Source organism: Pholcus phalangioides, unplaced genomic scaffold (genome assembly GCF_987345545.1).
Source record: "Pholcus phalangioides strain wild (caught in Gottingen) unplaced genomic scaffold, Ppha-v1.0 ptg000003l_1, whole genome shotgun sequence".
In the NCBI taxonomy this organism is placed as follows: domain Eukaryota; kingdom Metazoa; phylum Arthropoda; class Arachnida; order Araneae; family Pholcidae; genus Pholcus; species Pholcus phalangioides.
This window is the reverse complement of record NW_028301596.1, coordinates 46,776,381-47,064,738: the sequence shown is the minus strand read 5'-3', so window position 1 is coordinate 47,064,738 and position 288,358 is coordinate 46,776,381. Positions and strand designations below refer to the sequence as shown.

The following is a 288,358-nucleotide window of genomic DNA, read 5'->3' as shown; positions in this document are numbered from 1 at the left end:
CCTGTTTAAGTTGGTCTGGAGCAACTCCCTATCGCTTTCATTCCCGATTACCCCCATTAGCTTCACATCATCTGCGAATTTGCTAGTAATCCCATCGATACCCTGATCGAGTTTATCGATAAAAAGTGAAAAAAGTATGGGGCCAAGGACACTTCCTTGTGGAACTCCACTTGTGACGCCAGTCCAACCAGAGAATTCCCCCGTTCAACCATAACTCGTTGCGATCTATCTCTTAACCACGATTCTATCCAATTCAGCAAGTTGCCCCCCCAATTCCATACTCGTGTAAACACTTCAAGAGTTTACCATGTTGGACCCGATCGAATGCCTGCTGGAAATCAAGGTAAACAACATCTACATTTTTGCTGTTACCCAAAACCTTAGTCACGTGATCATAGAAACAAAGGAGGTTAGTTACACATGACTTCCCCTTCCTGAACCCATGCTGATTATCCGACAATACATTATTCTCGTCTATCCACTTCACAAACTGCCTTTTGATAATAATTTCCAAAATTTTCGAGAGGGAGCTCGTCAAACTCACTGGACGATAATTGGACACAGCTTCTCTAATACCCTTCTTAATTATCGGAACAACATTAGCAAGTTTCCAATACCTTGGGACGATACCACCAGCAACACTACTCCTGTATATCTGTGTGACTGGCCCTAACAATTCATTAGCACATTCCCTGAGGACCCTGGGATATATATCATCTGCTCCTTTTGCTTTCTCGCACATATATTTTTTAGAAGATTTAGGACCTCCACATCTTCCACTTGAATATCTTTGATGATTTTATTTCCCCATGCAACACCCGTATATTGAATATCATTATCTCTGTTAAAAACCGACGTGAAAAAGTCATTGAAAGCACTACACATATCAACATTGCTCTCTCACCTAGATCCTCCTATCGAGAGGGGGGCCAACTGTCCCCTTACATCGTTATTGACGTATCGAAAAAATGATTTCGGATCAGAGCCAATGTTATCTGCCAACCTAGATTCAACTTCCTTTTTACTATCCCTTATCGCTTTCTCCAACACTCTTCTTTTATCAGAAAACAATGATAGGTCACCTCGTCCACTTTTATACTCCCCGAATGCTCTTTTCTTTTCAAGATAGAGGTTACGCACGCTATCCGTGAACCTTAGAGGATGCGATGCACAAACACGCCTTTTTCGAACAAAGGGTATGACGTCGTGTAATGATTAGTTATATTATTAAATGTTTTTTATATTGAAAAAATTCGTTACAAAAATTATTCTCATATTTATTTAAGCATAAAGTATGAAATTTCAAAATGAATTTTCATTTAAAAATTAGAAATTCACTCAAAATGCAATTACATAAAATGTATTCAATTTTCAAGTAAAAAAATTCTTTTGATTTTTAGTCAATTACTCCAATTGAATTTTATCAAAATTATGAACTTGATATATTAAATTTACGCATTGTTTTCGTATTTTCAATTAAGAAATTTTTTGTGAGTTACAATTATTAAAATTTCGGTTCAATTTTAATTTTTGGAATCCATGAAATTTAAATTATAAATACTTCCGCATTTAATTTCGATTTAATCGTATAGTTTAAAATATTCATTGTGTTGATTTCATAAATAAAATTTAGGGAGATTTGATATAAATATTAAATACAATTTGTAAACTTTAGATATAATAAAAAATTTTCTTCTAAAATTGGTTACCAAATTTTTATTTTAACCAAATTTTAATTTAAATCATAGAACTCCAATTAAATAAAAAAAAATTAAATCAGACAAAAAAATAATTCGAATTGCAATTTAAAAATTTCTTCAATTTAAATTTGATATTTTTTTTCGATGAACTTACAGTCGTGATTTAAATATCTTATAACAAAATTCCATTTCCAATTTTTTTTTAAAAATTCTAATTTTGATTTCCGTTTGGTTTGTTCAAATTGTTTTTATTTGAGTTTCCCGAACAAACTTGACCAAGTTCCAATCAAATTTCAATTTGAAACGTTTTGAATAAAATTTCCAAGTAAAATTAATTATTTAAATTTTATTTATTTATTAATAAAATTATTTTACAGGAATTTAGACTCGCATTTCTAGTTCTTCTTCATTCAAATTAAAATGCATTATTTTCTGCTCCAAGAACGGTTTATCCATGTAAATTTTTTTATCAAATTTGATGCCCCGTCGGACAATGAATGAAAAAAAAATGATTGTAAAATTTAAAAAAAAAATTTATTTTTTCAGGCAGTGTAAAAATTGATACTCATGAACGAACTTCTTGAACGTTGATTAGAGTCTAATTAACTTACGAAGTTTCAAGCAAAGAAAATTAGTTCATATTTCGCTCAAGTGGAGCAGAAATTACTTCATTAAGAAAGATTGACCCTCCCCCTCCCCACTTGCAACATTCGCAAGTTATAAAGTTTCATAAACAAAATTAAATTTGCATTTTTTTGCCTTCCTATCTTCGGTGTCCACGAACTAAAAATACACTAAATGAATATTTTAATGCAATCACACAGAAGGAAAATATCTTTCCGCAAGAAACTAGTCGAAAACAGTCGAATCCCGTTATAACGAACTCCAAGAAACCTGAGAAATCACTTCGTTATAACAAAATTTCGTTACGAAGGAATTGCAGGTTTTTTGCATTGTTCCTATGTAAATTTATCTAGGGGGGGATTAGAAAAGTGTTCGTTAAAATGAGATTTTCGATACAACAGTATTTGTTAAAACGGGATTCGAGTGTATATAGCTATATACAGTCGAATCCCGTTATAACGAACTCCAAGAGACCGGAGAAATCACTTCGCTATAACGAAATTTCGTTATAAAGAAATTATTTATTATTGTTAAAGAAATAATTTTTTTTAAAGCGATAATTGGTGGTCGCATTCAGACCGCGGACCGGGAGATTGTGCACCCTTGTGTAAGGGTGCGAACATAGTTCGTCTGTATCTCAGGCTCTGGAAACCCGCGTCGTCTCCGTTTGATTAAACATCCGAATTTCAAGTTAAAAAAGTTGAAATTCGGGTTTTTAACCAATTGGAGACGACGCGGGTTTACAGAATCTGAAATACAGACGCACTGCGTTCACACCCTTAGGCAGTTATTCAGGATGTCCAATGAATGTCTTTATGAGTCTAAGGCCGGAATTACATTATAAAAGTTTGATAAAATATCTTCAAAACTTGGAAAAGTGCAACCAATAAGCGTATCAAATGTAAATAATAGGTTTATTTGTTGTTGTTGTTGTTTTTTTCAAGTTTTGTAAAAGTCTTTTGTCAAACTTTTCTAGTGTAACCCCGGCCTAAAGGAAAATTTCGCAATCTCCAGCAGGAACGATCAGCCCTTACAGCATTTAAATCACGCTTATAAGTATTACAAATTTGTCATTATTGAGTTTGAAGGTAGGTGGGTGGGGGAGGGGGGGGGTTGGCATCTGAATGAGTGGTAATAAAGTACGGTTACTAGATCTGAAAACTAAGAAAGAACACCGGCTCACGCACCCTTAGTAACGTAAATTTTCCCAATTTCCACAACAGATGACACCACTGTGCTGACAAAAAAAACTGGAGACCACAATAATTTTTCCCCAATAAAACGGAACTGATAAGAAAAAAAACACAAAAACAGGAAAAAATAAAAAAAAATACTGATCCGCCTCCCTTCGCTTATAATGAATTGTTCCCACCGTTATTTATTTGCGGCCTTTGCCTGGAGCATGGCGACGTTTTCTTTGGCCAAGAAACTTGTCTTTTGTTGCAATTATTTTTCCAGGGCTGTCTTTTTCCATATTATCCTAGAGCAAGCTAGACCATGATTGGAATTAGCAACTGTCCTGTTTCCAGCTGCTTGGGTTGAGTAACAACTTGGGTTCCTGTATTTTGGGGAGTTTCAACGGCGATCGACGAAAGCATGCAAAAATGAGTGAAATGACACACACATAGGCCTACACAAAAACATTCATATCAATGAAGAGATATATGTTTCAAAGTGAAAAAAAAAAAATTTCCCCAGAAAAAAAGTTAATAATTGTGGAAACCCGAAAAGGAGGACAAAAGGTCGAATTTTCTGAAATGTAGGAGGACGTTTGAAATGACATCAAAAAGGAGGACGTCTGGAAACCCTAAAACTTGGAAACCCTCAAGTGTGTACACAAATGTATTCAAATTTTCATCTTCATAATTATTTGCTATCGATTCCGTCTTCTGTTGTCAGAGGAAAAAAAAAAATTCGATTTCATTCCTGCTGTAAAATTCTTATTCAATTTCCCAGTTTTTTGTCTCCGAATCTTTACTCTTTTTTTGGGAAATTTCGAACAAATCTCTCGAATTTCTTTTCTTACGTTAACGCTGTTATTTGATTTCGTGTAGCGCGATGTGTTTTTTTCTTCTCCTCCTTCAAGTATGAAAATGTTCTAGAAAAATCTGTTCACTTTTCTTTTTTCGAATCGTTTTGTTATCCTTTGGGATAAGATTTTTCTTATGAAAATTTCTAGTTTATCCGGGACTTTGTGTTTTATTCTTTTTTTTTGCACAGTCAGTACCAGAATTCTTCCAAATCTCGTCATAAAACTAGAGATATTTCTTGATCCACAGATCGTGCAGCGTAAAATATAGTGAGAGTCCATCGTCTCGCTGTTAAGCAATCCGTTTTACCACAGTAGTAAGTGCTGCTGTTTCACCTCTTTGGCGTCGCGCTTGGCGCCTTGGCTCAGTGGGCATGGGTCTCGGAGCTGCTGGGTGACGTCACGGCTCTGCTACTTTTATTCTCGCAGACAGCATCAGCTTACAAAACGTGCTGTATTGAAGAGGGATTATTATATATTTTAGTAGCGCATTTTACTGCATAATTGAGTGAGACCTCTCATTTATGGTGTTGTTTTAGTATTACTATAACCTTGGATGGTTTAGTGTTAGTATTTTTATGAAAAAAACAAATTTGTGATTCTTGTGTAAATCAGTGATAAACAAATTTGTGATTCTTGTGTAAATCAGTGATAAACAAATTTGTGATTCTTGTGTAAATCAGTGATCAACAAATTTGTGATTCTTGTGTAAATCAGTGATAAACAAATATGAGTTCTTGTTCGATTGCAACGTGAAATAAAAATTCTCGGAAGACAAAGAAACTTGGGGTCCAACTCACTTTTGCCAAAGACCCAGAGAATTGCAAGATATGGGTGTCTAAATGTAAGAGGCTCGATCGAGTAAACTGTAACTGCGCTAATAGTTGCTTCCCATCTGTTTATGTTGCAGTTGTATAGGTGATAGCGAAGTAAATGGCTTTTAAAAGCTCACCTATATAAGTCAAATGAAAGCAAGAAGGGGTAATGCATGGACACACACCCCTGTCCCACTCCTAAGGGGTATTCAGGTAACTTCGTAAACCAGACGCCGCCATCCCAATTAGTACAAATCTGACAGGGCGAGAATAAATCCTGAATCGAGAGTCAGCGGAGCTAGGCCACCCCCCCCCCTCTAAGGTTGCCACTCCCTCTAAATTTCCGTCGTAAGGTTTTTGCTGAAGATACAGATCTATAGCCTTCGACCGCAGGGCTTAATGCTACATAAAACAAAAAATAAAATAAAAATTATGAGAAAGTTCAGAAGATAATTGAAATTATTCTGTTTCGAATTGTCTTTCAATCAACCCAATAAAAATTACTGTACGTGATTCAAATGAAATGGATTCGAGAACAATATTCTTAGTGGAGGTTACCTCATTAAGCAAATGCAAAACTTCTTATTTAAAATGCTTAAATGGCTGAACGAAGCAAGCCAAGAAAAATAAACAGATACCAATGAAAATAATGGAAAAGATAATTATGGAAAGAATTCAATAAAATGCACAGTACAGTGACTGTGCAAAGTGACGTAATTAACAAGGTAGCAAAGCCGCGCACTCGGTTCGGCGTCGGAATGACGTCACTCGTGACATCAGCTGGTACCGAAGTCAGAGCCTCGAGAGACAGCCCTTGTTACATGGCACTGGTTCTACCTGCGAGGGACGGCTGGTGTCGAAATTTTATTAGGCGTATATTGGTTTAGGGCAGTGTTTCTTAACCTTTTTCAGCTCATGGCCCCATATGGATCACATTTTTTCTCGTGCCCCCCCCCCGTCCTATTCAGGGCCCCCTCTACCATCATCCAAGAGTGAGATACTTTCTATTTTTTTATTATGATGAAATTTTAATAAATCAGGTCAATCTCTAGAATCCTGGCTAGACACGGAGATTCAAATGATGGATTATCATCTCTCCCAGGAGTCAAATTATATGGTAAAAAAGGGATCTGTGTAAAATACGGGACGATCCAACGAACATGCACCATAAACCGACCCTCCCAACACATCAACCGTTTCACTGGCAGCCCTCCATACTTAGCTGGTACTAGATCTAGTACTATGATTTTCATACGTAACAGCTTACACGTGAAAATCATATATATGAAACATCTTACATATGGAAATAATAGTACCAGATCCCATATACTGCAGTCCCCCCTCCCTCCATTATAGACATGAAGACCCGGGTCATGCCCGCATAGACCCAGGGTTAAGATGCCCCTTAAAGTTTTTTTCTTTACAGCTCTCTATGACTCTCTTCACCACCTGTCGTGGATCAGCTTTCTTCCGATTTTCTCCCGTGCCTCCCCCCCCCAGAATATCCCAGGACCGCAAGGGGGCCATATGGCTCCTCTTTTAGTGCATGCTATTTCTTGTAATTAGTGGTTATTCTGCGTACTGTGGATGCGTATATTAGTTTTTCAGTGAACTACATAAGACGTTCCGTAAGATACCACAGTAGGCTGACATTTAGGACAAAATTCTTGGAACTTCTTGGCTCATTTGGACAGTGAATTACTCAACTGTAGATTTTCGTTCGATTCTCACGCACTTTTCACTTCTTCCATCAACGACGCATGCCGCACCGTTATCTTTACTTCACCTAATCACAGTCAAGCCATTCTTCTAATACATTACATTAAAACGGACCATCATTCAAAGACTGCCAAATTTCAGACATAACGTATTCATGCTTCACTGAGAAGCCCAAAAATGTATTTTTATTTTAATATGATAATTTCTTCGTGTTTAAACTTTGACATTAATGACTGATATATTTTCGAAATGCTTACATCTCACCCCTTATATTCGCGCCAAGGCAGCTCGTGACTACTTATTTCATTAGGCAGTTGGTTTCAAAAATGTGAGTCTGTCACAATAATGTGACTCGACTGCATAGAATTGTCCGAAGTCTCGTAATGTATATCCGTAATCATTTCCCATGGCCCTCATATCCTGGAGCAGGGCCCTCAGGCTGGCCAGGATCTTCGATGAACTCCTCAAAAGTGAATTTATAGCGCGAAAAAAAAATAAATGATGAGAATCGACCCTGGCCACGAACATAGAGGCGGCTGGTTTCTTATTCTGCAAGTAACCGCCGTTACAGATTGGTTGAAAAACCTTAGAAAAATTATGGTATAGTTGTATTGTATGGAAGTGAAACTTGATGGAGGAATCGTGTTAACGACCAAGTGATCATTCCCAATTTGAAAAATATCAATGAACACGGCAACACAATATACCACGAATATACCAATATGCCAATATATACCACGAATATATTTATTAATTTCATAATAAATATCGCGAAGCCGCGACTTATGTCTCTGAATGCGTAATCAGAAGTAAATTCTTCTCTCGCTAATAGTTTTGTTTTAATTCCGATTGAAGTCACGTGTTAACAACAGCGTTAAAGATCACGATGGAGTCCCATTCTGTCAGTTCTGATCATTTCGAGAGATATCGTTCGTTGCTTGTCAATCGCCATTGTTCACCCTCGAAGCATTTCTTTGTTCCTCCTTGTAATACTGCGTCACCGAGAAAAGATAACGTGGAGCTCGTTGTCGTTTCGACATGACATCTAAAATTACGTGTTCCATACAGGGGCGAAAATGCGCACAGTTTTTTGAAACAGCTAAAACGACGAATGCGAGGACATACACGGTCGAGTCATATTATTGGAACCAATATTTGACATCGGCAGCCTGTACAAAGCATGTGGCGTGCTTTGGAAAAAATAATTATTGCGAAGAGAGCAGAGTAAAAAATTGCAATTGACACGAGGAGTGAAAGTATGTTTAAAAGGGGTTTGAGGATCTAACTTCACGCATCGTGCAAAGTAATTCATTTTCTAAATTAATAAGGGAGTCATTCAGAGTTTTGTCTGAAATGCCAGTGCACTGATCCCCCTACCGTCAGGGTCCACGGGTTCGAAGAAGAACATAGAAAACAAGGTCTTTACCCACAGAGCCCGAGGCAACCAACTATAGATGGCGCCTTCATTTCCCACCCACCTCCAATGATATAGCCACCGTATAGCCAGGGCCACACTCGTGTGAAAGCCTGGCCCAATAGTGTCAGCCATCGGGAATTTTTTTAAATTAAAATGGACAACACTCATTGATAGACTGAGGCAACATTACGTTGCTCCGCAATTACGTTTCAAATATTTATTAATCTTCAAACTATTAATCCAACTCAAAACATTAACGCATCATTTTAAACAAAACACTTAACGTGCGACTTCCATGGTTGTATAGGAATTCAACTAAAACAGAAAAGTAAATTCACATTACCGAAAGAATCGTATTAAAAGCAACTCAAATTATTATAAAAGCTAAGATAATCTCTCCAGAAGCAACTCGAAATGCAAAAAAAAAGCACAACACTCACCCGTCCTCTGCCCTTGGGAGCAACCCCGTGGCAGGAAAACTTATAAAGTTAAACGTCTCTATCTCGAAACTGACCGGACGAAAGAAAAATTTCGAGATAGAGAATTTCCGAGAAATAGTTTTTTTTAGTAAAAAAGAAAAAACACGCCAAATGGTGAAAAATTGCATTGATTAAAACTAAAAAATACCGTACTATATTTTACTACATACTATTGAAATTATTGGGTACCGCACACAATCGATGTTCAATCACAGTGTATGCAAATGCACTAACGGCCGTATTCACCGTCCAGGTTCAGAACGCGATCCAGGTTCTAAACCGCGTTTCACCTCAAAATTGGTATTCACCACCCCTGAATCGAGATCCACGGACCAGCTTTTCGAGCCTGAAACTGAACCTCCGATATCGGCGATCCAGCAGGGTGGATCGAGTTTCAGCGCATGCGCAGTGAACATTATCGTCGCTGCAAACACAAACATCGACATAGTAATGGCGGTCGCGCTGAATTGTTTTTACGATGACCCGGAATGAAATAGGGAATTTAGAATAATTTATTAATTATAAGGTGATGAGTGACCGCGTTTAGGTATTAAATATATGTTAAGTAATTATCCCCGATCAATGAAAGCTTTCAACTATTACTTGAAGCCATCAACAAGTGACGAAAGAAGGTGAGTAATGATACTTTTTTATGATTTCCTTCAAATCTGAACTTCATTCGCTAACAAAATGATCATTATCAAATAATGATAGAATTGTATGAGTAATATACTCATGTATTGATATTAATGACAAATTCGTCTTTATGGTACCTGAAACAGGGTCGTAGCGGGCAGGGCCGTCTTAAGAACACCATGGGCCCCCGGGCCAAGTGGCTTTTCTGAGGACCTACCAGGTAAATTACAGAAAATTTCAACCAAATCTCATTTTTGTGAGGCCCCCGGGCCGTGCCCGGGTAGGTCCATCCGTTAAGACGGCACTGGTAGTGGGCTCTCTCGATGCAGACTTTTTTCTTGAGTGGGGGCCCCTGAAAGTATTATTATGTAAAATAAAGTGTACATTTTTGTGAGGGCCCCCATTCTCTCGGCCCTTGGGAAGTGCTCCGGTTGCCCCAGCTTATTTACGGTCCTGACCTAAAGGTTAAAATGGCAGGGTATAGTGTCACGCTTTTGAAGTTTTTTCCTCTCTGAAAATAATGTATCATTGGTCTGAAAAGAAGTCATGAATATCTCTCTTGAATTGCAGGAATAGTCACTTGTATACAGTGTATACAAAAAAATTTTTTTTTGTATTACTTGTATACAAAATTTTTTTTTCCCTAACCAGGACCATCTTAAGAGCATGATGCCCCCCCCCCCCCCGAGACGAGAAATTTTTCTGTGGTCCTATCTGGTAAATTCTAGAAAATTTCAACCAGATCTCATTTTTGTGGGGCCTTTTTTTCTCTTGAGGAGCCTCGTACATTAAGAACTCGCAAAATGTACTAGGCAAAAGCGATCATTACAGTAGTGCATTTTAATTCCTAAACAAAACAATATTCAACAACACTCTAAAATATAGATTTGTGTATGAAATGTTTTGTCTCTAATATGAAAATATTTATATTAATGCCAAGCAAAATATATTACCTTTTTTTAGCTTTTACCTCTTGGCAGGAATATATTTATTTGATACTTTGCTGATATTTTGCTGCTGTGTGTAAACATGACATTTTCCTTCTATATTCAGTCGATCTCGCTTATAACATTCCCATGTATAATATTTTCCTGCTTAGTACTCGAATTAATTTTTATTAAGATTTCCTGTTTAAAGCATTTTTCCCGCTTACATTTTTCATGGTAATTTTTTGAAAAAAAAAACCCTTTATAAGCAGAATCCACAGTATTTGCACAAATGAAAACACGTGCACAACAAAAAATATTTTCTGTGGTGCATTCTCATTATCCAAAATCATATAATTATCAGCTCATTTCATTCTATTTGTGCATCAGTATTTTGCATATAATTATTGCAGTTCATTCGTTTATTATTTACAGTTAAACCTCACTACAATGATACTTGATATAAAATAAATTCCTATAATATAATGTTAAACTGCTGCCACTCGATTACAGATGTGAGATGAGAATATTAATATGAGAAATAACTTGAGAATAATTATTATTTTTGATAAGAATATTCCCCAGTAATTTATAAAAGTAGTCTTTCCAAAGAATATTCTCTAGGATATTATATATAATTATATTATAAATAACTGGAGAATATTCTTGTTAAGAATAATAAGAATATTCTCAAGTTATTTACAATAGTAGTCCTTCCAGAGTCCTTCGTTACAATATTCTCAAGAATTTTACATCTCTAATCTTAATACAACAGCAATCCCTCTACAATGATATTTTTTCTTGATTTGCAGAATATCATTTTATTGAGATTTTAGTGTGTGATCATACCTTTCGCGCTCAAAACACCAATTCAAAAATTCATGAAATTACTTTTTGGAACCTTATTTATGTGCAGTTCATGCCAGCATTGGGCAATGATTGAATGAAATTTATAATATTTAAGTAATCTATCATTACATAACTAGTACCACGTGATTGCTGATTACATGTGCTTTATTCGTATTATGCAGTATGATTTCACTGTATTTGAAATCACAACACATGAGTATGATTTGTTTCATTCTTTAGGGAAATTTCTTTTCATGAAAACATGTTTTTAATTTTTCAGATGAAACAAGTATTTGGGAGCAAAAGTAGGGTAAAAACACATCTATGATAAAATGTGGCCACTGAAGATGAGCTGACTCAATCATGGAAGAAAATCTCAATATTTATTTACAATGTTTGTGTGTGTGTTATACGTACCATTATTTTTTTTAGCAATCTCAAATACTTCCATATAAATATGAATAAATTATTTTTGATAATTGATTTGTCGTTATTTCTTAAGTGAGGAAAATGTTAGCTTTTTTTACGTATTTTGAATTTGTGCCTTAATTATGTTCAAGTTACAGTGCAAATTTTGAAAGTAACGAATTACTAGATTGTGATTATCATGAACTGTTGATTGAACTGTTGGGTTTAGCATTTTATACATTGAGAGGGGGCACATCTTGTGTGTAGGAAGGATTGCATGCAACTATCATACAAGTTTCAACAAATCACAAAAAATCAGTCTCAGACATTAACTTATTTGGCTAATAGGAAATATAGCTATTAATGTTCAGTAATTTAATATTCAATGTGCATCGCAAGAATTACTATTAGCATAAAAAAATATTTTGGAAATCAAATTCACTGAATTTTGTACTTTTTAATATGTGTATCTAAAAATTTTATTTCGGGTACAAAACAATCATAATTTAAAAAATAGTCAGATAAAAATTATTTTTTGAAAAATTTCCAAATTTATTAGTATTTTTTAAAATATAAATTTTACACAATTGCGACGGTCCTTTTTTCCTTCATTTCATTCCATTCACGATTAATAAAATTTGTATGTGCTGATACATTTTTTTTCCCTTCAAAGCAATGAAAAGCGCATAAGCTGATTGTACGTGCGATATATAATTTATCTAATCTGAGAATATTAGCAATTCCGTAGCGAAATGAAAAACCATCATTATAGATATAGCGGAAGTAGGAAAGAAAACCGTAGCTGGAATGAAATGGAATTTCCATTAAAAAGGGGATGATAAAACCATATTTTGCTTATAGAAAAAAAAATTGTTGAAAAACGTAAACACAAGAATTCAACCGTTGAGTTTTCTACTTCATTAGAAGATCAAAAACCCTTCATCCAATCAGCGTCGGATCTACTCTCGCCAAGCTAATATACGCCAAATACTCGCCAACTGAACCGAGTTTCACTTGATACGCACTCGAGACTCACTGGTGAATGCCAAATTCGTTCTAAAACTGAAACGGGTTTCAACTGATCCGCGTTTCAGGACCGTGAGTGGTGAATACGGCCGTAAAATACGTTCGAATTTTTTTTTTTTTGTTCAATTCAATACATAACTCATTTAAAATAATTCATAAGCTTTGATTGATGCATATTTTATGCTCTTTGAGAGCCTACACAACTTCATCTATATTAGCAAGAGCTGCGAATATTTTGTTCCCAATCTTCTCAGTTTGCTCTAGAAAATAGTGCCCCGTTTTTGCAGCGTGCGTTCAGCATTTTTCACTGTTACCTTTTTTCCAATTCCCCTGGAGCATCTTCTGCTGTATTTTCGTCACCTGAGTCGGCCGTACATTCAGCAATGATTTCGGTATCAGTCAAGACGCTGAGGGTCTGTAGTGAACTGTTCATTTCCGCAAAATCAGAAAATGAAATTTCTAGCATCAAATTTTTTTTAGTAATGCCCCTAGTGGTATGCATCGTCAGCATTGAGAACCGTTGAAATTCAAAAGTGAACTGATCAAGATCTCGTCCTTCATCACTGCGATGAGTGATTCCAAACCACGCAGCATTCTTGATGCAGTACCTAATTGTCTGTTGGCTGACTTTTTTTTGCCATGCTGAACAAGCCCCATTCACGTGGCTTCCACCTCCGTCAATCATAGTATCCGCTTATAATTGAAAAGATCCATCAACACAATGGGCTGTAATAAGAATAATAATTTCTTATCAGTTTATTTCACCCAAGGGGAGAAGAATCAGATTTTCGCGAAAGAAAAGTGTGTTTCGTGAAAACGAAAACGGTTCGTGTTTTCTTTCTGCTATCATTGGGCTTGGCCTTCGAGTTAGAGAGTTTTTCTAAAATCACTTCGAGACACAGAGGTGAAATTGCATTGATTTAGTGCAGTAAATGCAAGGGTTTTTTTTCTCCCATTTTTCGAGAGTTTTCGAGAAAGAGAGAGGTGTGACTGTATTCTATTTTATTTCACTTTCAAATTGAATTTCAAAGCAATTTGGGTCGGTACGGATGAGATAAGCTGGATCTCCTTACCAGCTTCGCGTAGAGGCTTTCTGCTATAGAAGATGTATGGGACGCTAAGAAGGATGGATGGTCATGGTGGCAGTATGTAAATTTTACCATTTCTGACTGCTGATGACTCGTATTTTACGCTGCGAAAGGTGAAATATTATTTTATACGACTTTTTAAAACCGGAAGAAATGGCGATTGAAATATTTTGGTTTCATTTTCCTCTTATTTATACTGAAAAAATCATTCAATCGAATTCGGATAAAAATTCACGGAAGTATCGACAACTTAAATTCTGGGGGTATTTTCGAGGCGTAGAAAAACACGAAAGTAAAAACTAATAATTACTGTTGTATACTAAACTGTGCATAGGAAAACATTATGGTTGTCTTAATCTAAGTATGGATACCCACTTGATTTATCCCACTATGTATATCCTACTTCTTTTTAAACGTGTCAATTGTTACCTTTTTAAATGCCAAATTTTTAAGTGTCCCAAATTTTCCGAGACGTACAACATTTAAATTCTTGATTGTGTCTAAACTTTTCATGTCTCTCAGAGGTGAAGAAAGTTACCAAGACCTCCAATTCGAGGGGGAGGAAAACACCGAGATATGAAGGAGTGAAAACTTTGAATTTCGAAACTTGCTACGTATTTTCGAGGACATGAAATTTTCTGAAATTCAGTAATTTTTCGAAATAAAAAAAAAAAACAGCGAAAAAGTCAACAATTTTATTCATTAACATCTCATCGAAATGCCACGAGTAAATTTTCTTCACTGCAATAAAGAGAAGCGTGAAGTTTATTAGTTGCTGGAGACCCAAATTCATAGCGTTCAGGCTGTATATTATATAGCTGTATTTTCTTTTGCTAAACTTCCCAATTATTTTACGAATACGCCATTATAGCACAGATGGAAATCCTTTCTGCTGATACTTTTTTTCCGAATTTATTCTAATTTTAGAATCAAACACCACAGCGTTTTTATCTCTTCTGGACACTTCTTGTAACACCAAGTATGTATTCCTTAAAAATCTCGCGAATATCTGACTAACCCTATTTTACCTTACCATCCTTTTTACCCTTTTTTCTAATCTTACTTCACAGATCAGATTTTCTGAATTTCAAATAAGAAAAACAACCGCAGAAAAATCGCTGGTGAAATTACCAGTGGGAAGTTGTACCACCTGAGACTTTCCTAAAGATTTCTCGCAGCCAAAGGGAACAAAATAAATCCGAATTACTTCAGTTCTGTGTTACCCACACACACACACACCACACGCATACATGTGAAAAACCCTTTTAAAAGTTTGCGTGACATAAAATGTATACATGCCATTTATTCTTTCCTCCTACATGTGAGCGGGGGGGAAAAGGTTCCGTTTCCGAAGTCATTTCATGAAATTAACTTTTTCCATAGGAAAGATGTATTCAACATCTCGATACTTCGTATCCTATTTTGTTTTTTTTTTTCCTGGAAAACACGGAAAGGTATGAAAGATATACATTCTTATACAAGATGGCGTGTGCACATGTGTTTTCCTCTGCCATTTTTTTCTTTCTTCCTTCTCTTTTTAATGGCTTCCGATATTAATAGTTTATTTACCGCGAGTGGAGAACCATTTTCTTTTCCTTTGAATAAGATATTAGAAAGAGAAAATTTTACTGGGGAAATTTATTTGTTGTTGTTACGATCGATTTTACGGTTTGTTATTTCGTCGAAGAAAATTGGATCGTGAAATTTTAAATTATATTTACGTGGAGGGTATTTTTTTTTTTCTGTTGTTGAAATTTCGGGTTTTTTCACTACTTTGTGTTGAAATTGGGAAAATGATTTGTTCATACATTAAAACTCTGTTCTGCCAGATGAGTTTGGAATAACTGAATCTTGAGAAATAGAATTTGGAACTTTTCTTCCCGATTGTCTTTTTTCTGTATGGGTTTGAAAGTGTTGAAGTACAGGGTGTCCCGTGAATTCATAAATAGTTCAAAAATCCATATGAATTGAAGGACGTGGTGTGTTTTGGATGAGGTTTACGAAAAAGTTACTCTCACTAAAGGGGATTTTTTTGGTACAGGAAAAAAAATTAGTTTAAATTTATAGGGGGTGCTAGACACGATCGAGTCACTGGCAATATGGAAATCAGTCCTATTAAATGCGTGTTGCATGATTAACATCTCATTTATGAATTTTCCTGTTACTGGCGCTGTACTGTTGGGGAAATTGTTTTACCTCAACCACGAATCACCGGCTGCAGCTGTACAAACGTTTCGGGCCCCACTCCTGCCGGACTTTCCATACAATACTTTCTATCGAAAAAAAATGTGAACTAATTTTTTTTTCCGCACAAAAAACGAATCCCGCCCCCCCCCCCTAATGAGAAAAACTTTTTCGCAAATCGCATTCGATACCAATTCCTTCAATTATTTTTTAAATTTTCAAACTAGGAGGGGTGGATAAAAATGGAAACGGAAGAGTTGTTATAATTCGGTTTATTTTTGTATGAGTGTGACGAAACTTTGTGCAGAGGTAGAGCAGTCGGTAAAGAAGCCGCTGTGGTGGTCGAGTGGTCATTGTGACGGACCAGCACCTCCTAGAGATAGAAGGACTCTGCACTGTTTGCCATAAACGTCACATCAGACTACCTAGCAAGTTTGCCATATTTTGAAACACAGCATCCTGTTTCGTTTCTTGTTATTTTGGCGTCGAATCTTCCTGGTTGGCTCACAAATACCGCATAGTGATTGGATGTGATGCATAGAAATCGCCAATTCTGAGCCCGATCATTTCTTTTCCTCACAACGATGATACTGGGACGAGCAGGGAATTATTTTTCCCTGGATATTCCGAGGGAATGTGGACTACTTACTGACGTCACAAGCAGACTGCGGAGGCCTTCTATCTCTAGGAGGTGCTGGACGGACTCGCGTTGCGAAGTCCCGGGTTCGAACCCCACCGTCGCCACAGAGGTGGTCGGCTGAAGTTGGTTTTCTGCGGTTCCCAACTTCAAGGTGCGAATGCGAGCCGATCTCCCCTTTAAAAAGTCTCGCCACAGAGAGCAACAGACCTACAAGCAGTACAAATGTAATGTAATCATAACACATCACTCACTTCACTTCTGAAGTATAGATGGCGGCACTGAAAAATCGAACACAACATACACACTCAGACTGTTAGGTACACACAAAGCTACACTTCCGGCACAACTCACTAGGTAGTAAATCGCACATAGATGGTGATAGACCTGAGTTGCGCTCGGTTTAAAAGAAAGCCGGTAAACAAGGCAGCCTCTTCTGCGGAACTAACTAACCCTAGGTTGCCGCGCGGAATCACGTGATATGTGATCGTGGTCGGCCGACAGTATTGTTCAACGGGCAATCGTTGTTTGTTTTGTTATTTTATCTGCGGAAGAACGTGGTGTTAATTCGTTTCTTCGAGGCAGAAGGAATTCGCGAATCGCATCGGCGAACGAAGGCAGTGTGCGGTGAAGATGCACCGTCATTGACTCGTATGCAGGACTGGCACAAGCGTTTCCGCGAGGAACGGGAATCTGTGAATGATTATAAGCGACCAGCTGGTCAAAGTCACCTCGTCATCACGGACGCTTTGGCGAAAGAAGTCGACGAGATAATCGACCCAAACAGACGACAGACACACAATAAGACATCGGCATGAAGGTGGGAGTGCGTTTCGGTTCCGTTCATGCCATCAGCAGAGAGAAACTCCACCACAGGAAAGTGAGTGCACAGTAGAAACGCTTGTGCCAGTCCTGCATACGAGTCAATAATGACAGTGCACGTTCACAGCACACTGCCTCCGTTCAGGGTCGCAACTAGATGCTTGGTCAGCCGGAGCAAGCATGCATTTTGGCGCCCCCTCATAATATCGAAGGAGAGATTAAAGAGTGAAATTTGCACCCCCTCTAAACAGCGCCCGGTGCACCCCCCCCCCCATTGTTGCGGTCCTGCCTTCGTTCACCGATGTACTTCGCGAACTCCACCTTCTTTCGTCACTAATAAACGAATAACACCACGTTATTTCAGAGATTAAAAACAACAACAACCGACTGTCTGTTGAACAGTACTGAATTATAACAACTGTTCCGAATTCATTTGATTCACGCTTTTATTTACGAATTTACGGTACACCCTGTACTTTGCTAGAGAGAGTCCGTGCCACTATATCCTCACGTTACATACTGGACATCACAGTTTATGACTCATACCGTATTCATCCCATCATCGTTGTGGATGTTCAATCTTTGGACATTTGCGGCCAGCCCCGGCAGCATATTTGGTAAACGCACCGCGATTCCGCTATTGTGCGATTTTTCCTGTAATTTTTTTTTCCACACAGCCAATCACAGCACAAGCTGAAATACTCAAACGTCTAAAAGCGGATCACGATTCCAAATTCCTGAAAATGTGATAGAAAATCATTAAAAATTAGGAATAAACGTTCGCTATTACGTTTATTACATGTTCGTGCTACATGAATATTACTTTATAGTGCACAAATTGAAAACTATAAGTGGGAGGGGGGGATGTTTATCGTTATAACGGGATTCGACTGTATCACAATTTTTAAAACTTTGGAAAAATATATTTTCAATCTAAATATAGTATTATTTTTAAAATTAAAAAAAAAAATATCTTTGTAATATAAATCTGTTACTTTTTTTTTTATATTTCGATCTAAAAATCTATTACAGTTGAATCCCGTTATAACAAACTCCAAGAGACCGGAGAAATCACTTCGTTCAAACAAAATTTCGTTATAAAGGAATTCCAAGTTTCTCCATTGTTCCTATGTAAACTTATCTGGGACGATTAGAAAAGTGTTCGTTGAAACGAGATTTTCGCTATAACAGTATTCGTTAAAACGGGATTCGACTGTATATTTAATTCATTTATTATGTACTTGAATTTTAAGGTGAGTTGATACCTTTAACATGGTGAGGGGAAAACTATGCTCTAATAAAAATATCAGTAAAAAGTACTAGAGTTAACCATTTATTTATTTCAAATTTTTTACATATTTTTGATAGTACGTGCTATGGTGGTGTAAAGTTTTACAAATCTTTGATACTTAATTTGCTGTAAATATTCAAAAAAAAATTGCATTAAAAACCGCTTGTGTGCATGATAAAATACCATGACATCAAGTTTTATACAATTAAATTGATGTCATGGTATTTTTTCATGTAAGTTGTTTTTATACATTTTTTTTTTTGAAAATTTGAAAAAAATCACGTGACTAAGATGTGTAAAACTTTATACAGGGTGTGCAAAAAGTCCGTAGAAACTTTAAAAATTCATGAGAACCGGAAAAGTACAAATACAACGCCACAACAGGCAAATTGCCCAACGAGGTGGCTGACTTAAGAGCATCGCGGATCAGCGAGCCATTTTTTGGAGGCCCTACCTACTACTGCTACACCACACATGCCCAAGAAGTAGATGGGCGAAAAATGAAATCTTTTAAAAAAAACCCAATCGTTTTGATGCAATTACAGATGGATAGCCATCCAGTTTAGCACAAAGCTATCTTCAATCGGCACTGAGTGGTCTGATCATTGATCATTTTAGTCGCACCACGGTCATTTTCTGCACACGAGGGCTAATTAGACCGGGACCTACAATTTATTGCCGATTCCGAAAGGCAGTCTTGTTTCTTATACTCATCGAGAGGTTGGTGCGCCCTCGATGGGAAACTCCCTGCGGTAGCAACTTTTCGCTGCGGCCAAGTCGCCATTTTTTGTTGTATCCCTATGTCAGGAAAGTTTTCTGACAAGGACGAACCGGGTATCGAACTCGCGGCACCTCTAAACCTGAGTGGTCTGATGGGAAATATATTTATAAAAATCGAATAGAGAATGATTGCTCTGGGGTATTTTATTTTATGAATTTTTGGGTAGAGGGGTGTGCCAACCCATTGCCCCCACTGAAAAGAAATAAAGTCGAATTCAGTTATAACGAACTCCAAGAGACCAAATCATACATGAGGGAAAATACCCACGAAATTAAATTTTTTAAAACTACATTGCTCTATAACTTAAGAAACTGTAATTGCATAAATTTTCGGTTGTGTCTCAATCGCAAGTGTTCATATGCTATTCCTTTCAATTTAACGGGGAAAAACGTGATTTTAAACATATTTAAGACGGTCTTAACGTCATTTGGTTTGTGCTGATTGATTTCTATATGCAGTCCAAGCAGATAATGTATGGGGACTTCCTCTAAGATTGACTACACATCTTTAAAATTTTTTTAATCTATACTGTAATGCTTCCTATTAACTGCCCTACTATGTAAGCCTACTGTTGGCCTGCAACATCCCAAATAATTTCAATGCAATTTTCCTATCCTGCAAGAACAATGTTGTGGACATTAGAAAAAATTTTCTAAAATGGCGTATGACGACATTTAAAGCAATTTAAATCCGTTTATTTGAGACTCACCGCATCTGCTGATTTCTCAGAAACGTGTAATAAATTCTCACGTAAGTCTTCACTTTGAAATGTCTATAACCGGCTCAATGCGTATCTTTGTATAATAATTTTTTTTTCCGTTATAACGGTATTCGTTAAAACGAGAGTCGACTTATTTCGTCTCAAACTATTTTTTTACGTGCATATGCAGACTGAATGGGTAACAGGGCGTATGGCACTTTACTGGCGAGCCGTTAGTCTTAGAGACATACCCAACTAGAAAAAGTATCCAAATCACGTGTCCAACTCAGATATGCCATTCATATTGTAAGGGGTTGTCTAGTTATAAAATTAAAAAACAACTTTTTATACCATCCCCGTGTGCCAAAGAACCCAGTTAAGAAGTTGTTGCTCAGTCTTTTCCGATGGCAACTAAAATTATTTCACGTTTCTAACTGCAATATTCACCGAGATATGCAAATTCGAAACATTGAGGAAATTTAGGAAAAATAACAGCATTAAATGCGGGTAGAATGGTTTCCTCTCATTTAATGATGTTTTTTTTTCCCCAACCTTCTTCGAATATCTCAGTGAATATTGCACTTAGAAACGATGAATGGTTTTGTTGGAGACTGGGAAACAACTTTCCAATTGGGTTTTGGGGCGCAGGGTGTCCACATAAAAAGTTAATATTTTTATTTTAATAAATATATAACCCCTGGCAACATGAATAAAATATCTGAGTACTACACATTATTCGGGAACTTTTGCCAACTGGAAGTATGCCTCTAGGACCAATGGTTCGCCAGTAAAATGTCATATGCCCCGTTACCTATGCGCCTTGTATATTAAATATACTGTACTACAGACTATTATGTGAAAAATATTATGTTGTGTTTAAGCCATCTCGCACGTTGCTTCGTTCGCCTGTGAGACAGCGGCCACATTATGAACCAAAAAACCACTTGAAGGTAACTTGTCATCCAACGAAATATCAGATTTTCACCGAAGTCAACAAACTGCTAAGAGGGGTTTCGGATTTGCTGACTTTTGATGACAGGGGGGGGGGGTTGAGGTTGCTTACGTCATCAACCATCCCTTTTTGAAGATATGAAATATTTTAAGAAGCTGACGGGGGGGGGGATATCAGTGTTTTGCTGACAGGGGGAGTGGAATGGGGTCAAAAATGACTGAAAATGTGCTTACGTAATACTTGAATGGCCCCTTATTTATATTTTCCGATGGGCTTGAAATCCTGATAATGAATCATTATTATGTTCACATGAACAGTTTTGTCACTGCGTTACGCAATGACAAAATCCGTATATACTGGGTGACTCGAACTGTTACGCCATCCGCCAATAGCAGTTTTTTGGGGTTTTTTTTGCCTTGTAGCATTTGCCACGAATTCACAATGGCACTAACAATTTTAAAAGGGAATTAAAATTAATTTAATACTCAAGAATACTTTAAGAAATTCATTTTTAAAAATATTGTTGGTGCTGCTACCTACTTTCGAAATCGGAAGTGGCTTATGTGGTGATGACGAGAAGTTCAGGTATAAAAAACTAAATTCTTCATTCAACTACGCTCCTTATAAACAAAGCTTATAAACTGACCTGAAAGATCAAAATTCCAGTTCAGTAATTTTTTCAAGACCTAAGGAGACATCCAAAACAAAGTACATACCTCCACACGAGCAGACGAAAGGTAAGATCGTAAAAAGTGAATTTTTCTACACTGCACTTTATAGTAATGTGCTGCCATCTAATGTCAAATTCAAAAGTGACACATGTGGTGATGATGAAGTTCAAAGTGAAAAAAACTATATTCTTTATTCCGCTCAGTTCCTTATAAACAAAGTTCGTGAACTGAACTGGAAATTTAAACTATAAGTTCGGTTATTTTATATGAGCATAAGGAGACGTCCAAAACAAAGAGCTTCTTAATGAGCAGACGACAGAGAAGAAGTCGGTTCCCTACAAGCTAAGCTCACAAACAGAACTGGAAGTTCGAACTGCCAGTTCAGAAATTTTTGCCGGACACAAGGAGACGCCCAAAACAAGTAAATTGGAGAGAAGCAGACGACAGAGATTATACATTACATGAGGGAGCATCCAGCCACCGCGACTGCAGCGACATCAAATGCAAGGAAATCACGTGACCCGGTAAAAACAAAGTTCCCGCCTGGGAATTTTTCCATAGAAATGTTCGGTCTCTAAATATTGGGTTTTAAAGATTTAAAAAAAGGATAGAGAATTCATCTAAAGTTGAAGAAAGATTAAATTATTTATTTCATTAATACTGGAACCATTTCTTTCATCATTTCTTGAATTTTCCTTCATTATTTTTTGAATTTTCCTTCATTATTTCTTGAATATTCTCCCATTAATTCTTGAATATTCTTTCATTATTTCTTGAATATTCTCATTATTTCTTGAATATTCTTTCATTATTTCTTGAATATTCTCATTATTTCTTGAATATTCTTCCATTAATTCTTGAATATTCTTTCATTATTTCTTGAATATTCTCATTATTTCTTGCATATTCTTTCATTATTTCTTGAATATTCTTTCATTATTTCTTGAATATTCTCATTATTTCTTGAATATTCTTTCACTATTTCTTGAATATTCTCATTATTTCTTGAATATTCTTTCATTATTTCTTGAATATTCTTTCATTAATTCTGGAATTATTTCCTTTATTAATTATTTTATTCTGGAATTTTCCTTCATTATTTTTTGAATATTCTTTCATTAATTCTGGAATTATTTCCTTTATTAATTATTTTATTTCTTTCATTACTTCTGAAATATTTGCTTTCATCAATTCTGGATTTGTTTCTTTCATTAATGCTGAAATTATTTCTTTCATTAATGCTGGAATTATTTCTTTCATTAATGCTGGAATTATTTCTGTCATTGATTCTGAAATTATATCTCATTAATTCTGGAATTGTCTCTTTCATTAATTCTGGAATTGTCTCTTTCATTAATTCTGGAATTGTCTCTTTCATTAATTCTGGAATTATTTCCGTCATTGATTCCGAAATTATATCTCATTAATTCTGGAATTGTCTCTTTCATTAATTCTGGAATTGTCTCTTTCATTAATTCTGGAATTGTCTCTTTCATTAATTCTGGAATTGTCTCTTTCATTAATTCTGGAATTTTCCTTCATTATTTCTTGAATATTCTTTCATTAATTCTGGAATTATTTCCTTTATTAATTATTTTATTTCTTTCATTACTTCTGAAATAATTGCTTTCATCAATTCTGGATTTGTTTCTTTCATTAATGTTGAAATTATTTCTTTCATTAATGCTGAAATTATTTCTTTCATTAATGCTGGAATTATTTCTGTCATTGATTCTGAAATTATATCTCATTGATTCTGAAATTATATCTCATTAATTCTGGAATTGTCTCTTTCATTAATTCTGAAATTTTCCTTCATTATTTTTTGAATATTCTTTCATTAATTCTGGAATTATTTCCTTTATTAATTATTTTATTTCTTTCATTACTTCTGAAATATTTGCTTTCATCAATTCTGGATTTGTTTCTTTCATTAATGCTGAAATTATTTCTTTCATTAATGGTGGAATTATTTCTGTCATTGATTCTGAAATTATATCTCATTAATTCTGAAATTATATCTGATTAATTCTGGAATTGTCTCTTTCATTAATTCTGGAATTTTCCTTCATTATTTCTTGAATATTCTTTTATTAATTCTGGAATTATTTCCTTTATTAATTATTTTATTTCTTTCATTACTTCTGAAATAATTGCTTTCATCAATTCTGGATTTGTTTCTTTCATTAATGTTGAAATTATTTCTTTCATTAATGCTGGAATTATTTCTGTCATTTATTGTGAAATCATATCTCATTAATTCTGGAATTGTCTCTTTCATTAATTCTGGAATTGTCTCTTTCATTAACTCTGGAATTGTCTCTTTCATTAATTCTGGAATTGTCTCTTTCATTAACTCTGGAATTGTCTCTTTCATTAATTCTGGAATTGTCTCTTTCATTAATTCTGGAATTGTCTCTTTCATTAATTCTGAAATTTTCCTTCATTATTTTTTGAATATTCTTTCATTAATTCTGGAATTATTTCCTTTATTAATTATTTTATTTCTTTCATTACTTCTGAAATATTTGCTTTCATCAATTCTGGATTTGTTTCTTTCATTAATGCTGAAATTATTTCTTTCATTAATGCTGGAATTATTTCTGTCATTGATTCTGAAATTATATCTCATTAATTCTGGAATTGTCTCTTTCATTAATTCTGGAATTGTCTCTTTCATTAATTCTGGAATTTTCCTTCATTATTTCTTGAATATTCTTTCATTAATTCTGGAATTATTTCCTTTACTAATTATTTTATTTCTTTCATTACTTCTGAAATAATTGCTTTCATCAATTCTGGATTTGTTTCTTTCATTAATGTTGAAATTATTTCTTTCATTAATGCTGGAATTATTTCTGTCATTGATTCTGAAATTATATCTCATTAATTCTGGAATTGTCTCTTTCATTAATTCTGAAATTTTCCTTCATTATTTTTTGAATATTCTTTCATTAATTCTGGAATTATTTCCTTTATTAATTATTTTATTTCTTTCATTACTTCTGAAATATTTGCTTTCATCAATTCTAGATTTGTTTCTTTCATTAATGCTGAAATTATTTCTTTCATTAATGCTGGAATTATTTCTGTCATTGATTCTGAAATTATATCTCATTAATTCTGGAATTGTCTCTTTCATTAATTCTGGAATTGTCTCTTTCATTAATTCTGGAATTTTCCTTCATTATTTCTTGAATATTCTTTCATTATTTCTTGAATATTCTTTCATTAATTCTTGAATATTCTTTCATTAATTCTGGAATTATTTCCTTTATTAATTATTTTATTCTGGAATTTTCCTTCATTATTTTTTGAATATTCTTTCATTAATTCTGGAATTATTTCCTTTATTAATTATTTTATTCTGGAATTTTCCTTCATTATTTTTTGAATATTCTTTCATTAATTCTGGAATTATTTCCTTTATTAATTATTTTATTTCTTTCATTACTTCTGAAATATTGGCTTTCATCAATTCTAGATTTGTTTCTTTCATTAATGCTGAAATTATTTCTTTCATTAATGCTGAAATTATTTCTTTCATTAATGCTGAAATTATTTCTTTCATTAATGCTGGAATTATTTCTGCCATTGATTCTGAAATTATATCTCATTAATTCTGGAATTGTCTCTTTCATTAATTCTGGAATTGTCTTTTTCATTAATTCTGGAATTGTCTTTTTCATTAATTCTGGAATTTTCCTTCATTATTTCTTGAATATTCTTTCATTAATTCTGGAATTATTTCCTTTATTAATTATTTTATTTGTTTCATTACTTCTGAAATAATTGCTTTCATCAATTCTGGATTTGTTTCTTTCATTAATGCTGAAATTATTTCTTTCATTAATGCTGGAATTATTTCTTTCATTAATGCTGGAATTATTTCTTTCATTAATGCTGGAATTATTTCTGTCATTGATTCTGAAATTATATCTCATTAATTCTGGAATTGTCTCTTTCATTAATTCTGGAATTATTTCCGTCATTGATTCCGAAATTATATCTCATTAATTCTGGAATTGTCTCTTTCATTAATTCTGGAATTGTCTCTTTCATTAATTCTGGAATTTTCTCTTTCATTAATTCTGGAATTATTTCCGTCATTGATTCCGAAATTATATCTCATTAATTCTGGAATTGTCTCTTTCATTAATTCTGGAATTGTCTCTTTCATTAATTCTGGAATTGTCTCTTTCATTAATTCTGGAATTGTCTCTTTCATTAATTCTGGAATTGTCTCTTTCATTAATCTCAGACGTCACAAGTGGAGTTCCTCAAGGAAGTGTCCTTGGCCCCATACTTTTTTCACTTTTTATCGATAAGATTACTAGCAAATTCGCAGATGCTGTGTAAGCTGTGCACAAAAGCATTAGCTTTTGTGAAGCTAATGGGGGTAATCGGAAATCAATGCGATAGGGAGTTGCTCCAGGCCAACTTAAACAGGATTACAGAATGGGCAAATGAATGACGTTTAGCGTTGATAAGTGCATGGTCGCTCATTTTGGTTCGAACAACCCACGATTCTCTTACGAATTGAATAGTGTCACTATCCCGGATGGAACTAGAGTCACCGATTTGGGAATTCTAATTGACGAGCGGCTTAGGTTTTCTGAACATTGTTCAGCGGTGGTCAAAAAATCGAATAGAATGCTCGGTTTCATTTTCAAAAAGGTCTCTTCGCGTTCTTCTAAAGTCATTCTTCCGCTTTTTTTGAGGATTAGTTCGTCCTGGACTGGAGTATGCTGTAAGGTTTTGGAGACCATACCTAGAGAGGGACATAGACTTGGTTGAAGGGGTGCAGAGAAGAGCTGCGCGTGTCTTTATTGGCACACGGGGCTTGAGTTATGAAGAGGGACTTCATTTTTTGAATATGTTTACATTGGATGAACGCAGTTGTCGAGGCAATATGATCGAAGTGTTCAAAATTTTCAATGGGATGGATAGGATGGACCATGAACTTTTAGTACACCGCCAATCGACTGCTTTTACAAAGGGACGCCAGTATCGATTGGTGAGGGACAATGCAAGGTTATGGTGTCGCAGGGAATTTTTCTTTAATATGGTTGTTAATAATTGGAATAGCTTACTCCCGGAGGTAGTAAATTGTAACACAATTGATACTTTTTAAAAAAATACGATAAACATGTTGGGGTAAATCGAGAAGCTATCCATACTTAGAATAAGACAACTATAAGTATTCTTTATGGGCATTGTATAGTATTTTATCATGTGTATATATTGTTTATAATTGCATTTTTAATTGGGTTGCTGTATTCTTGAAATATATGACATCCATATTTTTTATGGGCATCTTTTTCTCAGCCACCTCGTTGGGCATTTTGCCTGTTGTGGCGTTGTATTTGTATTTACAGTAACTTGATGACATTGTGTCGTCTTCAAGCGCAGAATTTACATTGACTGAAAATAATTTATTCTATTTTTTTTTTACTGTATTCTATTACGTTTATTTGGCTCTTTCGTTATTTTCATAAATTAAAAATTAATCAAATTAAATGCAAACATATTTATATACTTCAGACAATTTTTGAATAACTATCTTCTAATGGAAAAACGGGGGGGGGGGGGTGGAAAATTATTCGTGTGCGCAAGATGGGGGCCATAGGAATGAGAAATGGTTGAAGGGGGGCCATGGACAAAAAAAGGTTGAGAACCACTGGTTTAAACTATAGTCAGATTTTTTTGATAAGAGATCGACACGGATTGTTCAAATTCAGGTTTTTAACCAATCTATATATTGATCTCTTATCTAAAAATTGTGACTAGTATCCTATATGAGTTAGATTGCGTTGGGAGATAACATTTCTGAGGAAGGGCAATTTTGGAAGGACCAAAAGTTGGGAAACTGATCTATAGTCACCGGGAGTCGGAGTCGACTCGATGGTTTCTAACAGGTATAAATAACTAATGTACGAGAAAAAAAGATTAATATGGATTGGAATACATAATTTTTTACTTTATTAGTATTTTATATTTTGTTAGATAACTGAAAATTGCAAAAACATTGAAAGAAATTAATACATTTTTATTAGTTTACTTGTCACAAAAAAAAAGTTATATCGGCAAATGAGCAGATTTTTTTATTTAAAATAATTTTTATAGTATTTAAATATTTTCATCAAGAGATGGCGCTTCTTCAATTAGTAAAAAGTTTGGTTCGATACTTTTTGACTTGTACGGATAGGTGTAGGGACCTACATAGGATCAAACTTTGGAGGCGGCACACTGCGTTTTGTATGGGGATGGGGCGAAGATTTTTCTTCCAGAGAATTTGGAGTTAATAGACTTCAAAAATCATTTTAAATCTATGGAAATAGATTAAGTTACCATATAAAGGTATTTTCATTAGTGTTTTCTACCTCCCCTAAAAGTTTGTATATTCAGTTTTGAATTATCTTTTAGAGTGGTTCTGTTTTAATTGAGAAAAAATTTTGTGGTTGTAGAATCTTTTTTTTTTGTAATAGAAGTGACGCCATCTGTTGCGGAAATTCGGGAAAATGACGTCAAAATTGCGCATGCAGGTATCCTCCTTTCTCATTTTTCGAACCTGGTAGCCCTAGTTGAGCATTCACGAGAATTGTCACGACTTACCAGACGTTTCAAATGCCCCTTTCTCCCCGATTTCCGTCCGGGGATCGGGAATGCCAGCTGATGACACGTTCTCCTGTATAAAGTGTAAATGCTCCCTTCGGGGAGCCCGGGTTATAGGGACGAGGGTTATAGTATCTCTTCTGTATAAAGTGTGTTTTAAGAACATTTTCTTAACACACACTGCAATGTGTGGAGGAGCTGCGCCTTGCATAAAGATTGTGTCTGCAAGGCAGTGACGTGATTGCAAGAACCGGAACAATTTCGTTCTGTAACAGCAATGCATATCGCTTCCCGGTGATCGAACATGTCACTGGACCAGTAGAACGAAACTAATCGTTGAAGTAGGGACCGAGAATAATTGTTCCCGTCGCAGTGGAGGCTCTGTGTGTGTACATTGCATATTGCGTAAAAGAAAAGGGAAACAAAACTGCCCATCGCCGTGGACGGAGGCTTTGTTTCTTCGTTTCCCGTCACAGTGGAGACGCTGTATATATATTTTGTATACACTGTGTATTTAGACCATTCTCAGATCTCTCCCACTTAAACATGTCAACTTCTTCTTTACTTGCCCACAAGTTTTTTCCACACTTCTTTCGAAATCCCAGACTGCGATCTCCGGCCCTTATGTACCATTGGGCACACGGGCAATTCTTCTCCCTAGCCATTGGGTTCAGCTATACATTTCAGTCAAATGCACAAGCCATTTGACTGAAATGTATAGCTGAACCCAATGGCTAGCGATAGATAGATAGATAGATAGATAGATAGATAGATAGATAGATAGATAGATAGATAGATAGATAGAACCGCTCTCAACCCCGGAAGTAAGGTGCTTTGCATCAGTCCGGGGTTGTTAGCGGTTCTATCTATCTATCTATCCCTGGCCATTGGGTTCAGCTATACATTTCAGTCAAATGGCTTGCGCATCGAGTTGACGGCTGTCTTCATGGGGAGAACGACGCGAGTGATTCGATACTTTCGAGCACGGGGCAAGGGGCAGCCATCACTATAAATATTTGCTAACTTTTCCGACACAACTCTGCCTCTTTCGAGGTAACGGAAGTAAGGTGCTTTGCACCAGTTCGGGGTTGTGAGCGGTTCCATCTATTTATGTATCTTAGATAGCGTGCGGATTTTCTGGTTCCCATATTCGGCAGTAGTTAGCACTAATTGTACCATCCAAGTGAAAATGCGCTTCGTTTGTCCAAGGAATACTCCAAGGCCATTCTGAATCGATCTCAACGCGAGTTAAAAACTGCAGTAAGAACCGGAGTCGAGCGTCATTATCATGTGGAATCAACCGCTTCGCAAGTGAAAGTTTGTACGGATAATATCGGAGGATATTCCGCATGATCATATGGACAGTTGAACGTGACCTATCCAATGCCTGTGCTAACGCCTGACACTATACTGCTACTACGAGAATTTAAAGCTCTGTCCTCTTCCACCTGAAGCGAAACCTATTATACTGCGTCTATAGAGAAACGGGTTTTCTTCCTCTTCCAGGCCAATGGTCCTGCGGTTTCGAATTTTGTTATCATACTCCGAAGATTTTTAACATTCAATGGACCTTTTCGAATCCTCTTCTACATCCGATATTTCTGAAGAGCAGTTGCTGCGGAATTGCTGTTTTGGTAAAACAATTTGACCAAGAAACCGCGATTTAGTAAACTTATCGTCATTGTGAGCAACAAACACATTCATATAGAAATGTCCTCTCCACTTGTCAATACAAGATTCATCGAAAGACTGGTTATTTGTGGAGATGAAGATTACAAGGAAGAAAATTCATCACTGCCGCCACGGGGATCTTCCTTGTAATCTTTATCTCTACAAATAACCAGTCTTTCGATGAATCTTGTATTGACAAGTGGAGAGGACATTTTTATAGGCATGTGGCCATCTGGTTGGCCTTTGTCATTCACGAGCTATTAGTTGATTGTTGACGCCGTCCATGTAAGGTGCCTTTCAGCATATATATACGCTCTAAGGTTGAAATATTCTATCTGTTTCCATAGCTTAAATGGTAGAGCATTCCTCCGGCAAGCGAGAGACCGGGGTTCGTGTCCCCGCGGGGCAGTGATGCATTTTCTTTCTTATAATCTTCACCTCAACAAATAAACAGTCTTTTGATGAATCTTATATTAACAAACACATTGAGAAACAAGATCTCCGCGAATTTTTCTAGTTCTTATAACAGCTGCTGCGCGACATCACATAAATTTACATGTTTACTACAGATATTCAAAATGAAATGGTCTCTGGTGGCGACATATGCGACTAATTTTCCCCCCTAAAACAAATTCCCACCACTTCATGAAGTCCTCCCCAAAATTTCACAATTTTCTGATGACTGGTTTCACCTGTAGGCTACTTTAAAATAGGGTCTTTTAATTATGGACCTGTAGGTAGTGAGCTGTAGGGTTACCAGATTCGAAAACTGTGGAAGGAGGATTCCTGCGCGAATCTTGAAAAAACGTCAGTTTTCCTTATTCTCACAATAGTTGGCGCCACTATTCCGACCAATAAAACCTGCGCAACAATAATTCTGTAGTCGGATGGCAAAATGTTACGTCACTTTTCCCAAAAAATTGAGTTGTTCGCATTCTGGAGTCTCGTTCGTCAAAATTTTTGGGAAGGTGACAGAATTCCGTATCAAAGATGAAACGTATGTTTCAAAAATTGAAAAGGAGAAAAAAAAATTAATTAACTACAGAAACTAGAAAAAAGGAGGACGAAAAGAAGAATTTTCCGAAACGTAGGAGGACGCTTGGAATAACATCAAAAAAGGAGGACGACTGATAACCCTAGTGTAGAGAGAGACTTGAGTAAAAAAAGTGTTCCGAATATGATGCTGCCATCTATGTTTCTGAAGTTTGTACGTAATCGTCTCGATGATTCCCCTCTGAGACACCACAACTTCATAGTGTTGCCATCTATCGGGTAAATCAACCACATAAAAATTGAGTTTAATGTCGCTTAAGAATATTTAAACACAGTGGAACTTCGGTTAACGAGCTTGATTCGTTTCGCCAACATGCTCGTTACCCGAACAGCTCGTTATTCGAATCAAACTTCCCCATAGGAAGTAATAGAAACTCGGATAATTCGTAATAACTTAAAAAAACATCAGTGTTATGTATCATCTCAGCACTCTGTTGAAATATGGCAACCCGCATTTATTTAAATATGCAATCGAATTTAATCCCATGTATACTCATGTTAATCGCATATATTCTCACTTATTCCTTTGACTGCTGAGGGGGTGTTCACGGACAGTGCAACCATGAAAAGTGTATAATTATTGTACTCTTGAAAAAAGGATCGTACAAAATACTAGTTCTTCTATCGAAAATGTTTAATGCAATGATTGCTTGTCAATGCGTGTTCTACTTCACCCACCCTTAGACTTTATGCAATGCAATTCTTTCTGTAATGAACTCGTAAGGGATAGGCTCCAGATATTGTGGCTCATTGTCCTTCGTTCTGACAAAGTGTGCTTGCCTGGGCCCCTTGGCTTCCCGCTTGAAGTTCAGCCAGATGCCTTTCTCCTTGGCTTCCTTGATGGCGAGCGGGTTCCTGCCCTTTTGATCCAGATGCCTTTCTCCTTGGCTTCCTTGATGGCGAGCGGGTTCCTGCCCTTTAGATCCAGATGCCTTTCTTCTTGGCTTCCTTGATGGCGAGCGGGTTCCTTCCCTTTTGAACCAGATGCCTTTCTCCTTGGCTTCCTTGATGGCGAGCGGGTTCCTGCCCTTTTGATCCAGATGCCTTTCTCCTTGGCTTCCTTGATGGCGAGCGGGTTCCTGCCCTTTAGATCCAGATGCCTTTCTTCTTGGCTTCCTTGATGGCGAGCGGGTTCCTTCCCTTTTGAACCAGATGCCTTTCTCCTTGGCTTCCTTGATGGCGAGCGGGTTCCTGCCCTTTTGATCCAGATGCCTTTCTCCTTGGCTTCCTTGATGGCGAGCGGGTTCCTGCCCTTTAGATCCAGATGCCTTTCTTCTTGGCTTCCTTGATGGCGAGCGGGTTCCTTCCCTTTTGAACCAGATGCCTTTCTTCTTGGCTTCCTTGATGGCGAGCGGTGTCCTGCCCTTTTGATCCAGATGCCTTTCCCCTTGGCCTCCTTCTTCAGCAGTTCGTTCCTTTGCACGCGCTCCCGGAACTCCTTGGTGCAGTTGGAGGGCTTGATGTGTTCCACGCGCACGTTGATCCTCTTGCGTATGATGCGGTTCCTCACGCGCTTGTTGACGATGATTCCCACGCCGCGGGGTGTCACGTTGAACACCTTGCAAAAACCGTTACCATACTTGATGCTGTGGTTTTTGAAATGCCACATGTTGTGAAACAGCTGCTTTCTGTGAAATTGTAACAAAATTTTTCTATAAAGCAGGCTTTTCTACGGAAGAAATCAGTGTAATGGTTAGATTTACAAATGATATACAGGGTGTTTCGAAAAGCATCATCCGATTAAAAAAAATCATAACTATTCAGCTTTTAATCCGTTTTGATCGAATAATGTACAGGACAATATATATATAGGATAATGACTTACAAAATTGTAGGCAAGCTGCTTTCCGTGATCGCAAGTGCTGAGCAGTGCGGCAAAATTTAGGAAGTGACAAATTTTACGAGGGAAAATCATTTAATTTTAGTGATCGGGGCAGCAAAATCATGTTGCCCCTTTAAACAAAAATCTTAGTTACGGCCCTGATGTTGAGATTACATAAACATTGACGACAATGTACAATTTGAACCTGTCGACAATGACAATTTTAGCTAGAGCTTATATTAGGAGCACAATCATGGCTAGAACACTCATTTTCGTTGAAATACGGTATATTATGCCTTATACAAATACAAATACAACGCCACAACAGGCAAATTGCCCAACGAGGTGGCTGACTTAAGAACATCATGCATCCCCGAGCCATTTTTTGGAGGCCCTACCTACTGCTGCTACACCACACATGCACCCCGCACACCCCCCCCCCCGCCGCGGAACCCCCAAAGAATCGGTACATGCGGGAATGTGTGTGTACGTGTAGTGAAACCTGACGTGAAGTTTTTGTGTTTCTCTGTAATGCTTGTTATGTGTAGTGCTGCCATCTGCCACCAGTTTTTCAAACTATGAGTGAAGTGTTATGATTGAATGATTTATCGTTGTAGGACTGTTGCTCTCTGTGGCGAGACTTTTTAACGGGGAGATCGGCTCGCATTTGCGCCTTGAAGTTGGGAACCGCAGCAAACCAACTGCGCAAATGATGACAAATGATGACATTATCAAAAGCTGAACTAACTTCTGCGTACCTAAAGACGTCCAAACAAATTTTGGTAGGGGTATTCTATTACGTTTACAAAAACTATTATATAGGGTGCATAGGTGACATCTGGCCCTGCAAATCACTGGCGAACCGTTGATTCTTTAGGCATACTTTCAATTAGAAAAAGTATCCAAATAGCGTGCATAAATCAGACGCGTAATTCATATTGCAAGGTATTCGTATAGCAATTAAAAAGGAAAAAATTAACTTTTTATGCGGACACCCTGTTCTCAGAAACTCAATTGGAAAGTTCCTGCACTGTCTCTTCTCAGGCCAAAAACAAAATTTTACGTTTCCAAGTGCAATATTCGCTGAGATAAATGAATTCGAAAAACGGAGAAAAATTGAGAAAAAAGCTTAAACTAACGGAAAACGATTTTTTCCTCATTCGTGCTGCTGCTCCTCCATTTTTCAGTGATTTTTGAATTCAAATATCTCTGCAAATATTGCACTTAGAAACGTGGAATTTTTTTCTGTTGGCAGTAGAGGAAACAGGGCACCAATTTTCTAATTGGATATTTGCTCACAGGGTAGGGTACCCGTATGAAAAGTTAGTTTTTTTATTTTAATAACTATGTAGAAACTGCAGGGTAATTATAATTAAAGTTCCTGTACTCTTTGAGTAGTTTTATCCTCAAAAACTGTTTGTCCGAATACAGCCAAATTTTTAGGATATGTTAATGAGACCCATGGGTGAGAGATTTATGAAATGAAGGGAAAAAAAAGTCAATTTTTAACCACCAGGTGAGCGGGGCAGGTGCAGACTAAAGGATCCTTTGAAGAGGTAGTCGAGTTGGACGGAAATAGTTTCACCCTTACGTGGCATGCTGTACCCACGACACAACTGAACTTTCAAGCAGTGATTGGCATTGGAATCTGAAAACAGGTCTCATTGGTCTTCGACGAAGGAGGGGTGACTTTTCGCCAGAACGGGGCGAAAATGTTGCTCGTACAGAGTCGTGTTGAATTGAGCCAAGAACACCAACCTGGCGCGGATGCAATTCGTAATGAACAGGTTAATGAGAAATTAAAAGGAAACAGTCTCGAAGACACATAAGCCGGAAAAAGTCAAATGTTTCGAGTAGAATCATTCTCAGTGACGAAAAGCGTATCTCTCTCTACCAGAGATCTCGACACCCATCTTTCCCTGATAGACACGGATTTGTCGAGCAGTATTTCCACCATCAAAGAAATAACATAAGACAGAGGAAAACGTTCACAAGACTCAGACTGATAAGAGGCAGACTTAATACCAGGAAGAGAAAAAAAATCCACCCAATTATCTAATTGGTGATCTACGGGCTACACAAAGAACTGAGTCCGGTTCTGGACTGAAATTCAGACCGAAATTATTCGGTCCGTATGAGGTAACGCAAGTGAATCCTACAGACAGACTTGAGGCTAAAAGTCGGTGAACATTCGGGGTCATATCACCATTACTGCCACAACTGTTATCATAGGTAAAGTGACCACACGTCCCGTATTTCCCGAGACAGTTCCCAGTATTTTCTGTTTTTTTGGCTGTCCCGACTTTTCGGCAAAGTGTCCTGGTTTTTCCCGTATTTTGCACAAAGCCTACTCGAATTTTTATTCTTTACTGAAGTCAAAGATTGAAATTTTTTTCAACTCATAAATTATATTATGATAATTACAACTATAAATGAGAATATTAATCTCCCACATTTGTCTTAGTGAACGTTTTTGTTTTCGGGGAATTCATTTTAATTCACTGCAATTAGAAGTAATGCTGCATTTCCCGTCATTGTGATTTTTCCGTTATTTCAAGTATATTTGGCGACTTTGTTCGATTTTGGCGTCATTTTTGGCAATAATTGGCGATGTCCCGTATTTTTCCCGCATTTGGAATCCCAATTTCCCGTATTTCTTTTGAGGAAGTATGGTCACCCTAGTCATAGACAACGTTTATAATGTCTCAATTGATAGAGTTATATTGTGTTCATATGTTTTCATGGTTATACGAATATTGTGTTCATTTAAAATGTTACTGAGGTCAGTGAGCCGCAAGATGCTGAGTCGTGCAATTTTTAGTTATAACTTTGTTTCCTAATCGGTAGATAGCGCTGCGGTAAGCAGGAAATGATTAAGATTTAGATTGAGAAGATTGGCAACAGTGAGTTTGCCGATAGAGAAGGTAGCGAAAAGAGGCCACGTTCTTTGTTTTGTCTGTCTGTGATCGTTTTGCATTTTTTGTACGCGTAATAAATGTTTAGGAAATGGATGCTGTGTGTTTTTCTCTGTGAAGAGCCCACATATATATAGATGTTCGTATTTGTTTTCTTTTTTTGGCTTAATGATAAAGTGACTCTGCCACGAAGCTGTGCTGGAAGAGATCTCGGCAACGGGATAAGTCCGGTGGTAGAGCTCTGGCGTTCGTTTATACAGCCAATTGCAGCCCAATTAATCACCAAAAAGATCAAATTGCCTCCCACCCCCCATTACTGAAATATCCCGCCCATATTGACAAACGAACTCATTAGCATTCAATCTCATGTACATGTCATCGAATAATTCATGAACTAAGAGGGAAATATTCAATGGTATAATCGATAGAATTTTCAATCTTCATCACTGATAAATATCGTGATTAGCAATTTGTTCCGATCATTTTTAATGAGAATCCATTTCCATGTTCTGTGTTATCTCTTTCTCTCGCCTCAATTACCGGACAGTGTTCCCATTCATGAGAATTTGTGTGTGAAACGGCATCGACCAATCGGCTGTCATTTACAAGGAAAAGACAAAACAAACTTTTGTACGAGGGGGAGGGGGGGGGGGTGGTAAAAGCCTCTCGTAGTGAGTGTGAATCGATGCTAAAGAGCGTTTTGATAAATTGCCCGAAATGGATTTTTCGACAACTTTTCGTGCGGGCAAAAGACAAACGGGCGCCGTTTGCCACCCACGCACAACCTAAAGTATGTCTTCATTTATTCTTCTCTGCCCTCCAGGTCGTTTCGTTTCTGTTTTAACCGTTCCGTCCGAATAACCGGGGGGGGGAAAAAAATCGGATCCGTGTAGCCAAGGCCGTAGCAAGGATTTTTGCCGCCCCCACAACTTGAAAATTCGATAATTTTATAACGGTGTTATTTGCTCCCACGCAAATTTGCCTACTCTTAAATTTTACCAGCCAGGGCAGTTGCACACCCCCCCCCACCTCCCTCTAGTTCCGGCCCTGTGTGTAGCTGAGACATTTACGTTAATGCCGTGCTTCTTTGCAATTTTTCAGGAGGGAGGGACGTGGCGGTGCTGGTTTAACGCATGGGGGCAACGCAGATGCAGAGTGGGGGGCCCCTCATGGCCTTGTACAAGGGTAGCCAACATTTTCTATCCCGCGAAACAATCAAGATTATTTTCGATGTACGTGCCACTCTACGAATTCTAACACGAAGACCATTCGTCCCGTTTTTACGGGATATTTTTCCGGCCGTCTTCTTATTCTCGTCAAAATGTTCAGTTTTTCACACTTATGAGTTCTACATTTTTTTATTTTAATTTTTGAGTCATAAATTCCCTTATCACAATGCAGATTATGTGCGTATATCGATCAAAGTTCATCTTATTTACACCATGTTGGAAGTAGACACATGAATCTGAGAACTCAGTGCATGGGCGGAGATACGGGGGGGGCGTGGGGGACATTGCCCCCCCCCTTCCCCCTCCATCGTCTAAGGTGGAGTCGACTGATCTAGTGTATGAATGTATATATGATTTGACGTCATCATCATCGTGCCCCCCCCCCCAGACTTCCAAGTCTATCTCCGCCTATGACTCATTGGGTGCTTAGCGGAGGGCTTAGCCCCCCTCCCCAAGAATTCATGAATATATGATGTAATTGTATTATACAATGATGTTCCCCATGTGGACGATTCAGAATCTCGTATACATGACGTCCGACAACTATGCTCAAAGGTGAAAAACCGAACAATGCATTGAATAGAAAAAAAGTCATCATATCATAATTATTTTAAGAGGGCCCACCATGCTAAAAATAGGTTCGCAGCCTGAAGAAGGCCATCATTAATAGTAAAAGCATTGTTTGAATGTTGGAGAGCATTTTTTTTTTCTTTGAAAAATGGAATACAATTTCATTAGTTTTTGAAAAGTGTTCGCGTGCCACTCATGATACAATGACGTGCCAATTGTGGCACGCCTGCCACGGGTTGGCCACCCCGATCCAGTACTACGATTTTTGAGGACGCATTAAAATGCATGCTATCCTCAGCTGCCAGAGTGCGTTTCTGTTTGTAACTGCGGCTCCGTATCGAGAAACACTGGAAAGATTTTCAAGGAATGTAATGATCGATGCGCAACTTCAGTGTTTGAATGCTGTACACACCAAGCCAAAATACTGAAACCTCCTGAGCGATACTTAAATATGTTCTCCTTTCCGGCAGCAGCAAATCACTTGACATGTGTCAACAACGAGAAGACAAGAAAGGCAACCTGTATTGATACTCTCGTGGTCAATGCTTTATTTCGAAACATGGCGCTTTTACAAACGAACGGATGCCTAGGTACTGATGCTTCCCAACTTTTCATGATTCAAGTACCCTCTAAATACCTAATAGAGCCTTCATTGGTTTTTATATATTTGTGAATACGTGGAAAGTATGTGCATTCGGATAGACACATAAAAATCTGGCGTACGCCGAGAAATACGTGAGAGACTAGCTTTACCATAGATATGCTTATGAGACGTACGTACCGATAGATGTACGTACTTACACACAGAAATGCGTAGGAGTTGTACGTATACCTAGAAATCCGTGAGAAGATTGCGTACGTAGGAGGCTTTCATTCCTGTAGAAATGAGCGGGAGGCGTGCATATCCCTCAGGTACGCATGGGAAGCATTCGTATTCATTATACATGTGTCAGAGGTATTCGTACGTAAAGAGGTATTCGTTTCATAAATGCCCAGAAATCTCGTAAATATGAAGTCAAAACTACTTCTGTACTTTTTTGTAATCACTCTGCTCGATATTTTCTGTGATTGCAAATTATTCTCCGACCATCCCTAAAAATGGCTAGTAACAAACCCCTGGTAGTGCGTGTACTACAGCCTGGAAACCACATCATTCAACATGGTCTCTCTCTCCACACCCCCTAAAAAAGGCATAGAGTACTGATTGCCACTTGGTGGCCATTCAAGTATTACGTCAGCAGATTTTTTGACATTTTTGACCCCCCCCCCCCCCCCCGTCAGCAAAATTTCGTCAGCAGCAGCTTAGAATATTTCATATCTTCAAAAAAGGGTGGTTGATGACACAAGCAACCTTCAACCCCCCCCCCCCCCTCGTCATCAAAAATCAGCAAATCCGAAACCCCCCCACCCCCCGATGCTGACGTAATACTTGAATGACGTTTGGTAAACAACACCTCCGGTGACATTCTGATATTTTCTCATACTTCCCTTGTATAAAATTACTGCCAAAGCCGAAATTGGCTAATTCGCAACGGGGCCGCAACTTCGGGAATTGGCCAATTTCGTTAAATATTGACCCCACCAATAGACAAAAATTCGTATATTGGCTGGCCAGTTCTCGACATGGCCGATGATTCCTGGCCAAAGTGCAATAGCAAAAGACATGATTCGGGATCATGGTCAAATTGGCGTATTTTTTCGTGATAATTATATGCACGTTAGTTATGGCAACCCATCAAAGCGCAGCCACGATGCCGTAATCATTTTTTTCCCTCCAAAATTTGACGGGAAAGACTGCATGTTTATATAATATAAAATTCAATACCTTTTTCTCCCAATTTCCCTTTTTTCTCTCTCTCGTCACATGGAGTTAATCAAATACAGCTGCTATATATACACAAATGTATCACACGTTGGCGATTAAAACAAATGGATCTGTCTCCTACCCGGCTGGATGCATCAGAGCATCCAGTTTTGGCCAGGGATCTCCGGCCACTTCGCGAAATGGCCGGCAAAAGTCTGAATCATTTCTATAATTCGAACTTTGGCCAATTCGTGAAGTGGCCGGCCCCGTCGCGATTTGGCCGCACTTCGGGCTTTGACAGCAAAACAAATATGCTTTATTCTCTATCACCCACTGTCCCCGATTAAGCTATCGTCAAATACGCCCTCTATAATCAATTTTTCCAGGCTGACGGACAAGAAAAATCGTTCCCATTGTTTCCATAATGGCTGGAACTGAAGCTATCCGTGTCTAAATTAGCCGTCGTTAAACACCTATTGTTTTTTTTTCCTCATCAGAACAAAAGTGAAGTGGACTGGACGAAATGAGCGCGTGGGTGGACGGACGCGTTGGCCCAAGATAAAATGAATATCGGAAACATTTTAGCCAGAAAGGCTCCTTCTGGAATGATCCTTTTTTTCCTCCTTATTTTTGCCGATTTTTACGGGAAAAAAAGGGTCCGTGGGATCGATAGAAAAGCAATTAACGATCTCGCGATTGGCTGGTGTTGTTGAATCGCGGACGTGACGTCATCAAACAACTTTATCCTGATGATGATGCTTGTTTGTTGTTGTGTTCAGAAACTTGGATCTTATTATTTGGGGTTTCCCGATATTTTGGTGATTTTAAAACATTATGTAAATTTTTGAACAATAAATTGATTTTGAATTTTCGGATAATCGAACCCACTCTTTTCCCGAATATTTTCTGAAATGGGACTGAAACATGGGACAATCCTGTATATACGGGTCCTTTCGAAACCATGACTATGACGTATTCTTTAAATAAGTGGTGAGTAAACGGAAAGTTAGAATGTACTCTTAAATTTAGTGAAATGCAGAGCAATTGCCTATTTGCTATCAAATTTACGTAAATTAAATGAAAATTAAATCAAAGAAATGCAAGTTGCCAAAAAAATTTATCATTTTTAGGGCGCGTTGGAACTGTTGATTTCAAAACTGATGTGGTTAACAAATTGAGCAATTGACAGAGAACAGTTAGTTTATTCACTTCTTACATCAACAATGGCTTTATTCACTTCTTTGTACAACAATTACTTTATCCAGTTCTTTGTTCAGTTTTTGATCAACAATTACTTTCTTCGGTTCCTTTATGAGCAATTACTTTATTCTTTGATCAGCAATTATGTTACTCAGTTCTTTGTTCAACAATTACTTTTTATTCAGTTTTTTGTTCAACAATTATTTTATTCGGTTCTTTGATCAGCAATTATGTTACTCTGTTCTTTGCTCACCAATTACTTTATTCAGTTCTTTGATAAACAATTACTTTATTCAGTTCTTTGATAAACAATTACTTTATTCAGTTCTTTGATAAATAATTACTTTATTCAGTTCTTTGATAAACAATTACTTTATTCAGTTCTTTGATAAACTATTACTTTATTCAGTTCTTTGATAAACAATTACTTTATTCAGTTCTTTGATAAACAATTACTTTATTCAGTTCTTTGATAAACAATCACTTTATTCAATTTTTTGATCAACAATTACTTCATTCAGTTCTTTAAAGAACAATGGTTGATTTTTTTTTATCACTTTTGTCTCTCCCATTTCATTTTTAGCACACAAATGAACTAATTAGATTCGGACCTACAGTTTATCTCCGATCCCAAACGGCAACGCTCGACTTTTTTTCTTCGCATGCACCACGGAGAGATAGATCGTGTGCTAATTGAAAGGACAAACACACACACTTCATTTGGTAGCAGTTTGGTCATCTTCCCATTATTTTTTTCTCGTACTTCTCTCTGTATTAGAAGAAATCTCGAGAAGAATTGAGCGGGTGTCGAACTCGCGACACTTCCGAACATCCCTTAAGTGCTGTAGATGAGTGTCTCACCGACCTGGGCTGAATGATCACCTGGGTCTATACAGATCAATGACAGTTCATGAAGGCAACAATCATTTTAATATCAGTTATGATAAGGGCTACAGCTTTGTAATGACGGCTAATTCAACCTATTTGCGCGTGCCAATTGGCAGTTATTAACTGAATGGTATACAGAAGTAGTAGAAGAAATGGTATATAAAAGTCAGTATTTTGTGTCTGGACCCCGAGAATGGAAAAACAAATTGGAGCCCTTATAAATAGTTAGCCTAATTTTCTTGCGTATAATCCTGGAGTTACACGTTAAATTAGACATCTGAATATCTTAATTCAGATAATGCGGAGTGTTTCGGAACTCCCTCATTCAAATTTAATGAGAAGGGTAATGTTACACGCCAAAACAAATAATATTCCTAATGAAGTCTCGAATCTCAACCCGCTTATTCGAAGGATACGTGCTTTATACTTATTCAGGGGGGGGGGGAAAAACTCACATTTTTTTTTACATACTTTATTTTCTTTAAGGTATCCGACTACCTTTCTCGTCACTTTTGTTTAAAATGGTACAGGAGTGAACTTAAATTACATATTTTGTGATGGAAAGTGTCCCTAAATGGTGCAAACAATAATACATTTTGGACTACGTATGCCATTTACAATGAAAACGTCATTTTGTCAATTTTACGTCAAATTTTAAGAAAAAGTTACGTAATATTCCAAACACGATTGCAAAAAACTCCTATGAATGGAATGCTTCGTTATGTTCACAGCACATTCATCATGCAATGGCGCAGGTTATGAACCAAAAGTTTAAGGAAAGTATGGTATGTTCATAATAAGTTACGCTCAAGTTTGTTAATATACGTGTGAGTTATTTGAAAAATTTCACATACCGTCTATAAAGCACTGTAATTAGACAAATATATGTGATAGAACTTAGATGGTCGCTCATAACCTCAACAATATATAACAGAATATCATATAAAAATTTCGTGATGCTACAATGAATAGATAGACCGACAGACTCAGATGGTTGTTAGTAGACATCAAGAGGAACAAAAATTGCAATGGAACATGGTGTCACAAACCACGTCGAGAGGGTGAAAATAGCGGAAAACGCATGCAGGCTCTGAGTCCAGAGGAGAGGAAAGGTTGATGTCGGTTTATCGCTGAATGCGTTCGTGGGTTCGCTCACCATATCTGACGTAAGCAGCGTCGCTAAACGCATGCGCTGGGGTAGGATCACACGCTGCAGACGACGTAAATTAGCGCTATTGCGGTAGTAAGCACGTGTAGCATTTAGTTGTCTGTTTCAATGTGTATCGTGATGGCTGACTACACGAACGACGAATACGCTGGTATGCATCGGATTTACGGTCGAGCACATGGCAATGGGTGTTTTTTGCGACGCCTGTGGACACACCGGAGGAGGATCTCATAGCGCGGATTGTCGTCGCTGCGGCAGACATCAAAAGCATACCTGGTATCTTCGAGCGCGTCCGGGAATCGTTTTTACGTCGCTGTAGACTGTACAATGACGTCAGCGGCCGCCACTTCCAACAACTCTTCTAATAATTAATCAAAAAAAATCTTTTTGTAGTTATTATATTGTACTTTTTTGTTGTTCCAGCGTGATGTCGAAACCTGCAGAGAGTTTTGTGATTTTCACCCTCTCAATGCCGTTTGCGACACCATGTTTTGCAATTGCGCCAATTGCAATTTTTGTTCCTCTTGATGCATACTAACAAGCCTCTAAGTTTGTCGGTCCATTAACAGAACACCCTGTATATTTAGAGAAAATCAGAAATAATTTGATTGCCTATCAACTGTATTTGTCACTGATATAGGATACAAAAGCATGAATATGCATATCAATAGGAAAAAGAAAGAATAAACTTTTAAAGATATGGTATATGGCTGTTATTGTACTTGCATGAAGTTTTACGAGTCCTTTGACTCGCAGTTCTCTAACTAGTAATGTTTCTGACAACTAGTTCAGAATACATATTTCTACCGTACAAAATCATCCGACTAATTTTACGATTCTCATTCCATGCAATACATCAGGGCAATATATAAACGTGTGCATCAAAAATAACTAAAAATATTGTTGATTATTTGCCAACCATAATTTCTCGGTAACTATTGCCGGACGTGACAGTAACTTCACAGCTCCAGTTATTATTATAATGAGAACATTGGGTATTTCTCTCTCGAATCCATTTCCCACTGCTATTAAGATGGCGGTATGCACAGTCATTTCGAGTGTTGTGTGTGTGTGTGTGTGTGTGTCTGTGCGCGAGCGTATTTTTACGGCTCGACTTCCGTCATCTCATTTTTCGTATTTTTACGACGAAAGCCATTAAAAATTCGAAGTCAGCAAAACATGCGTGTGCGAGATCCTAAGTTCCTCTCATTAAGGCCCGGTCGTAAACCGAGGGCGAAGAATAACGTTTAACTTATGTATGTACATGCTTTTTGTTGGACGAGTTTCGTGCTGCCCTGGTATGTCAGGGGATCGTCCTCTATCCCGTCCATGTAATAACTTTTACCGCCTCCTGTTCGTACAAAAGCTGTATCTTCCTACTTTTCCCGTTTGAGTATAAAAAATATATTTTCGACGTAAAAATTTTTAAGTACCAGCAAAAATGTGTTCTATAAACCGTTTACGGTACTTTATCAGATGGACGTTTGCATCATGTGAATTAGTGTTGGACACTTCGACCATAAAACCAGTCATATTAAATATTTGTTTCATCCTACCTAATTTACTTGTATACAGTTCTCAACGTAAATGTTCTTCCAAGAATACTGAATTTCCCGCTGAATTCTCAAAAACTAGGCTTCTTTTAATACGTGGAAGGCGCGTACTCCTAGAAATGCGTGAGAGACTTTCCAAGCCCTAGGAATACTTTGGAAAAGTTTTGTTATTCATCAGGGCCGCAACTGGGGTGGGGGGAACAGGCGGGTCTCGTGCCCCGGGCGCTAGACCCGACGGGGCGCAAATTTCATTCTGAAACCTCTCCTTCAACATTACAGGGGAGGGGGGTGTCAAAATGCGCGCTTGCCCCGGGTCCCCAAGCATCTAGTTGCGGCTCTGTTATTCGTAGATATTGCATGTAAGACATGTGGTACCCTCTTGAAAAGTGTAGGAGGTCTCCGTACCTCTTTTATATACAAGGCGTCCACATTCGGCATTTTATCTCATCAACCGTCGTCGTTTTACTTTACAAAATACTCTCAAAATGTGTTCAAAAATTACCCTGTACCAGTTTTGAGAGCGAAAAAATACAGAGCGTCATAAAATATAAATATTTCTATGATCTCTTTGTTCTCCGACTTTCAATTGGAAGGTTGTTGCCCTGTATTTCCCGAGGCCAACACGAAAATTCCAAGTTTTCTAAGTGCAATATTCGCTGAGATATTCGAATTCAAAAGTCGGGAAGGTAGGTGGGAAATGACGGCATAAATGAGGGACAGAAGCGTTATACGTTAGTTTTTGCTGTTTTTTTTTTTTTTTTTTGATAACTTTTCTCCGATTTTTGAGTTCAAATATCTTTGCGAATATTGCACTTAGAAACTTGGGAATTTACATCATGAGAGAGGCATGATAACAATTTTCGAATTTGAAGTTGGAAGACGGGAGGACCATATAAAAATTTAGATTTTTCATTTTGTTACGCACTATATTTTCTCTCTCAAAACTGGTACAGGGTAGTTTTTTAATGTCCTTTGAAGATTTTTTGATGTGGAATTATGCGTCTACGATGGACGGTTGATGAGATTAAGGCCGTATTAGCACTTACAGGACACCCTTTTTCGTGTTGTGTGTGAATTTGTTTACTGGTGCCATCTATATGGCAAATTTTGAGTGAAGCGCAATGTTTCAATATCTGTACTGTTGTAGGCCTGTTGCGAAACTTTTTATTGGGTAGATCGGTTCACATTCTCGCCTGCGCTGAATAACATTTCATTTCAGTAAGCTTATCTACTAGTTGACCTCCGAATTGATGGAAGATCGTTTTGCGCATTTTAGATTACATAATTAACTCCTCTCTATTAGAAGAGAAAATACTGAGCCTTCTGGCTTTGACGACAGTATACAGAGCCGTCATTTCCACTTTTCCCGGGGGAGGGGCAAAGCACATGTACTCAATGTATGTATATATATATACCATTTTTCGTGTATTTTCGAAAGCCCCCCCCCCCCTAAATGACGGGCCTGACGGTATATATGTTACTCCCAAAGCCCGAAGTGCGGCCCATTTGTGACGGGGCCGGCTACTTCGCGGAATGGCCAAGAGTCTTGTTCGAAGTCAGAATTGCAGGAATGATTCTATCTTTGGCCGGCCATTTCTTGAAGTGGCCGGAGATCCCTGGCCAAAACACGATTTACTGATGTACGACGGCCTGGTAGGGGAGCTAAATTCTTTTTTTAAATCCCCAACGTGTGATACATTTATATATATATATATATAGGCTATAGCAGCTGTATACGATTAGTTCCATGTGACGAGAGGAAAAAGAAGTGAAAATCGAGAGAAAAAATGACTATAAAACTAATTACATAGACATATAGTTTTTCTTCCAAATTTTGGAGGAAAAAATGATTAACGCATCGTGATTGCGGGGGTTTGAGGGGTTGTCATTATCACGAAAAAATACGCCAATTTGACTTGCTATCGGACTTTGACCAGGGGTTCACCGGACATTTCGCGAACTAGAAGGGTCAATACTTAACGAAATTGGCCAATTCGTGAAGTGGCCGGCCCCTTAGCGAAATTGACCAATTTCGGGCTTTGTTTTCCTAAATGTCCGAGGACAAACTAATACGATCTTACTACAGTCTATCAGTAAGAGTACCATTATTACACCCATTACCAAGGCGTAAAGAAAAACAAAATTCAACACTGACTTTTGGGTAAATGACCTCCTGGATATCTTCTAATACAAGAAGGGAAAAGTAAGAATGAATATATATATACTATGTCTGAGGCCAAAAATCTGAAAGAACCAAACTAAGCTACAGCTGACTCCGGAGTGATATCCGAGTGACAATATGTATGGGAACTATTTTCTGTTTTTATTCCCGGAAACAACTCAAAAGCATATTTGTTATCTGGAGGAGATAAGTAAAGGGGGGATTGGGAAGAGGGGGAAAAGAAAGTCCCAGAGAGATCATGAAATATATTTGCTTTTGTCTAAAAGGAGCTCCTAATACGCGGAAGAAAGAAGAATCACAAGAAACTGCTGACGACGGTGGTCCATGATATGAATTGACTTTGTAAGGGAACAAAAAAAAAAATTGTGTTTGTGTGTACTGATATCAGAAGTCCATATTTCAAGCTGGGTGGTAGTCCTTTACTTTATTTTATCAATTTTCCAGATAAGGAAGGTCCTTTTTCTTTTTCCCGGACAGTTATTAATAATGTTCCTGACTTCTTGAGGACTTTATTATATGATACTCCCCGTTTCCCGTACCAGAAATCCGTTCCCCCTGTGTATTGGAAATGCTCTTGTAAGAGACTGACGTTGTTTGACTTGTACCCAATTCGGGAATTTAAATATTTGAATGATTCTTATTGAAATCTGCGTCGAGGATATTTCAAGATCATATCGATCGATTTGTGTTATGACGAGGAAAACTTTGTTCGAGAAACCGATGTTTACTTTGGGATTGTTTAAAGAGCTATTGAACGTTTTCCAGAGAAAACCGTGTATTACTTCAAGAATTTCATTGGTGTATGACTTGAGGAAGTTATTATTCATCTATTTAATATTTTGCATGAATATACATGAAGATATTTATTGAATAGAAATTTATAGTTGACTTCATATCACTTCCCACACAGAAATATCTTCCTCTAATCATATAACCTCTGAGAATCGTTTACTCATTAGGATACAGTATTATGCTTCCACAGGAGAATTTACGCATATTATCCTTGGAGAAGCCTTCACAATGAAACTTCTCCATTTCACTTTTCAAAAACACTTTTGAAACACTTTCAAATACTCATTTGAATATTACTTCATAAAAGCCCGGCATTTGCGTATTTCTTCTCTTTTGCAGATTCCTCAGAACAAAACCTTCCTTTTTTGCTGATTTTCTAGAAACATACTTTCTGTTTAAGTTCCCCCCCCCCTAAATGATGTTTTCTTTCAATTTTTCATTACAGTTTTCCTATTAGAAAACGAATTATAAAAGCCTTTCTATTAGCGCTCATCTCAGAAAAGAATTCCTCTTTCATTCACCTGGTATAGTCCTCCTACCACGAGATGAGATTTGGCTACGGCACGTCATGTCACGTCAAACGATTCTATTTTATCCTAGAGGGACATGCCGATCGTGAAAGCTCAGTCACTGATGAACTTTTCTCGATGTGCAATCGTTTTACCAAAAAAAAATTGAATAAAATCATCCGACGTGACGTGACATGGCGCAGCGAAAATTCATCTCGTGGTCGGAGGACTATATCCACCCTTCCCCCCATCACTTCTAAAAAGCTTTCCCTATTATCGCTAAAATCTCAGGTAATCATTTCTTTTTTTAAATACAAATACAAAGGTCACAACAGGCAAAATGTCTAACAGAATGGCTGAAAAAAGATGCCCATAAAAGGTATCGACGACTTTTCATTCCCCTCACCGTAAAGGTTTTCCACCAGCAACCACTTTAGAAAAGCCTTCCTATTAGCGCTCATTTCAAAAAAGCCTTCCTATTAGCGCTCATTTCAAAAAAGCCTTCCTATTAGCGCTCATTTCAAAAAAGCCTTCCTATTAGCGCTCATTTCAAAAAAGCCTTCCTATTAGCGCTCATTTCAAAAAAGCCTTCCTATTAGCGCTCATTTCGAAAAAGCCTTCCTATTAGCGCTCATTTCAAAAAAGCCTTCCTATTAGCGCTCATTTCAAAAAAGCCTTCCTATTAGTGCTCATTTCAAAAAAAGCCTTCCCATTAGCGCTCATTTCAGAAAACCTTCCTTCCTTCCCTTTTCCTTCTCCTCAGTATTCATCTCCCCCCCCCCCCATCGCTTCAGAAAAGACTTCTTTTCGTATTGGCCTTTAAAAAAGCCTTCCTTTTTCCTTCTATGTAATGTTTGCTAAGTGCTGCCATCTTTTTCTAACTATGCACGAAGGAAGTGTAATGATTGAATAGTATACCAATCATTACACTTCATGCATAGATAGAAAAATTGATGGCAGGTGTCAACAATACAGTCGAACTCACATTCACTTACTCGTGTGGTCACTCCCTTGGCCACTCATCCCCTTATATTGTCACTTACTCTTAAAGTTACTCTCACAATGAATCATTTGGTCACTCATACGGTCAGGGCAGGCGAAATGTTGGAGGAAAAATTTCCGGATCCCAAAAAAGTTAAAGAACTCTACTCCATAAAACACGGCCGAGACAAATAAATAGGCATTCCTTTTCCTTCTGCAGCTGACAGAGCTTGTGATTCTTCAGCTCGATGATAATATATATATATATATATATAAAGTATATCACCGATATCCAAGCTCATGGCGTGATTTTCACGAAACGTGATTGTCAATTTCGAGTCTCTTCAAAGCGGAGAAGAAAAAAAAGAACTGGAAAGTGTTTCTCTCACGGGCTCGAAGAAAAACTCGTATCTCCTTGAAGAAACTCGCTCCCGTTTAATGGGAAAGTGAAATAAAAATGGAAAAAGCGGGACTGGATATAAAAAAAAGGAGAGAAACATTTCACCTCAAACGACCTGTCTTACGGCTGAGAAGAAGTCGGAGAAGCCGATTTCCCCCCTTTTTCCTTTCACCGACAATCAACCGTGATTCATGTCGGTGAAACTTCGTCAATGGTTATGGCTGCAATATTTTCCCTTCTCCAAAGAGTATAAAAATACTGACAGAAATATTTCTTCTTCGGCCGACATTCCTTCGACGTAATGTGTATAATAGAAAGCCTATCGGGGCCCCCCATCTTTCTCTCGGGGGGGAGCTCGGGATATTCCCAAATCTATCGGATGGAAAATAAAATTGATCAGAGATTTCGTCTTATATATAGCGTTATAACGGGGAGAGAAGGCCGTCTACAGTATATATTTCGATGGATTTAATTTCCGGGAGTCACAAATCTCGATAAGTCGATTGCGCACCAGCCGACGGAACACTTCGAGTTATCGTTATTAGTTCGACTTATCGAAATTATTACGTTACTCTAATTTCATCATATTTAACTATTGAACGGGAATATCTAGAAATAAACTATGTATAGAGACGTACAGGTTGTATTATGGATACGGGCGCATGCATGATACTCGTATAAATGAAACGAATTATACATAAAGGGTATATATACAGTCGAATCCCCCGTTTTAAAAGAATAGTGTTATAGCGAAAAAAATTTCGTTTTAACGAACATATTTTTAGTCTCCTCCTAGAGTCCTCACAATGTATAAACCTGGAATTCCGTTATAACGAAATTTCGTTATAGCGAAGTGATTTCTCCGGTCTCTTGGAGTTCATTATAACGGGATTCGACTGTATATTGCTAAATGATATATTCTGTTGCTGAATGATATATTTATTCTATTGCTGAATGATTGCGCCACTGTGGTGGTCGAGTGGTTATAGTGACGGACTCGCGATGCGAGGATCCGGGTTCGAACCCCACAGTGGTGGTCGGCTGAAGTTGGTTTTCTGTGGTTCCCAACTTCAAGGCGCAAATGCGAGCCGATCTCCCCGTTAAAAAGTCTCGCCACAGAGAGCAACAGTCCTACAACGATAAATCATTCAATCATAACACTTCACTCATAGTTAGAAAAAAACTGGTGGCAGATGGCAGCACGACACATAACAAGCATTACACAGGAACAAACTTCACGTCAGGTTTCACTACACGTACACACACATTCCCGCATGTACCGATTCGTTGGGGGGTTCCGCGGGGGGTTGTGGGCGGGGTGCATGTGTGGTGTAGCAGTAGTAGGTAGGGCTCGTAGGTAGGGTAAAAAAGGGCTCGGGGATCCATGATGTTCTTAAGTCAGCCACCTCGTTGGGCAATTTGCCTGTTGTGGCGTTGTATTTGTATTGTATTGTATTGTATATATTTATTCTATTGCTGAATGATATATTTATTCTATCGCTGAATGATATATTTATTCTATCGCTGAATGATATATTTATTCTATCGCTGAATGATATATTTATTCTATCGCTGAATGATATATTTATTCTATCGCTGAATGATATATTTATTCTATCGCTGAATGATATATTTATTCTATCGCTGAATGATATATTTATTCTATCGCTGAATGATATATTTATTCTATCGCTGAATGATATATTTATTCTATCGCTGAATGATATATTTATTCTATTGCTGAATTATATATTTATTCTATTGCTGAATGATATATTTATTCTATTGCTAAATGATGCATTCTATTGCTAAATGACGTGTCGTACCAATTTTGTTAGAAAAGCACTCAGGGGTTGAAGTCTTTTCCCATGTGGACAAAAAAGAGTGCCCCTTGGTGGACGGTGGATTTATGAAAATACACTGTTGCCACACAACCTCAGCTGCGAAATTGATTTTCACGAGGGCCAACCTCGGAAGCGAATATCATTTCGAACGCTGATGTTTGCCTTTTGTTCTTTGAAAGTTGAAAAATCAACTCGGAGCCTGGTCGGTAATAACAGACCTGAACATGACAGTTCGACATTCCTATGTTGACACATAGTTCATTCTATAGTCTGTTTCAGGTTAACTTTGCAGTGAAGAGAAAGGTAGAGAGTGTATTCCTTCGCCGCAAAATATAGTTCTCATATATAGGAGGTTTAAGATGAACCTTTATACAGAATATTTCAATTTTTTCTATGATTTTGAAAAAAATACTGAAAAAAATCGTTTTGAACCGAAGTTTACTTGTTTAAAATTTTTAAATTATAAAAAATATTGGCTACCATTATTAAAAATCCATAGCAACGGCAACGACACTCTGGCGCGATATCCTAGAAATTTTCCCCGCCAATATCACTGTCGTGTTTTTTTTCATTACACAATTATATACTGTATATATACATTTTTTTTTTCGTTATTTGGTTGAATTTTCCATAACGATACAATTTTTCATTCAGTTTTACATGCAGTTGTAGGCTTACATAAAAACGAATATTCAATCAGTTTTATTTTCTCCTAAAAATAGGCTTCAGTGTGTTCAGATACTCACTCATAGATTACAAGAAGTGTTTCTCTTCCACGAGAGTGCCGATACTATTGTGACTTGTGAGAGGCCCTCTATGGGTGCAGAAATTTTGGTTATAGGTCCTCCTTTTTTTAGTTATTTATTTTTTGCCATGTTTATGGGATAGTTTTAGTTTCCGATCACGGAGAGTGTTGACAGAGTCGCGACTTCCACTCACACGAACGGACGCCATCTTCCACCCACCTGTTTCTCCTCATGCCCCTTGCGTTTAGCGTCTCTTCAGATACAATAAATGAGTGGGGGGGGGGGGTCCACAGTGGTTTGGGCTTTCATCTGTTATGTGACAGTTGTGTCTTAATTTTCACCAGAGATAGCCACGCTAAAGTTCTCTGCTCTTCCATTCCTGAATACTATATTTTTGGTTTTTGAATATTCGTTGTAAACAAAACTAATAAAATAAAATAAGAATAATCCGTAATAACCATGAGCAGCACATCAACCGTAACAAAAGACTAAAGCTGTCGGGAAAACAAGTGGCATCGACGTATACCGTTCGGGGAAGGGGGAGTTCGAGTGACGGAATTTCGGCAAGAAAAGTGAGTAAAAAAATTCTAAACTTTTCCGTATCATTATTATTATTTGGTGCTATTCCTGCATTTACACGTGAAAACAGAGTTAATCTGCTTCTTAATTTTATTTAGCATTAATTTTTTCCATATAAATTGAAGAAAAAATTAAAAATCCCCAAGTTTTTGAGAGCCATGGTTAATATACAGTATTTTAAAATTACACGTTGCTTTCATAATATTGTTTAGATTTTTTTTTGTAAATAAATTTCAGCTGAGGGAAGGGAAATATTGCAGAAAAATATATGACTTTTTTGAAATTTTTAATGTTACTTACGGCCCATCAATGAAGGGTAAGTGACACGCTGATAGAAGATAATTATTTTTTTCAAAATTTTAAAACATTTTCTAATCAAAAAACAAAACAAATGATTTCAAAAACCTCACTTTAATTTCTGAAAGTATCGGCAGTGGTTTTCTTTTAATTCTATAATTATTACTAATTTAACTGTGCAATTACGTTACACGTAAAAAATATTTTTCTCAGTGAGATTGGCGAGAATCAGCCATACCTTACCGAGGCCGCGCATCGATACATTGGTTAAGAGGCTTTCGTTCCCATAGCAACGAGTGATGCGGTTCCCTCGTAGCTTCCCCTTCACTGCAAAGTTAACCTGAAACGGACTATAGTTTTAACACTTCATAACGGTGTTCAAGAGTGCCGTCGACTCTTTTATAACTGAGGATGTTTGTTTTCAAAGGTTGTTTCTGATTAAATGTTGAGTTAATAATGATTTCAGACATGGAAAGTTTTCACTTTTAAATAGTTACCGATTTTCGGTGAATTATGTGTTCGGTTATTAATCCTTAAATGCAAAGCTTTGCGTATGTGCAAAGGGTCCTTCAACCCTTTAAGCGGCAATGACGAGATATCTCGCCTTCATAGAAGCTTCTTATTTTAGCCTTGACAAACCCAGATATTTTGTAAAGTTGGTTTCTCAGTGGGAAACTTTTCCCTATACCCCTTAGTATGCTCCTGATAGAAATCGGAAGAAAGCCTACATGAAAAAAAATATAGCATTTTGAACGGGGGTTTAGTGATTTCTAATTGTTGCTTAAAGGGTTAAACGTTCATTACTGTAACCATTTGGAAGATAAAAATTCAAAATTACCCTTAGGCCGGTATTACACTATAAAATTTTGATAAAAGCTCTTTTATCAAACTCGAAAAATGTAACAAATAAACACATCGGTTACATCCGCTCAAATGCAACCGATGCGCTTATTGGTTGCATTTTTCGAGTTTTATAAAAGAACTTTTATCAAAATTTTATAGTGTAATACCGGCCTTACACATAAGGTGAGTCCATGTTCTTTCCATTTCATATTTTGAACTGACTGCTAGATGTTCAAATTAACGACAACAAATCTTTGTTTCTTGCATGTGTAGCCGTGATTTCGCTAATTTGTTAAAATGTTTTTTGTTTTCATTTCTTTTCTATTTTTTACCTTGAAGTTTGCAACCCGAACTTTGTCTTCTTACTATAGTTTGAATCACGAAGAAGGTAGTTGTATATATTAGGAAAGTAATATTACTTTAATACATTTATTTTATGAGCGATTTTTGTGGCTCTGTATGAAAAAGTTATCAGCGGTCACCGCGGGCCGACAAAGGTTTTTCGAAGAGCTTCTTTGTTAAACTGCTCTAGGGAGCCGCGGATAAGCACCGATTATTGTAAGGAGCACCGCAGGTGGAAAAAGTTTGAGAACCGCTGGGTTAAGACATTATGCGAATGCTATTGAAAAAATTTTTCACTGACTTTATAAGCTCTACGTGAAGGTTTCCCATATTTGTACAGCAGTTGATCAAGTTACAGATGATCATCGTTTGATGCACTATTATATATTTCCGGGCTCCTCAACTTCTAAACTGGTAAAATAGTCGTAGATTTATGATATTAAACGTGCAAGAAAACAAAATTTCCCTTTTTATTTATTTGAAAACATTTTGGTGCTTGTACCTCTTTTGAGAAAACATAGATGGCGTTTACTTTTATGCAAACGCCATCTATATTTACTCAGAAAAGGTATAAGAAGTAAGTTACCAGCTAACAAACCAGTTTTTCTTTCACCTGTGAGTTAGCTGAAGGCAATAAAATAAATCAAATTAATGTGCATCTCACTTTTGTTTGTCCAGAATAACTTTACTGATTACACCTCTCTTGGAGAAAGATAGATGGCACTGCAAAAACATAGAGTTATGTTTATCAAATCTTTTTTTTTAATCCTGCCAGTTAGCTAAAGACAATAAAATAAATCAAACACATCCATTCGTCAGTGCAATAACTCGGAAAAACATCTATACTAATTCAATTTTTCCAATAGAAGATGGGAGTTTGTCTTATTTTTGCAATTATGTTAATATACTTACCAATGAAATAACGCACTCGCGCTCATATTATACACAGAAATTACATTAAATTTCTATTTAATCTCACTATCTGGAAATTCTTTTACTCGCGTTCATAGCCAGGAATCATAAAAAACTGATGCATCCAATGCTTTAGGTTTTAGAAGAACGAAAAATTACTGTTGGTGAAAGAACAGGAAGCTATGGGTTATAAATGTGGCCTATAATTTTTCCACCGGAGGCCATTGGGATTCTTTCCCCCCCCCCCCTTTAGAATAAAACTAAAATTAATCAATACGTGGAAAAAAACCACATTATTTTTTTCCTCCCGTCGTTATGAGGAATTTTTCGATGTAAAGGAAATGAGATATGGATTATTTATGTATTGCGTATTTCTTTTCTATGTATTTTCTCGAAGTATCTATCGATTATTACATCCTTCAGGTTGGAATTTATTCCATTACTTCACGGCTCATGAACATTATTTTTGAATTTTGTATAGGAGTGATGACTCCATTGTGTGCGTGTTTGTGCTATAAATTTTAGATTTTTTTTTTCTTCGAGTGCAACGTTTTAAAAATAAAACGAATAAATGTAAATAATTCCTTTTTTTAATGTACTTTTTTGTGACTCCGAATGCGAGCTGCCTGCTCTTAAACAACAGCGCACGCAGCAACGTCTAAGTTATACTCTAAATCTGGGAAATAGATCGCAGCACATGGAATGGAAGCCATGTAATCGGCAAATATGTATATAGGGTGTCCCATCAAGACCGTCCAAACTCTGCTCAGCTAGATTCCTCTCTTGGAATACATAAGAAATACCCAAAGAACTGTACCTGTCCGACTCATAGTTTTCGAGACAAATGCGAAAGAAAAGTATGACGTCATATCCGGTACAAGGAGAAAGAAAACATTTCACGGCGCGCGCATGCATGCCTCGATATGCGCGGTGAGGACATTTTGAACATCTTCCTATATAAGTATACGCAAATACCGATTTTCATGCATCTATTAGTTTTTTCCCTTGCACCGGATATGAAGTCATACTTTTCTTTCGTATTTTTCTTCAAAAACTATGGGTCGTACAGGTACAGTTCTTTGGGCATTTCTTATGTATTCCAAGAGAGGAATCTGGCTGTGCAGAGTTTGGGCGGTCTTGATGGAACACCCTGTATATCTTTGTTGTTATTTTTTAATGAAATCTAGTAAAATTCAAATCAAACTCGTTCACCAAAGAAAAATTATCTGAGACGTCTTGAACCCTTCTTTAGAGGGTGTTGACTGAACATCTTGGATGCCTGATTTCATAGCCGGTAAAAGCTTGCGTTGTTAGGCGTCATGTATCATATTATTCCGTGAGGACTATCAGAGTGGTCATGCTATATACCTATAAGATGCCTGCATCTTCAATTCGTTGCTCGTGAGCTCCACGGTGCTCCCCTGAACACCCAGAGTGCTCGATGCTGGTGTCCGATTTTGTGCTCTCGAGCACTTGATTAATGTTCCAATTAAACAATTTGGAGGAATTGCATTCAAGGACTGAAATCACCGTAATTTCAGGCATTCGTATGTTAAACTTGCCGTACGGGTGCTCTTCTTTTGATGATGGGTACAGGCAGTGCTCGCGACTGAAAAAACGTTGAAGACCTCAACCTATATACTATTACATTCTGTATAGGTTACGAGAGAAGGGAATCAGAATTTTCTAGGCATTACTACCTACATTCGCGCAAAACTGATTCCGTCGCTTTAAATACGGTAACTACTACTTTACCGCACCTTCCCCCCCCCCGACCATCCAACTCCTGCCATATCACCACACAGCAATTTACTACCGATCGAGTTGGGTTGAAAATATTTCTCTCTAGAGAAAGTCGTGACATTATTTTGTTCTAGTCTTTGAGTATGAAGGAGACACTTTGCTTTGCGAGGGCTTATTGAAATGGCACCATCTATTGGGTGGTTGCCTCAGGTTCGGTGGGAAAAGAACTTATCCATGTCCATCTCCTGGATCCAACTCGCGGACCTGACGGTAGTCTTCGGGGAGAGGTAGATGATTATCTTACCACTGCGTCACTCGTGCCTCAAGTATGGTGACTGGGATGTCACAGAGCATTGCGGATGTGGAGCTGAACCGCCAAGCCCGTAAAAGAAGCTTTCACGCATGACGTCAATGGATGTGGTCCACGATTTCGGCGTCGGCTTATATTGGCATTCCTAAATGTCATGATATCGTAAACAATAAACTGCACATTCCCAAGAAAAGTACGAAACAGATCCAGCATTGCAATGAATCTCTGGCACGTATCACATCGGCAGGCATCGCTATATGGCAATTTCCAACCAGTGAAGTTGGGTAGGGAATGAAGATGCCATCTATATCGGTGGTCGCCCCAGGATCGGTAGGTAAAGAACTTGTTCCTGATGTTCTTCGCCCGCATTCGAACCCCGTGGACCTTGACGGTAACCTTCATAGTGGAAGACGAGCATCTTATCACTGTGCCACTCGAGCACATTACTGTTACACTGGAGCCACTGCTGCCATCTACAAGAAATAAAAAAATTGACATCGCAAAGTATCTTATCGCGCAGTTATTTTCGCCTATATTAGCATTCCTAAGTTTGTATGTCAGGATGTAGTAAAGAAAAAACTGAAAATTCGCGAGAGAAGTACAAAACGAATCTAGCATGCAATGAGTCTTTGGCATGTGTACACAATATGAAGCCCCAAACCAATATATGCAATGTATTGTAAATATTCAGCACAACAAAAACAGTTGCTGAAGTTTTGAAAAAACCAAATTTTGCGTATATACCAAACGGGACCCGACTTGAACAATAGGCTACTTTAAAAGTTTGTCAGAGTTGGGCAAATGCCCGAAATGGGCAAAAAACTGTCGGGCAACACTGGTTTCTGGGCCTTAACAATCGCTTTCGGAATGTTTACTTTGGTTACCGCGGTTCCCTAGCAATGCGTTTCAGACGTGTATATGCCTTTACAATGGTTTGTCACTTCTTTAATGCTGCCAGTGTGTATGTGTTTATGCCTTTATAAACGGTTTGCCACTTTTTCAATCCCCCCAGTAATGAGACTTTTTGAATAGACGTGAGAGTCATCATCAGAATCAGTTTGAGTGTCAGGCAAAGGATAATCCCCGTAGAAATCAGTGTTAAAATTGCCGATTTTACTGTAGGAAAGTAGAAATTTAGTTGCATTTTCCGCCACATCGATAATTTAAAAAATTGAATTGAATTCTCGACTTTTAACATATTGAGTATATATATATATATATATACGAAGCGCACAAAATTGATTATGAAATAATTAACCAGACCTACTTTTGAGTTGGATATCCATACAATAACATTGAATCGCAACCGTTTATTTATATCTTCTCAAGCATGAAAGTTAATGGCATGAAATTCCACAGCTTGAATTGAGCATTTTTTGAAGCAAAAACAGTCAATTGATAACTTGAAGTTCAAGTGGGAAAAATCGAAATACCTAGAGCCCATCAAAAAAGATATATATATATATATATATATATATATATATATATATATATATATATATTCATTTGTACGTTTTCTCTCTAAATCTAAATTTGTTTCTTCCACGAGTCGCGCATTAAGTCGTTATATTGGTTAACTTGGACCCGGTTTGTATGTCCCTCAAAGAAAGAGGGAGATATCTCACGTGATCCAAAAAGCCTCATTGAAGAAAACCCGGACAGCGCCGGGTATTATAGCTAGTACCATATACAGGGTGTTCCGTTAATGGACCGACAAATTCAGAGGGTTGTTAGTAGGCATCAAGAGGAACAAGAATTACAATGGAACATGGTGCCGCAAACCATGTTGAGAGGGTGGAAATCACGAACATGATAAAATACATTAAAAAAGGAACTAAAAAAGTTTTCAGACCCGTTCGTAAATATTTGATTTATAAGAAAAAAAATTTTTTTTTGAATTTTTCAAAATTCAAATTTTAAACAAGAATGAGTCGATGAAATTTCAATATTTTAGTTCATTTCATAAAAAATTAACCGTTTTCTTCATTTTAATTTCAAAATTGTATGGTGACATTGATGTCACGTCATTTTATCATGCGCGCAAATTGTTTTTAATGTATTTTTTTGAAATGTTTAAAAAAACTAAGTGTTAGGATATGTAAAATTTTATACCACCATAGGATAGCATATTTAATTAAAAATATGTTAAAAAACAATTTCTAACAAATCAATGTTTAAATAGTATTTTTCAATGATATTTGAACTTTTCTCCATGTTAAGAGGTATATGACCCCCTTAAAAATGAGATAACCCCAATACCCACAATACTAACAGCAACCAACAGTAAAATTCCCCTAAAAACAAATGCATACGAGTACTATAAGAAACTTATACGTACTATAAGAAAATTCCTTTCAATCCGTTTCTCGTTTCTCAAAAAATATTCGCATCATAAAGCTTATTCCTTGACTCCACCAAGGACGGAAATAAAATACAATAGCCGCGCCGCAATATATGCATCATTCGAATATGGAATAAAATAAGTAACGTAATATACTGTATATATACATGGAATGGGAAAGTATAATATAGAAGAGAGAAAGATGGCGGTATATAGTGCTATAAAATGTTTGTTTTTCCTCCCATTTGTTCATTCCACTTTTCAGAAAATCTACGATAAAAATCGTTATTTTATTTTCAGGGCGTTTGTTCTCCGCATTCTTGCGCATGATTAATAGTGTCAAACATACATTTGTATTACGCATTTACAATTTACAACGGGGGGAAAATAAATTCTCAATGTACATCATCATCGGCTTCCTCTGTGTTTTTTTTTTATATGATTTTTAAGCTATAAATCATGTGGATACAAAATGTCTTTTTATCTGATTTAGACCTGGGAAGAATACTATATTACGCCGTTCTAGTCCATATAGTTGATATAGTATTATATGCGATTGGTACATATATGTATGAGAAGTATATGATGGTTATACGTACATCAAGGATCTCTCGGACGTGAGTTGGTTGATTAATTGATGGCGTCTGACCCGAGTTTTCTTCTGGGGTGATGAGTTTTCTGGAGAACTTTTATGGGATACGCCACTGCGTCGCCGAGTTTCGTGTCTGCGTCAGGTCTAGGTGAAGGTGTCTGCTATCATTCAAGTGTTCGGAGCACTGTCGTGATTATTATGTGGTTGTTATGTGTCGGAGTTTGATACGGGAAAAGGTTATTAGACTATAATGATTATACATTTTCAAGCATTCGTATTCCATATATGACTATGACTTTTTTGTGATTTTAAGTCTGTCATTATTGATTTGATTATTTGGTTTGTGGGGGATTGTTGAATGCTTGTTTATTTTCGAGTGGGTTGGCATCACCAATAGAAGCTCCTGGTTTATAAAAATGATATCAATGCGGCGTTTGGCATCATCAGTAGAAACTCTGAGGCTAGAAAAAACATTAAACCTTACATTAATGATTAGCATTATCAACAGAAGCTTCTGAATTTATAGTACCCCCTGAAAGAAAGTGTTCGTTCATTCACGAAAACACTAGCAATGGTGCGTTTAAAAAGCGCAAAAAGACAAATGCTATGGTAGCCCCATACTTAGCTAGAAATAAACAGCCTGCATATTTCCAAATAATTTTCAAAATTTAATGTACTATACAAAATATCATAAGGTGGGTCACTTATGGACCTGAGACCCCGGGCATCATCCCTCACGACAGTTGGACTGACAGAACTGCAGCCCGGGACCTGATATGGTTTTCATCAATTTTTGTTTTTCACACTATAAATTTAATATAGAGGAGGGGTCTGTGAAAAATCTAGCCAGGGGCTTGCGAAAAACCCCATATTATAGGGAACCTGCTGCAAAATGTAGGCAGTGAGGACCGAAGGATCCATGCCCTAAGACGGCCCTGGTTTTGTGGGTGGCTTGTTGTATTCTGTAAGTGTATAGTCACTAATATAAAAGAATTATTTCTTCACACCTTAATTGTTTTTTTTCTCAGCTTTCCAGCCACCTGTCATGGCCCCTTTCTAAATTTTCTTCCGTGGCCCCCTTGAAGTATCCCAGTACCACTAGGGGGCCATATGGCCCCCGGTTGAGAACCACTGCTTTAGGCGAGTATCTTATCGACCTGGGCTAGTGCACCCGAAGAATTTTTGATTCCGAGTGTTCACAAATGGTTTTGGGATGCAACTAACTTCACATTGCAACACACCAAAGCGTCTTTCCATCGCGGCAAAAACACCGCCAGTTCTCTAATAATATTTCGAAAGATAGCTGCTCACTGTACATAGAACAAAGTTAAACAATAACCTGCAACTTTTCTTTGAGGAACTCCGTCTTCCAACATGTAAATTATCAGCTTTAGACATGATCAGAAAGATATATTTTTGGGAGTTATCTTTTAGCACTTCGGAAAACATTTTCATCATGAAAACCCTGCTGCACATTCATATTTTATACATGTCTGGTTATCCTGCAACTGAGCAAACATTATATAATTTACATATATTCCGAGCTAACATATATATTTTTTGAACAGTGATTGAACACTTATTGCCACACGAAATTTCTGATCGAACACTTTTTTTACCCAAGTGTTGCCAGTTAATGAATTTTCAAGGTCAAACTGCAATAAAAAAATTTATGATTTTTTTAAAATTTATTCCGTATATTTAGAATGATTGTTTTCACTAAAAATTTTTACTCGGTGTAAAAATAATCTTTTGGTTTTTTGTGTTTTAAACGTGCATTACTATACTCTGTTCGCTCTAACTTGGGTCCTGATGCAAATAAACCGCTGTACCAATTTTTGATATCACTCCGCATCCTTTATCTCTATTGGTTGTAATTTTACCCGCCCCTTCATTACGTGTTCCGAACACGTGCGTTTTTCCCTCAAACGCGAGATTGTAAATTCGTTATGAAGAATTTTCCTGGAAATTTTTTTTTCACTGTTCTCCAAATTTTGTTGAAATAAAAACTGTTGATAACACTAATTAGAATAGAAAGAGGTATATATTTCCCAAAAAAAAGAAATTCGATAAGGTATTCTGTCGTTATCATGGCACACTCCTCAAGAGTTGGGATGGCAGGGGCTCCAGCCCGGACATTGCCTGCGACAATTCTTGTCATTTTTTTATTTTTTTACGCTAAAAGTTTACTATACAGAAGGGTTGGTCTGAGGGCCCCGCCAAAGATCACAGCCGGGGGGGGGGGGGTCTTGAGGCAGGATGTGGGGCCATGGTCGTTATAAAAGTTTGTGCGAGTTTATTATTTTACGGCAGATAGTGAGAAAAAAAAATCTTATTCTTTTCTTATTACTTTTTTTCTTCAGAATTTTACAATTTTATTTCTGAGCTAATTTACGCGGTATGATTTTCCTGGGCCAGATATGCTACCAATCGTAACGTGAAACAAATTATGAACAACTTACCTTTGTGTGTTGCCGCTTTTTATTTTTCTTGCGGGTCTGTATAATTAAATATTTCATAATAATCCACGGGCTTTAGAAGTTCCAATTTGATGAGAGAGTTATCCACATTTACTTGAACCTGTTGTTGATATCCTGTTTTTTGTCAAGACAATTTCGATTTTTTATCCGTGCGTAGGTTGCGAGCCATGACCCCAACATCCAGCAGCAGGAGCCCCTGGACTGGGATCTTTAATGGGCTCCCAGGCCAGGCTTTCTCACCGGATCTATCTGTGATAATGAGGCTAACTGAATCGAAAATGAGCAGTACTCTTTCGATGCCGCTGTGGTGGTTGAGTGGTTATAGTGACGGACTCGCGATGCGAGGATCCGGGTTCGAACCCCACAGTGGTGGTCGGCTGAAGTTGGTTTTCTGTGGTTCCCAACTTCAAGGCGCAAATGCGAGCCGATCTCCCCGTTAAAAAGTCTCGCCACAGAGAGCAACAGTCCTACAACGATAAATCATTCAATCATAACACTTCACTCATAGTTAGAAAAACTAGTGGCAGATGGCAGCACTACACATAACAAGCATTACAGAGAAACAACAAAACTTCACGTCAGGTTTCACTACACGTACACGCACATTCTCGTATGTACCGATTCGTTGGGGGGTTCCGGGGGGGGGGTAGTGGGCGGGGCGCATGTGTGCTGTAGTAGTAGTAGGTAGGGCCTCCAAAAAATGGCCACCTCGTTGGGCAATTTGCCTGTTGTGGCGTTGTATTTGTATTGTTTGTATTGTATAAGAACCAGATTTCCAAAACGTTACCTTCACGTCTATGTGATAATCCTCAGACTTCTTCGGCTCGCCGCCTTCGACGAAACCAATATTACTTCCTCCCAACAAGCTGCTCAAGCGGAAGTGCGAATTCTTTTGAAATGCGTATATTCACCACGAACGATAAGTGACCCCCAGCCCCCGCCGTTCATCGTACGTCAAAGCGTGTGGGTGAGAAAAAAATCGTGTTGACAGAAACTTTGTTTATAGGAGTCCAGAGCAGCTGCAAAGAAATGCATTTTCAAATGGCTCTGCCAAACAAGATAGACACGCACATTTCATTTATGTAAACAAACGATAAAGAAGAGAACTCTTTTTCTTGCAAGACCTCTTGAAGAAGCGTATACAAGTGTGTACCAAATCTGTGTTTGCGAATAGGAATAATAATAATTAAATGAAACTTCCGTTTGAAAAGGGGACGGTAATGTTTGAGTGAGAAAGGCCTACCCTGTCAACACCCACCCTGAAGACACAGCAGCAAAAACGCTTTGACCGATCTTTAAAAAATGTTTTTTTCCCGTCTTCCAGATAAATTTGAAATAATATGTAATAAATATTTAAAAAAATAAAAATTATGAGGTATTTTATGGTATGAGGGGGGGGGGCAAACGACAAAGAACTATATTTTTGGCGGTGTTGCGCAGTAAGAAAAGGTGAAATGTTCTTCAACCAATCATTTTGGGCATCGCACACGTGCTTTTATTTACATCAGGACCCAAGTTAGAACGAACGGAGTAATAGTGTTTTCGTGGATGAACGAACACTTTCTGCCGGGGGTAGTAGAAATGATTCCGATGTAGGCTTGAGATTATCAGTAGAAGCATTTTGGCTACAAAAATCACTTTAACTTGATTTAATTTCATTGCCATATTTAATTTAGTCAATCAATAATTGGTATAATCAGTCCCGTAACTAGGCAGGTACAACAGGTGAAACTACGCAGGGCCCACTCGGAAGGGGAAGTCCAGAATTGGCTTATATATGGGCGATTCTGGACTTATGAAGTTGCCAGATGGGGGAGTAAATGCAAATTCTTGCACAGGGCACAGGAATGGCTAGTTACGGCGCAGGGTATCATCAGTGAAAACGTTTTGGGTTTTCAAATGATACCAGCAACGCGAAGGCGTGTATTTTCTCCTAACGTTCTTCTATCCCCAATTTTTTTGAACAAAAATTTGAAAATTTAAATTTAACAAAAAAATTACATTTTTTGTGTAATTTAAATTTTTAAATTAAAAAATAAAAATTGCAGTGACACCTCGGCTAACGAAGATAATTGATACCGGAATAACATTCGTCAGCCGAAACGTGATTTTCCATATGTTTCTATGCAAAATCGTTTAATTCTTTCCAGGTACGGCCCAAAATTTGAAGATAAGTTTTATAAAACAGGGGGCCGTTCAAGTATTACGTAAGCAAATTTTTAGCTATTTTTGACCCCCCTCCCCACTTGTCAGCAAAATTTCGTCAGCACTGCCCCCTACCTCCTAACGCATATTGGTGGGATCAGAAACGTACGCGGGAGGCGGCATAGGGGGGGGGACTCGTGCGCCTCCCCCCAGACGAAACAAAAATTTTATTAAATTTACGTGAAAAATATTTTTAAAAAAATTAAAATTTCGAAAGAAAATACCTTTATATGTGTTATTATTATCGATTTCTGTTAATTTCAATGCCATTTGAAAGGTGAAAACTCAAAATTTCTCTTTAAGAAATTCTTTGCGACCCACCCTTTAAGCCATATATAGTAAACCCTTGAACCCCGAACCAAATGTGGCCCTGAAGATTATGTGATATGACGCCCCCTCAATCCCAATTTCGTAAAAATTAACTAAGTGGCACATTTTTACAGATCGCTTAAATGACCCGTGGCGTAATTCCAGAGCATTTAAGTGGCCCGTGGCACATTTTCAGATCACTGAAGTAGGCCCGTGGAACATTCAAAGATCACTTACGTAACCCGCGACACAGTTCCAGAACACTTAAACGATCCGTGGCCCATTTAGAGATCCCTTGAGTGACATGTGGCACAATTTTAGAGCACTTAAGGAGCCCCAGTGTGATTCTACATCACTCAGAATACCCGCGAAACATTCCCAGATTACTTAAGTGATCCGTAGCATAATTACGGATCACTTGAGTGATGCGTTTCACAGTTCTAGTTCACTTAAGCAGCCCGGATACATTTCCTGAGCACTTGAAGGATCTGTGAAACATTTAGAGACCGCTAACGTGGCTTTGTAAAGAATTTATCATTAGGGAAAATGTTAGTTCAGGTGCCCACAAACAAGCTAAAGATTTTTCTCGTTTTTGGCGCACCGAGTAAGATGCCATTAAGAATATTTCATATTTTTTCATAAAGGGTGGTTGATGACGTAAGCATCAACCTATGGTCCGTGGACCGACTTGATAAAATTATCCGTTCGTTTTAATTGATGGTATATTGATTTTAATCCATATGGGTTCAAATAAAATTACACCTTCATTTCATACTTTGGTGCACCATACATCATCGAAGAGAAGCAGGAAATTGCGATGTTAAATCCGGGATATCAATAAATTTCGCAAAAAAAGTGCAATTTATAACTTTAAATGCAATTTTCTAATTAATGTTAAAATTTCTGAAGGTTGTGAAAATAAAGTGCTGTTGCGCAAATCGCAATTAACAAAAATATATAGTATTTCACGAACGAAAATATTGATGATTATGATCTTATGACCATATTTCATTGAGAAAAATACGGTACACTGGGATGTCACACATTAATCCGTAAAATACGAGACTCAATTATCATCAAAAAAGCATTGCCAAAAGTACGCACAATCACCGATCGCAATAAAAGTTGCCGAAAACTTGCGGGAAAAAACGTTAAACCTGAGAAATTATGAGATGATTAGCTATAATTTTTGCCATAACTTATATTATGAAAACGATGTGCGCGCGCGCGCGTGCGTATGTGTTCACGTACTAAAGCAAATATTACAAATTCAAATAAGTACCACTGGAATAAACGGAACAAAAGAAAAAAAAAATCAAAACAATGAAAATCGCAGATATGTCCCGTAATACGGGGCACAAGTTGTCCGTCAATTTGTTTTCAGAAAGGATGAGAAACACTAGTCTACAACGGTAACCTGTCTATAATAGTATTTTTTCCAAGTCCCTACAGTACCGTTATAGATAAGATTTACTGTACTCATAGCGGTTGATGTGTATTGACAGTTGTCGTGGGAATCGTAATATTCCATTAAGCGGGGAAATGTTTCTGAACTTATTCGATTAAGCGGGGAACTTTAACATTGTCTCTACGCGAGAAATGTCGGTTCCAGAGGATTTATTCCGTTCAAGCGGGGGTATCCGTTCATTCTACTAAGCGAGGTCGACAGTATCTTTGCATAAACAAATAACTAGAAACTTTCATTTCTAATGTGTTGGAAAAAAGTTTAACGACAACCGAAATAAACCGCTATATCTTATAAAATTGTGCTTGTTTTTTGGTGCATGATAATCTCAGAGTGGCAACTACAAGTGGAACTACACATTTGCCACTAAAAGTAATTTTGATGAGTGCCGCATTGTTTCAGAAAAAGTTGAACTCACATAGTAAAGGTCAAAACTGGAAAAAAAAGTATGAGGATACGCACGCGCGCGCACGTGGTTTCTCACGTCGAACAAAGCAACTTGCATTTTTCTCATATTGCCGTAACATCCGAGACTGTTTCGCGATGAGCCATTTGCACTGTGAAATCAATTATTTTTTTTCCTGAAAGTGTTAAAGAGGCCAAAGACAACATCTCTACTGGACATTCAAAAAGACAAACTATAATTGCTCTCGGAGAAATTGCGTGGCTAGTAATGAAATTTCGGGAAGGATTAATAGATCGAAGACTTGGTTAAAGTTTCATGAATGGACCTGAGAATTATGGACTGAAAGTTTTTTTGCGCAAAAAGGCTTGTTTTCTACCGGGAAGAGACGATTATCCAGTTTCTGTGGGAAAAAACTAAATTATCTGGTGTTATCCCAGAAGGAATGCAGCTTGCCTTGCGCACGTTGAACTGTGCCTAAAACGAGACAAAACGTGACATGTATCTCTCGGTGCCTAGTAGGACGAAGATGTTTCTTTCACGAAAAGCAATTTAGACGGACGTAATGTTTTTGAATATTATTGACTGACCTAAGCAATGACAGAGCCATATCTTTCAAATATAGGCATTCAGAGACAATTTTTTGCAGAATTTCTATTTCCTGAGGCACCTTTCGTAACTTTTAGACAGTTTTGTTTCAACAGGATAATGCTCCTGTATATGTTTTAAAGTGTAAAAGGTATCGGTTTGATGCCAATTCGGTAGAGCCCCCTCGAGTGGGGGATTGAGAAGTCTTTTTCTCAGTCTTATAGAGCAGCGTTTCTCAGCCTATGATAATAGATACAAGAGATAATTCAATTTCAACTGGATGGAAAATTATTCAATTTTTGTAATTGATATTACAGTAATTTCCATATGGATTCGCAAATAAAAATTGTATCTTCATACTAAGGTTCATTATACCTCATCAAGGAAAACGCGGCAAATTAATAATAACGTGATCCACACGTATTCCCAAGGGATCAGCATGATCCGTCCAGGAAATTTGTTAGTGTTAGAAAACATCCATGCGCGAACCGGGATTCGAACCCAGACCTGCACAGTGAGAGCTAGTTGCCTAACCACTCGACTGCCAGGCGGTGCCACTGCGGTTCTAAATACGGGATATCTCTAATTTACGGCCAAAAAATGCTATTTACGTTTGCTAATTACTGCAAAAAGGGAGGAAGGGTGGAGAAATAAAAGGTAGCTACAAATCGAAGTAAACAAATATTTGTCGGAAAAAAACGTTCAAATGGCCCAATTACTGTGAAATACGGGACGTCAACAACTGTCTTTCAAAACGTTGCCTTAGGTCAGCAAAAAATCCCCAGTTATAGTTAAAATTGCTGAAAAAATGAAAGTAAAAACATTTTAACTTGATCAATGTTAGATGAATATTTGTATTCATACCCAAAATTATCATTTTATAAATACGCTGTTTGTTAGCGAATATATTAGTGAATATTATACAAGTAAATTTAAATAAACATATAATTGAAAAAAACGGGACAAATGTATAAGAAAGAAATTCAAAACCACTAAAAATACAAAAACGTCCCGCAATACAGGACGCAAGTGGTCTCCGTCGAATTGTTTCAGACATTTTACTAGTCCTTGGGTTCAGAAAGGTTGAGAAACGGCTGCCATAGAGCAATCTTGTGTGATATTTCGACTCACGAGAAGTATAGAAATAGTACGAAAACAAATGTACGTTACGCATTGCTTTCATCAAAGAAGCTTGGAAGACGATTAAACAACCAGTTATTAACGACTTACCGAAAGATTATAAACGGATTATAAAAAGATTATAAAAACCTTACAAAGGAAAAATGGTGTCTCCTCTGATTCAAATAAATTTTTTTGCGCTTTTATATAATTGTCTTTATACTTTTTCTCCAGGTTTTGACCTTTTTTTTCTATAATTTTAACATTTTTTTTTCTGAAAAAGTGCATGCAGTACTCATCAAAATTATTTTTTCAATGGAAGATATTAAGTTTTACTTATAGATGCCACCCTAAAATTTCCATACACCTACAAGCACAAGTATTCAAGATATAGGGGTTTCTTTTCGATTGTCCTTAAACTTTTTCCCAGCACCTTTATTAGTGGTTCAAAACTTTCAGCATAAAATTTCAACTCACAAGTGGTAGGAAAATGCTAAAAATTTCCAAAATCTCTATAAAAGTCACCCCCCAATTTACGATAGATAAAGTGTTATAATAAGAAGGAAACACAACGTCGAAATTAAATAAGAAAAAGAATAGAGATAAATAGTGGTGTGTTGTGTGTGTGGATTTTTATTGAATGGTGTGTAGCTGCTGCTGCGTGAAGGATTTTCGTCCGGGCGCATGCCCAGTGTTCGAAACCCTTCCGGATGAAAACCGACCCGCGTGCACAAGGGGGCATTCACTTTTTATCGCCCGTCGTCTCCGGACGGCTCTATATTCATTCTCTGCTCTTATATATAACTCAATTCTTCCCTTTTCCCCGTCATTTTCAAAAAAATAATAAATATATTTCCACTACTTTTTTATCTAAAACAAAAAATATTAATAATAAATTTTTCCACCCGATATTCCCCAGAGCAAAATACGATACAAAATTTGCATACGATGTACGGGACGGGATTCTTCTCTTCGCAAGGACGGAAGGAGCCGCCGGAAAATTCTTGGAATCTCAAACTTTGCCAACGTCCAGCAAGAAGTTGCCTGTCGTTACGCGAGAAGAGAAAAAAAATCGCATAATCACACACGAGACGCGAAATATAATAATAATAATAATAATAATAATAATAGAAGATCATGGTGCTGATCACCAAGTGCTGCTGTTGGAACTCTGTACGGAGGGGGAGCTTTGCTAGCGGTATCTTCACTCTGGTGAGTACTATATATAATTTATATTTTGTTGATTGTTTTAATTTATATTTATTCAACCCTTCAGGTATGGCATAGCAGCAATCACTAAAAAACATACCCTATAAAATGCCATATCTTCTTAAATTAAGTAGTCTCTCCTCCGATTTTCAGCACATACTAAGTAAGGGTAATGGAAAAATAACTTTACAATATGTCGGGACTTCCCGATGATGAAATAAGAGGTCTTTACGAAGGCGAGATAACTCGTCATTGCCGCTTAAATGGTTAATCATGAAAATCCATATTTATTTAATTTTCATAATTTATATTTATTTAATTATTACAATTAATAATTATTTGATTATTGTAATTGATATTTATTTAATTATTGTAATTGATATTTATTTAATTATTGAAATTGATAATTATTCAATTACTACAGTTGATATTTATCCACTTATTATGATAATTATTATTATATCGTCAAATACAAATACAAATACAACGCCACAACAGGCAAATTGCCCAACGAGGTGGCTGACTTAAGAACATCATGGATCCCCGAGCCATTTTTTGGAGGCCCTACCTACTACTGCTACACCACACATGCACCCCGCCCACACACACCTTCCGCGGAACCCCCAACGAATCGGTACATGCGGGAATGTGCGTGTACGTGTAGTGAAACCTGACGTGAAGTTTTTGTTTCTCTGTAATGCTTGTTATGTGTAGTGCTGCCATCTGCCACCAGTTTTTCTAACTATGAGTGAAGTGTTATGATTGAATGATTTATCGTTGTAGGACTGTTGCTCTCTGTGGCGAGACTTTTTAACGGGGAGATCGGGGAAATCTCTATAAGTCGAATATGCAGAGGCCAACAAAAAACTAATTTTTAATTAACTTTTCTTTCCGAGTTCACCTCAGCAAAAATATCCGGAAAATAACAGTTTCCTTGATATCTCGGGCTGAGAAAAAAGCCATCTATCCCACTCTAAACCGTCCCCCCCCCCCGGGGCCATTTCTCGTAGTTGAGAGGCAACTAATGCCTCTACTTCAGCGCCTCACGTCACAGTGCGTGAAATAAGGAAGGCAGGGTCATGTCTCCAGTGGTGTAGATGGCAGCATGCTTGCCCGGTATGCAAGAGGGCCTGGGTTCGATTCCCGGCGGAGACGTGGTGGCTTTTCTTTCCGACTTCACCTCAGCAAAAATATCCGGAAAATAACTGTTTCCTTGAAAAAAACTAATCGTTAGTTCGACTTATCAGAACTGACTTATCTTCGAATTATTCGGAACGACTTATTAAAATGACAGTGCCGAGTACTGCTTTGCGCCCGAGGGGCGTTATGGTAAGATGCTCGTCCACCACCGCGAAGGTTGGTCCCGGGTTCGCACCCAAGGGATATATAGATAAGATATTTTCGCCTAACGAACTTTAGGCGACCCCCCACAGACAGTGCAGCCTTTATCTCATCGGCCGTCCATCGTAGAAGTTTGATTCCAATTTAAAAAAATGCTCGAAAAAGGCGTTCAAAAAATTACCCTGCACAGTGGAGTAGAAATTTAGATTCGACTGTAGGGGAGATAATATTCTCCCCTACAGTCTCCTGTCAGCGCGCCTCACTCGAAAAATGGACACCCGTACGAGCGTGACTGTTTACGATACGACACTACATGTCGCACACAGTACATAAGTAGATTTTTTGTTTTTTTCAAATAAATTCTGTTTGGTCGGGTGTTGACCGTGGACCAACCGATGGACCTCCAGTGCATGTAACAGCAAGAGCTTATGGATGGGATCTCGTCCCAGGAAGAGCAGAGAGAAATGAGAGACGTCTCACTTTCTTCAAATGAGATTAGAGAGAGATGTGTAAAATGTGGGAATCTGTGAAAAATTCCGCAGAAAAGAACCAATCAAATAAAGCTCCAGCAGAGCGTGAGCGATGAGTCGGTCCAACGAAAATGCAATTTGTCCATTTCCGAAATTTCCTAAAATGGAGGCAAAAGCGAGTGGCATTGGATAAGGTTCCTTTTAAAAGTCAGGAGCCCTTCAAGTAATTACGTAAGCAAATTTTTAGCCATTTTTGACCCCCCACCCCTTGTCAGCAAAATTTCGTCATCACTGCCCCCTACCTCATAACGCATAATGGTGGGATCAGAAACGTACGCGGGAGGGGGCATAGGGGGGGCATAATTGTTGTAAATTATTAGTATGCAAATGAAATATTTTCATAAATGAATAAAATAAAAAAATATATTATTAGCACTTGAATGATAATGACCTAATAAATAATGACCTAATGATAATTACCTATGAAAAGAAAAAAGTCATTTAGTATTAGTATAAAAAATCATTTAACTACATGAAATATGTAAATTATTTAATTATGAAACGTGAAAAATTATTAATTGTTGCCTTATTAGTATAAAAAATCATTTTAATTAGTATGAAAATATAAAATTTTAAAAATGAATAAAACCTATAAAATTATAATCATCATGAATAATGATAAAATATTAGTATGGGAAAAAAATCATTCTGATCAAAAATCTTAAAAATCATTTCTGTAAAATTATAATTTATTATGTGTATATATACAGGGTCTTTATAATTAAAGTTCCACTTTGAAATGGCCATAAAAAGCACTGGACAAAATGCTATCAAACTTTCTAATAGTTTACGGAAGGTCATGGGATTCAATTTTTCACAAAAAAAGTTCAGTTTCTGACCATCAGGTGAAAAGTGGCGCTTTTTAATTGCAGGTGATCTTTCTCCCATGGTCGAAATAACGTAAATACCAAGTTTCAATAAAATACGTCCACCACAACAGGCGCTGCATAGGCCGTAGCAGTGTCAATATAACTAAGTAGTGTCAGTTGAATTATACTGACAACCTGTATAGCGCCCGTTGTGGTGGACGTATTTTATTGAAACTTGGTATTTACGTTATTTCGACCATGGGAAAACGATAACTGCAATTAAAAAGCGCCACTTTTCCACCTGGTGGTAAAAAATTGAACTTATTTTGCGGAAAGTTGAATCCCATGACCTCTTGTAAACTATTACCAAGTTTGATAACATTTTGACCAGTAGTTTTCCTTTTTATGGCCATTTCAAAATGGAACTTTAGTTATAAAGACATTGTACATGGAAAAAAAATTCATTTATTATTATTATTATTATTATTATTAGGAAAACCATTTATTATCAGTAATGGAGAAAAAAAATTCATTTTTTTGTATGAAAATAAAATATTCTCAAAAGTAAAAACTAATAAAATTATTATTATATTTAATAGATTGTTACAAAGCAACCATCGCGTTGGTAGGTAAGTGCTATAGTGTGCCTATACGAAGGTTGGGACAAATGTGTTGCCCGACATGCCCGGAACATGTAACAAGTTTTACCTGCCATGCATTCTCTTTTTTACCGCCCGCTGATGCAGTCATGTAAAAAATTTACAAAATTTGAACACAGTTTTAATTTTTTCATCGGAGACATAGGTAAAATTTCACACAAATGCTTACTGTGGCAGCTATGAGGCTAATGTATATATATTCAACGTCTTTCCATATATTTCCACAGTAATAATAGTTAGCAGACCGGTGCGGTCATGGGCTCTCATATACTGCAAGTTGGATCGAAATGAAATTATGTACTGGGCTTTTCTGGAAAAGGAGGAAAAACCTCACTTGCAGCAAAATATTATATCCTGATGGTATTCACGGGAGGAGGGAAGAGACTTCTTAGTTTTCACAGAAACGTAGAAATATATTTTTCCAAAAAAAGTATATATTATATGGGCGTACAATGTATGAAGTGTCCAAAAGAGACAAAAATTTTGCTTATTGATTCTAGAATTGCAGAAAATATTTGTGTCGCATTTTTCTTCTGTACAAAAATATCCGAAATAAATATAGGCGGAGATACGGGGGGGGCGTGGGGAGGCTTTGCCCCCCCCCCCACAGTGTCAAAGGTGAAGTCGACTGATCTAATGTATATATGCTTATATGAATTGACATCATCATCATCGTGCCCCCCCCCCACAGACTTGCAAGTCTATCTCCCCCCTATGGGAAAAAATATGGGATCCCTGCTGCCACCTATCAAATTAAAACTGTACTGTGTATCTATTATAATTTCGTAAGTAAAGACAGTTGTTGGTTTCAAACTGGTATGCGGGATGAAACGAACTGAAACGCTTCATAGTGGCATGTATTATGTGTTTTTGCGCTGCATACCGGTGTAAATTTTATGCTCCAAAGTATCGGTTAGTAGGTTTTTATGTTTGGCCCTCTGGATCACCTTTTTGTAAACATCCAAAATACCACATGTTGTTTATTTTCACTCTGCACATCGGTTTAACCCCTTCGAGTACAAGCTGTTGGCGATAAATTTGAAGGGTTTGCATTAGACGTACAGGTGATAAATAGAGAAGCCTTGTTCCACGTTGAAAAAAAGAAGAAAGGGAACGAAAGAAAGAAAAGAAATAAAGGTGGAGAGGAAAATAGTAGAGATATATATTGGATAGGAGAATACTGTTACAGTGCCTTGCTTTTCTTCGCGCTCACCAACAAACTTGTTCTATAGTTTTTTTTATTTACTTTTTTGTGTTCTCTTTCTCACTTCTATGTACAGTATATGTAAAGATACATTATATGTGGGTATGGAGGGGATGCCATAGAGAAGTGGGTGGATAAAGCGGAGGAGAACCGCAACCACCTTTATTAGTTGATCGTTATCTCGTTAGATATCGCTGTGGTGCTGGGGGAAAAAAGGGAGAACACACACACACAACTTTTTTTCGTAGGGTTACAGTAAACCTTCGCGATAAGAAAAAAAGAGGTTGAAGAAAGAGTCAGCTCGACTGAATTTATTCTACTGGCGTTTGGACGCAATATTACTTCCCTGATCGTAAAGGAGTTAAAACCAACAACGATTTATACACACACACACACGTATGTATGTATGTTGTATGTGTGTGTAAAAAAATTAAAATATACACATGCATGTATTGTATGTATGTATATTTTTATTTATATATATATATATATATTGAAAATTATAATAGATAGTTTCGATTTTATTCAATAGGTGACAGCAGGGGTCCTTGCACAGCGCGGTTTCTCGTTTTTACTGTATGACAGTAAAGTATAAAATTATTAAATGTAATGAGTCAGAAGATTTGTAACATTTGCCGCTGTGGTGGTCGAGTGGTTATAGTGACGGACTCGCGATGCGAGGATCCGGGTTCGAACCCCACAGTGGTGGTCGGCTGAAGTTGGTTTTCTGTGGTTCCCAACTTCAAGGCGCAAATGCGAGCCGATCTCCCCGTTAAAAAGTCTCGCCACAGCGAGCAACAGTCCTACAACAATAAATCATTCAATCATAACACTTCACTCATAGTTTGAAAAACTGGTGGCAGATGGCAGCACTACACATAACAAGCATTACAGAGAAACAAAAACTTCACGTCAGGTTTCACTACACGTACACGCACATTCCCGCATATACCGATTCGTTGGGGGTTCGCAAGGAGGGGGGGTTGTGGGCGGGGTGCATGTGTGGCGTAGCAGTAGTAGGTAGGGCCTCCAAAAAATGGCTCTGGGATCCATGATGTTCTTGGGTCAGCCACCTCGTTGGGCAATCTGCCTGTTGTGGCGTTGTATTTGTATAATTGTATAATTGTAAATTTCCCTCTGTATTTTTCCACCGGCCACCAAATTATTGCCTCCATTTATGCCGGTTCACGAAAAGTTCGACTCAATTTCAGCGGTCAATGAAAAAAACATCGAAATGAACCGTACGAGGTCCAACTTCTTAGCGCTAAAATAGGTAATTCTGTTCATTGCCTTTCACACAATTCGACACTATAATGCTTTCTGAAAAGAAAAAAAAAATTCACATGCCCTGGTTCTTATCAGTGAGTTTGCGTTGTATGTCCCGGTTTCTCAGTCGCATGATTAGGCCACTTTATCCCACTGAGCTATAAGTAAAGTGGAGTGAGGACTGCGCGAGCCGTCGTCCTACGCGACCGCATCACCCTTTTGGAGCGAACCGGGCAAAACATTTCCTGACCATGTTAATGCAATGGGGCAATTCCAAATACGAGACATGTACATTCCACTTTTTTTCTCTTCTCGGCCAATAATTATGTATTCTTTATCTTCAAAAAAATTTATAAAAATGAATACTTACTTTCGTACACGAAATACCCTTTCTTTCCAAAACTTAGGAGGAACTATTTTTTTATAAAATTACATGCTGAAATAGCAATGTTTTGCCCGTCTCGCTCCGTCACGCCCACTTTTGTATTCCTCCGCGTCGGCTCGCGAACGTCTGTGTTATTGAATAGGGAGTCTTCACTCCAGTTTACTTATAGCTCAGTGCTTTATCCTAGGCTCTCGCCTGCCGAAGTTCGGTGCCGTATCGTAAATCGGCTATGATCATCGAGCTTATTATATATATTACTGGAGGCAGTATGACGTCAGCGGTCTCCGCCTTGGCAGTGCTGATAACGGTGTCGCCAACATCATTGGTCGGAGGATCACGTGATACGTTGAATATACCGGTGCAATCTCCGTTATTTTCTAATACCATAAATAGGAGTAAATAAATGAAAGAAAGAATTTCAGTATCGATGAGATAATTCCAGAATTAATGAAAGAGAACACTTCAGCATTGATGAAATAGATGATTTCAGCATTGATGAAAGACATAATTCAAAAATTAATTAAAGAGATAATTCAAAAATTAATTAAAAAGATAATTTCATAATTAATAAAAGATATAATTTCAGCATCGATGAAGTGATAATTCCAAAATAAATGAAAGCGATAATTCCAGCATTAATGAAAGGTAATTCTAGACTTAATGCAAGATCATTCCAGAATTAATAAAAGATAATTCCAAAATTAATGAAAGATAATTTCAGAATAAATGAAAAAAAAAATTCTTGAATAAATGAAAGATAATTCCAGAATTAATGAAAGAAAAATTCTAGAATTATTGAAAGAAAAATTCTAGAATTATTGAAAGAGATAATTCCAAAATTAATGAAAGAGATAATTCTAAAATTAATGAAAGAGTTTATTTCCAGAATTAATGGGATATAATTGCAGAATCAATGAAAAAAATAATTCAAGCATTAATAAAATAAATAATTTCAGCATTAACGAAAGAAACAAATCCAGAATGAAAGAAATAATTCCAGAATTAATGAAAAAAATAATAATTAATAAAGGAAATAATTCCAGAATTAAGGAAGGAAATTTTTCCGCATTAGTGAAAGAAGTTGTTCCAGTTTTAATGAAATAAATAAATTTAATCTTTTTTCATATTTATATATAGTATATAGAGAGATGAGTTGTTCATCCCTTTTTTTTTAAATTTTTAAAACGCAATATTTAGAGACCGAACTGTACAGTTCAATGGGGAAATTGCCAGGCGGGAACTTTGTTACTCAACGAGTCACGTGATTTTCTTGCATTCGATGTCGCTGCCGTCGCAGCGTCTTGATGCTCTCTCCAGTAATATAAGCTCGATGGCTATGATTCAAACAGCGAAGTGAATCGTAACATGATTTCTTTTTCGAACGCCAACGTAGCGTAAAATTAAAACTAGCGGTTCGACTAATTTCAGGTTCTTAATTAGTGTCACATTTTTAATTAATTAAATTCCTTATTCCGAATTTTCGTATTGTTTTTCAAAATTTCGACTGTAAGTTTCGAAAGAAAAAAAAAATTATATCGCTTTCGATATTTCTATGGAAATACGTCAATTTGTTTTTTAAGTTTTTTTCAAGTAAATCAACCCAGTAAGATAATATCTTTCGGGCATGTAAAATATAGATTCGGCATGTATTATGTTAACCCCTTGAACTGAAACGACGAGTGCAGCTCGCCATGCAATAAATGAACAGTGCTGCCTGCCTGAAAAGAAATTGCAGTTCAAGGGGGGTCAAGTTAAATGGCCGGTCGAGCATGTAAATTTGGGAGATTTATCCGGACCTGGTCTATGCGCCCGAGTGGCGCAGTATTAAGATGCGCGTCTTCCACTATGAAGGTAACCGTCAAAGTCCACGGTTTCGAATCCGGACGTTAGAACGTCAGAAACAAGTTCTTTACCTAACGAGCCTGGGGCGACAACCGATAGATGGCACCTTCATTTCATACCCAACTCCTCCACTGGTTGGAAATTGCCGTATCGCGATATATGACCGGAGTTGGTGCGGGGTAAAGTAGACCTGGTCTGTATGATACTATTATTATTTATCATATTACTATAATACACCATCCGGGTTGAACGGAAGTGGTTCAAGATGGCTGACGAAGGAGCTTACAGTAGTTTCCGCGGCACAAAAGATTATGGGAGGGGAGGTCGGAGTCTCCCACCGTTATTCCGCAACAAATATGGGACTCTTTTGACAGATCTGCATCCCTCCTTTTTTCCCCCATGAGGAAAAGACATTGCCATGCAGGTAATAATCACCAAAGCGACCCCCCAATCTTACACATGCAAACGGGATTAATAACTAAATACTGACCAAATCTCGTGTTTTTAGCTTCAGCGGTTTCGGCACGGCGATGATAAATCAGTCAGTCAATGAATCAGTCAAGACATGTGTTACTTTATACATATAGATAAAAGCTCTAGAAAATGATAATATTCATCCGAGATTTCCGGAGTGAAGCCCTGTCAGCTTACCCCCCCCCCCCAGTGGAGGCAATAGAAATTGTAGTACTTGTTGTACAATGACAAACATGTCTTCAAGTAAGTACTGATTGACAATCATTATCCTAGTTTACGAATTTTTCGATTACCTCTTATATATATGTCCTTTGGTTAACCCTTTACCAATTCTTCAAGGGTACTGGGCGGTCCATGGAAACAGCCTATTTTTGCTTTCTGAAATGGACTCATTCAAACTTGTACTGCTCCCCTAACTCCGATCCTTTCTTACCATTCAGTTCCTATATTGCATTGTTATAAACAACAGCGAACTTTATCGTGAAGCTTGAGTGGAGATTTTGAAATACAACTGAATGGGCGTCTACGCTTGTCTTCCTCGTTCCCGCCCCGACGAGAGTTGTCAATCATCCTTCCCTGCCCTTTCACAATAATCGCTTATATTCGCATACCCCCTCTTCTCGGCCGTATTGGCCATTTGCTTGTAGAGCCGTCTACGGCCGTTATGCCCGGTAGGTCCCTGTTTTGTGCCAAAAGCACTATATTTTCATTATCATTTCTGAAATATGTTCGTCTTTTGTCAACTTCTTGTAGACCCCAAAGGTCTGCGGACCATCTTTCGGAAACCACGTGTTTGGAGGACATAAATTTATATGATAACCCTACACCTGATGATATGTCAATTTACAAGTTGACCATTTGATATGACATCAGGTTTCATTGATTTTACCAACCAGCCCTTGTCTTCCTTGGAAAATTGCGGGAATTCCTGAACATTTATTTAAATTATTCAATAATAATTTTATATTAGCAAGCTCTGGAGGACACTGGCAAGTTTCTGTGTGAATAGATGGTGGCACGTAAAATCATCATCATCAAGGTCTCCTCTAAATTTTTCCATTTTGCTCTGTCTGATGCTTCAGCCATCCAGTTGCCTCCAGCTACTTATCTGATCTCATTGATCCATCATGTGTGGGGACGCCTTCTCGGACGTTTAACACCACGGGGGTAATAATCCAGACTAGTACTTGTGGTCCATCTGCCGTCCCGTCTTCTTGCAGTATGTCCAGACCATTTCCATTTTGGATGTTTAATTCTTTCCATGATACCATATACCTTTGTGTGGTTCCTTATCCAGGTGATTCGTTTTCTGTCACTTTTTGTGATGTCTAGCATACATCTAATAGGCACGTAAAATAAATCACTTTTTATAGCTTATCGCATACTATGATTATCTTTAGGCGGCTGAGACCAATCAGGGTCGGAACATGGACTTCAGTCTATAGGGCAGTGGTTCCCAAATTTTTAAGCACGACACCCCCACCCCGACCAAAAAAGTTATTGGTGACACCCTACACGGGCTGACCATGTGTCCCGGTTTTCCGTGATACTCCGATTTTTTTTTTTTGCTAATGAATGTACTGTCCCAAAAGTACTTTTCGGAAAGCTGTTTCAGGAATAAAACCAGGAGGAGACAAATCACTTTTCTTTCCAAATATTAGTTTTGTCATAACATCCAGAAAATTCAATTTCTCAGTATATTTTGGGCCGAAGAAAATACAATCTCTTAATAAGTGATAAGTCATAGTTCGGCCTTTAAACGGTTAATGTCGAAAGAAAAAGTATGATCTGTTTCTTTTTTAATAAAAAAAAAACTTGAATGTTTTTCATGCTCTGACTTGATCATTGATATGATCCGTGTACTAAAAAATCCTCTTTTTTCATGTAACTCTGCCCTTGTCAACATTTTTCCTCATGGTAAAAATGTTCAGTTTTTCACGAAGTTTCATTCAATTACTAATATATTTGCCAGAATCGGTGATGAAAGTTTTTTTCGCATTTTATAAATCGTGCCATAATGAATATGACTATAAATGTACATTTCACAATTCACAGTTCACTTTTTTTTCTTTTTCGTGAAATGCATTTTAAATCACTACTGATTTGCAGAACTGTTTTCTCGCCAAACTTTATTTATAAGCAATATTTGGCGATATTTTTCTCGATCGGATATGGTCACCCTAAACAACTTCATACTCAGATTGTATGTGATTATATTTTAAATCAAAGAAGTGTTCCGTGAAAAACGACAAATTTTCACGGAATCTTCGATGCCGTTATAACTTATTTTTCCTGTATTTTCAGACATGATATTGATTCGCGTTTGAAGGAAAAAAAAACCGCCATCCGTATCATACCAGACACCCCAAAACAGACGGAATAAAGTACGAAACGGGAAAATAAATTCTTACAGAATTTATTCCCGATCATGGAATTTATCAAATCCACAAAAAATTGTTTCAACATTGAGAACATCCTTATGCTGTTACTTCCAGCCGAGACTTTTCTTCCCATAGCACTTCGTTTCTCTGTTAAAACTTCATCCTCCAAAAAAGAAAACACAAACACAAAATCTTCTATTCGAAAGCATTCTTTTCTAACAAATTTTCCCGCAGTTTGTTTTGTTGTTATATAAATCCCGTTTTTTTTTTATCCCGAAAAAGAAAAGGATTTTGTAGATTTTTCCTTTTATTCCATCTTCTCCACGGGAAAGATAACGACCGCTTAGCATGACAGCTTAAAGAAGAAAAAAAACAACGCTTCGAAAATTTCCGTTCTATGGTTTTGTATTTATTTTTCCAATATTATACAGTTTTGTTGCTGTTGTTGAATGTCTTTGTGTTGTTTTTTTTTGAATATATATTTGTATATATTTATTTATTAAAAAAAAAGAAATGTTCGGTGCCTTCCTGTCTTGACGTATCATGACGGGAATATGAATAAGGAGGATTCTCTCTGTCTCTTATTCATGTTATGATCCTGGACATGGCAAAAGAAAAGGGTTTGAGGTCGGCTCACACAAAAGGTCGTTTCTCTTTCGGTCGGAAGACGGATTGCTGAGACATTTTCTCTCTCCAAGAGAAACTTTATGGCTTGGAATCTTTTTTCAACGAGGAAAATCTTTGATTTTTTTGATTTTTCTTTAACTATCTCGAGATGTGAAATTTCTGGACGTGTATAACGCGATGGATTCGAGTACAATAGCTATAATCAGTATGATGTGTGAGGAAAAAGAATCATCCGTATTATGTGGAAATCATAGGAATAGTATAAGGTGGGAATAATGAGTTTGTTGTTGTTTGAGAAGATTAATATGACGTCTTGATGGTGTCTGGTCGGCTTTTTGTGAGATATTGATGAATCGCGTCGTTTATATTAAACCTAGAATCCGATTTTTGTAATATATTATATTTCCCAATGGATGGTTTTTTTCTGTTTTATTTACCCCTTACAGTGGCAATCCCGAGATATTTCGTCAAACTTGATCTCCTTTATTTCGGTCACGCCGAAATATCTCGGGTTCTTAACATGCTTTTATTTCCAATGTGGTGGTTATAGTACGGATCAAGAGAATTTTAAAAACCGCTTATAAAGGGTTAAGGGTTTCGTACCTCTTAACATGCTAAGAATGCCTGAAATCTATGATCTAGTAGAAATACCAATAAAAATATTTTTGGTAAGGTATATTTTTTTGAAATACAGTGATGCCTCGGCTAATGAAGATAATTCGCTCTGGAATCATGTTCGTTAGCCGAAATATTCGTAAACCGAAACGCGATTTCCTATACGTTTCTATGGAAATTCGTTTAATTCGTTGCAGGTACTGCTCAAAATTTAAAGTTCTCTGAAACACCAAGGAGGGCTATAAAAAAAAAAAGATATAAACTAAACTAAGGCGGAAATGAACACCTTCAAAATTGAATAAATAAGAATAACGGGAAGATACTGAAGAGATATTTTTATTTTACGCTATGTAGCCAAACCAACCAGTTGGTGTTCACGCAACCCAGCCGAGTTCGTAGGTGTCTCCATCCATTTATGTTTCAGTCAACTCATTTCTGTTTCTCACACATGTAGATGGATAAGATACTCTCCTAGAATGTCCAGACTGTTCAGTTAGATGCTAAGAGCACTAGAGGAGCGGCGTGCTCTGAAAACAACCAAGTCTAGGCTCTATTTTTTAATGCATTTTCTATTAACCGAATCTTCCCATTTTATACATGAAACGATTCAAAACCTTTAATAAAGAGAAGTAAACGTACATTTAGAAAAACGTTCCGAGATGGACATTAATTAGTCGAACTCGATTGACAGTAGTTTCGATGATGATTGTTGCTAAAATTCAGCTCATAACCAGTGCCGCCTTAAGGCATGGATCCACCCGGGCACGGCCCGGGGGCCTCAAGAGAAAAGGGGGCCCCACAAAAATAGGATCTGGTTGAGATTTTCAAAAATTTGCCTGTAGGGCGTCAAAAAAATCATTTGGCCTGGGGGCCCATGATGCTGTTAAGACGGCCCTGCTCATAACTCAGCTGTTTCGTGTTAGCGAGTGCATCCATGTCAAGGAAAAATGCCTGTAATCGTTAGCCGAAGCAGAAAAAGTACTAAAAAAAACTTCGTTATCCGAGGTATCACTGTAACTTTGTTTTCATTAATTTTGTTTAAAAAAATTTTCAAACATTAAGAAAAATTATATTGTGCAAAATTACATAAAGACCCTGCGCGCATGATAAAATTATACATCAATATTGTATTTAAAATGAAGCTCAGTTCAGTTCATAACATTTCATCACCTAAAGTGAACTAAAATACTGAAATTTCATCGACTCATTCTTATTTAAAATTTAAATTTCCAAAATTAAAAAATAAGAATATATTTTTCTTATAAATCAAGTATTTATAAGAATGAATGATCTGAATGGGTCTGAAATGTTTTAGTTCATTTCAGTGATTCAGATTTTGAAATACAACTGAAAATGGGCGTCTACGCTTGTCTTTCTCGTTCCCGCCCCGACGGGAGTTGTCAATCATCCTTCCCTGCCCTTTCACAATAATCGCTTATATTCGCATACCCCCCCCCCCTTCTCGGCCGTATTGGCCATTTGCTTGTAGAGCCGTCTACGGTCTTTATAGCCGGTAAAGAGTTAAGGCAACTAGGTTCTAGTGGGTGTTGGTTAAGGCCCTTTACCGGCCTCATACCTTTTAACAGGGTGAAAAACTATGATCTAATAAAAATATCATTAAAAATAGTATTTAATCATCGATTTATTCCAATTTTTTTAAACATGTTTTTGATTGTATGTGCTATCCTGCGCTGGTATAAAGTTTTACATATCTTAGATACTCAATTTTTTTCTTAATTTTGAAAAAAAAATTCATTAAAAACAGCTTGCGTGCATGATAAAATACCATGACATCAATGTAATTGAATAAAAATTAATTAAAAATAAAGGAAATTGTTAAATTCCTGAAATGAAGCAAAAGGTTGACATTTCATTAACTCAATCTTATTTAAAATCAAATTTTTAAATTTAAATTTGAAAATTTATAAAAAATTAAGTATCTAAGATATGCAAAACTTTATGGCAGCACAGGATAGCAGATACTATCAAAAACATGTGTAAAAAAATTGGAATAATAGATGGTTAAATAGTATTTTTAATGGTATTTATTTTTATTAGAGCATAGTTTTTCATGTTAAAAGGTATGAGACCCCTTAATAAATGAATTAATTCGCGTTAAATTCACAGACCTAGGCAAGAATTAGAATCATTCTATTTGTAGTACGCATTAATGAACTGATCATAAATAGCTAACGATTCACTTGCAAATTCAAAACTATCCTCTATGATCCGTATAATCATCAAATACTGACTTCAAAACACTACGAATTTTATTTCGAGTTTTGAATTCTTTTGAAGTTTCTACCGGAACGCTGACATTTTCATTTAAATACTGCACTTTAAATCTTTGTAATATTTCATGATAATTTCGGTTTTGTTTGAATTCAAATATCTGGGCAGAGCTATTCATGCACAAGCTGAGATTTGGGCTGGTAATCCCAACCAAAGAAGCTTTGAAATTTTCGACCGCTTCAGAGGAAAAAACAAAACCAAAATTCATTCTGAATTCTACTATTTTATTTGGACCATTATTTTGTCTAGTGTTTTATTCTGTTCAAAAAAAAAAACACCGTCTAAAATGGGATTAAACGCCATTAATTTTTTCCGGTGGCTGATTAATCTGGATCAGAGATTTATCGTCGTTCAAGCCTGAAAAACGATCGAAGCTCTGAAACTGAAAAGAATATTTTTAATAGACAGTATGTACGTATTTCTTCTTGAAACTGTTGTTTTCAAACGTTTTAGAAGCATTAAAGCGTGGAAATAATTTATCTGGAATACTTACGGTCTTGAAGTCTTTATTCGAGAGTATTCTTTTTCTTTTAAGGAAGTACAATCTGATAAGATGCATAAAAATGCAGAAAATATAAGATTCCCCTTTTGTGTTATGCTTGATTTTTTGAAACTTGAATTCTTATTCAATCAAGATGTCTAAAATTTTCAAACTTTAAGGTACGCGTATCCGCCGTAGTTTTTTGACACTTCTTCTGCGGACGATTTTCAACAGTAATATAAAAGTATTTTGCCGTTTCTTTTTAGGCTCAATACTGGCGTGAAATTGAAGCCCTGTCACCCTTCTTGCTTTTTCTCCTCTTTCATCAGCAGGCAAAGGGAAGGAAAAAGTTCTAAAAATAGACGTATATGTTACCGCTAAAGTGCAGAAATCATTTGTCCTACAGATTATCTAGTTATCAAATCAGTTAATCTGCAGATTAGCTAGGTAATGTGCACATTAACGGCTTTCGAGTTTTAGCGGTAACGCTATAAACCTAGTTTCGGAAAAAAAAATAAAAGATTCCACACTCGGTAACTTTCTGCAGTGGAAGAACAAGTTTTAAATTCCAGTCAGACGAGGTTGAACTAACAAGGAAAGGGTCCAAAGGTATCATCCTCAAAAAATTTAAGTACATTCATCTCACCTAGAAACACATAAAAACAAAAAATTTGCGGTGGAATGCAATTATTAAAGCTAGCTACAAAAAATTATTAAAAATAGCAACAATTGGCTACTCATCATCTCTCGCGCTTCTTGGCGATATCTGTAAAAAAAACTTCCTTTTCCCTCTTTCCTCAAGCTTTTTTCAACTAGAAACTATTTGTTTCTCTTTCTCTCTAATCTTGTGTTGTTTGAATGACGCCACTCTTAAACTTTAGGGTTTTGGAGATTTTTAATTTCATTCTTGGCCTCTTCTACACAAAAATGCTATTGTCAGAAATATATTATGCAAAAAAAATCCTTTTAAGTATTATCTTATGTCTAAAAATGGCTCTTCATCACCGTTTCATACAACAATGGCTTTTGTTATTCTACGTAACAATAGCTATCCGAACAATATTATTGTATAACAATAATTATTGCGCATAAATAAAATTGCGTACTGCTCTAGTTATGCTTTTATCACACGAAAATCCAGCTCAACTTTGCGTATAGTTTTCTAATAAAAAATAATTACCAAATTATTTAATTATTTGCATTCAATTAATATTTTTATAGTTATATTCAGTATTTTTTATTGATTACATTCATCCTTATAATAACACGAGCTTTAAAATTCAAGGAAATCAAAGGAACGTTCTTTCTTCTAGAAATTAATTAAGTTAAGTGAAAAAATTACCTTCAAAAAGAATTTATTTTAGTTATTCATATGAGCACGATCTCGCGTTTGATCTCATTTTTTTTTTTTTGTTGTTTTTTTTCCAGATAATTTTTTTTAATTCTTGAGAATACTTTATTAGTTCAGCTCTATTCCATAATAAATTTTGGATTAACTTAACGCCAATTTTAGCATTTCAAAAATAAACAGTCATAAAATTCATGAAATATATCACTGTATTGATAATGGAAAATGTCTCAAACTCATCCAAAGCTCATTTAAAAATTAATTAGAAAAAAAAATGAAAAGTAATAAAAACGCACTCGTAGTATTGTGTTTAGAAAATAAAAACAGCGAAATAAGCAAAAATGTAAAAAACAAAATATACAAAGACATGGAAATCCGAGCGCCTTATTGATTATATTCATCCATACATTCAAGGGTGTGTAAAATACATTATAGCATATAATAATAAGAGCATCGAACTTCAAATAAATCGAATGGAAGTTTTTCTTCTCGTAAAAATTAATGAATTTAAGGAAAAAATTGCTTTCGAAATTTTATTTATCTCAGTTTTTCATACAAATGATCTCATTTGTTTATTTAGATAATTAATTTAATCATTATCCTTTAAACGGAATTTTTTTTTTTCAATCATGCGAATATTTGATATTATTACTTCTGCTCTATAAATCAATTCATGCTGTTGTTTTTTTAAAGATTAACACATTAAGTGGTTTTAAAAACTTCTATGATCCGCATTATAACTGCCACACTTGAAATCGCGAAACCTTAACAAATCGCCACCTAATCTCAAGAAGAAGAATATTTATTTTTCCGATTGCGAGATGATAACTTCCCCGCCCCCCAACAAGAAAATTGACTTCGTCCATCGCTTTTATTTCCCTCACTGTGGTACAAAAACACTTGCCATGACGTGTGTGTGGCTCTCCAGGAAGAGAATTTTTTTTTTTTGAAGAAAAGGAAAACTTTTTTGTAATATTTATAAAAACTGAGCGTATATTTCTTTTTCTCTCGCTCTGTATATTATCCAACCTTCAACAAGAGCTGACTCTGACCGCTGACAGTTGATTGATTGAAAGTGGGGGGGGGGGGGGGGGAAACGGAAAGCATGTTTTGCTGTAAAAAACAACTTCAATGAGTTTTCAGAAGACTAGATATATTTCGGGGTGGCTGAAGTGAAGTAAATCAAGTTTGAAGAGGTATTTCGTGCGCCAAACTTGACAAGCTCATTTAAAAAATTAATTTTTTTTAACTTATCATGTCAAAATTATCATGTCATATTTATCAAATATATGCATTTTGTTTGGTGAATTATAAGTTTTCACCCATTTCGTCCTGTGGAAGCTCCCTACTTTCCCACCTTTGACGATTTTTCGGCAATTTTAGCTATAGTTGGCAACTTGGCTTGCATTTGACAATTTTTGTTTGACGATAGTTTGTAATATCCCGTATTTTTATGGTCAGCCTACATATTTATTGTGTTGTACGTACTGATACTGCTTGACGTTTTGCCAGCCGGATAAACCCCTTGGCGGGCCGCATTTTGCCCATTGCTAACCTAGAAATTAACGACTTTAAAGAAAAAAAATTGCTTCAGAATTTCAATTCGTTTCAGTGATTCATACAACCACGCCCTGATCTCATTCGTTTATTTAGATAATTGATTTAGTTGTTATTATATTTATGTGTGAACTAATTTTTTTATTCATCTGACAATTTCGAAATTACAGTCGAATCCCGTTTTAACGCGAATACCGTTATAGCGAAAATCTCGTTTTAACTAAACACTTTTCTAATAGCCAAGTTTACATAGGAACAATTCAAAAACCTGTACTTCCTTTATAACGAAATTTCGTTTCAGCGAAGTGATTTCTCCGGTCTCTTGAAGTTCGTTATAACGGGATACGACCGCACGGTGTTTCTGTTCCATTTCAAAACAGTTCAATTACGTTGGTTGTTATATGAGACAATCCAAATATTGAAATTCATTAAATTTATCAAATACATTACTGTATTAATCATGAAAATGATATTAAGCTGGGCTGAGCTCATTTAAAAATATTGATTTATAAAAAAAAATACAACAGAAATGTACCTGCTGCACTGCATTTGAAAAAATTTTCAGTCAGACAGAATTTTTAAATTAGTTGAAACATTTTGCAAGAGAGGACGCTAGCATATAAAAAAAAAAAGCTGTTTGATTCGGGACGGTTGATTCAAAAATGGCCGGTTATAAACAATTATACCTGAATGAAATGGTGAGCACTGCTTTCAGCCAACTCGTTGAGCATTTTGCCTGTTGTGGCCTTGTGTTTGTATTTGATATGAATACTTGTTTTTGTTACTGATTATATTCATCCATATCTACGAGGATGAATAATAAGAGCTTTGTAAAATTTTTGTAAACAATGTTAAAGGAAGTTTTCATGTCCTAAGAACTAATGAGTTTAGGGCAGTATTTCCCAAAGTGGGCAATATCGCCCCCTGGTGAGCGATAAAATGGTCCAGGGGGCGATAGAACCTACTGATTTAGCATAGGATCCTATGGGTTTACGTGAGTTGGGGGGCGATGAGAGGAAAACATTTTTGATGAAGGGGGCGATTGAAAAAAAAGTTTGGGGCACTATGGTTTAGGGGAAAAAATTGCTTTCGAAATTTCTCCGCTCAAAATGTTGTGTCACATTTTCGAAATTTCACGATGGCGAATTTGTGAACGCTATTTCGCCAAAATGCTATACCGTTGCTTTTTCATTTATTACAATTTGCCTCCGTTGTTTCCTCATAAACTGAAAGAGAAAGACAAAATTTTGCCACCCTCCAAACATTTGACGTATGAGACTGGGGAATACGAACAACTCAGTTTTTTGGGAGAAGTGACGTGTGACATTTTGCCATCTGCGCACAGATTTAATGTATCTCCGTAATTCATACAAGCACGTTCTCGTGTGCCTGATTCCATTCGTTATAATTAATTTAATCATCTTTTTTACACATATATTACTGTTTTTCACATTAGTGAACATTCGATGAGCTATTGCTTATACTCTACTTCAAAAAAAAAAAAAAACGCATGCGAAACGCATTCTTTTTGCAAAACTAAATTTTCAGTCACACACACACACATAAAATTTCATAATTAGTTGCAAAATGTTTACGAAAGATGGCGATGCAGTTTCTAAATACCGCTTCTTTCTTGACGGATGTGCCGGGTAATTTATTATTTAACACTAGAACGGCCAGAGCAGTCATTTTGACGGTTTTTTATTTTGAAAACGCTATAATCTCGGTAGCATTTGACGTACACACTCCATTTTTTAGTGACTTTACATGACATCTGTACTTATCTCTTTTGTGTACAAAACTTCGAAGACATTTGAAGGTTTTGTTCAAGAGATATCGATGATTATACCCAGAACGGCCAAGGACATTCATTTTGACTGCTGTATGTAAATTATCATTCCCTGATGGCACACACACAACACAGCATATATTCGTGAGCAACATAACAATAAGAAAAAATAAATAAAATAATGCTATTCCTATCATGTTACTGGGCAAATCTAAACAGTATATTGACAGGGACAGTGTGTATCCACAATTAAAACCCTACATCTTATTGAGCTATAAGCCTCTGTTATAAAGTTGAGGAAACTTCTCTTTTTTCTGATCGTTCACCTGGCAAGCTGAGTTTTTGTTTTGGTTTGGCATTTCATAACTGTTCGTGCCACAACCATCTGCTTTGAAAGCCATCTAGGGGAAACATAGGTTCATTCACAGTGTGTAGAAATGGCTCTTAGAAAAAAAGGATGTATTAGAAAAAAACAGTCGAATTTTATCAGTGCTGAAAGATATTTCGGACAATGAATCTGAGGCTGGGGGGACTTACGATGCAAAATCTGACAACGAAAATCGTGATTTTCTGCTATGTCTACCCGAAAGAGAAAGCAGTGATTCCAGAAGTGATTCGTCTGAATCAGATAGTGCTGTCAAAAAAGAAAGACAAAGATGTATTGTTTTATAAATTGTATATTTTTTTCATGAGTTCATTTGTAGCATGAAATTTTAATAGTCCCTAGTTTTCGTCGATAATGCAAATTTACGATGGCATAATAGTATGTTATCCATAGCGCATGCGAAGAACTAACTAAAGTGAATAGAAAAGACCGCGAAATACTTATAAAAACGTGTACATCATCAAAATGGAGCAATGTACGATGTGATGTACATTTATGCAATGTTTATCTGTCTTTTTTTCATGGTAAATCTCGTCCGGATTTGCCGTATAAATTTTCATATTTATAGTGGGAAAGTCATTTTATGGACACCCTGTATGCTTAAGAAAACGCAAGGTTCTTCAAAATTAACATAATAACCATATGGCATTATGCTTGTTATTTTTTATTGTAAAAATTTATTGTGATTAAAATATTTCACTAAAAAGAAGCAGCAGTCGAAATGACTGCCAGCGGCCCTTTTATGTATAACGACAGCGTCCGGCCCTTCTAGTGCAGCTGGATATTATTGCCAATTGAGAGACTGACTTTCCGACATGCACCGATTCGTTAAAAATTCCCCAGAGGAATGTTTACGAATTGCATTTACGGAGTAGTAGTAGTGGTCTTGAAAAACTGAAATAAGATATTTTCTAATTATCCACCATTTGTAGCAACCAAATGATGTTGTGTCAGAACAAAATTGACAGAAACTCGGGAAAATATTTCTGGGATTTTGAAAACAACGGTTCAGTTTTCTAGACTGCAGCACCACCAGTTGAGAAACTTCGCTAGTAATTTCGAAATGGTGTCTAAAAATAAATTATTTTAGTCATTCTGGCGGAGATATTTGAAGTTTTGTTTACAATGTTAATGCTGGAGATTAGCGGACATTTTGAAAATGTATTATTTCAGTTTGCAGCGCCATCTGTTAACGAACTCTGTATATGATTTCAAAATCCTATGCATTTTCAATGCAGCCCATCCCGGCTTAGACGTTTGCACGGGTTTCTCTGAATTTCTTCTGAGGCTATACCACGTTATAGTGCTACCATTCGTGGATATTTTGAAAATATAGCAATTTAGTTTTCAGACTACAGTGCCATCTCTTGAGGAATTTTGCAGCAAATGTCGGAAATTCGTCTGACATCAATTTAAGTCATTCTATCTGATACGTTTTAAAGGGTTTCCTTTGTGTTGAGACTACGTTACGTTGTCGCCGCAAATAAGTAATACAAACATCGAGTAATATAAGTGCAAGCTTTAGTTGGTTAGTTTGGTCCCCCCAGCACACTGCAGTGCCATCTGTTGCAAACATTTCCAATTAATTTAGATGTTCTGACATTGAAAATTTACCGTTTTTTCATGCACAATGCAGCGAAAGGGTCATTTTTATCAATTCCGGTATCTATTTACTCTTTTTTTTTTGTTTCAAATGGGCCCGTTAATTTTGGGACACCCTGTACATAATCAATAATTCACGTGAAATTTTGAACAACCCTCCCCCGTATAATCTGCTCTATTACAGCTAAATGGATGAATTCTTATGTTCTACAACTCACAACACTCTACAAAAAATTTGTTATTTATTTAAATCCCTATAATTACAGTTAATTTCAAGCATTTCAATAACATCTCAATGAAAATTTTTACATTGATTTTGGAAAAAATTTTAATGTATTCATGAAAGAAAAGGAGATTTTTGTTTCCGTTTCCTGGTTTCTCATATTTATATTCTTTCCTCTTTTAAAAATATGTATTATTGTGCAATTTTTTTCCTATTTTTCACGGATGTTCCGGTTTTTTTTTGGACTCTGGGGGATACATCATGGAAATGGGACCGAAATACAGGTGTGTTCCGTTGCAGTTACATTTGGAAAATGAGGTTTTTTTCCCCGTTTACTTGTCACACACCCCGAGGGTAATAAAAGATTAAACTCCGCTCCCGGCGTATCCGGTATATTTATCATGAATATTCATGACGTGTGGACGGACGGAGTTTCATGCGGGATATGAATAATGTCTCAGTCGCTAGTGTGAATAGTCTGTTCTCATTACCGCCTATCTCGTCCGTCAATATATACATTTCAAAATATTCATACAATTTCGGTGTTGCATAGTGATTTTGTATTGAATTTCTCCTATGATACATCCCTAGAAATGTTTAAACGTCTATGACTTCATGTATGTAATTTAAATTCGGGTCGATTCGTTTCGAATTTGGCATTTTTTCTTATGCACTAGTGTTTTTTGGAATTTTTTTGAAGCACCAATGTCTTTTTTATCATTTTTCTCATGCAACAATAGCTTCTCGAACATTTTTCTTATGCAACAATGGCTTCTCCGGCATTTTTCCGTCATGCACCAGTGGCTTTCTCATCATTTTTCTTATTCAACAATGGCTTCCCCAGCATTTTTTCGTCATGCACCAGTGACTTTCCTATTCAACAATGGCTTCTCGAGCATTTTTTCGTCATGCACCAATGTCTTTCTCCGGCATTTTTCCGTCATGCACTCCAGTGGCTTTCTCATCATTTTTCTTATGCAACAATGGCTTCTCCGGCATTTTTCCGTCATGCACCAGTGGCTTTCTCATCATTTTTCTTATTCAACAATGGCTTCCCCAGCATTTTTTCGTCATGCACCAGTGACTTTCCTATTCAACAATGGCTTCTCGAGCATTTTTTCGTCATGCACCAATGTCTTTCTCATCATTTTTCTTATGCAACAATGGCTTCGCCGGCATTTTTCCGTCATGCACCAGTGGCTTTCTCATCATTTTTCGGTTGGGTCGCTGTGGTTTTTTCATGGCTGCTCCAGCATTTTTTTGTCATACTGAAATTGTTTTCCCCAGCACTTTCTTATGCAACAATTACTTATGTTTCTCAGGCTTTTCAGCTTTCTCACAGCAATTGTGTTTCTGGAAATTTTTTTCTCATGCAACGTCAGCTGTTTCAGCTCTGTCTCATGCAACAACAGCTTTTCCAACCTACCACTTTTTTCTCATGTAGCAATGTATCTCCTCAGCAATGTCTCGTGCAATAATGGCTTCCCGGCATGTTTTTTTTTTTTCGTGAACAATCACTTTTTCTCTTTAAAGAGAATGCCTTTTACGGCAATTTTTTCTCATGAAAAAAATTCTTTTTAGTGCTGTCTCGCGCAACAATTTCTTTCGCTGTCTGGTGCAGCAATGGCTTTTCAGCACTGCCACATGAAAAAAAAACTTTTCCTGCATCATCTCATACAAAATTATTTTTCCTGAAGTGTTTTACACAACAATGGTAGGTGAGCTGTGCAATATTTTTTTTCTAGAAAATCTGATAGTGTCTCGTGAACTCCGCAGTTCTGTGGTAATTCAATCGAGGAACGTTGTCCTAGGATGCCACGAGATCGGTCAAGGGTACCGCAATTTATTTCAAGGATCCAATTTTTATCGAACATAGTTCTGCGTGTGACATGCATTACAGCACTTTTGTGCGCCACCAAAAAAATCTTGAGATCGAAAGGGGTGCCCCTATAGACGTAACATTCTAGTTTTAATCCTAAGACAATCGCAATCCTAAAAAAAAAATTGAAAAATGATACCTTTGTTTAGAAGTGACCCATTAGCTCAAATTTCTTTCTGGGACTGGGAGTTTCGAACAAATTTCAGAAGCTCAATCCCACTTCAGCATAATTTTTGAAGATCCCAATGATCAAAAGAGAAACTATCCGATAGGAAACATTCAAATAATGGTCAGTTGCGTTCAATCTAATAAGAAAGAAACAGCAAGAATCATCTCTCTCCCCATCGTCTTTATTATTGAATATCCCAATACATAAATTAGAGAAGAGGAATGCAAAAAACATAATAAAAACCGTTTCTTTATTGCATCCATTAGTTCATGCATTTAGGACTGGATAAGTAAAGAGTAGAAAATTCAATTATGTGGACTTGATGAAGAAGAACGGGGGACTAATTGGGACTAAAATAAAAAAAAGGAAGAAAGCTGCTTAGAAGTAATGAGAGAAGGAGCACGGGCGAATTATATCCAGGTCCAGAATTCACTTACATTCTTATTTTCCTCAGGGCATTTAGTAAATGCTATTAACTCCCTTATTTTCACGCATGATCGTGTATACCAGTGTGCCGTAACATTATAAAGCCACAACAGGAAAATGATCCAGAAAACTCGCAGATTCGCCAAAAGCAATGGGGTGGTGAAAAAACGGGCAATTTAGTTATTAAAATTTTACCCTGGGCTCCAATCCTTCGTAAACTGGTACATATCCATTGTTTTCACGGTTCCCAGCTAGTAGATTGATCAAAAATTGCTGGTTTTTTTTTTTTGTTGTTTGTTTTTGCAAATTAGTCCATTGAATTGAAGAGTCGGGGAGGGGGAGAAACGGTTTCAGTCCAAAAAAAATCGAAATTGATATTTTTGCGGGGTTTTTTATGGCTCAGTACCGTCTCTTTGAACCACGTAAAACATCAGAGGTAAAAATTCTTTCAGTCCGCTGCAATAAAGGAAGAAAGATACGTCATAAGGGGGGGGGGGAGGAACAATGTATTTTAGTCACAGTGCACAGATGGAAAAACGATCAGTCCAGCATATGCACATGCCAAAAAGTGACATTTGAGTATGTGCGTATTTATTTTGCTTTACCGATATGTACGTCGTGCTTTGGGCTTAGGCTTATGAACTTGAGGTTAATTCGTGTATCAAAGTAACACTGAGTATAGATTTATGTTGTGGTCCCTACACACACGTCCTATGTCGAGATTCCAGGGGAATGAATGGAAGTTATAAGAAGCGGTCTTGTAAAACCATCTCCTTTCAGTGACTGACTGTAAACAAGAAGTTTTTAAAGCTTGGACAGAGTTTTTAAAGCTTGGACAGAGTTTTTAAAGCCTATGTACCAGAAAAAATACTCCATGCCGACAGTTCAAATCATATGCCTTCATGCAGATAGTCCTACACCGCGTATAGTGTACCACCGTTTCTTTGGTAGACATACCAGCTATGAAGTCACTGTTAAAAGCAAGCAAAAGGGCAGAAAGGGCCATCAACAAGAGAAGTGCATGCCTACCGAAGAATTGGAAGTTTTGTACAAGGCTCTATATATATAACTCTAATCCCTCGTGCGAAGTACAATGACCTGCAATCTTTAAGAGCTTTCACAACAACTATTGACGTGCGATGGACGTTAAACCAATCAGCAGCATGATGACTCTAAGGATTATAAACTTTTTTTTTTTCATTGAATATTTTTCTGCGCTAACCACCAATAATTCTTTATCTACTTTTAACTTTCATACCATGATCAAATATCATAATTACACTCAAACCTGTTAATGTGCGGTCTTTTTTTGTGCGGTATATGAAAATTTCAATCAAATTAGAACATAATTGACGAAGTTATCAATAAAAAAAATTAGTAGGTTTGATCGGCCATTTAGTTTTTCCGATTTTCGATATTTCATCACATAAGTATTGCGTCAGCCAATTACATTACATATGTATTGAAGTATATAATCGCATTATTTAACTGACGTCCTTCAAAGTGCTTTCGTATTCCTGGACCATTAAGATACGCTCTAACGAAGGAAAATCTCTATCTCCTCTGTAGCTTAGTGGTCAGAGCACTCGTCCGGCAGTCGAGGGACCCGGGTTCGACTCCCGGTAGAGGCAGAGATGAGTTTTTTCCTTCCTTAAAAAATTAACATCTCAAATAATAAATATCTTCACAACATCCAGTCTTCTGTATATCTTGTATTAACAAGTGGAGAGCGACATTCTTGTCATACATTAAGATAAGATTCATTTCAAAGCGTAAATTGAAGGTAAATTTATTATTTTTCCATTTAGATATAAATTTTTAGGATTTTTATTTTATTTTTCGACATAATCCCTGAAAAAGAATAATGGCAAAAACAAAGCGAAGAGAAAGGCAATTTCCTTAGAAACTAAAACTACGATTTTAAAACAAATAGCAGAAGGTGAAGGATCCACAGCTCTTGGTAATAACTATAAGAGGCATACAAAAACGTTTTGTATGTGTAAAATAATTACATATGTAAATAAAATATTTAAAAATGTTCGCACGTGTATTTTCTAAATCATAGTCCAAAAGGTTTGGCAAGATTCCAAGTATCTGCCAAGCAGGGCCGCAACTAGGGGGGGTGCAGGCGGATCTGGTGCCCGGGTGCTGTACTAGAGGGGGCGTAAATTTCACTCTTTAATTTCTCCTTCAATATTATGAGGGGGTGCTAAAATGCATTTTGTTGCCCCGGCTGACCAAGCATCTAGTTGCGGCCCTGCTGCCAAGCCTCGTGTCTTGATTTCATTTAAAAAAGCAATTCTTAGTTATGTCGTAAGGTTTTGAGTTATTTTATACGTGAGACTTTTTTATGCGGTCCCTATCCACCGCACAAAAACAGGTTTGAGTGTATTCAAATTTTATACAATGTGTGTGTGTTCGGTTTCAGAATGCTGCTCAAACTCTATGTTCGGATGGGGGCGGGTGAAGCCAAGAAAAAAAATGTATACAACCATTCTTTCATTTGCTTTTTAAAAATAGTTTGGTTTCAGTTTTACATTACATATACCATGACATAAAATTAAAATAAAGTTTCTAACATTGTAATTAAACCAGTTTTTTTAAACAAAAACTTTGTTTTTCGTCTCCTGAAAAGTTTTGTTTTATGGACTGAAACGCTTCCTCCCCCGACCCTTCAATTACATCCATAGTTTGAATTTTACAGAAAAAGTGTTGGTTTGCTCCAACATGTAATGCCACTAACCTGATACGTCGGAATTTAGAGATGACTGCTTCTGGGCCATTCAAGTATTACGTAAGCAGATTTTTAACCCCGTCGTACCCTCTTGTCAGCAAAACACTGACCCCCCCCCCCCTCCCCCGTCAGCAAAATTTCGTCAGCAGCTTAGAATATTTCATATCTTCAAAAAAAGGGTGGTTGATGACGTAAGCAACCTTCAAACCCCCCCCCCTTGTCATCAAAAGTTAGCAAATCCGAAATCCCCCCCCGATGCTGACGTAATACTTGAATGACCCCTTCTCTGTTTAAGACACACAAAACCATCGTGTCTGGGTAAGCAAATCTCTTGTTTAACGGCACAATATGAACCCGACCGTCCTCTCTGGAATTATTAGGGCCTGTGTGGCTTATATACAGTCGGTTGTAATTTCGAGTAAGTTCATTGTGAGTTGGCATCCACTTCGAAAAAGTTTCGTCAATGTGACCAAATATGCATTAAGCTACAGATACAGGAGCAACAAAAACCAACTTGCCCAACAATATGGGGGAAAAATTGCCATAACGGACTTTTAAGAGCAATTCTTGAGTACGAAAAAGCAGTGTGATGAGAAAATAGCTAACTACTATCGTCACTATAAATAATGAATTTAAATAGTCTGTTAATTAGGTCTGCTGTTAAAAATGATATCCTAACCAATTTACGATCAGGGACGTAATATTTGCTCTCCAAACGCTAGTGGAATAAATTCAAACAAGAGTTCTTTCCTCTCTCTCCTCATCATCGCGAAGCGAAGCTTTGTTGCAACCCTATCATTTTTTCCCTCCTGATTTTTTTGTATAGCCTGATAGTGATTGTTTTTCCTTATAATGATTCATATTTCTTATAAGAGTGAAAGAAAACAGGTGGGGGTGAAGGTGAAAAGAGAAATCTAATCTAAACGTTGTACCCTCTTATCAACTTATCTATTATATTGCTTTAGTCTTTTATTTGTTTTCCTTCCTTTTAACTTCCACCTTTCTTCCTTTCTGTAACGTGCAGTTAGGTTGGGACAAGGTTACTATATTTATCGCCGATTCGTCAAATAAAGAGCATAATCCTCCTCCCAACCAGATCATGGCCCGCTGCTCTGTCTCAATGAAGGGATGTTAGCACTTAGTCGAAGAAGACCTGTCTTCTTCTGTGTAATGCTTGTTATGTGTAGTGCTGTCATCTGCCGTCAGTTTTTCTAACTATGAGTGAAGAGTAATGATTGAATAATTGTATCGTTGTAGGCTTGTTGCTCTCTGTGGCGAGACTTTTCAACGGGGGGATCAGCTCGCATTCATGCCTGGAAGTTGGGAACAATAGGGAGCATCCGAATTTCTTGCAAATTGCGTGTAATCGAAGGGGTTGAATAATGATAAGAAAATCAATTTGGTACACACTAATTTTACCAAGTCACGGGCCGCATAAAACCACCAAACGAAATACTCATAGGTGTCTTCCGCTCCACTCTAAGCTTGTTGACGCGTGATTCACGGCCGACAGAAGCTTAGGCAGGAGAAGGGGTAATCAAAGACCCTGTGCCGCGCCCTCCAGCCGACCAAAAAATTATAAAAAGAAATTAATATTTTGGTTGAAAAAATTGAAATATCGAAATAAAACACCTTTTATATGCGGCGCTATATGGCCCAATTTTTGGTAAGTTAAACTAGTCTTTCCTAAAGTAGGCAATAACGCCCCTGGTGGGCGATGGAATGGTCCAGGGGGTTATAGAAGCTACGGATTTAACATAGAGCCCTATGGGCTGACTTGAGTTCGAGGGGGCGGGGAAATAAAAGAAAAAAATTTCTGATGAAGGGGGCGATGGAACAAAGATTTTGGGAAACCATGAGTTAAACGCTTTTTAAAGAGTGGTCGCTCTAAAATTTCTCCGGAAGAAAATTGTTGTTCCCCCCCCCCCAAGCCTTTTGTGCCCCCTCCAAAGGTCGATCATGTGTACGCCCCTCATTTCTGACCAGATGATCACGGGGTAATTTCCCCCGAGATCATATCCAAATCAATCATTCATCTCCGCTGATATTCACTGAAGATTTTCCTCACCGATGCCACCGATACTTGAATCTTTCAGATGGAAACATGATGGCGGTTAAATATTTAGCGGTCCAGATGGGAAATTGTGAGGTACGCAATCCACTTTATCTCGAAATAACCATCATGTGAAAAGGGCATTATTCCGTTATCATCATTTAAAAGGCCGTCTCTTCCAAAAATACTGTCGGATACGTATCCTGGAGGATCAGTTAAAATAATATCAAGACGTAGTTTATTGTGGAGTTAAACGGAGCGGGAATGCGAATATTAAAGTGCGCATCCGCCGCTTTGGTTCCAACCAAAACCCCCCAATCTTCTCTTTCGGGACATCACGTTGATGGATGGTTATGGAGATCGTAATGATCATCGCGGTGAGATACGGTATGACAGGTAATGCTCGGTGCACAGTTATATGCATGGCATCTGCAACATGGGAACGGAATTACGTAGGTTGAATAGCCGCCGGGGGATTTATGCTCGGAAGCGTCGGCCACGAGCGCATTCGAATCGTGTAATATTTCATCATATGGACGCATACGCGTAACCGTGGAATTGTGAAAATTGGATGACGGGAATCCGTATTTTTGAGAATGGGACAATTCTGAGCCTACACGATGACCGAGCTGAATCCACGCATATGAAGTAGGGAGGTATCAAAGCGCGTCTAAACTAATGAATGCGGTATGACATGCGTTCCTGTTCCGATCAAATTACGTCAGTTGTACTTTATCTCGCATCGTGGGTGTTTTAGAGAAACGCTATTGCTTCTGAATTAGGGAGCAAATTTTCCAAAAAAACACATTTCATAATTTTTAAGGGGGTTGGTGCACGCAAATTTTCCAAAAAACACATTTTTCAATTTTTAAATACTATGAAATTTTCTGCGTCTAACTGTATTAAAGTTTTTGTTCTCTACCTGTATTAAAAATATTTTTAAAGTATTTTTACATTAACTGCTGGCAGGCAATACACATGCTAATGTTTTCCACTAAAAAGCGTTTTTCTCAAAACTGTGTTTATTATACAAATATATACAAATACAACGCCACAACAGGCAAAATGCCCAACGAGGTGGCTGTTACCAACTCTTACTGGTTGTTAGATAAGGAACATTTTTTCGAACACCGCTCATTCAAATGTCATGAAACTTTGTGTGCCTCTCAACACTATAGTGTTACATACTTTAACACGAGCTTTTAGGATTTTAATTGTTGGTTGTTTTTTTATCGAAATTTAACTCCAACAACATGCAACTTTTTCAAAAATCATCAAAATTTGCCTATATTTTGTGCCATAAAAAATTTTAAAATAATTTTAATAAAAAATCCTCGCGTTAAAGTGTGTAACACTACAGTGTTGAGAGAGACACAAAGTTTCATGACATTTGAATGAGCGGTGTTCGAAAAAGTGTTCCTTATCTAACAATAAACATAGTTTTGAGAAAAACGCATTTTAATGAAAAATATTAGCATGTGTAATACCTGCGAGCAGTTAATGTAAAAATACTTTAAAAATATTTTTATTACAGTTAGAACACAAAAACTTAAACACAGATAGACGCAGAAAATTTCATAATATTTAAAAATTGAAAATTTCTGCGTTTAACTGTGTGAAAGGTTTTGTTCTACCTGTGTATACAATATTATTCAGTATAAAATATTTTTAAAATATTTTAATATTAACTGCTGGCAGGCATTACACATGCTAATATTTTTCACTAAAATGCCTTTTTCTCAAAACTAAGTTTTTTTGTTAGATAAGGAACGTTTTTTACGAACACCACTCATTCTCAAATGCCTTGGAACTTTGTGTGTATCACAACACTATGGTGTTGCATACTTTAACACGAGGATTTTTTTATTAAAATTATCTAAAAAAATTTTGTGGCTCAAAATATAAGTAAATTTTGGTGATTTTTTAAAAAAGTTGCATGTTGTTGACAAAAAATAACCTAAAAGCTCGTTATAATTACACTTTTCATTGAAATTCTTTAATTTTTTGCTCTGCTCATTCCACTTAAGGAATGCAAAAAAATCTTTACAGTGTACTCATATTTTCATTAACTCATGTAATGTACGCGGACGGAAGCGTCGGTTCGCTTACATTACATGAATTAATATGAGATGTGAGCGTTTTTAAAGAATTTCTCTCGTCTCGCAACTTTTTGCGAATGCTCCGAGTACCGCCTGCTGATTTAAAAGACGTATTCACGTGAAAAAAAAATATATATATATTGCTCAGAAATACTTAAAATATGACCAATAGCTCGAAAATGCCCGAAATATGAGGTGACATAAAAAAAATATGCCACGTCAGAGAAAAATGCGAACCAAAATCAAAATTATCTCGATCAATTCATGATCAATTAATTTAAGGGGAAAAGGGACGTTCAAACGAAAATTTCTAATTATTGTATATTTCTTGCTAAAAATGCTTTAATGACATTTCAGTATCAATCTAATAGCAGGTTGATAATGAAATGCCATTTAAAGCATTTTTAGCTAGAAATATAAAGTAATAAGATATTTTCGTTTGAACGTCTCTTGTCCCCTTTAAGACTCGAAACAAGAACTAGCGCATCTTTCTCTTGAGCATCATCCACCCGATATTCATCATGGAAAACTCCAATGATTACCTTACCTTCGACTCAAAAAAATAATTATTATCATTATTTATTTTAGTCATCATATAATTCTTTTTGTCCATTCAAATACCCCATTACCAAAACACCGAAATGAAGAAAACATCCAGAGAAAGACAGAGATTCGCTCCTTCCATTAACGTATCCATTACAAAAGAAAACATTCGCTCTACATTTGAAATGATCACCGAGTCAATGCCCTCGGAGAGGAACAAAAGAAACGCCAGGAGAATACCATGCGAAATAATAATAATAATAATAATCGTAGATTATGTATGTATGTATGTATGTATATCCAACGCCTTCTCGCCATCCAGCAACAGCCATCCTGATGAGGACAAGAGCAAGTTTTCGTGACATATATATCCTCTCACACCTTCCAATGGTATTTAAGTGTATGAGTAGAGGAGGCGCCTCTCCCTGAATGAAAATGCATCAAATTTTATTGCGCTGATGTCCCTTGATTTATGTGCCAGACATTGCCAGTTGCCGTGTTAATATTCTAGTTTGGCTTTTTTTTCTTATTTTTTGGCATCTTTTCAAGCTACCTTTTTTTTGTCTTTTAATGATTCATGGTTACGTCGTATCGTGTTATGGTGGAAACGCATTAATGATGTCGTGCTTGGAATGTGTTGCCTTTTTTCTTTAGTTGTGGAATGGCGATTTTATTTTAATTTGATTGGAAATGAATTTTATTGTTCTTTAAATTTGGTTGCTGTAATTATTTCTCATTGAAATGAAATATTTCAGTGGAATCTCTTGTCTTTCCGGTAGAAAAATCCGTCTTGACGAGTAGGATCTACGTTAAATTTCTCGGAATTAGGTGGTGATCGGTAGTACGCAGGTGGTCCCGTGGTACTATTCACGCGATTTTGTCTGCATGTCAGAGCACAGCTGTCGCGAATGCGCACGCAGTAGTGCGGCTGCCGTGGACCAGAATTTTGATTTTTACCCGTGTTTGTGATTAAGGCTGGGCACACACCGGTTAGACAAGACAGCTATAGACAGACAGACATGGCCGCTGACCACCCATACAGACAGTGTTGGGATGTTTTGCTATCTTTCCCTATAGACAAGCTTAGTCGTTGTTGTTCACGTTTATTTGTGTGGTGCAACGCACACCGGTAAGTCCCACAAATCGAAACGTCGCACCATAAAATATCAACGTCAACAACAATACCTAAGCTTGTCTAAGGCTGGGCGCACACCAGTTTGACACGACTAGATAAGACAGCTTAGACAAAGACAAACCATTGTTGTTCACGTTGATTTGTATAGCGCAGCGTTTTTCAACGGCGATAGCATAGGTGGTCCGCTAGCAGACTTGATAATTTAATTCTAACTGAATGAAAAATTATTAAGCCGTTGCGATTTATGTTAGTAATAGTGTGTGTGTGTGTGGGTTCAAATAAAAATCACGCCTTTATACTTAGGTTTACCATACATCATCGAGGAAAATGCGATCCTAAATACGGGACATCGCTAAATTTTGACAAAAAATTCAATTTATTGCCTTAAATGCAATTCGGTATTTACTACTGCTAAAATTAAGGGTTTGAAAATAAAAGACCACTACAAATTAAGGACTGCTACAAGAAATGCATTTCACGAAAAATATATTGAATTTATATAATGACCATATTTCATTCAGTGAAAAAAAAGTTAAACTGGGATCTTGAATAGGATGAAATACAGGGCATCGCCAATTGTGATCAAACTTTGCCCTAAGTAGGAACAATCACCAATTGCTATTAAAATTGCTGAAAAATTGTGGAAAAAATTGTTGAACCTGACAAATATCTGAAGTGAATATGTATATTTTTTGCCATAATTATATCATAATATAATTTGTATAATGAAAACACTTTGCATTTTTGATTTTATAGTAAATGTTAAAAATCCAAATCAACTTAAAAAACGGGACAAATGCATGAAAAATCAGATTAACCAAAATTACAAGAATGTCCCGTAATACGGGATGCAAGTAGTCCGTCAATTTGTTACAATTTGTTACTGGTCCTTGAGCTCAAAAATGTTGAGAAACGCGCATCGGTTAGTCAGACAAACTTTGCGTCATACAAATCTTATGTAAACAAAAATGACTAAGCTTGTCTAAAGCTGTCTTGTCTAGTCGTGTCTAAACGGTATGCGACCAGCCCTAGACGCCATTTTTTTTGTCGTGTTATCAAAACCCGAATATATTTGTCAAATCCAACTAAAAAAGCCATTCAAAAACAAATACTAATCCACCAGCCTCTGTTCTTGGGAAAACATCTGCCAGGAAAAAGCTTGATTTACTGCATTTTAAACTTAATTTTAGAAAATTCGGGTCGGTCAGGTCAGACTTCCCTGCATAAGAATGTTCCAGTGAAGAAGTGTGTGCGACACGCCAGATTTTTCAGTCTCTTGTTCTAGTCTATTTTTTGGCCATGCAGGGGGAGTCTCTGAGTTCGTGGTGGTGGCTGCGGCTGACTATTAGGAAAGATGATCGTCCTGTGTTGAGGGCTTGTGACTTTTGGCCTGACAAGGCTTGCTCAGTCCGAACATCCCTATATTTAATATATAGGTTATCTATCTATAGGTATCTGTCTATAGGTTATCATCTCTATATCTATATCTATCTATAGGTTATCATCTCTATATCTATCTATAGGCTATCATCTGTCTATATGTTATCATCTCTATATCTATCTATAGGTTATCATCTGTCTATAGGTTGTCATCTCTATATCTATCTATAGGTTATCATATCTATATCTATCTATAGGTTATCATATCTATATCTATCTATAGGTTATCATCTCTATATCTAAATATAGGTTTTTCCCTCACGATCCGGTCCCTCGAGGACAACGTGTTAATACCTCAACTGCAGACAGAGCCATGGTGATACCTGATTAAGTAGTTGTCCGAGGAATGATCCGTAGAGTTGGGCCTCAAAAGGCAGTGATCTGAGAGATGATTATTTGATTGGCACCCTACTTACTTGGCACCTATGTATGAATCCCATTGAACAGATTCAGGATACTGTGGAGAAAGGAATTCACGTACGTCATTCAAAATCAGTGCTCCAGCCGGAATTACAGACATTTACAGTTAATGTTTTGCGAGTAATATTACTAGTACCTTCCGGCACACATTGGGTGAATCGATAATTCATCGGGTGACGAAGATCACCCCCACCCGTTACTATAGTCCGTTTCAGGGTAACTTTGCAGTGAAGGGGAAGCTACGGGGAACCGCATCACTCGTTGCTATGGGAACGAAAGCCTGTTAACCAATGTATCGATGCGCGGCCTCGGTAAGGTATGGCCGATTCTCGCCAATCTCACTGAGAAAAATATTTTTTACGTGTAACGTAATTGCACAGTTAAATTATTAATAATTATAGAATTAAAAGAAAACCGTTGCCGATACTTTCAGAAATTAAAGTGAGGTTTTTGAAATAATTTGTTTTGTTTTTTGATTAGAAAGTGTTTTAAAATTTAGAAAAAATAATTATCTTCTATCAGCGTGTCACTTGCTCTTCATTGATGGGCCGTAAGTAACACTAAAAATATCAAAAAACAGTCGTATGTTTCTGCAATATTTCCCTTCCCTCAGCTGAAATTTATTTACAAAAAAAAAATCCAAACAATATTATGAAAGCAACGTATAATTTTAAAATACTGTATATTAACCATGGCTCTCAAAAACTTGGGGATTTTTAATTTTTTCTTCAATTTAAATGGAAAAAATTAACGTTAAATAAAATTGAGAAGAAGCAGATTAACTCTATTTTCACGTGTACGTGTAAATGCAGGAATAGCACCAAATAATAATAATGATACGGAAAAGTTTAGAATTTTTCTGCTCACTTTTCTTGCCGAAATTTTCGTCGCTCGACCGAACCGTCCCTTCCCCGAACGGTATACGTCGATGCCACTTGTTTCCACGACAGCTTTAGTCTTTTGTTACGGTTGATGTGGTGCTCATGGTTATTACGGATGATTCTTATCGAGTTTTGTTTACAGCGAGTATTCAAAAACCAAAAACATAGTATTCAGGAATGGAAGACCAGAGAACTTTTAGCGTGGCTATTTCTGGTGAAAATAAAGACACAACTGTCACATAAAAGATGAAAGCTCAAACCACTGTGGACCCCCCCCCCCCAACTCTCATTTGTTTTATCTGCAGCGACACTAAAGGCAAGGGGCATCTGGAGAAACAGGTGGGTGGAAGATGGCGTCCGTTCGTGTGAGTGGAAGTCGCGACTCTGTCAACACTCTCCGTGATCGGAAACTAAAACTATCCCATAAACATGGCAAAAAATAAATAATTAAAAAGAAAAATCAAAACTTCTGCACCCATAAACAGCCTCACACAATAGTATCGGCAATCTCGTAGAAGAAGAACACTTCTTGTAATCTACGAGTGAATATCTGAACTCACTGAGCCTATTTTTGAGAGAAAATAAAACTGACTGAATATTCGTTTTTATGTAAGCCTATAACTGTATGTAAAACAATGAAAAATTGTATCGTTATGGAAAATTCAACCAAATAACGAAAAAAATATATGTATACAGTATACAATTGTGTAATGGAAAAAACACGAGTGATATTGGCGGGGAAAATTTCTAGGATATCGCGCCAGAGTGTCGTTGCCGTTGCTATGGATTTTTGATAATGGTAACCAATATTTTTTACAATTTAAAAATTTTAAACAAATAAACATCGGTTCAAAACGATGTTTTTCCAGTACTTTTTTTCAAAATCATAGAAAAAATCGAAATATTCTGTATAAAGGTTCATCTTAAACCTCCGATATATGAGAACTATATTTTGCGGCGAAGGAATACACTCTCTACCTTTCTCTTCACTGCAAAGTTAACCTGAAACAGACTATAGGTAGCTCTTTCCCCCTTATTTTTATTTGAAAATTCCAATAGGAAAGACGAAAATGCATTTTTCCCTTCAAGTATATTTCTCAGATGACAATTCTATCATAATTCACGGAATACGGACGCAAATTATGGCTCTTCCCAAAATAATTGGTGGTATTGAATGGAAATTCTCTTTTTACCACTTAAAACGCAGTAATGAGATCGACGAGGGAAGAGGCTTAAGTATGGAAATGGATGGAAACGGAGCTTTCAACAGCTCTCAAATTATCTTCAAAAATAAAAAGAGCTCAAGAAAGAAATTGAAAGAAAAATTGCTGAAGAGATACAGTCAAAGAGGCTAAGGAGATATTGGGAAAGAAAATATATAAGAAATGAAGAAAGAGAGAAGAAGAAACATCCAATTTTCTTCTCGGTGGATAACGAAAGGTCTCTTTTTTTTCCTGTGGTTTTCTTTGGTATGTATTTTCTTTTCTTCGTTGCCTTCGCCCTTTACCTCCCTCGAAGTCAAAGTCTTCAATCAATAATCGTCTTTCATTAACTTGGAAGTGTCACATCCGTGGACAGATGCCACGGGAAACTGACAAATGGCCCCGGCGAAAGAAAAGACCTCCGCTAAAAAGAAACGTAATTCTTTCTATGGTTTTTGTGGCGAGACGTGAAAGAACTGAATTTGGGACGAAGGTAACGAGAGAGAAAGGATTATATACGTATACTCTCGTGTGCGCGTGCGTGTATTATGTGTCACTGAAGGAAAGCAAATGAAATCCTTGATGGAGAGGAATATATTCACCATTCTTAGTATTCAACTGTGAAATAATACACGGCCACACTGGATCAAATAACACGTTCAATAGGTTACCGCCAGAGAATATAGAAGTCTTCTTCTAATACAGAGGTGGACAACCTTTTGCCAATGCGTGCCTCTATTAAGAACATTTTTGGTGCACGTGCCAGATGTGAAATTTTACCGCGAGATCCCATGTCCTGCTTTTACGGGACATCTTTATTTCGCTACTCTGTTTAGACCATTTTCTTAGAAACATAGAAATGTTTTTTTTGTCGCCTTTTCAACTTGAAGTACGTGTTTTCAAATGAAAAACAAACGGAAAACGCATTGAATAAACATGATCTTCTGGGGCTGTGTGAGGCCCCCATGGCCTCAAGAGCATAGACGGCCACGTGTTAATACGATTTGGTATAATACTATTATTTTTTCAAGAGTGCATAGATAGATAAAACCGCTCACAACCCCGGACTGATGCAAAGAAACTTACTTCCGTTACCTCAAAAGAAGCAGGGTTGTGTTGGAAAAATTAGCGAAGATTAACTGGAGTGCCCCCCCCTTGTCCTGCGCTTGCTCGCAAGTATCAAACCACTCGCGTCGTTCTCCCTATGAAGACAGCTATCAAGTCAATGTAATGCCGTTTGACTAAAAATGGATAGCTGAACACAATGACCAGGAAGAAAAATTGCTCGTGCGCCCAGTGGCACATAAGGGCTGGAGACCGCAGCTTGGGATTTCAAAGTGATGAGGTGACTTGTGAGGCAAGTAAGAAGATGAAGTTGGCACATTGCGGAGTAAGATTCGAATGATCTAAATATATACGACGCCTCCACTGTGACGGGAAACGAGAAAGCAAATCCTCCGCCCACAGCGCTGAGCAGTTTTGCTTCCCTTTGTTTCTATAATATGTAATATATATGTTACGGTAAAAGCCCGAAGAGTGGTAAAACCTAGGTTTTAGCAAGTCGAGTTGGTAAAAGCCCGAAAAACGCTTGTAAAGCCGGGTTTTCCTAGGAATAGGTTTGTTGCGCAGCGTGAACCGAATTAGACTATTTCGTGCCGACAGAAACGTTACATAATTACGCTACGCGCTGTGTTTTCCTAGCGAGGCGCATCAGATCAGGGCGACTATATAAAGTATATGGCTTTGGCATCAGCTACTCTGTTGTCCGCATGCTCCGGTTTGAAGGGAAGGGAAAGAAGACGCACAAGAGTGAAGAGAATATCGGCAAAACCGCGGCGCACTTGACTTCTCCAGAAGCAGTCAGCCAATTACGCCCTACGTAAAGCACTGTCGTGAGGCGTATTGCGCTCTGTAGGAAAACGGTCATACTGTTTTTCTTATTGGTGAGTGGACGGCGTGTCGCGCTGGGCGAATTACGTTGCGCGCGACACAGGAAACCTGCTCCTAGGAAAACCCGGCTTTAAACGCATACATTTCGGGCTTTTACCAAGCACTTCGGTAAAAGCTGACATTCAGCAACTTTCGTGAAAATTAGTAAAATTGCGAATTTTCTGATTTTTATAAATTTGAAAGCTTGCCATTCAGTAATTTCAGTATTTACCGGTAAAACCTAGTTTTTAGCACTCTTAGGGCTTTTACCGTAACACACACACACACACACACACACACACAGAGCCTCCAATGAGACGTGAATAATCAAACAGAGCCTCCATTCGCAGTTTTGGGCATTCATTCACATTTAAATTACTCACATATATTATTTATATAGCATGTTTCACATTTTTACATAATTGGGAATAAAGCACATAAACATTACTATAAATATAACACATACTGGGAGCAAATATTATGTGCTCATACAAATATTAATGTTACAAAATTATAATCATGCTATGTCAGTATATATACCAAATCACTTGTATTATTATCAAAAGATACTTCTTATTATCTCATAGCACAGTTTGACCAAATTGGTCCTTGCGCCAATAAATTCAAAATCCAATCCAATCCTATTATCTCATAGGATTTATGTGGTTTTTTTTTTTGTTTTTTGAATGAAGTCAAGAAATTTAGTCGAAAATTTTCTCATAATCCTTGTTAGAAAAGCCTACCGTACCAAATATAGGTTTGGTAGGGGGTACACGACTATTGTGGGAAGGATGGTTACAAAATGAGAGAAAGAAAAATTTATTCGATTTATAAAAATTAAGTACAATTTTCTATCAATTTTTTTGTGGGAGAAACTCCGAGTGTCATTTCTGATACCATGGCATACCACGGGTTGGCAACCCATGTTCTAATACGATATCTAAAATATACCGAACGCCAGTAAAACTGGCACGATCACCTAATATCCAGTAGTTCCTCCTCCTCGAGCACCCAGAATGGCTGCAACACGACGTGGCATGGACTCCACTAATGTGCGTGAAGGTGTTCCGAAGGCAATTCAAACCATGATTTTCTCAGAGCAATCTGAAATTCCATAACGGTACGAAATGATTTTGTTCGGCATATTGCAAGGTATGTGCTCAATGTTCGTGTCTGGAGATTCAGGTGGACTACGAAGGATGCTGAAGTCTGAAGGGTGTTCCTGGAGCCACTCGGTTGCAACTTCCGTCCTGTATAGTGTCGCATTGTCCTGCTGGAATTGTCCAATCTCGTCGGAATGCATACAGGACATAAAATTTAAAAAAAAATTGAATGCAAGTGATCCGAAGGAATGCTTATATACTGGTACCACTGAAAGTCATTTTTAGCCTTATCAGGGGCCGTGGTGGAGTGGTCATAATAGCGGACTCGCATTGCAAGGACCCGGATTCGAACCGCACCGTTGCCAAAGCAGTGTTCGGCTGAAGTTGGTTTTCTGTAGTGTAGTTCCCGAGGTGCGAATGAGAGCCGATCTCACCCGTTAAAAAGTTTCGTCAAAGACAGCAACAAACCTACACAATGGTGTAAATAATCGATCATTATAGTTCAATCACAGTTTAAAATATACATGGCAGCGCGCGCGCACACACTAAAATTCAGGCATTAACACTAGATACGCACTCAGACTGTTTGGTGCACACCTTTTTTTCCAGACTCAGCCGGGAAGCCGGGCTAGAAGAGATCTCGTCAACGCAATGGGATAAGCCCGGTGGCAGAGTCCTGACATTCATTCGTGTAGCCTAGTGTTTCCCAAAGTGGGCAATATCGCCCCCGGTGGACGATGGAATGGTCCAAGGGGGCGATAGAACCTACTGATTTAACATAGGATCCTATGGGTTTACTTGAGTTGGGGGGCGATGAGAGGAAAAAATTTCTGATGAAGAGGGCGATGGAAAAAAAAGTTTGGGAGTTATGGTGTAGCCTTATCAGGGTTCTCATATCTTACTGACTACACACGTCCCGCTCTACCAGCTTGAACAGTTTATTGTTGACACATGTGGGGGTCTACGGTTTTATGGGCTTCCTCCATACCCGTACGTACACGTCCATCATCACAATACAACTGAAAACGCAACACGTCCGACCAGACAACATGTTTCCAGTCGTCAACAGACGAATGCCGATGCTGGCGAGTCCAGGCGAGTGCGCATAGTTTTGGTGCCTTGCTGAGAGCAACAGGCCTACAACGGTATCTCATTCAATCATTACACTTCTCGCATGGTTAGAAAAACTGATGGCAGATGGCAGCACTATAACAAGCACTGCACATAAACAAACCACGTTAGGCTCACAACACGGACCAATTCGTTAGAAGAGGAATATTTACTAGGTATATGTTTGGTGTTTAGTAGTAGTAGAGGGTCGCAACCCACGCTTTTGGGAGCCACTAATATAATGGGACCTACCAGAGCACGATAGTATTCCGGGGATATTTCTGTGATCAGGTGGCAAAATCCTATAAGTCGTTTTTTTTTATAAACTTCAAGACGGAAAACTGTAAACTGCATTGTGCCAATATGCGATTCTGCGGCTTTTGGACTTGTTACATTTCGCCTCCGTTGTTTTCTTAATAAACCGAAAGAGATTTACGGTATTTTGCAACTTTCTAAAATTTAACGAACGAGACTCCGGAATGCGAAAATACTCTTTTTTTTTTTGAAGAGCGATTTATCCATTTTACCATCTGAGCACATCATTAACTTTTAATGAACGTCCCACGCAACTTGCATATTCATTATTCACTCTCAGAGATGTATAGTCATTTCCCGCGCAGACTTTATCGGAAATGAAGTCTGAAAATGGCATAAACATTTAAAAACGTTACGTAATTTTTTTACGACCAATAAGTAATCGAATAAAGTGACTAAAGTTTAGTCAGATAGAGTCCCCTTGTATCTTTTAACAATAGGAGTCAACAACACATTCTTACTTGTTTGCGAGAATCATTAAAAGATAAAATTCTCACGAAAGAATCTTCTTCGGCGTCTTCTTTATTTGCCTTCTACTAGATAAAAGCGAGTCTGTGTCTGGAAATTCTTAACATAACTCCACTAAATATCACTTACCTTCGAGTAAAGTTGTAAACTTTCCGAAACATCTTTTGTGCGAAATATTTTCGAGATAAGAACGAGTTGTTCTCTAATGTCTTCTCCATTTAAACCCACAAGTTTCTGTGATTATTATTTTAGATAGAAGAAAACAAATTCGCCTCCGGTCATAATTATTTAAAATGCGGTGGGGGAGGAGAGCAAACCTTTTCGCTCCGTGGGCCAGGTATGAGGTATTTCTGTCGCTCGCGGGCCAGAAACATGCATAAATATGGTGACCATATTATGATTGTTAACCTGAATTGCCTTTCACAATTTTTTTTCTTGGCTGTAATTGGGCAGCTTTGCAAGACAATTTGGCAATTTTTTGACTGTAATTGACGACTTTTTACTTTCCTTTGAAAATTTTTTTGGCTGTAATTGGTTATGTTCCGTACATAGATCCCGATTTCCAATTTCCCGCATATTGTTATGCAGGAAATATGGTTTGCCTAGTTATTTATTGAGTTGTTTGTGTTGATACTTTGTTCTACGCGAACACCATGCGTGGGGCAGATGAAAACCCCTCGGTAGGCCAAATTTTACCCGATTTAAGATCATTAAAAATGCGAATTTCGGCTCACGATAAAATAGTTTAATAATTCTCTTATCCGCCGTATTCTTACTCATTAGCTGGCATGCCGGGAAACAACGAGCGAGACCAGCATGCCGGCAATTTAGAGTCTTTAGCCTCTTTACGATCACGGGCGTAATATTACGTCCAAACACCAGTCGAATAAATAAATTCAAACAGGTTTTTTTTTCTCTGTGTGTCTTCTTTCCCTCTCTCTTCAACATCGCGAAGATTTATAGCAACCCTATTATTTACGGAAGTTTCTCTTTTTGCTTTCCCTCCTTTCTTTATAATGCATCTTTGACGGAAGTTTCTTTATAATGCATCTTCGAATCTGTCAGACATTAATCTCTGGAGTTCAACAACAGTCCATCTGTGTTGTTTTTGTGCAGATAAGTCTATCTATGTACAAGGTTGTCCTATAAGTTCGATATTCGACGGAACTTTTGAATTCCCACGTTGTATGAAATCCATTGAATTATATAAATATCAAGGAGAGAATCTTCTGGGGGAAATATTCACGTTCTGGAAGAGCCATTGAATCAAAATGGATGTTCTAGGTCAGCGGTTCTCAACCGTTTTTGATTCGATTTTATAGTATACGTGGTGTACTAATACATAAGTGCTAGTACGGTCTTCATCCTGTCCATCGCAAAGGTGCGATTCTAATTGAAAAAAAATGCTCAAAAGGCGTTAAAAATGTACCCTGTACCAGTTTTGAGAGTGAAAATACAATGTGTAACGAAATGGAAAAATTCGAAATTTTTGTACATGACAACAGACATGAATATGCCTTTATAATGGTTCGTCACTTTTTTAATCCTCCCAGTAATTGAAGAAAAGCCGGGCAGCGCCGGGTATTATAGCCAGTCTACTACATACACGTAAGAGCGAAAGCGAACACACATAAAATTAGGGTGAAAAGAGCACTCTAAATAAACTCTTTGGTGCCGTTCAAGTATTACGTCATCACCGATGGGGGGGAGGGGGAGGGAGTTTCCGATTTGCTGACTTTTTATGACAAGGGAGGGGAGGGGGGTTTGGATAATGCTTACGTCATCAACCACCCTTTATGAAAATATTAGTTAGGATTCAGAGGGGCAGAGCTGATGACGAAATTTTGCTGACAAGGGGGAGGGGGAAGGGGGGGTCAAAAATGGCTAAAAATTTGCTTACGTAATACTTGAACGGCCCCTTTTATGCATATTGTCTATTGTACTTTTTATTTTTATGTATATTTTTCACCCTTTCTTTATTTTTCTAATGTGTGGTTAGAGATTAGCACAAAGTTGGCAGATTTATTGTCGATTCGTTATACAGGGACAATCAAAATTTCTTGCCAAAACGTGAAGTGGTATTAAATAATCTTTTTATCTTAAAAATCCATTGAATTCACTAAATGCATACTACTACTACTACATAACCGTACATGCACCTCGTACGCATTCTTCCACGGAATTTCTAACGAATTGGTACATGACGGAATGTGCATGTACGAGTTTTGAACCTAACGTGAAGATTGTTTCTATGTAATTCTTATGTGCACGGGTAGTGCTGCCATCTCCCATCGAATTTTCCAAGTATGAGTGCAATTATTGAATAATTGTACCTTTGTAGTGGGGGGGGGAGCTGTTGCTCTCTCATACTATTCCCTTTATTGAACCTCACTTTCCCCGGTATGACGGGAACAGACCATACCCCAGCATTCAAATAGCTTTTATCCTTCGAATTTCACGGCACGCCGGCTAATGCACGGGGTGGGGTGGGAGGGAATACGGTATTTGTATTACTCAACTCTCGCTGTTGTTTATTGTGAGTTACATCGTATCCATCCATTTTGAATACAGGATTAATCGTACGCAGTAAATCAGGTTATTCGGCAATTTATCCTCTCCCCCCCCCCCATTTTCTTTGCCTTCTCACACTATATTCTATTCAACATATATATATATATCCTTTGGAGGAAAAACCCTTTTCATTAAGATCGGTATTCCAGAAGGTTCCGGTGGCATTACTCAACCAACTATCTTATTCTCGTACATTTTCTGCCTTATATATGTTGGTTCTTTTCTTTTGCTTTTCTTCCCGACTTTGGCCGTATCCGGCTCGATGTTCCGGGCAGTAGATTAAATGTGATCAACGGACAAACTACTTCCGGCCCCGGTACGGCTCTAATGGAATCCGCGATTACTGGGACGAGAGACGGCGAAACCAAAAGAAAAAAACAGCAACGAACACGGATAGAGAGAGAGAGACGTTGACGTTCCCTTGTCTCTGGTGGAGTCTTTATAGCACGGAATCTCGGTGCAATCTCTGCTACGGTAGCCATAATAATAATAATAATAAAAGAAAAAGCAAATATCTCTGGCTCTTTTTTTTTTTTTTAGGTTATTCTCTTAGTGGAGAGAAGACCTTATTCCTTCTACCTTTTATCTTTCGGGCCTCAAATTGAATCCCAGTTTCGTGTTGGTACTGAAAATTGAAAGTCTTTCATTGCGTATCGCGTGCCTATCGATTGATAAGTAGGTGGCGAGAATATAATTACTAGGGCTGGGATTTTACATGCTCTAAAAGCTTCTGAAAAATGCTCTATAAAATATGCATTTATACTCTGGAAAATATGTCCTATAAAAAATGTTTCATTCTTATCTCAAATAACATTAGTTTTAGCAAACTACAGTCGGGCCCCCCCCCCCTCCCCCCGTATTCGCGATTTGTTTTCCTTTATTGGAATTTTTCTTCAAAATACTCAGCAATCGTCTCGTTCTCGTTCTCGTTTTGTTCACAAAATTTGTGAGTTGTGCTTGTTTAGGATCTCTCATTCTTCTAGTGCTACTGATAATGCTTTGAAAAGGTAAATAAAAGTGAAAACTTGACAAGAAAAATTTGATATATTGACTGCTTGGCGAAGTCAATACCTTCTGTGGTCCGCCATTACAAAATCAACGAATCTTCGGTGAGATATATCAAGAAAGTGGAATCTGAAATTCGTTCAGCCGTAGCTGTAGCTGCACCTGTGGCAGTCAAAACTTTGCAGCGCCTATGGGATCCACTTGTTTCGCGTACAGAAAATGCCGTTTTTTGTGGGTACAAGACTGACACGAAAAAGTATTTCAATTGATTGTAATATTATAACAGAAAATGCGAAAAATTTTACTCTTCCATAAGGAAAGGGCTGGCGAAACGTCTATTTCATCAGAATCTTATGCAAGTAAAGGTTGTTTCATAGGTTTAATAAACGATTCGGATCACGCAGTGTAAAAAGCACTGGCGATCAACCCTCTGTCGACCAGGGGGCAGCTAGAAAATTTCGAAAGACTTTGAAGAAAATTATTGAAGAGAAATGTTATGCACCTCACCAGGTGTTTAACGCAGACGAAACTACACTATTTTGGAAGAAAATTCCGCAAAGAAGTTAAGCAAGAGAAAAAAGGCGAGCTCCTGGTTTTAAGGCAAGTAGAGATAGACTTACTATGTTGTTTTGCGCAAATGCGTATGAGTACACGATAAAGCCCACCATCATTTTCAAATCTGCGAATCTGTGAACATTGAAGGGAAGGATAAGCCAAAGCTCCGAGTATTTTGGACGAACAATGGACTACTTTTCCTGGAAATCATTCCAAGCCCCAGGGCTGGAGACTTGTGAGCCCACCCCTTGTGGGGACCATGCATTTAAGTGATGCGTTGCACAGTTCTAGTTCACTTAGGCGGCTCGGAAACATTTCCTGAGCATTTGAAGGATCCGCGAAACATTTAGAGATCACTGAAGTGGCTCTGTAAGGGATTTATCATTAGGGAGAATGTTAGTTCAGGTGCCCACAAACTAGCGAAAGATTTTTCTCGTTTTTGTCGCACCGAGTAAGATGTCATTAAGAGTATTTCATATCTTCATAAAGGGTGGTTGGTGACGTAAGCATCATCCAAAACCCCTTACCCCCTTGTCATCAAAAGTCATGAAATCGGAACCCCCCCCCCCATCATCGATGCTGACGTAATACTTGAATGGCCCCCCTTAACTATTCCTAATTACACTTATTTATACCAGCATGAGAGGAAATTCCCGACGCCATCGAGAATCATGCCAGCCGAAAGTGCCGACATTTCTTTATTTTTAATGTCTTTATCGTTCTAACGCTTAAGTTGAGATGACACGAGACAACGAGATGACAACATTGTTCTGCCATTTCCCGGAATATAATCGATTACGTGGAAAGAGAGAGAAAAGTTTTCGCTTTTCGCTCAACTCTCTTCCGCTATTCTTGAAATTTCATTAAACAACTCGTGTCAAGGAACCCAAAAGCACACACACACACTCGTGCCGTTCGTCTCTTCTTTCCGATCTTGACGTGTCATCAGAAGGGCGATGACATTCTTCAAAAAGAGAGTTCCGTTTTTTGGCGATCGGATTGGTTTTTCCGGTCCCTCCGATCATTTTAAATGTGCATTCGAGATATTTTCGAGTGACTCGGATGGATTCGGTGTAACGAAGATGAGTGTGGTGTCCGAGTTGAAGGCATCCAAAAGTACTTTACGGTCCCTTAAGGCCGCACAGTATTTGCATTGTAGTCGAGTCCCGTTCTAACGAACTCCAAGAGACCAGATAAATCACTTCGTTATAACGAAATTTCGTTATAAAGGAATTCCTGGTATTTGCATTGTTCTTATATAAACTTATCTGGGAGAAAAGTGTTCGTTGCAACGAGATTTTCACTGCAACGTTATTCGTTAAAACGGGATTCGGCTGTATATCCCCCGTTAAAAAGTCTTGCCACAGAGAAAAACAAGCCTACAACGGTGCAATTCATCAATCATTACACTTCGCTCCTCATTCGAAAAATTTATGGCAGATGGCAGCAATAGACGTTAGAAGCATTACACGGGAACAAACTTCATTTTAGGTTAACGGCACGTACACGCGCATCCCAACATTTATCAATTCCTTAGAAGTTCCGCAAATGGATATGGACGAGGTGCATGTGTGATTTAGTAGTGCAGTCGACGCTCGCTATAACGACCCCTGTCATAGTGACCATTCCATTATAAAGACCGGTAGACTAAACCCCGAATGTTTTCGTAGAACGACCATTATACATATATATGTTTCACTTTCGTATAACGGCCCTCCCAATATACCATCCGTTTTCCACGGGACGAAGGAGGGTTGTTATATCGAGCGTCGACTCTAGTAGTATTTGTATTATACCGGGTGTACAGCTAACTCCACTTTCTGCGAATTACTGGCGAACCCTTGATCATGGAGGCATAACTTCCAGTAAGGAAAAAAGTATTCAAATAACGTGTAGATTTAAGATACGTCATTCATATTTCAAGGGTTGTATACTTATTAAAATAGAATTAAAAAAAATAACTTTCTATAGTCAACGCTCGATATAACGCCCCTTTCGTCCCATCGAAAACGGACGTCATATTGGGAGGGTGGTCATATCGAAAGTAAAAAACATATATGATAGTAGTTCAATGAAAACATTTGGGACTTATCCTACCAGTCATTGTAATGGGATGGTGGCTATAACGGGAGTCGTTGTAACAAGCGTCGACTGCATTTAGCCACCTCGTCCTAAAAAACGCTAATTAGTTAGTTGTTGCCCTATGTCTCTGAGGCCAGAAAAAGGAAAAATATTCCCGTTTCTAAGTGCAAAAGAGTACTCGCTGAGATATATTTGAAATTTTGGGAAAGAAAATCATAAGTGAGGGGAAAGACGCGCTGTCCGTTAGTTCACGTTGTTCTTTCCCACCTTTTCTCCGATTTTGAATTCAAGCATCTCGGCGAATATTGCACTTAGGAACGGGGTGGCCTCAGGAGAGATATGTTGTAGAAGGAATTAGGCAACACTTCCTTCACAATTCCAATATAACTAAACATTTATCGTGTAACTAACGCAATAGAATCTACAAGAACGTATTACATTGATATGTGCGAACCGCGTCGCAGTCTGGTTTGAGCGGCAAACGCAAGTTTCGTTCCTCCATCGCGCAGGCGCTCTCTTTTCCCTATTACGCGGACAGACGCTGTTGCCACAGATAAAGCAATAAATTTCTTTCCGGTTAGGATATTTAGGACAAAAAAACAAGATAAAAATTTATTATTTTTCTTCAATTTTAACATCTACACAACCCGTTGCAATACGCAATGACGTACCTGAAGGTCTACACGTTATTTGGATACTTTTTCTAATTCAAGGTATGCCTCTAGTATCGACGGTTCGCCAGTAATTTCTGGCAAAGGGAACTTTCCTATGCACCCTGTATGTGTATCTGTGTACGTATTACATCCGACTCTCTGTTTACGGGCTTATTTCGTTCCTGGAGTCCGTTAGTAAACCAAATGGTTCGCACACAAACTGAAATAACTTTTCCCTATAGGAATCAATGTAAAAAGTAATAAATTTCATACCTTTCGGGCTGTTATGTGGTTACGCGGATCGTGGCGACACGTGGTATGATGATGGCGAGAGAAAGATGGTGATGATGAAATGATTACGATTGTGAGACGGTGTGTATCGATGATGGCATTTTTAGCGAGTGAACTGCGATATAACAGGCTTTTTTCACTTTTAATTCATTTTCCATTGACGAAGGGGCTACAGTCAGTGCCTTCTTAACGCATGGGCCCACCCGGGCACGGCACGGCGCCCTCGAGAGAAGAGGGGCCTCACAAAAATAAGATCCGGTTGAAATTTTCTAGAATTCACCAGGTAGGGCCTCAGAAAAACCACTTGGCCCGGAAGCACATGATGCTCTTAAGACGGCCCTGGCTACAGTAGCTCCGAAACAGCTGCGTGGTGTTCATTTCCACATATTTTTAGCTAACAACGTTGGATTTTTGCGTGCTACATTGCTAAATAGGTAATTCTATTAGATCTTCAGCCCTGTTTTTGGTGAGCGAGGAGACGAGACGACCTCCTAGGGTGATCGTTGTCCACTGACGCTTTCGCTGGAGACGCGGTAGGATCAACTTAGTCGTTGTGGCGTCGAGCAAATGACGTGTAGATGTTTATGGGACGTGGCGACTTCTGATTTGGTGGGTGGGATCCCAATCGCCACGTCCCATAGACATGTATACGTCACTTTCTCGACGTCGCAACGACGTTGATCCTGCTGCGTCTCCAGCGAAAGTGTCAGTGGACAACGGTCACCCTAGAAAGTTGTCTGGTATCCTCGCTCACCAAAAACAGCACCGAAGATCTCCACCGCATTAGTGGACGAAACGTTTGCTACAAAGAAGTCTGGAACATGGCATAACAGCCCGAAAGGTATGAAATTTATTATAAACTCCGGCCGTGAAAGCCTACCTTCTCTTTTTCAACAAAAAGTAACGCATTAATACTTTTTGTAAAAATATTAATGCTTTCCTGGGATCCCGAAGATTGCTACTGTGAAGTTTCACATTTCCTGCGTATAACATAAAACTGAAGGAAATGATCAAAACCCTTTCCGATCCAGAGCTAACCAACGTGAGATTTGTTTTTTTCCCCACTGTAGGAATTTTTTTTCCAGTCCCGAATTCAACAGTAATACACACGCAATCCTACAAATCAGGGTTGAACCAGAACTTCCTAAAGATGGAAGGTCTCCCCACTCAGCTTGTGACGTCAGTAAGCAGTCCATTTTCCCTCAGAATATTCAGGGAAAAAAAAATTCCCTGCTCGTGCCAGTATCATCGTTGGGAGGAAAAGAAATGATCGGGTTCAGAATTGGCGATTTCTATGCCCCACATCCAATCACTACGCGGTATTTGTGAGCCAATCAGGAAGATTCTACGCCAAAATAAGAAGAAACGAAATAGGATGCTTTGTTTCAAAATATGGCAAACTTGCTAGGTAGTCTGGATGACGTTTATGGCAAACAGTGCAGAGGCTTTCTATCTCTAGGAGGTGATAGTTGAAGTCCCTCAGGTTAGGAAAAGAATACATTTGAAACGAGAGAGAAAGCAACCAGCACATTTTTGCGCGCAGGGTTTGAAAGAAATAAACAAATATTGAAACCATAAATATGGAAGAGATCAAATTTAACCACACTGCGATCAAGGACGTAATGTTGCGTCCAAGCGCCAGTGGAATAAATTCAAACAAGTCTCTCTGTTTTCTTACCTCTCTCCTGATCACCGCGAAACTTTGTTGCAACCCTATGAAAACAATTAGTTTTTTTACCTCCGTGATGAGAGAGTAAAAAGCTTCTACTGTAAGATTAAATAGGTTCTACTATATATATGTACATAAGAGAGGGGGAAAGAGAACAGGTAGGTGAGGGTGAAAAGAGAAATATACTGTATACGTACTATCTCTTATCTGTAAGTATTACAGATAAGAGAGAGTGTTACTATGTTTTCCTTTCATTTTTTTTTCTTCTTACTTTTCTACCTGTTTTCCTTCCTTTTTCTAACATACCACTACTTTAGAACAGTGATTCCCAACGTTGCCAGGGGGCGGTAGAAGCTACGGATATAACATAGGATCCTATGAGTTAGATTGCGTTGGGGGCGATGGGAGAAAAAAATTTCTGAAGAAGGGGGCGATGGGACAAATAAGGTTGGGAGACTATGCGTTAGAACAAAGTTATCATATTCATCGCCGATTCGTCAAACAAAGAGCATCCGAATTTCTTGCCAGTCGCTTGTAAGAGAAGCTGTTTTGAGCGTTGGTGCACGATCTTGGTTTCCCGTGCTTTTCTATGGAGAAAAAATCTCCTTCCTTTTTAGGAACCTTTAAAAATTTTCTGTCCACTTTAGGCACTCAATTTTTGTTTCTCGAATACTATACTATGGATATTCTTACACAATTTAACACGAGCATTCTGGATTTTAATTGATGGTTATTTTTTCTCGAACTCTAACTTCAACAACATGCAACATTTTCAAAAATCCCCAAAATTTACCCATATTTTGTGGCCATAAAAATATTTTAAATAACTTTAATATAAAACGTTCGTGAGATAAAGTATGTAACATCATAGTGTTGAGAGACACGCAACGTTTCAAGGCATTTGAAGGAGTGGTGTTCGTAAAAATGTTCCTTATCCAACAAAAAACTTAGTTTTGAGAAAAGAGCATTTTAGTGTGGGAAATTAAACTGCAATCATGTATAATGCCTGCCAGCAGTTTGCATTAAAATACTTTTAAAATATTTCTATTACAGGTAGAACAAAAAAAAAACTCGAACACACAGTTACACGGAGAAAATTTCATAGTATTTGAAAATTGAAAAATTCGAAAATGCGTTTTTTTGGAAAATATGCGTGTACCAACCCCCTTAAATGATTTGTTTGTGACACAATCAGGCAAACATATGCGCGTACACCAAGCCGAATTCATGGTTCTGTAAAGCACTAGCTGCACGCTTTGTCAACAAGAAGAGTACATGTACATCCAATGTAGGATTTTGAAATAATGTTTCCAGAAGTCACTGATTGACTGTTAGTTCTGCGTCAGATTCGTGCCGGAAAACTCACCGCCAGCAATTCACTGACAACAATTCACCGCCGGAAAATTCACCGACGTACAACTCACCGCGGGAAAATTCACCGACCAAAAGTTCACCGCCGGAAAATTCACCGACGTACAACTCACCGCGGGAAAATTCACCGACCAACAGTTCACCGCTAGGAAAATTCACCGACGAACAATTCACCGCCGGAAAATTCACCGACCAACAATTCACTGCTAGGAAAATACACCGACCAACAGTTCACCGCCGGAAAATTCACCGACCAACAATTCACTGCCGGAAAATTCACCGACGAACAATTCACCGCTAGGAACAACAGTTCATCGACGAACAATTCACCGCTAGGAAGAACAGTTCACCGACGAACAATTCAACGCCGGAAAATTCACCGACGAACAATTCACTGCTAGGAAAATACACCGACCAACAGTTCACCGCCGGAAAATTCACCGACCAACAATTCACTGCCGGAAAATTCACCGACGAACAATTCACCGCTAGGAACAACAGTTCATCGACGAACAATTCACCGCTATCAAGTCTATTGGGTTCAGTGGTTAGCACACTATCCTGGAGAACGAAATAGTTTATCGGTTGTCATGGGTTCGAATCCCGATAGGACATTGAAAAAGTTTTTGTGGTCGGCTGAAGTTGGTTTTCTGTGGTTCCCAACTTCAAGGCGCAAATGCGAGCCGATCTCCCCGTTAAAAAGTCTCGCCACAGAGAGCAACAGTCCTACAACGGTAAATCATTCAACCATAACACTTCACTCATAGTTAGTAAAACTGGGGGCAGATGACAGCACTACACATAACAAGCATTACACAGAAACAAAACTTTACGTCAGGTTGCACTACACGTACACGCACATTCCCGCATGTACCCGATTCGTTGGGGGGTTCCGCGGGGGGGGGGGGGTTCATGTGTGGTGTAGCAGTAGTAGGTAGGGGCTCGGGGATCCATGATGTTCGTAAGTCAGCCACCTCGTTGGGCAATTTGCCTGTTGTGGCGTTGTATTTGTATACATATTGTAACAGTTCATCGACGAACAATTCACCGCTAGGAACAACAGTTCACCGCCGGAAAATTCACCGACCAACAGTTCACCGCTAGGAAAATTCACCGACAACCGTTCAATGCGAGTCAGTTGGCGAGGGAGTTAGCGGTTGAATTACTGAGTCAGTGGGGTTAGAGCTTCATAAAGTTCGGAATGACCTGTTTATCCTTGGGCTGGATAAGAGGAGCCGTACCATCAGCAATCGCCATCACCATTAACAAACATAATTGCCACATTCTTACCTCACAGGTCATATTCACGCAGTAACAACAGCAATAACGAAACCATTAAAACATTCCATATTCTTTGTCGCCCAGAAACATTGATGGCAACCATCAAAAACTTTTTTCACGAGAATAATAACATTAGTTAAGAGTCTCGGGGAAGTCTCAAACATCCATAATACTATTTAATGAGCCATAAAGAACGGAAACCCAGCGAGTTCATTAACCATTAATTAATATTTCTTAATTATAAATCCCCGTCCCTCCTTAATTTTCACGCTATAAGAGTAATAAACCATCCGAAGCCATCTTCTTCAGAAATTTTCAATCTATTCAGTAACAATTCTTGTTTTTGTGTGTGTGTGTGTGTGTGTGTGTGTGTGTGCACCGTCCCGGGAAAAGGAGTCGTCGATCAATATATAAATGGCTCTTCCATTAACTCCAAGTGTCACATCCAGGACACATGCCACGAGAAACTGACAAATGATGGAACGTTAGATGACGTTGAATAAAAATAATAATAAAATGGACACACACAGAGAAAAGAGTCCATTCTCTGAACGTGATAAGAAGAACCAGAAACACACATCGTAAGGTGAAACTAGGACAAAAGGTATCTTCCCCCCACCTTCCCCCTAAAAAATATATATATAATATGAAAATTGAGAAGAAAAACGGGAAAAATAGAATAATCAGGTGAAAAAGCCGGGAATAAAATCACGGGAAAAAGAAATCATTACCCCTTGAGAGAGATTTTGATGACCTCGGAAGAAAAATATTTCCCGATTTTATCTCAGATATGCGAAAAATCGGCAATAAATCCATCAAAAAGGAGATATATTTCAGGAATTCGGGATAAGAATCAGGAATATGAAATAAGGATTTCTCTACGTGCAACTGGAATTTCGGTTGCAATCGAATCGGGTATCTAACTATTTTTATTTCCGTAGAGGAAAATGTCCTCTACACCAGTGGTTCTCAACAGGGAAGGGGGGGGGCATATGACCCCCTAGAGGTACTGGGATACTTCAGGGGGGGCCACGGAAGAAAATTTAGGAAGGGGCCATGACAGGTGGTTCGGAGGGCTTCAAAGAGCTGAGAAGAAAATTAGGGTGTGGAGAAATAATGTTTTTATATTAGTGACTATAACACAGAATCCAACAAAACTACCCGTAAAACCAGGGCCGTTTTAGGGAATGGACCCACCCAGACCTCACTGCCTACATTTTGCAGCAGGTTCCCTATAGAATCGGGTTTTTCGCAGGCCCCCGGCTAGATTTTCCAGACCCCCCCCCCTCCTCTGTATAAAATTCATAGTGTGAAAAACAAAAAATGATGAAAACCATATCAGGCCCCGGGCTGCAGCTCTGTCAGTCCCACTTTTGTGAGGGGTCATGCCCGGGGGGGTCTCATGTCCATAAGTGATCCCATCGTATGATATTTTGTATAGTACAATAAAATTTGAAAATAAGTAGGAAATATGTAGGCTGTTTATTTCTAGCTAAGTATGGGGCTACCATAGTATCACTTTGCCTAGGAGGCCCATGAGGTTGAGACGGCCCTGAGTAGACCTCGAACTAGCGGGGAGCTCAATAAATTTTGGGCCAGTGGCCTGGAGGCCAATCTTATTTGCGAAACTTTCATTCAGCATAAATTCACTGAAAAAAAAAGTCAATTCAATAAGTGTAAAGGATCTTGCTTCTAGATGAGGATCGAAGACTCTGGGTAAGACCGGGGAGCCACGAGAAAACAAATATGCTTCAAAGGGGGGCCACGGGCAAAAAATAAGGTTATGAAACGCAGCTCTACACTTGATAAGAGATATACAGGGTGTCCTGTAAGTTCTTTAGCACGTTGCGTTAGTTTTCGCTGTCCTTTCATAACTTTTCTCCGATTTTTGAATTCAAAAAATATCTTAGCGAATATTGCGCTCAGAAACATGGATATTTTTTTTTTCTGTTGGCCTCAGGAGATACGTGGCAACAACTTTCTAATTGGAAGTTAGGGGAAACGGGGACCGTATAAAAATTTATATTTTTATTTTTATTCTGTTACACTGTTATTTCACTCTCAAAACTGATACAGAGTAATTCTTGAACGCCTTTTGAGCATTTCTCAAGTTAGAATCATGTGACGGGCGGTTGATGAGATAAAGGCCGCATTAGCACTACTCACAGGACACCCTGTATAGCCAGTTTTTCGCGTATCTTGTATTTTTGTTTCTTGAAAAATACTTTTCCGGAAAAAAAGGTATTTTTTCCGGAAAAGTATTTTCGGAAATAGATTTATTATACCACGAGTTGTTTTTTTTTTATCCCGTTTTTTTCCCCGGAAGTTTTCCCTCCAACAAAAAAGGAACGATTCGATCTTTGTTTCCCATGGATGAGATCCCGCTGCAGATGCACGTTCTAATCATTTATTCATCGAATATCAGGAACAACACGCACAGAAGAATTCTTCTGCGCCATCATCGAAGTTCTTTTTACATCCTTTTTCTTCGTGACGTGGACGTAGTTTTCCTTTTTTTTAAAGGAAAATATACAAAAAACAATTCTCCCGTTTTTATTTCTGTTTATGTATTATTTAGTACGAGTGCAATCAGTTTTATCCGGTTTTATACGGACGAAAAACGTAAACTAAAGAATTTTTACGCAATTTTCTTAAAGAAAAGCTATTTATATCACCGTGTGGGCTCTTTAAATATTTATAGGTATCCTGTTATTCTCTTGAAGGAATATCGTGTTTGAAAAAAAAAATTCCGAAAAATATTTACACTCCGTTGTAAAACAATATACAGTAAAATATCGGTTATAAAGTCAGTAATTGATTTTTTCGGCAATTTTCCCGCGGAGCAGAGTTTTTCAAATACGAAGACCGCAACAGACAAAATGCAGAACGAGGTGCCCGAGAAAAGACGTTCATAAAAAAATATGGATGCCGAGAGAATACGTATCTAAACTATAGGGGCCATTCAAGTCGGAAATTTCCTCTCATGCTGGTGTAAATAAGTGAAATTATGAATAGTTAAGGGGGGCCATTCAAGTGTTACGTCAGCATCGATGGGGGGTGGAGGGGGTTTGGATAATGCTGATGTCGTCAACCACCCTTTATGAAAATATGAAATATTTTTAATGGCATCTTACTCGGTGCTTCAAAAAGGAGAAAACCTTTCGATAGTTTGTGGGCACTTGAAGTAACAACTCTCCCTTATTCATAAGTGCCCTACAGAGCCACTTTAGTGATCTCTAAATGTTTCGCGGTTCCAAGTGATCTGGAAATGTGTCCGGGCCGCTTAAGTGCTCTGAAACAGTGACGCATCGCCCAAGTGATCCGTAATTATATGCCGCGAATCACACTTGGATAATCGGAGAATGCGCCGCGGGTAACTTGAGTGATGTAGAACTGCAGTGGGGGCCACTTGAGCACTCTAAAACTAAGTCACATGTCACTTAAGTCAACTAAGTCATTCAAGGGATCTTTAAATGTATCACGGATCGCTTAAGTGTTCTGGGACTGTGTCCCGGTTCATTTAAGTTATCTAAAAATGTACCCCGGGCCGCTTAAATGCTCTGGAATTGCACCATGGGACACATAAGCGATCTGTAAATGTGTCGCTTAGTTCATTTTTACAAGATAAGATTTGAAGAGGGCAGACCGCATCAGATAACTTCCAGGGCTATATTTTGTGCGCGGGCCAAGGGCCCTTATGCCATTTATCATTGTATGGCTTAGGAGGTGGAATTAATTTATTAAAGATAAATTTTGAGTTCATTGCCTTCAAATAACATTGAAATTAACAGAAATTGATTATAATAACATATAAAGGTATTTCTTCCGAAATTTCAATTAAAAAAATATTTTTTTTTGCATTAAAAAAATAAATTTTTGATCGTCGCCGCCCCCCACCCCGTGTACGTCTCTGATCCCACCAATATGTGTTAAGATTCAGAAGGGCAGAGATTTATAGACGATATGCGGAATGGAATTCCAAAGAAAATTCACATGCACATCAACAGATTTGAGTGTAACTTATGAACATACCATACAGTCCTTGAAATTCTAGTTCATAACCTGCACCATTACAAGCTGAATGTACATGAATGAATGAACGCCAGGGTCTCTGCCACCGGACTTATCCCGTTGCCGAGATCTCTTCCAGCCCAGCTTCGTGGCAGAGTCTGGAACAAAGTGAGTGCACCTAACAGTCTGAGTGTGTAGCTAGTGTTGTGTATGATATTTCAGTGCTGCCATCTATATCTCAGAAGTGAAGTGAGTGATGTGTAGTGACTGAATATCTGTACTGTTTGTAGGGCTGTTGCTCTCTGTGGCGAGACTTTTTAACGGGGAGATCGGCTCGCATTTGTGCCTTGAAGTTGGGAACCACAGAAAACCAACTTCAGCCGACCACCACTGTGGGGTTCGAACCCGGATCCTCGCATCGCGAGTCCGTCACTATAACCACTCGACCACCACAGCGGCAAGCTGAATGTACAGTGAAAATAACAAAGCATTCCATTTATAGAGTTTTCCACAATCGTGTTTTGAATATTACATGAATTTTGATTAGAATTCGATATAAAAATGACTTTTTCACACAGAAAATGACGTAAGTGGCCATTACTGTTTTCGTAAATCTGAGACACTTTCTCCGAAAAAATTATTATTAAAGTTCACTGTATTACGAATTTATAGAAAAGTGCCTCGAACGTAGTCGGATACCTTAATTTAGAAATTAATTAACTGATTTTATATACAACAGATCAGTAAATGAACATCGCATACAAGGATTATGCGCAGAAAACTACAATATCAAAATAATCACTTTCGGGAAATTCAACTTGCATAGAACAATTCTGCTGTTGTTATTGATAATTTAATTTGAATTTTCTCAAACGAATCGCGAAATGAATATTCCTGTTGCCACGCGCCGTACGTTCTAGACATCAGAGCCGAAAGGCATCAAAGTTGAATTATTTCAGCCATATTTATACAATTTCATTTCAAACGAGAATAGAAAACGCTCCAATTTGCACAAAAATTTCCAGTTCATTCAACCGCAAAACATGAAGACAACCGCAATTTCCGAAAGATGTTTTAAACATTTATACGCGTGTCAAAACATTATCCATGCGTTAACCAGCAACAACCCGGCGAATCGCATAAGATACTTCCTCCAACCGCATATTTATTTGACAACTTGAAAACAAATCATTCAAGATTTCGGTTGAAATTGAATTTTAAAAATACCCGGTGATAAAAAAGCACCAAAAGAAATTTTTTTTAAATTCAAATTTATTCACAAACCACTAAAAAGTTCCGTCGAAATCGACGCTTTCGAAATAAGATATTGGATTTTATTTCTCCATGTAAATTATATAGATTTTTCAATAGTGATTCCTTTGACAGTTTTTGGCAATTTTATGAGAGGAAATTGTTAAAATTATTCTGTCAGAAAATCCTCGTGTGTTTAAAATTTCAGTAGTTATATTCACTGAATGAATATGTAAATGTGTTTCATGATTTTCAAAAACAACAATCAACAAACCAGTCGAGGGTTAATCAACTTGTTTACCGCATATGGCCACCGTGAACCATATTTTTTTCTTGTGGACACCCACTTCTTTTCGCATCCCCCTTCCCATACACAATCTAGCACATAGTTTCCCAAATTTTTTTTTCCATCGCCCCCCCCCCTTCAGGAAATTTTTTCATCGCCCCCCGACTCAAGTGAACCCCTAGGATCCTATGTTATACTCGTAGCTTCTAACGCCCCTCCCCGACCATTACATCACATACCAAGGGGGCGATATTGCCCACTTTGGGAAACACTGATCTAGCACAATCTAGAGTCATTGTCAACCAATCACGGAACGTTGAATTTCTTCCCTTTCTTCTTTCTCTCTTTCAAACTAAGCACAACTCGGGCGTATCGCTATGGCAATTTACTACGTAGTGAGTGGTGCCGTAAGTATGAGTATATGAGCCTAACAATCTCAGTGTGTATATAATGTTGTCTGCTTTTTCAATGCTGCCATCTATGTTAGACAAGTGAAGTGTAATGATTGAATATTTGTACCGTTTGTAGGCCTGTTGCTGCTATCTGTGGCGAGAATTTTCAACGGGGATATCGGCTCGAATTCGAGGCCTCGAAGATGGGAACCGACTTCTCGCCAGAATAGCGGTCAGCTGAAGTTTGTTTTCGGTGAAAAACAACTTCTGTGCTGACAGCTACTGTGGCGCTAGTAGGGTTCGAAACTGGGACCTTGAGATGCGAATCCGTCACTACGACCACTCGACCGCCACAGAGGCGAGGCACAATATAGCACTGTGAGACACTTTCCAAATTGGATTGCCCCAATTTGGGACAATTTGATTTCTAATTTGAGCATTTGAGAGTTTTTTCTTCAATCTTTTCAGAACTCCTAACATTTTTATACCAGTTCAAAAATTTATACTTTGGAATCATCAAAAGAAACTTTTATATTCTTTAATTTTTCTCTTTCAGTGTTTTCTTTACAAGGGGTTCGAACGGGGGGTTCTTAGCGGTGTGTGTGTTCCCCGGACAATTTGTGTCAGTAAGATGAAGTCAACGGACCCTCTCTCTCCCCCCCCCCCCTGCACCATTTTTTACAAAATAATATTCTACAGGGTGTTTCAAAGAGAAAATCATCCGATTTAAAAAAAATCATAACTATTCAGCTTTTAATCCGTTTTGATCGAATAGGTAGAAAGAGGGGAAATGTCGAGTTCCACGCAGTTGCCGACAGGTAGCGCTAACGCTCTTCCTTGGGCCGGCCCCTCCAGTGTTTGTCACGATTGGCTTTTCCAACAGTTAGAAACCGATTCGGATGACTTCATTTCCCAGCAGGACTTGGAACCATCGCACTGGAGCTTGGACGTTCGAGAATTTTTGAACAATCGCATTCCTAAACGATGGATCAGCTCTGACGATTCAGTTAAACATCACTGACCTCAAAGATCGCCGGACCTCATTTCTTCTTGTGGGGTTTACAGAAGAGTACGTTTATGTGCCTCCCCTTCTAGCTATGAACTGAAGATATGCATAACAGCAGCAGTGGATGCAAACATGCTCGCAAAAGTTTGGGACGAATTTGGCTACCGTATAGACATATGCCGTGCCTCCCAAGGTGGACACATTGAGCACCTTTAATTTGGTTTGTAAAAAAAACTTTATGATTACGCGTGTAATATCAAATTAATCTTAAGTGTCTATGCTCAATATTTTTCGTAATATACGCATTTCAAATCGGGTGATCCTTTTGAAACACCCTGTATATAGCAGTTGTTCTTAACCTATGGGTAGCGACTTAAACTTGGGTCGCTGGGGCTCCCAAGATGGGTCGTTATCAAAATCCACCAACAACCAGGGACTCAGCTATGGGGGGTCCCCCACTCAAACGTGATTCATTGGGACTTCCAAGAAGGGTCATACAAATCCACCTACAGCCCGGGATTCTTGAGTTATGGATCACGGCCCAACCTTCATTCGTTGGGGCCTCTAAGATGGGTCGTAAAAATCCCACTAAGCCAGGTACTCAAGTTATTGGTTACAATCCAGACTTGGCTGGCAGCGGCTTCCTAGATGGGTCATAAAAAGTCTATTAACAGGAAGGTGATTTTACCGAGCACAAATCAGGTCTATCGCCAATTTACTACCTAGTGAATTGTGCCGGAAGTGTAAGCACGTGAACCTAACAGTCTGAGTGCGTATCTGATGTCGTGTCTGATTTTTCAGTGAAGTGTAATGTTGAATTACCTTTGTAGGTCTGTTGCTCTCTGTGGCGAAACTTTTTAAAGGGGGATCATCTCACATTCGCGCCTTGAAGTTGGGAACCGCGGAAAACCAACTTCAGCCGACCACCACTGTGGTGACGGTGGAGTTCGAACCCGGGACCTCGCGATGCGGGTCCGTCAATATGACCACTCGACTACCACAGCGGCGACTGAGGATATTGAGGTTCCAACGAGTAGTTATAACTCGTCAAACCCTCTCCATTATTCTAGCGATTCTACGAGCAGTAGTGCAAGTTTCCATGGCTAAATAAGTGCATTAGGTTGGCGACACATTAAGTTCACCTGACGCCATTGAGGCCGCAAAGAGAAATGACAAGCTTCAGCAATTGCAGTCCGACCAGGATTACCCGAAAAACAATAAAACAAACGAAAAACTTTACTAACATAGTCCAATATTGCAGGGATTAGAATGATTAAACTGCAGTTCGATGTGTCCGCGAAATGAAAACCCTGAGTGGTGGTACTGAGGTTCCAACGAGTATCAATAATTCGTCAAGACCCTCTCCATCTTCACCCTGATGATTGGATCATCATCCTATGATGATGAATTATTCGATTCTACGATGATGAATTATTCGATTCTACGATGATGAATTATTCGATTCTACGATGATGAATTATTCGATTCTACGATGATGAATTATTCGATTCTACGATGATGAATTATTCGATTCTACGATGATGAATTATTCGATTCTACGATGAATATTCGATTCTACGAACAGTAAGTTGTGTAGCGTGCCATGGCTAAGTAAGTTTAATATACAGGGCGTCCATAATTAAAAGACCTTATTACAAAGTAGCCTAGAGGCGAAACCAGTCATCAAAATATGATGAAATTCTGTGTAAGATTTCATGAGTTGAGGGGGATGGGAATTTGTTTTAGGAGGAAAAACTAGTTGCACGTGTCGTCACCGGAGGACGATTTATTAAGAAGTGACACATTTAGGCAAACGTTTACAATTTTAACAATTGTTTAACACTTTTACAAATGTTACTGCAACAAAACATGTTCCACATGATGGCCATCATTTTCAGATGCCATGTGAAATCGCGAGATGGTATGTTCCACACCGTGTGCAGGGAAATGTTCAGCACGTGCATTGCCTTAAAGGCAATGCACGTGCCTTAAAGTTTTCGGATTGTAACGACTTACCACATGCTTCAAATGCCCCCAAAGCCAAAAAATCGCATGGATTAAGGTCCGGGATCGGGGAGGCCATAGATTAGGGAATGGGTGACACACGCTTCTCGGCCTTTTGGTTAAGATCAAATTGTGAGCATTGACTGCACCATCCAAGTGAAAATGCACTCCGTCTGTCCAGAGGATATCCCAAGGCCATTCTGAATCGACCTCAACGCTAGCTAGGAACTGCAGTGAAGACCGGGGTCTCGCGACATAATTGTGGAAGCAACCGCTGCAAAAGTTTGTATGGATAATATCGGAGAATATTCAGCATGATCTTATGGACAGTTGAACGTGGTCTATCCAACGGCTGCGCTACGCGCCTGACACTACGACGAGAATTTGAAGACCTGTCCTCTTCCACCTGAAGCGAGACCTCCTGTACTGCGTCTATAGATACGAGTTTTCTTCCATAGGACGAACAGCCAATGATGACGTGGTTCCAAATTTCGTTTTATCATACTCCGAAGATTTTTAACATTCATTGGACCTTTTCGAATCCTCTTCCAAGTTCGATACTTCCGAAGAGCACTTACTGTGGCATTGCTGTTTTGGTAAAAATTTAACCAAGAAAGCGCGATTTCGTAAACTTATCGTCATTGTGAGCAGCAAACAAGATCTCCGCGAATGTTTCTAGTTTTTATAACAGCTGCTGCGTGACATCACATAAATTTACATGTTTGCTACTGGTATTCAAAGTGAAACGCCTTCTGGTGGCCACATGTGCAACTATTTTTTCCCCGGAAACAAAAATTCCCCTCCCCACTTCATGAAGCCCTCCACAAAATTTCACACTTTTCAGATGACTGGTTTCGCTTGTAGGCTACTTTAAAATAGGGTCTTTTAATTATGGACGCCCTGTATTTGGTGACATCTTAGGTTCACTCAACACAAAGACCACAACACAAAGAGATGGTATAACATACATAACACGGGGTTTCACGGGACTACCCAAAATAATAAAATAAAAGTTACACTGCTATAATCCATAATAGAAGATTAATCCATAATATATACGGCCCTTGGGCCCGTATTCACCGACATGGTTTAAACTGTAGTCACACAATTTTTGGATAAGAGATTAACATAGATTGGTTAAAAACCTGAATTTAACAAATCCGTGTCGATCTCTTATCAAAAAATTGTGACTAGTTTAAACCAAGCCGGTGAATACCGCCCTTAGAAAGATGATATGCGATTAAATATGTCTGAGTAAATGCCATTTGCTTTTATTTGTGTTTTTTTTTCTTCCCTTTTTGTAACTTGCGGTGAGGTTAGTACCAGGTTACTATACAGTCGAATCCCGTTATAACGAACGCCAAGAGACCGGAGGAATCACTTCGTTAAAACGAAATTTCGTTATAAAGAAATTCCAGGTTACCTAGCATTGTTCCTATGTAAACTTATTTGGGGGATTAAAAAAGTCTTCGCGCGTTAAAACGAGATTTTCGCTATAACGGTATTCGTTAAAACGGGATTCGACTGTATTTGTTGCCGATTCGTCAAATAGAGAGCATCCTAATCTCTTGCCAATTCGCTTGTAAACGATGGGGTTAACAATGAATACCGTTGTTTACCGAGGCCTGTGTCGATTCCAACTCGGAGCTTCTAACGGCAAAGTTATTTTATAACAACCCTGTACTTTTTTTTTGTCTTTGAAAATTCCGTTGGCAAGGAATCTCTCAATACGTGTAACGCTCGTTTCAATTACGGGTTTCGTTCTCTGCTTATTTCGTTTGAACGTGGCGTAACAGAATGGGTTCGTGAAATCGTAACGTGACACATGTTTCCGTCGTACCTGGTAGGAAAATAAATGGCAGGGAAGATACCAAAACAGAAAAAGGAAATACCCCACGACACTGGCTCCACAACTGGCTCTCCAAGGAAATTAATGGAATTGGACCAGGATAAAACGGCGGCTCGGAAATTCACCTCCGCTTCTCCACGTTTAGGCTTCTGCGAGCAGAACTGGGCCGGATTGGTTCCGGGTGTAACATTATTATTGGAGATGCATAAGAAGTTTATATATATATATATAAACGTACAATACCTATCGACAGAAGGGAGTGCCAAATTGAGCCTTTAATTAAGCTTCTCCTCGCTCGTACAGTAGACGGTAATGTTACCCCCGTGCCATTACCGAACCTATACCACGACTTGCAAATTGATTGCTAGGCCAAATAAGGTTTTCCTCTGTGTGTGTATATGTATATTGGTGTATATCTATCACATATAGTCCTACCAGAGATGTGGGAGTACTTCGTTGTAGTGACACCATTTTCATTTGCGGCTATTCCCCGACATACGAACAGGATCCGTTCGAAGTATTGTTCGTAACTAATAGTGCTCATTCAGCTAGAATTCACGAGTTTTTTGGACAATCCTTTCAAATTTTTTGTTTTTAAGAAGCCTCAAAATCATTTGCTGGTTGTTGTTGTTTTTTCATATACATGCTCTTGCAAATACATTGAAACTTGTCTAGCAAGGAAATTGTCCCAAGTTGCGGTCCTCGAAAAAGTTCAAGTGCATTCGTCTCACCCAGAAACACATGAAAATAAGAAAATTAGCGGTAAGTGTTGTAACTGTTAAAGCCGCAAAAAATTACTAAAAATGGCAACAGTCGGCTATTCATCGCCTCTTGCGTTTTTTGGAGGTATTTAAAAAAAAAATTCTTTTCACTCTGTTCTAGAGAAAGTTCTTTTTTATTTATTTCCCCTTCCCCCCCCCCCCATCTGTGCCTCCTACTTGATCATGTGTTGTTTGAATGACGTCACTCTAAGACTTCAGGGTTGCGGGATTTTTAAATTCATTCTTGACCTATTGGCATTCAAAATATAGTCGACGCTGGTCATTAGAATCACTGATTATGTTACCATACGGGTATTGTTATCACTTTTGCTCAGAACGGAACAGACCAACATGGGAAAAAAATTCATTTGTAGTTATCGGAACCTCGGATAATCTACATTTATTCGTGTTCCTGTAACTTATCGTTATCAGGCTGCAAACCTGTGTAGGAGGCTTTGATCTACGAAGACCACCACCAGACCAACCGTGACCCCCGCTCTGTCCCCCTATGGGATATAAGCTCGTTCGTCTCAGGAGACGTGGGCCACGGTGGAAAAATCCAATGACATCCAAGACCAGCAAACAATCCACACCAGGCCACACAGCCACAAGCCAACCAGCAACAGGTCCTTTGAAGACCGCACACACCCCAAACCCCATCTCGGGGAGATATAATGAGGGTTCCCGAAGGACGGTTGCATCCAGAAAAATTTAGATGGGTGTGTATCCGGTTTAGTTTTAGAAAAGAAGCTAACGGGTCTCTTTTTATATGAGTGCACAGAATGTATTGTAAGTGTTAATGTAGCCTTGATCTCATAAGCCGTTCTTTCTGGTTCAGCCATCTGGCGGTCCATATTTCGAAGTGAAAATGGTAAATGTATCTGAATTTCATGTTGTAAAAGAGAGCCAACGCCGCCGAATAAAGGGTTAAAAACATGGCGTTGAAAAATGTTTTTTTTATTTCTATTTTCAGGCAGTTTACCTAGTGATACTCACCAGTGCCGTGTTTCACGTGAAATCTGCCGCCGATTCACCAGGTGATAGATATTATTACGTTTATTACATGTTCGTGCTACATGAATATTGCTTTATAGTGCACAAATTGAAAACTAAAAGTAGGGGGGGGGGATGTTTTTGCATTCCATTTGAATGTCGTCTCATTTTATGCGGAGAAAGTAAAAAAAAATTTAATCTTTAAATCTATTATAATTTTTTAAATTTTTTATAAATTCATTTATTTTTAAATTAAAAAATATTATTTTTTGAAAAATAGATTTACGTATGAAAAGTCCATAATGATGTTGAAAAATGTTAAACATATACGTGTCTTATAATTAGTTTATAGATTAATAAATTCAATTCAATTTGCAGACGCTCTAAATTACACATTACAAGCACGAGTAAGTTAATAATAAATGCAGAAACATAGTTGGAATACAAAAAATTAATGAAAATTATGGTTTATGAGTGGTCAAGGAGTAAAAGAGCGGGTTATTATTTGTCGATTAATAATAGATTTAATTACTCTCGTCAAAAAACTAATATAATTTTCTTTTATCAAAATATTTTTAAGGTTTTTGGTGTTTGTGTATTTCGACAATGTTTCATAGCTGTTGATTGCTCATACGTTTGCAGATCTGTTGACGCTGAGTATTTTCATGCTGATGCTGTCGTTCTGCTGCGTCGTCTCTTCTGTGGCGCTCCTTGTTGGCCTTTGTGTGGTAAGAAACTTTTGTTTCCAACTCAATAAAGCTTCCTATTGCAGTCGAATCCCGTTTTAATGAATACTGTTATAGCGAAAATCTCGTTTTAACGAACACTTTTACTAATCCCCACGATAAGTTTGCATAGGAACAATGCAAAAACCTGAAATTCTTTTGTAAAGAAATTTCATGACAACGAAGTGATTTATCCGGTCTTTTGGAGTTCGTTATAACGGGATTCGACTGTATATATAATATATAATATATTCATTCTGCACAGCACAAAAAAGTTACCGGACCCTAGCTTTTGGTGGTCTTATTTGTTTTGTCGTCTAATAACCGTCGAGGATCAAGGAATGGCATCTTAAAACTGGAGACTGAAGAGAGCAGTAACTTACCATCATTTGCAAACAACACAGGGCAAATATTGGGGGACAGTTCCTTAAGGGGGCTGCAAACTAAAACTGCAAGCTTGACGAGCATGCATGTTCAACTTCCCTTTCGCCTCCACGCGGTACAAGCATGCTTGCACAAGCGTTAGTTTACTCTTGAAGGATGTCGAGCTCGGACGATGATGCGCTCGCTCTGGCTGCTTTTCTCCTTTTGCGTAGAAGAAAATCGCGGAAGAGAAACGTGCAATGTGGTGTGAAGAACGGCTAATGAAAAGGAAAACCCATTCCCATGTTAATTTACTGAATAAATTGAAGATACATCAACGGTATTAGCATCCCCTTTCTCAGAATGACTGAAGAAACTTATTTGAATCTTTTGTAATTCCTACAACACCTTTCATTCAAAAGACGGATACGATTATGAGAGTATCCATAACACATAAATGTAGCCACACCTCATGAAAGATTAACAGCAACATTGCGCGAATCCTGCATTTCAATTCCGGAACTCTGAATTTCTATCCTGAAAACCCGAATTTCAATTCCGGAACTCTGAATTTCAATTCTGGAACTCTGAATTTCTATCCTGGAATCCTGAATTTCTATCCTAGAATCCTGAATTTCTATCCTGGAATCCTGAATTTCTATCCTAGAATCCTGAATTTCTATCCTGGAACACTGACTTTCTATCCTGGAATTCTGAATTTCAATTTCGCAACTCTGAATTTCAATTCTGGAACTCTGAATTTCTATCCTGGAATCCTGAATTTCTATCCTGGAACACTGACTTTCTATCCTGGAATTCTGAATTTCAATTTCGAAACTCTGAATTTCAATTCTGAATTTCTGTCCTGGAATCCTGAATTTCAATTCTGGAATTCTGAATTTCAATTCCGGAATTCTGAATTTCAATTCCGGAATTCTGAATTTCAATTTCGAAACTCTGAATTTCAATTTCGAAACTCTGAATTTCAATTCTGAATTTCTGTCCTGGAATCCTGAATTTCAATTCTGGAATTCTGAATTTCAATTCCGGAATTCTGAATTTCAATTCCGGAATTCTGAATTTCAATTTCGAAACTTTGAATTTCAATTTCGAAACTCTGAATTTCAATTTCGAAACTCTGAATTTCAATTTCGAAACTCTGAATTTCAATTCTGGAACTCTGAATTTCTATCCTGGAATCCTGAATTTCAATTCTGGAACTCTGAATTTCTATCCTGGAATCCTGAATTTCAATTCCGGAACTCTGAATTTCTATCCTGGAATCCTGAATTTCAATTCCGGAACTCTGAATTTCTATCCTGGAATCCTGAATTTCAATTCCGGAACTCTGAATTTCCATCAATTCTAAAACTATTTCTTTCATTTATTCTGAAATTTTCTTATTAATTCTGATAGCATTTTTTCCCATTTATTCTACATTTTCATCAATTTTGGACTTGTTGCAAGTATTCCGAATTTTCATGATTTTCATTTCCTGAATATTGTCGATTCCTCCTCTCACAGAAGAAAAACAAATCTAAGCTGGGGGAGGATGGGGGGGGCCTGCTATTATTTTCGCACCTGGGCCCGCACATTGGTGCTCTTATGATTGGCACTGACGGACGGCGCTCACGACTCGAAAAAGTTCAAATATTAAGAGAATATCTCTCTCCGTATTTCTCTCTCCACCGTATATTCAGTCTTGATGCAGTGAAACAAGCTTCCAGTGGATTATAACGCTGTAAAAAAGATCTTGTCATTCGTTTTTCCATTTTCTTTGGCAGAAAATACAGAAAGGAATCAATGACGTGGATCAAAGATTAAGTCTTTTTTTCCATGTCTTGTCTCGACACGAAAGAATCGCTGTCCTCTCTTTGATCGAAGATCAATTCTCTCTTTTCTTATCCTATTTTTTCGGCATTTCTTCATGTCTCTAAGGAGACAAAAAAGTAAAGATGAAGGCGTGTCTTTCTTTCAAGTTAAAATAACGAACGTTTTTGAGACATTTTCGAACATTTTTGGACCGTTCGTGTCAGAAATTCAGAAATCTGAAGCGTGCCATTCCTGTTAGAATATTATGTAGAAAGATTTGGAGCTTGCTTTTCTGATCTGGACCGGACCTGCTCTTCTACACATAAATAACAATAAATGATCATCTATTGTTATTTTGGTGATGATGCATAATAAATGATATTCCAAAATTTTAATCTGTATTACAAAATACTAAATTCTATTGTGAAATACTAAATTCTATTGTGAAATACTAAATTCTATTCCTAAATGTGCTAAATTCTATTCATAAATGCTAAATTCTATTCATAAATGCTAAATTCTATTCATAAATGCTAAATTCTATTCATAAATGCTAAATTCTGTTAGTAAATACTAAGTTATATTGCTAAACGCTATTCATAAATCCTAGAATCTATTGCTAAATGCTAATTCTAAATTTTATTGCTAAATGCCAATTCTAAATTTTATCGATAAATTCTATTGCTAAATGCCAATTCTAAATTTTATCGATAAATTCTATTGCTAAATGCCAATTCTAAATTTTATCGATAAATTCTATTGCTAAATGCCAATTCTAAATTTTATCGATAAATTCTATTACTAAATGCCAATTCTAAATTTTATCGATAAATTCTATTGCTAAATGCCAATTCTAAATTCTATTGCTAAATGCCAATTCTAAATTAAATTGCTAAATGCCAATTCTAAATTCTATCGATAAATTCTATTACTAAATGCCAATTCTAAATTTTATCGATAAATTCTATTGCTAAATGCCAATTCTAAATTCTATTGCTAAATGCCAATTCTAAATTCTATTGCTAAATGCCAATTCTAAATTCTATTGCTAAATGCCAATTCTAAATTTTATCGATAAATTCTATTGCTAAATGCCAATTCTAAATTTTATCGATAAATTCTATTGCTAAATGCCAATTCTAAATTTTATCGATGAATTCTATTGCTAAATGCCAATTCTAAATTCTATTGCTAAATGCCAATTCTAAATTTTATCGATAAATTCTATTGCTAAATGCCAATTCTAAATTTTATCGATAAATTCTATTGCTAAATGCCAATTCTAAATTTTATCGATAAATTCTATTGCTAAATGCCAATTCTAAATTCTATTGCTAAATGCCAATTCTAAATTCTATTGCTAAATGCCAATTCTAAATTTTATCGATAAATTCTATTGCTAAATGCCAATTCTAAATTTTATCGATAAATTCTATTGCTAAATGCCAATTCTAAATTTTATCGATAAATTCTATTGCTAAATGCCAATTCTAAATTTTATCGATAAATTCTATTGCTAAATGCCAATTCTAAATTTTATCGATAAATTCTATTGCTAAATGCCAATTCTAAATTTTATCGATAAATTCTATTGCTAAATGCCAATTCTAAATTTTATCGATGAATTCTATTGCTAAATGCCAATTCTAAATTTTATCGATGAATTCTATTGCTAAATGCCAATTCTAAATTTTATCGATGAATTCTATTGCTAAATGCCAATTCTAAATTTTATCGATAAATTCTATTGCTAAATGCCAATTCTAAATTTTATCGATAAATTCTATTGCTAAATGCCAATTCTAAATTTTATCGATAAATTCTATTGCTAAATGCCAATTCTAAATTCTATTGCTAAATGCCAATTCTAAATTCTATTGCTAAATGCCAATTCTAAATTCTATTGCTAAATGCCAATTCTAAATTCTATTGCTAAATGCCAATTCTAAATTCTATTGCTAAATGCCAATTCTAAATTCTATTGCTAAATGCCAATTCTAAATTCTATTGCTAAATGCCAATTCTAAATTCTATTGCTAAATGCCAATTCTAAATTTTATCGATAAATTCTATTGCTAAATGCCAATTCTAAATTTTATCGATAAATTCTATTGCTAAATGCCAATTCTAAATTTTATCGATAAATTCTATTGCTAAATGCCAATTCTAAATTTTATCGATAAATTCTATTGCTAAATGCCAATTCTAAATTTTATCGATAAATTCTATTGCTAAATGCCAATTCTAAATTTTATCGATAAATTCTATTGCTAAATGCCAATTCTAAATTTTATCGATAAATTCTATTGCTAAATGCCAATTCTAAATTTTATCGATAAATTCTATTGCTAAATGCCAATTCTAAATTTTATCGATAAATTCTATTGCTAAATGCCAATTCTAAATTTTATCGATAAATTCTATTGCTAAATGCCAATTCTAAATTTTATCGATAAATTCTATTGCTAAATGCCAATTCTAAATTTTATCGATGAATTCTATTGCTAAATGCCAATTCTAAATTTTATCGATGAATTCTATTGCTAAATGCCAATTCTAAATTTTATCGATGAATTCTATTGCTAAATGCCAATTCTAAATTTTATCGATAAATTCTATTGCTAAATGCCAATTCTAAATTTTATCGATAAATTCTATTGCTAAATGCCAATTCTAAATTTTATCGATAAATTCTATTGCTAAATGCCAATTATAAATTTTATCGATAAATTCCATTGCTAAATGCCAATTCTAAATTTTATCGATAAATTCTATTGCTAAATGCCAATTCTAAATTTTATCGATAAATTCTATTGCTAAATGCCAATTCTAAATTTTATTGATGAATTCTATTGCCAAATGCAAAATTTTATTGATAAGTTCTATTGCTAAATGCTGAATTTTATTTTTAAATTCTATTGCTAAATGCTAAATTTAACGCTAAAATACTAAAGAAGTTCTGTGCCTGAGTGAAAACTTCGACTTAAACAGGTATTCGCAGTTCAACTTACGCGAATTGACTAGCGGTAAGTCGAATGTTGTGTTCGAAAAAATGTTTCCCCCATGTAAAATACATTTCGATTTACTGCAGATTTGTAGTAGCCTTTTATTCCCCCTCTCAAATCGGCAGATTTTCACACAATTTCAGCGATTATTGGTGATTTTGCCGATATTTGGCAACTTTTCTGGCGTCATTTACGATGTTTTGTATTTTCCTGCATTTCAGGGATTATTTTCTCAGCGATTGGCGACTTTTTTTTGCCGTTTTTTATGCAAAAAGTTTGGCTACTTGTTATATTGAATGGGAGGCTTTTGTATGCCATAGCTGGGTGCTGTACGTTGTTTGGCTGCTTTTTCTGGTTGGAAGTGTGACTCTGGGATCGATGGTTCACCGGTATTATGCACCCTTTGTATAAATGTGTTAATGTTCATTAGTTCACCTTTCAAGACAATGTTTAAGACAGTTTCACATACGAAGACATCAAATATTGGGCGAACCGGGGGATAAGACAATTACTTGCTCTGGGTTTCGGCAATAAAATTTATTTCCCCCTTCTTTCTTTCTTCTTCTTCTTCTTTCAAATAGTGTCATTTTATGCTAATGCGATATTGTGTTACTTACTCCAAGACAGGGTTGGTAAAAAAACCAAAAAACCGGGTTTTTTTGGTTTAAACCGGTTTTTTTGTTTTAAATAGTATTAACATTAAAAACAATAAAATATCTGAAAAATCATTCAAACTTCCAATAATTAACTAAAATAAAATGTTTATTAATGTAATTAACACTATTCCCATGCTAATTAATTTCGTGTTCGGGATCCCAGATTTGCCCGAAGAAATGGCAGCTTAATGCAACTCGTAACCATTCCTCCTTCAAAAATTTAATATTGAAATTAAGCTACGAGATAAACAAGTGAGAATCTGATTATACATCAAAAATCCAATTGTTCATCATCACCGCGAAATGAAGTTAACAAACGTCTCTAAATAATGTATTCAAAAGAAAGATAAAAGTTTCCCAAAAACTTGAATAACTTTCAACAACAACAAACACAGCAAGGCATCTGCATGAATAATTTTACACCAGGGGATTGCTCGATGTTAGAACTTCTAGAAATTAGTTTAAAAGTCCGGTGGAAATTTTAGTTTAGAGTGACAAGAGACATTATTATTGTAAAAAAATGTGGTGTTTCAGGTGTGAAAAAAAAGACGAGACCATTAGTTAGGTACGTGAGAAATTTTGTAACCTGGCAACGTGCCAAAAAAGCCCCTCTCTGTAGTGTTAAACAATAATTTCGTGAGTCTGGAACGCGTTTATAATTCCGCTTAGAAACGTTTATGCACGCGATAGTTTCAAGAACGAATGTCTGCAATATTGGTTTTAGAGATGAAACTTTAGTGGTTGGCCGTGATTCTCAACCAGTATGCCAAGATACATTTGGGATACCGGCTGAATTTCTCTGTTATTAGGCAGGAATGCCACTCTTACCTTGATGTCAAGAGCAAAGCGCTGATCAAATATCTCGGCGAACATTGCACTTGGAAACGTGGAATTTTCTTTGTTGGTCTCACCAGAGATAAGGCAACAACTAATTTGGTTTTTGAGCACAAGGTTTCTGTACAAAAAAGTTAATGATTTTTTTTAAAATTTTAATAACTATACAACCCCTTGCAACGTGAATAACGTATCTGAGGTCTAATTTGGGCACTTTTTCAAATTGGAAATATCTCAAATGCGGCAAAGGGAAATTAACCCTTTCAGTCATTCATTCATTTTTTGGAATTTTCAAGATATTTTTGCATTTTTTGATGTATATATTTATATACAAATACAAATACAAATACAAATACAACGCCACAACAGGCAAATTGCCCAACGAGGTGGCTGACCTAAGAACATCATGGATCCCCGAGCCATTTTTTGGAGTCCCTACCTACTACTGCTACACTACACATGCACCCCCCCCCTGCGGAACCCCCCAACGAATCGGTATATGCGGGAATGTGCGTGTACGTGTAGTGCAACCTGACGTAAAGTTTGTTTTCGGTGTAATGCTTGTTATGTGTAGTGCTGTCATCTGCCACCAGTTTTTCTAACTATGAGTGAAGTGTTATGATTGAATGATTTATCGTTGTAGGACTGTTGCTCTCTGTGGCGAGACTTTTTAACGGGGAGATCGGCTCGCATTTGCGCCTTGAAGTTGGGAGCCACAGAAAACCAACTTCAGCCGACCACCACTGTGGGGTTCGAACCCGGATCCTCGCATCACGAGTCCGGCACTATATCACGAGTCCGGCATATAATTTCTTTTTCTATGTACACCACCCCTCAAATAAATTACGACATTTTAAGAAACTGCATTTGTTATTTGAAAACTTTTTGTAACTCAAAGTTTACTGCAACGTTCAATAGGTTCGGAGACATTTGTTTATGGGAGACATTCAAGTATTACGTCAGCAGATTTTTAGCTATTTTTGACCCCCCCCCCCAACTTGTCGGCAAATTTCAGCATAACACTGATAACCCCCCCCCCCCCACCCGTCAGCAAAATTTCGTCAGCAGCTTAGAATATTTCATATTTTCAAAAAAGGGTGGTTGATGACGTAACCAACCTTCAACCCCCCCCCCCTCCCTGTCATCAAAAGTCAGCAAATCAGAAACTCCCTTTCCCCCCGATGCTGACGTAATACTTGAGTGACCCCATACGGAAGAATGAACGCAATCAGAACCTGCTTATCAAGGCCGTAGTGGGGGGGGATCTTTCTTTCTTTCTTTCAAACTGAGCACAACTCAGATCTATCATGGGCGATTTACTTCCTGATGAGTGGCGCCGGAAGTGTAACTGTGTGTGTAACTAACAGTCTGAGTGCGTATGTAGTGTTGGGTTTGATTTTTCTGTGCTGCCATCTATATTTCAGAAGTGAAATGAGTGATATGTTATGATTGAATTACATTGGTACTGTTTGTAGGTCTGTTGCTCTGTATGGTGAGACTTTTTAAAGGGAAGATTGGCTCGCATTCGCGCCTTGAAGTTGGGAACCATAGAAAACCAACTTCAGTCGACCACCACTGTGGTGACGGTGGGGTTCGAACCCAGGACTTCGCGACGCGAGTCCGTCACTATGACCACTCGACCACCACAGCGGCATCTTGGCACTCTGGTACCGAAATGTGAGAAAATGACCGAAAAAAGGAGGGACAGGTGGCCAAATCTATTGTTCCATCACTTTGATCCTCCTCGAAATGAAAGTGGTCCCCCCCCAGAACGAAATTTCTGGCTACGGGCCTCCTGTTTATATATATATATATATATATATATATATTTGATGTTCCGTTAAAAATCACCACCCCGTGCAATCATGCATTTTTGCCATTGTTCATACAAAAATGTTAATGATGATAACAATCCTTTTTTTTTGTCCCATCCTACAGTGCTTTTGTCGTTCAGGTTCGAACTGCCACCGTCGCCACAGTGGTGGTCCGCTGAAGTTGGTTTTCTGGGGTTTCCAACTTCGAGGCGCGAATTCGCGCCGATCTCCCCGTTAAAAAGTCCACTCTTCACTCATAAGTAGAAAAATTGATGGCAGATCGCAGCATCACACACAGAAACAACTTTACGTTAGGTTCACAACACGAAACTACGCAGAGGAAATGGGAGAAGCGCATGTGTGGGTTTTAGTGTTAGTGTTTTCATCGCTGCGCTTCTTCGAAACCTGAGAATCGTTGGTCCTAAAGAGCAAATTCTTTATCTGAGGAAAAAAGGGAAAAAAACACTTAGGGCAAATTCGAGGGAATAAGCTGGTTGCGAAAGTATCGGAATGTGATGCTTTGGCTGGCAATCTGACACCAGGAGGGAACAGTGAGCCAGCGCATTATAGTGATGGAGCACTCACCATTTCCAAATATGGTCGCTTGGGTTTCGACGAATCATGCAGACGTTTAAGAACTCATAAGTCGTCCCCCCCCCCCCGGTGTCATATTACCAGTCAAAATATCACATTCCATTACTTCCACTTACACCAGCTTATTCCCCCGATCTTACCCCACGTGCCGTTTTCCCGTTTCCTTCGGATAAAGAATTTGCTTAAGGGGCGAAGATTATCAGGTTCCGAAAAAGAGCAATGACGAAGGCACTATTACTGAACCATACGCGCACCTCGTCCACATTCCTCTGCGGAATTTCTAAAAAATTTTTACACGTTGAAATGTGTAATGAACCGTCCGTGAAGTTTGTTTCTGAGTAATGTTATGTCTAGTGTTGCCATCCATCACTTTTTCTAACTGTTAATGAAGTGCAATGATTGGATAATTGTGGACAAACGATTTGAATCACCCTGTAGATAAGAAAGCATCGAATGAAAATGAGTAATAATTGCATAGATTAACTTTGTGTCTTTTTTGAGCTAGGACAATCGGTTGTTCCTTCTTCCGTGGATCGCATCCGTAACCGGGATGACTCTGCTGGACTTTGGATTGGCCTTCTACCTCATTCCGGATATGGTGAGAGCCTTCTTACTATTACTCATTTTGACGTTTCCTTTCAACTCCACATTAAATTTTGATTAACAATCATTTCGACAATCAATCCACCATTAGAATTAATTCCGGGTAGTGAAATACTTCTATAAGTACTTTTTCATTGCATTGTTTTAATGACCGAAACCCAGACAATTACTTGCTCTGGGTTTCGGCAATAAAATTTATTTCCCCCTTCTTTCTTTCTTTCTTCTTCTTTCAAATAGTGTCATTTTATGCTAATGCAATATTGTGTTACTCCAAGATGAAGGAGAATAGGGCTCTTTTGAGCTCTGTATTAATAACGGTCACGGCGGAATATAGTAATATGGCTAAAGTGTGTTTAGAAAAAAATTGCTACAGTTGGGTAACATACTTTGAGTCATTAAAAGCCTCGAAAGGCTGTTCCTAATAGTGGTTGAACTGAATAAATTAATGATGTGTCCAAGGTCAGCTCAATCATTATTACTTCAACTTGCCCAAAGCAGCCCAAAGCAGAAATTTGACAGCCTGAACTTGGCCATATCACGGCCACATATTCTCAAATCTCGATTATATTCCACCGTAGCAGTGAAACGATTGAATTTCAAGCTATTTGCGTACTCTAATTAGTGTTGTTCTTTTTTTGGATATTTCTTGCAGATCGAAACTCCAGCGGTCAGCATCTTATTCGTGACGGACGTCTTATTCTGCGCATTAAACGTGAGTTCATCATTTAAGAAAATCATTCCTCTAGTTTTCCTCTCAACCCTTCCACTGCTAAGTTATTTTAACGCCCAAGATGGCCGAATGTGGCTCAGATACGGGAGTACGGGTGGGTATTTTTTAAAGACTTTTGTGAACGACGGGAAAGAAGATGAAAGATCTCGTCAGAGGAAAGAATTAGAAAGACAGGTTTGAGGCTATGAACATAGCGCACGCCTGTTTCCGATACTGGAAATCGGTGTCGTTACCGATTCGTTAAAAACTCGAATTTCAAGTCTTTTAATTTCCAGGTTTCGGATGATTAACAGAAAAAATTGCTTGGGGTTCCCGATTCCGGCAACCGGTGGCGATTGGACCAATCCGAATGGAGAATCGCTCAGTTCATTTGCATAACGCGTTGCCGCTTTGCGCGAGTGGGCTGACATAAGCCGAGTTTTCCTAGGAGCAGGCTTTCTGCTGCGCGTCCAGCGTGAAAACTGTGATTGGTCAAAAAACCTGAATTTCAGGTTTTTAACCAATCAGCTTTTACACGCTGCACACGACGCAAAAGTTCTACTCCTAGGAAAACCCGGCTTAAGAGCGCAAACCGCAACTCGGTACGTCTCAAAATTTACTGATTTGTTTTTTTAAATCCGTCCAAACTTATGGGACGCCCGGTATTTCACAAACAAAGTCAATTACAAATTAAATTTATTTGAACGGGTAGCAATAATGATTCTTAGATTCTTCATCAAAAAAAATCCTAAAATCATTAGAAATAGAAATTTAACGTGATTATGACTCTTTTAATTAAGCTCTTCCAAACACATGAACTTTTCTATCTAATTCTGAGATAGTTGATTACGCGAACGGATAAAATTAATTATCGAATAATGCCCGGAAATACAAACTATATTAGAGGGGAGATAGAAACGCGATAATTAGATTCGATGGCGTAAACCTCATTTACGATGTTTGTACTGTTTCCACTAAAAAAGACCATGTTTTATCCCGGGCCAAAAAGTAACTCAAATACAAACGAGAAAAGGAAGAATGTGCCCACGTCGTTATTTTTAATTAATTTGTTTTTTAACTCGAAAGATAAACGCGGGCATCCGTATTAATTGTTTTTATTTGATTAGAGGGATCTTTAATTGATAATGATGCGAGATTACAAGACCGTTTCCGTAAATTTATTAATTGTCTGTTCAGGGGAAGGGAGTGGGGCCTTAAACCGGTGACCCCCGTAGGGTCACATTGTTAACGTGCTCACGTTTTTATTGTAAATCGAGTGTGACCCTACTGCAACATTGATTCTAATCATCCCACTAATGTAAACATCCCAAAATGCCGTGATCGAATTTTATTCATAATCTTACGAATTTTGTGCTCCATAGATATTCATTGCGCAGTGAATCTAAGTCAATAACCACAGGCCCGTGTAAATGACAAGTCCAAGGAAACAAAGATAAAACAGTTAATTAATCTTTAATTATTAGGCTACTATAAATAAGGGCATTAAATATACGATTTACAAATAGAAGCTAGGATAGTGCAATTACATAATTTCAATTTACATGGAGAGTGATAAATGGTTCGTAAAATCGGAAGTGTGACTTACCCCAAATCCGGTGAAGATCAACTTCACTACGGCGTAGCTGCCCATCTCACACTTATCTTGTGGACTTCCACAACCTCTCTCTATCTCACTCACTCAGTCTCTCTCAATCTCTCTTTTAGTCTCTCCCTCTGTGTCCCTCAAACTTCATATATATATTTTTCTTTGGCTATCCGCCTACTCCTACCTATATTCCATAAACTTCATTTCATTCGCTAATTCCGATTTTCTTTTCTAAATTTTCTTTACCGAACTTCTCTTCACTTTACATTATTGGATAACATTTTCCTATGGACATGCGTTTCATTGGCTACTGCTATCCCTTTGGTTCGGTTGACGTTCCTGTGGGAACTATTCCCGGAATTCGCAAATCTCCTTTCACCTAATACCATCTGCTCTAACCCTGGACTTTCTCACGCTTTTACATGTATACAAAATTCTGACCAGCTGCAAATATCATTGAAATATGAGCGCGGCCGCTGAATTTTATTACCATATTCTTCTTATACAACTTATACCGATTTCTTTCATAATGTCCTGCACCCTTTATACGATTCATTTCAGTCCCCATATTTATAGATCTGTTTATCGCTACTTTTTATACTACTTCTTCGATTCTGTATTCCTTACGTGCTACGCGCAAAATTTATAGGTTTCTTTCATGATCCATATTCTTTGGGACTCTAACTCCTAACACCTGGATAACACCTGGCTGGTATGGCTTTGAAATACATAATTTCAAAGTCCATCCTTTCATACCTTTATTCCTCGAACGATACTATTATTTAACTTTGCTAATTCCTTTACAGTATAACATTCCTCCCCCTGACGCTAAAATTTGCTTACAGCAAATTTTAAAGAATTTAATTTTACAATCAACTTATGAGAATATGGGGTTGTGAAGAGGACTATAGTTACTCACTGTACTACACTATTACTTGGGTTCTGCCAAAAACTGTTGGGGTAAGTCACCACTTCTTTTACAATATATTGAAACACGAAGAAATATGAATAGTTATTGAACATAAACAGTGTATAAACATTTCCGATATATAATAAACATGAACTCAAGCAATGATATCAATTTCACCATCAACTTAATAAAAGATGAGGTATGGTACATGGCATAAAATCTTCTATGCATTAGAGCCACTCTATGACAGTCCAACCGCAAACACTATACTTATTCAGCTGCAAAGAGAACTTTTGGACTTTGTAGAAAATAGACAATCTCACATAAATAAAATTATCAAAAAATATTTCTCCATCACCTGCATAAAATAGGATTATAGGGACATATTGACATTTTTTTTTTTTTTTTCATCCTCTGAAAGTCATTTGGTGAACATATCTGCATTCTCCTGAAATATATAAATATAAAATATAGCACGTGTTTGTTTCCATGAGTATAACCATATCATCGTTTACAAAATGATAACATAGTGGAACAAGTGAATACAAATAGGAAGATAGTTAACATAATGAGTAATAGGAATCGCATCCCTTGCGATATAAAAGATGCAGTAATATTTGTCCATGGTGCAAACCAATGACTCGGCGATACATGGTTCGCATAAAAGGCCAAAGTTGATAAGTTCGGGTGGAGAATTTCGAGGTTGGGATTTTCCAAACAGAAAGTTAGGGGTTGACATGTATGAATTGTCCTTCCATATAAACACAGTTTATCCGATATGCACCTGGTTTCTGCTTTGAACTGTACCACTTGTTTTTCTGGCGTAGTTCCCAAATGTAGAGTACTTGTCGCCACCGTGATGCGTTGAAAACTCACTGACACTGTCCCTTCGGCACACGAACTATAGGCGACAAAGGTCAATCGTGCTAAAGGGTTGCACGAGTAACAACCTTCTGCTGTAATTTCTTCCGTATGGAATTTCGGGCACACTGTACGCCGTTCCATCACGATGTGGTAATCTTCGAATGACAGATGCACATTGACAGGTTTGCTGAACAACAATTCAGACATTAGCTGTTCATTTTCGTCAATATAAAAATAGTGGTAACCGATAGTTCGTGGTAATGCTGAGACTTTATTCTCGATCATTCTGTGGAGAGCCGACGTCACCATGTGACAATGTAGCACTTCTTCATAAGCGCTACACTGTATACTGTTCTCATCGAAGATGAAAGAATTCGTTAGCGAACTGTTAGCTTGAATTTGTCCAATAGCGTTGCCTTGAGGTACTCCTGCTGGAGCTGCATGTTCGATATACGCCTCCCTTTGTTTTCCTACTCGCATTATGAGTGAATTTTGCATTAACTGGGTTGGTTGATCGTACGCGCCAAGAATATGAATTTTAACACCTTTTGTCGTGGACATGACATGATTTGTGACCGTCGCTTGAGATGACGCGTTCATGCTCTCTGTAATTTCCAAATCATAAAAACACGAGTATCCCGTGACGGCTCGTACTTCATAAGTCCTTAAATGATCAGGGACTAGGAAGGCTCTATAAAACAAACAACCTTGGGAGTCAATGATTGTGCATGTTGAGGAACCCGAGTCCATCGCTATACATCTATTTATTCCTGGGTATTGTTTAGACTCAGTCGTTTCCGCAACAAAACTTTTAGCTGGAACACAATGCTCGCCCCATCCACACATAGTGTTTTGAGGACACGCTACTTGGGCGACGGTTTTCAGTTCGGTAGGAAACGTGAAGTATTGTCTCTGGGTATTCCAATTACACCTGACCTTGTTCAATTTTATACTTAGAGAAAATATATTATTTTTGTTTTCATCTTGGAACCACAAACACTGGGTGAATTTCAAATTCTCGAGGGTAATCGTGGCGTGTGTGGTAAGTTTACAAGTGTCTTTGTCATGCACATTTTCACATTCGGTAATCGTTGAAGTCACTATTAAATGGTTATTGCATGTGGTGTCTAGCGAGCATACTACCGATAATAAAGCAAACAGCACCAACAGGGTCACGGTTTGGTTAGGCATTCCAATCCCGTTTAAAAATTGTTGCGTTTGATCAACGGAGTGACGCAACCGGCGACCGACATGGACCCCTCCAATCATTGTTAATCTCGCTGTACCTCTAATTATGCGATAGGTGTGGTACACCACGCTGAAAACCGATTTGATAATTGTGAGAACAGTCGTCAATGCTGTTTTGAGATATATGACCATAATAGAAGTCATTAGTATACACAACGCATACACAGTATATTGTATGGTCGGTGGCAAACATCGTAAATGTTCAAAGGCCGCTACACAGAAAAGACAGGGCAATTTCCGGCAAATGGTTCTACCATTGATGCGTAATTCTTCTCTCATCGTTAATCCGCCCTGTTCAGCCACAAATATAAATTGAAGGAGTCCCGGAAATCTGAGGATTCTCGGGCACCACTGCTTGCTTAACGGAATTATTGAAGTGAACAATTTCTTCTAGTCCTTCCTTCCTTACTATTAAAACACCCGATGTAGAAACTCTGACTACAGGGTCATGAAATTCGATAAATTGTCCGTTATGATTAAAAATGGCTTCTTCTTGATCTAACAAAGCGCGGCGATGGCGCTTGTGCACACTATCATGATCTACGCGTTGATCACAAAAGGTTAAGGAAATTATACGCGGATCTTCGATAACATTGAATCCATCTATGTGAAAAATAGTGGATTTGCCGTGTTTGATTTCACAAAAACACGTCGCTGGGCTTTTACACGTCATTTCTTGGCAATATTCGGCCGCCCCATTGCATGGTGTGCTAGTGGAGCATCCGCATGGGAAACCGTCTCTTGTACACTCGAAAATTTTAGTAGTTCCCGGAACCGTAAGATTCTGCTTCATTACGAATTGACGGGGTTGTATTAGTTTTTGTGCTGTGCGCGGAGACCATATATAGCTTTTCCACACACGTTCACAATTTTGACATCGTTTGGTCACTGCACAACTAGTCGCAGGCAAGTGCGCATGCTGTGCCTTGGATAACACGTGTGAGCATCTTTGGATGGCATCCTTCATTTCACATATCTCAACATTGTGTCTCGCCATTGCGCTGCTGCTGGTGAAAACTAGGAATATAATCTAGAAAGAGAAAAGTTGCGGTGTTTTTTTTTTTTTTTTTTTTGTACTGATTCTTAGTGATTAAGGAAAGTCACCTTCCTATATACAAACCAGATTATATTAGATATCTCTCTCCATGAATATATTAAAGTTAAAATGGCAACAAAATGTTACCATTTACTATTTGCTTATTAATTAATAGTAATGACATTCAATAGTTTCTGAGCTAGCGAATCTGCGATTCGGTCCAGAACAGTCTTTTCGGATTCTTGGTAATCACTTGGTTGTGATATCCAAGACATGAATTTTTCAGCCATGGTTGCATCATTTTCTACATGACTGTTACCGCTATTGGACGCATTAGAATTTTCTACGGAATTACTGTCCGCCCTTTGATCAATAATATTTAACTTCTGTACTCGACCATATTCATCCCGCGGTCGAAGATTATAATGGGACTCTTCTCTTATAGTTCCGGAACTTTCCCTTTCAATGGATTCTTGCTCACCCCCCATTTCATTTTCGTCTATAAAAGGAAGGTCATCCCAAGCAATAGAAAAATTCTGCGGGGTGACATTCGGTTCGGCGTCTGTGTTGCCCCCCTGGTCATCTGTAACTGGTATTGTGTTATTTTTTGGGTATTGGTATGAATAGAGAAACTCGGGGAGATCCAAAAAGGCATTGTCGTCATTGTTGCTTTCTGTAGCTTGCGGTATTTCCGTATTTTCGTCCTCAGTCGTTTCTTGTCCTTCGTCTGCGGAATTCTCATCATCTATTATTTCCGGGTAAGGTTCATAGGGTCTTTCTAATTGAATTTTCGTTAATCTGTCACTATGTACACATTGACTAGGTTTCTCTGGTCTATAAATATGTTTTATACAAAATAGTACTGGTGATTTTTGTTCAACAATACGGTAAGGACCTGAAGATAATCTGCATAATTTACGATTAACTCCTTTCTTAAGTAAACCCGGATTATATAAATAAACCATATCACCTAATTTCAACTTTTTATCGAATGCGGTTTTCTCCCGATATTGCTCTTGCTGCTCAGCCGCTGCAAGCATACTTGTTCGCACAAATTCGTGCGCTTTTTGCAACTTCGGTAGCAATTGAAGAACATAATCTTCATGCGTATAGTAATTAAAAGTTTGGGGTTCTTTCAATAACTCCTCCGCTGTATTCATGTCTTTCCCAAAAAGGACAAAATATGGACTTTCTTTCAGTACCGCATGTACAGCGCTCCGGTAGGACATGAGAACATGGGGTAAAAGATCATCCCATTCATTTGATTCGTCTAAAAGGCATGACAAGGTATGCGTTAAGGTAGCGTGACACCTCTCATTAGAACTATTTGTTTGCGGATGTAACGCGGATGTTGAAAGTGGTTTTATTTTAAGCTTTTCCAGCATTGCTCGGAAAACTGACTTATGTAAGTTGGATCCCCTATCAGTGAGACAAAATTGCGGTCGGCCATAACGCGCAATTATTTCCGAATAAAATGTCCGTGCTAAGGTCTCGGACTTGATGTCAGGTAACGCTACTGCTTCAATAAATTTACTAAAATTATCCATCATCACCAATATGTATCTATTACCATGCGAAGTTATGTGAAAAGGACCCATTATATCAACCGATACTAACTGAAATGGCTCCGTAGGGATAAAATTACGTTGTAATGAAGCCTTTTTACGTGGGTCATGACTACGCCTTTCTAAACAAATACGACAAGTATTGACATGGATTTGACAGTCTCTGTAATAGCCGGGCCAAAAATACTGACTCCTCAGGCGCTGAAAAGTTTTGTCAAATCCCATGTGACTGCTTAAATTGTCGTGTATTTCCGTTAATATTTCGTTACGCAAAACTAGGGGTATTACAACCTGTTCAATATAATCATCCCTGATGGGACGGATATCTTTAGACGCATAGTGACATAACAGACCATTTTTCATGAAATAAGCGTCACCCATCTTTTTAACTGGTTCCTCGTTTTGCCCAGTTAACAAGTCAATAATAGGTTTTAATTGAGCATCGCGTCTTTGCTGTTCACGGATTCGTTGTTCTAATGATGAATGGTCGGTCGTTACAGTATTTATAGCACGACTCAAACAATCTGGTGCTTGATTCGACTGTCCAGCAACGTGCTCGACTTGAAAATCATATTCGGCTAAATTCAAACACCACCTGGTTAACCGAGGGTTTTTTGTCTTAAGCGAAATTAGGTATTGGAGTGGTCGATGATCGCTCTTTACCCGAAATCGTCTCCCAATTAAATAGGGCCTAAAATAGTTTATCCCCTCCATGATAGCAAGTAATTCTTGCTCCACTGCTGGATAATTTTGTTCCGCGGGTTTAAATTTACGGGACATGTACGCTATGGGGTGATTACCTCCATCATACTCTTGATACAAACAACACCCAATTCCTATTTTGCTGGCATCCGCGGACATAATAAATTCCTTGGTAAAGTCGGGAAATGCCAGTACGGGTGGGTTTCGTAGCGCTTGCTGAAGATATTTAAAAGCTTCTTGCTGCCTTTGGCCCCATATAAAATTTACATTTTTCTTAGTTAATTCAGTAAGGGGTTTGGCAATGTCAGAGTAAAATGGTATGAACTTCTTAAAAAAATTACACATGCCCAGGAAACGTCGAACTTCCTTTACCGTCCGTGGTTGCGGAAATTCGTCGATAGCTTTAACATTATCCGTGTGGGGACGAATTCCATTTTGCGAAATTATATGACCTAAATATTTAATCTCGGTTTGAAAGAATTTACATTTCTTCGGTGCAAGCTTTAAATTGTACTTCTCGAGTAATTTAAATACTCTGACCAATTTCTGTAAATGTGACTCAAGATCCGGACTAGCTATTAATATATCGTCAATGAAACAATGTATATAATCATCATTTAATTCTGATAGAAGACTATTAGCCAATTTTTGGAAAGCCACAGCACTATTCTTCATCCCCATCGGCAAACAATTGAATTGGAAACAGCCCTCCTCATTACGGAAGGAAACTAGGGGTCTATCCTCTTCGGCGAGTTCAAGCTGATAATATGCACTACAAAGATCCAGGCTGCTAAAATATTTGGCTCCCTTTAGTTGTGCCAAAATGTCCTGGATTAAAGGTAATGCATACTCATCCGATTTGATTGCCTCATTTGTCCGTCTAAGATCGACAACCATGCGATACGTATTTTGTTCTCGTTTTCTCACCATGATTGTCGGTGCGGGGTGAGAACTGACACAAGGCTCAATTATTTTACTCTGCAACATGTCGTTAATTTGTTTCCTCATCTCTCCTCGTAAGTGATAAGGTGTCCGATATATCGGCGACTTTTTTATTTCCTGATCCGACCACGAGATTTTATATTTTCCAAGAGACGTGCGCCCAATTTCACTGATATCGCGGGCGAAAACATGGGCATAGCTCAAAAGCAAAGGGGTTAGTTTCCTTTTGATCCCTGGTGGCAAGTCACCTAAGTCAAAGTCCTGTTCTGATAATTTATTTAATTTCTTATTCTCCAATGGTATTGGAGGTTCACCTATTTCGTCACAATCGATTACTGAAACTCTTCCCAGCTTCGTACCTTTACTTACATGTTTATGATGTTGTGATACATTGGCAATTAACACATTAATTTTCCCATGCTCATCGACCTTTCCCACTGAATGGGCCACCCATACCGAATTTGTCATATTTCTATTCCTTGGTGAAACTTCTACCTCATTTCCACATTGAAGTTGTGGAACCTTCACTGATATAATTTTAGACGATCGCGCCGGTAACCATAGTTTTTCGCTCAATGTGATATTTACACTACTACTGCCATTAGGAGTCGCACTTGGTGTACCTACTAATAAGGGGATATTCGTAGACTGATTACGCAAACATCCACTTCCTACATCCAAAATAAACTTTCCCGATTTTATAAAGTCAAAACCTAAAATGACCTTATACTCTTTACTGAGCTCATAGTCGGAAACATATACTTTCTGATTAATTGTAAAAGATCCAACTTCTATAGGTACACTAAAACATGAATTATGGGGCAGTGTTTGTCCCGTGACACCACGAATTTCAATCTTATCATTTAGTATCTCTTGACATTGCGCATTATTTACAATTCTTTGCATGAGAATGGGGTCAATGACACTTATACAAGCCCCGGAATCCACGAGAGCGGGGAATTCGAGTGAACCCACTCGTACTATTATAATAGGTAGGTTATGGCCTAAAATTCCCGGTTGGTTAAGGAAGGATACGCAATTTTTGTGTAGTTGGCCTCCCCTACCCAAAAATTGTCACTGCCTCTCCCTTTGCTGACCGTTCCTGCTCTGACTTCTATAATTCCCTCTTCGGGAGGAAAAGTTTGCTCTATTCATTGGAGTAGGCCTCCTCGGAAAAACGCTGACATTCGGACAATGTCGAATGAAGTGTGCGCTTGATCCACATTGAAAACAGGCGCGGTTGCCTTGTTGGGGCGCTCTAGCTAAAGGCCGTGGTGGGTTATTGTATCGTTGGGGAAAGTTACGAGTGTGGGATTGTTGATTATGAATGGGAGCGAAACTGCTCCTATTGTGAGACCCTTTTACCTCTCTCATCTCCTTGGAGAGTTCCTCAAGTTTAGTACGCTGTTGTACCGATTCATTCATAATTTCGGCCATCATTGATTGCAAAGATGCGAAATCGAAATTTGACTGCGGCTGTTGACTCGAGGCTACATTAACTGTCCCGAATGAACGGCAAAGACCTTCATTGTTTTCTATTAACGTGGCGATTTTAATCGCCGTTGCTAGATCTTGGGGATCCTGGTTTAACACACTTTTTTGAATTCGGGGATTAAGTCCCGCTAGAAATTGGGATAATTTTGTGCGGTCGGCGAGACGCTCCACTTCCGGGCTAGAAAAATTTGCCCCTTCAAGGAAACCGAAAGCCGCATTCTTGATTCGTGAAGCGAATTCTTTGACGTTCTCATTTGCCTTTTGTTTACAACCCGTGAAATTTTGCAAATGATATGTTAAGGGAAATTCGTTGTGGAAAAACTTCAAAAATTCAGTTTTGAAACGTTCATAATTTGTTTCCGATCTCAGTTCCGGGCTGGTGGCAACAAATTCGGCAGCGCGTCCTTTCAATTTTGATTTCAGGACAATTAATTTTTCATTATCCTGCCAGTCTGCTAATTTTGCTGTATCCTCTAGGGATTCAATGAAATATTCGGCCGAAAACGACGGTTCTGAACCGGAAAAATTTGCGATTAGCCCTAAATAGCCAGTGATTGTGTTAACCTTTACTTGGGGTGCTTCACCCGATGAATGCACCACACTACTACCACCGTGATTAGGCATTGTAATATACCGCTTACGAAAAGTTATTGAATATTAATATGAAATTACGTTATATATTAATGCAACCTTGGACTCACATTGACACGGTACTGGTCTGAGGCACCATTGTTAACGTGCTCACGTTTTTATTGTAAATCGAGTGTGACCCTACTGCAACATTGATTCTAATCATCCCACTAATGTAAACATCCCAAAATGCCGTGATCGAATTTTATTCATAATCTTACGAATTTTGTGCTCCATAGATATTCATTGCGCAGTGAATCTAAGTCAATAACCACAGGCCCGTGTAAATGACAAGTCCAAGGAAACAAAGATAAAACAGTTAATTAATCTTTAATTATTAGGCTACTATAAATAAGGGCATTAAATATACGATTTACAAATAGAAGCTAGGATAGTGCAATTACATAATTTCAATTTACATGGAGAGTGATAAATGGTTCGTAAAATCGGAAGTGTGACTTACCCCAAATCCGGTGAAGATCAACTTCACTACGGCGTAGCTGCCCATCTCACACTTATCTTGTGGACTTCCACAACCTCTCTCTATCTCACTCACTCAGTCTCTCTCAATCTCTCTTTTAGTCTCTCCCTCTGTGTCCCTCAAACTTCATATATATATTTTTCTTTGGCTATCCGCCTACTCCTACCTATATTCCATAAACTTCATTTCATTCGCTAATTCCGATTTTCTTTTCTAAATTTTCTTTACCGAACTTCTCTTCACTTTACATTATTGGATAACATTTTCCTATGGACATGCGTTTCATTGGCTACTGCTATCCCTTTGGTTCGGTTGACGTTCCTGTGGGAACTATTCCCGGAATTCGCAAATCTCCTTTCACCTAATACCATCTGCTCTAACCCTGGACTTTCTCACGCTTTTACATGTATACAAAATTCTGACCAGCTGCAAATATCATTGAAATATGAGCGCGGCCGCTGAATTTTATTACCATATTCTTCTTATACAACTTATACCGATTTCTTTCATAATGTCCTGCACCCTTTATACGATTCATTTCAGTCCCCATATTTATAGATCTGTTTATCGCTACTTTTTATACTACTTCTTCGATTCTGTATTCCTTACGTGCTACGCGCAAAATTTATAGGTTTCTTTCATGATCCATATTCTTTGGGACTCTAACTCCTAACACCTGGATAACACCTGGCTGGTATGGCTTTGAAATACATAATTTCAAAGTCCATCCTTTCATACCTTTATTCCTCGAACGATACTATTATTTAACTTTGCTAATTCCTTTACAGTATAACAACATGTGGCACTTGAAGCTTTTTTGCGGTGGCCCCGCCGATGAAAAGGCTTACATAATAACAGAATTTATACAAATGTTGAAAAGAAAACTCAATGGAAACATTTATTCTGGAAATTCAGAATTAATCAGAGAAATAATTTTTTAGAATCAATAAGAAATTATTAGCACTTCGCATTTCATGAAAACTCATATTCGATGAGAAACATTTTCAATATTAATGGGATAAACATTTCCGGAACTATTGAAAGAAATATTTGAAGATTGATTGGGAGAGATATTTTCAGAATTTTTAAAAGAAAAATTTTATAATTATTGTGAGAAATAAACCTGAATTCCTGAAAGAAGCATTTTTCAAATTAACAGAAATATTTTCAGAATTTTCGGAAAAAATATTTCCAGAATTATTTGGAGAAATTATTAGGGGAAGATTATTTTCAGAATTAATTAGAAACATCTTCAGAATTATTGAAAGAAATATTCTATGAATTATTGGGAAAAAAAGTTATGAATTATTGGGAAAAAAAGTTATGAATTATTTAAAAAAAATGTATGAATTATTGAAAACAAATTTAATAATAAATTATTGTAAGAAACATTTTATGAATTATTGAAAGCAATATTTTCTCTCAATAATTCCATAAATAACAGATATAATTTACAAACCAGCAAAAATATATAAACAGGAGAAATAATTTGAGTCCCGTAGGAAAATAATTGAATAGGAGAAATGATTTTTGAGGTCTACCAGAGAAAATACATACAGTATAAAGACTATATTTTATTTACTTCATCATAAGATTATGTAGCGGTTCCACGAATTAGATGAAATATTTCGTGGACCAGCGGTTGAAGAACGCTGTTCTAGACCACATCGGGCTAAGGAAAAACGCGATAAAATTGCAGAATTATTATTTTGAGAGGTCGGGGTCAGCGAAAAATCGTCCTCCAATTATCTCTCACATCAAGTTCTTTCCAAATTGGCGTTACTAATTTCTGTAACTAATCTCGAAGTTAGGGTTTTCAAACTAAATTAGAAAATTTCAAGAATGTGTGAATTTGTTCACTTTTTTCCTCATAAACTTCAAGCTTCAACCATTCAGAAAGAATACACAATACCCATACGTGAACCTGGTACCCCACACATTTGGGATCAATACCTTTATATGTCTATTGACCTCCTCTGTTTATTGCAGCATTTATAGTCGACAGCAAATTCTCGTTTTGCAGCTCGGGGGTCACGTGAAGTCTAATTAAACCATGAATCACATCTGAGGAGCGATTCCGAATGCTACGCAACTGGAAAATCGAACAAACGATATTGGCAATAGCCTCTCTCCGTGAATTTTGTAAAGCTCTTTTTCTTTCCCCCAGTGGTGGACTTCGTCGTTTTGTGGCTCTATCGGCAATATGTGTCCAAACTTTTTTGCAACTCTATAGAAATATACTTACGTTCACAAATGAACAGGGATCACTTAAAATGGCATATACAGGGTGGTTATAAATAAACTGACACTACTCAGACACACATATATTGCCCATTCTGATGAAGGTATTTTAATAAAACTTGGTATGATAGTCAGAAAAAGAAATATTATGCGATAAATGTATTATAATGGATACAAAAATGAAATCACTTATGTACAATTCACCAAAATGTCAAATAATGCATTCATGAGAAAAAAAAATAGTCATTATAAATCAAACTTGCAAAAGAAGTAATAGAAAAATAAGTGTGTTAGCCGAGATTATAGTAATCTGTACAATGCAAGATCAGCCATGTACATTTAACCGCAATGTTACTCTATGCAATAGAGTTTATCAATAAATTCGATAGCAAGATTAAAGTACAAAATATTATGATAGATAGACAAATCTCAGTAATTCAGACTCTAACGTACTGACCATGTCACGTGCAGCACGTTTTGAGGCCTAAGAAATTTTAGTCTTTGACGTGGGTTGTAATCGACCAGCTCTCTCAGATGCTCCTACTCGGACTTCCTCATCCTTTCAAAGTGATGACCCTCTGAGATTTTTTGGATGTAGTTAAGGATGGTTGGAATATTCAGGTCTTTTCTAATGTCATCCCCCCCCCCCGATGTACTTCGGGGCACGCACAAGGGTTGTCAGTATTTTATTCTGTTGACTTTGCAGACGCTGCATGTTGGTCTTTGAATCATGAGCCCATACTGGGGCGGCGTAGGTCACGATAGGTCTAATGATTGATCTAAACAATATGACTGTTTTTAAGAGTTAATCTTGCACTTGGGAATGTAATGCGTGACGCCATTCCCATGGTTTGGGTAGCCTTGGTTCTTACGTGATTTATTTGAGGAACGAAAGATCATTATTGATTTAGAATACATCCCAAATATTTCACTTCCTTCACAGGTCTTATGGCTTCTCTGCCCGGGTAGATTGGTGCTCTAGTGAATTTGGTTCTTTTTGTTAGCCAGACGAACTGGCACTTGCCGTGATTAAGCTCAACAGCATTATCCTCATACCAGTCTTCAACCTCCTCCAGAGTCTCCTGCAGATTTTCTCTGCATTTGCCAGATTTTATGTTGTTTGCGATAATAATTGCATCATCCGCAAAGAGTCCTTTGACACATATATATATTCTGCTTCCCATTTGGGGGGGGGGGGCAGAAAAGTCATTGATGTAAATGGAGAAGAGCTGAGGCCCAAGAACTGATCCTTGGGGAACCGAGGCTCTTATTTGACGAATAGAAGAACAAGCATTTCCCATTCTTGACCAGAAAATGTCTGTCTTCAAGATAGCTGTTGAAGAACAACACGTAGTGGTCAGGAAAACCGTATTCCACAAGCTTGGCTAACAAAGTTACGTGATTCGTTTTATCAAATGTCTTGCTAATGTGCAAGCATATTGCGCAGGTCAATTCCTTGTGGTTAAAGGCTTGTATTGCGAATTCTACGACTCGATGTAGCTGTGTGACACAGGAGTGATTACTTCTGAATCCATGCTGCTCAGGACGAAGGAAATTAGAGGAGTCGAGATAGTTATTGAATCGTGTAAAGAAGGATACGTTCAAAGAGCTTAGATAGATTGTTCAGAAGGCTGATCGGTCGAAAATGTTTGGCTATGAGAGGGTTAGAGCCGGATTTGTGGATATAGGTTTGATTACTGAAAGTTTTCATACTTTCGGGAAGTGGCAAGTTTAGCTATTGAAAATGTTGGTGAGAGACATAAGGGCAGATATGGGCAGATTTTTGAGAGCAAGATTGGAGATTTCGTTCAGGCCAGAGGCTTTCTTGATCGAGAGCTTGTTAATAGGTTCTCTAACCTACTCCATAGTTGTTAGCTCTGAATCTTGAAACTCGCAAAGACCCTGATGGCGTGCGTGGTTTGTTGAGAAATTCTTCAATCATATACAAGTGTTCCCGCTGAGTGCCAATCGGTTGATTACTGTTAGGTTCGAATTGACCCTCATAAGTTTCGGCAAGTACTTCCGCTATCTCAGCATCAGTGAAGTCCAATTCACCTCGTCCGTTTTGAATTTTGGTAATTTTCTTGCTTTTCTTTTTGCAGATCTTCCAAACTTTCCATAGGGAGCCTTCACTCGCAGTGTCCTCTTCAACGAAGTTCGAGAAGCGCTCCTTGCCAAATTCTTTGATTCCTTTTCCCGTCGCTTGAGCGCAATTTTGTCCAAACGACAACGAAATCTTTGAAAAGATTTTCTTATTTTATCTTTGAGTCTAACTTTTTCCTTCAGCTCAAGAGAGATTCCAAATTTGCTTCCCGCGTATTTGATTTTTCTAGTTGAATTGTGTAGTGCGGATTTAATTCTGTCCGAAAAGATGTTCGTTGCTGCTTCAACTTCCTCCTTGTTTGCATGCTGGAGCTCGAGAACTTCGTCAACATCTAGCATCCTTCTGAAGGAAACCCCCATGGACCGGCAGACCAGCTGTTGAAAAGCACAGCGTCTAGACAAACCTGGAAAAACTTCCCATTCCATTTTTTCCCCTGTATTCTTATGAATAAAAATATTGATAAAATATATAAATTGTCATTTTTTCAACTGAAAATCATTTCTGAAAATATACTACAGTTACTAAATCTTTAAATAAATAATAAAGTCACCGCAATCGTTGGTCCCTTGCCAAACAGAAACTGGATAAAAAAAACATGGGAAAATAGAATAGCAATGTTCTTGGTGGCACGTTTCCAAAGAACATTCCTACACTTTTTTTTGAGAAATTTTCCTGTTAGTGGTCATTCGCCGGGAAAATAACACATTTTTTTGGTTATTACCCCCTTTCTCTGATATTACGTTATAAACATATATTTTTAGCTTTTCATTCCGAATAAAGTGATGTTTTCATATTTTATTCAAATAAATGAATTCGAGAAACTTCCGGGGAAAAACTTTTGAACTTTTTTATTATTATTGCTTTGATCCCGTTCCAATGGTTGGAGTCCATTTCGGGAGATATCTATGATTCGGGAGAGTCATTTTATCTATTTATTTCGAGTCCCCTTTGAATATTTAAACGATGCTTTTCTGCTTCATATGTTTGAGATAATTATTTAAATTGAATATATATTTGTGTATAATATTTCTTTTTAATGCACAGGTTTATTGCATAATTTGTGTCATTTCTCAGTATCAAGAGTATTTAGCCGGGAGAGGCCGAGCTGGTCAGAGAGCCAATTGCCAGGTGTGTGTGTGTACGATAACTTCAATACTTTTTATTGATTGGTTTCATTCTTGTTAATTATGCTCTACAACAGGTGCGGTCAGCCTTTTTTCGGTTTGAATGAATGAATGAAAGCCTTTTAGAGGGATCAGGCCAAAAAGAGCAATTCCGTCATAAAAGTATCAAGTCCTAGGCCAAGTTACATTCTGAATAACCTTCGAATAGGACATGCGAGAATACAAGTTGTATTTAAGTGAAGCCTCGGCTTACGCATTTTTCGGCTAACGAAGATTTTTCTGCCTTAGTTAACGAATACGAATTCGGCTAACAAACATTTGCGTTGATATAGATGCACGCGCTAACATAAAACAGCCGCGTCGTTAGCTGAATTTCACGTCCGATTAACTCATATCAACCTCGTAATCTCGGCGGAGCCGACTGATCTAATGTATATGCATGTAAATGAATTAACATCATCATCGTACCCCCCCCCCCCCAGACTTTCAAATCTATCTCTGCCTATGCTCTGCGTGTTAATACTGAGTAAATACAAGTAAAGAAGTTAATAATTTCATGTTTGAACTCATCGTGATGTCCTCTCTTTCAGCCAATCCCGACAGTCCGCCTGCAACCAGACATGAGCCACAGCAGGAACATCCCGTCTGTGTCTTACCAGGTGTCTCGAAACGGCAACGCGTCCGGTTTCTTGATGGTCCCGTCACCGAACTCTTCCAGTATGACTTCGAAATCGCCGCAACCGACGGACATGAGTTCGATATCGGACGACTTGAGTTCGAACGACAATTCGCGTCGATCGGCTAGCGAGGACTCCTCCGCCAACGAGTCGTCGACGGTCGGCGTCGTCAAGAACCGTTGGAAATGCTCGCGGAAGAACTCCGGTGATATGATCGATAGAGACGATCTCGTCAACAGGGACGGGAACATTAGCATCACGATAAAGAACCCGGAACAGATCGGGTCCCCTGCTCAGATAACTATCAAAGTGGACACGGATGACACTGACCAAACAAACGCCGACGAAAACTCAACGTGACATAGACTTACTTCGCACTGAAAGTGTTCAACGAGCATTTTATGACGCTGTATTTGAAAAATGCACCATTTTTTACATTTTTTTTCTCACCACAGTGTACGTAACCGACGACACAACCTATTAATACAGATTTTCGTATTGAATCAAAATAATTAAAATACTGCATATTACACAGTAATGAAAATAAATGTGAATATACATAATAGACGAATATATACACGTATTTTATAATATATAAGCCATAATCTACAAGAGAAATGTAATTTATAAGAATGTTATATGATGTTGGTAAATATTTATAATTTAGTAATATATAAGTTATGAGTCTCTGCCCGGATACTTAAGCGCTCCTCACACGGGGATACTGGAATCACATAGATACCAGAAGACTCAGTATCCAGACGATCCAATACGTGTTTCTATTTTTCTATGGCGCCCCTCAGACGGTGATATTTGCGTATTGGCGTCGAGAAACCCTCTGCAACGGGGTCACTGGCGAGTTAACGTGCTAGTCGCACGGAACTCTAGTATCACAATTGCCGAAATGTTGCGTTGATGTAGGCCAGTGTTTCTCAAAGTCTGCGCTGCGGCCCCCAATCTTTGCCAAGGACGTAGCAGCGAGCTGTGGAAATGATTGCCTATTCATGCTTTGAAGAGATTCTTTTTCAGATTAGTCTGGGCAGAAACGCAAGGAGGAGCATGGAAGGCTCCCCAAGCCAACCAACTCAAGCTTTCAGCATGGTCAGGAAATTCTGCAATGATGTTTATTCCAAACAAATGGAATGATTTTACAGCTAAGATCAAATATTATAATTATAGATCATTAAAATTTGGGAAACAGTTCCGTAACTGATGATAAAGTTTTAATGATTGATAATTATTTGTAATTTGTAGTCATTTTACGGATCCAGGATAGATTAATTGGATAATTCGAATTTCGGATACGTCGAACTTTTTTCCAGTGACTTTGGACTTCAAATTAATCAAGTTTGACTGTATTTCCAGTTTTAAAAAATTGAAATACCGAAAAAAATACATTTTATATATGCCATTTCAATCAATTTCCTGATAATCTGAATGTTTTTGAATGTTGGTAACTCGAAATTTTTTTCGTAGGAAGAAATTTTTTGCTCCCCCCTTCCCCAAAAGATAAATCCTGCGCATACCCCCGATTCTGTGGAACCGCGAGTAAACGTTGTCAGGGCAAGGACTCCGCGGGTGACAAAAGTTTGAGAACCCCACTGGTATATAAATATATATATATGAAAGTTTGCCTTTCCTCATTCTGTAGAATGCGATGAATATGGAATCGGATTCCTGTAATATTTTGGCCGCAACAAATAGTCTACAATTACATATTCTCTTCAATGTATGGGTGTACCTACAATTTTTTTCTATTTTTATAGTGGAGATAATAGTGTACGATGATAAGATCTTTATCGCTGCTAGAACCACAAAATATTATTTTTTTTCTACCCAAAGCACAGGGCTTTGGGAGGGGCTTTTCACGGGCTTTGAGAATTTTTTCTAGTAGCGCCGTGTGAAGGAGAACGGGCAACTCGAATCGTTTAGTCTCCGAGTCTTCTGAGCTCCGGCTACTAGAGATAGATTCGAATATCCCGATTTTATATTGATAACACAGAGGCTGTAAATTTTTCTGAACACATTAGTAGGGACCAATGTAATCTAAAGTTATTTAAACGGTGGGAATATATTATTAAATCGTGATTATTGTTAAAACTTGAATAATTAATCGGATTAAATGTGTTGAAATTAATTATAAGCTCTTTTAGATGTTATTACTTTCTCAGTTATTCGTACAGACAATTGGAGAAGTAGCTAATTTTGTATTTTTCGAATTGCTATTATTGGTTATAGTGACATTGATAAGTCATGTGACTAAAAATATTAATCAGCTCTTCTGTCATCTTCACTTGACTGTGTTTATTTTTGTTATTGCCTTTAATTGTACAAGGTGGTCAAAAACACCATTAGACATCTCTAAAATCATTAAAAATTAATCAATGGGTGTTTGAAAGTGTAGTTTGCAATGAAATGCTCGTCACGATCGAAAAAATGTGTGAGTGTTTTTTTTATAAAGACTAACAAAATGATTAGAAATTCCACGTATAGATGGAGCTTTATCATAAAGCACCAGGAAAAAAATGGGGTAGACGCCGTCTACCCCCCCCCTCCTCCTACCAGACCGTGTCATAGACGCGGCCACAAGTTTCGACGTGAATACGTTTTTTGTGCCTTCAATCGTATGGTAAGTACTGATAATGATTATCATTGTCTTTGGAATAGCTGTTACAAACGATACCAATGCAGTCTATTTTCATTGTGAATTGCTCGAGATACAGCGGAAAACAATTTCATTACAAATGCGGAACATGAGTATTTTGCACAGACGGGAAGAGATATTGAAACCGGAGTAATATCATTGAATGCACCTTTGCAATGTGTATCTGATGATGCCATTGCTTTTGACGTGCGTCGCGTACTTTTTGGGATATAGCGAAAACAATATCTTACGAATCAGGGCAGCACGTCTGAACAAACGCAAACATAACAGTGCATCTATACGTGAAATTAAAATAAAATTACAACGAAACTATTGATCGATGATGAGCATTTGACTACAGACCGCACTCTCCTACGTCAAATGGTTGATTTTATATCGATTTTTGAAACGCGTCATGGACTTTTGGCGCACCCTGTATTATTTATTTCTCTTTTTATTAAGACTCAATATGGTTGTACGTCACTGGAATTGATATAATCAAATGTAGAAAAATTTTATATTCACTTCAGCACCGCAAAATCACACGAATGTCGTTTCTCGACTTGAAAATCGGACGTGTATCGTGCAATTTTTGTATTTTTAAATTTTTATGAGATGTTTTACGTACATCACACAATGTACTCACTTATAGAAAACTGAACTGTTTCAAAAAATTAGAACATAGTATTTTGCATTCACTGTAAATATTTAAATATTTTAGCACAAAAAAAGAAGACATTTCTGAAGAACCGAAGAGATAATTGATTTATATTGTAAAAACTAAAATTTATAGAGAAAATTAATATTGTGATAATTTTAGTATAAATAAAAACAATTGTTGAAATTGTCATTGTATTGTTGTTTTCATTGCACCAGACAATTTTTTTTGGTCATCCCTATTTTGAATGTAAGGAATTCATTAAACGGCAACGTATTTATTGAAATCTAAAATTTATACCAATTTCTCTTTAATTTAAATTAATTTTGATGTTTTCGGAGTCATGCCAAGGCCGGGCAGTAACTGGGATTTTTTTGCCCCCCCCCCTTCCCACTGTAAAATTTGATGATTTTATGGCTGTTTTCGTCGGGTAAGGATCCAGAGCAATGTAACGGAAGGAGCCTTTTATTATGTAGAATAGTCAGATCGTCCCGTATTTTAAGGGACAGACACGTTTATCGTTTACTGCTTGGCTCGTGGGTGGGGAGATTGCCCCTGTCATCCCCTCCCGGTTTTCATTTCTTTTTGAAATTTGCCGCTTTCTAAAGTTTGTTCTCTTACCTGTTATCACCTCATGAATGCTTCCAGGAAAAGACTCATAAATGCACCTGCAGCGCTAATTACCACCGCCTCCTATCACCTTCGGGTGACAATTACAGGTACACATAGAAAATCACTAGTGCCCCTACAACGTTAATGTCCTGCTCCTCTCACCTTAAGCGGAGGGGTTGTCTTATGATAGGAGGTGCATTGCAGGACAACCCCGGAACACCCTACTACTACTACTACTACACCGCACACCAACTCCAGTCATATATCGCCATACGGTAATTTCCAACCAGTGGAGTTGGGTGGGAAATTAAGGCTCCATCCGTCGGTGGTCGCCCTCGGCCAGAACCTCCTAGAGATAGAAGGCCTCCGCACTCAGCTTGTGACGTCAGTAAGCAGTCCATTTTCCCTCAGAATATTCAGGGAAAAAAAATTCCCTGCTCGTGCCATCGTTGTGAGGAAAAGGAATGATCGGGTTCAGAATTGGCGATTTCTATGCCCCACATCCAATCACTACGCGGTATTTGTGAGCCAATCAGGAAGATTCTACGCCAAAATAAGAAACGAAATAGGATGCTGTGTGTCAAAATGTGGCAAACTTGCTAGGTATTCTGAATGACGTTTATGGCAAACAGTGCAGAGGCGTTCTATCTCTAGGAGGTGATGCCTAGGCTCGGTAGGTAAAAAAACTTGCTTCGAATGTTCTATGCCCGGATTCGAACCCATGGACCTTGATGGTAACCTTCACAGTGGAAGACGAGCGTCTTTACTTTACCACTGCGCCACTCGGGCCGTAACACCCTGCTGTCTTGTTCAAATTTCAGGCCCGAAACTATAAATGGCCCAGAGCTTAAATTGCCTGAACTTTACCATTTGAAAATCGTGCGCAATGTGCAAGCTTTGGGTAATACTGAGATTTCCGACATTAGTTTGAAAAATATTGTTTCGCGAAATAAATGCTGGAAAAAAAATTCATATGCATATACAGTCAAACCTCGTTAATGAGTCATTCTTGGGAGCGCAAAAATATGACTTAGCAAGCGGAGTAAGACATAGCTGTGCCAATTCCTGCCTGAGGGTAATTGGGACTTCCAAAAAGTGACCCGGTAAGCGGAGTGACGTGTTAACCGGGTGACGCACTAACGAGGTTTGACTGTATACATCGCAGTTTTCATTTTTTTTATGATAATAATATATTTTTTAATTTTATTTTGTTTTCTAATAATTTTTTAGTATTAAATTGAAATTCAGCACAATTCCTTAACCTTATTCACGCGTGTTTTTAATACTTTTGAATACGTGCTCGTGAATTCGTTTCCACAAAGAAATTCAGAAACAAAATTGAATGAATTAAAAGTAAAAATGAGTCCGTGACAGGAATTGAAAGCTACGTAGTTTCCTTCTGAGTTTCCGAATAAATGAATCAAACATTGAAGGAAAAGAAAAATTATGCAAATTATAACATGCAAGTAAGTATTCATTCTTTCTTATTTTATCTTTCTCCTATGAATGAAAAAATAAATGTATTTTCTTATTAATTTACTCTCTTCATCGCCCTATTTCTTATAAGAAAATGATGAGATATTCATATTTTTATTGCATTTTTCTCTCCGGGTATGTTAATGATATCATTGGACATTATCGCTTTGGGAATTTTCCTTTCCATTCCCGACATCTTGATCATCGATAACGAATAATGTTTATTTTACGAATACGGAAAAAATAATTATGTGTAATTTAAAGATGACGAAATTTGAATACATCAAGAACGGTTGTTTCTCATTATTTTGATAAGAGTTTTAAAGAAAAATTAATGGGAAGTTGTTGAAGAGACATGTTTATGCAAATTTTTTTAAAAAAATGTAATACGTCGGGTGGATTTTAATGTAGGTTTTTCCCTTCCCGTTTCAAAGCCACGGCTTATACAATCAACTAGCTGTTCCCCTCGGCTTCGCGCGCGTGGATTTGATAATCTGAAAATTCCCCCTTAAGGGGATTTAATTTTGAAGCATCTTTCTTAGTGAGCCTCTACATAATAAAATAAAACTACAATGACGAAATTTCATATTTTTAGCTCCAGCGATTTCAACGTGGCAATGTTGTGTCGTATAACATTTGAACCTCCCCTTTTTATGGCCGTTTTGTGCCGTATACTTAAACTTAATAAGTATACAACTAATAAGAATTTGAAATGTGATCAATTTTCGTAAAGTGACGCTCCAATTCTTGACTTTGCAGTCGATAATTCAACGTAAGCTATCTCAAATGCGTTATTCACGTCAGAAAAAAAAACACACGTTCGGATTCCTTGAATGGCTCATCCATTTCCATTCAACATTAGGAAAAAAACACGCATTAAAATATTAAATCATATAAAAAGAAAATTTCATAGCATTAATTATGAACCACCATCGAACCAATATTTAGAAATTACAGCATAAAATAACAAAAAATCTAAAATGTTCTTAAGTAGTTTTGTTTGAAATTAGCATGTTATATGTATAAAAATATTAATGAAATTTTCCATCATCGAAATTCCTGTAATTAATGTCACTATACTGATCACACAACTTGAATGAGAGAAAACAGCAAATGTAAATAAGCACACATAATTCATTTTTAAAAATTTTCCAATGGGAACATTATTCTAATGACGCATCAGTTTATTACAACAGCTGCTATTAAATGCAAAAAAAGGGCCATTTTCCTTTTTAAACATTCAATTCCAAAGACGTTTTCCCACGGCGCGATGACAGGAAAAGTGAAGAGAAAACAAGGAATCCATTTAAAAGTAACGGCAACGCGTATTAATTACAGCGACAAAAATCACATCAAACTAAAACGTCAAGGAAATTAAATAAACCATTAATTTTTACGTCCTTCATCGATGAAATGTCAGGGAAAAATTAAAACTTGCATTTTTTTCTTCTTCATAAAGCATATATTCGCTAAATGGTAATAATAAAACGCATTTTTCTGAAATACGGTAGTTAGTTTCGAGGAAATTTGCTCTTGATTAATCTCATTTTCTCCCACGTCTTCAGTTTGTGGCAGCGGATTTCAAAGTTGGCGTCGCGATTGATGGTGATATCACTGCTCGTCCCATATTTTTAAAATACTAGATTTTTTGGTCTTTCCGTCGCGGCACTTACTTTTAAAAACATGATTTTGAAGGCTTGCGACATTCAAATTAATTAACCTTCACGGTGCTCCCATCATCCGCATATGATGAGCATAGTAGCATGCTCAATCATCATGTGGTGATTAGAAAAATTCTTTCTCTTCTAATAATTTCAATCTTAAAAAAAGATTGAAATTATTAAGGTGGCATATAGATGGTGTAAGCATACATGCTTTGGTTTTCATAATTTCTCTATTCTCTGACAGATTCTTTTTTTCAAGGTGAAATGCTTTAAACGACGTATAGATGGCGCACGCCAGGGGTTTTGCACCCACGTCCTGTGGACCAAATGTGGCCCGCCGATCATTTTTGAGAAAATAGCTACTTAACACCAAAAAATCTCTTTGCAATTTTTTTTTACTCACGAGTTCTGCTAAGAACACGAGTTCACAAAGGCCTTCCTATCGTCATAAAAGGAGCTTTCCTTTCTTCCGTAAAAGGACCGTTGTTTCCTGATGCAGAACTATTTCAGAGGACCGCAAAAAAGTTAAAGAGTGGTGGCCACTGAAATCCATACTGCTGTATGGATTTCAGTAAGTATTAGTTATCCGATTTTTATATATCGTGATGCATATATGCTTTTATATTGGATTGCTTTATTTTGGACACCCGCATGGGCATCTTTTTTCAGCTACTTCTTTGGGCATTTTGCCTGTCATGCTAATATATATCTATATATTAGCGAGATCTCATACATGAAGATAAAATTATTTCTTTCAATACACAGATACTAGAATGAAGGGAAAATTGTGATTGCTTCAATTTTGATTGGAAGTTACTCAAATTTCATTTCTAAAAAAAATCAATAAATTGATCCCAAATAAATATCAACGCAAATAAAATGTTTATTCCACTGATTCAAGTTCTAAAATATTCTTCATATTTCCACCACATATCGACCATTTTTAATACCTTTTCACAGATACCATCAGTGGATTCAGGTCTCTCTTTTATTTCGTATGAATCCATTTCTAACATCCCTCCAACGATTTCCTGGTGAAATAAAGAAAAATTACCTTAGACAAGTAAATGATTCACATAGAAACTCGTGACTATAGTCATTGTGTTATTATTCTTTTAAGTTGTCAATTGCTGTTCAAAATTGAGAGAAGAAACCCGAAAAATTTCAACTGCAGCAAAAATCTTCAGTAGATAATGCAAGAGGTTCTGAACTCTTCAGACCCCTGCAGGACTGGAACTAGAGGGAATAAAGGAGGGCAACTTTCCCATACAACATATTTTAGAGATAAATTTTAGAAAAAGCAGGGTTTTTTACTTGAAAACATTGTGCAAAAAACACTTTTTAAAAAAAATGACAGAGTTTTAAAGTGAGGGAGGGATGGCTGCAAAATTAAGTTTGCCCCTCATGGTGGAAATCCTAAAAACCGCCCCGGACCACTGTCACTGCAGTTATTTCAAAAACCAACTCAAATTTCAATCACCATAGAAACCTATAAAGAGACTATAAAAAAAGATGGCATTTCATGATGCAAATAATAGGAAAGAAAACAGATTAAAACTATACAATCACATTCTTATTTGGGATTAGTGATTACTGCTATGGACAGATGCCTATCACAGATAGGTATGAAATATCCGGTTCTCTTATAAATTTTTGACTATAACTTGATAACGCAAAAAAAAAAAAAAAAAAAACTTGTCAAATGCATATTTAGAATGATAAGTAAGTTTGAAAAGCAATGTTTAACACTTCGACTTGCTCATGAGCATAACACATGTGAGTGTGAATGAGACAGTCCTGCACTTCCATTTTTTACAAGAACTCTTACCCTTTGCAACTTTTTTCTTTTAATGTTCCATTTTTTCAATAAAGCTTACTTTAATTTATAATCTTTTGTAGAATCTTTGATGAAGGAAATTTGCGAAATTCATAAATTGTGTTGTAACAAATATGACATATGTCACATGCCACACTCAATTTTTCCTTTTCTGTGAAATGCATTTTAAATCACCATAGCATTGCAATTTTTAACAAGAATTACTTATAAGCAATGTTGTCGATTTTGCTGATAATTAGCAACATTTTTGGTAGGAAACTACCAAACTTTTGGTGGTCTCATCCACCTCATTGGGCATTTTGCCTGTTGTGGCCTTGTATTTTTATTTCAATTAATGATGTCCCATATTTATGATCCCAATTTTCCATATTTTTCTTAATCGGAGATATGGTCACCTCTAATCATAAAGAAATAAAAACTTTATGAACAGAATTTGATTGTATCTGATTATATTGTAATCAAAAAAGGCCTTGGAAATGTCAATCTCGGTTAAAGTTGTGAAATCTTATATGCCATCATACCCGAGTTTGACTGAAATCAACAAAATAAAATAGTCAAAAGGAATATTACCCTTCCAAAATTTTTCGGGAAGCATTTGTCATCCTCAATAACGTGAGCAAAGCCACCATCATTCCCGAACTCGACACTAAAAAAAGGTAGCCCTTTTGGAACCTATAAAAGATAGACATCAATTTACACTTGGCAAAATTTAGCATAAAAACAAGTTCGAGATTGGTCTTACTCATACAAGATGCCATAAGATGCAGAAATACATGGGAGGGTACCAAAAAAAAGTGCACTCATCCCTCAATATATGCAGGGGTTACAATCCAGGAAATGAGGGGGGGGGGGTTATACAAATACAGAAAATCTGCGAATAACACAAACCATAAGCGTGTTTTTCAGACATCTTGTTTATATCTAAGTTGTTTGTGCTGCAGTTGTAAAAGGAGGCGTCCACTGATTCCCACGCGATGTTTTCTGAAAGGCTATTATAATGTCAGTTAACTGTTTCTTCTTTATTTCAGTTAATTTGTTAGAGTACGTAACTTTTTAAAGGTTTCAAACAGCTGGCTGATGCGAAGATATATTTGTGAAAGAGAGAAAATTCAAGTGCTTGCGGGGAATCAAACCCATGCCCTTTCACTTTCTGGGTGAACGTCCTAGAATATCATTTCCCAAACTTTTTGTGTTACATCCCCTCCTTCTCCAGAAATTTTTTTCTCTCATCACCCTCCTACTCAATCGAACCCATAGGGTCCTATGTCAAACCATTAGCTTTTATTGCCCCCCCCCCGGACCGTTTCATTGCCCACTTTAGGAAACACTATTCTAAACCACTAGACTACAAAGGCAACAAATATCTTATTCGATCGAGATATTCATTGCCTTTGTAGTCTAGTGTGTTCATCCGGAAAGTGAAAGGATGTGGGTTCGATTCCCCACAAAGGCACACACAGTTGAATTTTCTCTCTTTCCTAAATATATCTTTGCATCAGCCAGCTGTTTGAAATCTTCGTATGGATAGCAGAGAGTGACATCATCTTTGGATATGTAACTTCTGACTGGAGCAGTGGCTGAAATTGGTTAAAGTTGATAGAGCCTGGGCCATATTCAGTTTGAAAGAAAGAAAGAGTATGATATAATAAGGCTTCTTCATTTTTTTCTACATAGGAAAAATGTACCATAGATGGGTCTATGTCATCGAAACACTCCACTGCATATTTATTCTTACAAAGCCCTTGCGCCATGTTGCTCATAATGAACTTCTCTTCCGCTTCTTAATCTTGATCACGTTCGTGGAGTATCACTTTGGTTTCAGGAGCAGTCAGCTCGATTAGTTCTTCCCCTATCGATTTCTGAATTGCTGTTAATTAATTCACAAATTTCTTCTATGTCCGTATCATTAAATCTTTCTGCATCCACCTGTTTTTCTGTTATAATGTCTTTCATAACCTTTTTACGGCTGGCTACATAGAAAGGAGGATGTGTCTTCTGGCACACAGTAGCCCAAAGTTCTTCCAACACATGGCAATCCACAGTTCTAGCAATGACACTAGTGGCATCAGTGAAATTCATCCATGACTTTAAGACTTTCCTCCATTTGCATCGTCTTCCATTGCGCAATCATCATTGAGTAATGTGCATAGCGAGCCATACATGTTCGGTAAACATCCAATCAAGCAGCTGAATGCTAGATGTGGAGTTATGGCATATTGAGGACTAAAGTACTACGAAAAACTTCAGGATGGTTATTTTGAATGTTTATTTAATGCATATAATTTTTTTTCTGATACGAGAATTAGCACTGAATCAGTGTTTTCCAGAAAACTGGGAAGGAGACAATGAATATAAAATCCATAAATACGGAGGCTCAACTATGTTTTTTTTTATTCATTAATATCTTTAGAATGATATGAAATGAAATCGGAGCAAAAAAGTGATGCATAAAACACTTACAGAATTCCGAATTCCTTTTTTTGACAGATCTATCAACTTTTTATTGTGAGACCACTCATACTCTGATTCGTCTATAGCTTTCTGAAATAAAAATGAAATCATCATTCACAAACAAAACCTCAATTACAAACATGCATAACTCTATGATCATCATGACTTATAATTATGACTCAAATTAACAAATGGTTGAACAGGAAATTTGCAAGGAACTCTGAAAATTAGAAACACAAAAGTCCACCAGCATAGTGAGACAGTCATATCTGTCAATTTGGTATAAACAGTTTTGATTTTCAGTGATTGGGGGAAAGAAAAGAACTTGAGCTTTTTTTGGATCATGTTCCTGATATATATGCAAGTTAAAGGAATGATTTTAAGACTTCGTGGTTTTATTTCAGGTTAATAAGAAAAATCTTTTAGAAAATCCCAAAGAAAATCAAAACAGATGGCATTTGTGTACTAACTGGTCTCTTTTCACTGTAGTAGTGAAACTGGAGAAAATCAAGATGGAGCAGCAGTATACACTCAAATTTTTGGTATCCCCAAATAATTTCAATTTCTTGTAAATTTCTGTAAATTCTATTTCAATAACTTAGATTTTCAATAACTCAAAGCACTTCACTGCATATCGTCATTAGGCAAAAACAAAAACAAAAAACTGTTAAATAACATTAACATACCTTGAAATACAAAGGTGCCATGTCCCATGTGTCCTTGGGCATTGGTATACATTCAATGAAAGCATGAGGATAAAATTGTTGCTTGACACTAGTTTCCATAAAAACCATACCTTTTCCTTGATCTCCAAACATTTTCATTAAACCCCGTTTGAAAGCCTGAAATATGAAACCGATCATGTAATAAATCACTTTAAAAAGTATGAAATCATATCTTTTACTTAAATATGATATAGTACACTGGTGAAATAAATTAAGAGCATTTGCATATTTTATCGAATTTCATGAAAAGAACTGAACTGAATGTAAAACTACTGCTTCAAGACAAAAATGAAAATCTTGTACGTCAAATACGTAAGCGTGCACTTGAGTGTAGGCAGGGCCAGTAGAGAAACAGGCTTTATAAGCGCGCGTAAGTTAAGATGCATTTCATTCACTAGCACACCTCTGCGAATTTCTTGGTGTTATTTTGCAGCAATCGGTTAATTTAAAATTGTAACAGTAAAAATGAGTAACCACCAATGTTTAGATGATGGAATGAGGTGGCGAATTGTGGGGAGGCTAGAAGCATGCCAATCTCAAGTCCAGATTTGTAGAGAGTTCAATTTAACGCCCAGCGTCGTGTGTAACTTATGGAAACAGTTCCAGGATACCGGATCCATCGAGAGAAAGCCTGGGCAAGGTCGTCCAAGAGCCGCCGCGGCCAGAGAAGCTCGCCATTTGTCGATTATAGCGAGGCGTAACAGGAGTGCTACAGCTTCTCAGCTCTCTCATGACTTGTATGCAGCCACAGGAACCCATGTATCAAGGGTGACTGTTTCCAAAAGACTTCATGAGAGAGGGTTGTTTGCAAGAAGACCTGCTGTTTGCGTCCCACTCACTTCTACGGACAGGAGAATCCGTTTATCATGGTGCAGAGAGCATAGAGATTGGAGTATGGATCAATGGGCGACCGTTCTCTTCACTGATGAGTCCCGGTTCAGCCTAAGCACCGATTCTCGCCATACGTTCATGTGGAGAGAACCAGGGACCCGCTACCTACTCTCCAATGTCCGCGAAATCTACCATTATGGCAGAGGAGGTTTAATGGCATGGGCAGGCATCATGTTGGATGGCCGTACACCTCTCCATGTCTTTGAAAGAGGCACTGTGACTGGTGTGAGGTATAGGGATGAGGTCTTGGAGCCCTATGTTTGCCTTTTCAGGGGTGCAGTTGGCCCTGAGTTGATTTTAATGGACGATAACGTGAGGTCACATAGAGCTCTTCTGCTCGACGATTTTCTAGAGAGTGAGGATATTCACCGGATGGATTGGCCAGCCAGATCTCCAGACCTTAACCCTATAGAGCATGTCTGGGGACGCTCTGGGGAGGACAATTGCAACTCGCAACCCCCCCCCCCTCCGGGAACCATGCAGGGAATGAAAACAGCGTTGCTGAACGAGTGGGAGCAATTGCCACAGGAAATGATAAACTGCCTTATTTCAAGTATGAAATCACACTGCGAGACCTGTATATCTGTAAGAGGGGACCATACCCCCTATTAACCCATTTTTTTGTTTATTTTGCAACCGCTGTGTCATACCTTCCGACTCCAACGAGTGTTACGCATGATCATGCGTGTGTATTACAATTATTGAATGGTTATTTGTTTTGTATTGTATCATTGTATGTACATATCAAATTTCATTAAAATCGGTAAAGTAGTTCTAGAGATAGTCGACCAAGTCTGCAAATTCTCTTAATTTCTTACACCAGTGTATATATATATATATATACTAGATATATATGAACAGGTTTAAGTTACAGTGGTGTAAGTCACATTTTCAACAATTCTAAGTCCAGTAACGCAATGTAAAAGTGATAAGCTGTTGAGAAAAAAAATTTAACTTTCATAAGTCAATCGTTTGCCACTAGATTTTGAAATCACAAAATTTTTTAACATGAAACTCTATTTAAAAAATATCTAGTAAAACCTTTTTTCCCAAAATGAGGACTTTTGACTTACACCACTGCAACTTTAACCTATACTAGATATGAGAAATCATATCTTTTATAGACCTTTACAAAACCTATTAAAGCAAGGTATGCCACAGACAGCAGCACCAGAAATAACTTTTCCAACATTGTATTTATATATGCCAAAATTCTATAAATTACATTGTCCATGGTACCATGGCTGGTCCTGTTATGATGAACTTCAAGATTGTATCGACTCCTGAATGCCAGAAGCACGAATGTGAATTTTTTTTTTTCATCAGCTGGTGGGTTAAATGAATATGAAAAACATAAAATTCAAAGTTTCGTTCAGGACTGAGGAGGCTGAACTGCATGAATATGCACTAAAGATCAATAAACTGAATAAAATGTCAGATCATATCTTTCTCCCTTATGAAAAGAAAACCCTCAAAACATTGGTTTTTTTTATGTTTTATACTCACATAAAGTAACAAATAGTATTATTCAACTATGGATAAGAATCTTCAATATGATTTCACTCTAACATCATAAAAGATATTAGTAAGATGATATTATAAAATCAGTACTGTATTTCTCCAGTTTTCGAACTGAAAAAGTATTTCAAATACCTGAACTTCAGCATACTCATTCTCATCCAGTAACAAAGTCGATGAGACGTGAGTCACTGGCACAATGAAACAGTGACCTTCCGTAAGTGATATGAAAGGTGGACAGCACAGAAATACCTAAGCAGATAGATAAAAAAAGACATTCAAAATCAGAGAAAAAACACATTTGTGCATAAAACATATTATAATGCATTCACCCCTGTGCCACATTCAATCAAGAAAATCATTAAATTGTCCACATTGAATTTTAATGAGCAAGGAAATAATGTAAGATAATAATACACACATTCACTAACCTCGTTACCTTTCTCAACAATTGTGTGCTTGAGCAATCCAGGTTTATCTAGACAAAACCGACATCGGTCAAGTGCAAAATTAAGATGCTTGTAATCTGAAAGAAAAAATATGCCAAATTGTATTAGTACAATCTAGAAAGGTTATGATGAAGTTACTTTAATTTTTTTTTCAATATTTTTGACAATATCTGTGATTGCAGCATGGGAATGAATGGCACATGACCTTTCGTTAATATGTGCATGGTCGCTCATTTTAATTCAAACAATTCATGTTTCACTTACGAGTGGAATGGTATTATCTCGAATGCAACTAGGGTCACTGATCTGAGTATTCTTATTGATGAGCGGCTTAGGTTTTCTGAACGTTGTTCAGCGGTGGTCAAAATTTAAATAGAATACTAGGTTTAATTTTCAAAAAGGTCTCTTTGCGTTCTCCTAAAGTCATTCTTCCACTTTTCGGAGGCTTAATTCATCTCACACTGGAGTATGCTGTAAGGTTTTGGAGACAATAGAATATTAAAAAAGTGTTTCTTCTTTCCGCCGGAAATCTGGCCCAAGACTTCTTGCATACTGGGCAAGTTCACTTATGATTATACCATAGAGAGACAATCCTTTTTTCCCCCTTAAAAAAACATGTGCAATATCCTGTTCACCTTAGCATATTATCCAGAAAGCCCATTGATTTCCTGTATCTTAGCCGAGCAGAAAAATCATTATCCATCTCTATTGGCACCACCTGGAGGCCATTGGCTGAAGTTAAAGAGGCTGCAATCTGGCTCTACTCAGCAAAAATCACGCTACTGTGCATATTTTAAGGGAAAAGGGATTGTCTCTCCATGGTATAATGGTGAGTGCGCTTGCCCAATATGCAAGAGGCCCTGAGTTTGATTCCCAGTTGAGAGAAACAAACAACACGCTTTTCCTGTTCACCTTGGCATAATATCCAGAAAGCCTATTGATTTCCTGTGTCTTAGCCGAGCAAAAATATCATCATCCATTTCTAAAGTGAGCTTTGTTTAAAAAATCTGGGAAAACAGGGTGTTTGTTATAAGAAAAAAATCTAGAAGGGTAGAGTTATATGGGGAAATACAGGAATATCACATTTATGAATCATGTCAATTAGCAAGTGAGAGCATCAATCATGCAATAAATCTTTTTTCAATGTTAGGTATCAACAACTGATGAACATTCCTTCAATGTTATGAACTCGAGCTCTTAGAATATCTTGAGAAAATGCCATAAAAACGGAAATGAAAGCAATGAAAATTGTGTCATTGTATCGGCTATCCATACAAAGGTTTGAACAGCTAAATGATGCTAAAAATAGTGAAGGATATTTTTGTGCCAGTGATATTACCAAATTGTATAATATAGAGTGGTAAAGTGCAACACAGCTCTACCGTCTATATACGTGACTTACAAAACTATATAGATTGAGTTTTTCACCTTTTATAGCTTTCTGAATGTCTCGCTCTTGTTTTGGAAACTTATTCATTTTCTCTGCCGTTTTTCCAGATGCATCTTCATCACACTCTTCATCCATTACTCCTTTGCGCTTATTAAACGTAAAGAGATACACACCTCACATTCAAATCACAATTAAAATTACACCAATTTGTTCTAAAGAATGTATGCAAATATGAAACGCCCATCCAAACCTTGAAAACTATAATAACTTATTCATTTGGGGCTGTTCATAGCCATTGTTAATCATAATTCAACAGAAATTAAAGAAGAAAATACTACCTTTTTTTTCAAGAATGTTAGTTAACTTCAGTAACTCACAAATATGAATAATTTCAGTTTGAAAATAAATTGAAACTTAACTTCCCGGTCCATAGTAATAATTATACTATACTAGACTTAATACCAGGAGCTGCCCGGGTTTTCTTGAATTATTGGGAGGATTGAAAAAGTGACAAACCATTATAAAGGCATAAACTATCATACATAATACTGGCATCATTAAAAGAGTGACAAACCATTGTAAAGGCAAATGCATGTCTAAAATGTATTACTAAGGAACCACGGTAACCAAAGTAAACGTTCCGAAAGTGATTGTTGAGGCCAAGAAACCATTGTTGCCAGACAGTTTTTTTTTTTTTTTTTTTTGCCCATTTCAGGCATTTGCACAGGTCTGACAAACTTTTAAGTAGCCTATCGTTCAAGTCAGGTCCCGTTTAGTACATATGCAAAATTTGACGACGATCGATGTAAAATTGTAGATTTTAATAAAAATTAGACACAGACAGAAAATCAATTTTATATATAGATAAAGTATACAATAAACTATGAAACATATGATATCTCAGCTAAGAAACATGTTGGCTTACAAGTTTTGTTGGCTAACAAAGATTTTTATTCTAGGTTTTTCTGTCATGAATACGGATTCGGTTAACAAAAAATTTTAGTTGATATGGATGTACAAGCTGACCTAACGTCGTCGCATTGTGCGCTTAAATATCTATCACATGCCAACCAAAACAAATTTAGTGAGTTCCATTGTCACTGGAGTCAGATTAATTTGTTTCTACCTCAGAATTGCTTTCCAGAAACACCTCTTCTTCTCTGAGAAAGATTTCCAGTCGTTTCGTTTATAATGAAAGATTAAGCTAAGAGAGAAGCCTTAGACTTGAATGTTTTCAATGCATACAGCAAAACTCTTGATATCAAATCAATATTAAACTCTGAACAGTCTAGACATTCTGGGAGCGTATCTGCATGCATGTGAGAAAAGTAAAATAAAGAGATGTGTTCAGTTTTTCATATTACTTCGAATTCACCTTCACCCGATTGTGAAGTTATTTATCTTGGCTTTTGGTCAGTTTCCATTTTTTATAGTGCTGCTTATTGTTTTCTATGAAATTTTGGGCAGTGCCTGGAATGAATTAAAACATTTTCCATAGAAACCTATGGGAAATCACGTTTTGTCAAATGAATGAGATTTCAAAATGAATTACCTCCAATAGTTGAGGTAATTAGTATTAACCATTTACACGTCAAATTCAGATTTGAATTTTATTTCCTCTTTTGATCCTTTAGTTTCAAGAAGTAAAATATAAAAAAAAACAGGAAAAACTTTCCATTTTTTCTGGATTTGCCATGCCCATAGAGATACTACATTAAAATTAAAGACAGAAAAATTGAATTTTAATTCTTTCTTTAAAATTAGGTGATTTAAAAAAAATCAAATTTATGATTCAAGTGCTTAAATGAATGAAATTTTTGTTTTACAAACTAAGTTTGGAATCTCATACATTCGGGAGCAGGATCAAATGCTGTTATGGAAGATTTTCTTTTCTGTTTAATTAAATGGCTAAAATTGAACAATGTCCTCATTTGGAACATTGGCCATCAAACAAAAAAGAAATTAAATTATATCATGGGTTATACTTACTGAAGAAGCAGCATCAACAAACATTTTCAGATGGTCATCAACAGAAGTACTTTTTTCTCTTTCAAACTGAAAGTAAGAAAAAAATATGTTGTAGTAACACCTAAAATTACGCCCCATTTATGAAAATCACGTCATGAATAACTATTCAAAGGTCCAAGTTCAATTATTTTACCATATGCTGATCATTTTATGAACACAAGGGCTAGTTCAAACAGAACCCATATTTCAAAGCTGATTCCAAATGGCTACAAGATGTTCTTGTCCAAAACCAAGATTCAAATACTGACACATTCATGCATTACATATCCCACTCCCGAGCAGCAAAATTAACTGGAATCATAAGAAATTAACTGGTTTCAAAAATATAATAAAAATGTGCACTTACTATGTGTTGCAAAGTCATTTTCTCATCATCAAAATGCTTGGTTCTAAGCTGCCCAACCTAAAAATAAGACATAAAATAATTAAAACAAAACAAATTAATAAATTAAAAAATAATTTTCGCAAATGAACCCTTCCTGTACAGAGACGAGATATCTCATACTGGAGTGAATGTAAGAAACACGTTTGAGCTATATCTCTTTTCTTTTCCTCTTATCGAGACTCTTTGTTAGACTCAGTGTGATTTCGTAAAAATTGTTTCATTTGTTAAAATTAACTCAAACTTTACGTTCACATAAAAATTATCCCCAACTATATATATAAATCAGAAATATCATCTATCTTTAATGTCTAGGAAAAAATGGGGCAGAACAGGGTACCAAACGTCTGAGTACACATTATTCTCAAACATGAAATTAAAATTGCACAAAACTCTGTCATACAGACAGACAGACATGACCGCTGACCGCCCAGAGAGACCATCATGGGATGGTTTGCACTCTTTCCCAAAGGGATGGACGGTCTCGGAGAGCTGTGTACCTAAAAGTCTGAGTGCATATGTAGTGTTGTGTTTGATTTTTCAGTGTTGCCATCTATATTTCAGAAGGGAAGTGAGTGATGTGTTATGATTGAATTACATTTGTACTGTTTGGAGGTCTGTTGCTCTCTGTGGCGAGACTTTTTAAAGGGGAGATCAGCTCCCATTCGCGCCTCGAAGTTGGGAACCACAGAAAACCTAACTTCAGCCAACCACCACTTCGGCGACGGTGAGGTTCGAACCCGGGATGCGAGTCCGTCACTATGACCACTTGACCACCATAGCGGCGACGCAGTCATACAGCTTTGATGCATATTAAACTACCTAAATATAAGCGATCTTTTTGTAAAAAATTTTAATATGATTTTTTTTCTGAAAAAGGAGCAAATACTTGGGCCCCATGGGGGGGGGGGGGGGGAGGTAGGGCAAAACCGGGAACCCATTGCAATACATATAAAAAAATGCATTCATCAAGTTTATTTTAAAAAAGGAAAAAATTACATTTGCCTTTCAAGTTATACATTTCACTTTATAAAATAATTACTGAAAAATTCAAGTTATTTTTCTCATGTTAATTGCAAAAACCACATTTAAAAGTTTTTGTTACCTTCCTCTGCATTCAAATATACTTCCCAAGCCCAGTCTCTACAAATGTGGCACTGGGTCCATTCTTCTCTTGATCTGACTTGTGCATAATGTTCATTGCAAAACATAAAAACTTCTCAGAATTGTCCTATTCTTCTCACAATAATCCTCTATTAAAATAGCTTTATTCATGTAATTTTTATTTTTTCTATTGACTTTACCCACTTCTTTCTTATTGCTGCTGCTTTTATATATTTTCTTTTTATTGGATGTTGAAAATACTTATCTGGGCTCTCTTACTACAGCACAACCCCATTTGAGGGAAGGAGCAGGCAGCATAGACGTTTTCCTGTTTTTTTTGTTTTGAATATTTTTTGAGATGTTGATGTTTCTTTGGTAACATTTTCTATAACGGCCTAATAATTTTCTTACAGTTTCTCCTGAAACAAGGAATGCTTTGAATTTCTTAACCCTAGACAACTAAACGTGAATCAGTGTGTTACTCAGTAACTAATCATTCGAATAGTCTATTAAACGAATGTTTAGTTATCTAGGGTTAATTTTGTCCTCCAGTGTGTTGATTTTGAAAATATGATGATTCAATCTATAACCGGGTACTACCCAGTTTTGCCCCACACAGGTATTCGTGAAACAAAATGGCACAATTTAGTTCAAGAATGTCTTCAATTTTATTTTCTACTGGCGTGTTTAAATGTTAATATAATAATAACAACGAATACACTCATGACATTGCAGTTGATTCTTCAAACATTTAGCCTAGTATGGCAGATAATATAGAGCACAAAATCAAAGTATTTCTACCTAAAAAGTTTTAAAAAAATTTGGAAATTACACAGTACCCACCTACTACCTAATCTTAGTTCAAATTTCTTTAAGGGCTGCACAACAGTAATTTACATGTTTTCGGGTGGATCGCAGCACTAGATTCAGAGATAATTCCTTACCCAGTTTGACCTACCTTCTCAGTTTTGCCCCACTCTCCCCTATTTTTAAAAGCCTAAAAAAATTAGAGTGCTTCAGGAATCAAGTAAGTTCCTTAAGGTAAAATAAGCATACACATGTACAAAATTTTTAAATTTTCAAAGATAAATTAGAATTAAATATGCAGTGGATCCCGGTTATAACGTTTTTCAAAAAATTGTCATAAAAAAACATTGTAAGTGGGAAATCTCAATGAGTATTAGTAAAAGTTATGACAGTGAAAATGAGTTGTACTAAGCAGGAAAACGCTCCAAGTGGGAACGTTATATGCGAGATCCACTGTAACTAGTATTTCCAATTTAAGAACAAATTGCTGTTTCAAGGATAATAACTTAGATTGGAAAAAAAACTCACAAAAACAGTTTTCTCTGATCCCTTCTTTTTCCTTCCAGTGCTTAAACCTCTTGGTAAAGGATATCGATCTATGACTTGACTCAATACTTCATCCCTCGGATGGCCATTGGAAATTTTTCCACCACATTTGATAAATTCTTCCTGTTGTTTTTTCGCTACTTCCAATCCTTTTTCTATTCTTGATGCCAATTCATTGTCACCCCATATTTCAGCACGGAGTAATCTAGCTGCCAAGTAGTTCAACTCGTTATTATTCAGGACCGGGTCTTCTCGTGGCTGGGATTCTGTGCTGCCATCATCACTTTCTGAGTCTACAACTACATTGCTGAAATTTTGCTCAGAATGCTGGAATGAACCTACAATAAAGCATATTGTATTTTCGTATCAAATTATTATTTAATGATCCCTCTTAATGATTTTATTTCATGGGTAAAGTACCAAAACAATCAGCATGGTTCAATCTACATGAAAACTGTAATAGATTATTATAAATAAGGTGATAAGTGTTCAACATTATGACTAAAACGATTGAGCTGTTAGAGTACAAAAATTGAACTCATTCAACTGTATGAAAGATGAACTAATCAACTTTATTAAAGAATGATTCTATTTCTGCAAAAAGATTATCAATAAATATTCAACAACAATCTGCCCAATATTATTTCTTAATAACCCAAAGTAATCTAAATAACAATCTTGATCAGGGTTTGACAAGTCTGTAAAGGTTAGACTCCAGACAAATTTTCCAGGAGATTCAAACTATTGTTTTCCAAGTCTAAAATAATTTTTTTTTTACTTTTTTGGGAATTAGTGACCTCTTTTAGTGGTGGTAAATTCTGTTGAGCTTGCTGTCAAAACTTTACAGTCCCTTGAGGATGAACATTGTTTTTATTATATATTTGTATTTGTGTATTTATATCATCCCACTCCCTCATGCTAGGGGCATGAATATGCAAATTCTCACTTTTTTTTTTATTAAATAGTAAAAAAATAAGGTATCCAACCAGTTACGTTTTGCCTTAAATGTGAATGTGTATCCCCATTGAAGCATTTCAGGAAAATAACTTCCACAGTGCATCACGGGTAGAGTAAACATTCAAACGTCATTTCCTTTTTCTTTCCCAAGGACATTGCACATTCGTTCTTCTAGCATGGGGGGGGGGGGGACACACAATATACTTGTATTTATTTATTTTGTCTATTTTGTGTAAGCATGTATGTATTTTGTAATTTGTTCAAATTTAAAAGAAAATGGTGACGTAATTTGAAAAATTTTGTTTTCCCCCCCTCCCCCTCAGATATACCAATTCACTGATCACATAAATAAAGTTTCATGTCCTAATGCCAATTTTTCAGCCTCCGTGGCAACCTGGCAGCTGGGATTTATCAAGCCTTGATGTAGACCAGTTGTTTTTAATCTTTCTATAATATCGAAAGCTTGCTAAACTTTAATTTGAATTCTCACATTCCCGGTGAACTTCAATTTACATCTTCTCTCTCCTTTGAATAGCAATATGAAAGAAATCAATAAATTTTATCATGGAATATTTTCCACATTGCAAGATTTTTCTCTCACACCCATGGCTAAACAACATTACCTCTAAGCCTCATGTGTGCACCACAGCACGCAGTGAGCTGGCTTCCAAGGAAAATCACAGAATACTCCATATATTGCAATAATAACATGTTAAATGTATGATACCTTCAAGTTAAAAGTAATTGATAAGGTTTTCGTGGCTATTCCTCATACTAATAGCAGATTTTTGCTTTGAAAACTTCTCTTTTAATCTACAAGTTACCTTTATATGATGCGTATGTAGTTTCAACTGTAATATTAATCACACATCATGCCAGAAGCACGATTGTGCAATGTTTTTGGGGGAAAAAAACATAGAAAATAATGTTTTAATGTTTATACTCTACCCATGTTACTCTATAGAAGTTATTTTCCTACAATGTTTTTTAACATGTGTTTTAATACGGATACACATTTGCGTTTCAGGCAAAACGTAGATAGCAAAATAATGTATCCAACCAGCTGATAAAAAAAGAAAAAAAATCTCACATTCATGCTTCTGGCATGTGGGGGAACGATATCATGATTTCAGTAACTTAAATAATAGTGAAAAGTCAATACTGAAGGAATCTACGACTTACTCCCAATGGCACTAGTAGAAGGAAAACTCTCGTGAACATGTTCCTGGGACTCTGATTTTATGGCATTGTCATCATTTGGTGAGGTGAACTTGTTTCCAATTGAAGGATACCGACTGGATGATTTCTTTTTCCAAGCTGGTTGGTATGATGATTTTGAACTAGAACTTAATTTTGAACTTCTGTCACTCGAGTTATTCTCCGGCTTCAAGAAACTGTCTCTCCGAGGTGGCTGTTTATCGTGCACCCCTCTGTTCCAAGCATAAACCTTACTATTATCTTCAGGAATGGATTTTCCCGCTTCCCTATTTTTGTCATCTATATCATGCCTGTCAGAATGTTTTTCACTGCTTCTTGACTTAGGAGACCTGCTTCTCGAATGTCTTTGTCTGTCCTCTTTAAAATGATGGCTACTTGAACTTGAGTGATGATGTTTTGAGGAATGGTAATTCACTTTCTTGCTTCTTTCCCTCGAAGAGCTATGAGTATGATGGCGGAACCTGTGACTTTGCTTACCTTCAGAATCATCTGAGCTATGATGGTCAGTTTTGTTTCTTTGATTACTATCTCGACGCTCTCTATATGAGGATGAAGAGTGTCTTTCATGGTCATAACTGCTATTACTTTTGTATTTTTCTCCAGAGAAATTCGAGTCTGATCTTTCTTTTACGGAAATGTTTGTTGATGGTCTGTTCTGATTCACTTGCTTTTCAGCTTTTTCCAACATGGATATCAGTTTTCCTAAACTCTGTAAATAATTTTTTTTAATTAGATTAAAAATGCTAAATAACTTTTAATTGTAGAACAATATATAGTATACTACTTGACAAATACTAAGGAACAGAGTTATTTTTCGTCATACCTAATGATAGACATCCTTCAAATGAAACTTGGCCTATGCTTAATAGACACCAAGAAGTACCTTTATAATGCAAAATGACACAGATATCGTCGCATGGCAAAAAAGGATAAGCAAAAGAAAAAAAAAATATGATCATTACAGCAATTTTAAACAGTTTGGAAAAGTGTTTGTTCTGCTTGAAATAAGGACAGATATGAGTTCATCAGTATGGAGTGTGACCTCCTTTGACACTGATGCACTTTTGGCATTGGTTGCACATAATGTCCACTAAATTGTTGAAGAGAGCTCGAGGGATTTTTTCCCATTAAACATGTGCTAAGTTTCATTTCTTTGAAGGATGTCTATCGTTAGGTATGATGAAAAATAACACTGTTCCTCAGCATTTCTCAAGAAGCGTAGAATCAGTTAAATAGAAATCACGGATAATGTTATCATTTGGGTATTGTTATCACTTTTGTGAATTACAGACTAGACGTATATCATAACACAGGATAAAAATTTGTTTATGGTTAGCAGGATTTCAGTTTATGAGTTTGGATTTTTTTTCATCTGAATTTTATTTAATGTTTTTATACATTTCCTCTATAAGTTATCATTATCAGACCGAGGAAAGCATAGGAAGTGTGAGAGAGAGAGAGCTCCTTCCCCTGTTGACAAAAATTTCTAAACTTCAATCATGCATTCCTCATGGAGCCATTGGCTTACAGCCATAGCACTATGATCCATATACTGGGTTCTTAATAAAGAAACGTAAAAGAAAATGCAAAAGAAAAAATATCATCAAAAATCCTTGCCAATGCAATCTCTCTGAAAGGAAATCCTACGGAAACACTTACGATGGTTTCAATGCAAATGAATCATTTTTCGAAAATGTTCTCACAGCAGCGACTGAAGCTAAGATCGTAAGAATAATCTTGGTCAGTGTCTTTCAATGAGCCATATTGATGGTTTGTCAGTCAACAGAATTATCTATGGTATCTATGGTATGATATGTGTGTGTTTAGTAATTATCATAATCCATTGTATAAAAAATATGAGCGAATCTATCTCAATCCACATCACAAACTCCATTCATGCTCTTTTTAATGACTGAATTAAAAGACATGCTCTTAGCTTGGTAGAAGGAAAAAAATGTAGTTAGAATAGTATGATAAGTTATATTGAATATTTTTGAGTTAGTAGAATGCACAATCACGTATCTCACAACCAGTTTTCGGGAGAAAAAAGACAGAGCTGTCCTGTTTTTTTGCAGAAAACAGGATATATAGTCATTACATTTGGACTTTGGTTTTTTGGGGTTCTTTTTGGTACAATTATCAATCGGTTATCATTATCAGAAACCTAGAGTCCTGATGTAATCACATTAAGTGATGTGCACTTGTGTAACACCATTAGTAATTTTTATATTAATCTATCAATAAAGACATAACTGTTAATATGTTTATGAAAATATGTCCCCCCCCCCCCCAACGGATATGTAGATAAAAATTATGATTTAAAAAAAAAGCCTATTTGGCTCATCCAAGGTTTACTTATAATATTAAGTTTATTCAAAATTTGTGAAAAACTAACGATTCTGGCATTCGCTTCAACATACACAAGTTCTACACAGAATGAAATAAACTGGAATTTTTATCTATTAATGTGAATGCCATCAAAAAACATTCATATAGTAATAATGACATACTCCCCAACGTTCTGCAGCAACTTCTTCTATGCTCCTTCCTTCTTCTTTTGAACGCTCAACCACCCTCTGATAAGCTTTCAGCAAAAAACCATAACCACCATCACCAACCGATGAAGTTTGCACTTGCTGTACTGTGGCAGAACTTGTTGGAAGGCCAACACCATCATTTTTCCAGTACGGATTCAGTTCTCGCTCTTCAAGAACTTTCTGTAAAGGAGATGGGAAAAAAAAGCATGATACAGTATAACCTTGTTATTACAGACTAATAGGGGCTGAAGATTGTCCATTATAATGAAGGTCTGGTTTATAATAAATTCTTATAGGGATGTAATGCTATAGGGTGTACATCAATGAAAGTACAGAAGTTTTAGCTGTAAACAGGGTTTATCCTATGCCAAAAAAATAAATTCCACCCAGAGCCGTCATTTCAACTTTTTCCGGGGGGGGGGGGGGCAAAACACATGTACTTAATGTATGTATGTATATATATATTTGTATACATAGATACCATTTTTAGTGTATTTTCAAAAGCCAGGGGTGGGGTAACGGCTATTTAATTGAGATTAATGCAGTATATATGTACACATCTTTTCCAATTCAACCTATGGTGGAATCAGGGAAGGAGGATCATCTGAGTAGGGGGAATTCCACCATAGGTTGAATTGGAAAAGATGTGTACATATATACTGCATTAATCTCAATTTTTCTGGCTGGTGAGCAGTATGAGTCATGCAATGCATCCTTATATTTACACAAAACAAAACAATGATCAATGTTTAATTGCTTGCTTGGAAAAAAATTCGGTTTTAAATGAGTTAATTCTTTTTTAGATACTTGAAACAAGTTTTGAACTCGTCAGATAAAAATTTTATAATTTTTTTAGCTGTTCATCATAGTGGAGTTCGTTATAGTGAGTTTCTGCAGCACTTGTACCAACAGCTTTGTTTGGTGCTGCTTAAATATTGCATAATTTCAGTTCACATCATCATGAAAGTTTAAAAAAATATACATTAAAACCTCCCATAACAGTCGACTTTGAACAACGGTAACAACAGCCACATTTTCTTTGAACAGAATGCATCCCATAGGATTAATATTAAGGTTAACGTCCAAACAATGATTTCCAAATAATAGCCACTTTTGGAAATTAAAATGGAAGAAAAATTATGTATTTTATCACTAAGAAAAATAACCCTCAAGATACTTTGAACAAGTTTTTCCCTTCACTGAACCCTTTGAACATAAAAATAACTATGGGTTCTTCCTACTTCCGTGATTTCCAAAATGTGGTCTGCGGACAACGGGAGTTCCTCAAGTAGATGCTGAAGGGGGCGCTAGACATATTTTAGAAATAACAAAGCAGAAATTAGGGCATGTGGCTATGTCACAGACTGGAGACTCCTTGTTTCCATGCTGATTGACCAAGGGCGCCCTGGTAGGAAATAATTAAAAATACTGCCCTAGATAAAAACAAAAAATACAGTCGGACCCGCTTAAAATGAAGTAAAAAAAACCAGTGAATTTGTTCGTTATACACAAACTTCATTGTATCTGTACTGGCTTGGAAAATGTTACGATTAAACGAAAGTAACATTATTTACAAGCACATGCCCAGTTTTTTAATAATATAAATACTTTAAAAATTAATCATGTATGTTTTAAAAAAAAGTTTGAAAGTTGATTGAAATTTTTCATAATTAAATTTGTGAACGAAACCATGTTAATCGTTACTAGTTTATTTTTCCTTCATATGATTTTGGACGTTGAATGTTTTGTGTTAAAAACATATTTGCTTAATAAGCTTGCGGAAAGTGAAGTCTTCTCTTTAAGTAGGGTGTTGATCATTGTTGGAACATATGTACAGTATTTCCTTCTCACTTTTTTCGAAGAATGCAAGAGCTTCCTTTTCTGAATCTTTTTTTACAGATGTTCAGATTGCCATCGGATTCTTCTTCTCTCTCAATTGGAATTTTTCTTCACTCCTTCTTTGCTCTTCAATCTTCAAAAACATGATGAATAATGAACTTTGAGTAATCTTGAATTTCATTGATACCTCACTTTTGTGTTTTTGGTTTTAAGCCACCTGTGTAGCTTCAATTTTGAAATCTATAGAAAGCGCTTTGTGCTTGTACATTCTGAAAATTTACTTGCAGACGATAACACTACCACAACTAACGTCCAAATCTAGCCAAAGAAAAGTGGCAAACAGGGGAGTTGAAAATGTTTCACACCTGTAGGTGCTCGAATCGAGTTTTTAGTAGAAAACTTTGATTTCTGAATCAATTCTGGTGCTGCTCTGATGCATGATAAAAAATACTGTGGAGAGCCCCCACAGCACGCCGGCTCTGACGCTACTGGTGGCAAATGTAGCAAATACATTTTGGGAGGTTAAATATAACCTTTCTCTTCTTTCAACCAAGACCTTCTTCAAGCAAAATTGGACCCAATGAAGAACAGTTAAAAAAAATACGCAAGAAAAATTTTACAATAAATACCAAAAACACACCAATAGAATGTCTTTTGGGGAAAAAAAAGAACATTTTTAGCTGTAACTAAGTATTGTAGAAAGGTAAATTTTCAGATAAAATTTAGATAAAAATACAAAGAAATTCTTGAAAGTTCTTGTTTAAAAAACTGGTTGAAAATTCGTTATAGGCATACTTTGCTGAAATCAATGTTCATTATAAGCAATCAAAATAACTCAGATAAGCAATATGGAATTCATGGGCCGTGGAAAAACTTTGTTATAAGTGAAAATTTGCAATATCCATGTTTGTTATAATTGGGTCCGACTGCAGCTTATTGCATGGGAAGATGAATTTGATCTGCAGAATGCATACCCCAGGATACAAGGATTACAGAGCAGCTGTACGCATTTTTTTAATGAAATTTTTGAATGAAGTTAACAACAGAAAATTGTAAATAAAGTTAGTTCTTCATGAAAAATTCATGCATCTTCAATGCAAAGTAACTGTCATGTGGTACAAAACAGCATATTCTAATCAATTATAGCATGAGTTGTTATAATTTTGCAAGAAACTAAAAAATTTAATACATGTTTCAAAACCTCTTAACTGTAACCTCACATGCCTACATTTGCTTGGAGGTTTTACTGTATTACCTTTTCCTTACGAATCTCTTCTTCAGACTTCACAAGCTTCTTTTTCTTCTTTGTTTGTGTTTCATCTTTGCTATAGGTGGGCACGAAACATTCATCTTGCATCCAATCATCTCTCTTTAAAGGTAAAAAAAATACACTATTTGAAACCAACATCAGTAATAAAACTATATTATATATATTGCATTGTACTCAAATGCAAAAATTATTTAAATTCTTAAAGATTTAGCTTATGGGTAAATGTCCAAAAAAGGCTTAAAATGCTATCTGTTTAGAAATAAGTTTTAAAAACAATAAATAGTAAATCAATTATGTAGAAATTCTTGTTATGTAGTATATCAATTATGTAGTATTCTTTCAGTAGAAAAGAAAGCTATGTATTATTTAATTTTTCTTTAAACTAAAAGGTATATAACTGTAGAAAAAATTGGAGGTGAGCACCTCCATTCTCAGAGGGCACAGAACTGTTCTTGATGGCCACTCTGATTATAATTACTCACAATAGTTTATATAAAGATATAAAATTCTTGGTAATAATCTTTTGGGGGAGAAAGAATATTCTCTCTGGAATGGAAGGGCTACAAGAACGTGTACTTCCATCTTAAGAATTTAACTTTTGAATTAATATCTAAAAATATGCTTGGGAATAAATTAACACAATTAATAGAAATTTTCTACAAGCAAAAAAGTGACAGTACAAAACATTCAAGTTGAACAACAACATTATCAAAGGAGACAGATTTGTTCTCAATAGCACTCTGACTCTAATTTTTCACAATAGTATAATTAATTCTTGCATTCTTGATTAAGATATATTTTTGCCACATCTGAAACATTCATGATTAGCTGTTTAATTGTGAAATGTATCTGCCAAACTAACAATAAGTATGGTTGTTAAAGCATTTTTTAAACCAAAAAAAAAAACCTTGAAAAGTTTCAATTGACTTCCTTCCTGAAAAATGGAGAAAAATTATTCTCCAATTTTTACATCCAGGAGAATTTTCTCGCCACACATCTCTAATCATGATACAGGGAGAAAAAAAATAGTGCAGGAATTTTGGAATATCTTGCACTATTGAAGCAAATCTCTTATGCCATTTAGCCTAAGCATGCAATATTTAAACACTTTCTGGAGAAGTTTCTATTTTTTTACATATAGCCTAAAACCAGTTTTTCAGGATATCAAATGCAAAAACCTTTTAATGGCCAATGTTCCTAATTGGGAACAGCAGTTTTATCATTCAGAAAAAAATATTTTTTGTTCATGAAAGCACTTGATTTCTTTTCTCCTCGAAAATGTGTGAGATTCCAAACTTAATTTACAACAAAAAAAAATTATCCTTTGCACAGATATGCTATCGATTTAAGTTTTTTAAATCACTTAGTTTTAAGAAAGAATAAAATTCAATTTTTGTGCTTTTAATTTTAAATGGTGTTTCTATGGACATGTGCAAGTCCAGAAAATATACAGTGAATTTTTTTTTCATGATTTTTTTTTATTAACATTTCTAACTTGAAGGATCAGAATATGAAATAAAAGAGGAAAAAATTATAAAAATCAATCTAAATCTGAATTCGGCCGGTAAAAAGTTAAGTGCAAGATTAGAAGAATTGGTACCTGTGTTGCAGTTTCTTTCACAACAGAAGATGCTGGCGCAGCAGCTTCCACCCATTCCATTTCTTCTGCTTCTGAACTCTATCATTATGGAGAAACAAGTCAAATCATTTTGAAACTGTTAAATTCATAATTATGTCAATGGGGGGAAAAATGAATTTAAAAGACCAACAAACTCTACATAAAAATCTGTACCATTTAGACTTTATCAGACGCACATGATGATGTAGGGTTTAACAAATTGTATAAAGATTTAGGTACCAGTCAAAGTTTCTTAGGAGTGAAGCATATTTATTTTAAAGAGAAACTGTCAAAAATTATATTTTTTTCAAATATTTTAGAATTTTATCATTATCACCCTTTGAATGAACATAATTTATTAAAATGTTTTACCATCCTCATACTCTAAGATAGTGCTATGTGAAGCATCTGTGACTTCAAGAAAAGTAGTGGAGACTGTCATATCTTGTCAAATTTATTTTTCAAACTTTTTCTTCTCAATTTTTACTGTAAAATTTCATGGAATATGGATTTTTGAAAAGACAAAAATGTTCCAAGGTACAGCAAGGGGTCTTGTACCTTGAAAAATGCACCATCAGATCTTGAAACAAGGTAAAATTAAAGACAAAAAAAATACAAATACTACTGTAAAAATAATATAAGTATTTTCAATATAAATCGGATATTGAAATAAAGAGTATCAAAATAATGACACAAAACAGGATTATTAATATACAAATAAAATTAATAATAATTAAAGTAGGAACGTATTTACATAAGTAAAAAATTCATGTTTCTACATTATACTTGTAGAAAGGAAAATTAAGTGTTTCTAAATTTTTAGTTCTGTCAGTTCATTTGATGATAGGTGATTTCATCACAGATATATTTGTGATGTCAACATTTGCTGTACTGATGAATAAGAAAACATTTTCTCACCTGCTCTCCTAAGGAAATTCATTTAGTAAAAGTTTTTAACCAATGAATAATATATAAACCAGGACCCCTATATATTTGAGCATTGTTTCCCCCCCCCCCCCCCACCTTTTAAGGTGGCCACCCTCGAATGAATTCCAATAAGAATCATCCCAGGTCCTTCAGCTGAAACCTTATCTTATTTCCATATAAAGTCTGTGAAAAAAATTACAATTTTATAAGTACTACTGGATAAAACACTGGACCCCTACAGAAACCAGTTCATGGTGGGGGGAGCTTCAGGGCAAATAATATGAATATATGGTTGGTACATTGTACACAAATTATGTTTTATTTGCATCTAACTTCATTCCTACATCCTAGTGCTTGGTATGATTGAGCACTCGGTATGGTTCACCGGGTAATTGCATAGCTTATAATCACCGAATATACTAGGGAAGCAGGCACTAAAACATGTCTGCTTGCAAAATTTCTGTCAAGGTTACAAAGATTTAAAACTACACTCAGTTACAACTTGCAAGCTTATTTATTTCTAATTTTTTGCACTCAAAAAACATTAGCTAGAATGCAACAAACACTATTAAAACTATTTCAAGTATTTCAAGGTTTACTATGGTGCAAGGTACAACAGATGCCTTCCCCCCCCCCCCCCCGTCTGAAATAACAAAGTTTGATTAAAAAGTAGTTGAAGCATATTTATAATATTATTTGCATTATATCAAGAGATAGAGAGAGAGAGAGATGACACATGTTCATCACACATGAGAGATAGAGGTTGACTGCGGCCTCCTCACACGCATGGTCCTTCAGGATCCTTCGAAGGGGCATTCGCTCATGTGATCACCTCATGCTTCAGTACAGAATGTATTGAAATTTTTTCGTGTGACTACAGCGCTCTTCGTAGGGAGCCAGCATGAGAAATGAAATAAGAATGTTGAGGCTTTTTACAATAATAATTACCGTATATACTTGTGTATAAGCCGAGTTTTTTGTGGAAAAATTTGTTCCTCAAGTGGAGGGGGGTTGGCTTATACTCTGGTTAATTTTTGATGAGAAAATATCGGCCTTCGCAATCAGTAGTCATTTTTGTAGCAGTGTTCGAGAAATCGGCATTATTGGTATGGGATATGTTCAAACCCCACAGAACTGATAATGTCAAAGCCGAGGCAAAGAAATCAAAAACATCATTGGCTTTGATACCAGGTGGGCTAATGCCGATTGTACAGCCTTTAAATGTGAGCATCAACAAGCCTCTCAAAGACTATTTGAGAAATTTGTGGATCGAATGGGAGTTCCGATGATAAAGAAACTAAAAAAAAAAAGTGGTGCCTTCAAGAAACTTGGCATTGACCTTAGTGTGACAATGGGTACACGAGGTGTGGAATTCTGTTTCCGCCGAAATTACCACCTGATCCTTCAAAAAGTGTTGCATCAGCAATGCGATGGACGGAACTGAAGATGATATGCTTTTTGAAAGTGACAATGGCGATGACAGCCCATATGAGGATAAAAACGAAGAGCCGCACCCCCTATTATGATCTAATGGATTACGATGAGCTTAGAGACTCTGAAGAAATGGATTTAAAAAGTTTGAATCATTTTCTATTGTAAATTTCCGCAAGCTATTCATTTTGCATTAAAATATAAGAATTTTTTTTCTCTAAAATGCACGGATTTTTTAAGGTTGGCTTATACATGAGTTTTCAATTTACTGCGGTTTTGGTGGTCCTAAAGTGGGAGGGTTGGCTTATACACGAGTATATACGGTACATATACAGGGCGATTTAAAACTCAACGTACAAACTTTTGAGGAAGGTAGGAAACACAAAAACAAAAAAGAATCACATAGGAATGTATGACTGGAAATCCCCCAATCTGTCAGCTAGAGGATAAACGAAGATGCAAAAATTACAAGCCAATAATTGATGGAACTCTTCATTTAGTGCTACTTTACATGAGGACAGTATATGCGTTAGGTTTCTCACAACAAGTGCTCAAAGTTCTTACCATCTATAGTTATGCGCAAAGAAAAAAATTGTGATACATTCTTATGTGATTCTGTTTTGTTTTTGTCTTTTCTACCTCCTCCCCTAAAAGTTTGTGCATTGAATTTTGAATCCTCCTGTAGACATGGACACCCTTACTTGCTGGTGCAAATGTTTTCGCTGGGCCCCTTTACGGTAGCATACATGCCAACCTTTGGGCCAAGTCTCTCAATAACCAAAAGTAGATGGAAGAGAACAATAGTAGGGGAATGTTCACTGATGAGAGTGGGGGGGGGGATTTTTTCCCCTCATGATTATTTTAAAAATTAAAATCAATTTTCTTATTTTCTTCAACTTGACTGCATCAGGCATTTACCCAGCTCTGACTAACATTCAAAGTAGCCTTTTGTGCAGGTGGCAACTATACAAATACAACGCCACAACAGGCAAATTGCCCAACGAGGTGGCTGACTTAAGAACATCATGGATCCCCGAGCCATTTTTTGGAGGCCCTACCTACTATTACTACACCACACATGCACCCCGCCCACACCACCCGCCCCCGCTGAACCCCACAACGAATCGGTACATGCAGGAATGTGCGTGTACGTATAGTGAAATCTGACGTGAAGTTTTTGTTGTTTCTCTGTAATGCTTGTTATGTGTAGTGCTGCCATCTGCCACTAGTTTTTCTAACTATGAGTGAAGTGTTATGATTGAATGATTTATCGTTGTAGGACTGTTGCTATCTGTGGCGAGACTTTTTAACGGGGAGATCGGCTCGCATTTGCGCCTTGAAGTTGGGAACCACAGAAAACCAACTTCAGCCGACCACCCCTGTGGGGTTCGAACCCGGATCCTCGCATCACGAGTCCGTCACTATAACCACTCGACCACCACAGCGGCTATAATTATTTGGAGGTGGGTGGGTTTGAACCCATATAACCTGAACTCTTCCTATCTCTAACCCCGTATCTTACCAACCCACCACTACAGCACTATGCAGTGGAAGTAATTTTTTTTTTATTTCCCTTATACAGTAAGGCTTCCTATAAGGGACATTCCCCCTTAGCAGGACACTCTTTTACATGTCCTGCTAAGGGAAAATAGTTTCCTCAAAATAATGTCCCTTAACATGCTCCGTCAACATACACTATCTAGAGTGCTTTGGATTGGAGCTAAAAGTGGGTATTGGAGTATTCCACTTTCAAATAGCTGACAATTCCCTTTACAGACAAAATCTTTAGTCAAAAATCAAATTATATTGAGTTGCCATATGAGTCAGTTTCTGTTATTCTCTACCATACTGACTTTTTTGATGGAAATGTCCCATTTTAAATGGAAACAAAACTTGAATCTGAAATCATAAAGATAATTTTCATAACTTGTAATAGTTACCATAGTGTAATTTAAAATAAATATAAGCATTCTTCTCACATATAATTGGCAACACAAACATTATATGTGAGCTTAGGGTATGTTTATTTTCCGATTTTGTCAACAATCGACAACATTTTTCACTATAATTAGCTACTTACGGAGCTTTCAGTATTATCTCATTTTTTCTTGATGGAATGCAGCCTAGTTCTATGAATTTATGTTTTCAAGAGATTTCACTGTGTTAAGTAGGCTTTTAATATTTTGTAATCGTTTTGATCTTTAAAGAAGAGCCATCTTATTTTATTATAGCAAAACAAAACTTTTTTTTAGAATTTTTATTATTTTTTGAGTGAGTGAAGAGTCAGGTACTTGTTGCGAACCCCTAAGAGAACCCCCACCTGCATATAGAAAATTTTAGGTTTCAATGTCAATTTTTTATTGTAACCTGACACCTGGGATTCCTCAAGCCTATATTTAATGCTGTTAATCCTAGCCAGAGTAAAATCTGATAAATAAGTATTTTAGGAAGGAAAAAAAATAATAACAGAATCACATATTCTCACGCTTTCAGATGATGATGATGACTTCCTTTTGCTCTTTTTTGATTTCTTACTTTTCCCATGCTTCTTATGTTTCTTCGATTTCATGTTCGTTTAGAGACTTTAGAAAAAAGATGAATAAATTCTGTTGGGAAAAACATGAAATTTGTTTCAAATAAATGCATCGATGGAAATTTAATCAATACACAAAAGCATAACTCGCTCAAACATTGTACAACCAACACTCATTTTCACAAACTGGTACAGAGACTTGAACTTAAAATATACATATATATATGAACTTGAATAGAAATATACATACATTGAGTATATGTTCTTTGCCCCCCCCCCCTGGAAAAAGTTGAAATGACGACCCTGGGGGGTGGCAACGTCATTGAAAAAACTAATTGGACCCTGAAAAGGGTTTTTTAATTAACGAAAATAAACAATGTAATTTAAAACAAGAATCGGAAAAAGCAACTGCAACCACGTGAGAAAATAAAGCGATAGGGAAAAAAAACACCACTCAACTTTGTCAAATATAAATTTCACCAAGTTTTTCACTATGAGTGGTGTTGTAACATACCCACAGACCCCCAGCAGAAAAAGTGATAAATCTAGTCATTTTTATATAAGAAATATATTTTTTTTAAATAGGAAAGGAAAGTTTTTCATACCCCTCGGAATCAGTCCAGTTGATCATGTGCCGGTGATTGCGGCTGATCACGGTTGCCAATTTCAGATTATATTTTTGATAATTGGATATTCTATGCAAATGGATTGACCTTGAAACCGATCGACTCATTTAGACACGTGCAGCTGGATATTTTCCCATAAATATTGGTAGTATGCTCTGTTACGATCGCATTCACTACTACTTCGACTACTTCCTTCATTGGCCGTTAACTAACATGTAATGAATCGTACAGTCTAGGGCAAGTGAATAGCTGCCACCCCTAGGTGAATTCAGAGTGCGGAAACTCAGAGAGGTTTCTTGACAAACTATCGATTGATTGCTGGTTGTGATGTTCAGTTCCATTTCATCTTCGACGTCGATTTGGCTAGAAAATCGTGCAACATTCTTCAATCACAGAGAGGTCTCTTCTATCAGATGCCGGCTGCTACTGACCAGACTTGAACTCTGAGACTTTGCTCTTCAATTTGTCCTTTCGACATGATTGGATTTGTCCATGTTTGTAACCAGAACACAAGTCTACTCGGTTAACACGAAAGGAAATACTCGAGAGGGTACGGAGTTACTTGGGTGAGATCCAAGCAATTTGACTGTTTTGAATTTCTTAATTAAATTATGTAAAGCGCTAACTTTAGAAAGTGTAATAGAGTAATTAAAGTAAAAAAGCTTGTTTGTTTTTCCTTGTTGTCTGCCATAACTACATGGTTTAAACCAGGCACGTAACCCTAAGCGAGGTTACAACGTATGCTTCATTCCAAAAAATCATGGTGTGCAAAATTCATTATAATGCATCTAAGAATGTAAGGTTTGTTTATACGCTACTGAGTCGTCTTACATCAGAATCAAACTTTAGCCATGGATCATGGGCCAAGTCACAGAATGGCCAGCCAAAGCTAAAACCATTTCTCAAAATCAGATTTTGGCCAAAACTCTTGGCCACTTCAGGTTTTGGCAGTAACATATAAGTCTCTCCACAGAGAGCAGGCAGGCCTACAACACTATACTGACAAAACATGAAAATTCAAGCATTTCCATCTTCACTTCAGAAAATGGAAGCCAGATGGCAGCATGATGCTAGACAGTACCTTCATTTCCAACCCATCTCATTAATGACAGTAAATTTCAATATAGCAATATGGCCAGCGTTGGTGTTTGGTGAAGTAGATGGCAGCATGAACACGAAACATGCGCAACTCAAGAACATAAATATGTTAGGGCCAAGCATATATGCTTATGAGTGTATATACTCAAAACACACATTCACTCTGGCATTTGCTGACTCGTTAGAAATTCCGTAGAGGAATGTGTACAAGGTGCATGTTCGGTTAAGTAGTAGTAGTAACATACACATGCAATTGTGTAATCGTACATGTTCTTTTTGTCGACCATCTTCGATTGACCGCCATGGAAATTACGTGAAAAAAAAAGTTACCACGTTGGCACTGACCAAACTTAAGTTAGCTATTATTCTTTGTTTCTCTTGCGGAACCACTAACCAATCTCATGGCAACCTAGCGTGCCGATGCGGCTTGTTAATGACACTCTTAATGGTCTTGGTTGTTGAGAATGGTGTTTGTTATCACCAAATTTTAGTCAGCGAGAAAGATGTGGTCGAGAACATCACCAATTCACGATTGGTACTGCTATTCTGTGTTTCTCTCATGACACCACTTAAGAATCCTCTCACAGCAATCTAGAGTGCTACCCTGGCTGACTCTTTCCTGATTTCTTGGTAAAAAATAAATACTCTGATTTATGCCTGACTTGACAACTTATCGTCGATAAGAAAAAAAGTCAACAACAGAAGTGGCAGTTTATACCAAAGTTGTGTTTCGAGAATGTTGTTGGCTACCGCCAAACTTCAGTTGTGATAAAAATGTTGGATGAGAACATCGCCAATTCACGATTGGTACTGCTATTCTGTGTTTCTGTTGCGGCACCACTTACCAATCCCACTGCAATCTAGGGTGCCATCACTGCAGCACATTATTTGGGAATCATGGAAATAGTGAGTGCCGATAGATTTCAACTTTATACAACTACGTGTGATTTTTTTAGAAATGCGAATAAAATCATGATAAATTCGGCATTGCATCCACACGATAGATTAGATGTTAACCGTTTAAAGGACGAAGTATGAACAAAGTCACCTATTGTTTTGAAATTTGGAATTTGAGGTCTTTTTGCATGCCTGTACATAGATCAACTTTGAAATTTTAAGAAATTTTTTTTTCTTTGTTTTTCACGATGTTCCATTAATGGAACATGGGCACTTGAGGAGAAATGAAAGCGGAAACCAGTATCGCCTATATTCTTACAATTATTTATTTCTGGAGTACAGTTATCGCACAAAATGTTCCATTTTCTACTACAAATTTAAATTCGCAACACATACCGATTTTTTTAACATAAAAATGAGTGCAGAAAATTTAAATTCAAATTTTTTTCTAATGTCCATGATAAAAGAAGGAAGACATTTTTGATGGACCCATTTGTCATATTGGTAGCATTTATACATAGTGTTTTTTTTTTTTTTTTGGAAAACCGCACACCGTCCTTGCGTCACAGACACAATATAATGACCATGAGATGACCTGACATCTTTTTTCAGTTGACAACGTGGACCTGGATGAATAATTAACCCCTCCTTCGTTCGTAGAAGGGTCATTGTCACTTCTCTTCGGAATTTCAAATGCAAAATGCAATTTGCTTCTCGTAACTCTGAATGAATTATCCAACGTGCTGAATGAATGAACACCAGGGCCTCTGCCACCGGACTTATCCCGTTGCCGAGATCTCTTCCAGCCCAGCTTCGTGGCAGAGTCTGGGACAAAGTGAGCGCACCTAACAGTCTGAGTGTAGCTAGTGTGCGACAACCCAGCATAACTACCCAGGATTCTATTGTGTTTGATATTTCAGTGCTGCCATCTATACTTCAAATTGTGAGTGAAGTGTAACGATTGAATATTTGTAACGTTGTAGGCCTGTTGCTCTCTGTGGCGAGACTTTTCAACAGGGAGATCGGCTCGCATTCACACCTTCAAGTTGGAAGCCATAGAAAACCAACTTCAGCCGACCACCACTGTGGGGCCGGTGGGATTCGAACCCAGATCCTCGCGATGCAAGTCTGTCACTATGACCACTCGACCACCACAGCGGCTTATCCAACGTGCTGTAATGGTCATATGGCAAATCTTTTCCAATGGAATCCAGAGCTAAGGTTTTGATCTGATTCTAGAAAGAAATTTTTTTATCCTATGCAATGGTATTTTTTTTAAATTCCTCAAAACTGTTTTGCTTTTTCTTGAAACTTGAGTGTTGCACTTGCGTTTTGGTCCTTTTTTTCTGTCCTCCATCTTTTGAAAAACACGTTCTAGGAGTTTTCTAACACCTCATCCTCACTGTAGCAAAATTATCTAGCATTTCCCATACATCAGTTGGAACTGTTGATAGTAGATCATTTTCAACAATATCAGCTTCATCCGTGATGTTCCCATTTTTATTAGCACATAATTGCCATATATCTACATCGTTTAATTCACAATCTGAAAGACTTTCTAAATACCTTACAGCTTCTTCTAATATGACATATCTTTTTGATATGGTTACAAGACTAGCTAAGATTGTCGAACTCGGTTTGCTTAGTCTGTAGTTTGCTAAAACACATTTTTAAGAATGCGAGAATAAAAACTTACTCACCCAATTTAAACAATCCATCCCAGAAAGCACATTCCCGTGTCATATTACCCAGAATTAGCCCCTATACACATCTTAAATGATGACAACACCCTGGGGTTCGAACAAGAAAATTGAAGCAGCGCACTGCGTGTTAGATATCCCGCTCTCTTGAAAGGCCAATGTTCCATAAATGGAACATGCATATTTGAATGCGTGTAAATCTTCTTTAATGTTTAACAGCACAAAGAAACTAATTGATTTACTTTGATTGATATATCAAGTGGTAGAAACTTTAGTGATAGTGAAATTTTCAATTTACTCCAAAATTGAAATTTTAGGAAATTTTAATCGAAATGCCCAAAGATGCCAAATTTCAAAATCCTGTCAAAAATGTTTACATCAACCTGAAGTTTCTGAACTTAATTTAAAAAAATACTTTGAAATCTCGTCTATATACGTTAAAAAACTGGAAATGTTTGGATCAATTTTCATCCTATATTTTTGTGAATAAAAGACAAAAATTAGACATACTTTGTAAAATACCGTACTGTACTTTCAACAAAAAGATTGTTTACAAACAAAATGAGAGATGAATGAAAGAAACGTTGCCAAAACGTCTAACAAATTTTAATTGCAACTAAATTATACACACATATTGACTCTTAGGTCAATACCTGCTTGGTTCGATCGATCTGAAAGTCGAATCTGGCAACAGGTGGGTGAAATCCTAGAAGTCAGGAATGTGTATTTAGACTCTGATTGGTTCAGTGATTGGGGAAGACGGATCAATCGAACCAATCGGAAGCCTTCGTTCCTGTGTGCCGTCTAGGTTTTGTTGTATTTTGACGGTGTTTTGTTTTGTTATGAAAGTGAAGGGTTTCTCAATGTCTGCCGAGGTTTTGTTCATCTAAAATGGTATCAACAGTATCTACCCGAGGCGTTAAATTCAAATTTTCGGAAGGAGAGAAAGTGCTGTGCTATGAACCAGATCCAACCAAAGCTAAAGTTTTGTACGACTCTAAGGTAACAAGTGTCAATATGAAGTAGCATCCATATGGTGTTGGCAATCAATATTTCGGGGGGGGGGGAAGGGAAGGAGGGCGCGGGATGTAATAGGGACCCTTTTGGCCGGGATCTTCGTGGGCCTCCTTCTAAGTAACATTTTTCATGGGCAGGATCTGTTTCTCGCAGAGGCGAACGGGGCACATGCCAAGGGCCCGAAATTGGCTACTTTTTTTTTATCTCCCCTCCCCACGCCTCTATCTCTAATAACACTGCTCATAATGGACCCCCAAAATTTTATATTTACCCAGGGCCCAGACTTCTGAGAGAAAAATTCCAGTTCGTAGGTTCCCTTTCCATTTGAAAAAAAGGAAAACACCAGCACCTTCTCTTGAGATGGCAAAGTTTACTATACAGTAAGATCTTGGTGTAATGTCATCTCTGTCTAATTTTACTTCAGTTCTGAAACACATAGGTGCAACTAGATGCTTTGTCAGCTGGGGCAAACGTGTATTTTAATGCCACTGTGTAATGTAGAAAGAGCTATAGAAGGGTCAATTTGGCACCCTCATTTGTCTAGCACCAGACCCATCTACTCCCCCGTCCAGTTGCGGCCCTGCTATTAGAGAGACAAGTATACCTACAATGACATAGAAAGCAACAGACCCACATTGATACAATCATTACACTTCACTCATTGTTTGAAAAGTAAATGACAGCAATAAAAATTCAGGCGTAACACTAGATACACACTTAGACTGATGTACACATGCACCCATTCGGTGCAAACTCATTTGGTTGTAAATTTCCCATGGCGACAGACAAAATGTGATCAGTTTGAAAGAAAAAAAATATGTCCCATCCAGCATAGTTAACAAACTAGGCTTCCTCATTCCCAAGTCACCTGGAAAATGTCATTTTTATTCTGCCCGTGAGGTTGACATTATGCCAAGCTCTAATTTGTATTGAATTTATTTTCATGTGAAATGGTTTACATTTGCACCAGGGCTTGACAAATCCCAGATTGCCATGGCGACTAAAAATTTTTAAATTTTCAAATCAACCTAAAATCTTTCTGGAAAAGTTGAGAAAGACATTTTTTGATCTGTTTTGCTTAAGAATTTGGCTCCTTAAAAAATTTCTGTCGCCTACATTTTAGTGTGATTTGTCAAGCCCCTCTCATATTTGCTTTTCATTTAATTTTTTAATGAGCGCAATGTTTCATTTATTGTATGACATCAAATTTTTACTTTTGTTTTTATTTCAGGTTTTAGAACTGAATGTTAGTCGTGATAATAGAGGGCGCAAAATCCCAGAATATCTAATCCATTTCTTCGGTTGGAGTAGCAGGTATCATTGTTACTATTCTGTCTAATGATATATTAAAATGCTTTTTGCATCATGTAAAATTGATGTACAATAATTTCTGAGAGAAATGCATTGCTGTAAGTGGCATATTTGTGACTCCCTATTAAAAAAGTCATGCCACAGATAACAACAGGCCTACAATGATGCAATTATTCAGTCATTAGTTACTTCACTCATAGTCAGAAAAATTGATGGTAGATGGCAGTACTGTAACAAGTTTAGAAGTTCCGCAGAGGAATATGGACGAGGTGCAAGTCTGGTTTAGTAGAATTGTAACAAGCGTTACATAGAAACGAACTTCACATCAATTTTATTACACGTACATGTACATTTCAACATTTACAGATTTGTTAGAAGTTCCGCCAAGGAACATGGACAAGGTACATGTGTTCCGTGGTACATTCATGAAAAATTACTTTGTAAAATCTAAAACTAGTTAGAAATGAAATACTTTTTTTTACTTCATTTCACTTTAAATATATATATCCAACAAGACAAAATCTGGAGTAAAATTCAATTTATTGCAACGGAAGATATATGGTTTTATATGCTTTGTTTCAAAGCATCAATGCACAAACTCTGTCCCGCATTGCTCATTCCATATTTGGTTGCCAAAAGAGTAATTTAACTCTCGTATGATTCACAAATATATATTAATGACCAGAACTTCAGAACTTACCTGCAAGCAAAAGAATTAGTCACCAGTGCTTTGATCTGTATGCAAGGTCTACAGACAATTTCCTATTTCTCTACAATCTCAGTCTTTTTAACTTTGTTTAGATTTTCATTGTCATAAACACAAGTGATATTTATGCTACGCATTTCTGCATGTAAAGCAAAATTCTGTTATTAATGCTTGTTTTTTTTATTAATGCTGATAGTTTGACAATAAATAATACAAGTTTCTTGTTTTAGTTGGGATCGCTGCGTGAAAGAGGAATTTATATTGCAAGACACAGAAGAAAACAGAGTATTGCAAGCAAAGCTGGCTCAAGAAGCTGCTGCATACTTGTATGTTTCTCTTTGTATGAATATTTTCAATTTTAAAACCATGGCTAGTCGAAACTTAATTTTCACTGTACATGGTAAATAAATAGATTGGCTTTTTATCATTCGTTGTTAATCATGTGAAAAAAAAAATTAATTTTGTTGTAGGAAAGGCAAACGCAAGGGTAAACTTCCGCCGATAATAAAGGAATCTCTCTTGAAAAAAGAAAGTGAAGAATCCACAGAGCCTGATACTATGGTGAAAACTGAAGATGCTGAATCATCTGGGAGCAGCGATTCATCTGATGTAATTTTTTTTCAATTCTTTTATAATAATTTGCTTTAATACCTTCGTAAAATATGTAATTTAGAATTATAGTATCAATAATTTATTGTCTATTAATCTTATAATCATAATTAAAATAATGATAAATTTATTACCCTCATATACAAAACGTTTTTGTGTCTACCCACCTCTCTCTGGGATAGAAAAACAATTATTGCTGTAGCAATGGGATGAAAATTCACTGAGATATTGGTGATGGAAATCATTGATTTTCATTCCTTTCCACGTCTTTGCAAAGTCCTGAAAATTATTGAGTCTTGGTTATTTTAGCATGTAAATATGCAACAAAAATTGTGAATTCCAATACATTCAAATCAGTTAACAGCCAGTGTTAAGTGACTGTGCCCTGTTATAAAAGCTAATTTTGATATTTTACTGTTTCTATTGAAAACGCTGTTTAAAATTTACTATTAGAATCTTGATTAAAGTTTCCAGTTATATTATGGGTTTAAAAAAAAACACTTTTTTTTATATCATCCAACATGCGTGATGTAACCATAGTTTAAGAGTAAAAAATATATATATTTGCTACATTTGAGTGCTAGTGATTGGATTATCACTACTTGGATTATAATTATTTATAATTACTAAACAGGAGGAATGTGAAAGGAATATTCAGATCAAAATGCCAGAACCACTCAAAGATAAATTGGTGGACGATGCTATTTTCGTTACTCTTGATAATAAGGTAAGCTGTTGAGACTTCATTTGATTTTGACTTGGAGCCAATTTAGAAACAATTAGTGTCAAACGCATATCTACTGCAGAATGATTTTGATGCCACTAACGATTTTGTCTGAAGCATGTTATTCAGATATCTATAATTGTGTCACAGAAAGTTGTTACTTATTGTCTACACAATGATCATTTGATCATTTTTGTTGAACCATGGTCATTTTCTGCACATGAAGGCTAATTAGACCGGGACCTACAATTTATTGTTGATTCTAAATGCCAGCCTGTTTTTATACTCTCCAAGAGGTTGGTGCACTAACCTCTCGATGTGGGACACCCTGCAATAGCAATCTTTTTTTTATGGTCATGTCACCATTTCTGTTGTACTCCTGCATCAGGAAAGATTCTGACAAGGACAAACCAGCTATTGAACTCACGACACCTCTAAACATGCTTCGGTACTTTAGGCGAGTATCTTATCTATCTGGGCCATCACACCCTTGTCTACACAAAAATGGCTGTTTTGATGAAATAAAGGTCTTCATAAAATGGTTAGGGTAAAATAAAAAAAATTTTGTGCTTTTATAAATGGCTGAATATCAAAATAATTTGACTGCTTTTTAATTCCGATATTATCACTATTAAAAAAGGATTTTTCATACTTAAAATGTAGAACATTATTTCCTCCTATTTACTTTGAAAAATGATCAAATGGCACTCAGCAAAGCATGTATGAACGAGCCAATTGTTCTTGTTGATGGGAGTCTGATGCACAATGTGGTGCAGTTTCCCATCAAAATAGTCTGCATTATGTTGAGCCTCTCGTCTTAAACAGTTTTTGTCTGGTTCAGCATAGCACTGCAATGTCTGTGTCGACCCAGCATTGAAAGTGTTGCATAGTAATAGTTTCGTGTACAAAACCATTTTTACTTCATTATAAGTTTACATAGCTACTCACCTTGGAGAATGAGAATTAGGGAGATTTTTGTAGCGATTCACATTAAACTGCCTATTTTTGTTAAACTTCCCACTATTACTGCACTCAAATAAAAATCAGACTAATCAATAAAATTGTCATTGAGCGTAAAATGGGACGAGTGCAACGTGACATATGGTCAACCATGAGGCCGGTATTACACTATAAAAGTTTGGTAAAGTTCTTTTATAAAACTTGAAAAATGCAACAAATAAACTTATCGGTTAGATTCAAATGAATGTAACCAATAAGCTTATTGGTTGTTTTTCAAAGTTCTGTAAAATAACTTTTATCAAACTTTTATAGTGTAATCCCAACTTGACAGAGGGAATTTCGTGATTTTACTAACGAGAAACAAAACTCATTCTGACTGCTTAGCAAATTTTTATTTTTTCCTCTTCGAAATAACATATTTCTTCACAATTTAGCTTAGATAGCAACCTGTGACGTTAATTTAGGGGGGGGGGGTGCAGACAAAGGATTTTTCCTGGATTCTTTAAGAATAAAATTTCCCCCTCAAAAGTAGGGGTTTTTTTGCAATTATGGTCAAAATTTAGGGGATATAAGAGCTATTTAATAGTCTGGGAGAGGGAAACTTTGAATTTATGTAAAATATTTTAGTTCTTGCCAATTTAAACATTAACAACTCAAAAGAAAATTATAATTAGATGGTTTCAGCTGCTGAGAGCGCTAAAAATTTGTTTCTTCTTAGCTGATACACTTGCCATGTGAATGCAACGTTGTTTCAATTCTTGAAGATTATGTGAAGCATTTGGCTGTGCAATTGCTATCACCACAAGATAAAGATTTTAAAACTGGGAAAGTGATGTCTATTTCGTTCATCCAGTCAAAGTATGTTTTGATTTCTTTCATTTTGGATTGGTACGGTTAAAATCTAATAGTCTATGCTACTTATTAGAATCATGGATAATGTTATCATTTGGATAAATTAAGTTCTTTGCCAAAGTGATATTCTATCACTTCAGCAAAGAACTTAATGGACCAATATACCATAACATGGGGAAAAAATTGTTTATAGTTATCGGGACTTCGGATAATACAGGGGATGCTCGTTATAACAATCCTATGTTATAGCGACCATTCCATTACAATGACCAGTAGGAAAAGTCCCAAATGTTTTCATATAATACTGTGCTATATATTTTCCTTTGGATATAACAACCTTCCAATATAAGGCCGTTTTCAAGTGTGGAACAATGGGGGTCATTATAGCGAGTGTCAAGAGAGACTGTATTATCAGTTTTTTTACACGTTTTGAAGCAAAGGTTTAACCAAACTCTTTTTTCCCCCATAAGTTATCACTATTATGATGCAAGACAGTGCGAGGCTATGAGGTGTTCTCTGCGCCCCCCCCCCCCCCCTTCATTGACAAACATTTCCGTACTTAATGTCATAGATGATACGTAGATATGCATGGAGCTGCTTTTTCAATGGCCTCGCCAGGGTTTAAGCTATGGTCACATTTTTCGCAAAATGCGAAAGAAGTAGCAGCCACTTTTGCAAAAATGCGTACAGGAGGTACGAAATGAGAAGACATCCAACCATAAATCATTAGCATTGTAGCATTTTGCTAAAGCTTTTCCCCTATTTTCGGTTTTTTTGCTAAAATAATTTTATATTATTTTATATTAATTTTATCTAGCTTAAATCCTGGTCCTCGCTATAGTGAAAGCGAATTTATGACGATAAAAGAAAAGCCCTTTTTTTCAGTTCTTGTTCAGTTTCTTTCAGTTGACCAGATTCAAGTTCATTTTTCCAAGAGATTTTCTCAAAGAATACATGAAATGTACATTTAAAAAAAGTAATCCATGATGTACTACATACATTAGGCAGTTTCATTCTAATGCCTCACAATGGTTGAATAAAAAAAAATGGAGGATTTTAGCTTGGAAAGGGGAAAAAGTCCCATTTTAGTTTATAATAAAAAAAAAGAACGATTGAACATTTTGTAAGCAATAGTGTGGGAAAGGAAAAACAGTTGTCCTATTTTACCACACCTGTTTATCATATGTCCTGTTGGACCAAACGGGACACAATCACCGTACTTGCAAACAGGATTTTTTTAAACATATAGTTATCAGTCAATTATTGTTATCAGAAACCCCGAGTTCCGATGCGATCTCATTAAGCAGCATGGACTGTTATTAGTATTATTTTCCAAAGAATGAATATTTTTGTGAGAAAACATTTGATGAATTGTCAATATCAAATCCTCACACATAAAATACAATTCAACGAGCAGTGCAATTCAAGTATTTAATTTGTATTATGGTGTTGAGTTGACAATGTTTAACTGTGTACAGTAGAGCTTTGGATTACGAGTAACTCCGTTCACGAGTGATTTGCAAGATGACCAAAAATGTTTAACAAATTTTGACCCGATATACGAGTGATGTCTCACAATGCGAACTAAAATTTCAGAATTTTTAAAACAGATTTTGACTTTGAAAAGCAAGATATTTCACACAATACAAGTATTACATGGACCAAAGACTTCTAGGACCATTATAGCTTTAAGTTTAAAAAGAAAAAAAAAGTTTAGGTGCATTGACCTCTGAATAGGGAATATTGATAGCACTCAGCTATACATTCTATTCATTTTCTTATTTATCTCATTATTTGAAAAGAATTAATGCACAATATTTGTCTAGCTATGTGGGTTATATGATTTTTATTATTTATCTCTCTCTCTCTCTCTCTCTCTTTAGGATAGATTTCGCTAAAGAAGTTATGGATGGTATTCGGTTGTATTTTGATTTCACATTGCCACACTTATTGTTGTACCGTCAAGAGAAGAAACAATTTTATACTTTAGGCAGTACATGCTCGCCTATTAAGAGAAGGTGATTTTTGTTATTGTATGCTAATTTTTACAATTTTTCATGAATTTAACTTCTAGAGATTTTTCCACATTGAAGTCTTTTTCTATAATGCTTGCTATAATACTTCCTTTCCATATACTTGTTCAAATTTTTTGCTTTATCATTGCATAATATTTTTCTCTACCTCAGAACACTTAAAAATATTTTTTGGTATATATTTTTTCAAGTACAATAGAACCTCTCTAATCCAGACTCTTCAGGAGTTGGATTGCAGAATATGAATCAAGTGTTGTTCATTTCCGAATTTTTAATGTTTAATGTTGAATATGACAACATCTACAGTTAACTGTACAGAGTCTAGAAATGAAATATTTCAATCAAAGCTGACTAATCACATTCATTGAGACACACAGGTGCCATCATTGTTCCCACTTTCCCAGAAGCCCAAACATTGCAGTGTGGACACAAACATGCAATAAAAAAGCTCTAATGGAATTTTGATATGAAGAGAAACATCAAAGTCCCTGGCTGAGAAAAGAAAAAACCTTGGCAGAAGTGTCTGGATTATAAATCAGTATGAAGTGGAGAGGTTCTACTGTAATTTACGTGCATCACTATAATGTTATCAATTTGATCTGTGCAACTTAATAGTTATAGCCCCTCTCAAAAGTTTAAAGCACAAAAAGAACATGGCAAATAAGATGTGAAATTAATAGCAAATAAACGTTTGATATTTTTGCTATTGGACATTTGAATCTGCTTCGAAAGTTTAAGCACAACACGAAAAAATCCTAGTACAATACTTGCAGTCCCAAAATAAAGTGTAAATTATGTTTTCCTGTCCCTGTATTACTAAAAAACATATTTGAATTAACAGAATCTTATTTTGAAGGATTCCTCACTTAGCAATACTGAACTCAATACATCCTCGATAGCAATACTGAGGCTTTCTAGAGGCTTTTATTGCTCTTCATGATTTAGGGTTGGGTTTCTTCCGAGCAAGTGGAAGAAACTGGAAGAAAATAAGAATGTGTACTAATTATTCTTTAATTAGCATGCATACAATAATGCTCATTTCACCTCATTGATTGTGAAATAATATCAAATATGTTTTGAAAGCAATTTTTTTATAAACATTTAATTATAAATATCTCACTGAAATGTGCAATATTTAATTTTCCAATAAAGCACACATATTGAAACCAGAGTGGACAGGTTTTTGATGCATGATAAATTTTGACGGTTGTTAAAAACTTCAAATATTGCTTTCAATACGAAAATTCTCATTGGAAAAACACACGTTAATTGCACGTAATGTTTAAAATATAAAATAATTTTCTACTCTCTACAGAGTTATTTTGTACAATATATATATTGTTTCCGTATAAAAATATACAATTTTAATAGATCATAGCATAAAAGCTGAAGGAAAAACTATAGCACTATACTATTTGATATTCTTCAATTCCAGATGATTCTCGCTCTTCCAAAATTTCTTTACCTGCTTATAGGCCTATATGTGTATTGATATAAACCACATGCTATACTCTTTTCATAACAAATGGGTGTTTAAAAATGTCATATATTTAATGTTGATTTATGTTATTAAATTATCTAGATAATCACTGATACTTAAGAGAATATCTTTATTGCTCGTAAGATTAGAATATATCTAGCAATCAAATATTAAATTATAGTACTAAAATGTCTTTTAATTTGGAGTGCTGCCTTGTATATGGTGCTTAAGAAACTCCTGTAACTTATTCTTAGTGCAAAAGTAAGAATAACCAAGTTTTACTATGATGTGGTATATTTACTGGCATTTATATAATGCAATGTTTTTCCAATTGAAGCTGTATTTAAATGTGCAAAACAATGATTTGTGTATATCAAGTCCTGCCAGCTCTGCTTTGATTGAAAATACTCTTTAAAACTCTAAATTTATACAACCTAAGCTAAGAAATTTTTAGGTGAGAATAAATTAGTTTAATTAGTGTATTGACAGAGCTGCGTAAAAATTTTTAATGTGAAATAAAATTTTGGGCAGATCGGAAAATTTAAAATATCAAAATATATATTTTATGCACAGTAATTATAATTCAAAATATAATACACTTTAATCTACCTGAAAGTGTTTTTTTTTTAATTTAATATATCTATCAGGTTAAAAAAATAACTGTTATAACATTGACAATCAATTTTTTCACTGTTTCAGTACTGCGTTTTTGAGGTCAAAATCCTAACCCTGATCCCTTATCACACATATTTTGAATAAACAACTCTCTTTGACAGTAAATTGAACAAAGATAATCAATAGTTTCGATAAAATGAACCATAAAATTATGTATTATTTGTTCTATATTCTTTGTGTCGAAAAATTCAAAATCGCAAATTATAATTGGTATTCTGTTTTAATTATTGCAGACCTGCCAACTCTCCGGATTTTGGCAGAAAATTAGATTTTACACGAGCTTTCACGTTGTCATGACGTCAATGACTGCTGTCGTTTTTAGGGAAAACACCCATAGAGAACAGCCGTGGTATTTTCCATCTAGCAGCCATAAAAAAGTCTCGGTGACCGCATTTAAGCAACTGGCAAAGATGTGACTTTGTTTACGTAACGTTTATCTGCAATTATTTATCAGGGGCATGACCTTGGTTGCCAAAATTCCCATGTAATCGTTATTGTATTCTATTAACAGGCATGCAGTAAACACAAGTTTTTTCATCAGCACCTTCGTATTTTGAAGTTTTTAAATTGTTTCCTCCGATTAAATAATGTCTTCAGAAAGAAAATATAAAACTTTGAGCTAATAAAGCTAAATATAAAGCTTTTAATAGTTCATATACTCAAGATTATCATTCACTGATAGCATCCACGAAAGGAAACACTTATGTTTTATGAACAGTAAGTAGATGTGATTTCTCTATTCTGCATGGAAAGAACTGACATGAAATTATATTCTGCTCGAAGGCAATGCAGAACCTGCCTGATCGGTTAAGAACATTAGAAATTTGTCTGTGTCACTGTCCAATTTGCACTTGAAGATTCTAGACATCTCCCTCATGAACTGCGATGAAGTGGGTGTTTTAATTCACTAACTAAAACTTTCCCTCTTCTTCATTCCGCTCTAAAAACATGTCATTTCAGCAGACACAACACGTCTTCTTTAAAATTAGCATAAAGTTCTTAAACTTTTGAGACTGATTTTTTACCGGCATTAAAAATATATATTCTAACTAACTATAAGTGTTATATTCAATAAAATACATTCATTTTAAAATTTGGATTGCACTTTGATTGTATTATATAATTGGTTATATTATATAATTTTTAATTTGTGTTTTTGATTTTATCACCATTTTCGCTATATTAATTCTGTTACAGTGGCACGGGAAATGTGCAAAGAAGTAGAACAGCTCCATCAAATCTTGATGCAGATGGGACTCCTATCACACCCGGTGAGCAAACAAAAACAACTCAAAGCAGTCCGTCGGCTCATACAAGAGGTGGATTACGAAATCAGTCAGTTGGTCATAAATCCCCCCCATCACAAAGAAATGAGGAATCTGGCATTTCTGGTAGAAAACATAGTCGTGGCCAATCAAGCAAGGATACCAGTCCGCCTTGTGAGTATTTAAATTGATCACAAATTAATTGATCACTATACCATATACTAATTATGACATTATTTTTGTTTCACAATAAATTTAAAAAATCACTCTTGTGTATAGTTGATAGATAAGCAATTTGATGCAGCTAACTGAACTGGCTTGTCGTTGCTAAAATTTAAATTTTATTCATGTAGGCAAGAAATTAAGAGTCACTGGATCGCGACAGGGTCTGAGATCAAGGGCAAGAAACAAATCGTCTGAGGATATTGTCACCAGCGTGAAAACAGATCCCACAAATGTCACCACATCATCTGATGCAGATACTCCCAAAATGACTCATCCTGAGCCTGTGCCATCTCCAACAAGTCCCATCAGGCAAACTCGCAGATCGGTACATAGCATAGCTGCTTCATCAACTTCCTGTCCCATAACAAACACACACAAGTTGCAGACCACTCCGAAAAAGAGCTCCTCTGCTAATGCAACCATCACTGCGAATGGTGCAAATCTTGTAACACCCCTGTCCGTTTGCGTTTGTCCTGTCGTTGCTCTGACACCCAGTTCAACCAATTTGAGTGGTGTTAGTAACCCAAAGAATGAAAAAGGATCAGTGCAATCACCTTTACAGACACCAGTCATCACCTTGCAGTCATCATCATCCACACCACAGCAAAGCCATTCAAGTTTACTGAAAGAGGTTCTGGCTTGGAAAATATTACCTGACTACATCTATGACTTGAAACCTGTTTCTCCATCTCTCATTTATGGAGGACCACATCTGCTCCGATTGTTTGGTATGACTATGAATTACAAATTACTAATACTTTTGAACACATCTTGCATGAAACTGCACTGAATTTAATTTGTCTGCCATTTAAATATTTTCAAATATGAAAATATATTGCTGTAAATAATTATAACTGATAATAAATACATTAACTGATAAAGGAAACGTTTTCATTCACATCAGTGCAAAATTAACTTCTGGTGAATTTGAATCAACTGCCTTATGAAATTTTGGATGTAGAATAACTGCATAGCCAATAAATATCCTTATAAGATATCTGTGAATCCCACAAAACATGATGCATTATTTTATAGCATGAAGTCCTTTGTCATTTTTAAAATTCGAGACACAGAGCTTTGGCTGCAGAGTATCTTGAGTCACAAGCTTAATTATTTACTGAAAGTTACTCGTATCAGGAATAACTCATATTTCAAGGCAAATTTTCTTATTCAAAATAATGTAAAGAAGTTTAATTCATTCTATAGACTCCATAATAGATATGCTAATAAAAATTAATTCACATTAACACAGTGCGCATAATAAAGTAAATTTTACTCGAGAGAGTCAGTCAGTCAGTCATGCTTGTAAATTAAATATTCGCTCAGAAGTTGAAGCATTTCTAGCAACTAACATAATTCAGGTTTGTTTACAGGTGTAATGTAATTATCCTCCAAGATTTGGAAAGGTCATATTTAAAAAATTTATTATGAATACAACAAGAAATGTTTCACACCACCATATACAGGGTGTCTTATGGCTAAACTTTAAGGGAAGGTAAAATACACATAAAAAAGCATTTTTTGTATAGTAGTGTGGGGACGGAAATGAAAAGTGTTGGCGGAGAAACTCTGGTGAGGACCTCAGTCGCTGCTGCAACTGTTTGTGAAACACCTGGCATTTTCGAAAGGATATGCCAATCACTTGCTAGACGCTGCCAAACCTGTATTGATGTCGGTGGTGGCACATTTGAGCACTTACTGTAATTATTAATGTAAATAAAAAGCTTTTTTTCCATTTCCTCAACATTTTGTGTTTTTCCGCCAATACTTTTCATTTCTGACCCCACATTATACATTAAATGCTTCTTTATGTGTATTTTATCTTCCCTTAAAGTTTGGCCCATGAGTTCAAGGACACCCTTTTGAGAATCACTTCAAGTTATGTATAAGCTTTTACAACTGTTCAATATGTGCACCTTTTTTTGGTGACATGCCATACTTCAATTCTAAAATGAAGTTCTTGCCATACTCATCCCAACTTATCACAGTCAATTGCAGCAGATGCACCTGTAATTCTTTCTTGCAGTTCTGTTGGCATAGAAAGTATGAGTACATGATCTTTGATATGACCCCGTTTAAGTCAGATGAGCGTTGGGGGCCCCATGGAAGAAGAGGAGTGCCATCTTGTTAAGCACGTCCAATCCAAGGAAGTGAAAGCTCAGCATTTAAGTATTCATGCACTTCTCCAAGAAAATTTGGGGAAACCCCATCTTGCAGAAGACATCGTGAATGTGGGGGGTCCAGTTTTGTTAAATTTTTTATACCACATATAAATTGTATTGTCTGTTAGTGCTTCAATTTAGTATTTTATACGAAATTTATGCTGTACTGTAATATAGTTAGTGATTACTTGATAGTAAAACTTGAAGTGATTCTTTATATGGTTGTAGGAGGAACGCTTTTTGTGCTGTATTCATAACAGTTTTTTTTTTAATATAACCTTTCCAAGCCCCGGACGGAATTATGTTACACCCAATATTTTTAATACAAATACAACACCACAACAGGCAAAATGCCCAACGAGGTAGCTGAGAAAAAGATGCCCATAAAAATATGGATGTCATATATTTAGATTTTTGATTTCATCTGTTTTAGTTTTTTCCCCTTTCATTATTGGCCAACCCCCTGAGAGGCCACCTCATGGTGTATAATCTATATTATACACAATGGTAGACTGGTTCAAATTAAAAGAGCATCACCTCTCTCCAATTGCTAAACGCAGGTACTCGATTCAGGGTTCTACTCTCACCATACCAGTCTCTAGTTTGCAGCATCCAATTTTTTTTTACTATTTTCCTGTATACCCTTATGGGTGGGTAAGGGTATACAGGTGTGTTCTACAGATCATCATTGGCCATTGAATAAAGTAATTTCTTTTATGGACTTCTTATAACTACTTCAATTTAACTTCTTAGCTCTTAATGCACCCCTTGGAAAAGTATTTCATGCAAGCTAAAAAAATTGTGCACCAAATTATGTATAAGTTTGCTGTTGCTCCAAATCCTCAAAAGCCTTCAGTCTCTTCTTTATATTTTTATGGGGGTTCTCCAGCAAATATAGTTGGTGCTGAATTTAAACGAACTGATAAGTTTTTGGAGCTAGTCTTCTGATCCCAAACACTGTCAATTTTCGGAACGTCTTTCCCATTTGCAAACTTTTGATTTTATGAACTAATTGTCTGGATGAGTTCATATAAAAATGAGCCTTGACTTCTGTTTGTTCTCTGAAGAATCCTACACAACTAAAAAATTTCACACATTGGGCGGGTAGTGTATATCGCACATAAAGCTCAAATTACCATGAGGTATTCTGAGTGGATTTGTTATGTCATTTTTTATCACAATTTTATTACGATTTTCTTCGACCAAAGTCTCAAGACATCTTGAGGTTGACTTGGGAAAGGTTATTCACACACATATTGTACTTAGAATTTGCTGGATAAACTGGAGAAATGCTAGTACACAAAAATTTTATAGAGGTGGGAAATGGAAATAGTTTTATCACATTTTGTACTTCTAACAGAAGTTCCTTTTTGTTTCAGTCAAGCTACCAGAGCTCCTCTATAAAAGCAGCATTACACAGAAGCAGATGGTGCCACTTCTTCAAACTGTTGATGATTTTCTCCAGTAAGTATTACTACATCTATCGCTGGGCCTTAATAAATTGCAGGTGCCAAGTCAGTGTGGTGGCTAGAGGAAAAAAATGGTGTCAAATTTCAAAATTTTTCGTATGTGTTTACAAAATTTGAGTCTGAAACTTTGGGAATTTGTGTCAGTGTGCCTACATAAGGGCTTGACAAATCAAAAAAAAAAAAAAAAAAATGATACGCTCTTCCCCAAGGACACAGAAATGGATCTCTTCAGAAATGGTAGCCCTTGTTCATGAACTAGCCCATCAAAGTCACATTCAATAATGCAATCAGCCCACAGTATTCTCCGTACTGAATTTAAAAAAAAAAAAAAAAAAAAAAAACCTTCAAACGCACATACTCTGGGTTACAGTGCTACATGTAGTTCCGTATCGTAAACAGTTATGTAGTTTGCTCCATGCACCAGCCAGGTTTGTTAGGAGCCAAGAATGATTTCAATCTACAGAAAAACCGTTCTAAACAAGGGTCCGTTTCCTATGTTAGAAGACACACACACACACACACTGTCATGGAATCAGAAATTTTTGTCTCATTCAGACTCCAATTTAGCTATAACATAGAAAATGCTATGCTAATACTGATTCTATATTTGTCATGGCGACTGGGATTTGTCAAGCCATGGTCTACATGCAGGATGGGGGGGGGGGGGGGTGTCACATGAAAATTTGATCAGTTCCCCAAACTCAAGTTGACGTAAGTAATATTTAATTCCTTATGTAACTTTTTGAGGGGGGAAATACAAGGTGATTATTATTAAAGTTCCTGTACTCTGTGTAGTTTCTCTTAAAAACTGCTTATCCAAATACAGACAAAATTTTAGAATATCTTAATAAGACCATGGAAGAGATATTTATGAAATAAAAAAAAATAGATGAAATTTTTTATCACCAGCTGAAAAATCGTTTTGCTTTTATTGCATTTTACATTTTCTCATGATCCATATAGCATATATACCAAGTTTCAAGGGAATACATCTGCCAGAACGGCCGCTTCATGGGTCTTAGCAGTGTCAGTATACTGAAACTGCTCAGACCAATGTAGCACCCGTCAGTATACCGGCATTACTCAGACCTATGTAGACTTCATTCTTGAGGACATATTCTATTGAAACTTGGTATATACGGGGTGATTATAAAAAAACTATTCCGACATATGGGCCCCTAACTATCATACCATTCACAGAAACTGAATGAAATTTTGGCATAAGGTATTTCGAAGTATGCGCTCAAGAATGATATGAAAAACAACAGTGTCACTCTAACAGTTACGGTGAGAAAATTTCGAAAATATCAAATGGCAACACCAAGTTTTTTGTATTGGAATGCGATCTTCATACTGAAAAACACTAAATAGCGTTGGAATGGCACCTGTAGCACGAAAATCCCCGGAGCTAGGCAAGGAAAAAGTAAAAAGGGCTTTGCCGTGCACCAGAGCATTAATGTTCATTTCATTCGTCACACCGTTTCTTCGGCTGAGATCCCAGCCTGATTAGTCCTCCACAAGGTCATGTGGAAAATTTGTGAAACATAATGAAATGCTTTATTTTATGCTGCTTCTCTGTCCTTATTGGTTGTCCTCACTTTTAGCCTATCTACCGCCGGTGATTTTCATGCTACAGTTGCCATTCGAACGCTATTTAGGGTTTTTCACAATGGAGATCACATTCCAATACAAAAAACTTGGTGTTGCCATTTGATATTTTCGAAATTTTCTCACTGTAACCGTAACTGTTAGAGTGACACTGTTGTTTTCCATATCATTCTTGAGCGCATACATCAAAATACCTTATTCCAAAATTTCATTCAGTTTCTGTGAATGGTATGATAGTTAGGGGCCCATATGTCGGGATAGTTTTTTTATACTCACCCTGTATATATATATACACTATATGGTCCATGAGGAAAAAGAAAATAAAAAAGCACCACTTTTCACTTGGTGGTTGAAAATTGAACTATTTTTTTCTATTTCATGAATCTCTCTCAAGGTCTCATTAAGATATCCTAAACATTTGTATGTATTCAGATAAGCAGTTTGAGAAAAGCTATTCAGAGTATGAGAACTTTAATTATAATCACCCTGTATTTATCCAAAGGAGACTTATTGTATTAATGATTGATGTTGAAGAAATCACTCGAAGCAAGTTACCATTTTTGTAGTTGTAATTTCCCTATTGTTAGAGTCTTTGATTTTGAAGTTACTATTGATATACATTCGAATCCCATTTTAACAAATACCTTTATAGCTAAAATCTTGTTTTAATGAATAGTTTTCTGTTCCCTCAGATAAGTTTACATAGGAACATGTAAAAACCTGGAATGCCTTTATAATTAAATGATTTCTCCTGTCTCTTGGAGTTCGTTATAGCAGGATTTGATTGTTTTTCCAATTCTGAATGATCATTGTTTTCATCATTGCATTGAATTCATATTGATTTTCTTTTTTGCTGTAGATACTTGATTGAGAGAAAAGATGGACTTGTTCATCCATCATTATATGTCAGTGCATGTCAAGATGATATCGTTGTTCAGCCCTCTCACACCAGTTCCCGTGCAATATAAATCTTCATTCCTCAATGTTCTCATGAGAAGTACCGCTTCATTTGTGTTGTACCTCTTCATTTGCAATGTCATCGGCCTATTAGTCTTAGATTTTGCTTCAATCTATTTTAAGCTATCTCGTTGTGGTTCAAGAAATTGTGAGTTGATGTCAAATATATATATTCTGGAAAGTGTTCATTGTGGTTTTTTTTTACGAGTTGTGTATATTTTTTTTAACCAAGTCAGAATTTCTTTTTTTTCAGTTTGCAGCCTAATTATTCTGTGATAAGATTAACCAGTAACTTTGACTTTTCTAGGTGAAGGTCTTGTTTAAAAAAGAAAAGATTATACACACAGGGTGTCCTGTAAGTGTTAATGCTGTCTTTATCTCATAAACTGTTTGTCATAAAAGTATGATTCCAATTTAAAAAATCCTCAAATGCATACAAAAATTACCCTGTGCCAGTTTTGAGATTGTTATGAAAATGCAGTGTGCAACAAAATAAAAAAAAACCTAAATTTTTAAACAGCCCCCCCCCCTCCCCAAGGGTCCTCTAACTTCCAATTAGAATGTTACTCTGTATCTCCTGAGGCCAACAGAAAAAATTCCATGTTTCTAAGCAGGGTTGTTTGGTTTAAACCATGTTTTCTTTAACCCACTGGTTTTGTTTTTTTTCCAAAAAAAATGAATAAAAGTGGCCTAAATATAATTTTTTTCCCCCCTTGAAAAGTATCATATTGGTTCGTTATTAGCCAAAATTTTTCATTCTTACCACATTTTATGTTCTTGGAGTAAATTCTTTGATGAATATCTTTAAATGATATAAGATGGTGTTAGTGGGGTTTTTTTTTTTTCAGAAAGTCACTTGAATATATATATACAGCGTATATATATAATTTTTTTTTTTCTTATGAAGTATCTTAGTTATTTAAACTGATGATATACAGAAACTAAAATTTCTCATTTTTACTAAATATTTTGGCTACATTCCAATGCCCTATCTTTAGCAAATTCATGAATAAAGATTGCATTACACATCTAAATATAATGGTGTATTATCTCACAAGGTTTTTTTTCCTTCACAAAGAAGCAGCAACAGCAGTGATTTCACTGTCATGCTAACCAGGGTTGGCAGGTTTTTGATGCATGGTAGTTTTTGACGGTTTAAACCACCATGTCAAAAACCTCATTAAGTCATCACCCTAATAAATCATCATTTTTCTTTAGGCCTGTCCAGTTTTCATAGATAACAGTGTTATTAAACCCTCGTTTACTCATCACTAATTTCAGTTAACTCATCACCATGAAAAAGGTGGAGATAGAGAATTATAATTTCTATGGCTTTCTTTAAAAAAATAGCTTGTTAACAACATTGTCATATAAGTCACCATAAAAGCCTTATGTTCCAAAATGGAACACAGTTCAAGCAACAAAAGTCACGCTGGGAAGCTCATTTGCCGGACTGTTCAAGCTAGACCTGATTTTCACATGGACTTCACTGATTTAGGGCTTCAAATTTGAACAAATTAAATTTGTTGAAAAACCAGACATTTTTTCAAAGTTGAGTTCTTCTAATGTGTGCTTTTTCTTACCCCGGGCCCTCCACACATCCCTCAAAGTGGACCCTATGTTCGAGACTACCTTGTAATTAGCATGTGAAAGATTACCTTGTAGTTGTTTCATGAACTACTGATAAAGAATTAAAACACTAAGATTAAATTTCATGTGTATGTAAAATTGATGTGCAGTAGTTCTGTTCTGAAGAAAAGCTAACTAATCTAGCAGTTGCTCTGATTAGTCTAAATTAAAAATTACTAGTATAACCCAAACTATACCAGTATATTTTAAGACAATAAGGTAAACTCTAAAAAGCTAAAAACTTCAATTTTTTTTCTTTTGCAATCTATAAGTTTTATTAATATTGTAATTTTAATTCATATTTGCATAAATGTTGTTACTTTAAATTTATACGATTTTCACAATATTTCGCATTGAAACTGACGGCATTTTGCTTATGCAATCATATTTTTTTTAGATAACGTGAGGGGACGACTTATCGAGGTTTTACTGTATTGCTTTTCAATTTTAAAATTCCTGTTGAAAATTCACACATTGATTGCATGTAATGTTTAAAATGACTGTGTTATACAAATAATAAATACTTAATATGATTGTAAAATAATAAATAATATTCTGCTGTCTACAGAATTATTTTGGACAAGATATGTGTATTTTTTCCTGTAAAATATACAAAGTGAATAGAGCATAGCATAAATGTTGAAGGGAAAAAATATGGAATGATTCAATATTCTTCAATTCAAGATGAGATTCTCAACCTTCCGAAATTTCTTCAACTGCTTATGTATGTGTATTGATATAAACCATCTGCTGTACTCTTTTCATAACATATAGGTGATTAAAAGTTCTTTTACGCCAAAAATGTAATGTTGATTTTTGTCATTATTAAATTATCCAGATAATCACTGATACTTGAAACAATACCTTTATTGTGCATAACATGAGAATGCATCTAGCAATCAAAACACTAAATTGTTGGACCATGTGATATGTAAGAAACTCCTATAACTTATATTACAGGAGTTATATTTCATATAATATATATATAATTATTATAAAGCACAATAGTAAGAATGACTAAGTTTGACTATTATATGGTGTATTTACTATCATTTATAATGCAATGGTTTTCCAGTTGAAGATGTATCTATATGTGCAAACTAATGCTTTGGATGTCAAGTGCAGCCAGCTCTGCTTTGATTGAAAATACTCTTTAAAACTCTGCATTTATAAAACCTAAGCCATTAAAATGTTTGTGGTAATAAATGGGTTTAATTAGTGTTAGCATATGCTGCTCAAGAACTTTCGATATGGAATAAAATTGTAAGCAGATCAGAAAATTTAAAATATCAAAATAGATATTTTATTATTCAGTAACGCTAATTAAAAATATAAAACAGTTTAATCTGCATAAAAGTAAGTTATTTTTTGTTATTTAACATAATTTATCAGGTTGAAAAAGAACTATTTGATAACATTTACAATAAATTTTTGACTGTTTTAATACATACGTGAATAAGTTTTTGTTGGTTTTTGAAGCCAAAAACCTAATGCGATGCCCTAGTACACATATTATGAATAAACAGCTCTATTTCACTTGGTAAATTGAACGCAGGTAATCAAGTAGTAGTTTAGATAAAATGGACCATAAAATGATATGTTCCAGACTCTTTTGTATGTCGAAAAATTTCAAATTATAATCAATATTTTGTTTCAATTACACTGCTGGCCACCCAAATTGCAACACCAAGAAAGACAAGAGATATCGCAACAATATTTATTTTGTAGATAACATGTTGACCAAGCATCAAATGATTAAATTTATAGACTTCTGTGAAGTGTGGTTCCTGCCAAAATCAGTAGCCAGAGTAGCCGCCATTGTTGGAGATCACCGCTGCCACACGCCTCGGCATTGATTCAAAGAGACTTTGGATGTGTTCTTGGGGTACAGCAGACCAAGCAGCTTCCACGCGTTGCCAAAGTTGATCTGGTGTGGCAGCTGGGGGATGTAATCTGGGTCAATCGTTGAGCAACCATGGACCACGTGTTTTCTATTGGCGAAAGATCCGGAGAGCGAGCTGGCCAGGGAAGCAATTCAATCTGGCGATTGACGATGAACCTTTGGACAATGCGTGCCACGTGTGGTCGCGCATTATCCTGTTGAAATATGGCTGTGGGAAAGCCCTGAAGGTAAGGAAGGACAACTGGCTCCAACACCTCGGAGATGTAGCGCTGGCTTTTTAAAGTACCGGCAATGCGTACTAGAGCAGTGCGAGAGTGATATCCAATACCGCCCCATACCATAATACCCGGTGCAGGACCAGTGTGGCGGTGCATAATGCAGCTGTTCAGCATCCTCTCTCCACGGTGTCTCCAGACTCGAATCCGACCATCGTGGTGTTGCAGACAGAAGCGTGACTCGTCAGTAAAGACAATTTCATTCCATTGTGCCGTCCACATCCTTCTTTCATCGCACCATTGGCGGCGGAGACGTCTGTGGTTCTGCGTCAAGGGTAGACGAAGCAATGGACGTCTTGCGGACAGACCACTCTGCTGTAAACGGCGTCGAATGGTACGCGCAGACACTGGATGATGCGGTACAGACAATGTGCTGTGCTATGGTTAGTGATGTGGCTGAGCGATCCGTCACTGCCATACGCACAATACGCCTGTCATCACGTGAAGTGGCGCACTGAGGTGGATGCGATCGAACACGTCGGTACGTCGTACCCTCCTGCATCCAACGATCACATATCCGCATTACAGTTGTTTGGTTTCGTCCAACACGACTACCGATTTCCCTGAAAGATAATCCACAATCTCGGTAGGCCACTATCCTTCCTCTGTCGAACTCGGGTACTTGATCAAAAGATGATCGCTGTTTTCTACGAGGCATAATTGATCGTTTTTTTGAAAAAACCACAAGAAAAACACAATTGCCGTACTTCAAATCGTCGAAATCTCCAAGCCTTAAATAGCGCTTTGAAGTGGCGCCACAGGCGCGCGTGATGTGCGTCTGCACTGAAATTCTAATCATTTGCCTCACCTCCGCTAATGCATGTTGTAAATTTCATATTATTTGCATGCTTCCTTCAGGGTGTTGCATTTACGGTGGCCAGCAGTGTATTATAAGAAATTAGTGTTTAAAAATAAAATTTAATATATAAAAAAAGTAAGTTTCTATTTTACTGATATCAGTACACGTCTTATATAAGACCGCAACTGGAGGAGGCGGTCGGTGAAGTCACCTTCAAGTGTGCCTTCTACATTACACGAGGGTACCTAAATGCGTGCCTGCCCCGTCTGACAAAGCATCTGGTTGCAGCCCCGTATATTGATGACCTTTCATTTCATTACGGTGCCCCCTCCCCACCAGCCTTTTAAGTCAATTTCCCGCCATTTAGCAATTTTTCAGTCATTTCTGTCGTAATTAATGGTTTTGTTAACCTTTGGCACTTTTTTTTTTTTTGGCGAAAATTGATTGGACCGTTTTCCGGTATTTGGGATTCCGAATTCCTGTATTTTTTTTTCCCAGGAAAATCTATCGTAGTATCCATCGTAGTTACGACGGCATCAGTAGCAGCATGCCGTCATCTATCCTGAAATTTGAGAACTTCTTTAATAAAATCCAATGATGGTAATCTCGTCGAAAAAAATTTCCCTTTTGACTAGGGGGGTCATTAAAGTATTACGTCAGCATTGGGGGGGGGGGTCAAAAGCGGCTGAAAATCTGCTTATGTTATACTTGAATAGTCCCCTAGGATTACTAGAAGCCCTCTTTTAGGAGGACATGCCCTACTTTTTTTTATATCATTTCAAGCGTCACTTGTGGGTGCCGGAGTGGGGTGATGTTGAGTGACCTTCAATAACACCCTTTACACTCCTCAGCATGGGGCCCAACTCAACAGAGTAAATGGCTCATATTATCCTTAGAGGAGAAATATTATATTATATTTCTTCTCGATGATATTATCGCACCAGGCGTCCTTCTTTTTCAGTTTTGAATCTGGTAACCCCATCTGAAGACCACCTAATCCTTATTTTCACTTATTGGTTCGATCATCCATAATGTCCGAATTTTTTCGTGGAAAGAAATAATTATTTTCTCTACATAAAAAATCGATTATTGCCAATGTACGAATTTTGCTACCGAAATTTTCGTTTCAAAAAAATTTTGTGCTAAAAAATAACAAACTCTCCCTCTTTTTCATCATCCTGAAATTTCGAGATTAGATGGCAGCACCAACAGTATATAAATCAAGCCTTCATCCCAACGAGTTACATCACTAGCGGCTAAAAATCCGACATTCCCTGGTGAACTTGGCCAATCACAGAGGAGCGGGAGTGAGTTACTCTCGAACCGGTCATTACTTCGTGTAAATACTTCGGAAACTGTCGTGACTTCGGAAACTGTTCGGAACTTACAATGCGCAAGTGCGTTCTCCGTAATTTTGTAATATTCTGCGCTCTTTTCTCATTTTTTTCTGGCTCTCATCTTTATTTTTTTCCATCAATATTTTCTACATAGTTCTCTTTTTTTCATCAATTTCCTGCATTAAATACATATTCCTGTTATTATTTTTTCTACATTACTTATATTTTTTTATTTTTCCTGCATTACGTATATTTTAATTATTTTCCCTGCATTAAAAGTACATTTTCTTGTAATTTTTCCTACATTGTGTATTTTCCTGTAATTTTTCCTACATTGTGTATTTTCCTGTAATTACTTTTCCTACATTACATGTACCTTTCTGTTCTTATTTTTCCTACATATTAAGTACATTTTCTTGTAATTATATTTTCTACAGTAAGTATACTTTCCTGTAAAGAAGGATAAAAAATCTGAAAATCCTCTCCTTGAGAAAATTCTACGTACACCTATGCTTTCCTGTAATTAACTATATGTTTAATTTCTGTCAACCCCTTCTAAATATGAATCAATAGAATTAAAGAAATCTTTGGGATGAAATAAAATAGAATTTACAATGTCTAAGTCTCTTCGCGCATGTCGTTTCCATGATTTATTCAATGTGGAAAGGTGCAAATCTAAGCCAAACTCCCATTTAACCCTTTAAGTGGTTTTTGAAATTTTCCTGATCAGCATTTGAAATTGCCACATTTGGAATTGCAAAACCTTGCCATTATGTGTGTGGCTTTCTATGAAGAGAACCCTTTTTGTATTATTTATATATTGAGCATATATCTCTTTTTTTTCTCGCTTCTTCTTCTTATCTAACCTAGAACAATAGCGAACTCTGCCCACTAACAGTTGATTGGTTGGAGGGGAATGGAAAACATTTTATTGTAAAAACAGTTTCACTGCATTTTAATAGAAGACAAAATATTTCGGGGTGACAGAAATAAAGCAGATCAGGTTTGACAAGATATCTCAGGATTGCCCCTGAAAGGGTAAAAAAAGTCTCTTTGGGCAGAGCAACACAGTCTATGATATTAAAAATTTAATTCATGATCATGTTTATTTTTAATATTGTGGAATCGTGTCTGCAATGTCTTATTGATGGCCTTATCCGCTCGGCTGTTAGAATAATTGTTTATTCTACAGTTTATATCTGTTTATCTACTGTATATATATGTTTATCTTCAATGTTATAGAATGTCTGATCTCATATTGATTTTGATGGTCTGATCCTCTCTACTATATCAGGAAATTGCTTATTCTATAATTTATAAAAATTCAAAACACCACGTACATCTGCACAGTATTACAGAATACTATGAAAAATAGCATTTTCAATCTATGGAAATACAAGCAGCAATTAAAAAAAAAATTTTAATTTCAAAATATATAAAATCATGTTTATTTCTAATTGCCTTTGGGACTATGACATAGTGTGTGCAACTTTGTTTATTTATGTTAAACGTCATTCAATAACATATGGCTTAATAAAAAATTTCGTGTTCAAAATTTTTTTCCCTCTCACTGTGTATAATTATATATTTGTACATTTCTATTATTCTCACAACCGTTCAAATATTACGTAAGCACCAATAAGGAAAAATAGGGTTTTATATTTGCTTTTAATAGCAAGGAAGGGAGGGATTGGAATGAAGATTATCTAAGCATTTGGATGAGCACATATTGGCATGGCTTTATTCAAATCGGGTTTGAAGAAAATTGAATATATCAGTTTATCGAGGATATATAACTACAGTACTTTGTCTTACAATTTTTTATTTCATAGTTTTTCTGCCTTGGCTAACGGATGCGATTAATGAACATTTTCTTTGATACAAATGCAAGCAATGACATAAATCAGCTGCATCATCAGCTGAATTTGAGCTAATCATTGTCAGAATGTCACTCGAGCATTGATTTACTCGCATCCCCTTTTTTGTAATCTTTTCTCCAGATGTACCAAAACACAAATGGATGGGGGACACCTACACACTCGACTGTGTTAACACTGGCTTAAGCAGAATAAAGCTGGTGTTTGTGTGCATAGTTTAAAATAAAAAGATCTGTATCTTATACTCCTATAAATTCTCATTTATAGCTCTCAAAGCTATTCATTTTAGCGTTTTTATCGGTTGGTCAGTTTTTATCGTCTTTATAACATTCCTTGGTATTTTAAAAAACAAACTTGGTATTTTAAATTTTGAGCCATACCTGGAATAAATCAAACAATATTCCATAGAAACTTATGGGAAATTGTGTTTCAACAAACAAAAGTGATTCTGGAGCGAATTTCTTCATACAGTACTGTATCCTCATTCAGAGCTGCAACTAGATCCTTTGTCACCCAGGGCAAGCTGGAATTTTGGCGCCCCTTGCATGTAGAGGAAGCAGTTAAAGAGTGAATTTGGCGCCCCTTCTGGTTCAGCACCCAGGGCACCAGACCCGCCTGTCTTCCCCCCAGTTGCAGCCCTGTCCTCATTTCCAACCAAATCTAATACAGTACCTCATACTACTAAAGACATAATTATCAAAAATTTCCTGTTAATTGAGCATTCATCGCACTGATATAGATTTTTAATAGAATCATTTTTCATCCTTTAAATCAAAGCATTGATATGTGATTTGGAAAATGATGCATCAGTACTTAGACCAGATTTTGACCACATTTGACATTTTAATGAAATGAAACTCACAGGGCACTTAGATATGCTACACATATTAGTAAACAGCTCAACAAACCATGCATTGAAGATTATTGTTTAGATCAGTGGTTCTCAACCTGGGACCCTATGGCCCCCTTGCAGTCCTGGGATATTCTGGGGGGGGGGGGGCAAGGGAGAAAATCAAAAGAAAGGTGATACATGACAGGTGGTGAAGGAAGTCATAGAGAGCTGTGAAGAGAAAAGCTTTAAAAGTGAAACATAGTTGAAAAATATTACTACTTTCAGAATCCATCCGATTCGTCCATAGAAGGGGGCGTCTTAACCCTTGGGTCTATGTGGGCATGACCCGGATCTTCATGTCTATAATGGAGGGAGGGGGACTGCACTATATGGGATCTGCTACTATGATTTTCATATGTAAGATGTTACTTAAAGCTAAGTGTAGAGGGCCACCAGAACAACGGTTGATGTGTTGGTAGGGTCGATTTATCGTGCATGTTTGTTAAATCGTCCTGTATTTCACACAGACCGTTTTTTACAATATAATTTGACGCCTGGGAGAGATGATAATCCACCATTTGAATCCATGCCTAGCCAGGATTCCAGAGATTGATCTGATTTATTAAAATTTCATTCATAATCAAAAATAGGGAGTATCTCACTCTTGGATGAGGGTAGAGGGGGACCCTGGATAGGACAGGGGGCCACGAGAAAAAAGTGTGATCCAATGGGGGGGGGGGCCATGAGCTGAAAAAGGTTAAGAAACACTGGTTTAGATGAAAGGGGTTTTGAAACCAACTTGATCAATGCTCTTCTGGGCATTCAAAATGTACATGCACTATTAAGGAATCAAAAAGATATATTTTTAGTTTTGTTGGCAAAGATGTTAGTAAAATATTATAAAGCACAATGGAAATTGATGGTTGTTTTGTTGATTGGTAGAGGTGCTCACCTCAGCAGTGCAATGTCCTGAAATCCCGATCTATTGTACTAGGTTGCTTCAGATCAACAAGAGAAGTAAAGAGGGCCCGGGGGGGGGGGGCTTACACAGGACCTACCTTTAAAGGGGGGGGGGTACAGGGTAAAATATTTCCTCTCATCACAAGCTTTCAAAAAACATTTTAAATTTACAGAAGTTAATGAAAACAGTACAGATATTTTTTATACGATATTTCATTAAAATTATTTGAATTTAAATTTTTAAATTCAATTTTTGTCACTTGGGGTCACCCATTACACAATATATTATTATATCCCCCACCCGCATCTCTCTCGAGAATGGGGAGGGCAGCCGAAGCCCCCTTGGTTAATAACGGTACTAATCTAGAAGGTTTTGGTGCAGTTTACTTGATTTTGCTGACAAGTGGGGTTGGGGAGGGGTAAAAACCCATAAAATTTTGCTTAAGTAATACTTGAACGATCTATAGTTACGGCCCAACCACTTCCTTCTGGAACTATTTAAACTTTTCTCCGGCTCGGAAGGTTTCAATCTGTTGTTTACACTTCTCTTACAGTGTTTACGCCGCTAAATTTACGGTTCGAGAGTAACTCATTCCCGCTCCTCTGTGATTGGTCGAGTTCACTAGGGAATGTCGGATTTTTAGCCGCTAGTGTTACATCGAACTGGATCACTGAGCTATAAGTATAGCTATTTGATAGCTATAGTATAGCTATAAGTATAGCTCAATGGCAGTGAGCTGGATGCTTCATCCAGCTTATATTACTGGAGAGAGTATGACGTCAGCGGTCTCCGCCTTGGCAGTGCTGAGACAATACCTTCTAGAGAGAGCTTCTGCTCTAGAAGGTATTGGCTGAGAACGGCGCCCCCCAACATCTTTCGTCGGAACATCACGTGACTCGGTGAAAACAAACACAGGGGTCAGCACGGATCATGGCCTCAAAATTAGTGAAAATAGTGACCAAAATGTTTGAAAAAGTGACCAAATAGTAACCGAAATGTTTAAAAGTGACCAAATAGTGACCAAAATATTTTTAGAGAGAGACCAAATGGACAATGAATTTTTATTACCAAATTGAATGAATTGAAATTGAATTTAATTTTAACTTTGCATTTCAATAGAACTCACTGAAATTGCTTTTTTTACATAATAGATAGAAATAATTAAATCAAACTCAAACGCATTCTGCTAACCAGAAAAGTTTTGAATAACTTATCAAATTTATCAACAACTATGTGTGAGAGAATAACTACATTACATCCTTTTTAAGTAACAGCAGCAATGCCTTCCCCCATGTTGCTTTCCACAACCCATCTTAAAATCAATTTAAGCAGGATAAACTTCAAAGCGGGAAAAATTTTTCCCATTCAAAGAAGGGAAAAAAATGAAATAACACAAAATTTGATGAGAGAATTTGTCCTATCTACATTCCAGTGGATTTTTCATTCATGCTATGAATGACAGTATACAAAATGTACTCAAACTTTTTTTAACTAGTACAAATTTGATTTACATACCTAGGTTTGTATAATATGTTCCAACAAATTTTAAGAAATTTACTTAATGATTAAAAACCATAAAATTAAATTTTTAACATTTTAAATTATTAAATTAAAAAATTACTTAAATTACTGAATTATAAAATATTTAAATTATTAAATTGAATAAAATATTTAAATTATTAAATTGAATAAAATATTTAAATTATTAAATTGAATAAAATATTTAAATTATTAAATTGAATAAAGTATTCAAATTATTAAATTAACTTAATTATTTTGATTATTATATGTTGAGGGAGGGGCAATCCACCCTCCCCCCAGCGTCAATGGCAGAGCCTACTGATGTATACATATATATGATGTATATCAATTGTCATCGTGCCACACCCCTAAGACCTTAAAGTATTTCCACCTATGGCTAGACTGGGAAAAGTGGCGAACAGGCGGGGGCACCAAAATAATACTGTCCTTGGGTGAGGGAAAAAATAAACCAGTTTTGAAATTTGTAAAAATATATATTTTCCCTTTTTTTACACACAACATACACCCCTGCAAAAAAAAAAAAAAAAAAAAAAAACACATTTACTCCTTTACCCAGAAACACAGGGGTGGGAAGTGACAAAGTCCATTTCGGAGCAGCTTTGAAGCAGCAAAATTCAGGATTCTGAGCAGTTTTGGAGCAGCAAATTCAGGATTTGGAACAGCAAAATATAGGATTCGGATCAGTTTTGGAGCAGCAAAATATAGGATTTGGAGCAGGGAAATTAACAAGAATATTTTCGTTAACACTCATCCCTTTTCAAAATAAAACTGCACTGTCTTTTGTTATCAAAAATCTTTTAATCAGCTTGTTTTTTGTTTTTGGTGTTTCAGGCTTTTGACACCTTGTTTGAAAGAGAGGCTGTCATAAAATTTTTCACACCAGTCTATTTAAGATGATTTTTGCTTACTGAGGGCACTATTTGCTGTCTTGAACAGCAGCACTTCAAATGAGCAAAAAATTTTCTATAAGTTTTTTATACTCGGAAAGAAATTGTTGCAAAATGGGGGAGAATTTCGGAAGAATCAACACGACGTTTGGCGATTAAGTACGCATTATTTGGCGAGATTAGCGATCTGACAGTCGTTATTCGGCAAAGTTTCTAAATTAACATTCGTAATTCGGCGAAAACACACTTTTTACTTCCGGAATGGAAATTTTTTTCACGAAACATCTGGATTTGACGCAATGACGATCGACTACAGTAATTTCTGCTGCTTCCAGTGGCGACTTTTTTTTTAAACGGCAACTGACTCGCATTTGCACTTTAAAGCTTTTTTTTTTTTTTTTGAAGCCGAGCACAACTCAGGTCTATCGCCATGGGCAATTTACTACCTAGTGAGTTGTGCCGGAAGTGTAAGTATGTGTACCTAACAGTCTGAGTGCGTATTTAGTGTTGTGTATGATTTTTTAGTGCTGCCATCTATATCTCAGAAGTGAAGTGAGTGTAGTGTAGACTTACAACATAATATTTACATAACATGAAAATTCAAGCATTTACCATAAAATAAGGAAGACAGATCGCAACACCAGTAAGAATACGAATCAAGCACACCTCTGACAACATAAATACTTTAAGAGCAACACGTACACTCATAACACACATTCCGGTGTGTACCGATTCGTTGGGAATTCCGCAGACGAATATATACGAGATTCATGTACGGTTAAGAAGTAGTAATATTTAGTACTCTCAAATCTGTTTGACTAACGGGTCCTCGAGTATAAAAGGTACAGTAATTGACGAACACTTTTTTTTTTTTCTTTCTTTCAAACCGAGCACAACTCAGGTCTACCACCATGTATGGGTGATTTACTACCTAGTGAGTTGTGCCGGAAGTGTAACTGTGTGTGTACCTAACAGTCTGAGTGCGTATTTAGTGTTGTGTATGATTTTTTAGTGCTGCCATCTATATCTCAGAAGTGAAGTGAGTGTAGTGTAATGACTGAATATTTATACTGTTTGTAGGACTGTCGCTCTCTGTGCCGAGACTTTTTAACGGGGAGATCGGCTCGCATTTGCGCCTTGAAGTTGGGAACCACAGAAAACCAACTTCAGCCGACCATCACTGTGGTGACGATGGGGCTCGAACCCGGGTCCCCGCGATGCGAGTCCGTCATTATGACCACTCGACCACCACAGCGGCGCACTTTAAAGCTGAAAGACCATTGCAAACTATCTTCAGTTGCACAATCACGGATATTATCGGGGTTTCACGATGGAAAGGCCGATAGTTTAAATAAGGCGTACAGTGGAATATATATAAAACACGCTCTTAGAAAGAATCGTTTCACGGTAAGCAGGAACAAAAAATTTTTGGCGTCCTTTAAGAAATTCTGGACATACGAAGCAAAATTAGCTATTTGGCGTAGAAAAATACGAAAACACTATTGGAGCAGGATGGCGCAAGATGTTAATTTTGGCGCGGTGTTCCTACCCCTGGAAACAGTATAATTTTGGCCTTCCCCCCCCCCCCGTAATTTTTAACAGAAAAAAAGACTCAGCGGCCTTCCCCGGTAAATTTCCCATGAACCTTGTAAGCACCAACGTAGCGACTTTTTTTCGAGCCAAGGAATCGCCGTTTTGCGGTAGTCAATTCAAGATGGCTGACAAAGGGCACACAAAAAATTACAAAAAAATATATAATTTATAATATGAATTAACCTAATATGCGAAAATCGATAGAAATATATCGGGAAATACGGAAAATTAGGATGAAATGAACACAAAAATCGAATCAATAACATACGGGGTTTATAAATGCGGTTGATACAGAGTTTATGGATGTTGCTGTCAGGGCTACCTATTTTAGCGCGAAAACAAGTCGCCACGTTAGCGCTGACTCCTCCCGTAACTTTCAACGAACAAAAATAGTGAATTCGCCCCCATCCGGGACACCCGATTTACCATGGCCGTAATACAATTGTTTTTTATGGAGGGGAAACGTAATTTTACTGCCCCTTGACTGTGAAGTTCGATAATTTTGCAAAGAAATTTTTATTGCCTTTTCTAAAATATACCATTCCATCAAAAACGCCGTCCAAGGCATTGCCCCCCCCCCCCCCGCTTTTGGATCTGATCACGGTATGTAGCAATCCGGGTCGCAAGTACGAACGAAAATTTACTATCGCTCGGGGCCGGTATCCACTCTTTTTAACAGAAAATGAGTAAACTCGGCACCTTTCCTCGTTCAACACCCGTGGAACCAGACCCCCGCCCTCTCCTATTGCGGTCATAACAGACTCGAGACAAACGTTTTAATAACTTCCGAGGTCTAAAAATAAGATTTTTTTACACATCAAGAATGGCACGCAAGATGTCGATATTTCTTGGGGGGCAGAGCGTACCGACTGAGCTGAAGAAAAACAATGATCAGAAGTTCATTTTGAACTCTTTTTCCATAAAAGTTGCAAAAACAAAAAACAAGATCATTTTCGTTCATCAAAAATACGGCCGGCAATCAAAAGGGAGAAACAAATCGAATCCCGACATACATCCATGCGGAAAAAATAGATATCTCACCTATAGAGAAAAAACCAGTCTATATATCCGTGCTCCCGTGAGGGTACGCCCCGCCGATTTGCATACAGCGTCGGAACAACCGGTTCCCGCACGTGCATGGAGAGCAAAAAAAAGGAAAACAATCCAACAATATTAAGTTAACAATCAGTATCGTGAAGATGCTCTAAATTAAGTTACGGCCCGGGCATAAAAAAAATTAATATTAGGCCCTTTAAATTAGGGAAAAAATATGAAGTAGGGGCCAAAGGCGCGCTCGGTGTGCCCATCGTTAAATCCGCCTCTATTTACGGCTCGCATGCACGTTAACTGAGTTTTTATCAGCCTGATGACCAATTTTCATCTGATTTGGAAACCCTTGTGTTAAACTAAATGTTGAATTGCAGGATTCTGTGATCTTTTCATAAATAGTTCTCCTTTCGATCAAATTTGGGGGTACTGTTTCTTGCTGAGATTTAAATCCAGTTAGAAAAATAGTACGAATTTTATTTGTCGATAGATCGCGATTTTCAATCGGATGATTTTTTTTTATTGTAAGTAAATTCAAAATACATGCGAGCTTCTTTAACCTTGGCCAGCTACAAGAGTATTCTCCAAAGCGTATTAATACGCTTAATACGTATTCATAATACGCGTCTTTAATACGCGCTGCGCGTAAGTTAGCTTCTGCACGGGCTCTCTAATCGTCATTTCAAATAACATTTTAAAAAATTAACAATAGAACAAACAACAAATGTAACTTGCTCGATGCTCCAAGAAAGGAATTCGGCCCTTAGGACTAAAATTTTTTAAAACAAATAAAATAAAGGATCAATTTTAAAATAAGATGAAAATGAAAGAACGAGTGAGCACGTGGGGAAATAAGAAAGAATGGTAGTATAGGGGGGAAAAAATTCTTTGTTGTAAGTACGCCTTTTATGCTAGTTTTTTTTCCGACCGGCTTTTCCATAAAATGACGATTCTTTAACCAAGGAGCTTTCTTTTTCCAAGCGCCTTGAAATCAAGTTATACTGACGTCACACGGTATGCTCCCGGGAAGATAAGATGCCTTCGATCGTAGTTCAATGAAGGGAGGGAGAAAATTAGCGATATTGAACAGGTAAAGTTCCTCCTTGAAGAAAAGAAAAGAAAAACACTGACAGCAGAAAAGCGCGCGAGACCGAGGTTTTTTTGCTAAAAAAGTGGAAAAAGTGACCTGGGCCTGAAAATACGTAATAAAAGTGACCAGTTTCTAAAAAAGTGACTTTTAGTGAAAAAAGTGACCCGTGCCGAGCCCTGCAAACACAATCCCTCGTTGTGATAATAGATATAGATAAATAGAGATATTTTCAGCATTGATAATTGTGTCAATAATCAAGTGATAATTCTAAAATTAATGAAAGAGATAATAATAAAATTAATGAAAGATAAATCCAGAATGAAGGAACGATATAATTCCAAAATTAGTGAAAGAGATAATTCCAAAATTAGTGAAAGAGATAATTCAAAAATTAGTGAAAGAGATAATTCCAAAATTAATGAAAGTGACAATTCCAGAATTAATGACATATAATTTCAGAATCAGCATTAATGAAAGAAATAATAATTAAAAATGAAATAATTCCAAAATTAATGGAAGAAAATTCAAGAAATAATGAAGGAGAATGCAGAATTGATGAAGAAAAATTCAAGAATTGATGAAGAAAAATTCAAGAATTGATGAAGAAAAATTCAAGAATTGATGAAAGAAATTTTTCAGCATTAACGAAAGAAATTATTCCAGTATTAATGAAATAAATAATTTAATCTTTTTTCACCTCTATCCTTTTTTTTAATCTTCAAGTCCCACTATTTAGACTTATATGTCACCTTATATGCAACAAGCCTCAGAATTTCTGTCGTCTGCTTCTCTGCCGGTTACTTGTTTTGGACGTCTCCTTCTGTCTTGAAAAAATTACTGAACTAGCAGTTCAAACTTCCAGTTCTGTTTGGGAGCTCAGCTTGTAGGGAACCGACTTCTTGTTTGTCGTCTGCTCATAAAGAGGTTCCTTGTTTTGGACGTCTCCTTATGCTCAATTAAAATAACCGAACTTTTAGTTTGAACTTTCAGTTCAGTTTATGAGCTTTGTTTATAAGGAACTGAGCGGAATAAAGAATATAGTTTTTTAATTTAAACTTCATTATCACCACATGAGTCACTTTTAAATTTGATATTAGATGGCAGCACATTACGATAAAGTGGAGTGTGGGAAAAATTCACTTTTTACGATCTTAGCTGTCGTCTGCTTGTGTGGAGGTCCCACTGAGCTATAAGTAAAGCTCTTTTACTTATAGCTCAGTGGGAGGTCCTTTGTTTCGGATGTCTCTTTGGTTCTTGAAAAAATTACTGAACTGGAAGTTTAATCTTTCAGGTCAGTTTATAAGCTTCGTTTATAAGGAGCAAACCTGAATGAAGAATTTAGTTTTTTATACCTGAGCTTCGTCATCACCACATAAGGCACTTCTGGTTTTGAAAGTAGGTAGCAGCACCAACAATATTTTTAAAAATGAATTTCTTAAAGTATTCTAGAGAGAGAAAGTATTAAATTCATTTTAATTCCCTCAAAATTGTTAGTGCCATTGTGAATTCGCTACAAATGCTGCAAAGCAAAAAAAAAAAAAAAAAAACTGCTATTGACGGACGGCGTAACGTTTCAAGTCACCCGTTATATACGGGACTCATTACTTCCTAGATACAATATCTATAGGACATACTGGCCTAGCGGGAGGACTGTATGCATTTATCGCACCCATGTCCTGCAGCAGGGGTCGTTAGTTTGGGATCAGGGCCGTCATTTCAACTTTTTCCGGGTGGGGGGCAAAGAACATGTACTCAATGTATTTATAATTATACATATATATATATATATATTTGTACATATATATATATATATACCATTTTTTAGTATATTTTCAAAAGCCGGGGATCCTTCCCCCCCCCCCCCCCCAAATGACGGGCCTGGCTGGGATCTTTGTTTTGGCCTGAGGCCAGATTTTTCGCTGGTCCCTCGATAAAGAATTTATAGTATGAAAAAAATAAAAATTATAAGAAACTAAGCTGAAGCCTTTCAGCCCCCACAGAGGTCGTGCGACCTGTGTAGCCACATGGGGCACCTTTCTAAGAAAGGGTGCCAAAATCCGAGTTCGAAGGTTAAAAAAAATTGTTAAGCTGAGAAACGTCATCGGGGGGCACCAAAAACTGATCCCGCACGGGCAGAACTAGGAAAACGTATTCACGTTTGGATAGAAACGGGATGCGTGAGTTTTGAAGAAAAATATTTGTTAGTAAACCAACGCTAACCTTTAGATAAGATCTTATCTATGAAGAAGAGGGGGGGGGGGGGTTGCCGTTTTCTGAATGCAACTACCTAAGCAGCAATAGAAAACTCTGTTTGGGAGCAATAGCGAAAACTATACAATCGATTTTGTTTTTTATGTATTCAAGTACTAATCCGGTCCCAAATGCAGTGCCATCTTAACGCATGGGCCTACCCGGGCGCGGCTCGAGGGCCTCGAGAATAGGAGGCCTTAAAAAATGAGTGGTTGAATTTTTCGAAAATTTGCCAGGTAGGCCCTCAGAAAAATCACTTTGTCCGGGGGCCCATGATGGTCTTAAGAAGGCCCTGGTTCTAAACCCTCCCGCCCCCCCCCCCTGTAGAGGAGAAAAAAATTAAACACCCTCCCTCGAGAAAATTCTACATACGTAGCCGACTGATCTAATGTATGTAATGTACATTTACAACTGAGGGGGTTCAACTGAGTTGTCGATGAATACTAAATCAAGTATCCACTCTCAATGGTTTAAGTGAGCTCTATGACCCCCCCCCCCCACACACACACAATGATATTACACACAACAAACATTAATCATTGATCATTTTTGTCGCACCACGGTCATTTTCTGCACACGAGGGCTAATTAGACCGGGACCTAGAATTTATTACAGATTCCGAACGGCAGGCTTGTTTTTTATACTCATCGAGAGATTGGTGCGTTAACCCCTCGATGGGGGACTCCCTGCGGTAGCAATTTTTTGCTGCGGTCAAGTCGCCGTTTTTTGTTGTACCCCTGTGTCAGGAAAGTTTTCTGACAAGGACGAACCGGGTATCGAACTCGCGACACCTCTAGACATCCTTTGGTACTTTAGGCGAGCATCTTATCGACCGGGCTACCGCGCCCCCAACAAATATTAAAATATTATTGTTTTTTTACTCTATAAATTCGCCCAACAAAGTACTCAGTCTAGGACAACCTAGCTCCAGGATCTGGGGGGGGGGGGGCATGGATGAGCATCGAGACGCTCTCGCAGAGAAAGGAAAAATTTTATTCTTACATGAAATGTGCCTTTTGACTTTTTTTCCCCCAGATGGGAAGAGGGGAGGGGGGGGGACACATTCTAATTTTTACACCTGCGCAGACCTGTTGTTTCTCTGCGCACAGAATTTCGCTATCTGTGCTTAACGACAAAATAACACGCTACCTTATGCAATATAGGGAATTTTTAGGGTGGGGGGGGGGGGGACCCAGAGAAGTGAATGACCAAAAGATTGATCTTGAGAGTTTGTAAGCATAGGAGTGACCAAGTCGGTGAATTCCAAAATTAATGAAAGACAATTCCAAAATTAATGAAAGATAATTCTAGAATTAATGAAAGAGGTAATTCCAGAATTAATGAAAGAAAATTAATGAAGGACAATCCAGAATTAATGAAGGAAAATTCAAGGATTTATGAAAGAATTTTTTAAGCATTAATGAAAGAAATGATTCCAGTATTAATGAAATAAATAATTTAATCTTTTTTCATCTTTAGATGTGAGAGTTCTCTATCCTTTTTTCTTAATCTTTAAAATCCAATATTTAGACACCGAAATGTACATTTCTATGGGCAAACAAACTTTGTTTTCCAGCAAAAAGTACAAATAATGATCGAGGAAAGGTTTACTTTGGCCAAGAAATTTTTTTTTGTATTTTGTTAAATTTATTGGCATTTTCGAAAGCTGTCATAGCCTAAGTTCTCTCCCCTCCCGTGTCCGCATCCGCTCTGTGTGAAAGGGGCCTAAACATAACAAAAACAACCCCTGATAGGAAAAAACCTAAGGGTAAAGCTTAACAAGGCCATGAAAGCTTTCAGAAATGCCAATTAATATGATTAAAGACAAAGTTGTTGACCAGAGAACCTCTCGCCATGCTCCGGGACAAGCAGTAAAATTGTCCAGAAGGTGGGAACAATTTATTATAAGAGAAAGGAGACGGATTGTTGTGTTTCTTTTTTAGCTGTTCCACTATTTTTGTCTGGAAAAATTATTGTGGTCATTTGTTCGGTTTGGTTAGTATAAGGGCACCATCTGTTGTGAAAATTGGCGTTACCAAGGGTATGTGTGTGCAGACGTTCTACTTTTTCAGAGAGAATCTGGTAACCCCAGTTCTGGTATTCTAGGAATTTAGACGTGGATTGGTCAAAGCGTGTAAACACATGTGGGAAAACATACACACTCATGTCAATGGTCATTTAAGAATCATGGACTGTATTTTGTTAGGAATTAATTCATTGAAAACAAGCTTTGTTCAAAAATCAATGTTACTCACTAGATTTCTTATCACTGTATTCTCCTGCATTAGCTGGCATGCTGAGGGACACCAGCTTTTTGAATGTTAGACTCTGGTACGTTCTTGGTATGCTGGGAAAATCAAGGTTTAATAAAGGTCACATTGAACATTGAAGGACCGGACGCACCCCGCTTCCCATCTCAAGGAGATATCAAAGCGTTCTCGAAAGATGGGTGCATCCGGAATTTTATTAAATATGTATATATATATATATATATAAATTTGTATAACAGAATAACAAGTCCAATTACAGAAGTATAAATCAACGGAATAATTATGATAAATCGTGATCTAAGAATCGAAATTTAAATTGATATTATAACGTCCTTGGCACGTCCGGACTCGATAATCAAATTCCGTTGGTGGCGGTCCGTCCGCGTTCGGACTTTTAAAGACTTTTACAGCGTTATAAGACTTTTAAATCAAGAAAAAACCACTCATATGTTCTCTTCTAACAAAACACATTTTCACTCTGAACTAAGAAACATACATATACTCACAAATTTAAAAAGAATTGTAAGTTTTTATAATCCTAAGATTAAATACACATACAAACGGGATCTACAATTACGCATCAGAATTTGTTTTCCTTGGATAAAAATGTTCTTTGTCGTACTCCTCACGCATGCCTTTGATTGTCCTCACCCTGAACGGCATTTTGCCTAATGTATTTGGAGGAAGAGAACCTGGTTCTCTAAACTTCATTGGCTTCAGCGGTGCAACTTTGTTCAAGATTAATCTAGAAGAAATTAATGAAAACAAAGTCAACACTACAAAGTTTTGAGAATAATAATCAGAATCAGTTTCGTGTGTTGTCTCCACACGGTGAAAAAGTTGCAGTTGTTACACAAACATACAACAAATTTCAAAAATTGACAATACAAAGTTACTAGGAGCTTATTCTCGCCGAGACGTTTAACAGAGCCAGCGTGACAATGCTACCCACTACATAATAATACAATGCCAAAATTTGCAAGTCTTTGACAGCACACATGCACAATACAGTTGCAGCCATCTATTGTCTATTATGATAATAAAAAATTATATTAATGGCATAAGAAAATTATAATGGACTCGCTAATCGGGCACATTCTATCAATCCGGCTAATCAGACCAGGGTGAGCAGGTATACAGGAAGTTATTTCAAAAAGTCCATTTAAATAATATAAATGTTTGCCCACAGATATGCAGTGACATGTCTTTCCCTTCAATGCTGGAAAAAAACCCGCCTAGAAACAGTGGATTACTGGATAGGCAGCATTATATAGTCCACTGTATCTACATTTCTGCTGCACAGTTGATTCGAACCGTCATATAATTAGGGTCAAACTTAATCATTTAATGGCCCTCTTTGATATTTATATGCCTCCTGCTTTTCCTCACAAGAGATATGATAGGAGTTGAACTGTAGTTGAAGCCCAGAGATGAACTATAATTCAAGAACAATTATAATATATGAACGAATATTAAGGGAAAAACTGACGTGTCCCTGTGAAATACAGGGCAAACCTACATAATAAGTTGCCTCTCTTGACACATCCCCTTGAATTGCCTTTGCTCCATTCGCAGCAGAAAGATATTATCTGCCTTTGCTTCATTGGAAACTTGGGCCCGGATCCAGAAGAGGCCATCCAATACCCAAATAATATATAAAACTTGTCTGTGTGTAAAATACGGGATAATCCAACGTAACAAGCGTACATAATAAGCCGTCCCTGGCAGTCCAGTGGTTAGGGAGCTGGCTTCTGACTGTGCAGGTCTGGGTTCGAATCCTGGTTCGGTCATGGATGTTTACTAACACACTAACAAATTCCCTGGACAGATCGTAAAGATCTCTTGGGAATACGTGATGATCACGTAAAAAAAAAAAAAAAAAAAGATTCGCACTTGAACATAAGTAAAAAAAAAGACGTAATTCTGAGTATATTTTTCCAATAGTGATCTCCCTCCTCAGGAGAAGAAGGTATATAAATTTGCATGTTTTCTTCAAATCTTTTTTTTTTTTTTTTGATGCGACTCTCTCTGGAAAACATTTCTCTCCATGAACGTGACTTAAGCCCTCAAGCTTTGCTTAAAATATGTTGATTTTAAAAAAAAAAATCAATAAAGTAGCTCCTCTGACATACACTTCCTTGAGGGAATTAGAGAATTCACCGTTCACCATAACTCGTTGTGACCTATCCCTTAACCATGATTCCACCCAGTGCAGCAAGTTGCCGTCAATCCCAATCTAGTGTAAACACCTCAAGAGTTTACCATGTTGGACTTGATCGAATGTCTTCTGGAAATCAAGGTAAACAACATCTACATTTTTGCTCTTACCCAAAGCCTTCGTCACATGCATGATCACAGAAGCAAAAGAGGTTAGTTACACATGACTTCCCCTTTCTGAACTCATGCTGATTATCTGACAATACATTACTCTCGTTTATCTACTTCACCAATTGCCTTTTGATAATAATTTCCAAAATTTTCAAGTGGGAGCTCGTCAAACTCACAGGACGATAACTGAACACAGCTTCTCTACCACCCTTTTTAAATATTGAAACAACATTAGCAAGTTTCCAATCCCTTGGGACGATACCCTCAGCTTCACTACTCCTGTAAATCTGTGCGACTGGCCCCAACAATTCATTAGCACATTCCCTGAGGACCCTGGGATAAATATTATCTGGTCCTGGTACTTAGCTTGCACATACATTTTTTAGAAGATTTAGGATCTCCACGTCTTCCACTTGAATATCGTTGAGTATTTTATTACCCCACACAACACCCATACATTGAATAGCATTTTCTCTATTAAAAACCGTCGTGAAAAGTCATTGAAAGCCCTACACATGTCTACATTGCTCTCTACCCTAGACCCTCCTATCGAGAGGTGGTCAACAGTCCCCTTGCATCCAGTATTGATGGAACCAATTTTGGGTCACAGCCAATGTTATTTGCCAACCTAGATTCAACTTCCTTTTTACTAGCCCTTATCACTTTCTTCAACGGCTTCTTTCATCAGTAAACAATGACAGGTCACCTCATCCATTTTTATACTCTGTGAACGCTCTTTTCTTTTCAAGATAAAGTATACGCATGCTATCTGTAAACCAAAGGGGGCACGATGTACAAACACACTTTTTCGAATTTTTCGAACAAAGGGTATGACATCGTGCAAAACAGAGGACAGCTTCGTACTAAATTCTTCCCATTGACTTACCATCCCTACTGATTCCAACTGGTCTCTTTGAAAACTTCCACTAACCTTTCTCTCAAAACATCAAAGTTAGTTCTCTGAAAACAAGGAACCTGTCTTTTGCTATCAACCTTACCCGAAGAAAAGTTATGGGAAAAACTAACGTCACAATGATCACTGGAAGAAAACTCGTCCCCCACCAAAACATGTTCAACAAAATCCTTGGAGCTAGTGAGAACTAATCCAAAATAGCAGAACCCGCCGTGGCTTCTGATACATGCTGGTTTAAAAAAATTATGCTCCCTACGCCATACTTCCTCCAGTATTATAAGCTCGATGGTATAAATACCTGCTTGCATCCAGCTTATATTACTGGAGGGAGTATGACGTCAGTGGTGTCGCCAACATCATTCATCGGAAGATCACATAACTCGATGAAAACACACACAATCCCCCGTTATTTTCTGATGGCATAAATAGGAGTTTAAAAACAATAAAAGAAAGGAAATAATTTCAGCATCGATGAGATAATTCCAAAATCTATGAAAGAGATAATATCAGTATAATATTAGTGATAATATCAGAAACATAATTCCAGAATTAAGGAAAGTGATAATTTTAAAATTAATGAAAAAGCAATAATTCCAGAATTAAGGTAAGAGAGAATTCCAAAACTAATGAAAGAAAAAGTTCTAGAATTAATGAAATGGGGCCATTCAAGCATTACGTAAGCAGATTTTCAGCCATTTTTGACCCCCCTCCCCCCCTTGTCAGCAAAATTTCGTCAGCAGCTTAGAATATTTCACATCTTCAAAAAGGGGTGGTTGATGACATAAGCAACCTTCAAACCCCCCCCCCCCTTGTCATCAAAAGTCAGCAAATCTGAAAACCCCTCCTCCCTCGATGCTGACGTAATACTTGAATGACCCCAACAGAGAATTTCAGCATTGATGAAAGTGATTATTTTAAAATTAATAAGAAATAATTTCAGAATCAATGAAAAAAATAATTTCAGCATTAATGAGATATAAATTCAGAATCAATGAAACAAATGATTTCAGCATTAATGAAAGAAACAAATGATTTCAGCATTAATGAAAGAAACAAATGATTTCAGCATTAATGAAAGAAACAAATGATTTCAGCATTAATGAAAGAAACAAATGATTTCAGCATTAATGAAAGAAACAAATGATTTCAGCATTAATGAAAGAAACAAATCCAGAATTGATGAAAGAAATTATTCTAGAAGATTCGATTTTCCATTCGATTTTATCCCTGCCGCAGCAGCCCGATGCCTGCTTCAAATCAGTTGCGATCTGCTCATTTCGATTGATACTAGCATGAAGTGAATATTAATCATGCCGAGGTACTTTTACCGGCTGGTTCTTTTCAAAATAACGTTTTCTTAGAGTTGCAATTACAGATCAAGTATGGTGATCTTGTTGAAGACATTCACAATATGAGGTCCTTCGCCTCTGGCGGTTGTTGCTGATTTCAAAGACATTCAAAGTTGATGCGATGTAGGGTGATCGAGGGCATCCAGTGATATCTGGATATTGGGTGATCCTCAGTGGAAACTCGGGCTCAGAGGTGACATAGTTTGCCGAAAATGTCCTTGGGGACGGGAACTTGGTTGATTCATTTACGATGTAGCTCTGCATCTATAACTGGCGAACCGATTCCAGAGGAAAGCCAATGATTTAGAGTCATCAAAGAAAGGACTGGAAAAATGCTATTATATATTGAGAACTATGGATTGCTGGACCTTTTTGGTGAGATCAGAAAATTTTCTTGAAATAAAAACTTGATTCATAAAATTTTTTAATCGGGGAAAAATGATTCATATTTATTTGTGAACCAGCGAACTTAATTGTTAGTGTTACTAATATTTATTTGTTAATAGTGGAAAAAATGAATAATTCTTGTGGAAATGGTTTTGTTTTCATTTTGCTGTCTTGCAATTTGGATCAGTTATGAATCCGTGCAATGCAATAATAGATACTGCAAACGCAATTGCCAAAAAAATTTGCTTCACTTACCCTATTATTAGGCTGGCAAAAACACTTACTGCAGTTCCGAGTAGTGCTATTCGATGCCTCTTTTGCGCTGCAGCTGTCCCGTGTATCTGACCGAATTTGACTTCTTTCATTTTTGCTGAAAAGAGGTTAAAGAACAAAAAATTAATTTTATCCCACAATACATATTAACAATACATTGTATCCAGGGCCGTAACTAGGCTGAGGCAACTGGGACACTGCCCCTGGGTCCCGACCTGAATGGGGCCCACACAAAAGTTTACATTTGTTTTGCATAATGATAATCCTTTCAGGAGGGGGGGGGGTGGATCACCCACTACTTTCAGTCAACTACTCAGCTATTATTGTAAATACCAATTAAACTTATTTTTGAGGAGTCCACGTATAAACTTAAAGGGGAAGTAGAGGGGCCATTCAAGTATTACATCAGCATCAATGGGGGGGGGGAAAGGGGGCTTCAGATTTGCTGACTTTTGATGACAAGAGGGGAGGGTGGTTGGATAATGCTTACGTCAACAACCACCCTTTATAAAAATATGAAATATTCTAAATGGCATCTTACTTGGTGTGCTAAAAACAAGAAAAAACTTTCACTAGTTTGTATGGGCGCCAGCTAACATTCTCCCTATTGACAAGTCCCCTGCAGAGCCACTTTAGTGATCTCTAAATGTTTCCCGGATCCAAGTGATCTGGAAATGTGTCCGGGCAGCTTAAGTGCTGTGGAATGGTGCCACACATCACTCAAGTGATCCGTAATTATATGCAGCAGATCACTTAAATAATCTGAGAATGTGCCGCGGGTAACTTGAGTGATGTAGAACTGCACTCTGGGGCCACTTAAATGCTCTAAAACTACGTCACATGCCACTCAAGGGGATCTCTAAATGTGTCACGGATCGCTTAAGTGTTCTGGAACTGTGTCCCAGATCATTTAAGTGATCCGAAAATGTTCCACAGGCAGCTTAAATGCTCTGGAATTGCACCACGGGACACCTAAGCGAACTGTAAATGTGCCACTTAGTTCATTTTTACAAGATTAGGTTTCAGGAGGGCAGGCTGTATCAGATAACCCCCAGGGCCATATTTGGTCCGCGGGCCAACTGCCTTTATGCGATTTATCATTATATGGCTTAGAGTGTGGGGTCGCAATGAATTTATTAAAGATAAATTTTCATAGCCTTCAAATAACATTGAAATTGCCAACAGTCCGCTGGTGAAGGGAGAACTCACGAGGGAGAGTGTCCCAATGCATCCAGAAATCCAAGCGGCGTTAGTCGTAGTGGTGTCCGGAAACTCCGTCACGACAAAAGCCCTCCAATTGGGGAAGGATTTCAAAAAGCCAGTCAGCAGAAAAGTGACCACAAAAGTCATGGCGGATACCAACCACCCGTATCCACCATCAGGAGCGACACGTTCGCTCACAAGAACCATTGTTCCTTCATATCGATAGCTATGAAGTATTGGGCACATCCGTAGCAACCGATCTGCTCGCCTCCAGCGAGATTATAATAACACCCCGTATGCCCCCCCCCCCGTGTACGTCTCTGATTCCACCAATATGCATTAGGATTCAGAGGGGCAGAGCTGATGACAAAATATTGTTGACTGGGGGGGGGGGGTCAAAAATGGCTAAAAATTTGCTTACGTAATACTTGAACGGCCTCAGAGAACATCATTAGAAATCACAATCACATAGGAAAGCATGGTCGTAAATGGACATTTGGAAGATGGATTGGGCGTGGCGTTCCCGTCGCATAGCCCCCAGATCACCTGATTTATCTCCTCTTGATTTTTTTTCTGAGGTGCCTTAAAGGCCATTGTTTACGAAACGCCAGCAGATTCAGACAGGGGCTTGGTGGTAAGTATCGCTATAGCTGCTGCTGTGAGCCGCGAAATACGCTGTATCTGAAAATGTTCAGCAATACATGCACCGTAGATGTCAATTTCAACAGGAGAAGTTTTGAACACCTCCTGTGATGCTTATAACTATTATTTTACTCTTTTTTTGGGTAATAAAGTGCTTTACACTGCTTTATGTATTGTGTCCCTACTGTGTATTTGTCTCCCTATCACTTAAGCATGGCATTTCTGACCATGCTTTCCTATGTGATTATGATTCCTAACGATGTCTACTGGCTGTTAAGTTACTCATCTTCCTTATGAAGTCATTTTTATTCAATCCCCCTACGGGTTACGTTATACAGAGGTCTGACTGGATTTTTTTACAATCCTTGTAGACAAACTTCATTCCTTTACGAAGTAAAGATGACTGGATACAAAGCAAAAATAGTTTCAGCAAGGAAAGTCATATCTATGAGGAATTAAACCACCAACCTCTCACTGTCTGGGCGAGTGATCTACCATTAAGTTACAGCAGACAGACATTTTTAACTTTGGGCTGAACAGGACTGCGCAAGACAGCTTCCTAACTCAGCAACAGCTCGTAATAGCGTTATTCCTCCTCCCAGAAAGTGACATAACTTTGCACAATTAACAGAGGTTCATTGTTTCATTTGCATCACCATCTAGGAGCTAATGTCGTTATGAGCTGTTGCTGAGTTAGGAGGCTGTCTATTGCTGAGTCCCATTCAGTCCAAGGAGATGGTTAAAAATGTCTGTACTCCGTAGCTTAATGGTAGAATACTCGCCTGGACAGCGAGAGACTGGTGGTTCAATTCCCCACAGAGAAATGCGGCATTTCTTTCCAAAATTATCTCCACTTTGTATCCAGCCATCTATACATTGCACAATAACAATTAGCGGAGAGGTTCATTGTTTCGTTTTTAATCCTTTAGTTGTACTATCTCACATATCATCTGTTCTTCGTTCTGGAATATATGTAGCTTGAACAATTTATATAAGTTACACGCACATTCATCATTCGGCTAGAACTCAACTTGATACAAATATTATGCATAAACCAAGCAGCTGAAATTCTAATATTTTTCATTCAAATATACTTAAATCAATTTACATGAAACTGCTTTTTAATTACTACAGGACGAACTTATCATGTTCACACGAAAGCTCTTGAAAACAGTCATATCTCAATCATATGCCCGCATACAATTTTTCTTTAGCTTTTAGTAGATCCTTTAATAATTTTGAATAATTATGAAAATACTTAAAAAAAATAATTGAAATCAAAGCAATTATAAAACATAAATGCCATGTTGTTGTCAAATCACAACCATTAATGCTAATATTGCAACTGTATATTATAAGAGAAACATTATTTTTTACCTCTATCCCCTTTACTACACATTTTGAAAATTCACGCAGATCCCACAAGGGTAAATATAAACAAATTATCACGCACTTCACTTCACTTCCTCGGTGGAGAAATGAAAACCTTGAAAGTAATTCAAACTGGTTCGAAAACGAAATTGTGAGAATAATTTAGCGATTTTAAATATGTAAATATCGAAATTTCGAAAATTTGAGATTTTAAATGATAATTTTTTATTTATTGTTGTTTTTGTTTCTTTTTGTTTTAGTAGATAAAAAGAAGTTCATTTCGTAAAAACTTGCGTTTGCAATCTGTCTTGTTTATAAGATATACAAAATGGCGGACCAGGAGCAAGTAACAACATTCAATCTAAGACTTTTAGATCCGTCGTTCGAAAAACTGAAGTTTAATGACGACGGTATCGAGACTCAGACGTCTCGAGAGCAAGTGAGTCGAGTCTCGTGTCAACATGATTTTCAATCGCTGAGAATTTTAGTTATTTGCTGTAATTTGTTTGTCAGCCAATTCGCCGGCTCGTTCGCGCGAGAATTTTACTTTTGGTTATAAATATTTCAGACCGTAAATGCTCAGCCCATGGCCTTACGGGTCAAATGTGGGGCTCTGAATTATAAAAGGAAGGGGCCCGCGCCCAAACGTGATTTTGTGAAAATGAATTTAGTGGCTCATTTCCAGACCCCGCGGCACGCACAGTTCCATGCAAATTAAGCTGCCCGCGGTGCAGTTACACTTCACACAAGTTACCCGCGGAACATTCTCGGATCATTTAAGCGACCCGGAGCACATTTGCAGGCCACTCGAGTGACGCACGACCAGTGCTGTCTTAATGCATGGCCCACCCGGGCTCCTCAAGAGAAGAAGAAACCACACAAAAAATGAAATGTGGTTGAAATTTTCGAGAATTTGTCTGGTAGGGCCTCAGAAAAATCACTTTTCCCGGGGGCCCACCATAATGCTTTAAAGATGGCCTCCCGGGCAAATTGATTTTCCCCAATGCCATCTGATTAGAAGCGATTGCTCCAATTTGCATGCTTAATCACAAATATCTTTATGAGATCTCATCATCATGAGGCACCCAGACTGTTCCCTGGTGTGTCCCACACATTAAGATGGCAGTGCTCAAATGACCTGCAATATGTTTGCAGATCATGCAAGCCCCAGAGCAGAATATGCTGAAATCTGTAATGTATGTTGCGGAACAATCTTGAAGAATTTTAAGAAAAAGGTAAAGAAAACACAATTATGGGAATTCTCACCGCACAGAACATTTCCAGTCAGCCGAGGGTTCGTTGCAGTACATCTTGGGCACACAAGTGACCTGCAGCAGTTCCAGAACATCTAAGTGGCCCATGATGCAGTTCCATAACTCAAGTGGCCCATCACACATCTCAGATCACGCAAGTGAACCACAGCACACTTTTAGATCACAAGTGTACTACGGCACACTTCCTGATCACTTAAGCGGCCCACAACACGTTTTCAAACCAGTGAAGTGGTCTCCCACTCACAAATACAATGCCACAACAGGCAAAATGCCCAACGAGGTGGCTGAGAATTGGTGATGCCTAAAGGCATCCTTGTTTTATATCAGCGGTTCTCAACTGGTTTTTCACGGGGCCCTTCTGTGTGAACTCCCGCGGTCTCTGCGGCAGCTCGAGAAAAATACAAAAAACCCCAGTAAATTCAGGAAAAATAATTATTAGTATTTTTGAGTCATAATAAATCAGTAACATTGATGAATAAATAAAAATACGCCTATGGGGCTCATCCATAGAAATTATATACCAGAAAGGGCTCTGTGAGTTAAAAAAGGTTGAGAACCGCTGTTTTAAATGATCATAGCAATATATTCTGTTGACTTATTTTTTATTTGGCAAGAATACAGTGGAGTCCTCTTTGGTCTTTTTTTCTATTTGCTGCCTGAATTAGCGTTTAAAAATAAAACATTGAGATATGCAAAAAATGTAAGTTTTTCATTGTGTTAGATACTTCTGTTTGAAACATTATCCAAAAGCATTCATTTAGGTTTTTGACAGTTTAAACCAGTTTTTGATGCATTTTTGACATCATAAACCCGATCCTTGTTCGTGGTTCTGATGCAACAATAGCTTGATTTTTTTTCTTTGCTGATCACTGTCAAGGATTATCACTACATACATGGTCACCCCCCCCCCCCTCCATATTCGCAGTTTCCATATTAGCGGGTTTTTTCCTTTATTGGATTTTTTTTTGCAACACTCAGAAATCGTCATTCATGTATTTTGTTTATAAAATTTGAGTTGTGCATGTTTAGGATGGCTCGCTAATGACATTACTGTCATCAATAGAGCTGTGGCAGCTCCCAAGAGAGAAACAGTCACCTCGGGTTGGATTAACTTTTGGTCACAATGTGCGCTACAGGACACAACCATTTCTACAGAGCCAACTGAGAAGAGATTATAAAAGACATTGTCACCTTAGCGAAACAAGTGGGTGGAAAAGGGTTCAATGGTATGGATATAGACGTTGAATAGTTAATTAATAGCAATTCAGAGGTATTGACCGAGAAGGAATTAATGCAGTTGACTGCTCCTGAAACTGAAGCGGGTACCAGATCAAGATAAAGAAGTAGACAAGTTAACCATGAGTAATGTAGCAGAATGGCTCTGTACATTCAAATTGGCATTAGATTGTTTTCATGATATAGATCCCTCTATGGTAAGCTCTTCACATGTAGAAAAATTGGTAGAGGAAGCCTTGTCATCATATTCCAGCATGATATGAAGAAGAAATGGCAAACAGAAATCACAATATTCTTTCAGAAAACATCGCTAACAATCATTGCACCCTCTTTTACATTCCCTTATACCTCTGCAGTGCCCTGCTCTTTTCATGCTGCTCAATAAATGGGATATACAAGGGAAAACCTATGGTTTCGGTTATTCACAGATTTCCCATATTCACGAGGGTAGCCGTGAGGGGGGGGGGGCAACTGTGCAGTCAAACCTATCTATCTTGAAACTGACAGGACCAAAACAAATTTCGAGATTGTTTTCAAGATATAGTTCTTTTAGAGAGAAAGGAAAATAATGCAAAAAATTTGATTATAAACTAAGAAGTACTGTAATATATTTTACTATGTATTGAAATTTATCGGTTAAGTTACACAATCAATGTTCGATCACACTATATGCAAGCACACTAAAATAACATTAGATTTTTTCCCCAAGTTTTTTTTAGTTATTCCCTAATGTTCTGAAATGAATTTTTTGACGTTCTTCTGAGATTCGTTGAAATTTGAGTGGTTTGCCAGATCTGATTCCTTCATCACTGTCATGAGTGATTCCAAACCCGCAGTATTTTTGAAGCAATTTCTAATTGCCTGTTGGCTGACTTTTTTGCAATGCTGAACAAGTCGTCCACATGGCCTCAACTTGTCTCCTGTCAGTCATAGTATCCGCTTATAATTGATTTATCAACACAATGGGCTGTAATAGGAATAGTCCATTCTTATCAGTTGTTTTCAACTCTGGAGAAAAGCCAGAAAAGCAATTTTTGTGTTTTCTTTTCACTGGCATTGGGCTTGGCCTTCGAGATAGAGAGTTTTTAGAAAATTATATATTTCGAGACAGAGAGGTAAAAATTCATTGATTTAGTACAAAAAATGCAATGATTTTTTCATTTTTTGAGGTATAGAGTTTTTCGAGAAATAGAGTTTTGACTGCATTATTATATATCAATATTCTAACTTTATCTTGTTTTCTAATCTAGAAAGAAGTGGAAAAATCTGTGGAAACATGCTGCCGTATTGTGAGAAATATCATAAGTACAGATCCATGGTAAGATTGAGTTGACACTTCCCTTCAATATTGTTTTATATTAAAGGAAAAAAATTTTTGTCTGAGAGACATTTTCTGGAGCATGCTGTCGATTGAGTTTTGCCATATGTGGGTTTAATTCCAGCCCTTGACAGATTGATGGAAGAAATTTAGATGCTGACTAAATTTTTCCAGGAGTTAGTTATTTACTTCCCTGGGAAAAATGGTCGAAAGTGATGCTTTTTCCAACTTTTACAGGATTCAATGACCCTTTTCTATTGGTCGTGATTTCCGAAAATTTTCTGCTGTGCTCAGAATTCAATTCGGTGATTACATTTGAAAATTTTAAGTGCGATCAGGTGCGGATCTAAGGGGTAGGGGGGGGGGTTGTGATCATTCCTACCAAGCGAAATGTGATACAGATTCATGAAATTTTTGAAACTTCTATATGATAATATTGTATTTTTTCAATGAATCCATTGAAAATTGCCTTTATCAACATTATTAATTAAATAACAAATTCAAGAAAACTTCGACTAAAAAACTGGAACAACTCAAAAAAGTCGGGACGGATAAAAAACAAAAACTGAGACTACCCCGGAAAACACATGACAAAATGCAGGATGCATGGTCAATCTGTTTAGATCGACTAGTTTTTAGCATTTTGCAGGGTTTGGTTTTAACCATGTGGTTTCTTCTTTAAAAATTGCATACAAGTGGCCTAAATATAATTTTTTCCCTTGAAAAATATCATATTGGTTCATTGTTAGCCAATATGTTTTATTTTTACCATATTTTATATTCTTGGGGTATATTCTGATGGTATATCTTTAAATGGTGTAAGATGATATAAGGTGTTTTTTTTTTTTCAAAAAGCTCATAAAAGTGACCTGAATATAATTTTTGTATATGTTACGCATCTTGGTTGCTTAAAGTTATATACAGAAGCCAAAGTTTATCACTTTTGCCACATTTTCTAACTATTAGCTACATTTTGATACTCTATCTTTAGCAAATTCATGAATAAGGATTGCATTACACATCTTGATGTAGTGGTGTATTATCTCACAGGGTTGTTTTTGTTTTTTCCTTCACAAAGAAGCAGCAACAGCAGTGACATCATTATTCTAGGGACAGGTGGTCTTATAACCCAATAAAGACACCAGCTGCCCCTAAAGGACAAAGACCAGTGTACTGTTCTGGATAATTTTTCGCAAGACTTCAAGATTGCAAAACAAGAAGCAGGTTCCATGGGCAAACACTGATTCATTTACAGAACTGCAATTTACATGTATTTACAAGCTAATCAGAGAGCTAACAACTTTCTCTCAAAATTCAATCACAACTGACCTTTCATCCTGAATCTCTAATCTCTCCTCTTGTGATTGCCTCACTATTTATAGCTCTGGTGGAAACTTCGACAAAAAGAATATTCCACAAATTTCTATTTCGTAGTACCAGGTTTGTGGCACCAGTCTGGATGGGCATAACCCTCTTTAAGGTTCTCTGCCCCCTCAGCTGGTTTTTCCGCCAATGGCATGTCTTTGCGCTAAACCGAAACCAGTATCAACTGCTGTTGCTAACAGATTTCAATATTTGATAGATTGAACAAATTGCACCATCTATTATCTATAGATCGAAACAGTACTAGTAATTACATTACCTCAGATATTTTCATTTTCCTATAAGAAGTTGCACATCTCATACTGTATATCACCCAGTCTTAATATTCAATAGTTTTTTTTATACTTTCACTTCACCATTAAGCCCATTTAATCAAGGTTCTATTGTATAGTAGTAACAGGTGTATGAAAAATAATCAGTTATACAGTGTTGTTATAATTAAAGTTTTAATTCCAAAATTATACAATAAGAGCTATTGGTTAGAATGACTTGAAAATTTGCATGGGTACTCTGGAAATTTCGTTGGGAAAAGAAAAAAAAGTGCAACCACATTATTTCAACAGTTCAACAGCATCAGTGTTTGGATAGCACAACTTTTATCAAAATGCACATCACGATACCAACAAAGCAGCTGCTGAAGACCCATTTTGACAATAACAGGATGGCATGACACCTGGCTGGCCGTTAGTTCACCTGATCTCACCCCTTACAACTTCTGGCTGTGGGGGGGGGGGGGTGGGGGGGTAACCTCAAAATGTTATGGACAGAGGTTGGATTGCAAACATTGGTGAATTGCAAGCACATCCACATCATGACCATGACATGATCGGCCATTGAACAAGCATTTTTGTGCTTCCACCTCATTGCCAAGTTATGAATGATATAATATATTTAACATTTCTTGAGTAAGTTTTAGTTATTTGTTCTATTACTTAATTTTTATGATGTTTCCATGAATTATGAAATCGTGCAATGCTAAGTTATCATTTTGCTCTGGAATGGCCATCATTCCCATTTTGCAAGCAAATTGGAGTTGGATGAGTACAGTGTCATTAATTTTCCATTTTTAAGTATTTTCCCCCCTTTGTTTATTGAATTTTATTTTCTGATATAAAATTCCATTGCTTCTGGAATATTCATGTAAATTTTCAAGTCATTTTGACAATGGTTCTTCTTCTACAGTGTTTTAAATCAAAACTTTAGTTATAATCACCCTGTATGTTGTAAATCATTGCTAATTAATCTGCATTATTTATGCTTCATTGAATACATTATATTCACCTAATTTTTATCACAGTTTTTGTAAAATAGCTTCCTAATTAAGTATACTGAAAGTAACTGGAGAAAACACCCCTTTATATTATTGTTAATAGTAACATTAACAATTTTCAAACACACACAGTACATACATTGAGTTCAGCAAAAAAATAATTAAATTGCAAAAGTTGGTTTTTAATAAAGTGTATGAAATATTTCTAGATTAATTAGTATGGGAATAGTGTTAATTGCATTAATAACCATTTTATTTTAATTAATTATTAGAAATTTGAATGATTTTTCAGAAATTTTGTTTTTAATGTTAATGCTATTTAAACCAAAAAAAACAGTTTAACCCAAAAAACCCTGTTTTTTTTTTTTCCAACAAAAGAACAGTTTTTTTACCTGGCATTTTGTAAAATCACCCCTCCCAACAGCATGCTCTATATCTGCCCATGGGTGCCGTGGTCAATTTTCTAATCATCATAGTGACCTGGCATAAAACAAAGGATTTTTCAAGCTCTTGTTTATCCTGCAGTGCTCAGAAAGACACCTTGACTGATTTCATTCCACCCAGCACATATAATGTCCACAGAGAGAAAGCAGGCAGTCCATGCACAACACTATATACACACTCAGATTGTTAGGTACACAACTCAGTCGTAATGAATTGCCCATGGCGATAGACCGAAGTTATACTTTGTTTGAAAGAAAGAATCTGGGTTATATCAGTAACATTGATTTTCAGTAATCACGCCAGAATAAGATATAATTTGTCATCCATATAGTTGGCACTCCCATTTTATTCATGTCTGCCAGTAGTCAATAAAACAGCGGACACTTGTCTTCTTGGGTGTAGATTATATTTTTTATCAGGTGTCTGTGAAATAGCCCATGCTTGTCTTCTTGGCCGTAAATTATACTTTTTATTAGGTATCGAGGCTACCTCTCTTGTTGGTTCATAGGGCGGGTTCTTTGAGTATGAATGTTGTCTACTTGTTGCTGCAGCTCGTGTATATGTAGATCACGGTCCAGGAATTGAATCAACTTCTGCGGACATCGAAAGTTCAGAGGGCTGTCTAGAATGCTTATCTTCCAATCTAGCATTCTGGACTCTGGCAGTTGGCCGAAATGAACGTCTTCGGTCTGGGGGCATGTGGTGATGTAATGCCACAAATATCTGATTGAATCACAGATGCATATGCTGTTACTAGAGTTTAAAACGAAGATACACTGGGAAAGGGCCATGCTCTGTGATAGTGATTGTTTTCACTCTGGGCCATATGTTCAAACACCAATGAACTTGTATCTCGTAGGCATCCTTTGCTGCACATGTATTCCAGTTGGGCTGCAACGCATCCTCTCTAAGCATCCAATGGACCAAACTTCTTGACCAAAGGTGGTCGTCTTGAGTGTGGCTTTTGTGGCCTCCTTAGCAAGGTTGTCGGCAATTTCATTGACAAATATGCCTGTCAGGGCTTTAATTCAGGCCAATAAGACTCTAGAACCTGGGTTTTTGATTGATAGCTGACCCAAAGCATTGTCTGAGGATGAACACTGGTTTTGATAAGGCATGAGCCCTTGTAACGACATTCAGAATTCTATATAGTTCAGCTTGAAAACACTTTTCTTTATCCAGCCGCTTTTCTCCATTGTTCCTTGATGGTCCCATTTTCTTTTTTATAGCTGCATAAGCACACCCAGTACAGTCTGAAGACTTCGAGTCATCAGTATAGATCTTTACTGTTCCAAGAGCAAGCTTAATGTTTTCAGCACCATACAGCACGACCTGGTTTGCATCGATGTCCATGCTGGGGTGTATGAGCCTGCCTGCAAAAAGCTTGCGTATGCAGCTACTGAGTATTGGCGATGTCTTCATCCAGATGGAGAATGCTGGTCTTGCAGGCTCAATATTTGATATAACTATTCAGCTGGGGATTCCCTGTGACAACATATATGAATTCATTTACAGTAGCAGCGTAGTCTCCAGATATATACGACAGGAATGAGCGCTGGGCTACATCCAGAATTCTTTGCATTTGTGTAGGATACCAGAACCAAAAGGCACATCCAAAGGAAAGCTGGCACTGCAAAACTGATCTTTATAAAACATTCCTAGAATTCTGCTGGAGCCCCATTTTTGAAGGAGTTGGAGTGTACCTTGTCTACTTGCTTAACAATGTGTGCCATGAAACTGAATTTGCATGTATGTATGTATGTACACTCCTAGATATTTCGAACACAAAACAAGCACAGCAACATACATAATTTAGAGACATTACACATAATATCCATAACATGTTCCAACTCATATGATTTGTTAGAAATTCCTCAGACAAATGTGTACAAGGTGCATGCACAGTGAAGCAGCACATATAATGTATGTAAAAATCACCTAATTGTGCTTTTATGCTATTTTCCAATGGATGGATATTTTTGAGAGGTTTCACTGTGTATATACTGTACTTTTATGTAATATATTATTGGAAAAAATTTTTCTTCCTTATAGTTGTCCCTACCTTGAACGGGATGAGCATGTAAAGGTGTTGAAAAAAGGTCTCCGATCATTGCCATCCATAATGGAAGTATGTAATGGACTTTTGCTTTCAACAATATGTTGGTTTTTTTTTATTTGAAATTGAAAATTTTATTTTTGCTATCTGTTAATAATTATTTTTCTCTTATAATGTGTTTGATTCTGATTCTTTTCTATACAAGTGATGTGATATTGCCTATTTTATTGTGAGAGTTCTTAATTTATATAAAAATGTTGCCAACTGACTGTTGTTTCTTTCTTACACTTGGCTATGAAGACATCTGGGGGGGGGGGGGACACTGACTCAGTGAGATTGTTTTTATATTTGTACCTTGGAGATGTGTAAATTTCCACTGTCCTGTGATACATTTTGCATGATTTAATGTAGGTTGACTGTATCTCCCAAAGCAGAATGTGCCAAAATCTGTGATGTATGTCGCGGAACAATTACCGGTACTGGAAGAATTTTAAGAAAAGGTGCAAAAAGCACACTTACATGAGTGGGGATTTTTACCACAGATCGTTTCCGGTCAGCCTAGGGCTCGTCGCAGAACAGTGCTAAAAATTCTGCATTGGGGACTGTATCTGTTGGTAGGAACGTAGAGGTATAATATGCATTTCTTAGGTATAAATAGAGATGTGAGGTAAGAATGTTCTCTCTGTGAAGATTTTACATTAATGTCTACGGATATGTTAATATATTTTTTTATATATTATAATAATATACAGTGTGCCCCCTGTGGCCTTTATCTCGTCAACTGTCCATTGTAGAAGTATAATTTCAATTTAAAAATGCTGAAAAGGCGTTCAACAATTAACCTGTACCAGTTTTGAACAGGATGTAACAAAAGTGTGTAACAAAATAAAATAAAAATATCTGCATTTTTATACTTTCTCCTTTTTTTCCAACTCCCAATTAGAAAGTTGTTGCCCTGTTTCTTATGAAGCCAACAAGAAAAACTTCAAAGGATAGCATAAATGAGGGAAAGGAGCATTGTCCATTAGTTTTTGTTGCTCTTTCATAACTTTTCTCCAATTTTTGAATTCAAATATCTTAACAAATATAGCACTGGGAAACATGGAATTTTTTCTGTTGGCCTTAGGAGATATAGGACAACAACTTTATAATTTGAAGTTAGAGGACAAGGGGACCATATAAAAATTTAGATTTTTTATTTTGTGACACACTGGATATCCACTCACAAAACTGTGATACAGGGTAATGTTTGAACTCCTTTTGAGCATTTTTTAAATTGGTATTATACCTATACGATGGATGGTTGATGAAATGAAGGCTGCATTAGCACTTACAGAACACCCTGTATATTAATATAATATAATGGTAATATAAATAATGATATATAGTGATTATATAAATAAATAATACAGTTGATGCTCAATATAACGACCCCATTTGTCTTGTGGAAAACGAATGTTATATTGAGAGAGTCATTCTATTGAAAGTAAAACATGTGATAGTTATTTTATGGAAATATTTGGGACTTATCCAACTGGGGTCGTTTTAATGGAATGGTTGCTATAATGAGGAGTTTTTATTATGAGTGTTGACTGTATAATGATTCTGAAGAGACATATGCTATTATGCCTGAAAAGAAAAGTATTCAACCAGTGTATGCTACAAGCACTGACTTATAGAGCTAAGACATGGACACTCACAAGCAAAACAATACAAAAACTACAAACTGCACAATGGGGCATGGAAAGATGTGTGCTAGGCATCACAAGAAGAGACAGAAAACAAATCATGTGAATAAAGAGCCAAACTATGGGAGTGTGGTGGCGCCTCCAAAAACAAGAATTGACAGCTGTGATGTCACAGACGATCAGTGTGTGTGTGCGTGCACGTGCAAAGAGAAGTGTGTCGATCGGTAAACACTGAATCATGTAAACATCCATTAGGCCCGTTAGTATCTGACAATGTAAATAAAAAGTTATATTTCGTAAATTAAGAAGTAATGTCTGTAATTACCGAAGTAAGTTCGCCTTCCTGAACGATGAGTCGTTGCAGGTGTATATGATATCGTGGAAAGAATTAAACTCTTAAAATGAAAATTGGCTGGACGTATCTCAAGAAGACAGGACAGCAGATGGACCATAAGCATTCCGAATTGCTACCCCTGTGGTGTTAAACGTCCGAGAGAAAGCATCTCCCTAACAAGGTGGAGCAACGAGATCTGAAAGGTAGCTGGAGCTAACTGGATGGCAAAAACATAAATCAGACAGAGTGAAATGGAAAAATTTAGAAGAGGCCTACATCCAGCAGCAGATTAAAAATGTTTGACGATGATTATATTAATATATAATATACTAAATATATTTTATATACTGCCAAAACCCGAAGTTGGCCAGTTAGCCTGGTCAATGTCCAAAATTTGGGCTTTTGCCGGCCCCATATATTCATTCGTATGATTTGGGGTCATCACCACATTGTTGAATATTTTTATGATAATTATGGCCATTTACAATTATTCATAGCTAACCATAATTACATTCATGTGCAAAATTAAGAGAATTAACACATTATGTTGAATTTCTGAAAAACTAGTGAGCAGATTTTAATGAAATTTGATACGAATACAGTTATAACAGAGAAAGAGATGTACCATATAAAAGTCATAGTATGCACGCATGGTTGTCAGTAAAGCTCATCATTGCAGGAATGTCCAAAATCCACGTTGCGAAATCAAACCGAAAATGAGTCTAATATGGGGTATGGTCCCCTCTCACAGTCAGACAGGTTGCACAGCGTGACGGCATACTGGACACGAGGCAGTTGAGTCCATGTGGCAATCGGTCCCACTCCTGCAGCAACAGCTTTCAGTTCCAGGATGGTTCTCTGAGGTGGATGGCAAGATGCAATTGCCCTGCCAAGAGCATCCCAGACGTGTTCTATATGGTTTAGGTCAGAAGATTTGGCTGGCCAATCCATGTGCTGAAAGTGTCAAATAACGATCCTCATCATGGTTCTTTGACTGCCTTGTCCAGGTCTTTTCGATATGGATCCAGTGTCCTGGAACTGTTTCCACAAATTGCAGATGACACTGAGCGTAACATCAAACTCTGTAGCCACCTGCACTTGTGATTGCCCTGCCTCCAATCTACCGATGATTCTCCATCTCATTCTGTCATCCATAAATTTGTGGCTACTCGTTTTACCTGATAGCTTATAAAATTTACCAAACTCTTGCAAGAAACACAGCGAATATTTCCGAGGAGTACGAGAACAAAGAATCGCTGAAAACGCCTCGTGCCCTTATCATCCCCTCCATGGTCACAGCTCTGCCCCCCACGCATGTATTCGACACTGAATATTTGCATACTTTTTTAGTGGCATTATTCTGGAGTGGGAACTGTGTGCTGCACTGCGCCAAAATTAACATCTTGTGCCATCCTGCTTCAATAATGTATTTTCGTATTTTTCTGCGCCAAATAGCGAATTTTGCTTCAGTATGAAAGGAATTTCGGAAAGGATGCCAAAAAATTTTTGTTCCTGCTTGCCGCGAAACGATTCTTTCCGAAAAGAGCATGTTTTATTCTACTGTACTTAACTATCGCCTTATTTAAACTATCGGCCCCTCATCAGTCTTTCCATCGTGAAACCCCAATAATATCTGTGATCGTGCAACTGAAGATGGTTTGCAATTGTCTTTCAGCTTTAAAGCGCAAATGCGAGTCAGTTTTCGTTTTCAAAAACAAGTCGCCACTGGAAGCAGCAGAAATTACTGTAATCGATCGTCATTGCATCAAATCCCGATGTTTCTTGAAAAAAATTTTCATTCCGGGAGTAAAAAAAGAGCATGTCCGTCGAATTACGATTGCTAATTTAGAAACTTTGCAGACTAATGAGAGGTTAATTCGCCAATGTTGCCAAATAATGAGTGCTAAATCGCCAATATTGCCAAATAACGAGTATCAAGTTGCCAATTTCGCCTAATAACGAGTGCAGAATTGCCAAACATCGTGTTGATTCTTCTGAAATTCTCTCCCATTTTGCAACAGTTTCTTTCCGAGTATAAAAAAAAATTGGAAACTTGACAGAAAATTTATAATATCTACATAAAGACTATAGAAATTTTTTAGCTCATTTAAAGTACTGCTGTTCCAGACAGCAAATAGTGCCCTCAGTAAGTAAAAATCATCTTAAATAGACGCGAAAAATTTTATGGCAGCCGCTCTTTCAAACAAGGTGTCAAAAGCCTGAAACACCAAAAACAAGCTGACGAAAAGCTGTTTGATAACAAAAGACAATGCAGTTGTTTTATTTTGAAAAGGGGTGAGGGTTAACGAAAATATTGTTAATTTCGCTGCTCCAATTCATAAATATCTGCTCCGAACCCTACATTTTGCTGCTCCAAAACTGCTCTGAATCCTGAATTTTGTTGCTCTAAAGCTGCTCCAAAATGGACTTTGTCACTTCCCACCCCTGCATTATTAGTACCTTTGGTTCAGTACTTTTTGTGAAGGAGGCTTGGGAGGACCTCCATTGTAAATTACTGGAGGATATTATTGAAAATAATAAGAATTATTCTAAAGTTATTTATAATAGTCCTTCCAGAGGATATTCTCGAATACTCTCTTAAAGGTTATTCTTGAGAACTTTACATTTCTAGCTATCAGTTTAAAATTATGCTCCATAAAAAATTGATGAGATTGAAATATATAAGCCTATTTGCAATTTTGTTTACAGTCGCTTGATGCAAGTCGATCTTGGTTATGTTTCTGGACTCTGCATGCACTCGAGCTTCTTGATGAGCATGTCACTGGTGACCAAAAACAACAGTAAGCTCATAAATTTAAATTTTCACTGGTGCCTTATATTATTTGTACCATATTTCCCCCACCCTCTCACAATATCCAGCACATCGCAAAAATCAGGACACCAGCTATTTGAAGGTTGGAGTTTGGTTTTTACCTGGCATGCCAGGAAAAGTGAGGTTTAATAAATATCAATACAATCAAAAGATTGATAGATAAATTTTTATTGAGTACTGAATATATATATAGCTAAATTAGAATAAACTCACATGGTTTTTCACTGTAACAACAATGTTTTGTCCAGAAATCAACTCAAATCACTCAAGTTCAAATCAGCCAATTCAATCTATTCTTAAAGTCCATATATTCATGAATTATGCAGCATACATACTGAATTTATGAAAAAAAATCTTTTTTTTTCGGTCAAATTTTTCAGCATGCCAAAAAATATGGGTATTCCTTTGATTTATAATTATAAATTGTAAAAAATTGTTGCTATTGCATTGCAATTTGTCTTTTAAATTATTCCATTCTAATATTCGTGAGTGAACAGGATCCAATCAGGAAATTAATATTTGATCTCACTGATGTTTTTCCCCATAAAATTTCAAAATATCAAATGATTTTTCAGACCGATTGAACAATTAAAATTCTCAATTATTGCACCACTGCTCAATTCCATGGCTGTATGGATTTGTTAACATTTTTCTGATGATCAAAAAGTTTTTTAGTACAATGAGTTTAGCTCTTCTGAAATGACTTTAAAATGAAATTTCGGTTAACCCTGGCTGTGACCCTGCTCTCCAAGTTACTGGGAGGGAAAAAAAGTCTGATAAAATTGTGCCACATAATCTCGTGTACATAATAGAGGAGCCTGTAAATATGAGGGGGCGGGGGTTAAAAAAATTAAACTTTTCTGTGTCTATCCTTTGTTAAAAATATCTCGGACTAATGTTTACCAGTAGCAGGTATGAAGATAAGTGATAGTAATTCACCCGTTTTATATCAATGCTTAAAGAAAAGGCTTTTTGGAGAGTTTTGTTGACATTATAGCAAAAGTTTCATAAAATTCATCTCACTATAACTGAATATATATTTCTGTATTGTCTTCGACAGTTACTCACAAATCAACCACTATAGTGAGATTCTTGTTGTAAACCATGCTCAATGTAACTGACTCGAGTGATTTATTATGTGCACTGATATTTTACTTTGTTTTCAAATATCTTTCCAGTATCATCAATTTTTTGAAATCATGTCAGCATCCAAATGGTGGCTTTGGAGGTAACATTTTTCTCTTTTTTTTTTCATTTTATAACTGCTCTCTGATGGCATTGTACCGAATCTTTCCTCCTATTTCATTGACAAATTTTTTTATTTGATTAGTGGCTACAATTACTAGAAAACCAGCAGTAACCCTACTACCTAAGTCATTTAAATCAATCTACCTACCTAATTCAGTGTTGAATGGTTCGATGCAATTGTATAGATGCAATATTATATTTAGCACTAGAATGACGGAAGCAGTCATTTTTACTGCAAAGCTACTTTGACAGGTGATTACACCCAAACGGTCTATCTCAGGTTATTGAAATTTCACGATTTTTCTCATCTTGTTAAGGCTCTTGAATTACTAAAATATAAATGCTCTAGGTTTAGTTTAGTAGTAAAATGAAGTTATACCTAAAATAACTGTAGCAGTCATTTTGATCGTCATAGAGATATTGCACTAATGTGATTGCAAATCATGCTGAAATGGACAGTCTTCTTATGTGTGAACATTAATATTGGGGGAGATGAAACAGATATTCTATCATAGTTTTTGTTTTTCTCCATTACCCATTTTGTTCCATTCAAAGAAACCTTTGGATTTTATACCTTTTGAAGAAGCTCGTCATCATATGCTATTCAATTCATTCAGCGTTTTTATAGATCTTTGCATTTTTACTGCATTGCATTCACTGGTACAATGTCACACTACAAAAGGAATTTTAATTTTTCACGATTTTACCCATGGATAGGGCTCCAGTTTGGGGACTGAGACGATTCTTATCATTTTTGTTTCTTCACACTATAAATGCACCATAGATGGACCCCCCAGTGGCCCTGCCAAATACCTAAGCCTAGAGGCCCTGCTGGATGATGTGCAAAGCCATTATTTTACTACATATTTTTGACAGAAAAAAAAAAAAAAATAAGCGGAGAAATAATAATATAATCTAATATAAGCAGAGAAAGTCTAGGTCGTGAGTATCTTGTACACACAGTATTGAAATCATGGACAAAGGAAATTTCTGCCAGAAATTATGAAATTTTACCTCTCTACTAATGAGTGTCAATGTTTTTGATGAAATTAATTGATTCAGTGCATGATGTGATCACCACCGAAAAGCTGTCTTTATCATGCATTTTACATTTCTCAAGATTTGGTGGCTATTCACCGTTTTTTTTTCATTTCACGCATTCAATCTCTTCGCAAATTTCTCAAGCGTATTGTACTTCAAACATTGTCAGTGGACTGCCAAGTGAAAATGAAGCCACAAATTACAGAAGCTCAAAAAATCGTATTCAAATCTCTTTTTAAAGTAACAAAACATGAGATTAGTCTTTGTTAGCAAGCCTTTTTGTCCAAAGTTCCAAAAAATTGGTACATAAACACGGTTTTATTGCGAAAATAAGTCACTGAAGAGGTACTGTTTTAAGGAGATTCGGTCAAGAAAAATAATTTGTCTATTTTTTCTGTTGCAGTCAAAATGACTGCTATCCATTGTTCTTGTGTTAAAACACAGCTACTAAATACCTGCAATGTGCACATAAACTAAAAAAAAAATTTGAAGTTTTCAACTGCAAATAACATATCAACAAGTCCTAATATTTTATTTTGAAACTGATGAGAGAAAAAGAATTTTCAATCTAAAAAATTTCAGCTTTTTTGAAATCATAGTTGCAAAGCTTCCAAAAAGAATTCATTGGAATGTGTTAAACTCATGTGCTGAGCATGCAACAGCAGCTTCTATTCCTCAGGAGCCAAAGTGTGTAAATGCAGATGTTAGATTGGGAGATATCTAGAAAATATAAATTAAAGCATTGACCAAAATAGAGTTTTGTGTTTGATTACATGATAGAATTTCATTCTTTTATAGAAAAGTTAATCCATGTTTTGAAACATTTATTTTTTTGTAGGTGGACCTGGTCAAGAAGCACATTTGGCTCCTACATATGCTGCCGTCAATGCTCTATGCATATTACAAGATACTGAAGCATATGAAGCCATAGACAGGTATTTAGTGTTATATTATTTGTATATTTGTACGTGTTATTATTTATTTATTTTTATTTAATTTGTATTTGTTTTTCAGTCCGTTCCCTCTCATTGCACATTGTTTAATATTTTTCACCTACCATTTAGCTTTTTTTTTGTTTCTAATCACATTTCTCCAAACCTTTTTTGTTCATTGCCCCCCCCCCCCCCATCCTTCTAAGAGATCCTGTATTGTATCTGTAACTATTATTCCCCTCCCCTGTATGTTCCATCGTTCCCATGGGAGGATATAGTCCACTTTGAGAAATAAAATCATTCGAGACAAATACTGCTGAGGTCAATATAAAAATTTGACAAAGCTACTATTCTTTAAACTGACAAATGCCCTTTTGTTCTTTCTGACAAAATTTTTTAATCTCAACAAACACTCACTATGTAAGAGTTTTTCCCTCAATGTGTGAATTATAAATCACAGAGTACTATTCATTTTATTTATGAATATACTGCATAATATTGTTAATTTCATACTTTTCTTTCTTGATTTTTTGTAGGCAAAAACTACTAAATTTTCTGTTGAGCGTGAAGCAGCCAGATGGTTCTTTTGCGATGCACCAGTCCTCAGAAATTGATATTAGGTAAAAATTACCACTGACATTTAAGATGTATGAGCATTTCTGAATGACTTTGTTATACAGAGTTGCCAACTTTCCTGATTTAACCCTGGCAATGCCAAATTTTGACATTCACAAGGCTTCTGGATTATAAATTCATATTACCAATTTTCAATTATTGCCATTAATTTAAGAAACAAAAAAAAAAAGGAAGAAAACAAATATTGAGTTTGCAGTTTTTTGCTACTAATGTTTTAAAAAATGTGCTATTCTTGTATTTCCAGAGGTGTGTACTGTGCATTATCTGTTGCAAGGTTGTTGAATATCATGATTCCCGAACTCACTGTAAAGACAGCTGAGTGGGTTGCAAGGTATATTTTGGTCTTGATTTTGTCATTTGTTTTTGTTTTGAAATATGTGAATTCTAAATTTAAATATAAATCCAGCCACATTTCTTTTTAAATGATAAGTTAGGTTTTATGTAAATTATATTATTGGGTATGTTCGAAACAGTGCATGTGAGGTAGACAAACGATTAAGTTTTTTTGTCAGCCTGAAACAAAAGCAACTTTCAATTTTAAGTTTAAATTACTAAAAATTAGTTTTTCACATTCATTGTATTGTGAAAAATGTGCTCCATTTCATTGTATTGAAAACATTTTTTTTGCATCAATTTGTGGGACAGTAAATGTTTTTAATGAGCTCTTGTATGAAAGAGTAAGGGAAATATATTTAGCACTTATACAGTCAGCTGGGCTTTTAACAGTGAGTTTGCTTGAATATCAGTGGTTCAATCACATAATATTCAGTTGTGCAAGAAACACTTTAATCTCTCAATGCCATACTATTAATGTATAGTAACACTGTTTGCGATTTCTTAATTTCCCTTTAGGTTTTACAGCAATCATGCTGCCATTGGCCAATGCCTTGTCCCCCCTTTGAATATGAAGCCATTCCAGTACAATTTAATCAACATCTTTTGTAGTAGCTTTGTTTTGAATAAATTGAAGAACTACTTATTTAACAATTGTGGTGCTGATATATTTTGATAAAAGTGGTGAACACACACAAGACTCTTTCCTAGGGAATGGACTAAAAAATTATCAATCTACCCCCTCCCTTATTATTCACAGCTTTTCTTACTGGAGGGGAAAATATTAAACAGTGTATGGAACTGATGAAACTAAAATAGAGAATTTTCGCAATGAGAAAATCATCATTCAATTTAAAAATATCACTGAAGAGAAATACATATGAAGAACTTACATGAAAAAATATTTCGTAGGGAATTCTGACTTTTCTTTCTAATATTTTTAGCTGTCAGAGCTATGAAGGTGGTTTTGGTGGTGTCCCTCATATGGAAGCTCATGGTGGTTATACATTCTGTGGCTACGCATCATTGGTTTTGTTGGATAAAGAGAACATGTGCAATATTGATAGTTTGCTGGTAGGGCGATTGTATTTTTTTATTTATTCAAGAAAACTCAAGTAAATACATTCGTAATAGATTTTTATGCACATAATTCACCTATTTATTTTAAAACAGTTAAAAAAAAAATGTTTTTTATTTTACTCCAGGATGTCTAGTGTTTAATCAGTAATATTAAATTTTCACAGAAAAATAGAAAGTAAATACCCACTTTCTATTTTCCTGTGAGAATTTAATAATATTACTGTTTAATCATTAGACATTATACTGGAGTTAAAAAAACTGGTAGAAAAAAAAAAAAATAGGTGAAAAATGTGCATAAAAGTCTATTACTATTCAAAAAAAAAAGTTAATGAATAGGTCACAGCTTTAAATTAGCCAATATAACTGAAAATTAACTTTTTAAACTGTATAAGCTGTGGTTTTATTATGGGGAAATTATAGTAATTTATCAGGGTTTGTTAAATTTCATATTCTCACTGTCCTGATTGGTTTATATAGCTTCTTTAAAATCCCACCCTTTGTTTTGTCAGAGGTGGCTCGTAAATAGGCAAATGAAATATGAAGGTGGCTTTCAAGGAAGAACAAATAAACTTGTGGATAGCTGTTATTCATTCTGGCAAGGAGGCACATTTCCTCTTCTTCATAGGAAACTTTGTAAAACAGGTAAGAATGCGCATTATGTATGTGAATGTCACTGATTTGTGTGTATTTTCTCACATAAGTTTTAAAATGTAATAATTAAACAAGTAATGCTATATAATTAAATGAATCTATATATAATCATGTTTTATTTACATTATTTTGAGCAATTAAAAGTCCAAATTTCTAACTTATCAACTGATTAAAACTATCATAAGCACAGTAGATATTTTATGAGATGTCAAATATTCCAGTGTATGAATTGATCATCATTTACTCATCCATGCAACAGTTTCAATTGCAGTAGCTTTAGCTTACAAAAATGCAGAGATTACTTGCTCTTTATTTTTGCTCTTTTATTTTTTTTCAGGAAACTGTTGAATAATCATATTGATTGCATATCTATTCTTAGCGAAATAAGTTTTAATATTAAATGCCACAATTTGAGATTGAATTGTTTATTTGCCATCAAGTCATTGTATACTAATATTGGTAAATATATACTGTGCTGTGAACAGATTTTCTGAATTTTATAATGAGCTTCCTCGGCATCTTGATATTTTTTATTTAACAGTTACTGATTTTAGAAAAGTCAGTTTACTGACTTTTGTTACGATTGTATTCCATATATATATCTATACAATCCGCATCGCTTTATCTTTATGTGGTCACATTAGGACTCATATTTTCTGATAACATTTGGTCAAATAGGATGTATGGTAAATGGGTATTGGTAGAACATGACAACTCTTGTTTTTCTTTCCTGCATAATTGCTTGCAAAATATTCGGTTCCGTTTTTCTTCATTCTGAAATGGGACTTTTTTTCCCCTTTCAGCTAAAATGCTGCATGTTTCTTTTATTCATCCATTGTGAGGCATGTCAACTATCTAATGTAGACTACATCAATTAATTATTTTAATGTACAATATGTTTTGTAGATCCTTTGAGAAAGCCTCCCAGGAAAAAAGTATTGAATCTGGTCAACTGAAAGAAGTTGATCAAGAACTGAAGGGAACGGTTTTTTTTGTCATACATCCACTTTCACTTTATAGGAAGGCCATTGCAGAAGCAGCTCCACACATACATGGATCATAGAGATTGATTATGGAGATCCATAGTATAGTTTGTCAACAAGGATGGGGGGGGGGGAGAGAACACTTTCTAACCTCTTACATAGCATCCTGATAACGATAACTTAAAGGGGGGGGGGAAGTTTTAAAAAACAGCAAAAACCTGTTTTCTGTCAAAACCGACCAACGCTGTGGACTAAAAACAGGTTTTTGAGTGGTTCAGCGCTGTGGGTCCAGACCCACCTTCATTTACATAGTGCATGGTCAAGCTTGCAGAACTCTTATCGGAAAGAATGTTTTGCTGTAAGTGCTGTATAGGAGCTCTGATATGAAGAAAACGGGGGGGGGGGGGAGTTCTGTGATTGCTAAACGTCCGTATATATGGCCCACAAGGGCGTATGCAGGTTGGGATTGCATTGAATGTTCATGAATTATTAGGGGACACTGCTGCCTCGACGAGTTGCTTTGAAAGGGGGTAATGTGGCCTGAACCTTCTATGTTTCAGTGCCAATGAGGTATAATGAACTTTCAACTAAAAACTTTAAAAAAAAATTAAATTTTTGAGTGATTTTTTTTATTGTATTATGATTATGTTGTCCTAGGGGGTACCCCCATGGACAAGCTCTGATCGTTCATCATTCTATTGACACAAGCTAAGCCAATGTTGGCATGTCTGCACTAGAATATCACTATCAGTTGTGAATATCAGCTGATTCTCAATCCTTTAGAATCCACCCAATTAATTTTTTATCTTATCTAGCTGAAAAAATGGGTGGTTTCTTTCGTTCCTTACCCCTGACAGTGACAGAAAGCACATTCCAGAGTCTTTTTTTTTTTTTTTTTTGTCTGTCTTTGCAGCAGCTCTGTCAGCTGAAAATGTCATCTTTTGCTAAATATGCTGAGAAATAAAAATAAAACTTGCATTTTTATGAAGATATTTTGTTTTAATTATTTTTTAATTAATGTTGCTGTTTGAATTTTCAAATGCAAGCAATTCAGTATATCTTAGAAGAAAATATATTTTGCAGAATGATTTTTTTGGAAATGTAATTTAAAAATAATGCCTTTTTTAACCTCCACACTTGTTTTTCGATAAAACCACAAAATCAACAGCTGTGATTTAAGTAATAAGGCACCCCTCAGTGGTATATCACTCTTTTAAATGATATTTAGGAAAATAAACTTTTATTATTCAGAGCATATTTTGTTTATCAGACTAGTCATGATGTCTGCGGACCAGTGACTTTAATTTTTCAATTCTAACTCTACCATGTGTGTATATGTGTTATTCAATATAACAACACATTTTTATTTGTTTTTGCTGTTCCTGTAAAATTGAGAATTTTTGATGCATGAGGTTTTATTCCAAGGTGACGATATAGATTTTCTCATCTTTTTTTGTGTATTTTGGGTAATTTTTTGTTATTTTATTTGTAATTTGTATATTTTGTTATTTATTTGTAATTTGTATATTTTGTTATTTATTTGTAATTTGTATATTTTGTTATTTATTTGTAATTTGTATATTTTGTTATTTATTTGTATTCTCTGCAAATTTCTGATTGGGTTTTAACCTGTTGCTTCAAATTTTTAAATAAATAAATTGTTTTAAGACTTATGAAATATTGATTCAAAGAGGATATTTTTGTACTATTGATTTAAAAAGGTGTTATAGATGAAAATTTACTTTTAAAACCCTTGTAACATTTATTGTATTTTCATATGTTTTCTTCTTTAACCTATTATTTTTCATTCATATCCAAGTAATGAAAATGTAAGTCATTTTGGTTTCTTCCCCCTCCCCCCTTCAGATAGGGATACTATGAGCACTTGCAGTTGGCTTTTCAACCAAGAAGCTCTTCAAGAATACTTACTGGTCAATTGCCAAGCTGGTGGTGGTGGTCTGATTGACAAGCCTGGAAAGTAAGTAGATGCAGAGGGAATTTCTATGTACTGGTCTTTCGTGTAACAAATATTTCTGTACAGCAAGGTTTTTACTGGGAAACATGAAGACTTTTCATGAAATTTATAATGAATTTTTTCTAGAATGCACACAATTTGTTTATTTACTCCTGCATTTAAAATCATTTTTCTGTAGCAGATTTTCTATGTACAAATGTTTTGAGAACTGATTTTTTCTTGTGCATTTTTAAGTGTATTAAAATCTGCACATACTCAACTGCTTATAAAGTTTTTTGTACATGCAGAGTTTATTGTGTAAGTACTAAATAGAATAAATTTGTATGGGTCAATCTTTTTATCACTTCCTCTCTCATAGTTGAACACTTTTTATTCTTCTAGAAAGAAAGATTTCTACCATACAGCATATGCTCTCAGTGGTCTGTCGGTAGCTCAGCATTTTGCAGGAGGACATCTGGGCAAAACCGTGGTCCTCGGTGATGTAGATAACGAACTTGTAAGTATAGAAAAATCTTCAGCATGTTTCATTTTAATCAAACTTTCAAACAAAAAAAAAAGCTTCTTATGAAAACCATTGAATTCATATAAACTTCTACTTATATAAACAAGTACTATCTATATAGAAAAGTCAGAAAATAGGAAAAAGTTGCAGAAGTTTAGGAAAATTCAAGAATTTCTAAAATTTGATGGTTGAGTAACACCAATTTCCCACAAATCAGATTAACATTGGTCACACAGCTTGTGGGATTATATATGTGTGGTTAACATGCATTGGAGGCAAAAAAACTTGATTTATAGCATCTTCAAGGATTCTCACATTTTGTACATAAATTCACAGCACTTAAAAATCTTACATGATTTGTGCACCTTTTACCAATCTTGAGACACTTTGGCAGCATCCTAAAGCCTTGTTTACATGGCAAATAAAAAAGCTGGCAAGAAACCAGTATCAGGGATTTTTGTTTTAAACCATTTACATCATGTTTAGTTTATGCCAATATTTTCCCCTTTTTTCGGAAGTTATCACTTGTGTTGGTTGAATGGGAGACTGCTGATGGTTGTTTTTGCAGAGCAAATGGTTATGGGAGAGGAGGTAGGTGTGAACACATACCCCCGATTCTCGCGTGAGAAAGATGAGGTTTTTTTTGGAGGGTCCCTCCTTTTTTCCTTTGAGGGGAAAAAAGTTGTTATGCAGGTTATGTTCATCAAAGCAAGCTCTTGTAACAGGGCACTTGCACTTGTAAACAGGGCTTAAATTGCCACAAGACACTAGTTTGAAATGACAGCCCTACAGCTGCATCCTAAATAACTTTTTCCCGGAATAGCTTGCAGCATTTCCTATGGGAATCATTGCTGTAATGGAACAGTCAAGCACACTTAGTTATACAAAGAAAGTCATTGAAATGATTAAAATCTAATATTTCTTGCACTTTGCTAGGTAATGGTTTAATGTAGGTAATCTCTCTCTCTAGGTAATGGCCAAGGGGAATAATTAAATGACCTAAAAATTCCAAGTTATTTACACCTAATATACATTTAGAAATGTTAAATTTCAAGCCATACTTGTGTAGGCACTCAAATATTTGCCTTGGTGATTTTCGTGCTCCTCAACAGATGATGAATATACGAGGATATCATCTAAATATGCATGACAAAAGGATAACCCTCACTTACACGATATTGAGAGAACAGTTTGGATTGAAGTGGGAAGAAGTTGCATCCACGTCTTTAAGAAATCATCGGTTAGTCTAGATCCCGAGAGCTGGCACATTTTCCGTAGCAGCTGTGATGATTTGTCATCTCAGAGTTGAATTTCTGTCAGCTACTTCTTGATTTTTGCTGACTCAGTTTCGGTAAACTCTTGGGTCAGCTGGTCCAAAAGAGCCTGGAATTTTTCCGTCTTGGGTGGATTGAAGACGATATCATCAACCCCATGTAATGCCTCTAAATCAACATTAGAGACGAGATTAGCGAATTAGGTATCGTCACTAGTAATGTAACTGAGGAGGAAGGCTTTCTCACATTGCCTCACCCACAGGGAAACGTTGGTCTTCCAGAAGGGAGGAAGGTGGAGAGCGTTACTGGAAACTTGGGGGAGCAGTGTTGTCCCCTTCTGCTGGCATCGTTCTGTTACTGGAGAGGGAAAAGAACCGAAAGGTCAAGCAGAAGTGACCTTATGAGAGGGATGCTCTGTGGTCCGTTGTTGCTGGGCAAAAAATCCTTTGCTGCTGCTTTTCTCATCTAAATGGTGTCTTTCACAAACTAATCAGAAGGCATTATTATTTGCGTTAAATAATCTGTGGTCACCAATGCTAAGGTGGCGGTAGCACATCCGACTCTGTATTGATGAGACATATGAAATACATGATATTTAATTATGAGGTTCTAAAGATATTTACAGGTACATATTTACATTCGATTAAGAGAAAGACGAAGTGGATGTATCTCGTGTGAGAGCTAGAGCTTATCTGCTGTTCTCACACACATGGCCCGTCGGAGGGTCCGAAGGGTCACGTGATCATCTTGGGCTTCAGTATAGAATGTACTGAGATTCTTTCACGTGACCAGAACGTGCTTGGTGAGAGAGCCAATATGCAGAGTATAATAATTAATACATATAAGAATATATTGAGGCCTACGGCCTATTCTTATTAAAAAAACCTGGGGTTTTTGGGTAAAATGGGAAAAATTAAATTTCTTTATTTCTTTAGTTGAAAATTATCTGACATAAGTTTGTGTATGTTAGTATTCTTTACAATGTCTGAGTATAAGTAGTCCAGCATGCATCAAAATTGTATTTTATTAATGAAATTTAATCTATTCTTAACCCCTTCTCTTAAAGCGATTGACAATTTTTTTTCCTTTTTAATCGCACAAATACAAAGATATGTGCATATGCAAACATCTATGCAATATACAAACATATATACACACACAAGCATATAATGCACACACTATATTGACCTCAAAGGACATGAATGTCCTTCCAGCAGGTCTATAAGGGTTACTTTATGATATTATTTCAGGAACAGCCATATTGTGGTTTGTACATGTTGATAATTGATTCATATAAAGTATATATACATATATATTGATTTTTGTATTACTGAAACAAAGAAATTTTACATACAGAGGAGTTGTTATATTGCATTGTTGCATTATTGTTGTAATATAGATTCTAGACTGGAATTTATAGAACACGTGAAGATATTGTTATTGGATCTTAAGTTATTATTTGTGTGATTGATTGCATGGTATAGATTCATTATTTTTGGAGCAGTGTATCTATAACTCTTTTGGAATAACGTTTTATTTGTTTTTGTCACTTGATATAAGTTATTTAATCTAGATGAACCTGTTTTTCTAACCATTTGTTGTTTAAAAATTAATATTTTATTAGCCTATAAATGTAGTTTTGTCTTATAGTTAGCTTATGACATTCTGTTTTGTTGTTTATGGTGTTTGTTATTTGGGATCTGATTTTGTTATATGTATTATCTAGTTTTTGTATATTTGTTTGATATGCAATTTGGATGCTCTGTATTTAACAAATCAGTGATAAATATGGTAAACTTGTCCTAACCTAATCACAGGTTAGGAAAAGGTGAAGGGTAAAAAAAGTAGAAGAGAAAAGGAAGGAAAAAAAATGAAAGAGTAAAACAGTATAATAGATAAGTTAATATAAGAATGTAGGAACAAAGTAGATTTCTCTTTTCACCCTCACACTACCTGTTCTCTTTCACTCTTATAAAAAAGGTACATTTAAAAAAATCACTATCAGGATGTACAAAAAAACAAGAGGGGGAGGGAAATTATAGGGTTACAACATAGATTTGCAATGATGAGGAGAGAGGTAAGAAAACAGAGAACTTGTTTGAATTTGTTCCACTGGCGTTTGGACGCAATATTATGTTCTTGATCATAAAGTGGCTAGAATGCTAACTGAAATAAATGGTCCCTCTCATAACAGAATCTTGAATATACTAAAAAATGGTTATAACTGTTATTTTATTTTAAATTTAGTATTAGTAGTTGGTGATATAAGTTAATCATCATTAAAATCCTTCCCCCCCCCCCCATCATAGGAAGTCAGCAACTTCAACCCTCCTACCAGTATGCTGACATAGTACAGTGAAACCAGTTTACCCTAATGTTAAACTCCTCTTAATACAAGTTTACTCTACTACGATAACTCTCTCTATGATATCTTTCAGCGATCTATGGCAATATTTTTTTAAGCTTTGCTGTTTCCTATCTTTTTTCAAACTTTTCTTCAATGAGTATCTGTGAAACAGGCTTGTTCTGTGTTCTTTTTTCAAATGTTTGTTGTGGTGTGTTGTCAGACTTTTTTCACCATCTGCCGCCCTTTCTCCAATTTCCTGTCTACTCCCACAGGTTAGCATTAGTTAACAGCACAGAGTAAGAATAATATAGAGCACGCGCGCGAGGGGTTACAATGTGAAGCAAAGATTCGGAGTCACGTGACTCCGGTCAAAAGGCTGGTCAGGGAATCTCGCTGGCAATGCTTTCCTTATGGCTATTCGTATGACGATCTACACGTGCAGTCTTATTTTTGATTAGAATGGTCAACACTTGCGCAGCTTTCGGATGTTCTGAATGGTTTAGGAAAGGGGGACCAGTATCCTTTCACAAGGGAATACTTTTTTTGCTTATTCCCCTTCTTATAAATTAAAAATTGGAATATTAAATTGACGATTCAATGGATTTCTGACGTAGTATCAGTTTTTAACGATTCCATTTTGGATTTAATTTAATTAAAGTTCCAAGTTTTGGTAAAATTCAAATGTCATGAGCCATTATTAAATGTTTTAATAGAATTTTTGGTAATAAATGATTGAAGTAATGAGTTTTATTAACTTTTAACTGAAATATACGTCTTCACAAGATTTGGCGAACTAGTGAGTTTATTCGAGTTTCGCTCAACTTGAAGAAAATATGCTTTTCAGAATGAGGAATTTATGGCAAATATTTTATTTAAATAGAATGTAATGAAAACTCACCCTCTAGACAATGGCAGTTTTGCATAAAAATGTATAACTACTAAAAATAGTATTTTTACCTCTCTTCACGCCTGAGATAAAACTATTACAGAAAAGAAATTTTTTTATTGATTATTTTTGGTTTGTGTTGTATGTGTGAAATTGCCCTCAAACAAGAAAAATCAATTAATTAATTGATTAATTAATTTTCAGTCAATATCTTTATTAGGACCATCTGAGTTAAGATCTGAAGTCACTATGTGTACCTCAGATGTTAACTTGAAGAAAGAATCATTCTAAAAACTTCTTAATGCCTAAAAAAAATGAAGATTCACATATGTATACTTCTGGAGCGAGGAGGTTACACATATGTCACATGTAACATACATTTACTACGTACTCTAAATTATTACATATACACGCTACACGAAATTTCATTTCTTATAATTTAGAAAAGTACTAACGATGAGGTATTGCAATTTTCTTGAAAAATTCATTTTATTCCTGAAATATTATGTAAGTGTTTACATGTTTGTGTGACAAGGTTATAAAAGGTTTTTCAAGAAAATGTTGGAAATGAAACTTTTACTTATTATTTAAATATTTCATGACTGAATATGGTATGAGTGTGAATGTGTTACATTACATAACATAATATGATGCATTATAATTATATTAAAGGCGACGGCAATGAGAAGATGTAAATTTCATTCTTAAAGACATGAACATTTTATTTACACACACACGGACAAGTTATACGCGACATCCATACTCTATGACGAAATACAATCAACTCCTTAAAACGTTCGAAAACTCTCTGGCCATCCGTTGCTAGGTTACCATCCATCACAAGGCGAAAAGCGCTACAACGAGAAAACGTGACATCGTGACGTCACAGAGTATCGTTTATGATCGGTCACTACACACTCCCCCCCTAGTGTCAACGAAATTTGTGGTCGAATATCTGTCGGGGAAGTGGACGTGACGACCGGAGCGAGTCACAGTTGCTGGTACTGCTTGTGCTGGCAACGCTGTACTGGATGGCTGTATGGGCACTTCTGAAGGTACTTTAAAGCTATCGCCAAGGAAAGCTGGAATCAAACGATCAATGGAGATCCTCTTGCTTGCCCCATTGATGCCAATGTCGAAAAAGTTTTCTCTGCGATCTTTGACAGGAAACGGGCCTTGATATGTTGGTTGTAAGGCAGGATGTGGTGCGTCGTTGCGTACGAAGACATGCGACGCGGATTGCAGATCACTAGGAATATACGTCGGCGTGTATCCGTGAGTTGTTGTAGGCACCGGCTTCATTGAACGCATTAGCTTTTGGATTTGATGGACGAAATCGGATTGTATAATGTCTGGTGTTTTCGAAAAATACTCGCCGGGCAACTGCAATGGAGTTCCGTAGAGGATTTCTCCGGAAGAGCATCCCAGGTCTTCTTTCACTGCTGCTCTTAGACCCAGTAGGGCGAATGGAAGAGCATCAACCCAAGCAGGATTCGATTGAATACGGCATCTCAGGGCAGTTTTCAGCGATCTGTGTTGTCTCTCGATCAGCCCATTTGCTTGTGGATGATAAGCAGTCGTTTTATGATGTTGGAATCCTAGATATCTGCTCAAGCTTTGGAAAAGCTGGCTCTCGAACTGTCTGCCCTGGTCGGTGGTGATCCTGTGCGGTATGCCGAATCTTGAAAACCAAGTGGCAATTAATGTTTTGGCGACTGTTTCGGCAGTTTGGTCTGGCATTGGAGAGGCTTCGATCCACCTGGAGAATCTGTCTGTCATCGTTAGGAGGTACCGAGAACCTTGGCATAATGGTAATGGACCAACTATGTCAAGATTGATATGCTGAAATCGGTTGTTAGGTACCTTGAATTCAGTCAGCGCGGATCGAGTGTGTCGGTGAACTTTAGAGCGTTGGCATGGAATACATGCTCTAGTCCACTCACGACAGTCAGATCTAATTGAAGGCCAAACAAATCTGTCGCTCAGCAGTTTTGATGTTGCTCGGATGCCAGGATGTGATAAGCAATGCAATGATTCAAACGCTTGTCGTCGTTGAGAAATTGGTACAAAAGGCCTTATTTTTCCGTTTGACACATCACACCAAATTTCGGCTGTTGCGTCAGGAAGGCTGAGTTTTTTCAGTTGTAAAGATGATACACTAGAATTTAAGATGGTTTTGAGATCGTTGTCATTCTCTTGGTCAGCTGCGAGTTGCACATAATCTAAAGGTGTGGGTACAGAAATGGTCAATATTCTAGAAAGAGTATCAGCTGGAATATTTTCGACACCTTTTATATGGAGAATTTCTGTTGTGAATTGGCTGATAAAGTTCAACTGTCGTAGCTGGCGTGGTGAGCACTTTTCTGGTTTCTGCCTGAACGCATACACCAACGGCTTATGGTCACTACAAATGCAGAACTGTCTTGCTTCTAGCATATACCTGAAGTGCTTGACAGCAGAATAAGCTGCAAGTAATTCTCTATCGTATGCAGAATAACTTCTTTGTGCGCTTGAAAGCTTCTTCGAGAAGAATGCAAGTGGTTGTAGCTGATTATCGTTAGATACTTGATGCAAGGCGGCACCTATAGCAAAATCACTGGCGTCCACATGTAAAACTAATGGTGATGATGCTGAAGGATGGTGCAAAAGAGTGGCATTAGCGAGCTGAGTTTTGCATTTTTCGAATGCTTGTCTGGTCTCAAGAGTCCAAGGAATTGACGTCTTGTCATTCTTCTTGGTGCTGGACAAGAAGGAATGAAGTGGTGCTTGCACAGCTGCTGTAGATGGTATAAATCGCCTGTAAAAGTTCAACGTTCCCAGAAATCTTCGAAGCTGCTTGATGTTTTCTGGAAGAGGAAATTCTTGGATTGCACGAACTCTGTCCGGGAGAGGCTTCGAGCCGTGTTCATTGACCAAATAGCCCAGGAAGGAAATTTCCGGTACATTGAACACGCATTTAGATGTGTTGATTGTCAGTCCGTACTTATCGAGTCTTTCAAACACTTCTCTAAGGTGCTTGTGATGTTGCTCTGCGTCATGGCTGGCGATGAGCACGTCATCAAGATACGAGAAACAGAAGTCGAGATTACGTAGCACCTCGTGGATGAAGCGTTGGAACGTTTGTGCAGCGTTTGAGAGTCCGAACGGCATGACTACGAATTCAAACAATCCAAAGGGAGTTATGATTGCTGTCTTGGGAATGTCGTCGGGATTTACAGGAATATGATGAAATGCTTTGACCAGATCTATTTTAGAGAAAACTTTACATCCATGCAGATTCTGCGCGAAGTCCTGTATATGTGGCACTGGGTAGTTATCCGGCACAGTAATTCGATTCAGACTTCGATAATCACCAGTTGGTCTCCACTCATTCGGTCCTTTTGAAACCATGTGCAACGGGGAAGCCCAGTTTGATTTCGATGGACGACATATACCTTGGTCCAACATCATCTGGAATTCGGTCTTGGCAATCTTGAGTTGGGCTGGGTGCAATCTGCGTGGCTTTGCGAAAACAGGAGGACCTTTAGTTTCTATGTAGTGCAAGGTATTATGGGAAGCTTTCCTCGAAAACGGACGAGGTCTCGTTAATTCGGGAAATTCCTTCAAAATTTCAGTTATAGCACTGTTTCCTGAGATTGTTTTAATCGTTGTCGAAGGTCCATTGTAAGTAAAACCTTTACGTGTGAGAGAAGTGAGTGGATCTATAAGTCGCTTGTTTTTGATATCGATGATGAGTCCGTAGTGAGCAAGGAAATCCGATCCGATAATTGGTCTCTCAACGTCAGCGAGGGTGAAATGCCATTTGTAATTCCGCCGTAAGTTCAAGTCCAATTCCAGGAGTTTCAAACCGTAGGTAGATATACGAGAACTATTTGCAGCGAAAAGCTCAAAAGTTGTCGGTTTGCCGTTGCCTTTGTAAGGTAAAATTGATATATCAGCTCCAGAGTCAATTAAAAACTTCATGCCGCTTTTCCTTTCCATAATGAACAAACGGCTATGGTGAAGACTGCTATCGCCGCCACCGCATGCCGTTACTGCGGGGGGCTTGGACCGTTTCCCTGAATATTCTGAGCGTTGTAAGCGCAGGGGGACTTGCATCTGGAAGCTTTATCTCCGAACCTGCTATGATAATAACACACTTTAGGGTTTTCATCGGAGTCTTGATATCGCGAGCGATTCCTTGAACCAGAATAACGTCGGTCTCGACTGGAGTTTCGATAGCAGTTCCGGCTATTCCTCGGATATTTGCCCAACTGCTCAACTCTTTTAGTCAGCTCCGAGATTTGCAGTTTAAGGTCTCTTATTTCCGAGCAACACGAGGCTTCTGCTACATGACCGTAATTGGGTTCGGTGAGCTCAGCTACTCGATCAGCTAACTCGGCTAGCTTGTCCAGTTCTTCACTGCTAGCTGCTAACACCGTTTGTATACTCTTTGGTAGCCGTTGAAGCCACAAATTTTTGAGGAAGGTCTCATCGTTAATTCGCCCTGTCGAAAGCTCGCGCATTTTACGTAGCAACGTACTAGGCTTCTGATCTCCTAGGGATAGGTCTTCTAACAATATCTTGACCTCTTTCGCGGCTGAATGTTTATACACAGCGAGAAGTCTCTCCTTGAGTTTCGAGAACGGATCCGATGCGGGAGGATCGAAAACAATGTCACTTACCGTTGACAAGATCTCCACATCTAGGCAGTTGACTAGGTAGTTATACTTGGTTCCTTCGGCAGTAACATGGTTGATCTTGAAGGCAGCGTCGAGCTGGACGAAAAAAAGTTTGATTTTGTCCTTCGAGAACGTCGGCAGTTTCGCGTGGACAGCTTGAACTCGAAGATCGCTTTCTTGCTGTTCAGCCATGGCGATAAGTTCTTGGCAGGTTCGGGATCACGTCCGGGTCACCAGTAAAGGCGACGGCAATGAGAAGATGTAAATTTCATTCTTAAAGACATGAACATTTTATTTACACACACACGGACAAGTTATACGCGACATCCATACTCTATGACGAAATACAATCAACTCCTTAAAACGTTCGAAAACTCTCTGGCCATCCGTTGCTAGGTTACCATCCATCACAAGGCGAAAAGCGCTACAACGAGAAAACGTGACATCGTGACGTCACAGAGTATCGTTTATGATCGGTCACTACAATATATTCAAAATAAATGTATGATTAGAGTAATTTTAATGTTCTTGGAAGATAATTTTTATGTTTTAATAACCCCTAGTTAAAATAAGTTTTCAAAATTGAGAGTGGCAAAGTGAATGAGAAGAGAATATCTAAAAATATAAATGAAATAGGCTGTATATATAAGAAATAGGTTATATAATAAGATTTAAACACTCAAAAGTCTTAAATTATTAGGAATTATCCCTTAAATTTTGTTTTTCAATATTTGTTTATATTATAGAATTGATTTTTTTTTTTTTCAAATCCCACATTCCCTAAATATTTTACAAAAGAATGAATGAAATTAATTGAACAAATGAAGGAAAGTTTTCATCAACTCGATCGAGTCAAATTTCGTTACAACAACATCCTAGCATTAACACGAAATCACTATGTTCTGCGAAAACGAGCCAAATGTAAGAGCGCAGAACCTGTTCTTCCCCCGACAATACTGCTCATCTTTTCTTCACATTCGACAAGTTTTATGAATAGCGTGCGCAGTCGATTTATATCTTTAGTCTATTGTTTGAACACTTTGAACAACCTTCTTTTGGGTATTGTCTATCCTAGCATGCAGAAGACTTCTTCGTTATTTGAGAATAGCAGCAAAATATAATTGTTCATTACTGTAGTTGTATGTAGGTTTTCTGACCACCACCTAGTCCTTTTTTTTTTTTTTTTGAGGACTTGTCTAGACTCCAGACATTCTTTTTTTGTCCCTTTTCCAGGCATCCTAATCCTAAAATTCAACACCATCTGCTCCATTACAAAAATGAAGTCTAGTGCTTCTGCTATATGGCACGAAACCGCTGGGTAATAATTTTTCCTACAGGGTGTTTCTTACAGTGTTTATAAATGGGCCCTTGTAGTGATAAATGTTTACCAAACAGACGAAAACGCTGGATTATTTCAGCTGAACATTAAACAACAATCAGGTAGTCACATCATTAGAATTTTTGCTTTCAACATTTTACTAATTCTTTTTTAAATGCTTATGTTTCCATCGTCAAAATAAATCAGATACTTATCAACTATAAGTCAAAGTCATGTATCAACAATGTAACAGTTTCTTTATCAGTATTTGAAAACTGATATTACTGAGATATACAGATACGATACATATTTTCTGTGGTTTTAGTCACTCAAATTTTTCATTGTCATATTTTTTTCTGTTCAAAGAAGTAATTTTAATTATTTTTATCACCACTGGTGTACGTAATGGGGGAGGGGGGAATTTCCTTGAGCCGACATTTTAAAATACGACCCACCTTCCCATCACAAGAAAATCCTACTTATGATTATCAAACCTTATGGAAAACATGAATTTTTTTTTTTGTTACTTACATAATTGATTTTTAATAATTAACTGATCAATACTAGGGCAAAATAAGAACTCATATGTGCATTTCTGATGATACTGATTATGAAATACTGAAATAAATGCTTGCAACGTTATAATTACGGCATGGTTAGATGATAATTCCTCTTGATGTAATGATAATCCCTCTCTACAGCAATATTTTTCTTGGGCTACAGAATGTTGTTGTATCAAGGTTTCTGTGTAATTGAATGACCCCTCTTCAAAAGTATTTTTTTAGAGTGATATATTGAGTATGAGTAAGGTTTCACTATTTTCTAATTTTCCATAGATTTTTTCCACTGATTTTTCAATAATTAATTTATATCGATATCACATCTAAATTATGTTTACTCTTGCCCCTTTTTTTCAAATTTATTTTATTGTTTTATTTCCAAGTATTTTAATTATTTTAAACATTCTGCAGTGTCCGAACCATCCTGTGTACAACATATGTGTGGATGCTGCCATTCAAGCAAGCCAATACTTTTCTAGTCAACCGGTTCCAAGCCCTGGATGTCCATCGAACACATGATTCCTCCCAAAGCCATTCGAAGAAAGACCAATTGTGGATTTTTCGCACCTTGGAATTTCTTCGATAGTTCATTCGAATCATCGAAGTATGTTTTGTAATCAAGAAAAAGCGATCATGCTCCACCTCGTTAAATTATTTTGCTTTTCAAAGTGAAGAAGATAACTTTTGTCATGTATGACGGAATTTGCTCAGATGATTTATTCTTACTAATTAAACGGCGGAATATTTTCATCATTCATGTGTAACTAAGAGAGCTCTAGAGATTATTTTTCAGACTCGTGGGCAGCTGCGAGTGAACATCGTAATTCAGAGTTTTAGTTGAGTTGTTCATTAATGAATGTTTGATCTCATTTAGAAGTGGAATTAATAAATAAATCTCTTAAAGGAAAATAAATTAATTTATATGGGAACAGCGTTAAGTATGAATGTGTATTTGAAGAGTGCTGTTAAATCAATTGATTCTTGAACATTGTTTTGCGTGATGTAGAATTTTGAAAAATTTCAAATCTTTTTCCCCTCAATATTATAATGTAGTGTGTATTTTCTTTAGTGGAATCAAATACAAAAAAATGTACATAATAGTTTTAATTCCATCCAAAAAGTACTTGGACGTATCGTATTGTGTTCTTTTCTTATGTCTGCTTTCGTTGATGTACTTATCGCTGTATTTGTATGCACCTTCCATTGAATATTATGTATAAATCCAGTAAAACCAAAACTACAATCATCTAATGTCTATTGAATTTTTCTAGTTCATATTCGAAATGTAAATATTAGGAGATTTTAGTCCTTTCTCGCATGCAAAGGAAAGATTCCTCTTTGTATTTTCCCAGCTCCTCTAATTTGTTTCGAGAAAAGATTGATGGCATCTCCACACAAAACTTAAAGAATTGCTGTGAGGAGAGTTTAACCCACTAACAAACCTATTTTTCTGAACTAATTAGCTAAGCTTAATTGAAAGAAATAACAGAGCGAAGGGGAATAAAGCATATCCATTCGTTACCTGTAGGTTGATTTTGACGACTTTGAAGCATTTGTGTTAATTAAATTAAAATCATCGATCATGGTGATAATCTTCTATGAGCGATGGGAGTTATTTAAGAGTTAATTAGCAAAAATTATTTTAAAAATTTTTCTCAAAATTAGAGAACGGTAAATTTTCATTAATTACTTCTGCAAAGCAATGATCTGTTTACCTGTATGGTGAACACGCACTGTTATTGACTCATACGCAGGACTGTGCACTCACTTTCCTGTTGCGGAGTGTGTCTGCAATTATGGCATGAACGGAACCAAAACACATCCAAGTCAATGATAGTGCATGTTCTTTGTACACTGCCTGCCTTCGTTCGCCGATGCATTTTGTTAACTCAAACTCCTTCTGCCACTGAAAAAGGAATAACATCACATTGCTATTCTTTACTCGAAAGCATTCCACAGACTACCTTGATGCGATGAGTGCAGATGAACTCTGCGAGATCCCAGTTTCGAACCCCCATTGCTTCCACAGTGGTGGTCAGCTGAAGTTGGTTTTCCGTAGTTCTCTCTCAACTTTGAGGTGCGAATGCAAGCCGATCTTCCCCTTAAAAAAGTCTCGCCGCAGAGAACGACAGTCCTGCAAATGGTACAAATATTCAATCATTACACTTCACTTCTGAAATATAGATGGCAGCACTGAAAAATCAGACTGTCAGGTACACTTACACTTCCGGCACAACTCATTAGGCAGCAAATTGCCCATGGCAATATACCTGAGTTGTGTGCTCAGTTTGAAAGAAAGAAAGACACAGATGAAAAAAGAACTGATTGCCTGTTGGATTATACCAGTGATTCCCAATGTGGGCGTTAATGCCCCCTTGGGGGAGATGGAAAGTTCCGGGGGGGTGGGGGAGGTGGTAGAAGCTACGGGTATAACAGGATCCTATGGGTTAGATTGCGGTGATGGGAGAAAAAAATTCTGAAGAAGGGGACGGGTGGGACAAAAATGGTTGGGAAACTGGATTATACTGGCAGCTGACCGCCAGCTCATATATGATGTGATTTTGTATAGCTACCTTGGGCAAGTCCATTCCACAGTAGGGTTTGCCTTACTTATATATCCTGTTCTACCTGTACACATCTACACAAAGTTTGGCACACTCATACAAAAACAAAATTATAAACAACTTCCATTTTCATTTGATCCACCCTCATATTTTTGAGTCAAAACTCTGTTCTGCTATTCACTTTTTTCAAGAGCCAAATTTGTTCACGCTGGTATTCTTACATCTGTTTCGTGAATTCGATTACAAGTGCTCGCAGCTTCGCTGTATTTTTTTTTTTTTCAAAGTCAATATCCGAATTCTATAAATGTTTATATTGAAATTAGATTCAATTTTAGCATGCTTCGTATCTCTACCTTATAGTGATTGATGAATTATTTGAAATCAGTATAAATTGAATTGGCTGTAATAGGGAGAAAAAAAAAAAAAGAGATGTATATGCTGGGTGGCACGTTCCAAAAAAAATGTGTCTTTCTTTTAAATGTTAATCAAGTTTGAGATGCTAAATATGTGCTCTTGTTTATTTGTAGCTAGGATCAGTGCACGAAAAGTTTCCATGATCTTGAATGTGAATATCGTTACTTTGCATTGGTTTGTCCATTTATACATTATTTTTTGTTACTACGTGTAATGTAGCAAAAACCAGATGTCACTTTATGTTTGTTAATTTATTGTGTTTATCTTCAAAATGTTTTGCCCTCTTTTATTAAAATTTTTTCAAGTTTTTTTTGTAGAATGTTTTTTGTTTCTACTTCAACCAAAGAAATTAGTCAAATGAGTAGGACACAACTTTCTTTGGAATGGTCAGACCATAGGCGGAGATAGACTTGGAAGTCTGGGTGGGTGGGGGGGGGGGGGGGGGGGAATGGGCATGATGATGATGATGATGATGATGTCAATTCATATATAAATATATACATTAGATCTGTTCACTCCACTTTTGAAGCTGGGACCCCCGTATCTCTGCTCAT

The 288,358-nt window shown here is 36.9% G+C and overlaps 5 protein-coding genes and 1 long non-coding RNA gene across 7 annotated transcripts; 4 read left to right on the top strand and 2 right to left on the bottom strand.

Annotated features, from left to right (window-relative positions):
* The first annotated feature begins 9,019 nt into the window (after positions 1 to 9,019).
* On the top strand, positions 9,020 to 11,673 carry LOC149088715 (uncharacterized). Its single transcript, XR_016195041.1, has 2 exons — positions 9,020 to 9,415; positions 11,475 to 11,673. It is a non-coding gene; the product is annotated as an uncharacterized LOC149088715 (long non-coding RNA).
* Positions 11,674 to 69,009: 57,336 nt separating this feature from the next.
* On the top strand, positions 69,010 to 167,328 carry LOC149088714 (uncharacterized). The gene is made up of 7 exons (XM_089249278.1): positions 69,010 to 69,436; positions 135,161 to 135,224; positions 135,823 to 135,908; positions 145,489 to 145,581; positions 146,239 to 146,298; positions 163,163 to 163,246; positions 163,833 to 167,328. The coding sequence occupies exons 1-7, from the start codon at positions 69,362 to 69,364 to the stop codon at positions 164,277 to 164,279; spliced, it is 909 nt and encodes a 302-aa protein (XP_089105404.1). The 5' UTR covers positions 69,010 to 69,361; the 3' UTR covers positions 164,280 to 167,328.
* A 4,510-nt stretch (positions 167,329 to 171,838) lies between these two features.
* On the bottom strand, positions 171,839 to 204,353 carry LOC149088713 (pre-mRNA splicing factor cwf19l2). Of its 2 annotated transcripts, none has more exons than XM_089249265.1 (16): positions 204,263 to 204,353; positions 199,384 to 199,504; positions 194,523 to 194,600; positions 192,908 to 193,021; positions 189,787 to 189,993; positions 187,241 to 187,985; positions 185,084 to 185,439; positions 182,609 to 182,665; positions 182,224 to 182,289; positions 180,273 to 180,381; positions 178,827 to 178,921; positions 178,531 to 178,647; positions 175,948 to 176,103; positions 175,271 to 175,351; positions 173,381 to 173,482; positions 171,839 to 172,004 (listed from the first exon to the last, which is right to left on the bottom strand). In XM_089249265.1, the coding sequence occupies exons 2-16, from the start codon at positions 199,465 to 199,467 to the stop codon at positions 171,870 to 171,872; spliced, it is 2,502 nt and encodes an 833-aa protein (XP_089105391.1). In that variant the 5' UTR covers positions 199,468 to 199,504; positions 204,263 to 204,353; the 3' UTR covers positions 171,839 to 171,869. The 2 variants fall into 2 exon arrangements, with proteins under 2 accessions (XP_089105391.1, XP_089105396.1); XM_089249270.1 differs by having other exon boundaries at positions 199,384 to 199,480; positions 204,263 to 204,331.
* Positions 204,354 to 204,513: 160 nt separating this feature from the next.
* msl-3 (male-specific lethal 3) lies at positions 204,514 to 223,256 on the top strand. The gene is made up of 11 exons (XM_089249256.1): positions 204,514 to 204,754; positions 206,001 to 206,083; positions 207,017 to 207,112; positions 207,257 to 207,395; positions 208,030 to 208,122; positions 209,798 to 209,937; positions 211,815 to 211,949; positions 215,317 to 215,558; positions 215,738 to 216,337; positions 219,151 to 219,235; positions 221,708 to 223,256. The coding sequence occupies exons 1-11, from the start codon at positions 204,644 to 204,646 to the stop codon at positions 221,814 to 221,816; spliced, it is 1,833 nt and encodes a 610-aa protein (XP_089105382.1). The 5' UTR covers positions 204,514 to 204,643; the 3' UTR covers positions 221,817 to 223,256.
* A 19,350-nt stretch (positions 223,257 to 242,606) lies between these two features.
* Positions 242,607 to 250,669, bottom strand: LOC149088711 (uncharacterized). The gene is made up of 3 exons (XM_089249243.1): positions 250,570 to 250,669; positions 247,330 to 247,444; positions 242,607 to 242,842 (listed from the first exon to the last, which is right to left on the bottom strand). The coding sequence occupies exons 1-3, from the start codon at positions 250,589 to 250,591 to the stop codon at positions 242,671 to 242,673; spliced, it is 309 nt and encodes a 102-aa protein (XP_089105369.1). The 5' UTR covers positions 250,592 to 250,669; the 3' UTR covers positions 242,607 to 242,670.
* Positions 250,670 to 250,822: 153 nt separating this feature from the next.
* Fntb (Farnesyl transferase beta subunit) lies at positions 250,823 to 288,113 on the top strand. The gene is made up of 13 exons (XM_089249231.1): positions 250,823 to 251,002; positions 254,324 to 254,391; positions 259,541 to 259,616; positions 264,276 to 264,367; positions 265,578 to 265,627; positions 267,527 to 267,623; positions 268,157 to 268,240; positions 268,501 to 268,587; positions 269,534 to 269,663; positions 270,179 to 270,311; positions 273,170 to 273,281; positions 273,660 to 273,774; positions 285,238 to 288,113. The coding sequence occupies exons 1-13, from the start codon at positions 250,892 to 250,894 to the stop codon at positions 285,343 to 285,345; spliced, it is 1,263 nt and encodes a 420-aa protein (XP_089105357.1). The 5' UTR covers positions 250,823 to 250,891; the 3' UTR covers positions 285,346 to 288,113.
* The last annotated feature ends 245 nt before the right edge of the window (positions 288,114 to 288,358 follow it).

Excerpts from the sequence above, each read along its gene's own strand:
- LOC149088714 (XM_089249278.1), top strand. The coding sequence starts at position 69,362 with ATGGTGCTGATCACCAAGTGCTGCTGTTGGAACTCTGTACGGAGGGGG. Across the intron at positions 135,225-135,822 it reads ATCTGCCGCCGATTCACCAG|ATCTGTTGACGCTGAGTATT; the intron begins GTGATAGATATT and ends ATACGTTTGCAG. Across the intron at positions 146,299-163,162 it reads TCTTATTCTGCGCATTAAAC|GTTTATTGCATAATTTGTGT; the intron begins GTGAGTTCATCA and ends TTTAATGCACAG.
- Fntb (XM_089249231.1), top strand. The coding sequence starts at position 250,892 with ATGGCGGACCAGGAGCAAGTAACAACATTCAATCTAAGACTTTTAGAT. Across the intron at positions 267,624-268,156 it reads GCATATGAAGCCATAGACAG|GCAAAAACTACTAAATTTTC; the intron begins GTATTTAGTGTT and ends GATTTTTTGTAG. Across the intron at positions 268,241-268,500 it reads TCCTCAGAAATTGATATTAG|AGGTGTGTACTGTGCATTAT; the intron begins GTAAAAATTACC and ends TTGTATTTCCAG.
- LOC149088713 (XM_089249265.1), bottom strand. The coding sequence starts at position 199,467 with ATGAAATCGAAGAAACATAAGAAGCATGGGAAAAGTAAGAAATCAAAA. Across the intron at positions 193,022-194,522 it reads TGAAAGAAACTGCAACACAG|AGAGATGATTGGATGCAAGA; the intron begins GTACCAATTCTT and ends TTACCTTTAAAG. Across the intron at positions 180,382-182,223 it reads TTGTTGATGCTGCTTCTTCA|CGCAAAGGAGTAATGGATGA; the intron begins GTAAGTATAACC and ends ACGTTTAATAAG.
- msl-3 (XM_089249256.1), top strand. The coding sequence starts at position 204,644 with ATGGTATCAACAGTATCTACCCGAGGCGTTAAATTCAAATTTTCGGAA. Across the intron at positions 206,084-207,016 it reads TTCTTCGGTTGGAGTAGCAG|TTGGGATCGCTGCGTGAAAG; the intron begins GTATCATTGTTA and ends TTCTTGTTTTAG. Across the intron at positions 209,938-211,814 it reads ATTTCGTTCATCCAGTCAAA|GATAGATTTCGCTAAAGAAG; the intron begins GTATGTTTTGAT and ends CTCTCTCTTTAG.
- LOC149088711 (XM_089249243.1), bottom strand. The coding sequence starts at position 250,591 with ATGTGTAGTAAAGGGGATAGAG. Across the intron at positions 247,445-250,569 it reads GTGTAGTAAAGGGGATAGAG|CAAAAATGAAAGAAGTCAAA; the intron begins GTAAAAAATAAT and ends ACCTCTTTTCAG. Across the intron at positions 242,843-247,329 it reads TTTGCCAGCCTAATAATAGG|ATTAATCTTGAACAAAGTTG; the intron begins GTAAGTGAAGCA and ends AATTTCTTCTAG.